This window comes from Maylandia zebra, linkage group LG7 (genome assembly GCF_041146795.1).
Source record: "Maylandia zebra isolate NMK-2024a linkage group LG7, Mzebra_GT3a, whole genome shotgun sequence".
NCBI lineage: Eukaryota > Metazoa > Chordata > Actinopteri > Cichliformes > Cichlidae > Maylandia > Maylandia zebra.
The window spans coordinates 27,677,058-27,951,429 of NC_135173.1; the positions used below are offsets into that span (position 1 = coordinate 27,677,058).

General features: G+C 39.8%; 7 protein-coding genes, 2 long non-coding RNA genes and 1 pseudogene across 25 annotated transcripts; 7 read left to right on the plus strand and 3 right to left on the minus strand.

Annotated features, from left to right (window-relative positions):
* Positions 1 to 8,559: 8,559 nt before the first annotated feature.
* On the plus strand, positions 8,560 to 69,584 carry ripor1 (RHO family interacting cell polarization regulator 1). 5 transcript variants are annotated; one of them, XM_076886164.1, is made up of 25 exons: positions 8,560 to 8,719; positions 37,962 to 38,085; positions 38,399 to 38,551; positions 38,637 to 38,715; positions 38,802 to 38,825; positions 38,975 to 39,028; positions 39,810 to 39,959; positions 40,143 to 40,206; positions 40,390 to 40,433; positions 45,526 to 45,651; positions 46,699 to 46,847; positions 47,023 to 47,140; positions 48,452 to 48,568; positions 49,518 to 49,622; positions 50,001 to 50,146; positions 50,259 to 50,880; positions 51,279 to 51,412; positions 56,164 to 56,269; positions 58,237 to 58,372; positions 58,787 to 58,936; positions 60,616 to 60,774; positions 63,422 to 63,618; positions 63,875 to 63,958; positions 64,106 to 64,196; positions 64,756 to 69,584. In XM_076886164.1, the coding sequence occupies exons 2-25, from the start codon at positions 37,988 to 37,990 to the stop codon at positions 64,851 to 64,853; spliced, it is 3,204 nt and encodes a 1,067-aa protein (XP_076742279.1). In that variant the 5' UTR covers positions 8,560 to 8,719; positions 37,962 to 37,987; the 3' UTR covers positions 64,854 to 69,584. The 5 variants fall into 5 exon arrangements, with proteins under 5 accessions (XP_076742279.1, XP_076742278.1, XP_076742277.1 ...); XM_076886163.1 differs by having other exon boundaries at positions 8,561 to 8,875; XM_076886162.1 differs by lacking the exon at positions 8,560 to 8,719 and adding an exon at positions 28,582 to 28,884.
* On the plus strand, positions 15,984 to 16,613 carry LOC143419757 (frataxin, mitochondrial pseudogene; annotated as a pseudogene).
* Positions 69,585 to 70,329: 745 nt separating the features above from the next.
* ctcf (CCCTC-binding factor (zinc finger protein)) lies at positions 70,330 to 90,023 on the plus strand. Of its 3 annotated transcripts, none has more exons than XM_012920470.5 (17): positions 70,330 to 70,519; positions 72,548 to 72,696; positions 73,203 to 73,383; positions 73,506 to 73,660; positions 73,840 to 73,959; positions 74,364 to 74,543; positions 82,659 to 82,874; positions 82,961 to 83,123; positions 84,203 to 84,373; positions 84,486 to 84,619; positions 84,702 to 84,822; positions 85,092 to 85,241; positions 85,344 to 85,504; positions 86,169 to 86,351; positions 86,470 to 86,605; positions 86,696 to 86,938; positions 87,188 to 90,023. In XM_012920470.5, exons 2-17 carry the CDS (start codon positions 72,667 to 72,669, stop codon positions 87,430 to 87,432), a joined length of 2,589 nt encoding a protein of 862 aa, XP_012775924.1. In that variant the 5' UTR covers positions 70,330 to 70,519; positions 72,548 to 72,666; the 3' UTR covers positions 87,433 to 90,023. The 3 variants fall into 3 exon arrangements, with proteins under 3 accessions (XP_012775924.1, XP_004556290.1, XP_012775925.1); XM_004556233.6 differs by having other exon boundaries at positions 70,331 to 70,519; positions 73,524 to 73,660; XM_012920471.5 differs by lacking the exon at positions 72,548 to 72,696 and having other exon boundaries at positions 70,331 to 70,519.
* A 1,896-nt stretch (positions 90,024 to 91,919) lies between these two features.
* On the plus strand, positions 91,920 to 154,681 carry carmil2 (capping protein regulator and myosin 1 linker 2). Its single transcript, XM_004556231.4, has 41 exons — positions 91,920 to 92,274; positions 97,504 to 97,607; positions 98,747 to 98,797; positions 99,287 to 99,346; positions 99,504 to 99,625; positions 100,147 to 100,244; positions 100,485 to 100,555; positions 100,705 to 100,778; positions 100,858 to 100,933; positions 101,793 to 101,881; positions 102,426 to 102,520; positions 103,028 to 103,114; positions 103,677 to 103,786; positions 104,437 to 104,514; positions 104,994 to 105,070; positions 105,894 to 105,998; positions 106,787 to 106,856; positions 106,973 to 107,054; positions 107,784 to 107,880; positions 109,216 to 109,270; positions 109,385 to 109,557; positions 109,814 to 109,882; positions 110,658 to 110,751; positions 111,322 to 111,408; positions 111,678 to 111,806; positions 112,045 to 112,161; positions 113,444 to 113,619; positions 114,143 to 114,230; positions 116,363 to 116,452; positions 116,554 to 116,620; positions 120,558 to 121,093; positions 134,752 to 134,855; positions 140,319 to 141,189; positions 141,714 to 141,818; positions 143,056 to 143,092; positions 143,705 to 143,773; positions 145,659 to 145,909; positions 146,956 to 147,088; positions 147,224 to 147,313; positions 147,810 to 147,911; positions 148,020 to 154,681. The coding sequence occupies exons 1-41, from the start codon at positions 92,247 to 92,249 to the stop codon at positions 148,583 to 148,585; spliced, it is 5,583 nt and encodes a 1,860-aa protein (XP_004556288.3). The 5' UTR covers positions 91,920 to 92,246; the 3' UTR covers positions 148,586 to 154,681.
* Positions 154,682 to 157,593: 2,912 nt separating this feature from the next.
* On the minus strand, positions 157,594 to 184,180 carry ric8a (RIC8 guanine nucleotide exchange factor A). 4 transcript variants are annotated; one of them, XM_076886169.1, is made up of 16 exons: positions 184,058 to 184,180; positions 182,456 to 182,736; positions 175,752 to 175,799; positions 175,486 to 175,503; positions 171,289 to 171,502; positions 169,340 to 169,491; positions 169,158 to 169,238; positions 168,543 to 168,642; positions 168,038 to 168,225; positions 167,817 to 167,911; positions 167,575 to 167,725; positions 167,179 to 167,274; positions 166,939 to 167,083; positions 164,480 to 164,624; positions 162,919 to 163,038; positions 157,594 to 161,332 (listed from the first exon to the last, which is right to left on the minus strand). In XM_076886169.1, the coding sequence occupies exons 2-16, from the start codon at positions 182,546 to 182,548 to the stop codon at positions 161,191 to 161,193; spliced, it is 1,788 nt and encodes a 595-aa protein (XP_076742284.1). In that variant the 5' UTR covers positions 182,549 to 182,736; positions 184,058 to 184,180; the 3' UTR covers positions 157,594 to 161,190. The 4 variants fall into 4 exon arrangements, with proteins under 4 accessions (XP_076742284.1, XP_076742283.1, XP_076742285.1 ...); XM_076886168.1 differs by lacking the exon at positions 184,058 to 184,180 and adding an exon at positions 183,709 to 183,777; XM_076886170.1 differs by lacking the exons at positions 169,158 to 169,238; positions 184,058 to 184,180 and adding an exon at positions 183,709 to 183,777.
* Positions 184,181 to 184,184: 4 nt separating this feature from the next.
* On the plus strand, positions 184,185 to 210,731 carry ppp6r3 (protein phosphatase 6, regulatory subunit 3). Of its 8 annotated transcripts, none has more exons than XM_012920464.5 (26): positions 184,185 to 184,363; positions 191,351 to 191,522; positions 191,710 to 191,943; positions 192,694 to 192,880; positions 193,029 to 193,166; positions 193,400 to 193,465; positions 193,902 to 194,014; positions 194,753 to 194,866; positions 195,161 to 195,287; positions 195,475 to 195,627; positions 196,771 to 196,920; positions 197,133 to 197,197; positions 197,302 to 197,417; positions 197,915 to 198,000; positions 198,576 to 198,662; positions 199,229 to 199,308; positions 201,360 to 201,414; positions 201,799 to 201,929; positions 202,952 to 203,067; positions 203,665 to 203,857; positions 203,987 to 204,084; positions 204,311 to 204,506; positions 205,477 to 205,494; positions 207,565 to 207,672; positions 208,604 to 208,678; positions 208,817 to 210,731. In XM_012920464.5, the coding sequence occupies exons 3-26, from the start codon at positions 191,717 to 191,719 to the stop codon at positions 208,866 to 208,868; spliced, it is 2,751 nt and encodes a 916-aa protein (XP_012775918.1). In that variant the 5' UTR covers positions 184,185 to 184,363; positions 191,351 to 191,522; positions 191,710 to 191,716; the 3' UTR covers positions 208,869 to 210,731. The 8 variants fall into 8 exon arrangements, with proteins under 8 accessions (XP_012775918.1, XP_023011455.1, XP_023011453.1 ...); XM_023155687.3 differs by having other exon boundaries at positions 199,262 to 199,308; XM_023155685.3 differs by having other exon boundaries at positions 184,186 to 184,363; positions 199,211 to 199,308.
* A 1,551-nt stretch (positions 210,732 to 212,282) lies between these two features.
* tmem170a (transmembrane protein 170A) lies at positions 212,283 to 218,221 on the plus strand. Its single transcript, XM_004556227.6, has 3 exons — positions 212,283 to 212,576; positions 213,225 to 213,395; positions 215,044 to 218,221. Exons 1-3 carry the CDS (start codon positions 212,462 to 212,464, stop codon positions 215,172 to 215,174), a joined length of 417 nt encoding a protein of 138 aa, XP_004556284.1. The 5' UTR covers positions 212,283 to 212,461; the 3' UTR covers positions 215,175 to 218,221.
* A 6,031-nt stretch (positions 218,222 to 224,252) lies between these two features.
* On the minus strand, positions 224,253 to 226,740 carry LOC143419439 (uncharacterized). The gene is made up of 2 exons (XR_013099416.1): positions 226,259 to 226,740; positions 224,253 to 224,815 (listed from the first exon to the last, which is right to left on the minus strand). It is a non-coding gene; the product is annotated as an uncharacterized LOC143419439 (long non-coding RNA).
* Positions 226,741 to 228,070: 1,330 nt separating this feature from the next.
* Positions 228,071 to 230,187, minus strand: LOC143419440 (uncharacterized). The gene is made up of 2 exons (XR_013099417.1): positions 229,786 to 230,187; positions 228,071 to 228,344 (listed from the first exon to the last, which is right to left on the minus strand). It is a non-coding gene; the product is annotated as an uncharacterized LOC143419440 (long non-coding RNA).
* Positions 230,188 to 251,778: 21,591 nt separating this feature from the next.
* Positions 251,779 to 264,598, plus strand: lg7h11orf24 (linkage group 7 C11orf24 homolog). The gene is made up of 4 exons (XM_076886172.1): positions 251,779 to 251,914; positions 255,026 to 255,079; positions 255,195 to 255,351; positions 258,494 to 264,598. The coding sequence occupies exons 1-4, from the start codon at positions 251,855 to 251,857 to the stop codon at positions 259,408 to 259,410; spliced, it is 1,188 nt and encodes a 395-aa protein (XP_076742287.1). The 5' UTR covers positions 251,779 to 251,854; the 3' UTR covers positions 259,411 to 264,598.
* Positions 264,599 to 274,372: the final 9,774 nt, after the last annotated feature.

Below are 274,372 nucleotides of genomic sequence, written 5' to 3' on the forward strand. Positions count from 1 at the left end.
CAGACTGCACATGATGTTCACAGGTCTAATTTCATTCTCTGCTCTATGCTTTTTAGTTGTCTGCTCCCTTCTCTCTGCAGTATGTCTGTCTCCATCTCTCCGCTGTCTGCCACACTGTTTCCATCGCTCTGCTGCCCATTAGTGAAGGTGTCTCCTTAGGTCGATACTTAGCGGAGTGACAAACGGTGACGCCCACTTCTGTGTGAACACCCAATCATGGACCTTATGACTCCCTACTGCCCTGTGACCCTCTCTCTTTGTGTGTGTGTGTGTGTGTGTGTGTGTGTGTGTGTGTGTGTGTGTGTGTGTGTGTGTGTGTGTGTGTGTGTGTGTGTCCCCGCTCATGGCAGACTGAGAACAAGAGAACACTGTGTGATTACGTTGTCAATAAATGTGTTTATTTGCCGGGACAGACTGGAGCTTTTCTTGGAGTTGAAAAAGTGTTTTGAAGCACTGTTGCGAGGCAGAGCAACAAACACTGTAATCAGATCACTTTCTGGAGAACAATGTGTGTTCAATATAATCAGCAGAAATTACAGGCTAACAATTGTCAGCATACAATCAATAAAAGTGATGGCTGCGACAGTGAGAAAAGCAGAGAGATAAAGCAGAGAGGCCAGTTATTAGGACTTCAACAGCCTGTGTGGCGACACTGGGAGTGAGTTATGAACATCTGGTTCATAACAAGCATCGAGAAGAAACTCTCCTTTCTTTTGTTCAGTGGATTTGAAATCAAACAAGCAAAAAGCGTTAACTTTCAACTTCAAGTGCAGTGGGTCAACAAAATTTACCATTAACTCTTTAGAAATTGCAGCCATTTTTTACAGGCTTAAAACTTGTTGAACAAATGAATATGACTTTAAACACGAGGGTTGTTTTTAATATAGGATGAAAATCTTGTGAGTTCAATGACTGCCTGAACCCATGGACTTCACCAGATGCTATGTTTTCTTTGAGATGCTCTGAAAGACTTTCACTACAGTTCTGTGTGGGTTTATAGTTGGGGTGGCTGTGGCTCAGCAGATTGAGCAGGTCAACCACTAAAGGTTGTTGGTCTGATCCCCGTCTGCTCCAGTCTGCAACCAAATACCATTGGGCAAGATATAAACCCCAAGTTACTCTCCTATGCATCCAGCAGAGAGTGTGAACGTTATATAGAAAGCACTAAGAAAAAAAGCATAGAAAGAGAAATAGAACATGCTTGTGTTAATGAAGCACGTTTAAAACAAAGTGCTTTGAGTGCAGAGTAGAAAAGCGCTATTTAAGAACCAGTCCATTTACCATTTATAGCTACCTTCCCTTGCTGCTTGTTTGTGGGTCTGTGGTAGCAGTAACTCTGATTTTCCTTGACTATCACAGAAACACGGATAAGCCATGATTTATTCAATGATTTAGTCAAAATGAGAATGTTGACATTTTGAGGGAGCTCTAACATTAGATAATATACCCTGAGGGCACTGCAGTAAAGAGAAGAACATCAAATTTTGATTTAAGGTAGACAGCTTAGGGCACATGATGTCAGATTGTAGACTGGCTGTTAGTCTTATTGCTTCTGACGATGTCTGGCCCTTTCATTTCATGACAGAGGCAACCCTTCAGTTTGAGATGATAACGAGAAAATTATTTTAATTGAAGGAGTCGCCAATCTTGAATGAGGGGAAGCTTTTTTTTCTTTGTGATGTCAGAGTGATTCATTCAGCAGCTTTATTAAGCACATATAGGCTCTCAGGGGTTCTCATTTTAAAATGAGTGAGACAGTGTCCATTGACATCATATTAGAAAAAATACTGACTCTAAATGTAACACATAAACATTTGTATATCAACTGTAAAAAAAAATTTTTTTTAAAAAGAAGGGGGAAAATATAATAATAAAGAGGAAATAAAGAAGAAGTAAAGAAGGAATAAAGAAGGAATTAAGAGTAGAGCCAGACAAAAACATGATATTCATAAACATTACAACATCAGCAGGATGACAGGATATTGTGGCCCATTTAACTGCTTTGCACAGTTTAAAAATATTACAGAGAAGAGGACTTAATTTTTGGCTATACCCCTGTATGTTGTACCAGAAACTTTACATTGCATATTATTATCAATCACCTGTGGCCAGTGGCCTGCCACACTGCACCAGTTAATTTTTTTTCAAGCAAGCCCCATGCATGTCTTTGACATATTGTGGAAACCACACTTATTTTTCTTAAGATATCTGAGGTAGATATCTATAACGTGTTGAGCTATAACACTAATAAAATAATGATGTTTGCATTAGACAACTCAGTAAAGCGCTGAGGTGTTTAATTATTCTCATATTATCTCTCTCTCCTTTCTTATTTCTCACATTCCCAATTCCTCCTCCCAATCCCTCTCCTCGTGTTGAGGAGTTGAGGTAATGGGCATTTAACAAAATCTGATCCTTCCTGTGGAGCGTCATTGTAAGGTGACATTTTGCAAACAGCATCATAAATTGTTTCTCCTGATTTGTATTTTCCAGCTGTGTGTCATTCCTCGTATATACACTGAATATAAAACCAGTCCCCCAAAGGATACACCAGTGCATCCTCAATTATAGCTCCTGCAGCAAGACTCCACTGTCCTATATCTTCCAGATGCACTCTGTATGCCATGTTGAAGAGTCCATCCATCTATCCATTATCCAGGGGAACAACAAGGACTTTTGAGGCCACTCTAGAAACATAATCTCTCCGGCATGTGCTGGGTCTACTCTGAGCACCTCTCAAATGACTTAACTCTTCTACCTACCAGCAGCCAGCAATGCTTCAGAGAACGCTCATTTCCACCTCTTGTATCTGCAATCTCATTCTTTCAGTCACTACCCAAAGCTCATGACCATAGGTGGGGTAGGCTTTGCTTTTATGCTCAGCTCTCTCTTTACCAAAGCTGATCCATGCATCATCCAAAGCCTCTGACATTGTCCATACATTGCACCCAACCCATACGGTGCCTCCTGGAGGTGGTGGGCCTACAAGAGTGTGGGTTCATGTGTCCACTTTGGTCTGCACAAGGCCAGGCCTGCTGGACTAAGGCCTAGCCACCAGGCTCCTCTGAGCTCCTCCCCAGGTTTGGTTCCAGAGTCTCAGATTCTTAAAATTGAGACATTCTTCAACATGGCATACTGAGACTTATTACAAATCAGATAAAAAAAGAAAAGCCACATTTTTGAGTAGAGCATGCCCAGTCTTCCTGGAGATGTGAGGCACACCTATGTTTTCAGTAGTGTGTGAGGTTCACGCCGTTATCGCCCCGCCACGACTTGAGCACCCAGCCCTCCGCAGTTCTGGATGAAGCTCCAGAAGCTGCTGCTTCCTTCCCGGGCCCGGCTCCCTCCACAGCTGGCAATTTTGTGTTTGTTTTGTTTGTTTTTATCAAAACTTATAAGCTAAATCATTAAACTTCTTTTAAGTTTTATTCTTTTCTTTAAAAAAATGTATTAAAAAATTGTGTTCCATTTACACAAATAGTCTGACTGTTGGCTTAAAGGATATGCAGGGATTTAATAGTCTTTAATGCTTCTAAGGTTAAATATTCACTTGCCTCTCCAAGTCCCCCATCCTTACTCTTTCTTCAAAAGGTTGATTTGCCTAGCTATCCAGTAATTACAGGCGGACAGTTCTATCTATATGAGGATATTAATTACACACTGGCCTGCATCCATACACACATATAACAGTGCAGAGACTTAATTACATACAGTTAACAGAGTGGGATAATTGACATCTCAACATAACTATAAGGACATTATTTGAGGTGGGGTCTTTAGCTGATTTAGAAATAAAAATAAAACCCAAACTTCCTGCATAGTGGAAGTAACAAAACATATGTACATTTATCCTTTGTGTGAGGGGGCATCATAGTGTTTTAAAATAGTATTATATAATCAAAAATTATGATAAGGCTATAGATGTGGTTGTTTGTCACTGTATAATATCATATCCATTTCTGTTTTGTGCCAAATATAGTTTAAGATTAAACATGTGATTTTTTGTTGTTGCTGTTTTGGTTTGGTGCCACTAAACAGACACAGTTCAAAGAGCTCCACAAAGAAAAGTAAAACCTGTCTCTGTCATGGAATTGTGATGTTTTGTCTTAATATGATGCAAATTAGAAGAGGGTTTGATTTTTTTTTTCAGTTTTTCAGTCTTATTTATGAACCCATCTATCAGGATTATTAGAAAATCACAAAATCACATTTAAAAGTTTGCAGTAAGTGTTTTATATTCATATAAAACTTCACAGCTTCGGTCTCTCTTTAAATATACATTTAAAAGAATCTGAAAAAAGATTTCGGTTTAACGACATCAGAAGGATTCATATCGCTAATGCTAATATAGCGATATGAATCAGTGTATGATACACACGCTTTAGAGGCATGACCTCCCAATCTTTGTAATGAGGAGCAGCAAAGGGCCTTTCAAAACAAACATGGTGCTACAAGATCTCAAGATTTGATGCTCTACTGTATATCCAGTGGCGAAGTACTTTGTGTATATTTATATGTACTTGTGTATCCAAAGCTTTCACAGAAGTCTAACCAGCCTATTAAAAACTAACTCCACTCATACTGCTTCCATAGGAATATAGAGGCTAAGTAGCAGCCAGGAGACATGTTCATTGAGTCATTGGTTTCAAAATGTCTTCCCCTAACGCTTCGACAAGCAACCATCTCACTCCTATTGAAGCCAAATAAGGATCCATTAGAGTGTTCATCATATCGTCCTATATCACTCTTAAATGTAGATTTAAAAATACTGTCAAAAACACTTGCTCTCAGGCTAGAGCAATATCTACCATTGTTAATTTCTCCAGATCAGACAGGTTTCGTGAAGGGTATGCATGGTTTTTTCAACCTGCGCAGGCTTTTAAACATATTACACACCAAGTCAACTACAACCCCTGAAATTGCCTTATTACTCGATGCTGAGAAGGCATTTGACCGGGTGGAGTGGGATTATCTGTTTTATACTCTACATAAATTTGGATTTGGCCCTAATTTCATTTCATGGATTCAGTTACTTTACTCCTCACCTTTGGCACGTGTTAGAACAAATTCGTTGTTCTCTTCTTATTTCCCACTTCTCCGTGGTACGAGACAAGGTTGTCCCTTATCCCCTCTTCTTTTTGCATTATCTATTGAACCATTGGCGATTAAACTGCGAGCTGACAGTTGCATTAAGGGCATCTTCAGAGGTGACCAGGAACACAAAATATCCTTATATGCTGACGACCTCCTGCTGTATATGTCAGAGCCTTTATGCTCTCTTCCCCGTGCTCTTGCCATTTTTGAATGTTTTGGTAATATTTCAGGTTACAAGTTGAACCTGCATAAAAGTGCACTTCTCTGTGTCAACTCTATAGCCAGGAAGATTTCATTTGCAGATTTTCAATTTAACGTTAAATCAGGGTATGTGACCTATCTGGGGGTTAAGGTTACCCACTCATACAAAGGTCTTTATGAAAGAAACTTTGTCCCGCTGCTTAAAAATACTGAGACAGATCTTCAGAGGTGGAACAATTTACCACTGTCATTAACTGGCCGCATCAATTCTATCAAAATGAACATACTTCCCAAGTTCCTTTATTTGTTTCAATGTATCCCATGCTACTTACCCAATAAGTATTTTATAACACTGAATAAGCATATCTCTGCATTTATTTGGAATGGCAAAAGTCCACGAATTCGTAAAGATTTCATGCAGAGGACTAGGCCAATGGGTGGATTAGCCTTGCCAAACTTTCAGTCTTATTATTGGGCAGCAAATATTCGAAATATGCTGTACTGGATGAGTAATTTTACTACAGAGACTCCAGCTTGGCTCCAAATTGAGTCATCCAATTGTGGCAAAATTTGCCTATCGGCTTTGTTGAGTTCAGCTCTCCCATTAGAACTATACACCTATAAACGTAACCCTTTGTTGTCTGACTCGCTCAGAATCTGGGTGCAATGTAGGAAAAGGTTGGGGTTACACTTAATGTCAATTAAAGCACCTATCTGCTCAAATCATATGTTCCCACCCTCCAGGATGGATTCTGCCTTTAAAATATGGGAAAGTAATGGCCTTAGAAATATCAAAGACCTTTTTGTAGATGGGATTTTTGCCTCATCCACGCAGCTCCTGAAGCAGTTTAATGTTCCTCGGCAACATTTTTTCCGCTATCTACAAATTTGCCACTTTGTAAAGAGTCGATTTCCTTCATTTCCGGAACTACCTGAGGAAACTTCTTTGGATAAAATTATTAATATAAACGGTCATAAGAGAGGGGCGATTAAAGAAATCTATGCTATATTATTAGATCTTCAATCTCCTTCTCTCTTCATCCTTAAAGCACAGTGGGAGCGAGACCTTGGGATGACTATAACAGATGAGCTCTGGCAATCTTTTCTCCAGAGGGTACACTCTTCTTCAATATGTGCCAGGCATGGGCTCCTTCAATTCAAGGTCCTATACCGATTACATATCTCCAAGGAAAAGTTAGCCAAGTTCTATCCAGGAGCTGACCTTCTGTGTAACAGATGTAAAGCAGAAACAGGTTCGCTCCTTCATACCTTTTGGACATGCCCCAATCTTCATAACTATTGGGTGTCTATATTTAACACTCTGTCAGAGATGTATAACGTTAAATATGATCCTTCTGCTCTAACGGCTATCTTTGGGGTGATACCTCAAGACATCACTTTGCCAAAATACTATTCGAATTCTATTGCCTTTGCTTCACTTATCGCAAGGCGCCTTATACTTTTAAGATGGAAGCAGGAAGCTCCTCCCACACATGAACAGTGGCTTGCAGAGCTCATGAGGTTTTTACATTTAGAAAAGATGAGATATACATTGGCAGGTTCAACCACCAAATTTCTTAAGGCATGGCAGCCATTCCTGATGTACATGGAAACATTTAAAATGACCACCTTATCATGACCGGATGCCATATCTCTATATCACTATCATAGTTAACTGTACACTGAATGTCCCTTATACATTTTATTTTTATATTTGTTTGTTTGTTTTTTGTTGTTTTGTAGGGGTTTCTTTGGTTTGTTTGTTTGTTTTCCTTCTCTATTTCTGTTATCTTTTGGGGTATTGTAAATACTGAACAGCAAACTACTGTATGTTCAATGTTTTGTTATTAACATGCTGCTGTGACTGAAAATAAAATTTATTAAAAAAAAAAAAGTAGCAGCCAGGTGCTGCTAATGCAGTTGATGAATTTTATTACTGTAATATGTAATTACAATAGTGAAGAATTACTGTAATGAGCCAATGTTTTCCCACAGTTCCTTGCCATTTACAGTAAATTAAAGTACACGTGTTATAGTATCTTACTGTAGATATTACAGTATACTGTTCAAATTACAGAAATCAGTTACAGTTTGTATGCACTACTACGAGATACATGGTAAAATATGTGCTATTATTTTGTGTGTTTACAAAATAACAAAAGATTGTGAATAAAAGACAGCAGCAACAAAAACTACTGACAGTAAAGTGCAAGTAGTATTTCATAGTCCTCTGCATTTAATGTAGAGTTTTATGTCTGAAAAAATACATTTTAAATAAAACTGTCATCTATAAAAAACAAAACAAAAATGAATAAAAAAAACAGTGTCGACTGTGCCTCAATTGTGATCTCCGTGATCCTTGGCTGCCATCTTCTGGCAGCTTTGCAAACAGCCTAAAAACATTGTATCAGCTGGCATCATAGTGTGTAAGTGTGTTTACGCAGCCACTGAGTATATCTGCAATTTAGACGAATACTTAGATGATATTATTCTTTATTATTATCCTTTTGTTTTGTTTTTTAAAATAAAAAGCAGTTTTTTTCTGGTGTTCAGGCCATCATTGTTAAAGTGATTCCATGTATTCAGTCTTTATACTAAAACAGCAATGAAACAGTACTGTCTGAGCTTTGAGTGTCTTTGTGTGAATATGATACTTATAGTCTGACATGCCTTAAGCAGTTGTTGGGTATTTGAAGGCGGAATATGAATCGTGACATGGACGCTGCTGTAATAAATACCTGTTTAATTTCTGTGTGCATTTAGACAGAGCAGTACAGTACATGCAAGAAGAGGGTAGTATGCAGCAACTTACTTACCGATCGTCTTTTGAAATTTGGAACGTCTAGCATTCAAAGGAATGTGGTATATTATATGGTATATTTTGATATACCCGATCATCAATTTCAAGAAAAAAAAAGTTTCACAATATGGTCTTGTTGAGCTCAGCATGTCACTTACATCAAACCATAACCACTCTGAGTCTCATAGTTTTTAGTATAAGTGAATTATGTTAAAACACAAGTATTGTCTGTGCCATACTTTAGGGATCTGATTTTTTTTTTTTTTTTTTTTTTTTTACAAATTTTGCTAAGCAAAGAACTGGACAAAGGGAAGACTGCCAAAGATCTCACAGGTATCAAGTATGTCCCACCTAGTCGCCCTTAGAAGTTAGAAGCTCTATCAGGATATTGGGCGTTATAAAAAAAATATTATCCCAAACCACAGCCGAGCAGTCAGACGTGAGTTGGCATTGTTTGCACTGGTAGTAGGACAGGCACGAGCGCATGAACCAATTAGCTGTGGCGATTAGGCGTTAATTTGAAAGCGTTTAGCTTACAGGAAGTGCTCGCGCTAAACGCGGAGCGTTGACGCTGTTAAGTACTGACTGACCGACTGCTTGAGGAATGCTGTTCACTGAACCACGGTAGTTTTTTTCCTTCTTTCTTTTCTAACTAGGAGGTCAGTGTTAACAAGACTGGTGAACTGTGACAAGTGCGCTCGGAATAGTCGACCCGTTTTCTTTTCTGAATAAAGAAGATTTGCATCAGCTGTACAAGGAGAAGGACACCGCGGTCAATATGTACGTTTTTTTTTTTTTTTTTTGTTACTAAATTGTAAATTTTCAAGTTTATCTAGCCTTTTCCCCATGCTGGTTATCTTCTCTAGGTTTGTTGTAGAGAACCTACCTTAGCAAAGTACCTCTTCTGTTGTAACCGCCTCTCCTGCTGCATTACTCTGCTGTCACTCCGCTGTGCTGAAGCCGGTGTGCCAAACCGTGTCGAAAAATCTGTCAAATCTTTAGTATTTCTACTTTAAGTGCCAAGCAGCTTCAAGACAAATATAGCCGCGTTTGGTTGCTTGTAGCAGCACATTATGCGAAACGAAAATGTATTATTGACGTTAAAAATAGCTAAATTCCGTCAAAATTAAAATGTATGGCACGTTTTTAATCCCCTGTAGGTTATCCTAATGCCAGTGTTTTATCGCAAAAGAGCTAAAAGATTGTAAATGGGAAAACGTGGGAATTGAGCACAGTGATTTTCTTTGAAAACAGATTCACATATCCAAATAATGGGGGAAGATTGGGACAGAGTATCCAGGGCCCCAAAGGCGGATGGGGCTCTGGCAAACCTAGAATGAAAAGTTTTTTGTGTTAGTTTTTAACTTCTAAGTAAATGTTACCTTAAATAAATTTCTTGAATAAATTGGTTGGGCAATTGAACTTTGATACCCATGAATACTGGAGAATATCTGATGCCCCCTTCACCCCTTACAAATCAAGTAACATGGTTTCGTCCAGCATTGGGGTGGCCTTTACGGCACAGCCAATTTACTGTATTCTACTGTATCTAGACTACTGCTCATATTCCCTGTAAGTCACGTCTTTCTACAAGAAGGCAAATTCAAAGAATAGGAAGGGACAGTGAGAGAAGAAAGCAACTGGGGAAGTCAGTTTTCAGGAAGATTCTATCTGAAGAGAGGTGAGCTGTGTACAGCCAACAAATTTATCTATAAGCAGTTGTTAAATACTAATGTTTAGATGCAAAGCTACCATAATTACCTCGCACAAGTTAACACCATGAAATTAACTTCATTTTTGGCACAAGGTGAGCTCATATAGTGGCAACTAAAAGTTGCTCCAAGCAGTCATTTGTTTTGATAGAAATTTAAGCATAAAGCTCAGCAGCACTAACATCAAGTAGCATTAAGCTTTATTGTATGTTGGATCACATGATGTAAACAGGGCATTTAAAAATGCCACTGCTTTTTAATTTAAAATAGAAACAACCCAAAAATGTAATTTTTCTACGAGCATGTGCGCCAGTATACCCATGGACATGCTCAGAAATGTTTTCATGTGTTAATAAATCACACCATTTTATCTACAAGATCATTAGACTTCCTTACATGACTCTGATCTAAAGGAGTACTAATGATAAAGGGCTCTTAGTCTCACTTCATTGCACATATTAAAAACCCACTTTAATCTAGTGTATTTGAGCTTTAATTCGGTCTACTCAGCATAGGTACTGTCATTTTAGTGCTGGTTTCATAAGTGCAAGTTTTGAAACTTATTTAAACTTTAACAAATATCAAGATAATTATTTACAGTTATTATGCTGTGCCTTGATGAGGCGCTTCAGCGTCTCAAAGGTTGAATGCAGTGTGAGACTGTTGGCAGGTTAAAGAGGCTAATAGAGGGTCTGTCTGTGATGGAGGGAAGTGAGGTGAAGAGAACAAGGTTGCTGTGAGGGAGACTTTGGAAAGAATGAGAAGAGGACAGATTTCTTACATTTTAGTTTGCTTTTTTTTTTTTTTTTTTTTTTTTTTACTTCATACTTGTGAATCATTGCACTGTAGGTGAGGAAAGCTGATTCTGTCTGTTTCTGCTAACAAAATATGTATCTAGTGGAAGTTTGTCTGGATGTAACTGATAACTGGGTGTACTTAGCCTAAGCATTTTCTTAGAAAACTGAAATTGCTGTTTTAAGCTCTTCTTTTTGTCGAAAATACTTAAAAACAAAGAATCAAACTCTTGAAATTGGAAGTAGTAGTAAAACACTTAACTATAAAGTAATTGTGGACTTCAGTATGCTGAGATACTGTGCAGTCTTATAGATGTACCTTTGCTTTTTATTAAACACAATATATTAATACTTCTGCATACATGAATAGTTGTCTGTTTCTCTGTTAGCCTTGTGACTGATTGGAGATCTGGAAGGTTCAGTGTTGGCCTGATGTTATCACGTGACACTAGTTGCAATGACAGCATTCTTGGCATAACTGTGAAATGCATCCACAACTGCAGTAGGATGCAGCCTGCCAAAACAAACGCACTATTTGATTCCAAGGCAGAAGGTCATGGACCCCATATTGTAGTAATAGGAAAACAGACTTTTTCAGGCTGGCTGTGGGAATGCTACAGTGAAACCACAAACACACCGTGCCTGTGTTGCTCTCACAGGGTGCATTGAACAGTAAGTCCATTGTGCAGTTGCTGGACTGTCACTATGTGAATACCTAATTTGGCTAATATGCAGGCCTAAGCTAGCAAGGTGCATGAAACGGATACAGTGCAGTGTGTGGTCATGGCACTACCTCAGCTCATTCTCCTTTCATTTAACATGTATTCATTATCACTAATTTTCAACATTGTGACTGTAGTTTCGGTGTGATGTCACTTGTGAGAATCTCTGCACTAATTATAGGGCATTATAGCAAAACCTACATTTAAAATGAGAGTTTGGCTGACAGCCAGTTCGGAAAAGACCAAAATGTGTTTAGCTCTTGTGTTAAAGCACTCACTGGTATTAGGTTTACAAGTAGGGAGATTTTATATATATATATATATTTTTTTTTACTTACTGCTCATCTTTGTGTCATGATAGTTTGCTTCGTTAGAGGCTTGTTGAATGTTAACTGTTCATTAGACCCAGAACCAAAAATAAGAAGAGTGTTCAGTTAATAGGGCTTTAGTCTCAAAGTAGAAACTCAGAGTGAGATAGAATATGCACCTTGAATTATACCCAAAGAATTGGTTTCCAACTGTGCAGCCTTACCAGGCCTTTACTGCAGCTTGTGCAGTTGTTTGCAGGTCTTCCTGTCTTTAGTTTTGTCTCCAGTAAGTGAACTGCACCTGTCTAGTGTGTTAAATGTTGGAACAAATTGGTGAGTAGTGAGTGAGCATTTCCAAACATGTTTAATTATGGGGCAATGAGGCTGTGACAAGCCTCCACATGTTTTAAATGGCTGTAGACACTGAGCCCAACACTGTAACCCAGAAATATGTCTTGTGTAACAGAGGCAGGCCCCCACACTGAGAGTGTATGTTTCTGCATGTATGCATTACAATTGCTGTGGAGACTTACATGAACGCATAAAGTTGTACTGAAAGTTAATAACTTTGATTCTTGAGATGTTCTAAAGATGGGAACAGTCTCATTTGTTATGCTCCTGAAAGTTATCTGTTTGGAAATAAATGTATAGCCCACAATGGCAATATCAAAATCAAACTGAGGCTAGTGTTCGGTCACATTAGTGACCAATTTTACACACTAGACTAGAACTGATGTGTTAGATGGGTTACTACCTATTATTTTAAAGAATGGTGGCTTTCCTTTGTGTCAAATCATGACTATGATTGGGGTTTCTGTACATGATAAAATTGAGGGTTAGACACTTAAAGTGACCACACCATCAGAAGATCATGAAATTAACTGTATGAAGTCCAGTGAAGAGAATAAATCTAGTACCGTCTTTCTTTCAGAGGAGGAAAGATGAAGCTAGGCGGTATTGTGTTCATCATGTTCATCTCAGAAGAAATGTGTCGCTTTCAACAAAACTTGCTGATTTTTATGGGTGAGACTAAAGATGCTTGGAAGATAGACAAGCAGTTAACTTAACAGTTAGTAATGCAGAAAATGCCTGAGTGCCAATGGACCATAAAGGCAAATTGGATCCTCTGTTGACGATTAGGGCTGTGCAATATGACCAAAATCAGTTGTGAGTCATAAGTAATTTCTTATCCAAATACCTATCACGATATAGTGCAATTTCTGCAAAGTCAGTGAATAGTTTATATAATCACCACATCAAAAGTGTTATTGTTATTTATATTTAAATTAAATAATCAAAAATGAAATAAAAATGCGACTTACTATGGGATAATGGTAGGTAACACACAGTAGATGACCCAACTCAGTCATGCAAGCGTTTTGTGAGGCCTCCGCCTATCATTACTGCTCCTTTGTGGTAGTCAGGAAACTAGCCTGTCTGCAAGCATCAACTGCAGAGCATCCAGTCTCTGAAGTGCACAGTTAAACTCATACAGGAATGTGTTGTTCAGCTCATCCACATATCTGTTGTTACAGCGTGTTATGCTACATTGCGGATTTCTCATAACATAAACGAGGCAACTCGACTTGTGTGAAGTGTTTTTGGCTAGGCCACTGGAATCGAGTGTTTTAAACGATCCACAAAACCATAGATATAGATATATCTAGATAGATATCTAGATAGAAGTTGTAATGGCTGCTGTTAGCTTTGTGAGTCTTTATTATATGGTGTGCTACTGGGAAAAGGCAGTTCTGACCTCTGAGTCTGAGGTTTATTTTGAGCACCTGATGACTTTTTTTTTTTTTTTTTTTCTCCCCCCTTTCTTAATCTCTCTATACTTTCACATAAGTCTTGCTTAGGTGGTGAAATAGATTAGTTCTGTCAGTGTGTGTAGTACCAGGTTGCTGCATAATTTGCACAATAGTCTTCTGCTCTGTGTCGGACTTTCCATAACATGCTACAGAGATGGCCCCTTGTTTAGGAAGAGGCTCCTTGATTAGTTTTGGCTGGTCCTTGTTCTGTGGTGACCATTGCAAACCTTTATCTAAAACACTGCTTACTGCAATGAAAATATTGTTTTGCAACAACATGAAATAAATAATAGAGCATAATATGAAACAATAGATGTTTTAATATTGTCACCATATCCCACAGCCCTGTTTACACTTGTGCTGGGTTGTGTAACGACTACTTTGTATCCATGCATTTATAACATTCTAGCAAATTTGCAGCCTTTCGTTGACATTTAGCTTTGTCTTGAATGATACTTTCACATTTTATCAGCAAGTAAGTCACCAAAACTGCTCTTCTACGTCATTATACTTCAGTTTGTGGACAAAGGACGGAAACAGAAATTTGCAGGTGTCCTACTAATGTAAAAACAAACAAACAAACTAACTAAAACACAACAGCCACATGAAAACACTGGTGGAATTGTTGCCAGAATGGAGTCACTCTCATTATCAAAGCTAAGAAATCCTATTCCATGACCTCTGACTGTTACAGTGTGCGTCTGAGTTTTTTAGACTGTGACTCACGCGGTAAGCGAGCTTGTGCTATACTCATTCATTACACTGTCTGGCACAGCTGTTTATGCCTTTGCTGACCCACTGTCTTCTTCCATAATTAGGTGGGTGGGAGTGTTTGGTTGCTGCTATTTTCAGGACTTTTCTTGTTCCTATTGAAATCCTGAAGAGTTTTTACAGGAAGTGTTGAGTTAAGTACAAATTTGGATGTTGTAAGGTCTTTCCCCTTCTCTCATTCTAATCATCATTTTATAATAATGCTCATGCTCTGTGATGCTTATCTTTTTCCCTGCATTAAGTTTTACCCTGAAGCGAGCTGGAATTCACCGGGAAAACGCGCAAAGCCCTGCTCATCTCGTCTTGCAGTCTTTCCTGTTGATCATACCTGCCGTGCCAATTCTTGTTAACATACAGTTTCCTCATTCACATTACGCAGTTGAGAATTTTATTTTGACTTGCAGTCAAAGGGATTGTCTACTAGGCCTCTTGGGTGCAACACTAAAAGTGTAGGAGCTAATTTGGAGATAAATGCAGTATGTACAGTATGCACTGTGTATGCATCCCTAAGTGGAATGTGCTTTTGTACCTTTGTGAAAGCAATTAATTATTTTAGTGTTGGAGCACACAACAGTTTATTCAACTTTGTGTGGGTGTGTGTGAGCTGACTTTGTGTAGTTTGTAGAGCAAAGCTTTTAAAATTATTTGGTCCCTAGGTGTGTTATCTTACTCTAAGATAAGGCAAATGAAAGACAGGCTTTGGTTTAAAACTAAAGTAGAGCTATACATAGTGCTGGCCCATTAAATGATAAGCATTATCACAAAAGTAATAGAAATATGAAACCTGGTCAGGATAAAGTCAGAACTCATTCCATCCATATTTTGATAGGCTTCACAAAAGGCTACTGATACTGAATGCATGTTAGCATGTTATGCTAATCTTTGGGCTACTGTAGCCATAGACACCAATGCATTAGGAGTTTGATCAAGATCAAAGACAAAATGGCCACAGATAAAACTCGAGTGACAGTGTTACAGAAACAATTGCCAAGAGATGCCAAAAAATGAGAAATTTCCCACCACTGACTTAATAGTAATTCCATATTTATTTATAGAACAAGTGTAGAAATACAGCAAGTAAAATGTAATTATTAAGAGAGCTCAGTAGTTTTACCCATCCTGAGATAGGTGCATTGTTAATTAAACACTTTTATATAGGCTATCAGTTGGGAAAGAACCAGCTGATATTAAGGCTGCTTTTAGATTTCAGCCTTTTTTTTTTTTTTTTTTTTTTGCACCTCCGTTTCTTCATGTGTACTCAATACTTTTGCCTTTGTCAATTCTCATTATTGCACATAACTTAAGTTATGGGCATCTATGGTTTGATTTCTCTGCACATGTGGACTGAATGGGTGGTTACCAACATCTGGTGAGAATTTCATATCAATAGCACCTATAGAGAGATATTGTGAAAATTGACTAGGCTCTGTCATTCACACACCCTTCATTAGTTAAACCTTAATAGTAAGTGGCTGAACCCCCTTTTTTCCTCTTTAGAACTGCTTTGATTATTTGTGACATAGATTCAGCTCTTTTACTATTCTGTTTGGTTTGTACTTGAGCAGATCATCTTGACCTTGTCTACATGCCTGTTCAGTAAGTAGTGGTTAGTAACAGTTTTTTCAGTAACCTGCTCTCCACCACAGCTTCAAAGGTCACTGGGTTACAGCCAACCACAAAACCAGCCTGATCAGTCTTAGTCTGCTGGTGACATCAGAAAATTTCTAACATTTTGCTGCACAAGATTGAGGAACTCAACTTCCTTGGTAAATGGTTTTGCTCATCTACATGAAGACACCGCGGATTTACTCACACGTGTGTCAGCTCAACCTGCTGACGCAGCAGAGGAAGAAGCATCTGTGGAACCAGTTCTGGAGATTATCTCACCTCCCGGGGCTTCGTCCGTTCATTAACCGCACGCTGCATCCCCCCTGCCGGCCGTCGCACAGCTGGTTCGGGAGCAGAATTAATGGCTGCAGGTGGAGCAAAACCATCTACCTGAATTCACAGATCCAGAAAAAAGTCACCCTCGTGCATGTAAGTGAACTGTCTGCGGCAGCATATGAGAAGCTGGCTGATGAGACATTGGACGCTCTGGCTGATTACTTTGAAGACCTCACAGATGAAGCTTTTACTGGGGCCGACTATGATGTTCTCTTCTCTAGTGGTGTTCTGACAGTGAAGCTGGGTGGAGACCACGGCACCTATGTGATCAACAAACAGGCGCCAAACAAACAAATCTGGCTTTCTTCTCCTACCAGCGGACCCAAGCGCTACGGCTGGACAGGTGAACGCTGGGTATATACTCATGACGGCATCAGCCTTCACCAGCTGCTTTCTAAGGAGTTTTCCATTATCTTTAATAAGAACATTGACCTGTGTGGCCTGCCCTATTCCTAAAACCCTGTTAAATGCTTGGAGTATTCACAGACTCAGTGACTCACATCTGAATGTCTGTGCAGCATACACACCATCTGTCAAACCTGGCTACAGTGCTGAAGAGGCCCAGGATCCTCCAGCAGCCACCAGGCCCAGGATCCTGCAGCAGCCACCAGGCCCAGGATCCTGCAGCAGCCACCAGGCCCAGGATCCTGCAGCAGCCACCAGGCCCAGGATCCTGCAGCAGCCACCAGGCCCAGGATCCTGCAGCAGCCACCAGGCCCAGGATCCTGCAGCAGCCACCAGGCCCAGGATCCTGCAGCAGCCACCAGGCCCAGGATCCTGCAGCAGCCACCAGGCCCAGGATCCTGCAGCAGCCACCAGGCCCAGGATCCTGCAGCAGCCACCAGGCCCAGGATCCTGCAGCAGCCACCAGGCCCAGGATCCTGCAGCAGCCACCAGGCCCAGGATCCTGCAGCAGCCACCAGGCCCAGGCTCTTCCAGCAGCCACCAGGCCCAGGCTCTTCCAGCAGCCACCAGGCCCAGGCTCTTCCAGCAGCCACCAGGCCCAGGCTCTTCCAGCAGCCACCAGGCCCAGGCTCTTCCAGCAGCCACCAGGCCCAGGCTCTTCCAGCAGCCACCAGGCCCAGGCTCTTCCAGCAGCCACCAGGCCCAGGCTCTTCCAGCAGCCACCAGGCCCAGGCTCTTCCAGCAGCCACCAGGCCCAGGCTCCTCCAGCAGCCACCAGGCCCAGGCTCCTCCAGCAGCCACCAGGCCCAGGCTCCTCCAGCAGCCACCAGGCCCAGGCTCCTCCAGCAGCCACCAGGCCCAGGCTCCTCCAGCAGCCACCAGGCCCAGGCTCCTCCAGCAGCCACCAGGCTCCTCCAGCAGCCACCAGGCTCCTCCAGCAGCCACCAGGCTCCTCCAGCAGCCACCAGGCTCCTCCAGCAGCCACCAGGCTCTTCCAGCAGTCACTAGGCCCAGGATCCTCCTGCTCCACCAGGCCCAGGATCCTCTAGCAAGGCACCAACAAGTAAATCAACAGTGACTTCAACGGGCCATCACAAGGAAATACTAATCTCACCATTTTCAAAATGCCACCTAAAAAAGCTAACCCAGGAGTTGAAGAGGAGTTGGAGGAGATTAGGAAATCGCTTAATTTCATGTCTGATGAACTGAGCAAAGTGGCTAAACAACAAGGTATGCTACATGACCTAATGGATGAAATAAAACAACTAAAAAACCTCATAAAGGACAAGGACAAGAAAATAGACTACTTGGAACGGCGAATCGAGGACCTTGAACAATACACAAGAATGGATGATTTAGTCATAAGTGGTCTGGAGACGCAACACCGAACCTACGCCAGAGTAACAGCTGGCGGAGGTAAAGACGGTGAAGATGCCCCGGTAGAGGAGCTGCAAACGCTTGAACAGCAAGTGATAAAATTCCTTCAAACGAAGAATGTAAGTATTCAGAGCCATCATATTGCAGCATGCCACACGCTCCCCAGAAAAGACAGTAAAACAAAGCCAGCAATCATTCTTCGGTTTGTGAGTCGCAAAACAAAGATTGAGTTACTGAAACAGGGTAAGAAGCTAAAAGGGACTGGTGTGTATTTAAATGAACATTTAACGAAAAAGACTGCTGAAATTGCAAGACAGGCACGCAGCCTGAGAAAACAAAATAAGATACAAGCGACATGGACGAGGAACTGCAAAGTAATGATAAGACTAAATGGCAATCCCGAAGAAGCGAAAGTTGTGATGATAAGAGAACTCAAAGACTTAGAGCAATATAAATAATCAGGAATCTGCTATGGAATCTATTGGAAAAGTGACGATTGGATAATGAACAATGGGTATGGAAAGTGTTTCTGGCCTTACGGCTCAAAAACAATGGAAACAACAACAACAAAAACACATAAATGACAAGTTTGGACACAGATTATAGGTTTCCATTCAGAGATATTGAAGAGGAAGACTTTGATTATGAAAAGGACTGTCAAGGTGGTTATTTTGCCACACACGCTGAGAAAACGAACTTCAAAACGTTTAACTATGCAGAGCACAACATGAATGACCCTGAAAGTAACATTGACCCAGATACCCACTTCTACAATAACACCAATAATACTTGTGAGTACTATACAGATGACCAATTCAATGTGAATATTAAAATGGCAAATGCATTGTCGGTCATACATTTCAATAGTAGAAGCCTGTATAAAAATTTTTCTAAAATTACAGAATGTTTAAGTAAGTTAAAAAAGTTTAACATAATTGCAATATCAGAAACATGGCTCGATAATGAGAAAGTTAGTGAAATGGGACTGGAAGGATACGAATTATTTACAATGAACAGGGTGAATAAAAAAGGAGGCGGTGTTGCTTTATATGTAGATAAAGTTTTGAAATGTAGTCTGATTGAATGCATGTCAAGCACCATAGATAACATATTGGAATGTGTCACTATTGAAATTCATGTTGAAAAAGCTAACAATATAATTATAAGTTGCATCTATAGGACACCAGGTTCATGCCTTGAGATATTCAATGAAAAACTTGCTGCTATGTTTAGCAACCTAAATGATAAAAAAGTGCAAATAATTTGTGGTGATTTTAATATAGATTTGCTAAACCCAAATGGACATCAGAAAACAACAGATTTCATAGATACAATGTATAGTAACTCCCTTTTCCCTGTAATTATAAAACCAAGTAGAATAACAATTGATACAGCTACATTGATAGATAATATATTCACAAATAAAATTGACCATGAAATAGTAGGTGGACTTCTTATAACTGATATAAGCGATCATCTTCCTGTTTTTGCAATTTTTCAAAATTATTTTGGGATTAAAACTAAACAAAAGAATCAAACATTTGATATGATACGACATAGAACAACAAGAGCCATTGCTGCCCTCCAGGTGGACTTAAAGGAACACAATTGGAATGAGGTTTTTGCAAATGAAGATTCAAATAGTGCGTATGATGCATTCTTATCAACTGTAATTTCACTATATGAAAAACATTGTCCTTTAATGAAAATCACTAGAAAGCATCACAGATCAAATAAGCCATGGATCACAAAGGGGATAGAAGATGCATGTAAAAAGAAAAATAATCTATATAAGAGATTCATAAAACAGAGGACAAAAGATGCTGAAATAAAGTACAAGTTATATAAAAATAGATTAGTAAATATTATAAGAACAAGTAAGAAAGAATATTACCACAAATTATTGGAGCAAAGTAGAAGTAACACACAAGAAACATGGAGGATATTAAACAGTATAATCAAAAAGGGCTCAAAAAATAAGAATTATCCAGATTATTTTAAAAAAGATAAAGATATTGTGCTTGATAAAACTAAATACATTGCAAATGAATTTAATGATTTCTTTGTAAATGTTGGCTTTAATTTAGCAAAAGAAATTCCAGAGTCAAGAAATAATAACGACCTAAATAAACATATTACTCAGAATGTGTCCTCCATGTTTATTGGTGCTGTAACTCATAGAGAAATAATTAACATTGTGAAGACATTTAAAAATAAAAAGTCCACTGACTGTTTTGGTATTGACATGATATTAGTTAAAAGTATTATAGAATATATAGTGCAACCTTTCGCATACATTTGTAATCTGTCCTTTCAAACTGGTGTGTTTCCCTCACAAATGAAAATAGCAAAAGTTATTCCAATCTATAAAAACGGAGAGAGATGTCAGTTTACCAATTATAGGCCAATATCACTACTCCCACAGTTCTCAAAAATTTTAGAAAAGTTATTTGTTAATAGACTTGATAAATATATTGAGAAGCATAATCTCCTAAGTGATAACCAATATGGCTTTAGAGTGAAAAGGTCCACTTCAATGGCAGTGATGGAACTTGTTGAAGGGATATCTAATGCAATAGATAATAAGGAATATACTGTTGGTGTTTTTATAGACTTAAAAAAGGCGTTTGATACAATTGATCATTCTATATTAATGAATAAACTAGAGAGATATGGCATAAGAGGGATAGCATACAAGTGGATGAAAAGTTACCTGGATGAAAGATATCAATATGTCGAATTCAATAATGTAAAATCTAAGCAGTTGAAGGTAACTTGTGGTGTTCCTCAGGGCTCTGTGCTGGGCCCTAAATTATTTATATTATATATAAATGATATATGTAGTGTTTCCAAACTGTTAAAATGTGTATTGTTTGCTGATGATACCACTCTGTACTGCTCAGGTAAAAACTTAGAACAGCTTCTGACTACAGCGGAAAAGGAGTTAAATATATTAAAAAACTGGTTTGATGTAAATAAGTTATCATTAAATATAAAGAAAACAAAATTGATTATTTTTGGCACTAGACCAATGAAAAATGTATCTAAAATAAGGGTTAATGGAATTGAAATTGAAAGAGTGTACGAAAATAAATTTCTTGGAGTGATAATTGATGATAAGCTGAGTTGGAAGTCTCATATAAACCACGTGAAAACAAAAATGTCAAAAACCATTGCTATTCTCTATAAAACAAAGCATGTCCTGAACAAAAAAACATTATACACACTTTATTGTACTCTGTTGCTTCCATATATGACTTACTGTCTGGAGATATGGGGTAATGCATATAAAACGAACACTCTTCCTATTTTCAAGTTACAAAAAAGAGCTATAAGAATTATAAACCAATCAAACTATATAGAACCAACTAACATTTTGTTTATTAATCTGAATACCCTGAAATTTTATGATTTAGTTGAATATAAAATGGCACAGATAATGTATAAAGCACAAAATAACTTGCTTTGCCCCAGTACTCAGAAGCTGTTCAAAGTCAGAGAGAGTCAATATGACTTAAGGGGAACAGATTTCTTTAAAAAAAACAAGATAAGGACAAATATAAAGCAGAGATGTGTTTCTGTTAGAGGAGTTAACCTGTGGAATAGTTATGACAGTGATTTAAAAAGGTGTAGTTCATTTTCCTTGTTTAAAAACATGTTTAAAAATAGAGTAATAGAAAAATATATAAATCAAGAATGAAAAGAGCAAAAAGGAGAAAGAAGAGAAAAAAAAAAAAAAAAAAAAAACAACCTCTTGATTCTTTTGCTTTGATGTAGTTACTTATCTAAGGTGGAAAGTTTTTTTTTTCTTTGTTTTTTTTTTGTTTGTTTGTTTGTTTGGTTTTTGCTTTGTTTTATTATTTTCTTCAAGCCCTGTGTACAGGAGCTGCATACAAAAAGATATTTTGTGAAAAGGGTTGGCGTAATAAGCAAATGCTTCAGCCAATACCTTTTGATTAGCCTTGTCTCATGCTTTCTTTCTTTATGGTAGATTTTTGTTCTGTTTTCACTGTTTGTTTGTTTGTTTGTTTTTTCACTGTTTTCACTGAGATTTGAATTTGAATGCTAATCAATAAAATCAAATCAAATCAATCAAACTTGTATTCAAATTCCATATTGGTTGTCTAGTTCTGTGTGGTGTCGATGTAAATGTTCAGCCCTGTCAGTTCTAAATCTAACCACTGCATATATTCAGTATTTCTATAATTGGCATTGATACAGCGCAATCCCCCATGAAGCTGTACTGCACATCACCAAATATGATGGAGCACTGCTCAAGCTCACATACTGCAGTCTGGCAGGTAGCTATTACTATCTAGCTGGGAGTAAACTCTTTACAATCCACTCCCTGAGGCTCATGGTCTTGAGGCTGATGCCATCAAGCCCATGAGATGTTGAGTGGTCAGTTTCATAGATTGCACTGAGGGGGGGAAAGGGTAGAGTCATTGCTGGTGGTAGTAAAGGAAGCAGCAGAGCCATGTGAAGTACAGCTGTTGTTCAGTTCACTGGTTGTCTGCCCCAGTGGTTTTCTTTGTGCTGTATGGGTATAGGTAGCCTAGTAACTTCCTTGATTGGAAAAACTGTCATTCCTTATCAGCAGATGTCTTCATAAATTAGCTTCTAAAAATTGCCATCAACAAAATGGACACCTGATTTAAGTTGGTAATTGTTAATGCATTATTTAAGATACGTGGGGGATACAGGGCTGCAGAGGGGGACCTTTTTTCCTCAAAGGCATTGACATTTATCCTTCAGACACCAAACTGGCTGCCAAAAGGGTCAGCTAATTTAGTCACCCAAATTAGCCTCCTAAAATAAAAAGATGTTGTAGTATTAGCATTACATGTCGCTACGCTTATTGAGCTCTCAAAACTCTTACACTACAAGCATGTATCTATCCAAACAGCACTAATTAGGATTCAGGATAATGACTATTTTAGTGAGTTACTATGCAAGGTATACAGCACAGTGATGTGGGGGTGGGAGGTACACTTGCTGATTTGAGTTCTCTGTCTTGGTCTGAGGTATTATGAGCAGGTTGTTGTCACAGATTAAACTATCTGCTCAGCATCAGCTGTGTCGTGTATCTCTACCTGCCCGTGCAGCAGCTTAACCTTCAGAGTTTTACACGAAGGGTTAACCCAGTGACAGTTTCTCCGCATGTACAGCCTGTTCACTAGCCCAATCAGGTAGTGTCACACACCTATCCACAGTTGCTGTCAGTTTATGTACAGTTAATTTACAGTTTATGATCAGTCTTGTGGGACTCTGAACAATATTAGACTGGTTACAAGCTATTCATTAGCTTGAAGCACTCCAGTGATAGTTAAGCTGCTTATTTGCCAGCTGGGGATTAACCAGAAAGTCCCCACTTCACAGGGGTCCACACACACACACACACACACACACACACACACACACACACACACACAGTGCTTAGTGAAGTACGAACAGTCTGTCAGCTCAGTATCAAGCTCATTCTGGTTCACTAGACTGGTTACATTTATTTGTTCTATTGCGCAGTACAGCACGGTATATTACAGGGTTTGGGCCTGTGTGAGTAAATCTAAACTGTGCATGATAGTTGCACAAGATAATGTTTGGATTGAGACGAGGAGAGCATCTGTATCAAAGTAGTTACTGATAAAGTGTTACTTTCCCCTGAAACTGAACTAATATCTAAAGAGAGTGATATGGTTGTGTGCATGTCCTTTGAAGAGCCTGTGCACAACTTGCAGACCTTCATTTACATGTTGCACTTACTCCTAACTGGTGACAGTAAGAATCAGCAACATGTAAGCTAGTCTTGGTGGTGATGGTGTTTGTTTTCACTCTGCTGCAGAGAGAAGCCAAAGTCATTACATGGAAAGAACTTTTTTTTTTTTTTTTTTATAGTGAAGTGAAACAAAATATTTAAAGACTATGAGAATTCATCACTCCTTCACTTCTCGTTCTACTTCATGGTCTTGTGTTCATGCATTTTGTGGTGAACTGTTGCTTCCACAGTTAAGGAGGGTATGGAAACATTTGACTTATGTTTCGAGGACTGTGGTAGACTTGGCTTTCAGTTTGATGTATATGTGCTTTTAAGTAATTAAGGTAAAATCATGTTGGGTCTAAAACAAGTCTCCTGCTTCTAATCGTGTAATCTCCAAATATCAGATCAACTTTAACTAACAGTAAATGAGTGGAATGGCCTGTCTAAACCTTCTAAAAAAAACCCCACAGATTTCAGTGTGTTCCAATAACCATATTGTTTGTAACAATTTACCATCATCTCAGAATTCTGTGTGATTCAGAGCTCATAGAGGCAGATTGCAGAAAACTGTAGAAGAACAATGTACTTCCATCCATCAATAATCCCTCCATGTAGCTCTGTTCTGGCTCCCAGCAGCTACACATAGTTTGCATGCTTGGCTGATTGACTGCATTGTCTAGTGTGTCATGCATAACCACTACTTTAGATGCCATGAAAAGTATCTCTTATAGCTGCAGGGAAAAACAAACGACATCATCAAAATAAATAACATACAAGCAGGACTACACATGATCCAAATGCAGTGGGGGAAAAACTAGTGAGTTTGGCTGGAGAGTTCTAGTTTTCATTAAAGAATGCCTGTATAATAAATTAGCACTGAGTGTTATTAACTAAGCAGAGACTTCCTGTTTTTGTTTTTTGTTTTTGTTTTTTGAGCTTGACTCATGCTAACTTAGTAATACATATTTGTTTGTGTCACCATGTAAAACTACATATTACATTTTAGGTTACATTCAGGAAGAGAACCTGTTTCATTGACAATTAGGTGTTCATATGATGGCCATTCTACACAAATACGCAAAAAAGAAATGATATGGCTTGCAACAACACTGGGACCTGAAATGTGCAGATTACAGTAGTATCTGTCTTTACCATTAGACTAGCAAGTTATAAAACTGATAATTTAACAAACAACAAACAGGAAAGACTAATTTGGTGTCTGAAATGTTTTTTCCTAAAGTTGTTTAAACTCTGGATAATCTTAGAAGTACAAGAACAGGACCAAGTGTCTTTACAGCAGTCCTATTTCTCACCCATATCACACAACAAGAGAGAGCCCACTTTGGATGTTCTCACTACGCAAACATTCTGTTTGGTTTAGCTGAGGACGCTGCTAGATGGTGCGCAGGAGACGGAGCACATGACACTCACCTGCTCAGTGTGATTTAACCTGCACTGTTCTCACATGGGTGTAGTCTGGCATCACACAGGCTTTCTGCTAGGGAGCTGGGACATTAAAGACAGGTTAATATCAAATTTGCATTCTGACAGTAACCTTAATTGGGTAATATGTAGAAAAGTTCAGGGCAGCGTCCCAATTTTGAAATACTGCTGAAAAGTAACAAGATGAAGTCATTTTGAACAGACCAGAAGGGGGAGGTTTAGAATCCATCCCTGCTCAACTCTGCATTACCATAAGACACAGTCACAGTACACAGTCACAGCACTGGGACAATGCAAATATTGCAAATTAATTCCACCGTGGTAAACTAGCAATTTGCAGACTGTTCTGTTTCAGTGGCTGTCAGTTCAGCCTTGAGATCGTCTTTCTGTCTCCTGATTCAAATCACATTGTTCAATTCAACTCGTTGTTAATCAGTATTTTAAATCCCGTTTTAGAACACTGATAAATGTATGAACAGATTACTTGTCAGGTGTGGTGTTTGGTACTGTTTCAAACGGTTTTTAGTTGAGTAAAACATTCTCTTGTTAAAGCTGTTAAAACCAATTCAATGCAAAAATAGTCTTTCTGAACATTCGATATTAGCTTAGTGGCTAACAGAAAAGAATTTCATAAGATAAGATAGAACTTTATTAATCCCTCGGGTGGGTTCCTCTGGGAAATTCGATTTCCAAAAAAGCACAGCACCGACAGAAGTTACAGAGTTGCAGAATATTATTTATTTATATATATATATATATATATATATATATATATATATATATATATATATATATATATATATATATATATATATATATATAAAATTAAAATATTCTGTAACTTCTGTCGGTGCTGTGCTTTTTTGGAAATTATTGCTCATTCCACAAAATAATTTGCCATGTCTCAAAGCTCAGATCAGCTCACAGCTCAAAATACTCTTATTCTGAAGGATTTTTCCACTTTCCCTTGACAGTGGCTACTGTATCACTGAATTAAGTGACTTCCTGATGTAGACAATAATACATTGGGCACTCTTTGTGTTATGGACACAGTAACTTGTCAAATTTATGATATCAGTGGCAGGAGGAATAAATGTTTTCTTATTTCTGATTAACCTTGTAATACTTGGCAGTGTGATGTTTATTTTTAGGGTTAGGGTTGCAGTCACTGGTGGAAATATCTGCAAATAAAAGATCAGATCTTACATTTACAATATAACAGTGGTAAATACAATCAGCAGTTTATGGTGGATCGACTACCAAAGACTCTACTGCCATCTAGTGGTAACCTCTAATATCACTATATAGCTCGGTTACTTTAAGTGAAAGCAGATAATATTCTAAGTTGAAAAATATATAAAAAGCTAATGCAGTAAAGAAAAAATTGTTACCATCTAAACTTTGGTAAATTCTATAACACCAGCTGTTTATTGTTTGGTAAGTTAATTCTTGTTAAAGTATTGTCTTCTTGTTAATCATTATAATGACAGCTAACTATGAAGTGGAAGGCCACCTAAAATCAGAGTGCGGTCAGTAGATGCTGAGATGCATAGTGCACAGAGGTTTCCAACTTTCTGTAGAGTCTGTGTCTACAGACCTGCATATGTCATGTGGCATTCAGTGGGTTTCCATGGCCGAGCAGCTGTACCCAAACCTTAATCACCAAATGCAATGCAAAGACGTGTTCTCTGGACAACCCCCAAAGGTTGATTGTGTTCATCTGTCTGTAGCGTTTTCAGTGGGAGAAGCGTTTCGTCACTGATCCAAGTGACTTCTTCAGTCTCAGCTGAGTGCAGGTTTCACCAATCTTATAAACACTACGATGTACAATACAGTTTGCACAATGACTGAAACCAGCCCACTGAATGAACAATGGGCTGTGAGGTCAGTTCCTTGATCATTAATCTGCAAATTGTCATGACCACTGATCAACAACGATTGATCAAAGCCCATTGATTAAAGACCCTTGATCAATGGCCATGAGTACCATTCACAGAGAGTTGGGGAATGGCTGCAATCACAGCATTGTAAGATGGTGAAAGATGTAAAATTAGGCCTCCTCGATTCAGAGATGGTCTTTCCCTTTTTCCTCCCTGTCCAGGATGTGTACATCCTCATCATTGAAAGAGTGGCCACTGGCCTGTAGGTGTAAATAGACTGCAGAGTCCTGGCTTGACGAGTTAGCTATTCTGTGTTGTGCCATCCGCTTTGCCAGGGGTCGTTTGGTTTCCCCGATGTATAAATCATGGCAATCCTCCTGGCACTTAACAGAGTACACTACATGGATGTGACGAAATGTTCCTACCACTGAAAGTGCTTCGTCCAGATGTACAGGATCAACCTTTCGGTATTTACTTACCTGGATGATTGAGCTGCATCCAGACGTTTTCTGGATAAGTTTGGCATTGACGGTCGCCATGAGAACTATACTTGTCTGACTGCATCATGCTAAGTGTAAAGTTTGGTGTAGGGGGGATTATGGTGTAGGGCTGTTTTGGAACTCTTAATGCTTCAGCATACCAAGACGTTTTACACAATTTCATGCTCCCAACTTTGTGGGAACAGTTTGGGGATATCCATTTCCTGTTCCAACATGACTGTGCACAGTCCATAAAGACATGAATGAGAGAGTTTGTGCAGGCCAGTCCAGTTCTTCCACACCAAAGTCCTGACCTCAACCCGACAGAACACCTTTGGGATTGATTAATTAGAGTAGAGACTGTGAGCCAGGCCTTCTTGTCCAACATCAGTGTCTGACCTCACAGAAGTGTTTATGGAAGAATGGCCATAAATTCCAATAAAGACAACCCTAAACTGTGGAAAGCTTTCCAAGAAGAGTTGAGGCTGTTATAGCTGCAAAAAGTGGGCCAAAAAAATTAACTGAAATAAAACTGAAAGTGATTTAAAAACAAAGAAATCTAATGTAAAATAAAAAACGTTACACTAACTCTGCTGACCAGCTTTTTGGAGCACATTAGTTAACACAAGATTAAAGATGGTAAATGGTCTGTATTTGTATAGCGCTTTACTGGTCCCTAAGAACCCCAAAGCGCTTTACACATCCAGTCATCCACCCATTCACACACACATTCACACACTGGATTAGAGATTAAAGATGAGACTTTCTCATTTTAATCAACTTGAGGAAGATATTATTTTAAGCAACAATTTCACTATGAATGGCAAAAGTGAATATGTTGACACATTCAGCATGCAATATAGTATTTTTCCAATGAAGTTCACAAGGCTGAAGTAACAGGTTTTTACTTTGTTTCTAGAATATTTTCAAATATTTGAAATGCAATTTATTAAAAGGGCAAAAATGTGCTGACTATTGAAGAGAAACATGTCCAGCAGGGAGGAGGGGCAGGAAACACTGATGTCAGCACGGATGAAGTGAAGGGAGGACTGCTTTGCTTTTTCCTGTTTTGTCCCCACTTCTCCTCCCCCTCCTCTTATCGCTGAAGTGGAGATGGAAAGAACGGGGATCAGAGCGCGGACGAAGGATTAACAACTGAGTGAAAATGGGGAAAGATAAAGGCAAACAGACTGACACAGTGTGAACGAGAAAGTGAGGGGAAACGGATACCAAAACGAGTGAAGGCGTTGAATAGATTAAAAAGTATACCACAGAAGAAGCCACAAAGATAGAGGGCTGAATAGCTGTTTCTGGAGTTGGGTGGACCCTTTACGAGAAAGTGTCGACATCAACCACCGCAGCTACCATGTACAGTGGATATGGAGGTATGGACAAGTGTAATGCCCTCACAGAGACTAGCTTATCTCTCTAATCATTAACTGCTTATGTTTGTCAGAATGAATTCCCAGTTGCACGTTAACAGGCCTGTAACTTATTAGGTGATGGCCAGAGAATTTGACCCCAAAATACCAAATTTAAGTTATTTTTATAGTTCATATTTTTCAAGTCTGTCTACTAACAGTGCTTGCTGTTATGTATGTGCAAAACAATGAAACTTGTGATTTCCTTCCTCAGTTACAGAGGACAAATTCCACAGTACTCTTTAAAAAATTTCCACTAAAGTTAAATAGACCTCGTCAGAGTTTATCGATTCAGGTGTGGCTACAAGGGAGTCGAGTACAAACTTTTCTGTGTTGATGTGTCTCTGCCGATGTAGTTTGGAAGAACAATATTGCATTTGTTTAACACAGGTTGATCCTCAGTTGAGCTTCAGATACACTTTTTTTTTTTTTTTTTAAAGATATTTTTGTACGTGATGAGGGCCCGCTCTCCTGTTTGAATAACTGATGAAGACATCGGCATTGCTTTTAAACATATTTGAAACATACAAGAGCACATCTGACCTTTTTGTTTTTTTACATATTGTCAATTTACAACTTTTTCATTTTAAAGTTTGTTTTTATTGTTATTGTTCATAATGTCTCCTTTTCTCATCAGTGATGAGACTTGATAGTGTGTAACAATGATAAGACTGTTACTCAAGTTTGAGGTGTGTTTTGTTTCTGTTATCAGTTTTTCATAGTGACTCACCGAACATAGTTATGTTATGTTCCTGGTATGTTGTGGGTAGTACATATTAAAAATAGTTTAAGGTAGGACAAGAGAACTTAGCCTCTGATGTGGTGGGTTGTTTTTTTTTTTTTTTGTCTAATAGTCCCCTCTACTTGGATGCATCATCTTATATCCTAAGTGTCCTGCTTTTATTAATAAACAGAGTTCTGTCTTAATTTTTATGTGACTTATTTCAGACCTTCTGTTTGAAGCTAGATTCCAGGTAAAAGTGTTGTCATATTAATTTAAGACTGATATTTATTTTCAGACTTTGTTTGGATTGAGGTAAAATGATGGTCTGTGTTTAATCCTTTCACAAAGTGAATCACATGTTGGAAGGCAAACTTCTTTAATCTGCAACAAGTTTCTGCTCAGTTTTGTTGGTCACCATAGTGGCAAGTCACATGACAATTGTGTAGTCTTCTGGTTACGTAAGTTGTTTAATGCTAACGGGGGTTCTGATCTTTGCTAACCTTGGTTTTAACCCATTTTTGCAATACATGAAAAGTAAATTCAGAAGAAATTCCATTTAAGGATTATGTGTGTATTAGCAGCACTGGTTTGGTGAAAATCCTACTTGTAAAGAGGCCTTGACTATGGAAGGTATAGGTAGTGTTTGAATTCTTCTTTATGAGATTTCTATGTTTATCTTCAGGATAAACATCAGTCACTACTTTTAACATTGTGGATATCTGTTTCTGTTTGAGCTATGACCACATCTGTTTTAATGAGATTATGAAAAGGATCAAGGTAAGACTTGTTTCAACCGAGAAGTCTCACTATATGAATGAGAAGCATAAAAAATCTTTTTCTTTTTCACTTTGTCGTTTTTGTTATCAGGCCTTCAGTTCATTGTCTCAAACGGGTTCTTTTTCTTTCCTGGAAACAAGCGAACATGGCTGCACTGTAAATGTGTTGGGTTATTCCTGTGACTCAGTAAATCCAGAAACTGCACTAGTCTTTTCCTGACCCTGCCCTTGCAGGATGTACAACACCCCCACCCCCTCCAGTTTCCTTCTCACACAGACAGTAATGTGAGGAAGGAATAGATTTAGCCATGAAAGAAAAATATATGAAGAGTGCACAGGGTGTGGGAGAAGAAACTATGAAATGGTAATGTTGCAAATAGAAGAAACTAGGTTACAATAGAAAGCATCAAGTCATTGCTGGAAATGGAGAGCAATGCTTTCTTCATCTCATAGTCAAGCAAAACGGATGTGATTATATTTATAAAAACATGTCAGTTTATTTCTTATTTATCTAATCATTAGGAATTTTAAAAGTTGCAGTTCTTTCTTTCAGGTGTTTGTTTTGCTTGATAACTGGTAGAGTCTGGGTGCAGAGACAGAGGAGCAAGCTTGACACAAGTGTTTTTCCTCCTCTCGTGTGTGTGTGTGTGTGTGTGTGTGAGAGAGAGAGAGAGAGAGATATCTGCCAGTCTGTCTAGATTTGACATTCCTTTCATGCTGGAGATGCATGAAAGGAATGACATGACCAAGGGACCACTTTCAATAAACACAGCAATTTTTATATGTAGTGAGTCAAGAAATCTTATTCAGCAGGAAGTAAAAGATGATCAGTCAGTGGAAATTTTAAACACAGCATTGCTTAAGTATCCTAAATACTGTGAAAATAACATCTATCAAGCTTATTAGGCAGGTGATCCTGATATTATTGTTTTGGTCCCCTTTTGCTGCAGTATGAGCGACGCTAGCTCGTCCATTGAATCGGACCATTCTTTGCTGCTGATGTGCGTCAGTAAGCCTTGATCACCCATGACCCAGTTGCTGGTTCACCACCATTCCTTCCTTAGATCACGTTTAATAGATGGGCAACTTATTAAAACACATGTAATCACTACATGTGTTTCGTGGACTAGAAGCACCTCAACGTGCGAAGCCACAGTTGTCACTCAGAAAAAGGTGGATTTCCTATTCCAGTTTGGGAACTGGTGCCCCAGGTGGAGGAATCCAAGTATTGGGGGTTTTGTTTAAGAGTAAGGGGAGAGAGGAGCTGGTCACTGACATTGACAGTGATGCGAATGTTGTACCAGTCTGATATATCATGCTCGAAATAAAGATCACTACACTGGGACTGTATGATTATGGCCAAAATAATTATGATTATTTTGAACAGGATTGAAATCATGATTACTTTTTATGATTACTCATTTTTATTTTTAAGTGTCAAAAATGGTTTTGTTGGCTGATCCTCTATGGCAGACAAGTTGTTCACCTTCGGCTGTACCAGACATCTGAATTGTTTTCTGTATCTGTCCTTTAACATGGTGTTACACGTCCAGACTAGTCCCGTAAACCTAAAGCTGCATGGTACGGGGAAGAGCAGTGATTGGCACATACAATCATGTGGTCAGACACTGACTTGGTGAACATTTGATTTGCATTTGGTTTTACTTTGCGTTCTAATGGCAGAGCATGCATTTTCAATATAATCTCAAATTATGACTCACCATTATGTAGCAGGATTGGGGACTGGTCCAGATATTACTCACTCTGTGTACATGCTTTCACTATCAGAATTTTTTTTTGTTTTTATCTCTACATAATAAAAAGCTCAGGTTTAGATAAGTCCCAGTTTTGGTTTAGCTTGGAATCTCCAAGCAGTGAATAATAGTGCCCACTTAGGTGTAGGTGTGTGTGGGGGTGTGTGTGTGTGGGGGGGGGGGCGGCATTTTTCTAGAATGGTCTGGGAGGGAGAGGTCAGACGGCATCAGACAATAGGTGTGGTGTGACAGCCTTCCATTCGCCTCTGTGGTAATCGAGTTTGAGGCACAGGGCCATAGCGCTAGTGTAGATTTGAAACCATGAATGTCAGAGGAGATGGTGTGACTGGAATCTTTTGTTATCATTGGCCAGGACTGCACCACTGTTTGGATCATGTAGGGAACAAACACAGTGTGAAAGACACCCTGTTTGTTAGCTGGATCTGGCCAATGTCTGAATGAGTTAGTAGTTCAACTAAAGCTGATGATTTACTGCAGTGATTTGCTTGTCTCAGTATCATAATAAAGCTAGAGATTACTTATTGGACAAGATAGGATGTGACAGCGAGAAATGTGCAGATTACCATTGACTTGTTTGAACCTGAAATCTGACTTGGAACACCATCAAGGTTGGTTTTTCTATTTGAATTTATTGGTGTACCATTTGTTTATATAGTAATAGCTCATATGCATATAAATGCACAGAGTCTGTGGTTCTCAGGACTTTGAGTTTTCATTCCAGACATTTTTAGATTTAAAATATAAAGTCATTCCCAAATGTCAGCAATGTAAATATGATGAGATGATGTGGAAAGAGCACACTGTTTCTTTAGATTCATGTCTTGACGCTGATTCAATCTGCATAGCTTTTTAAATCAAGTAAAAATGATCTAGTGCTTGAATAAGGATTCAGTCCCTTTTAGTGCATATACTATGTACATGTTGGTAACATTCACTCAACTAGGCTGTTGTTAACCTGTGGTTGTTTCACTTATTTTGGTTCTCAGTCTGATGCGCATGCAAATTAGAACAATGTGTGTGAGAGTGCTGCACAAACAAAATGAAACCTCTTTAACCTGTCCCAGCTGTCATAAGGCTGAATGCAGGGTGCAACCTAGACTGAGGCCAGTCCATCACAGGGTTGCTAACCAGTGCACTACTGTGCCACCTCAGTGTAGTGGGGTCCCAAGATATGCTGGAAAAACATAGAGGGGTTATTAAACCATTAACCAGGTCCAGTTATCCTGCTTTTACTGCTCAGCTGACTTTTAGTTAGCATTACATGATGTACTCACATACTGAAAGTGTATGTGCCTTTGCGCGTGCATGCGTGTGTGTGTGTAAACAGCATGAAAGGCCCAGCACTTTTCCAGAAAGGGACATGGACAGCAGAACCTCATTACATTTTAAAGGAGATTCCCATTGGATAAATACACATGTAATCTAACAATGTTTCACTGACTCCTTACAGAGCACTGTAACCATACAGAGCATTCAGATACAGTGGGGCAAAAAAGTATTTAGTCAGCCACCGATTGTGCAAGTTCCCCCACTTAAAATGATGACAGAGGTCAGTAATTTGCACCAGAGGTACACTTCAACTGTGAGAGACAGAATGTGAAAAAAAATCCATGAATCCACATGGTAGGATTTGTAAAGAATTTATTCGTAAATCAGGGTGGAAAATAAGTATTTGGTCAATAACAAAAATACAACTCAATACTTTGTAACATAACCTTTGTTGGCAATAACAGAGGTCAAACGTTTACTATAGGTCTTTACCAGGTTTGCACACACAGTAGCTGGTATTTTGGCCCATTCCTCCATGCAGATCTTCTCGAGAGCAGTGATGTTTTGGGGCTGTCGCCGAGCAACACGGACTTTCAACTCCCGCCACAGATTTTCTATGGGGTTGAGGTCTGGAGACTGGCTAGGCCACTCCAGGACTTTCAAATGCTTCTTACGGAGCCACTCCTTTGTTGCCCGGGCGGTGTGTTTTGGATCATTGTCATGTTGGAAGACCCAGCCTCGTTTCATCTTCAAAGTTCTCACTGATGGAAGGAGGTTTTGGCTCAAAATCTCACGATACATGGCCCCATTCATTCTGTCCTTAACACGGATCAGTCGTCCTGTCCCCTTGGCAGAAAAACAGCCCCATAGCATGATGTTTCCACCCCCATGCTTCACAGTAGGTATGGTGTTCTTGGGATGCAACTCAGTATTCTTCTTCCTCCAAACACGACGAGTTGAGTTTATACCAAAAAGTTCTACTTTGGTTTCATCTGACCACATGACATTCTCCCAATCCTCTGCTGTATCATCCATGTGCTCTCTGGCAAACTTCAGACGGGCCTGGACATGCACTGGCTTCAGCAGCGGAACACGTCTGGCACTGCGGGATTTGATTCCCTGCCGTTGTAGTGTGTTACTGATGGTGACCTTTGTTACTTTGGTCCCAGCTCTCTGCAGGTCATTCACCAGGTCCCCCCGTGTGGTTCTGGGATCTTTGCTCACCGTTCTCATGATCATTTTGACCCCACGGGATGAGATCTTGCGTGGAGCCCCAGATCGAGGGAGATTATCAGTGGTCTTGTATGTCTTCCATTTTCTGATGATTGCTCCCACAGTTGATTTTTTTCACACCAAGCTGCTTGCCTATTGTAGATTCACTCTTCCCAGTCTGGTGCAGGTCTACAATACTTTTCCTGGTGTCCTTCAAAAGCTCTTTGGTCTTGGCCATGGCGGAGTTTGGAGTCTGACTGTTTGAGGCTGTGGACAGGTGTCTTTTATACAGATGATGAGTTCAAACAGGTGCCATTCATACAGGTAATGAGTGGGGGACAGAAAAGCTTCTTACAGAAGACGTTACAGGTCTGTGAGAGCCAGAGATTTTCCTTGTTTGAGGTGACCAAATACTTATTTTCCACCCTGATTTACGAATAAATTCTTTACAAATCCTACCATGTGAATTCATGGATTTTTTTTTTTTTTCACATTCTGTCTCTCACAGTTGAAGTGTACCTCTGGTGCAAATTACTGACCTCTGTCATCATTTTAAGTGGGGGAACTTGCACAATCGGTGGCTGACTAAATACTTTTTTGCCCCACTGTATTTACTGTGTAATGTAGACTTTTCACTGCTGTCAAAGCGTAATGTTATTACTTATCAGACAAAAAGAAGCAAATGTCTGAATGTGATGGAAATGGTATCACTGAGCTTTTCCACTTGGTCTGTTGGTGTGCTGTGAACTTCTGACAGGCTCAGTTTGTCTATGCCTTTATCTCTCACTCCCCCTCAGCACTCATGTTTTTGTCAGTACTTAAAACTAGGTTAAGTCAACATAATCTCTCTCTCTCTCCCCTCTATGTGAGTGTATAAAAATCGTCTTGACAATGTTCTTTTTAACCAGAAAAAATATGTTCATGTTTACAGGAAATGATAATATGAAAATTGGAGACCATTAGATCATTAAGGTATTCTTTTCAGTCTCAGTGATGTGGTTAAAATTGACCTTTTCTCCCCAGCCACAAGATTGTGCCCTTTGGACATGTCTTCCTTTGTTAAATTTCCTGTCAAGAGAAGGAGTTCCATCTGACTTCCTGTTGGATTGTGACATTTCCTGTGATGTGGAAGGAGGGGGGTTGGTACTTGCCTTGCTAAGGCCTTTCAGCTGTTTAAAGAAACAGGATGCAGGACACTGCATAGGCCACACTAGGAAAAACTCTGCTGAAAAATTTATCAGCTGACTGTAGCCTCAGTAACACAGCACAGACTTCAAATATCAGTTCAAATGTTGTAGCAACAAAATGGATTCACCGAAAGATAAGAAGGAAGTTGGATAGAAACCTTTACAAGATTTAAGATTTATTTGTTCCCACAGCACAAAATACACAAAGATACAAAAAACTTTAATTGCATTTCTGTTAACTTTTACCCACACTGAAAAATTGTCATTTCATGGCATTCCAATGGTAAAGTCAGAAAAGCCTAAACAATTGGGTTTGTTTTGCCTTTTAGGAAGGCAGAACCATTCATGCTTCACTACCAACACAAGCAAGCAATTTATTTATATAGGACTTTCAGACAACTCCCAGCTGAAAACAAAGTGCTGTACACTTGACATGACAAACGAAAAATCATTAATTACATTAAATTAAAAATAAAAATCAGCACATTAGATAAAATGAAAGAAGTAAAATCATAACTGCAACACAATACTTTGTGTTTGTAGTTTGTATTTAAAAACACTGCTGCAGCCTGGTCAGTGTTCTGTTTGTGACTTATTTAGTAGGGTGCAAATACACAACAGTGGCAGCAAAGTTTATGTTTTACACTTTTCCTACAGTTTAGATTCAGTTTAGATGCCTGCAGTTTACATTCCTACATCTTGCTTGTTAACCTTGGGTTGGTGGGGCTGCTCTGACTTCCTGGGTTGGGAATCCTAGTTGTGGTAGTGTCACAGATGAAGATTCCAACTTGATCTAGACCTTATGTTGTGGGCCTATTGCTGGGCTGAGTCGAGACCTTTGAATCTTGTTGCTCATCTGGGTTGATTGATGCAAGTTTATATTAAACATGTTTTCAGTCAGCACATCTTAGATGGCCGCTGCAGAAAGCAAAGAGCACACATTTGGACAAAATGTTTTCCTGTTCTTGATTTGATCAACAATTGCAACAATTTTGGTGGTTTGAACTAGGGCTGCCACAAACGATTATTTTGATAGTCGACTAGTCACCGATTATTTTTGCGATTAGTCGACTAATCAGATCATCATCCATTGGACGTACAGCGTACTGCTTATTGCACCGGCAGCATCTGGTCTTATATAACTATCATTAGCTTACAGCTTGGAGTGTTTGTGCTAACTAAAAATAAAGACAAGATGGTAGTTTATTAATTTTTAATGAAATTTGCAGATTGTTTCGGTGAAGTTTAATAAACTCCTTGCTTTCTAAAATATAACAGGACACCGGAGTATATTCTCCAGAGTCTCACACTTCTGATAATCAGCTGTCTGCTTGACAGTTTTAGCTGTGCAAAAAACTATAACTTTAATCTCAGCCAAACCGATTTACTCAGGAACAAATAAAATACTAAAGAAAGCCAAACAATAACATTTTTAAGTTATCTAAGTGACTTATATATATGTTTAACCTGAGTAGCGAAAGACAGCGGTGGGTTTGAAAATGATTTGCCGGGAGTCCGGTGTTCTCACGGCTCTAGTTAGCCTTGCCCCCGCCTAGCTAACGAGCTAGTGGGTAACAGACGTCTCCGAAAACGTCGGAGCGCTTTTGAAAATATGCGGTGTCTTGATAAACTGAGCAGATATTTGAGGTTTCCACAGCTACATTCTCGCCTGAAAATATGTTAAACGTTTATTTTGTGACCCAGAAAGAATAATAAGAGTAAAGTTAAAACTAACTAGCTGCCGCCATTGTTGACAGCTGCGCTATGAATTCTGGGACACAGCTTCTTCTTCGGGGTTTAACGGCAGCTGGCATCCTTGTACATGCAGTGCTGCCATCTTCTGTTTCAGTCCGTTATTACACTCTTAAATCCTACTACTCATTCCTGCGTCCTTTGTGATCTTACAAAGCTTCAAACGATGCGTCGACTATTAAATTAGTCGTCGACGATTTTAATAGTCGACATAATCGTGACTAGTCGACTAATCGTGGCAGCCCTAGTTTGAACTCACTGTTTGCTTTGGTTTTCATTTTTAAAAGTAGCAGTTTAGTTGTGCTGTGTTGTCAGCAGTGTGCTTTTCTTCCTCTGCTCTAAACAGGGACTCCGTCCCGAACTCTGTCGACGATGTCTCTGTCCATTCGCCCAGTCAGACGCCTTACCTCCAGATCCATCACTAGGAGCCAGAGCTTTACTGGAGTCAATACCCACAACAAACCTTACCGGTATACACATGCATACATACACACGCAAATCCCTCCTAACCATGTGTTTTTTTTCTAGTGTAAAACGGCTTGTTTACGTACTATCTTGTACTTATGTGTAATAACTTGTCATAAGGACAAGTGTCTCTTTAATGTGATATATTGATGGTCTGTGACATGCTAAGGTTTCAGTCATCAATTTGATTGATCATCAGTGTTTGTATATGAGCCGTGAGCTGTACAACGCCCAGGTCTGGTCTTGAGGGATGTTATGGCGATCTCATAACTTTAGGTCAGGACTTCTAATAATGACTTGGTGTTTGTGGTGCTGCAGGAACCTTGTGGTGTTCAGCACTCCTGGTCTCAGCAGGAAGCCCAGCAGAGCAAGCAGATTGTTTACTATGTCGATCAAGGCCAACCCCCCACCGAAGGTTCCTCAACCAGAGCGACTGGATGAAGTGTATGAAGCACTGAAGAAAGGCCTTCAGTGAGTATACACTCAACAAATGCATTTCAGAGAGAGAGAGAGAGAGAGAGCGAGAGATTATGAGTGTGTGTGTCTGTGTTCTCAGGTCTTACCTGCAGGTTCATCAGATGGACTTGGACACACTTACCAGACAGATAAAAGAATCAAAGAGGAACTCTAGACTGGTATGTTGTTACTTTTGGCCCAGCATAAGAATAGATAAAGTGATATAGTTTCAGTTGCTGATGACTTGATATTTTCTGCCTTGCAGGGTTTCCTGTATGAGCTGGACAAGGTGAGCTTCTTTGAATCCTTCAGACAAGCACATATTAGAAATAAGTCAATTTTAATATTACCATTCTTGTTTTAAAATCCTGTGAAAGCTTAGTTATAAATGGAACAAATGCAAAGAATAAATGTGACTTTCTAATTTCCTTTAATCAGCAAGTAAAGGTGACTGAGAGGTACATTAGAAAACTGGAGTTTCACCTCAGCAAGGTAAGACCAGCGTCATTTCCTGACATGTAAGAGTATAGTTGTGAGATGACTTTTTGTATGACTTGCTAATTACATTGCTCTTTGTGCACAGGATGAACAGATGCTGAAAAACAGTTTGATAGAACATATTTTCTACAGCTGTCGTGGCTGTGTTTCCGTTATGATCCTGCATTTGTCATTTTTAAATTCGCATTGTTCATTAGTGTATAATTGATATTGTAACAAACTAGTGATCAGTATACATACATCAATATATTATTACTTTGTTATTATAGAGTACTTTTCTTTTTTTTTTTTGGAATTTGACATGAAAAATGAATTGAAACAATTTTGAACTAAGGCTGTACGTGCCAAAATGTAGAACAAGTAGAGCACTGTGACTGCTTTTGGGATACAGTCTTTTGCTTGTATACGTGTCATTGTGCACAAGCAAAAGACTGTGGTGGTGGTAACGCACTTTCTAGTGGCCACTGTCTGGATTACTAGTTGGATGATGAGGTTTGGTTTTTAATGATGCTTCACCTTCACCGGTGCTTCATTCAAAATAATATAAAGTGGACTAAAATGACCAGCTGCAATGTTAGTACATTTTTACCAACTCAACGTGAAACATTTATTTATTTTGCTGTAGTTACTACACAGAGCTTGTATTAAGCTGTGGTGTTTAAGCACACAGCTTCCTGTCACTGCTGGACAACCTTACTGTCTAGAACAAGACTGGCTTTGTCTTAAATTCTACTCTCAAGTGAAGTTGCTGTGAGCTTTTCCTCTCTACTCTCAGATTGAGGAGTTTTATGAGTCCTACTGCATGCAGAGGAGACTCAGGGATGGAGCCAACAAGATGGTGAAAGCGTACACCGCTTCCTCAGGAAGTAAGGAGGCCAAGGAGAGTTTAGCAGAAGCCAGTAAAGGATACAAGGAGTACACAGAGGTAAAAAAAAAAAAGTACAAAGGCATGCAGTGGAAAATCGTTTTAGGTTAAACTGAGAAAATTGCTAAATGTCTAATTCTTGTAGAAGAAAGGAGCCATTGCACGAGTAATAGGGAGTAGCGCTGTAAGTAAGACTGTACAGAAAAGACTGCCTGAAGGTCTCAATCTTTTCATTCTCTTTAGAACATGTGTGTGTTGGAGAATGACTTTGAGAACCAGCTGGGGAAGTTCCACATAAAGATGAAGGGTAAGAAGTAGAGATCATGTGGTGATATGACTACACAAAATCTTAAATAGAGGTAGAAACTCAATATGACATACGTTATGTGTGTGTCCCTTCTGATATGACCCTTAATTAATTGCAATGTTTTGGGGTGGTTTCGCAGTTTGACAAAATGCTAAGTCTGTTTCCACTTGTTCTTTCTTTTAGGTCTGGCAGGATTTGCTAGATTGTGTGCTGGTGACCAATATGAGGTTTGTCTCACCCGCCAAACCCTCCATTTTTCACTCTGAATTCATGGCAACAATAAATATGATTAAAACACTAAGAATATGGATGTCATGTTACCAGATATTTAGGCTGTGGTATTAGCTTGTGATGACACCAGAATCAATGACTGTATCTTTCAGTACCAAAATTCTGATAGTATGTTGTCACCTGAAAAATCAGCATTAAGATATAAGAAGGTGATAATTTGGATGTTGAATTGAAACGCACTCCCTTTGAATTCTTTGAACAGATCTGGATGTTGCTCTTTTATGCATTTTGCTAAATAGGACACGATTTCCTCCCTTGTTCTGAAAAGCGCAAGGCATCGTTTGTATTACATTTTATGAATCTATTATCTACCATTGGTCATCCAGAAGAGAGTTGAAGAGATTTTGGCAAACTGTCGGGTGACTCAGGTGGGGAAAGCAGTGCGCCACTTGGGTGGAGCACTGCTGACCACAAGGATATTGTCGGGAGGTGGAAGGAATAGTTCGAGGACCTTCTTAAACCTGCTCATGTCTTCCATAGAGGAAGCAGAGTCTGGGGACGACAAGGATGATTCATCCATCACTTTGGGTGAGGTCACTGATTTAGTTAAACAACTCCTTGGTGGAAGGGCCCCTGGGGGTGGATTAGGTTTGCACTAAGTTCATGAAAGCTCTGGATGTTGTAGGGCTCTCTTGGTTGACATGCTTCTCCAATGTTGCATCGAGATCAAGGCCAGTACCTCTGGATTGGCAGACCAGGGTGGTGGTTCCCATCTTTAAGAAGGGGGACCGGAGGATGTGCTTAAACTATTGGGGATCACACATAGCCAGATATATGTTGGACTCATTCACGGTGAGCGTTGGACTCTGCCAGGGCTGCCCTTTGTCACCAATTCTGTGCAGAATTTTTCTGGACAGAATTTCTAGGCATAGCCAAGTGCCGGAAGGCTTCTACTGGAGCGATCTCAGGCTACGTTCACACTGCAGGTCTTAATGCTCAATTCTGATTTTTTTTTTTCATTTATTTATTTATTTTTTATCAAATCCGATTATTATTATTTATTTATTTTTAAATTTATTTATTTATTTTTAAATTTATTATTATTTTTTACTTATTTTTTCGGTCTGGTTGTTCACACTACAAATAAAATGTGACAGCAAACGTGCTCTAGTGTGACTCCTCAAAGTGGCCCACATGTGCAAAAGAAGACATCACACACAACGCACTCTGTTTAGACCCAGACCCAACAGTACTGTTTGACTGATGGCCGTTAATATAAAGACTTGTTTCGAACTTTACGTTTCCCAATTTTGTTATAAAGTTATTTTGTTATTTACATATGACCTAATGATTATCCTTATTGCTGTTTTAGAGAGGAGCGGCGCTTCAAAGGATAGCTGCAGATTTCTGTCAGAATCTGCAGATTATACAGTACAAATAAAATGTTCACATTCCTCCAGCATTGTCTTCCCAACAGTTTCACTGGATGGCCAGGAAGCGTTCACAATGTCTTCACGGGCGCTTCTCCGGCACTGATAATTGGCGTCTCTCTTGTGTCAGTGATGTAAAAGTCGGATTTAATGCGACATGACCGTTCAAACAGCAGTCGCTTTCTGAAACATCAGATATGTATCCGATTCAGTACCACATACGTCAGTGACCTAGTTCAGATTGAAAATATCACATTTGTGCTGTTCAAACTGTCATACTATGATTGGATATGGGTCGCATAGGGTCAGAAAAGTCGGATTTGGTGCGCTTTCGCCTGCAATGTGAACGTAGCCTTAGAATCTCATCTCTGCTTTTCGCAGATGATGTGGCTCTGTTGGCTTCATCATCACACTGGAGCGATTCACAGCCGAGTGTGAAGCAGTGGAAATGAGAACCAGCACCTCCAAATCTGAGCCCATGGTCCTCAGCCGGAAAAGGGTGAAGTGCCCACTCCTGGTCAGGGACGAGTTACTGCTTCACTTAGGGAAGTATCTCGGGTTTTGTTCAGAGTGAGGGCAGGGTTGAGATCAACAGGCGGATTGGTTCTGTGGATGCAGTCATGCGATCGCTGTACCAGTCTGTTGTGGTGAAGAGAGAGCTGAGTGCAAAAGTGATGCCCTCACCGGTCGATCTACGTTTTTACCCTCCTCATCCATCGTGACGAACTTTGGGCAGCGACTGAAAGAACAGGATCGGCTTCTTCAGGCGGCAGAAATTGGCTTTCTCCGAAGGGTGGCTGGCCTCTGCTTTAGAGATGGGAGTTCGGCCATCCAGGAGGGGCTCAGAGTAGAGCTGCTACTCCTCCACATCAAAAGGAGCCAGTTAAGGTGGTTCGGCCATCTGACAAGGAGGCCTCCTGGGTGAGGTGTTCCAGGCATGTCCCACTGGGAAGAGGCCCCGGGGAAGACCCAGGTGACCCTGGAGAGATTTCTTTCAGCTGAAGGAGGTGGCCGTGGTTTCTCTGCTTAGGCTGCTGCCCCCTGACAGGCCCCGGATAAGCAGAAGAAAATGGACAACTGGTCATCCACCTCAGAGTATCAACTTTCCTATCAAGGGGCAATGCTGTTGTAGCAGCTACACTAGTCGCTATCTTCCACCTGTGGTTTTTCTTCTGCTTGTGCCGTCCTTCTCCTTCATCATGATGTAATGATTAGAGCCCAACCAGCATACAGTGCTTTGAGAAAGTATTTGCCCCCCCCCCCTTTTTTTTTCTCTCATATTTGTGACTCTTCACACTAATTGTTTCAAATTATAAATGGAAAGGTTCTTCCAAAGCACTTTTCTGAGCTCTCAGAGCTTTCCATACAACATGCCTCATTTATCCATTCACATCCATCCATAGAAACACAATTGAAAAATAAAATGTAATGTTAGACAAAGGTAATCTGAAATAATAAAAAATGGAGTTTTTAAATGTTCATTTCATTTAATAAAGGAAATAATCAAAGTCTACCTGCCCTGTGTGAAAAAGTTAAAGCCCCCTCATTAAATCATGAATTAACTGTGATTAACCACATTATTTGCGAAGCGGAGTTCAATTTCACTAGCCCCACACCCAGGCCTTACTGCTGCCAGACCCGATAAATCAAGAAATCACTTAAATATAACCTGTTTGACAAAGTGAAGCAGGTCTGAAGATCTCAAAAAGCAACAACTCATGCCATATTCTAAAGAAACACCAGAGAAACAAAATCACTGACATCTATAAGTCTGGAAATGGTTGCAAAGCCATTTCCAAAGGCTTTAGTAACCATAGTGAGACCAATTAACCACACATGGAAAACTTGGAACACTAGTGAACCGTTCCAGGAGCATCCGAGACCACATTAATGACTCATCCGGGAGGTCACAAAAGAACCAAGGGAAACATCTGAAAAACTGCAGGTCTCACTTGTCTCTGTTAAGGTCAGAGTTCATGATTCAACAGTAAGAAAGAAACTGGGAGAAAATGGGAGAAATCAAGGAGAAAACTACTGCTAACCAAAAAGAACACAAAGGCTCCTTTGCTCATTTGCCAAAACACAACTTAATGATTGACTTGTGGGAAAATATTCTGTGGACTGATGAGACAAAATGGTTTGACTCTGTTACATTTGACATAAAACTAACACATCTTTTCATGAAAATAACACCATACCAACAGTTAAACATGCTGGTGGGTCTGGGGCTGCTTTGCTGCTTCCGGACCTGAATTACTTGATGTAATTGATGAACTATAAATTCTGCTCTCTAATAACAAATCCTGAAGGAGAATGTCTGGCTTATCAGTTCATGCGCTGAACCAAATGGCCTTAAAGTCTGGACCGATTGAGATGCTTTGACATGACCCTTAAACAGGTCATTCATGCTCAGAAGCCCTCCAATGTGGCTGAGTCAAGACTGTTCTGCAAAGAAGAGTGGGTCAAAGTTCCTCCATGGTGATGCGAAAGACTCATTGCCAGTTACTAACACTTGTCTGTAGCACATGTTCTATGTAGTCATTTTTTTCTCGTTACTAAGCTTTTTAGTCCTTTTTAAAATAAAATCGCTACTTATTGTTGCCACCCTGCTGGGCAGGCGATGTCCTCTGGTGCATCAGCATGATAGACTGCATAGAGTGCACAAATGACAGAATGAAAACTGCTGTATGAATGAGTCATTGTGCCTTGTATTGTAAAGGTGTGTTAAGTATTCACTAAGCAATATTAGTATTTATACAGCAAATTGCTATATAAATAGTAAACCATTTAGATTTATCGCGGTTTTGAAAGGGTTTGTCCAGTGCCTGTGTGAAAACACTGCTTCAGCTGTTCCCTGTGGAGTTATCTCTAAGTGTACACGGCAGCAGGTCCTGTGTGATTGTGTGTATGATCAGTTATGAAATTAGAGGGATACTTACTTAGTAACTTAACCTAGTGAGAAAAATTCTCACCAGTGGTGAATGTTTGAAGGCATTTTGTTTTCTGTACTGCCCACAAGTCTGTCTGTCCCATTCTCGTAATCATGATATCCGAGGAACACACTGAGGGAATTTATTCAAATTTAGTTCGAATCAAGTGATTAGAATATTTTAGTGAAGCCTTACAGTGACCTTAAAAATGAGGATTTTTTTTTTTTCCTTGTCCACAATTCGTTGCACTTAATGTCAAAATTTGTACAAATGATGAAAAATAAAATTTTACGTTCAAAAGGTTAAAAGTCCAAATACACTGCAAGTTGTCTGGTTGGTGAAGGCATACAGTTGTGACGTGACAATTCTAACTTTAGTGTTCATCGTATTTTGTTAACATTAAATTTCTTTAACTGTGTCGTGGGTTTTGTTTTTTTGTTTTTTTTGTTTTGTTTTTGTAAAAGTGGCCTCATCACTTGCACATTCATGCTCTAGCCATTGACATTTATAGCTATGTAGTTAAGATGTGAGTTGTCAATTCTTTTCAACCCTGTCAGATTAATCTGAGCTTTATGAAAATCATCACATGATTATATGAACTGCTCAAACTATCAATAATTTTGAAGTAGTCAACCGGATTTTCCAGATTTTAAAATTAATTTATTATTCATCTACTTGTATAACCCTGCGTTTGTGTTTGTTTGTTTTTGCATATGTGTATGTTTCAGATCTTTATGAAGTATGGTCGGCAGCGGTGGAAGCTCCGGGGGCGAATAGAGATAAATGCTAAACAAGTGTGGGACAGTGAAGAGATTGTATTTCAGCCACTCATCAACGAGTTCCTGTCTGTGAAGGTCTGTCACTCAGTGTGTTTTTTAAATTTGTTATTTTATTGATACTCAGTTCTGGTTTGGGTCATTGACTGCTTCATCTTATGTAAAAAGTCATAAAAATAATGCATCTAAAAAAAAAAATCTGCGCTGTGTGTGTGTGTGTGTGTGTGTGTGTGTGTGTGTGTGTGTGTGTGTGTGTAACATTTTCTTCAAAACTGAAAAAATCACTTATTACATAAAGTTTACTTTCTTGTATTTGTTACATGTAAAGCAAAATATTTTTGGCTTTTTTTGTTTACATTTTGACCAATCATAGTGTAGTTAATGAATATCAAAAATGCAACATCTAAAATTTTTAGATTATTTCCTAAGACCAATCAGAAAGTACTGAAAAGATGTTAATTCATACAATCAATACTTCATTGGGTCAGCATTACTGCATCTGTGCTCTGTGGCATGGGGGCAGTTGACTTTCCCAGAGACATTGAGTGGAGGCTCTTGATGCTCTGACACCAGCCTCAGTTGACTCTTTATAAAGCTGTCCCAAATGTTTCAAATGTTTCCTTTTCCTTCTAGTCATTAATTAATATACATCATCCATTAATATACATCGTTGCAGCGGCCTTTTTAACCAACAGAAAGTCTTTTTATTTTATCATCATTTGATCATTTCAAAATGAAATGTACTAATTTCAGAAACTGGATCTTTAATTTTCATGAGCTTTAAGTCATAGTTATCAAAATGTAAACACAAAAAGCTTGAAATATTTCAATATACAATGTATGAAAGTTTACCTTTTTGAATTCAGTTATCAAAGAATAATACTTTAATATCCTCTGGAACTTCATATTGTCCATTATTATTGGTGAATGTGTGAGTTTTTTACCCCTCAGCCATAAAAGACACTGTGTGATCCTATTGTGTTATTAATAATAATATCTTTTCCCAATGACATCAGCACCTTGACAAACTTGAGTGTACTATTTTCAGCCTGGATGATTGAAACTGACTTGTTGAAGGCAAAAAAAAAGATGGTATAATGATCAGACATTTCTCTGGTTTCCTAGGTGACAGAGCTAAAGAGCTTAGCCAATCACGTGGTGGTGGGAAGTGTTTCCTGTGAAACAAAGGATCTGTTTGCTGCGCTGCCCCAGATGGTTGCTGTGGATATTAATGACCTTGGGACTATTAAGCTAAGCCTTGAGGTGACCTGGAAGTAAGTTTTGTCAGTCATCTTGTGAGTGTACGAAATCATACTGAGCTTCATGAGTGCTGTAGTGTTTGTTCATTTAAAGGTATCATTAACAGAGCATAATGTAAATATTATTTGATGTTTATTGAATTTATCTTTTCTCTCTTTCCCATCCTTTATTCCTTTTCACCTCTCTCAGTCCGTTTGATAAAGATGACCAGGGATCGGTTGCAAGCACTGTCAACAAACCACCAAGCATCAATAAGCGAATCTCAGCCATTTTTGACCAGACTCCACCTGACACACCACCTTTACGTGTGAGTTTAGCATTCGCTTTAGACTATTAGTTCTTTGAAAGGCTTCAGTCTAACCCTAGAACAATTTGTGTAAAGTTGCTGATTGCTCGTACTTACTACCCATATATTAATGTGTATTATCTTGACATTCATATACAGATAGTTGGAAAACTAACAAAGACTGTTGGTTTTAGCAGGAGGAATAGGCCCACTCACAACAGAAAATAGCTGAAAGGGAAGCTTTACTCTCTGTAAAGTGCTAGAAAACAAAACACAGGAAGTCAAACAAGGCAGAAATTCATTCAGAGAAAACCAACAAGGAAGAGCCAATAGGAAAATTATTTTTAAACAGGAAGTAAATGAAGGCTTGACACTTTGTTTGAAAAAACAAACTCACAGGGAAAAATGGGAAATATTCAGTCTGTAAACACAGATGTGTGTGTGATGAGCTATGTGAACACAACACTGACAGAAAAATGGAGGAAAAGAGAACTAAATGTGGAAGCAGCACTAACAGGAGAAAGACGGATTGATGAAATGGAAAATGACAAAAACTATAAACATAACATCTAAATTCTAAAGGATAATACCTTTAGGAATAAGGAAAAAACTCCCAGACACATGCTAAGCAAGAACACTTATCGGTGTGCTCAGGCCTCTACATTGAGGAAACCAAATTGCCACTCCTTTCGGAGCATGGCACAGCATAGAAGAGCCACCTCAATAAGACTCAGGTGTGCATCTTTATCAGTGTCCACTATGAACAACCATGAGGGGCTGGCGTCCAACACCAACTGTCAGTCACCTACAACATAGTTTTGAGATCCCTTCCCAGTCCTTCAAACCCCACTCGTGTCTTACGTCTGATGACCTTAATAGGTCACATGATAGCATGGGACAAGGTCTCACAGTGGTTTCACCCAAAACCTCTGGTGGTCATGATCCACGCCTTTTTTCTTTTCTTTTTTTATTTCCCCCCCCACACCTTGGCTCATGTGATGATGCACGTGATTAAACACCCACTAGGTTTTAAATTCCTGAGATTCTCCACCTCCACCAATCAGATAAAAACAGCCTTTTCCAGAGGGGGAGGAGAGAGAGGAGTCAAACACAGCTTTAAAAAAACAAAACAAAGCACAATGTTTTTTAAAAAAAATAAAAAAATAAATAACCGATTAAATCTATTCTATAGATTTAATCCACCAACTAAAATTAGGAATCTGTAAATGAGAACATTGAGAGTTTTAAAGGACATTAGAGTTTAGCCAGCAGCCCTCAGTATCTAACTGCTCCAATGCCCTTTGTTCCACCTGCTGCCACTTTGATGTCCAGTCTCTGCCTCGGAATCTGACACGGCGGCAGCACTGGCCACTGCTGGACATCTTCAGAGGCACTCTTAGCCAGAGCTGCTCCTGTAGTGACAACTCACCAACAAGGCAGTCCACTGCAGTAAGTCGTGATGAAGTAGACCTCGTGGAGTAGAAACACAGGACCTTCTGGTATATTGATACTTTGGTGTAGAGTAAGCACTAGAATCATAGTCTCCATTTGTGTGCTTATGGCTTCATGGAGCCATGACAGATGTGTGCAAGGTTTCCTCATGCATCTCCATGGCTCTCTAATTATAATATTTAGACCCCCCACCCGCCAACAGAGCTGACTACTGTTAGCCATCATCAGTGCCAGTTTATGATGATGACTTTTAGACTTATAACTCCTTCTAGCCATTTCACACAAGCCCTGAAGCCTTTAGCTTTTTACCTCATCAGTATATTTGTCACCCTGCCAGGTAAAGATCAGAGGTCATCTTTTCTGAAAATCTTGCAATAACTCGAGAATGAAGTCTCCTTATATTTTCATATCGATACCATAGATATATCTACTAAAAGCAGACTCATCTCAGATGAGTTTGAATCTCATTGTCCTTGACCTCAAGGTCAGAAGTTAGACGACAAGGTGACATAGGATTTTGAAATTGAAACGAAGGGTGGATCTACGAGGAGGCTGAGGGGTAGCACTGGCCAGTATTTTCTTGAATATTACACGATAGTTGCGTAACTCAAAGTTATTCTCTTTATAAATAAATGCTACAGTGTTACAGAGCTAGGCTAAGGATGTTGTACTATACTGATATTAAAAATGGCAAGCAAATAGAAAAAAGTTCCCATACAGTCACCTCTGAACCTTTGGTTAAAGGGATAACATGCTGACTCATGTCTTGCCTTCACCTTACTTTTCACTTTAAATATGTGAGTAAAGGAAGTGTGTCGCTTTTGCTCAAATAATGTACAACCAGGTGCAGTGACTGCTCAGTTTCCTGCCAGCTTGTTGTAAAAGGTCTCCATTTCCCCCCCTTTTTTTGCAGTCAAGCCTTTTAAAATGTGCTGATCTCTTTTAGAACATGATCCGCCTACAGGGAGAGTTGGAGAATGGACCAGCATGGTCTAATTCTTCAGAATCTTCTGATGATTCAACCAGCCCACAGCTGCCTGCACATCCAAAGGTAACACACAACAGATATGGAACTCTCATCTATGACATGATAATATTAAAGATTCAATCTGTATCTCTCTTCCTCAGATTCAGAGGGGCTACAGCTGTTTGAACATTACACAGTAACAAAAGTATTATGAATACAAGATAAACTTTGATATGTATTATGTTTATAGTATGTACAGCAGATCATGTGCATGTGTACAGTCTTGTAAAAACTAAATACATTGCATGATTCAGTAGCTTGAGGAGCCGCCGGTACCATGCACAATTGGTTTCTTTAACGAGCCTCAGTCCTCACTCGGTCTACTCTTTATCCTGGTCTGGTTTGCTTACTTTACTGTGTTTACTACTTTAACTCTGTGACTCAGCGTGTCTCTCTTTCCAGGCAGTAGTGGTGACACCAGACATCCAGCCAGTTGGACAAAGGAGTTCCCTCCTTCAGCCTGATGTTTCTTCTTGCTCCGGAAACTGGCCTTCCTCAGCTCAAAAGGAAGGTATCATCCTACCAAAACAACCAGCGGAGAGCAACAGGTAGATTAAAAAAAAATGTTAATGTTTTGTTTGCACATGAGAACAAAGATGAAATAACATTCTTATTCTGTGGTGAGCTCTATCAACATCTGATATATGAACTATTTTGCAGGCATGAGGAAAAGGGGACAGTCACTGTGATAACAAAGCCTGACGGTGAGGAAGAAGCTGCGGGGAAACACTCCTCTATGGCACCAGTGGATGTGCCGATAATTACCAGCAGTAACTCTACATTGTACTTACGCTCTCTGAGTCACATTAGTGAAAACAGTGCTGATGGGGTTGTGGTGCCTGTCAGTGAATCGGGGGACGTGATGTCTCTGGTCTCTGGAATCTCAATCAATGACATTGAAATGGAGGTGGCCAGCAGAACTCCTGAGTCACCCACTTCTGCTGACACTGACACAGCTGTTGATGTCACTGATCCCCACCCAGTCAGGAAGCAACACAATACATCCACCTCTGTGGATACATCGGTCCCTCTGAGAGCAGGAGCAGACTCCAATGTTGTAGAAAGTGGGGATATGACATATCTAGCTCTGCGGGTGCCAGTGGAGGAGGATATCCCAGCTTCAAGTTCCAACTGCCTGTCTGCTAAGGGCGATGGTCCAGTGGACAGTGGACTAGAGGATGCCATGGTAGCTGTACTTTCCTCTATAGATGATTATAGAGGACCGTTTTCTGAGCTACAACTACTGGAACAAGAGCTGAAACTGCTGCAGGTTACACTGAAGGTGAGAGTAAAGCATAGTGAGAAACAAGAAAACAGGTTAGTAAAGTACAAAAAACTGCCTTAAGCTAAAAGTACTTTTTACAAATCCCCAAGTTTAATTTTCCCTTTTTGAACATTAAGTGGCAATGATTGTATGTATTTATAAATGTTAGCACAGCTTTCCCGTGCCATTAATATCGAAATATTATTACTGCAAATATTAGTTGTGCAATTACTATATAAGTTTCAGTGGTTACAGTATCTGGTATGCCTCCCTTGTCTTTACAGACAGCATACATTTGAGCTGAATGATTGCATGCTGTTCCAACATTATGTGACTATGATTCAAAGAACTCCTGAAAAAACAAAAAACTGAAGTGACTGCGTACAGCCTGACTATGGCTTTGTTTGTGAGTGCAGGGTGGGAGGCACAGCCGGTCACCCAGTGTAGTCAGCCTCACAGTGGAAACAGCTCTTGGCAGCTTTGACTTCCTGAATGGATCAGACTGGGAGGAGGAAGAAGAGGATGGTGATAAGAGGAGTAGACATGGCAGGTCAGTGCTGACAAATGAACTGAAAACCAACCATCCAAGCCTTTGCACACTTCAGTGTAATGACACAGTGAGACATACAGTCTTAATCAGTAAGCAAAGAAAGTATGATCTGAAGGTCATTAAACCTGAATCACAGTAATACCAGACACTGTAAATATGCCTACTTCATTTAACATCTACAAACTCCAGTGTGTTGGTGTCCTCTGGGCCATTGTACAGGGAGTGCAGAATTATTAGGCAAGTTGTATTTTTGAGGAATAATTTTATTATTGAACAACAACCATGTTCTCAATGAACCCAAAAAACTCATTAATATCAAAGCTGAATGTTTTTGGAAGTAGTTTTTAGTTTGTTTTTAGTTTTAGCTGTTTTAGGGGGATATCTGTGTGTGCAGGTGACTATTACTGTGCATAATTATTAGGCAACTTAACAAAAAACAAATATATACCCATTTCAATTATTTAATTATCAATTATCGTCAACTTTTCTTTAATATCAGGTGTGTTTCCAGAACCACTAAAAACTGCTGTAATAAAACTTATACTGAAAAAGGACAATCTTGACAAGACACAAATGAACAACTACAGGCCGATCTCAAATCTCCCATTTTTAAGTAAGATCATTGAAAAAGCAGTTTCTCAACAGCTCAATTACTTCTTAACACAGAATAACTGCTATGATGCCTTCCAGTCAGGTTTTAGACAGAACCACAGCACTGAAACCGCTCTGACCAAAGTGTTTAATATGTCTGAATACAGACAGTGGAAAAATGTCAGTCTTAGTTTTACTGGATCTCAGTGCAGCATTTGATACAGTTGACCACAACATATTACTTAAACGACTGGAGAACTGGGCAGGTCTTTCGGGAACTGTACTAAACTGGTTCAAAACATACTTACAAAATATTTCCTGTTTTCTATCAATAGGTAACTTCACATCTGAGCAGACAAGTATCACATGTGGAGTTCCCCAAGGTTCCATCTTGGGACCCCTTCTGTTTAACATTTACATGCTCCCACTGGCACAGATTATAAAGAACAACAAAATAAACTACCACAGCTATGCAGATGACACACAAATATATATCACAATGTCACCAGGAGACCAAGGCCCTGTACAGGCTCTTGGTAAATGCATTGAGGAAATTAATGACGGGCTGTGCCACAATTTTCTCCAGCTAAACAAAAACAAAACTGAGGTAATAGTCTTTGGCGCCAAAGAAAAACGATTACAGGTCACCAGAGAACTTCAATCTATACATCTAAAAACCACAAACCAGGCGAGAAATTTGGGTGTAGTGATGGATGCAGACCTAAACTTAGAAAAACACATTAAGACAATAAGAAAATCAGCTTTCTATCACTGTTAGGATGCCTGGGTCGTTGACCCAGGGTTTTTGAGTTTATGATATTATTTATACTGTCTAGTTTTTGGTTTCTTTGAGTTCTGTCTTATGGCTTAGGTCTCTGTCTTCTTTAGTTGCTCTGTCTCCCCTATCACCTGCATCCCCTTGTCTAGTTCACGTCTATGTGTATCTTAAGTTCCTATATCCCCGTGTTCAGTCAGTGTTTGTGTCTGCCCTGTTCCCACGTCTCTGTTCCCTTTGTAGTGCCTGCATGTGAGTCTGTGTCTTTGTTCAGTCTGTGTTATGTGTTTCCTGTTTTACTTTGAAGGTCTCCGTCTTTTCTCAGTGTGTTCAGTTTACGCTTCTTTGGTCTCGTCAGTTCTGATTTGCCCCAGCTGTGTTTCCCTCCTGTTACTCATTTCCTGATTGCTCCCTCTGTGTATTTAAGCCCTGTGTTTCTTAGTGTCTGTGTCGCGATCTACCGTTTTCTTAGCTGTGTGTTCTGTCATTCCTCCGGTGTAAGTTTATTTTGATTTTTCCAGTTATGTTATATTTGAGTTTAACATTAAAGTTGTTTTGAGTTCACATCTGTCTCCGGAGTCTGCACCTTGGGTCCTATTCCTGTCTGCACACAGCCAGACCTAACAATCACCTCAAGAATATTTCAAGGATAAAAGATCTGATGTCTCAACAGGACCTGGAAAAACTAGTCCATGCATTCATTTTTAGTAGGCTTGATTACTGTAACAGCATCTTTACAGGTCTACCTAAAAAATCAGTCAGACAACTACAGCTCATTCAGAACTCTGCTGCTCGAGTCCTCACTAAGACCAAAAAAGTGGACCACATCAGTCCAGCTCTGAGGTCTTTACACTGGCTGCCTGTCCGTCAGAGGATAGACTTTAAAGTTCTGATGCTGGTCTATAAAGCTCTGAATGGTTTAGGACCAAAATACATCAGTGACCTCCTGACCCAGTATGAACCTTCCAGATCCCTCAGGTCATCTGGATCCGGTCTTTTATTAGTTCCCAGAGTCAGAACCAGACACGGAGAAGCTGCATTCAGCTTTTATGCTCCTTATATCTGGAACAAACTCCCAGAAAGCCTCAGATCAGCTGAAACACTCGGTTTATTTAAATCCAGGTTGAAGACTCACCTGTTCTCAGCTGCATTTGAATAAAACACCAAATCCACACTTTTAAGCTTAAATTTCAAAACTTACATTTAACTACTAATTTTATCTATTGTTCTGATTTTATCTGTTTTGATTTTATATAGTGTTTTGTTTGTGAGTTTGTTTGCTTGTTTTAATCAATTTTAAATCATGCTTTTTATTTGTTTTTGTTTCTAATGTCTCTGTAAAGCACTTTGAATCACCTTGTTGTTGAATTGTGCTATACAAATAAACTTGCCTTGCCTTATTTTTACCAGTGACACCAATATAACATCTCCACATTCACAAATATAAATTTCTGACATTCAAAAACAAAAACAAATCAGCGATCAATATAGCCACCTTTCTTTGCAAGGACACTCAAAAGCCTGCCATCCATGGATTCTGTCAGTGTTTTGATCTGTTCACCATCAACATTGCGTGCAGCAGCAACCACAGCCTCCCAGACACTGTTCAGAGAGGTGTACTGTTTTCCCTCCTTGTAAATCTCACATTTGATGATGGACCACAGGTTCTCAATGGGGTTCAGATCAGGTGAACAAGGAGGCCATGTCATTAGTTTTTCTTCTTTTATACCCTTTCTTGTCAGCCACGTTGTGGAGTACTTGGATGCGTGTGATGGAGCATTGTCCTGCATGAAAATCATGTTTTTCTTGAAGGATGCAGACTTCTTCCTGTACCACTGCTTGAAGAAGGTGTCTTCCAGAAACTGGCAGTAGGACTGGGAGTTGAGCTTGACTCCATCCTCAACCCGAAAAGGCCCCACAAGCTCATCTTTGATGATACCAGCCCAAACCAGTACTCCACCTCCTCCTTGCTGGCGTCTGAGTCGGACTGGAGCTCTCTGCCCTTTACCAATCCAGCCACGGGCCCATCCATCTGGCCCATCAAGACTCACTCTCATTTCATCAGTCCATAAAACCTTAGAAAAACCAGTCTTGAGATATTTCTTGGCCCAGTCTTGACGTTTCAGCTTGTGTGTCTTGTTCAGTGGTGGTCGTCTTTCAGCCTTTCTTACCAATACTTTCTCTGAGTATTGCACACCTTGTGCTTTTGGGCACTCCAGTGATGTTGCAGCTCTGAAATATGGCCAAACTGGTGGCAAGTGGCATCTTGGCAGCTGCACGCTTGACTTTTCTCAGTTGATGGGCAGTTATTTTGCACCTTGGTTTTTCCACACGCTTCTTGCGACCCTGTTGACTATTTTGAATGAAACGCTTGATTGTTGGATGATCACGCTTCAGAAGCTTTGCAATTTTGAGACTGCTGCGTCCCTCTGCAAGATATCTCACTATTTTTGACTTTTCTGAGCCTGTCAAGTCCTTCTTTTGACCTATTTTGCCAAAGAAAAGGAAGTTGCCTAATAATTATGCACACCTGATATAGGGTGTTGATGTCATTAGACCACACCCCTTCTCATTACAGAGATGCACATCACCTAATATGCTTAATTGGTAGTAGGCTTTCGAGCCTATACAGCTTGGAGTAAGACAACATGCATGAAGAGGATGATGTGGACAAAATACTCATTTGCCTAATAATTCTGCACTCCCTGTATGATCACTGTAGTACAGCTGTAAGCAGGGTCAAACTAACACATAACCTGACTGAAATAATGCTTAAAAATCATATTTTATTATTTTTGCCAAAGGTCATTAGCTGAATGGCCTTATCCCACAGTTGTGCCTGTATATAACTGAGCTTAATATAAAGCTAATCTGCAATCCTAAAATAAAAAGCAAACTTGGTGGAACTTCTCACAACCAGTTGGATTAATCACTGGCAAAAATGAGTTTAAAACAACAATATAAACTGGGTTTTTTTTGGGGGTTTTTTTTTATTTTTTTATTTATGGAGTTCATGATGTATTGTACAAAATATGGAATGGAATCTTAATGGTTAAGAAAAGAGCAATTTCTGTACCCAAGAGACGAGGCTGGAACAGTACTGAATAGCTCTGACTGTCAGCCAGTCAGATTCATTTACCACTTACTGAACTGAAACTCATCAAAAAGTATTATTCTTCTTGGGAAATTATCAACTTCTCTGGGTTTTAATGTTGAGAGCCTTTTTTTTTTTTTTCCATGGACAGTACATTTAAATTACATTTAAACCGTATTGAACTTTATATGGATAAAACAGCGTTAATGGAAATGTTATGTAACACTGGATGTTTTGTGTGTGTGTGTGTGTGTGTGTGTGTGTGTGTGTGTGTGGGTCTCTGCTGGACAGAGGCTGGGACAGCCCTTCCTCCTCCAACGTACCGCTAACCACAGGCTGCACCACTCTAGACTGCTGCCTGGTGGTCCATTTGAGGAACTGCAATGCACAGTTGTTGGTAAGAGATCTGCAACACTATCCTCATGTTATTAGTAGAGATGGCACGATACCACTTTTTTATGTCCGATACCGATACCGATATCATAAATTTGGATATCTGCCGATACCGATATGAATCCGATATAGTGTTTTTTAATCAACAAAACTGTTTTTTTTTTAAATATCTTGCTGAATTTTGTATAAGTTCATACTCAAGTTTAAAACAACAACTACACTAAAGCTATTCTGTTATACCTGTATGCAAAAAAAAATGTTTCATAGTTCAGCAATACTGATCAATCTAATAAACTTAAACCTACACCATCCTCCCTATTCTGGTATTTTAAAGAGTACTTAGCGTAAATATTAAGCAACCTAACTAATAGGGTTCCAACTCCCAGCAACAACAAAAATAAATAAATAAAAAATAGGGAACCACCCCTCACGCTCCACCTCATGATGCTTAATCGACGTAATCAACCTTAATTTGATGCAGTGTGAAAAAAAAAAATGCACAGAAATCAATTATTTTTCAAGAAATATTAAATAGATTCAACATCTTTCTTCAACAAAATTGCAGACTGCACAGATGGTACCTTCCCAAAGGAAAAAGTACTATAGCTTACTAGGGTATATTTATTACCGTAGACTCAACAGTTACTATATACAGTAATGGACTTCTATTCCTTTTACATCAAATTAAAACTTTGGGTGTAAGATTCGGATAATTATTTATTAAAAGCTAGACATTTTAAATGAGAATAAAGAAAAGTGTGTCTTTGTGCCCCCTTTTCCCTGTTCATGCCCTATCGTCCCCCCTGGCTAAACTTTGCTAGATCCGCCCCTGCACAGTTACAGCTGTCAGCTGCGTAGAAAAAGATCCTGGTGTAGAAAGTAATATTAAATAAATTCTAACAACAGCTTATCAAGCTTAAACGTGCTGCTGTTGTTTATCCACTGGTTTCCTCTTTCTGGTGCAAAGTGGGCCAAAAGCAAACTAGAGAGACGGACTCGCGACAGAAAAGCCGATCAGCTGATCATTAAGCAGTTTCATGATTGAAGTAGCAGCAAGAGGAGGCAGTCACTCCATATATCGCTTGTTAAGCTTAACGCAGGAATGCTTTACAAACATTCAGAGATGGACTTACACACTTGCTTTACTTCTCTCGGGGATAACTTTGTCGGAGATGAAATGCCGGGTTGCTAGCGAAGCTCCACATGCTATCCAGACCACCGACAGGTCCCGCATGCCACAGCTGCTCTATCACGTGATGCATACTGCTCCGACGTGCTAACGTTCTGAGGTGAGTTACGGCGCGTTGCAAGTTTTGTGAGGTGCTTTCGTGATATTTAATGGATCGGATTACATTTTTTATTTTTCTCCGATATCCGATCCAGTAATTTAGGTCAGTATCGGACCGATACCGATACGTAATATCGGATCGGTCCATCTCTAGTTATTAGCCAAACTCATATGTAGCTACCTCACATTCTCATGGCACATCGATACCTTAAGTTCACTCTGTTCTCATCTACGGCTGTGGGTAGTGAATAATTAAAATTTTCACCGATGCAAGTCATGGGAATTGGCTTCCTTTGAAAGGTGTCTATGCTCAGCCTTAGACATGGGCTGAGGAACACAGTCTGCATCATAAGGAGTCAGTTGAGTTGATTCAGGCATCTGACTAGGATGGTTGCTGAACATCTCCTCAGAAAGATGTTTTGGGCATGTCTGACCAGGGGAACTCTGATGAAAACCCAGTCAAGTTTGTTTACATACAGTCAATACCATTATTTTCTTTTTTTAAAAATCCATTCAATTGGCATAGTGTTTGATAGTTATGTAATCATAGTTTCAGGATGCCATTGAAAAGTATTATTCACTCACTGATGAGTTAAAGCAGTAGCAGCTGTGAGGGCTGTTGTATTGCTAATTGTAATATTGGTCACTTCTTTTACAAGTGTTTTGTTTTGTTTGTTTTTAAGTGTCTGGGCAAGTTTGGTCCTCTGAGATGTGGAGAGATGTATGCCTTGGACAGACTGCTGAGAGAGGCTCGTGTCCTCGAAATCATCCGACGCGTCACCAAAGAAAACCCACAGAAAATCAGACCAGCTACTGAAGGTGATTTGTGTCGTTTATGTTCATTTCATGTGCATTTGTTTAAACATCCATAAATGCATTTATTCAGAATAACTGTATAGACAAGAAAAAGAAGTTGAAGAGGAATTTTCATTAGTGGGAGCATTCCTTCTGGAGCATAAGGGTGAAAATGTCTGCTTTTGGCTTGGATGACAACTAGTGTCATCAGAAACATTTCATGGGTATATGGAAGTAGAGATTCCACTAAATAATAAGTAATTATGGATTTTGTCATGCAGCCTGTCAAGAAGGTAAAACAGACTTTACAAGGCACTGATTCAAAGCAAGCTGCAACCTTATACTATTAATAAATTTCCTGTGTTATGTATGGCACTAACCCCCAGTATCTTGCTTTCCTACCTTGCTTATAACGGTCTCCTGTTTTCTGTTTGTCAGTTATCCCGGCGCTAGGTCTGTGTCTAGGTGCTGTGTCGCTATGGCAAGAATGTGTGGGACAGGGTAGCATGTACAGCGTCTCTGCTGAAAGGTTCCTGAATACACTGTCGACAATCTACGCTGGTTTACTGCCTGAAAGGGCCGAAGCAGGTAAATCATCATTAGTGGGTATACTGCACACGCTGGTACAGTGGGGCAAAAAAGTATTTAGTCAGCCACCGATTGTGCAAGTTCCCCCACTTAAAATGATGACAGAGGTCAGTAATTTGCGCCAGAGGTGCACTTCAACTGTGAGAGACAGAATGTGAAAAAAAAATCCATGAATTCACATGGTAGGATTTGTAAAGAATTTATTCGTAAATCAGGGTGGAAAATAAGTATTTGGTCACCTCAAACAAGGAAAATCTCTGGCTCTCACAGACCTGTAACATCTTCTGTAAGAAGCTTTTCTGTCCCCCACTCGTTACCTGTATGAATGGCACCTGTTTGAACTCATCATCTGTATAAAAGACACCTGTCCACAGCCTCAAACAGTCAGACTCCAAACTCCGCCAAGACCAAAGAGCTTTCGAAGGACACCAGGAAAAGTATTGTAGACCTGCACCAGACTGGGAAGAGTGAATCTACAATAGGCAAGCAGCTTGGTGTGAAAAAATCAACTGTGGGAGCAATCATCAGAAAATGGAAGACATACAAGACCACTGATAATCTCCCTCGATCTGGGGCTCCACGCAAGATCTCATCCCGTGGGGTCAAAATGATCATGAGAACGGTGAGCAAAGATCCCAGAACCACACGGGGGGACCTGGTGAATGACCTGCAGAGAGCTGGGACCAAAGTAACAAAGGTCACCATCAGTAACACACTACAACGGCAGGGAATCAAATCCCGCAGTGCCAGACGTGTTCCGCTGCTGAAGCCAGTGCATGTCCAGGCCCGTCTGAAGTTTGCCAGAGAGCACATGGATGATACAGCAGAGGATTGGGAGAATGTCATGTGGTCAGATGATACCAAAGTAGAACTTTTTGGTATAAACTCAACTCGTCGTGTTTGGAGGAAGAAGAATACTGAGTTGCATCCCAAGAACACCATACCTACTGTGAAGCATGGGGGTGGAAACATCATGCTATGGGGCTGTTTTTCTGCCAAGGGGACAGGACGACTGATCCGTGTTAAGGACAGAATGAATGGGGCCATGTATCGTGAGATTTTGAGCCAAAACCTCCTTCCATCAGTGAGAACTTTGAAGATGAAACGAGGCTGGGTCTTCCAACATGACAATGATCCAAAACACACCGCCCGGGCAACAAAGGAGTGGCTCCGTAAGAAGCATTTGAAAGTCCTGGAGTGGCCTAGCCAGTCTCCAGACCTCAACCCCATAGAAAATCTGTGGCGGGAGTTGAAAGTCCGTGTTGCTCGGCGACAGCCCCAAAACATCACTGCTCTCGAGAAGATCTGCATGGAGGAATGGGCCAAAATACCAGCTACTGTGTGTGCAAACCTGGTAAAGACCTATAGTAAACGTTTGACCTCTGTTATTGCCAACAAAGGTTATGTTACAAAGTATTGAGTTGTATTTTTGTTATTGACCAAATACTTATTTTCCACCCTGATTTACGAATAAATTCTTTACAAATCCTACCATGTGGATTCATGGATTTTTTTTTTTTCACATTCTGTCTCTCACAGTTGAAGTGTACCTCTGGTGCAAATTACTGACCTCTGTCATCATTTTAAGTGGGGGAACTTGCACAATCGGTGGCTGACTAAATACTTTTTTGCCCCACTGTATGTGGAGCATATTAACATCTGTGTTTGTGTGTATGCAGTGTTCTTGTGCCTGGTTGAGCGTGTACTGGATCAGAGGTTACCACGACGAGGAAGCAGCAGGGACAACATGATGGTGACGTTGTTCCAGCTGTGGAGCTACTTGGACTCGAATGCTGTCAGTGATATGGACACACACATCATTGAACTGGCAAAAGAGGGTGGGTGTACACACACACACACACACACACACACACACACACACACACACACACACACACACACACACACACACACACACACACACACACACACACACGATAGGTCAGATACATACTCGTTAAATGTTTAAGACCAGATTTACTAATTGTCAGTGCCAGTTCAAAACCTTCTTTTCATTTTAATAAGCATTTACACATTTGATACTGTGCCACAGTATCAGGTACAGTGGGGCAAAAAAGTATTTAGTCAGCCACCGATTGTGCAAGTTCCCCCACTTAAAATGATGACAGAGGTCAGTAATTTGCACCAGAGGTACACTTCAACTGTGAGAGACAGAATGTGAAAAAAAAATCCATGAATCCACATGGTAGGATTTGTAAAGAATTTATTCGTAAATCAGGGTGGAAAATAAGTATTTGGTCAATAACAAAAATACAACTCAATACTTTGTAACATAACCTTTGTTGGCAATAACAGAGGTCAAACGTTTACTATAGGTCTTTACCAGGTTTGCACACACAGTAGCTGGTATTTTGGCCCATTCCTCCATGCAGATCTTCTCGAGAGCAGTGATGTTTTGGGGCTGTCGCCGAGCAACACGGACTTTCAACTCCCGCCACAGATTTTCTATGGGGTTGAGGTCTGGAGATTGGCTAGGCCACTCCAGGACTTTCAAATGCTTCTTACGGAGCCACTCCTTTGTTGCCCGGGCGGTGTGTTTTGGATCATTGTCATGTTGGAAGACCCAGCCTCGTTTCATCTTCAAAGTTCTCACTGATGGAAGGAGGTTTTGGCTCAAAATCTCACGATACATGGCCCCATTCATTCTGTCCTTAACACGGATCAGTCGTCCTGTCCCCTTGGCAGAAAAACAGCCCCATAGCATGATGTTTCCACCCCCATGCTTCACAGTAGGTATGGTGTTCTTGGGATGCAACTCAGTATTCTTCTTCCTCCAAACACGACGAGTTGAGTTTATACCAAAAAGTTCTACTTTGGTTTCATCTGACCACATGACATTCTCCCAATCCTCTGCTGTATCATCCATGTGCTCTCTGGCAAACTTCAGACGGGCCTGGACATGCACTGGCTTCAGCAGCGGAACACGTCTGGCACTGCGGGATTTGATTCCCTGCCGTTGTAGTGTGTTACTGATGGTGACCTTTGTTACTTTGGTCCCAGCTCTCTGCAGGTCATTCACCAGGTCCCCCCGTGTGGTTCTGGGATCTTTGCTCACCGTTCTCATGATCATTTTGACCCCACGGCATGAGATCTTGCGTGGAGCCCCAGATCGAGGGAGATTATCAGTGGTCTTGTATGTCTTCCATTTTCTGATGATTGCTCCCACAGTTGATTTTTTCACACCAAGCTGCTTGCCTATTGTAGATTCACTCTTCCCAGTCTGGTGCAGGTCTACAATACTTTTCCTGGTGTCCTTCGAAAGCTCTTTGGTCTTGGCCATGGCGGAGTTTGGAGTCTGACTGTTTGAGGCTGTGGACAGGTGTCTTTTATACAGATGATGAGTTCAAACAGGTGCCATTCATACAGGTAACGAGTGGGGGACAGAAAAGCTTCTTACAGAAGACGTTACAGGTCTGTGAGAGCCAGAGATTTTCCTTGTTTGAGGTGACCAAATACTTATTTTCCACCCTAATTTACGAATAAATTCTTTACAAATCCTACCATGTGGATTCATGGATTTTTTTTTTTTTTTTTTCCACATTCTGTCTCTCACAGTTGAAGTGTACCTCTGGTGCAAATTACTGACCTCTGTCTTCATTTTAGGTGGGGGAACTTGCACAATCGGTGGCTGACTAAATACTTTTTTGCCCCACTGTAGGGGGGGGGGGTGTGTGTGTGTGTGTGTGTGTGTGTGTGTGTGAGAGAAAGAAAGAGTGAAAGAAAGAGACCAGATGCTCTCATTTTCACTTCCAAAGCTGTGAGTATACTGTTAGCATGGCAGGTGTGTGCATGTGTGGTAGCCTACTATTTCCTGCTCTTTCCAGATGTATGTATAAAAATTTATTAAAGTGAACATTTTCATAATTGACAACAAAAATATCTACAATTTTATAACTAAAAGGTTTCATATTTTTATTTTCAATTAAACATTTGCATCTGCACATCCTGCAGGTCAGCTATTACAAACTGAGTTCTGGTGTGTTCCACAGTAGAGATTATAATCTCTTGAAACCTGTTGATGCTTTATCAGCTACCTCTCTGAATTCCCATGCTGTTTCCAAAGAGGATCACATGTGTAAAAACCTGCATTTGCAATGTTATTTTTGTCATTACATTACTTGATCCATCTTGAAGAATTTTACACTCGTTTCTGCAATAATCTGCAGTTGTGGCATGAAGCTCTGTAGCTCTGTTTATTAGATCAGGCCCATGGAGTGTGCTGGAAGCAACAATCCAGCCAGGCAATTGCCTGATTTGTTCCCGCATTAGTTAAATTCAATGTAGTAGGGCAGTTAGCAGGAGAAAGACTATGTTATGGTCCAAAAGTTTTGGATATATTTCTCATTACAGCTCAGCTGTGTGATGTATATGAGGTTTCAGGGCTGTAGTGTAAAAATGGCTTAAAAGGAAAAACAAGAGTAAAACTTGTGCTATTAATAACCTCCAATAACCTTCCTTCAACAGTATGGTTGGTACAGAACCTGGCGTCATCTGACCAGGATGTGATTGTCAATGCTCTACGCCGCCCTGCAGAGTGCAGCCTGAGGAGAGAAGGAATTCATGCCGTGGCCAAATTACTAAAAGATCCTCGGGGCAAAGTGTCTGCCTCTGCCAGCTCTGTACTGAGAAGCCTCGCTGCTCAGCCCAGACAGAGAAAACAGGTGAGGTGTGTGTGTGTGTGTGTGAGAGAGAGAGAGAGAGAAAGATTTTCACTGGGGTTTTTTGGGGGTTTTTTTTTCTTCTGTAAAAAATGTTACCTGCTAAATTGTCCTAATTGTTTTCTTCCTGAATGGCAAAAGGACCTTTTGATCCTGCTGTATATAGACCTGTGCATGGTGTGTGCTGCAGAAGCCAGTAACAACCCCATAACTGGTGTATCAAAGCCTGGAAACATTTTGTGCATCTTGTCCTTCTCAGGCTTTGGTCAGCTGTTTGGAGCTGCTGGAAGATGAGAATGTGGACAATCGAGTGTGTGGATGCAAAGCTTTAGCTTGTCTCAAGGTACAAAAAAGCACAGAGTTTATGCTATTATCCAAAGCTGCTGTTCTGATTTGATAAAGGTGACATTTAAACACCTGTCTGTATGCACTCTGTTTGGAGTGTATTATACAAAATGCATTTGTCACTGTATTCATTCTATTATTCCAGGCCAAAGAAAGCATTGATCAGTTGGTGTATCTCTGCCGGGCAGACAAGGAAGAAGTACGAGATGCTGCCAAACAAACACTGCTAGTGCTTGGTAATAATAAACTTCATATTATTTACAATAGAACAGCAAGACTAACTCTTTTCAGACTGTAGTTTGGATTTTATGGTTGGTTATACTCCATTTCTATTATGTTCATTTTACTCTGACATATTCTAAAATGTAATGATGCACTTCTGTGCAGACTGTCGAGGTTTGAGAATTGCTAATTGGATCCCAACTTATCTGTCTCAGTATTAATAGTATTTGACATAATGGTCACTTAACTGGGAGTAATATTGACCTGCACTATAAAATGAGAACCTTTTTTAATATGCCTTGATGTAAATGTTGAGAATAATGCACAAGCAACAGTAACGTGACTGTAAGAGTTCTGATCCATTTGTTTTAATCTGTTCATTCATCTATTTGTGGCATTCATCTACAAGTTGATAATTAAGGCAGACATAATGAAATCTATATTTTATTTTCTTCCATTTGTCTTTGACCGGTACAGATGTCTTTGGAGAAAATGAACATATCCATCCAGTCTTTTCCTCCTTTAATTTATTTCTTACATTTTCTTTGCTCTTCCATTCATGTTGTGGAGCAGGTGAGGAAGGGAAGATGGCCCATAGACACGTGGAGACGTCTCAGGACAGCATCTCAAGACTTTTTGCACCAGGAAGCATGGCCAGCACAGCTTTTTAACACAACATGCACACAGGCGGTTACAGCTGCTGAAAACAAAAATTCAGTGACAACACTGGAGAGTATAATGTCATTTTTGCAATGCTTTGACATGGTGTCACAGGAATATAGGGTATACTGTCCTCTTCAGCTACGACTGTAGCTAAAAACATAAAGAAAAATGTGTTAAATGCAGTATATATCCTGTCAGAACAAAACTCAAAGGGACAAACTCCAACACTGGCTGCAAACAAGAAATGCATCAGACGTCTTAATAATGTAAAATATTCATCTACATCATAAGTCAAAAGCTTTTCAGAGTCACCTTGTTTATAATTATTTTCCTGGGTCCACAAATGCGCAAAATGTTAAATCTTTATACTGTTTACTTACTGCTACTACTATTTCTTTGGATGCTCTAGAAAGCTGTGGGTTTTTACCAATGATATTACAGTCACTACACTAAGAGTCATATACCAGTGGGAGTTAGACTTCTGCTATTACATGAAAATGTGTTTTCTTAACGGGCGCTGCTGTCTCCAGCCTAGCTTAAAGGCTGCTTGGACTATCTCCCCACATGTCACTGTCAAAGTAACTATTTACTGTACTTCTACTTGCTTGCTACTGAATAGATCTGAAGCCAAGTCCAAATGATTTTTTTTTAAAAATAGGACCACATTATAGACTGCATATGAATGATGGACATGGTGATGTCAGACGCCACATTATGAAGTGTAAACTTTGGCATTCTTGCCACTGCCATGTTAGCTTTTTGGAGCAGGAAATTGCTAACTTTATACTACTAAACTCTAAGCTAACAACTAAGCTTGTTTAGCTAGCTGGATTTCTAACCTGCAATGCACAGGCAAGTCTGGTAAGTAGTGATAAGTAACAGAATAAGAACATACTAAAATTACATTTACCAACACTGCCACATAGATTTCTCAAGTGGTCTGTAGCGCATACTTTATTAGCTCAAATATGGCAGGTCCAGTTTAGTAACTCTACGTGGTGGACGTGGAACTTAAGCAGACATCTATTAGGTATAACTCCCTGTGCCAAGACAAAGTGTCAAAATGTAATGAACATGTCATGGAGGGTGACTGACAACCAGCCCCTCCCCCACTTATAGTTATTGCAAACCTGTTTATTTCTGCTCTGAACTGGGACATTTTAACAGGGGAATCTATGGGTGGCCTCGCCTTTAGAGCAAGCATCAAGTGAAGATTAGACAAACTACAGCTTGTGGAACGTCTGCAGTGATGGTTACCATTTAGCCTATGTTCTTTAAAAGAAAACTACATACACAGTGCCCATCAGACACTTTATCATGGTGTTGCTTGTAAATCTGCCTTAATGTTGCATTATTTGCTTACCAGAATTTGACATTTTTACAGATGAAATGCTGTAAGAAGCATTTTTTTTTTTTTTTTTTTTTTTTTTTTTGCAAAGTGTTCTTAGCTAACTGTGAAGCTATTAAAGTATATTTACACCTAAAAGCATGAATTAACATGTCTAAAATGAAGATACTGCTTTTTATGACACGATATTGAAACTGAGCTCTGTCAGTGTCAACGAAGTAAACACAAGCAACACAGACTGACTGAAGAGGTGCAGGATGACTTTACACCTGAACTTTTTACATGGTGTATTCTACATGGCAACACATTCTAATCAAATCTCACCAAAAACAAAGACCAAAGAATGTAACGCATGAAAAGTTAATGAACAGAACATGCTACAGTTTAAAAAGTAGTGTGTCTGTGGAGTTGGTAGATTAACTAAAGACATCAGCCTTCTCTGAGGCAGAGTTCATCGTGTGAGCCAAAACACCAAAGTCCAAGAGCAAACCTTTTTGCAAATACAAATACTAAAGCAGAAGTCGACATTCCTTCACTGAAGTGGAAATGCATACTAACTTAAATATGGAAAAAACTTTGGTTTGTTCTTAAAATACACATATTCTTGAATTTAATAATATGCATTTTTTTTGTATTTCATCACAGAAATGACTAGAAGATTATGAATGTAAGGATATTAAGGGATAGAAAAATGGTGTACAGAAATGCTTCAAAGACCATTTAATTGATTAGCAAAGACAGTTATGGAATATATCTTGAGATTTTTATTTTTGAGTGCAAAGGAGTGCTTACTGTCACCGTAAGCGATGCCGCATCACTGTGCATTAAAATAAGATTTTTAGAGGTTAACGCTTGAGAGCCCTCGTGTGTCTCAGGACATGTTGGATGAGAGCAGCACTTTAGAAAGCAAAGTATGTGATAGTATTATTGGGTTTTTTGTTATTAATGTTAATGTCATGGGAACTAGTTGGTTGGCTCTTTCAACAGAGCTGAACCAAAAAGCTGCTCAGAATTGCGTAATAAGGCTGATGTAGAGAGGGGCAATCTCGGTTAGTGCAGTGAAATCAGAAACAGACTATTACAAAAATGAAGTGACATCTAAACGTCCACTGTGCCTGTAGAAAGTGTGGATCCTGCTATTTATTTTTGACATGTACGCCTCACCTAAACATTACTGCAAACCAAATACACCAACTTGTAGCAGTGATTCCTTAACATTGGCAGACTTGGCAAGAAACTGAGCTCTACCACCCAAACAACTGCTCAGGAATAGAAAACCAAGATCCCACCTTTGAACCCGATCCGTACACTCCCCTAGATCGCAATCAGATCTGCAGGGTGTCATGGGATCCCTACAGAGTCTCTGTCCACACTTAAATTAGTTGGAGCTGTTTTGGCAGCTTGAGAAAATGCTACACAATATTATGCAGACCACTGTAATTCTGGCTGATGGAGATAGATATATATATAAAAATTGAGTTTTAAAAAATGACCTTTATTTTTAAAGCACATTAGTTTTTCAACAAACAACAAGGGGGAAAAGTGTTTTGTACTTGTGGATCATGCAGGTAATAATAATCTTTGTTTAGATACAGCATGATTCGGACACTGTACCAGGACACAGAGTCCAAACAAACATGTTGTGTAATGTACAGATGACACATATGACTGAAAATGCCAAAGTGTCCAAGTGACTTCAGTTCCTCACTTTAATGCATTCTTATAATAGTTTTACAGTGACACTGCTGATGCTAATGTCACTATACTGCCTTTTCTCATTTGCTAAGTACCATTACTGGAATTTAACTTGGGGCCTACAGCTGTATATCCCAATCTCATACTGTATGACACTAGTACTGTGATAAAGACCAGTTGGATTAACATTGACAGATGAGCAGTTATAGCTGTGCTATCAGATGGAAGGTCTTGAATTAGACTATCTTTGATCAGAATGGTGCAAGGAAGAGGACTGTCCCTCTACTGCCATCATGGGGTCATACTTGAGTATGTCTACCTGGTTTTGCAAAATTTGATTCCCATCAGCCTCAGCTGTACTCTATATTAAGCAAAGTGTAGCATACAGTTAAACTAAACTAATTCTGTTAACATTATACAGAATCAAAATGTTGACTTTGTAATTGTGAAAGTTTTTGTTAGCAGTTGCATTTACCTCAGAATGCTGCTGTGACTTTTGTAGTGGTTCAGTGAGGCACTAACTTGGCTATAGTGTCTGCAGGCCTGGTATTTTACTTTTATTGCTTTGTGAACTTTCATGACAATGTCTGATTTTTCATTGTTATATCAAACTCAGCAGTTTTAGTCTCACTGATGCTTGATGGCAGTTTTTAACAAGAATATTTTTTTTCCTTATGTGTTTCTAGGTTCCTAATGCACTACCTAATGGATTAAGTCCATTTAATCAAATTAATCCAAAGTTGTGAGTCATCGCAATGCATTCAGCGAGCTTTTCTCTCCTGATGGGAGTGGTCCCTTCCAAAATTAGACACAAGTGCCAGATCTTAACCCAACTGAACGGCTGTTAGAGATATTGAACCAAAATGTAGAGATCCAGATGCTCAAATCAATTTGATGGAGTATTGAAGCTGTTCTAGTTAGATGTATTGATCATGCATGTTACTATTGTTTTCCTTTGATTTGTCACCCATCTGAGATGAGTTGTGAGGAAAAGCCAACTAAAAATGTATTTAAATGGTAGGGATTTGGGCAAACAGATTTAAAACAACAAAAAAAAGATTTAAACTGTGGGACTTTGGTCTATTTTACTTCATGAAATATGAGCTGGATGTCACATTTTAGTACTTATAGATTCAGAAAAGAGAGTGTTTTACAGCTGTAGTTATCGTATGCATATCACAAATGCTGAAGGGAGGAAAAAAGGAGAAAAAAATGAAACAACTTGGAATTTCCTTCAAAGCATCCATAATGATCTTTGGTTTGATTATACAATTTAAGAAGATCACCAGAATGCACTGTCACTGGAATCCTGTTATAGAGTTGATGTCATGCAGGGAATCACTGTATATATCAATGCTACCACTGTATTTAATGTTCTTACTACACTGACTTCTATAGGACAACAGAAATCTACAGATGTTCCTTTTGCAATCAAGGCATCTCAGTTTTTAAGTGCCTTGATTTTTTTTTTATAAGAGATATGCAATAAGACAGAAATGAGATACTTTAAGAATGAAGAGAATGTGAAGTGATGAAATCCCATTGCAGGACACACATGTATGCAATTGTTTTTTATCAAGCTTGGGGAATTGTGAAACATTGTAAACAAATGTTTTATTTCTAGTGTTCTGAGATGTATTTTCAAACATTCTTGTGTCAAGTATATTGAAAAAAACTATTAAAACATTGTAAGATAGCTTCCTGTGCGATTGATCATCTTTAGATGAAGAGCTCTGTGTATCTGAGTGTTAACCCACCCACCACCACCACCCCACAAACACACACACAGAGTAGAATTTTAGCCATAGAACACTAAATTTTGGAGTGTGTGTGTGTGTGTGTGAGAGAGAGAGAAAGATTTTCACTGGGGGTTTTTTTGGGGGTTTTTTTTCTTCTGTAAAAAATGTTACCTGCTAAATTGTCCTAATTGTTTTCTTCCTGAATGGCAAAAGGACCTTTTGATCCTGCTGTGTGTGTGTGTGTGTGTGTGTGTGTGTGTGTGTGTGTGTGTGTGTGTGTGTGTGTGTGTGTGTGGAGAGAGAGATTTAAAAAAGCAGGACACAGTTACAGCTCAGATGTGGGTGTATATCTTCAGGATAATCATCCAAGTCATTTCATGTAATAAATGGAAAGCTAAAAGCTTTGCATATCTTTATTTTAGTGTCAGACACAAATAAAAAAAGTTAATATTTCCCATAATATTAAACAGACTAAAAACATTTCAGTTACATAACTTTTTCTTTGGTTCTAAATGAGCATGTTTTCATTTGTATGTTTTATTGAAAACGTTAACGCCTCGGGTTTATTCTCTTGTGAATGTCGCATTTCCGAGGGTTGTGAAAGCGTCCGTTTTCCTAACGTTGTGATAAATAGGCTTCACTGTATTCCAACGGGGCGCCCCTCCTGGCCAATCAGTGTGTCTGCAGCAGCTTCGACACCACCCCCCAGCGGCCGCACAGGCGCACTGAGCTTCCAACTGCCATTTTGTGGCAGAAGCTACTCTGCTAAAGCAGGAGAAGGATTAAAACAAACTGCGAAGAAGCCCGCATTTTTCCCTAGTCGGCTAAACTTTGTAGCACAGACTCTGTGCTTTCCGCCGAGTTAAGCAGAAGGAGAAACAGACTAAAAGAGGTAAAGTATCACTACTTTTCACATAAGGGGGGAGTTTGCAGGATCTTTAATCGGCCTCTAGGTGTCACGATGGGGCTCTGGGTCCGGGCAGCTCGTCGGAGAGTGTTTGTCTCCCTCTATCGTTATTGAAAACCCTGTCAAAATATGCTTAAAAACACAAGTTACAATAAATATGTATACATCCAGTTGTATTTCGTACGTATTTGTTAGAATATAGTCGAAGACATGTTGTGAATACTCCGTCGATTTGGTTGGAGAGTTTAGGCCAAGGCGTCCATTTTCTCGCTTCTTTGTTTCCCATTTTTGCTACCTTGACGACATCGAACTGGCGGGTTTAAGTTAGTTAACGTTAGCTTGTTTGCATTAATATAAAGTGTAACCCAGACAATCTTACAAGCACGAAATAATTGTTGCGACATTGGCGTCGTTTTGGGTGATCCTGTTCACGTTACTTTGAGCTTTAGCGTGTTGCATAACGTTTAATCAAATCTATATTTGGGGAAAAAGAAGCGAGATAGCTACTAGCGTTGGTTAGCAGTCACCGTTAGCAAAGCTAACAGGATCACGTCGACCTGACAGGCTTGAGGCCCTCTGTACCCAACGCCCTTAATACGTCTGAATGTTTCGAAGCAACGGAGTCTCGAAACGTGACCCTAACTAAGGTTTTACTCAGCACTTTCCTGACGCATCTGAAATACTGGAACCAAACTGATTATTGTGGCCCCTCGTTGCAAAGTACACACACGGAAACGCCAACTCCGAGGCAAGTGCGGGAGAGTGACGAAGCATTCACAGCAGAACGATCTTTGGCGTTCTCGAAGATCAGATGAGCATTTAGCGTTCTCCCAGCCGTCTTCCATTATTGAATGTTGCACCTCTCTCCTTTTTAGCCCATCACGACGTGCTCTGAATTGTCGGGTGTTGTTACACCCGTTGCCAGTTCGTCGCTTATTCTAAGCCCACCTAGAGCCTCATAGCCACAGATATATATTACAGCAGAGAGCTCCCTCTACGACTCGGCTTGGAGAGCTACAAAAATACAGCTATATAAATGCATTGAAAGGGGACGACAACTGACTGCTCCGCTCGGAGTGATTGCTGTTTTGTGGTAAATTTGTTCTGCTGTAAATGGAAGGATGTATGAAGGCCTTTGCCAGAGCCTCTCCAGTTTCCCACATTTAGCAAATAAAGACAAATGTGTCGAATCTCACAAACACATTTCAGGGATTGCCAGTATTCTAAAATCACATTGGGGTTATGGTGTGTGTAAGAGTAGTTACACAGCCACTACTTCATCTCAAGTGTATATGCATACACATCTCTAAATGTGTGGTGTTTTAAGGGTGAAAAGGGTGAATTTTTAGCACAGTATTCAGATCTAGGCACATATCATTTCTTGAGCTACTAATGCAATTTTCTCTGGACTGTGTGGTGTGTAAAATGTCAGCATATTTCAAAGCTGATTGTTAGATCTCACCCTTTGTGTACAGTTAAGGGTTTTGCTCAAGTTAAACAATTAGCAGTGATGGTGTCAGTTTTGTTTTTCTTCATTGTTAATAAAGTCTAGTCTTATAGAAGAATGGGGGAGGGGGGGTTAGTGCAGATTTAATGAGTCTGTTAGTACAAATTCAGCCTACCCTGAAACATACTGATTTATTCAGGCTAGTACTGGTAAATAAAAGATTTCAAGGGGGGGAAACCAGCAAATGGCAGTAATCATATATCGCTGATCCTTTATTCTAAGATATTTTTTAAACCTCTTTATATCAGATTTCACCATGATGTGTAACACTACATAGTTTTTAATGTTGTAGTGTGATCTTGCAGCGGCAGAGAGAAAAATACATGCTGAATGTAGACACTTTTAGTGCGAAACTTCTTTTTTTTTTTTTCCATTCATAGTACTCCTTCAGGTCCACAACCCTTTTCCCTGCGTTATGATGCAGTTTAAGTCACTGCTTGTGAATGTGCACGGAATACATAAGCATATAGTGCTGCTGTGTAATATATCCCTCTCCTGTCCTTCAGGTTGGCAGGGACAGTCAGGTAGCAGGCATTTGATCGAGCACAGCTCAGGGCTTTCAGCAGCAAAAAAAGGAGATCTCTGATACAAGAATCCTGCAGACTGCAGCCTAGTCGGCAAAGTCATGTTTAAGTCATTATCCTTTCTATTCCAGGTAACAGCTGTAGTGTTAAGAAAAAGTTGAGCCTTATAAGTTTCACTTTGTTCCCATTCTGAGAGTACAGCTTGATAGTGGCAGCATGGTGTTTGTTTTACATTTTAATATTATCCAGAATCTTAATATTGTACATATCCGGTTCACTAGTTAATGATATGAAATATTTGAATAATCTGTTTTTCACATTTTCATAAGTTCTGAAAGTAGATGCTATGCATACAGAAATCATGTTTTTATGTGCAATAATCCTCAGTATCAATAGAAATGGGAGAACGTTAAATCAGAAAAATGTCATGTTTTGAGATGGAAGTTTAACATGCTGGTGAACAGATACATGATCAAACTGTAACCGGCTACTGATTAGTTTCTTCTCCTTTGGTTTTTATATGGTCATAGTTTAGTCAACTTCTTGTGTTCAGTTGTAAGACTGTATACTGCTGTCCTAGACAAAATATGGCCCCACACTGCTAGAAAATGTTTGTTTCCACAACACAATATTTCAGTTCCTACCCAGCATGGACGGGAGGCCAACAGATGGTGTAGGGGTTGTGGATGTCCCCACCAAAGAGTTTCCGTCCATCCAAGCTGTTCACAGCCAGGATGCCATGGTGGCGGATCTCCTTCAGCAAGCAGCTGAGGCTGGGGGTGTGGTGGAGGGACAAGCTGGAGTTGTCGTAGAACAAGGTTCTTACTCATTTCATATGTAATTTTACCATTTAGCTGTTAAAAATTTTTAAAAAAGTATTCATTTGTAATGTAAACGGGGACATTTTGACATTAAAACAGTCAAAGGTTTTATCCAACAGGTCTGTTTTATCCAACAGGTCACGGGGAAGGAATGGCAGCAGCCACTCAATCCCAGCAACAGCTAATGGAAGGAGTTGGTGTGGAAGGTGGCACAGGTGTTGAAATGATGGTTATGGACTCATTGGATCCCACCCTGTTGCAGATGAAAACTGAGGTGAGTTACAGTTACATTATTTTGATTTAATAGTTATTTAAACTTAGAAGAAAAATGAAAATATTATGTTTTGATGTCACTTTAGTTTTAGATATGACATTTATTGAATTTAGAGTACCAAGCATGCCTTCCAGAATATGCATCTTTACCACAGTGCTCATTATTATACATAATTGTAGGTAATAGACGCTGCAGTGGGAGGATCATCAGCTGCGGTGGGTGTGGTCGGAGGTGTACCAGGTGGTGCTCACCAAGCTACTGTGACAACTGTGGATCAAACGCAGATAATCACCCTACAGGTACTTTTTTTCCATTTCATATTTGTTTTTTGTTTTTCTTGTTTGTTTTTGTTTGGTTTTTTTGGGGGTTTTTTTTTACTTTTATCCATTTGTGGTGTCAACAAAGCCAGTAGACTTTTAATATAGTTTTAATGAAGTTTATGTTTTCTATTAGTTAATGTTGTCTATTAGTTTCAGTAGAGTGCTGGTTACACAGTTGAGCAGGCGACACATATTCCTAAAACTAATGCAGGCCTGTCTATCCCAAGGCCATTTACTCTTAGCACTTCTCTCAACATTCCCGCCTCTCTCCACTGTTCTATCAAATAAGGCAAACCCACCCCCCCAGATTGGTGTGTGTGTGTGTGTAAAATCTCACTACTCTGTTGAATCAGAAGGCATGATTTCTGTTGTCCTGTCCTCAGGTGGTGAACATGGAGGAGCAAGCCGCGTTGGGCTTGGGGGAGCTACAGCTGGTTCAGGTGCCTGTTTCAGCCACTACTGTAGAGGCGCTTCAACAGGGCAATTTTGTAGACACTACTGCAATGCCTAAAGATGGAGACCCAGTTATCTGTCACACCCTTCCACTGCCTGAAGGCTTTCAGGTACACAGATGTACAGCTGTAAACTCATGCATGACATTTGAAAATTATATATGTACTATAGTCAAAGGTTTAATTTTTTTAGTCGTTTAATGTTAAAAATGATTAGTGTATATTCTTTAGGTCAGGCTCAGAAGCCTTTGTGTAAGAGCTGCTGCAAAGCTTTGGTCTAAATTGAATGTCACATTAATGTAAAGGCCACAGCAGGTCAAACACACCTTGTAAGAACACTTATTTATCACTTGATGTGTCATTTATACAAGCAAGCATTGGGCGAAATTATTCTTATTATTAATTTTTTTTTTTTTATGTGTTTTTTCACACTAGCCAACCATTGTGACCTTTCTTCACATTCCAAAAATTCAGTTTGTATCTATTTGGTTAGATCATCCGTGCCCATAGGTGATCATTAGCTAGGCTGCAGTTTATAAGTTGCTGAGAACAGTCTGCCAGCAACTAGACAAGAAGCTTATCTTACCAACTCGGGAAAACATGGTGCAGAGTCAGCAGAATTACAGCAGTCTCAGATAACCTAAAAATATTGTATCTAATAGTAGTGTTGCAAGAAATGATACTAATCAATATTGAAAATTACTATTGAATCAGATACTTTTTTACCACAGTATCAGTACCAACATTGTTGTTGCTTACTTGACCCAAAAATAATTGTTTTAATCTTTTATTGTGACAACCTTAACTATGTGAGATATTTTAAAAGCAACTAACACAAGAGAAAAGTTGAATTTAAAAGGGCAAGGTTAATATTCTCTGATTTTTAGGCACATTAGTATATGTGAGGGGGCAAACTCCTCAAGATGGGTGGTGACCATTGTGGGCATTTAGAAGTCGGCCATCTTGGATACAACTTTTGTTTTTCAATAGGAAGAGGGCCATGTGACACATCAAACTTATTGGTAATGTCACAAGAAAAACAATGGTGTGCTTGGTTTCAACGTAACTTTATTCTTTCAAGAGTTATTTACAAGTTTCTGACCACTTATTAAATGTATTCAGTGTTCTGCCCATTGTGTTGGATTGTCAATGCAACCCTATTCTCCCACTCTTCACACACTGATAGCAACACCGCAGGAGAAATGCCAGTACAGGCATCCAGTATCCGTAGTTTCAGGTGCTGCACATCTCGTATCTTCACACCATAGACAATTGCCTTCAGATGACCCCAAAGATAAAAGTCTAAGGGGGTCAGATCGGGAGACGTTGGGGCCCAGTCAACTGGCCCACGACGACCAATCCACTTTCCAGGAAACTGTTCATCTAGGAATGCTCGGACTTGGCACCCATAATGTGGTGGTGCACCATCTTGCTGGGAAAACTCAGGGAACGTGCCAGCTTCAGTGCATAAAGAGGGAAACACATCATCATGTAGCAATTTCAAATATCCAGTGGCCTTGAGGTTTCCATTGATGAAGAATGGACCCACTATCGTTGTACCCCATATACCACACCAAACAATCACTTTTGTTGTTCCAACAGTCTTGGAGGGATCCATCCAATGTGGGTTAGTGTCAGACCAATAGCGGTGGTTTTGTTTGTTAACTTCATCATTCACATAAAAGTTTGCCTCATCACTGAACAAAATCTTCTGCGTGAACTGAGGGTCCTGTTCCAATTTTTGTTTTGCCCATTCTGCAGATTCTGTGCACCGATCTGGGTCATCCTCGTTGGGATGCTGCATTAGCTGGAGTTTGTAAGGGTGCCATTTGTGAGTAGCTAATATCCACTGAAGGGATGTTGGACTAATGCCACTCTCCAGTGACATGCGGCGAGTGCTACGCTGTGGGCTCTTGCTGAATGAAGCGAGGACAGCCACTGATGTTTCTTCATTAGTGACAGTTTTCTTGCGTCCACATTTTGGCAAATCCAACACTGAACCAGTTTCACGAAACTTAGCAAGCAGTTTGCTAACTGTAGCGTGGGAGATGGGTGGTCTCGTAGGGTGTCTTGCATTGAAATCTGCTGCAATGACCCGGTTACTGCGTTCACCAGATATCAACACAATTTCAATCCAATCCTCACGTGTTAACCTCTTCGACATGTCAATGGCTGTGAACAAAGAGAAACTTGTAAATAACTCATGAAAGAATAAAGTTACGTTGAAATCAAGCACACCATTGTTTTTCTTGTGACATTACCAATAAGTTTGATGTGTCACATGGCCCTCTTCCTATTGAAAAAAACAAAAGTTGTATCCAAGATGGCCACCATGGTCACCACCCATCATGAGGAGTTTGCCCCCTCACATATACTAATGTGCCACAAACAGGACTTTAATATCACCAACCATTCCCATGTTATTATGGTGTATCCATATAAATGGCCCGCCCTGTAGAAAGTTCTAACATATAAAGAACTGAAGTGATCAGTGTCTTTAAAAACAATCAAGTGTCCTCTTCGGGTCTGGGTGTCATTAAACTTCCAGTTTGGGTGATATGACAGTAGGAGCATAAAGTTTGAGCTCCTGATCCTTTAGGGAAAAATACGTCATATATGTAAACCTACTTTAACTAGAAAAATTTGCATTTCCTGCGAAAATGCAGTGTGGATGCTTAAAGCTGAAGCTGTATGCAAAAACTAGCTGAAAAAGCTGAAAAGTTGCAGAAATTGTAAAAACTTTGCAGAAGCAAAAGAAGTTTGCTAAAATGGAATAACTTAGCAGAACTGCAATATCTTAGAGGAAACATAATACTTGGCAGAGATACAATAGCATAGCAGAATTTAGCAGAAATATTGTAACTTACCAGAAACATGATAACTTCTCAAAAATACAAGAATTTAGGAGAAATAGTATAAGATAACAGAAAGAATATATTTAGCCAAAAATACTTAAACATTACAGAAACACTATGATTTAGAAAAATAGTACAACAGAGCAGAAATATTGTGATTTACCAGAGACACTGTGATGAACTATGAATATTGTAATTTTAAATTAAGACTATGTTTTAGCACAAATATTATAATTTGGCAGAAATACTATAATTTAGCAGAAATACTATATTAAGCACAAATCCCATAAAAAGCAGAAATACTGTACTATGATTTAGTAGAAAAACTATAATTAATCAGAAATACTACATTTAGCAGAAATACTATATTAAGCACAAATCCTATGAAAAGCAGAAATAGTATGATTAAGCATAAATACTACATTTAGCAGAAATACTATATTAAGCACAAATCTTATAAAAAGCAGAAATACTATATTAAGCACAAATCTTATAAAAAGCAGAAATACTATATTAAGCACAAATCCTATAAAAGCAGAAATAGTATATTAAGCACAAATCTTATAAAATAGCAGAAATAGTATGATTTAGCACAATAGTAATAAGTTAAACAGAAAAATTGGAAAAGCAAAATGGACAGCTGAAAAAATGCTGAACATGCTGAGGTTCCCTCAAATATAGTAGTTAAATGACAAAAATCTGCAAAAAAATTTATGACAGCCACACAATTACAAATATGCACACATGAGGAAACACACATGCACAGAGAGACACACACACAAGATCCAATTCAGTCAAACAGTCTAAATATATTGAATTTGAATCTTACAATGAGATCATCCCATTAAAAGGCTTTCTCTCTCTCTCTCTCTCTGTCACAGACACACACGCACACACAAACACACACACACAGACACAGAGGGAGAGAGCTGCCGAATTTAAATCCACCAATCAGAGTGGCTGTTTACGTTTTCCCGCCAAAAAAGGTGCATCTTTTTACACACGCAGCACAGAGAGGCACAGGATTATTGCAGTCTATTTCTCATAGTGACGACTCCCCTCAAACAAATGACCATAATTTCCTAACCGTAGGGGCTAGAGCGGTCATTCTTACACCGTTTTGTTCAGAAGAGATGGGGGAATCTTCCAGTGTTTACAATTTATCATTAACATATGAATTTTTAGAGATATATGACATGGATGACTTATTGACTTAGAAGCCACGAATTCCCCAATATGCAAATTTGAATGGCTGAGGCCACATATATGATTGGCTGGCTGGGAAGCCGTGCAGGCCCTGATTTGTGGATTTGAATTCCTCAGCCCTGATATGATTGGCTGGCTTAGAAGCCATGAAGGCCCCAATATGCAAATTTGAATGCCTCAGGACACATATATGATTGGCTGGGAAGCCGTGCAGGCCCTGATTTGAAAATTCTAATGTCTCAGTCCTCACAGAGGATTGGCTGCCTGGGGACCTGGCAGAAATATATAGAAATACTATGATTAAGCATAAATACTACATTTAGTAGAAATACTATGTTTTAGCACAAATACTATAAAAAGCAGAAATACTATATTAAGCACAAATCCTATAAAAAGCAGAAATACTATATTAGGCACAAATCCTATAAAAAGCAGAAATACTATATTAGGCACAAATAGTATAAAAAGCAGAAATACTATAATTTAGCAGAAATACTATGTTAGGCACAAATCCTATAAAAAGAATAAATACTATAATTTAGCAGAAATACTATATTAGTCACAAATCTTATGAAAAGCAGAAATACTATGATTTAGCAGAATAGTAATAACTTACAAAATTACAAATATGGAGGCATATTGAAACAGAAATGCACAGAGGGACACACAAACACAGGCTCTAATCCAGTCAACCAGTCTAACTATATTCAATTTAAATCCTACAATGACATGCTGCCAAATAAGGGCAGGGTCCTCTCTCTCCCACTAAACACAAACACACACACACACACACACACACACACACACACACACACACACAGACACAGAGGGAGAGAGCTGCCGAATTTAAATCCACCAATCAGAGTGGCTGTTTACGTTTTCCCGCCAAAACAGGTGCATCTTTTTACACACGCAGCACAGAGAGGCACAGGATTATTGCAGCCTATTTCTCATAGTGAGGACTCCCCTCAAACAAATGACCATAATTTCCTAACCGTAGGGGCTAGAGCGGTCATTCTTACACCGTTTTGTTCAGAAGAGATGGGGGAATCTTCCAGTGTTAACAATTTATCATTAAAATATGAATTATTAAAGATATTTTACTTCTAATGCACCATAACTGAGTAGAGCGAAGCAAAAACTGCCTTGACTTGCCCTCAAACAACGCTTTCTAACTCTAAATCTATTTGGAGTATCGATATCATTCTTTCACCGTAAGAGACAGCAGGCTTTGGTGAACAATCATGGAAATTTTCAGGTCTCTGTGGAAATCCAACAAAAAGTTATGACGAGAGAAAAAAGTGGTTCATTTCCACAGTTTCAAAGCTGAAGAAATCTGAGCGAGGGACAAATTTCCTACCCTCAAACAAACGTAATTCATGGCCAAATGGTAATAGGTGAGAAAACAATTCTTGAATTGTGAGCGTCAGGAGTGTCTGAAGATATACCGGGACAAGCCTCATGTCTTAACTTTGCTTCGTTAAGGAGATATGACGATTCGAATATGCCTCTCATTACAGAAATGCAGCGGTGATTTTGAACAAGCTCTCCATTCACTTTATATGGAGAGGTTTTCTGACATTGTGTTGGTCTGAGGAGATTTGCCAAAATTCTATAAATCCCACAACAATGATAGTGACATTTTCTGAAAGCCAGCAAAAATACCTACATTTTGATGTATAATTTGTGGAAGTTGAGTGAAAATTGAGCAAGTAGCAAACAGTTGTTCGGACATGAAGAGAAGACTGCAAAACCTTCAGTGACACACTGGAAGCCAAGAGCATAGCAACGATAACAACGCATGTATTTTGTGAAAAATCACAATTTTGCAACTCAAAACTTTAAGAGGCATAAAAGTAAAACAGTAAAAGATTTGAAAAAGCTGAATCATACCTGAATAGCCCAATATTTTGTGAACATTTTAAAGTTTGAATGGTTGTTCTAGGTGAAAGTATGAGGAAGTAGTTAAGTTTCAAAAACAAGCAAAATTCAGCAGAATTTTGGAAGTTTCCCATTCATTTCAATGGGACAAATTAAAGGAAAAAAGCTTAATATTTTAAAAAGTATAATAGCAAAAAATAGCAAAAGTCATAGCGATCATTAGCAGAAATAGCAGAATAGTTTATGCTTAAAGCATCCACACAATAATAAAGAATAAAGAGAAACAGGAACTCAATAGTGTGGATGCTTAAAGCATCCACACAACTAGTTGACCACTGAACTCAAGAGATGGTATCACTATGCTGAAAGGAAGGCATACAAGAGTGTCCCACTTCAAGATAAAGGCCCTATTTGTGTGGGAAGAAGACCCTGATGAGAGCCACTTGGGGATGGAGGAACAGGATACTAGCAACTCAACTAATGTTCAAACCATCCTCAAAGAGTTAAGAGACTTCTGCCATGAAAACAGTACTGAACTCTGTGAAATTAAAGGTAAAATTGTAAAAATGAGCAAGGGAATGGACCACACTGAAAAAAGAATTACAGAAGCAGAAGAAAGAATATTGATACCCATGCTAGCTGGCTGGAAGCCAGGTTAATGACCAAGAAGGAAGGTCGAGTTGTGAAAGAATTCACAGAATAGAAGAAAACTTGCCCAATGTAGCTGCTTTTGTAGAAAATGCATTGAGGGAGAAGTTGGCTATTTCACATGCTATGGAGCTGGGAATGGAGAGCGCTCACCACTCTGTCGCTCTGAAGCTGCCATGTGCTGCCCCTCAGTGATCCATAGTGGCCAAGTTTGGCAGCTTCAAGGTAAAGGAAGAAGTTTCAAAATTGTCTGGCAGAAAAAAGGGGTTTGTTTTTCAAGACAGGAAGGTTTTCTTGGAACATGATCATGCACCAGAAGTGCTTAGAGAGAAGAAAGAGAAGTCTTTCAAGAGCTCGACAGGTGGTTTTGCTGTTTTATTTGGCAGGGCAAAGGACCCAAGATTAAACTTAAGACCCTGCAAGTGGCTAAAGACAAAGAACGTCTTTTCCTGCCAAATACTAGAGATTAGTTTAGGGCAGTACAGATCACAACCTTGACGAACATGTGTAACTCAGTCTGCACAGCACAGTGGAAGGAGATGGAAATATAAAGTCATATTCCATTACAGAACCTGCTCCACCTTAATGAATCCAACCCCTGGATATAAACATCTCTTAGGACTTAGTTCAGTGTGGTGAGAGAGAAGCAACCCAAGGAACTCTATAGACCGATACACTAGATAATATACGACCCTGAATTCAGCCCAAATAAAACTGATAGTTGATTTAAGAATGATATAGATATAGGTTATAGGATAAAAGACATAGGTTTGGTTAAATAAAACATTTACTTAGTGGGACCACTTTTAAAATGCTTTGAAGATTTGAAAGAACAAGGATTGACAAATCAAGACTTCTATAGATTTTCACAAAAATCGACATTATATGGGAAATGCGTTTAAAAAGAAAGATGTTGAAGCAGATGTGTCAGTTGTTTTTAAAGGTTCTCTTAATGGCATATAAATCAATTCAAGGAATTCGATACATTTCTAAAATATACCAAGGATTACACAAATTGAAAGTGTAAAATCATAAGAGCTATAATGGAAAATGTGAAAAGGAGGGAAATTTTAAAATTGAACTGGAAACTTAGGAAGACATATCAGTACCAGTGGACTTCCTCTCTGTCCTTGAGAGAGTAACTTTCTCCACAGAGAATTAACTTGCTGAAGATCCTGTGGTGAAACAAAATGCAAACCACTTACATATTTTCTTGGCTTTCCCACTGATCCTCCGGTACTGGACATACATTAGCAAGAAATTAGGAAAAAACATTTAACGTAGCAATTCTGTTATCATTTGAAACCTTATACTTTGGTTCCAATCTTCAAATTCTGGAGGGTGATGTAAAGAGGTAGTTGTTGAACGTTCTGCTGGTAAGCCAGTAAGAAAGCACTCACTAAAAAGTGGTTAACTATAGTTTCCCCTTTTAACTAAGATGCTGCTCACCTTTCTCTACTGGTTCATTAGTACTTAAGTTTTGGTGGGGTTTTTTTGCTTTCATTCTCTGTTTTGTTACTCTTGGTAATAATTTTGCACCAAAAGTGCATTTAACTCAATTGTAGTGCCTGTATGTTCTGAATAAAAACTTGAATAACACCCCCTGACTGAGCAGTTTGTGCCTTTTCATGTTTAGGTAGTTAAGGTTGGTGCTAATGGTGAGGTGGAGACTGTGGAACAGGAGGAGGAAGGAGCAGAAACGCAACCTGACGAGGAGGAAGATGAAGAGGTGGGTAACCAGCTTCTGGAAGAGGGGGAAGAGGAGCCTGTTCAGCCTCCAAATGACGACCCAACCTGGGCTAAGGACCCAGACTATCAGCCACCATCTGGAGTTGTTAAGAAGATCAAAAAGGTAAGAAAGGTGGTGGGATTGTTATTTTTGTAAATGCAGATTTAAGAGACTTTGCTGTACTGAAACTGAACTTGCTGTTTGTCCAGGGTAAAAAGAGTCGTCTGCGTTATGCTGAGGGAGACAAGGATATGGATGTCAGTGTCTATGACTTTGAGGAAGAACAGCAGGAGGGCCTTCTGTCTGAGGTCAATGCTGAGAAAGTGGTCGGCAACATGAAACCACCTAAACCTACCAAGATAAAGAAGAAGGGTAAGTAAAGGGCTTTTTCCATTAGCACCTACTCGGATTGATTTGACACCACTTGAGGCGGTACAACTCTGCTTCAGTTGTACATTAGTGTGTCATAGCTCCTAAATTGTGGAATGAATTACTTCCCCATGTTATGCCTTAAATCTCAAATTTATTCTGTGGTTTGTATGATTTGTATGTGTGGTGTATCTCTTAATTTATTGTTTAAACCTTTGTTTCATGTGCTTTATAAATACATTTAAATGGGTTTGGAGAATAGCACTGCACCAACCCAGCATAGCTGCATACTTATAACCACAGAAAGTTGAAATACACAGCATAGGAGGATCAGCTGGCTGTTTAGGCTACTGCAGCCATACACACCACTATGTTAGTGTGTGAATGAGATAAGATAAAATGACAACAGAAACCATTAATGAAAACTCGAGTGGCAATGTTACCAAACATAACAAGCCAGCAGATACAGCCTAAGGCTTAAAAAAAAAACCCATTAATATCTAGGTTCCTGTACCTTACAGTAATATACAGGAACATGTGACAGAAAACAATTATTAAATCAAAACTAGCTTTACTTAGCAAACCTACCCTACAGCCATGTGTTTTTTTTTTATTTGTTTGTTTGTTTTGTGCTGCAGTGATTTATATAAGTTCTTTAAAAATGATTCCCAAAATCTATATATGTACATGGGTTCATAATCCTGGTACTCTAGGGAATTGATATAGTAAGTTGATTGCAAGGATCCATCTTTGTTATGCCAAACAAACTTAAACCTAGTCCAGATTATGCACATTGACTTAATGAGTCTTGTTTATTTGTCTTCTCTGATATAAATCAGCTCTGAACGATCAAAACAAAAGTGATCACACAACAAGAATATGAATAGAGATGTACAATCAGTCCTAACTTAATGGTTCAGCAGCTGTATTTAACTGTTGAAACTTAATATTGTAAGTTAACACTGTTTTAGTTAAAGACGCGTGTCCCGTAGATGCAGCTAGCCCCAAATGCATTGCATTGTTTTGCTATACAAACACTGTTACTGAATATGAAATCTTTCAATGTCTTTGTTGTTTGTTAGGAGTGAAGAAGACATTTCAGTGTGAGCTGTGTAGCTACACATGCCCTCGACGCTCCAACTTGGACAGGCACATGAAGAGCCACACAGATGAGAGACCTCACAAATGTCATTTGTGTGGAAGAGCTTTTAGGACAGTCACTTTGCTAAGAAACCATCTCAACACTCACACCGGTAAACATGAATCTGTGGTGTCATTAAAATGTACAACGTTGTACTGTGCTGATAGTTCAATATTTTTTTTTCACACAAGTATGCAAGGATTGCTTACATTTTATTTATGCAGGAACTCGTCCACACAAGTGTACAGACTGTGATATGGCTTTCGTGACTAGTGGAGAGCTGGTTCGCCATCGTCGCTACAAGCACACACACGAGAAACCCTTCAAATGCTCCATGTGTGACTATGCCAGTGTGGAGGCAAGTTTATCTATTGTCTGCTTTGTGTTTTTGGTGTTTAAGTGTTTACCAAAATGTAACTTTGTGTGTGACTGTTGTGTAGGTGAGCAAATTAAAGCGTCACATTCGTTCCCACACCGGCGAGCGTCCATTCCAGTGCAGTCTTTGCAGTTACGCTAGCAGAGACACTTACAAGCTGAAGAGACACATGAGGACACACTCAGGTAAAGCCGACACCTTAACTGCTCCTCTCCTGTGTGTTTAAAGAACTGAAGGGCAATGAAGTGTTTTCTTTGGTGCACAGCTTTATTGATTGTTTTCATGCGAAAGAATAATAAATTGCTTCCCAGACTAAATTACTCAAGTTAGAAATGGTACGGACTGCTAGTACCCAGTTACTCCAATATTGGCATATGGGCCTCTTTGAGAAATGAGAAAGAAATGAAAAACATGAAACTGTAAAACATTGTATGTGCTCAATCATCATTCTTAGGAGAGAAACCCTATGAGTGCTACATCTGCCATGCCCGATTCACCCAGAGTGGAACCATGAAGATGCACATTCTGCAGAAGCACACTGAAAATGTGGCCAAATTCCACTGTCCACACTGTGACACTGTCATTGCACGCAAAAGTGACTTGGGTAAAATACACTGTGTAAACACACAAACACACATGGTACTTTACTTTAACTTGCTGTTTCTGCCACCTAATTTACTCTCCTGTCATCTGTGTGCTATCTTAGGTGTCCATCTTCGTAAGCAACACTCATTCATTGAGACCGGAAAGAAATGTCGTTACTGTGACGCAGTTTTCCATGAGCGCTACGCTCTGATCCAGCACCAGAAGTCACATAAGAATGAGAAGAGGTTCAAATGTGACATGTGTGACTACTGCTGTCGCCAGGTCTGTAATACAACTGATATTGTGTGACAACCAGGTTTTTCATATTTGTAGTAATATTATTGTTTCAGTTTAGTCTCAAGTGTGAATCATCTACTCGTGTTTAAAAGTCTGAGAGTGAGTCTGGAAGCTGAAGGCTCTGCAGTTTGATAGTAGCAAACTGTACTGGGACAGTATGGTGTTATGATGGATAACCACTAAAACTGTTTTTGAGGCGTTACCCCAACAGGTCAGCATGTATGGACACCGAGAATGAGATGATGTAGGATTTCGTTTTCAGGAATTTCATTATAGGATTTTTTTTCCCCCTCAATTCATACCATAGGTGCATGTACAAGGAGGCTGAGGGATCTAGCACCAGCAGCCACCAGTATTCTTGACTTCTCCAGTCATGGTGGACAAAGCTAAGAGTCTTAGCACAATGACAATACTAATTTAATACATCAATTAGGATATGAATTACCTTGATCACTGTATCGCTATTAACTTGACCATTATCGATTCCTGACGTCATCAGCACAACACTACACAGTGTAAATGAGACCATATGACCATACATTCAGCAGTCTGTCAACTATCTAACTGATGGCCGTTATTGCATGCATGATATATGAAATAATATTTGCTGCTAACAGTGAAAACTGTGTTTTCATGTTGCTGTGTCCAGGAGCGCCACATGGTCATGCATCGCCGAACCCACACCGGAGAGAAACCATATGCCTGCAGCCAGTGTGAAAAGACCTTCAGACAGAAGCAGCTCCTGGACATGCACTTCAAACGCTACCATGACCCCAACTTTATCCCTGCCACCTTTGTTTGTCCCAAGTGTAACAAGACCTTCACCCGAAGGGTAAGATTACATGTGTTTTTAGCTGTCACACATGAAGTGAAAGCTAAGGGTCAACTCCTAGGCCAGCTAGTTACCTGCAAGTCACAACACAGACTGTTTACGGGTGTGTTTCTTTTAGAACACCATGGCTCGCCACGCGGAGAACTGCAGCGGTGAGGTGGAGGATGCTGAGAATGGAGCTACAATCCCAAAGAAAGGAAGAAGAGGAAGAAAGAGGAAGATGAGGAGCAGGAGGGATGATGATGATGACAGTGGTGAGACGTGGACGCCGTTTTGGGGTTTATACAGGGCTGTGTTTTTCTGTAACTATGTTCAACTAGATTGTTTTGTGTGTGTTCATTCAGATGAGGATCATGCTGAGCAGGATGATGATGAGGAAGAGGGTGAGGGTGAGGAAGAGTCATCACTTCTACAGGAAGAGGAGGACCCAGAAAGCATGGAGCTGGACCAGGCTCCAGCCGCCATTCCTGTACCAGCCCCCGATGAGCCACCAGTCAAGAGGAAACGAGGCCGCCCCCCCAAAAATGCCCCCAAGCCTCCAACACCCAGCAAGTCCGTTAGAGTTGCTACCAAAACAACTGCTTCTGGTGAGCATTAAAATACAAATTTAAAAAAGAAGTAATCTAAGAAGAGTAACCTCTATGAATAGTAAAGTGTCCTGCTCCAGCATTAACGGGCTTTCTTTTTTAACTGTAGTGTCTGTGACAAATTAGAAATGAATGTATGCCATATATGTTAGTGATTAATAACCGTAGAAGACGAGTACTCTAGTAAACGAACCTGTCGTTTTTGATAGTGCTATGGATAGTAAGAAATATGTCTGTTGTGCTTTTTAGCTGCTGCCATCATTCAAGTGGAGGATGAGAGCACTGGGGCAGTGGAGAACATCATAGTGAAGAAGGAGGAAGGTGATGCCTCTGCAGCGACTCCTCTGGAGCAGGGAGTGGCCCTCACTGTGGAGGGGGTGGGGCTTGATGAAGGGGTAGAGACTGTTGAGCTTCCTGTGAACGAAGAAACAGCGGCAGCTTCAGCCAACGGAGATTTGACACCAGAGATGATCCTTAGCATGATGGACCGGTGAACGTAACACAGAAACGCACATGTAGCCGGACTATGACTAAAATTACTGCATACTTCCCCATGGCCTTCATTTCGTGCTTCATCCAATGGCAGCCGTTCTGCTAAAATGGCTTCCGAATGCGACAGCAGGAGCAGTCGTGCACTAAGAGTAGAAGCTGCATGTATGTGTTTAAACACAATGTCTTCACATCCCCGTGTGTCAGCCTGTATGCCCATGTTTCAGGACTCTGTCACACATCCTTCCGTGACCCTTACTGTACACAGATAATGTCAAAGCTAAAACTGCTCTCTGCTGTTAAATGCTTTTTTCCAGTTTGAATGTCTTTTCAATGGCTCTAAGTGGATTTAGCTAATTATTCATACCCAAAGCCACATCCTGTGCCAGTCTCTACCCACACACCCTCTCCATGTCTTTAATATGAGAACATTATTTGATGGAACTTTACATTCAAGTATTTTTTTTGTTTTTTTTAGAAGAAGAACTGTGAGATGTCCTGCTTGCAGTTCTTTACAACTATGCTGATTTTGCAAATTCCGTGTGTGTGAGTGTGTGTGTGAGAGTGTGTGTGTGAGAGTGTGTGTGTGTGAGTGTGTGTGTGAGAGTGTGTGTGTGTGAGAGTGTGTGTGAGAGTGTGTGTGTGAGAGAGAGAATGTAGCTTTTCCTAACAATGACATTATTGGTACTTTCAGATGCCATTTTTGCTTAGTTTTGTGATTTTTAATTTTTTTTTTTTCCTAAAGCCACATGGTCACCATAGTGGTGTTATTAGTCAGCTGTTTGTACACTGAGTTAGCAGAATGAGTCTTCCTGTGAGTAGGCATGGGGTAAGTGTTGACATCAATAGAAGTGAGTGATGATAGTTTTTCAGCCTTCTTGTTAAACCTTGTTGTGAACTGAAACTAGCCCCCAGTCAACTTATGTAAACTAAAACGATGAGACGGCTCATAAATGAGTTTGGCCATATCACACACGCAGCCGAAACTTCAACTGTTTCACACATGGGAGATATTTGTCATTCATATGTCACTCAATGTTTCTCCTCCTGTCCACATTTTTGAAGGAAAGGGTCGTACACGTCTCATGAAACCCCGCTGGTTGGAGAAAATGTGGATAATCCTACTTATACAATATCGTATTATAGCAGTGGTTTTTGAACACCCCAAGCACTTCAGCTAATCCCAGTTCTTACTGTAACAGTCATTATGCATTTTGTAAATCAGTCGCTCAAACACGTTCTTCATCTACAATAATCAGTGAAAACTAGCTGTGGCGGATGGAGTGCATGTACATACACATTTTAACACCTTTGAATGTTTTTATTATCTGAACATGTGTTGGGAAAGAGACAGCAAGGCTTGCATGTATTTTTCTAAACCTGAGTGTCCTGAGCGAAGGGCCCTCACCATCATGCTTTCATTCTACAGATTAGCATATGTACCCAAATCAACTGAATTGATTTCTGCCACCCCCGACTGTCTCTTGGTTAGCTTGTGTCTGCTGTGATGCATTACAGTTAAATTTTTGATCTTTCTGTAGTTGTCACTGTTTCTCTGCAGTTGGTTGAGTTCAATGCGTAGTGGGGCCAGTTTGACTTCTAGTGGACTGTAAGTTGTTGCTTGAAGACGGGTTTGTATCTAAAAACAGAAGTGACTTGGAACTCGTTTGTAGGGACAGAATGACCCTTGTGCAAATGCACTGTTCAACATACTGGATCTTATCTGGCCAAGTTGGTCCCCTGCCTTCGTCATCTCTGAGAGAAAGCTGCATTTAAGCCTCTGCGTTCAGTTCTTCATACATTTCAGTTTCTTCGTGTCTGCACACTCACACATTAGCCTTATTTTTGCAGTACATCAGTGGCTTTCAGCTATATGAACACTGAAAAGTAACTGCTAATGTAAGCTGTTTTCTGCCATTGCTGCACCATCCTCCACCATCAAGTTTTCCAGCTGGTAGTGCAGTGTGCATATCATATTTTAGGTTTTAGCTAAACTGCTTTACACTAAGACTGAACCAACTTGAGGTAATGGAAAAGCCCCATTGATAGAGCTGTTTGGCAAATTGCTACTTTTGTATTTCCATGTTGTCGTTCTCACTTCCACTCAGTTTCCAGGATTCCTCAAGATCCAAGTGTCAACAGATAATATGATTTGATTTCTCTGAAGACAGTTGAATTATGGATTATTACAGCCATAAGGTGACTTTAGCTCTTCTGTAATGTAAATGCCCAGTTGTGTAAAAAAATGAATCAGATTTGCACTGTACAGTTGTGGTCAGGCATCTTCCTGTGTAACAAGACAATGTTCAGTTACCTGATCTGTCATATTCATGTCCTGATGGAATGATTTGAGGTTATATGACTGTTCTGAAATCAGTGCGGGGTTTTGTTTTGTTTTTTTTTCTTGTTGTTATTTGTTTGTTTTGGGGTTGTTTTGTTTTTTAAATTCCATATTGTTTGTTTTTGCAGAAAAATTGAGAAAATAGTTTTAAGATTAAGTGTCCCCATTTTAAGACCAAGAAAACAAATGTTTGTGATGTCATTTTTGAAAATGAGAAATTGTACAGATGATGAAAATTAAAATCATCTTAATGGGCTTATGACTGCTGCATAATTCTGTTCTTTAACTTAAACGTGTAGTTATTCAAAAAGGTGGGATTATAAAATACATTTGTGATCAGTTTACAAACACCAATGGGCATGATTGCCATAGTAATTTGGGGCTTTTATTGATTTCTTTGAACTTTTTGGTTTGCTTTTTGTTTTTTACAAGGTAGAATGATTACATATCATACATCGATAATGACTTCAGAAAATGAGAATTAGGTGCACAAGTGAATAATTATTTAGTATTTTATCTGTACATGGTCAAAATCTGCACATCATCTTCTTTCGGCTGCTTCCTTTAGCGGTCACCACAGCAGCTCTTGTGCCTCCATCTCACACTATCCCTAACATCTTTGCTCTGTCACACCAGCCCTGTGCGTGTCCTCCTTCACTACACCCATGAACCTTATCTGTGCTCTTGCTTTTTTTTCCTTCCTACTCTACAGCCAGTGTCTTCACTGCTCATGTCAAAATTGTCTCAGCCTTGAAGCTCTTACTTTGTCTCCAAAGCACTCAACGTTAGCTTTCCATCCGATATACTTGTATATCCTGTCCATTGTGGTCACACACTCAGCACCTCAAGTCCAGCCTGTCGTTTGTTTTTTTTTGTTTTCCAAACTATAGATCACAATGTCACCTGTGAACATCTTGGCAGACAGAAACTGCCAAATGTCATCTGTCAACCTGTCCATCATCACTCCATGAAGGAGCTCAAAGTAGATCCCTGATGTAACCTCAACCCATCTGTCCCTTCTACCTCAACACTGCCTTTCTGTCCTCACACTGTACCTGTTCTGCGCCACCCTCACATACTTCTCTGCCACACCTGACTTCCTCACAAAGCTTTCTCTAGATCCAGAAATACACAGTGCGTCTCTTTCCGGCCACCTTTTTATTTATCCATCAACACTGTCGTCCTCTCGCTTTTATTTATTCATCAGCTTCTCAAAGTACTTCCATCTTCTCAACACCTGGCCACCTGGCTTACACAGCTTGCAGTCATTCAGTTGACCTCTGTATGCCAAAGTATTCCAGAGTCAAGCATGACAACATCTGTCTGACTGCTATTAATTATTTAATATTGTCAGCCTGTCCCAGCTACTATAAGGCACGAGGCAGGGTACACCCTGCACATGTCACCAGTTAAAAGGGACCTGTCCAGGGTGACACATAGAGACAGACAACAATTCATACCTATGAAGGTAACTAACCCCACTAACTGCATGTCTTTGGACTGTGGGAGGAAGCCGGAGTACCCAGAGAGAACCTACACAAGCATGGGGAGAACATGTAAACTCCACACAGAAAGACCCTGGCCAGGTGCTGGAATTGACCTTCTTGCTGTGAGGCAAACGTGCTAATCCTCCTGGAGCACTTTCTACAACAGGATGGGAGAAAAATTCAGTTTAATTCTATTTATTTATACAGCGCCAAATCAAAGTAACAGTTGCCTTAAGGCGATGTACAAAACTGTAAACGGATCAAAGCAGTTCTGCCTTAACTAAATGTAGATAAAACAGTTTGAATGTGCACTTTGGTTCCCCCTGGTGGTTAGAGATAACTACTAATGAAAAATATAATTGATTCCATCATAATAAAAGTAAAAGTCATTAAACCCTTATTATGCTTTCATAAATACTATTTCTTTTATTTATCCTCTGACGTTCAACATTTGATTAGTTCCTAAACTTCTAAACACGATGTACAACTTTGTAAAACTGCAGGTTTCCTGCAGTGTGGGGGTTAGCTTCAGTTCCTTCCTGCTTAGTCTTCTCTGTGTTCACAGTGTTATTGACTCACAACATGGAACAGGATGTGAGTATCTACGTTCACAAGCAGAGGGTGCATGCAAGCAGAGCAAGAAAGGTGACGTGTGTGCATGCATGCAGGGTGGAAAGAGAAAGAGGGTTATATGCAGATGTGCTCTGAAAAAGAAATCTTATGGTGGTTTCATGTGTGTACCTTCACACCTTTAGTATCTCCACGCTACATTTTCTTGTTTTACTATCTCCTCTGCTCCCTGCTCCTGACTCAGTGCAGTTGGATTTGTACACACTGTTTTATTAGATTAAAATCTGTCTTCTTTTTGTAAATTTGGCGGTATGGACATGCATCTTTCCTTTCGTTATTTCTCTAAGGAGCAGTACAAGATCACAGATTAACTTTTTGTGCATCTTCATATTAATTTCATCGTTTTATTGAAGTCCACAGAATGGAGGCTGTTTCCCAGAACCTGCAAGGTAAGCTGAGCCATTTTCAGCAGCAAAGTTAATGCGCTTTGATATTTCTGATTCTTTGAACATAGGATGATAGCATTGAAACACCTTAAAGGTTTTTACATGTATTTCAACTCAGTCTGTTTAAGCTGACCTAGTTAAAGCAAATGCAATCTAATTCAGGGGCTCCAAATGTTGCCATACTGGGTAAAAACGGGTGCTTAGCAACAAAATGTGAGACTTTCTGTCACAGAGATCATCTTACATGTATTTATTTTTGTCTAAAACTTCAAACATACAGTTTTAATGATGTAAGATTATTTATAAAGATGTAAATAATCTGTGCTTCAGTGATACTAGCCATACAACTTTTTACTGGACTAAATCCTGACTTCATAAAAAACATCTGGTCTGCACAGTTAAGTTAGGCTTTTCTTTTTCATTGAAACAAACTGTTTATGCCTAAAGGTCAGCTTCTCCTACTTAGTTACCGTCTGTGTTTCCACTTTAACAGTCAGTGACACCAACTGACAAAAAGAAGGAAACGTGACTCAGTGTGTGGTTTGTTAGCAGTGTTATGAACTGAATAAAGACAGTCCGATACCAGGACTCTGAAATTATTACTCTGTTAGTGCTCCGATTAATTTCTAAAGAAGGGTGGGTGCACAGCTGACCTTCATCATGCAGCATTCTGCAGAAATTCAGTGTAATCTGAGCACATGATCGGTATTGTATGTAACATGTCCCTGAATTCAGCACAGCAGTCAGTTGCACTCTGACTGTCAGTATTTCCATGCCATAGACCTTGCCGGTGCCAAAAAAGCCTCTGAATAACAGTGAATCTGGCACTTGTTTGGTGAGGTGACTCCGAGAAATTTCTGTGCCATCTTAAAACTCTAAACTACCTGAACTTCATTAGAAATGATCACCTAGTCATGTATAATCAGGGTTAAGGTTGGAACTACTAGGGCTCACTTCTGTAAAACATCAAACCCTGATTATACAGCTATTGCATAATAACAGTTTGAATGTTCTCTCACAGATGTTTTACTGTCTTTGTGGGGGACGTACCTAATTTCTGTCCTTCAGCAACTTCTGAGCCTCAGGTTCATTTCATATCTGCTGCCCTTTAGATAGATTATTAAAAACTAATATCACATGCTATTTATTTGTAGATACCGTTCAGGTATGTTTTTTGCCCCAACCAAATAAGCTAATGTTATTTATAAATGAATGGACAACATTAATTTGATCAGTTCATTTAAGTTTTTTTGTACAGGTCATTCCCAATAAGACAGACGTTCTAATCCTCAGAAAGCGTGGCTTACATGATCAGTAACACTGTAGGCGTCCTGTCCTCTGCTAATTTTATCAAATACAAATAATTTCATCTTTGACCAGTCCCAGTGTTTTTGCACCCACATAAAGGAGTTTTCTTTGTGCTGATTTTCCCCCACAAAGCTTTTTTTATTCTCACGTTCATCCAGACCATCCTTTATCAGCTTTTGTTATTCATCATTGTCTTCGCTCTGTATCTGATTACTTGTGGGGAAATTCAGGCTACTATTTGGCCACTTAACACCTGATCAATGTGTCCATCTCCTTTCAGTAGCTTACCGTTGCCCACATCACCTATTTTCAAACTTGTCAGCCTCACCTACAGAGCAGTGTACTGTTGGTCTCTGAGGTCTCCTGTGGATCAAGAATCAAGAGTTTTTGTGTCATACACACCATGTGTGAGTTTTATAATATAAATCTGTAATTTTGTATATGAAAAGAATGAGTGAGTGGACTCTTGTAAAAGTCTTTTCCTTCTTATACGGGTACATACACAAACCAGATGTTATTGTAACTGCTGATTTTAACTCTGATTTATAGGGGAATTTGTAAAAGTAAGGTATCTAAAGCGACAAAACCCCCTCAAATATATCTACTATATTGAGTTTAACTGAAAGTCATTCACATTGAAAGTCGTTACAAATACATTTCCTTTCTGTACTAAAGTTACAGGGCAAGTTTCCATTATTTCAGTTTGCCTCAAACCGCAGAAAAGAGGTTGCTGGGCAGTTTCAGATCTTGCACTACTTTTGTTTCTTTGAAAACTCAATTTCACAAGTTTACACACACAAGTTTTCACAAGTCTTAGCATTTCACAAATCACTATATTATCACTATGTAATTCCCTACACTAAACTCAGAACTCCTGCCTGTTCGTTCTTAAAATGGGCTGGAAATAAGAACCACGTGGGTAAATAAACAGAGTTTACAAAGGATGGATGTCTTCATGCCTCACAAAGTAGGTGGTGTTTATAGGTGGTGTTTAAAGCCTGGTAATACGACTGTTTAACACGATGACAACAATGTGCTGTAGCTCAGGTGGTAGAGCAAGTCAGCTACTAACCGGAAGGTTGGCAGTTCGATCCCAGGCTCCTTGTCAAATATCTTTGGGCAAGATACTAACCCCAGGTTGCTCTCTGATGCATCCATCAGCGTGTGACTGAGCACTTAACACCCATTCACGCAGTTTAGTGCTTGTGTGGTTAGGTGAACGAATTAGTTGTATAAAGCGCTTTGAGTGCTCAGAGTAGAAAAGTGCTATATAAGAACCAGTCCATTTACCATTCTTAAACCTTCCATTGCACGTGTTGTCACTTACCCTTCAGTCCAACACTGAGGATGCTTTGGAATTTGGCCCTTTGTCGGCCACTTGTGCCAGTTGTAACTCCTACAAAATTTCTAGGTGCAGTGAAGATGCTGGTGGTGTACAGTGTGGAGGATCTGTGGATCTCAGTTCAGGTTTTTGCAGAAATGGTCTTGTTTGCCTAGTGTCATCCACACTATATTGCCAAAAGTATTCACTCACCCACCCAAATCACTGAATTCAGGTCTTCCGATCACTTTCGTGGCCACAGGTGTATAAAATCGAGCACCTAGGCATGCACCGCTCGCTCTCAGGAGCTCCGTGAATTCCAGCGTGGGACCGTGATAGGATGTTACCTGTGCAACAAGTCCAGTGATTAAATTTCCTTGCTACTGAATCAGAGGTGGCAAAAGTACAGACATTATGTACTTAAGTCGAAGTACAGATACGAGTGTTAAAAAAATACTCCAGTAAAAGTTGAAGTACTGATTCAACTTCTTTACTCAAGTAAAAGTGAAAAAAGTACAGGCTCTTACATGTACACAAAGTAAGAAAGTAAAAAGTAGCTCTTTGGAAGATGTTTCTACACTGAGTAGTCCTTCCCTTTAAATCGAACCTCTCTTCTTCCTCTCCTGTCCTGATTTTCTTATCTTTCTCCATCTCTGAGTGAAGTTGGCTCTCTTTCTTTTCTCTGCCTGTCAAATATAGCAGCTGGACCTTTAGCTAGCAACACACTGTGCAAATAACTGCACACAAACAGTTTGTGTGTTTGCTGATGTTTGTTGAACTGATAAAATGTGCATTTGAAATTACCTGCACCTTTAAAATAAGACTCCTTTATGCTCCTCGCTCCTCTTTTGAAGCACTAACTAGACGCTGAAGTACTGCTACCACAATTTAAATATCAACAAAAACAAAAATACCCATCGTACTTTAACCGCTGACTTTTTGCCTCTTCCATCTCTTTCTATGTGACATGTCCTGGTGAATAATACATGAACAGGACTGGTTTTCTTGTGTTGCTGTTTAGGCTCAAATTGGTTTGATGTTTGGACGCTCACAGTGAAGTGAAATAATAACTCACCTTAAATATGTTAAAATTAATAATATATATATATTTTTAAATTAAGTAATAAACCTGTTTTGAAAATGTAAGAAGAAAGTACATATACTTGTTCAAAATGTAGTGAGTGAAAGTAAAAAGTAGTCAGAAAGAAAACTACTCAAGTACAGATACCTGAAAATTCTACTTAAGTACAGTAACAAAGTATTTGTACGTTGTTACTTCCGACCTCTGTACTAAATATTCCACAGTCAGCTGTTAGTGGTATTATAACAAAGTGGAAGCAACTGGAACGACAGCAACTTAGTCATGTAGTGGTCGGCCACGTAAGATCACAGAGCAGTCCCTTAGTTTCAGTGTTGGGAACTCTTAATGCTTCAGCATACCAAGACACTTTGGACAATTTCAGGCTTCCAAATTTGTGGGAACAGTTTGGGGATGATCCGTTCCTCTTCCAACATGACTGCACACCAGTGCACAATGCAAGGTCCATAAAGACATGGATGAGAGTTTGGTGTGGAGGAAACCTACTGGTCTGTCCTCACAAATGTGCTCCTTAAAGAATGGTTATAAATAAACACTCCTAAACTATGGAAAGCCTTCCCAGAAGAGTGGAAGCTGTTATAGCTGCAAAAGGTGGGCCGACATCATATTAAACCCTATGGATTAAAGAATGGGATGCGACTCAAGTTTATAGTTAGGTCCATATATATTTGGACACAATATATATTACCTGGTTATTGAAATGTAATTAAATAATGGTTATACAATGGATGTCATGTGTAGTCTCTCAGCTTTCATTTGAGGGTATCTGCATTAAAATTGGATGAAGGGTTTAGGAGGGACCAAGGTAATTGGACAATTGATTCAAAGGCTATTTCGTGGGCAGGTGTGGGCAATTCCATCATTATGTCATTATTAATTAAGCATATAAAAGCCTGGAGTTGATCTGAGGTGTGGTACTTGCATATGGAAGATTTTACTGTGAACAGACAACATGCAGTCACAGGAGCTCTCCATGCATGTGAAACAAGTCACCCTTAAGCTGTGAAAACAGAAAAGAAAACATCTGACAAAGAACAGCTCATGATCCAAAGCAAACCACATCATAAACACAGCGGAGGCAATGTGATGGTTTGGGGTGTATGGCTGCCAGTCCCACTAGGACACTAGTGTTTATTGATGATGTGACACAGGACAGAAGCAGCCGAATGAATTCTGAGGTGTTCTGAGACAAGCTGTCTGCTCAAATCCAGCTACATGGAGTCGAACTGATGGGCATCGTTTCATAATACAAATTGACAATGACCTAAAATATGCAGCCAAAGCAACCCAGGAATTTTTTAAAGCAAAGAAGTGGAATATCCTTGAATGTCACCAGGTATCCAGTCACCTGATCTTAACCCAACTGAGCATTTCACTTGTTGAAGGCTAAACTTTGGACCGAAAGGTCCAGAAACAAACAGTAACTGAAGCCTCTGCTGAAGATGTCCTTAAAAGTATGATAGCAATAGTGATGGTCTGTTTTTGTGTGTAATCCTGTGAGCAGATCAGATATCAGAGCTGCTGAAGCCTCACAGAGTCTGTCTGGTGACGCCTGTTATTTTGAACAACTCCAGTCTGACAACTGGAAGGTCAACCAACAGGTTTATGGTGAGTATCATTGGTAAAAGCCAATACCTTTGGTCTAATGGCTATTTCACTATGACTACGCTAACTAAATCTGAATCAGCTGGTGCTCTTACAGGATCAGCCTCATTACTACTTGTCTGCTAACAGTTTGTTTGCACACAGAAAACACGTTTATGTGGGCACCAGGGCCGCTCTGGCATCGGCATGTACACAAATCTGCCAGGAGGGGGCACTAAAAGATCTGTTTTTACAGTGCGTGTGATTTAGGGTTAGACAAATATTTTTTATCAAGAGTCAGGATCACTTAAAGTTTACTTTCTTGTGGATTAAAGTAAAAATAAATAAATAAATAATGTTGTTAAACTACTTTTATATTTTGTTCATTTATTTAAGGTGGATCAATGTATTCAAATAAATTTTATTGTCCATTATTGATTGAATAAAAAAATGGTAAAAAAAAAAAAAAATTACATATTATAAATTGATTATGTGTTTGTTAAAGTGCATTTTGACTTTTTTACTATAACTTGTTTACTATATTTTGACTTGTTTACTATAACCCGCTGTTTAAAAAGCTAACAATGTATGTATAAACATGTATGAAGGTTCTTAAAGCAGGTCACTGAACAACTTCAAGTTTAATGTTAATTTTTACGAAGTAAAGAAATTTACACTACTCTGTCAAAGGTAGAAAGGAATAAAATACAGATTTTTAAGAACATATATTTATGGCATGATTAATTAATGATTAATGATTGACGCAAAATCAGAGTAAATAAACTGTTGTAAAAGTAATTTGGGCAACATTAATTTGTACCTATTGCACAAGAAGCTAAACTTTAGGTCATCCTGACATGTGACCAAATTTCATATGGTAACTTGTTTCCTGTGTAAGCAGAGTGGTAATAATGAGGATGACGCTCTACGAGCACTAACTGTCCATCTGAGAATTGCATTCGGCTGCTGCAACACTGACATATGGGACGGTTGCAGGAGCAGCATGCCACTTGTGGACCTCAGTGCTACTGTAGTTTGGAGGTCAATGTAAAGGACCAAAATTGCATAAAATGACACTGTTCCTCTGAAGCTGCAGGCATTGGTCTGTCAGTTTGATATCTAATAGCTTTTCTCTTTGTTTTTATGATGTCTGTTTCTCTTAGGTACTGAGTCTATGGAGAGGCTACGTGGTTATAAACAAGCAACCTATCAGGGTAAATTACAACGTCTCTTTTAAACCAAACCAGCTTAACTTAAACATTGTGTGATGAGGTTTGAAATAAGAGGGGTTATTTTTTTCCTTACTGGTTCTTACTTGATAAATGACCATTGTGAGTTATGAGCCTTATGGATTATCCTTTCTGACTAGGACACTGTTTCTGGAGAGAGATAGAGCTGAACGTGCCAAACATTTTCTTTTTATATGTATGTGCATAAATGCCCCGATGCATCGGTGTGCACAGATTCATTCTCACTGTGCATAGAATAAAGCAGTGTAGGACTGGGCGGATATGGCTTGCAGTGTAAAAGCACTGCATCAGTATCAGGCCATTTAACACTGCAGTGAAAGGATGGATTCGGCCGCACCACAGTTACCAAAAAACAATCACATTTTTAAATGGAATTTGTTTTCACTTTGTCTTTATGTGTGTGTGTGTGTGTGTGTGTGTGTATTCACACTCATGCCTTTCTCTCATGCACAGGTGGAGAGCACCTTTAGCTACCTGGAGATTTGCGCCATTAATATTCATAGTCACATGAAGGTACACCATTTATCAGTGTCAATATATAACCTGTTTTTACATTAAATTTTTATATGCACTTATGCATATATAAAACACACATTAAGACAATATTTGATTCTATAAAAAAGACTCGTTTTTATATGCGGAGAGTAACACACGTATGGATGTGTTGCAGATTGTGTTGGAGACAGACAGACAGACTCTGTATTTCAGTGTGTTACACACTGAAGATCTTGAAGCCATGATCAGTCACATGACCGCCTCATTGAAGAGGATCTTTCCTGATTCTTCACCAGGGTGGGTCCGTCTTGCAGTGGGCTCGTACCAGTCTCAAAGCCAATGGCTTCTCAAATCACAGAAAACATTATATGTTTATTATATACAGTGTGTGTTTTTAAAGATACTCCCCAAGTTTACATACAGTTTGATGAATATAGGAAACAATCATAGACTATATATAAAAGACGTAGCCACTACAATGTCATCAGCTGGTTTCCAAAGGCCTGTTGTTGCACAGTCAAAGTGAGCTTGTTCACCTTTGGGACCTTAGCTTTTTGAAATCAGATCTCACACATGGTAGATCTGTCCAACTTTACTAGGCTTTCAGGACAATAAACATGACTAGAAATTCTAAAAGCAACACAATTATATATATTTAGTAAGACCTTAAGGCCAAAATACTTTGAGGTGTTTAATGAGGGAATAGATCAAGTGAGTCAAGACCTGAATTTCCGAGCTCCCAGTCAATAGACTCTTGGTCTGTCTGCAGAGTATTGCAGTTTCATGGGGTACATTTCATATTTTCCTTTAATCCTCAGAAAGCTGTTGAAGACAATTCCACCCGATCTCAAGGACCGACTCCTCACACTGATTGGTGCGATAGAGGAGCAGATGAACAGTCAGCCTGGCTACTGTGGTGTGTTTCATTTCCCAGTTTCAGATAATGTAGTTGGGATATCACTTACTGTACTAACATGTAAACATTTATAAATGTGTTGTACATACTGTGATAAAGCTAAAGACCATTTCAGTTGATCATAAACACCGTATGATTCAAACATTAGCAACACTAACTACATCATCACCGACAGTTTTGCATTTCAGAAAAACAAATGAATTTAAAACTAGAACTAATGTATCTGAGTATCGTTCCCAGGAGGATTCTCTGATACCTATGCTGCTTTGTGTGATTTCAATGAGATGCCGTTTAGAGAAGAGATTCAGTGGGTATGTTAATGTGGCATCAACATAAAATCTAGTAATGCCATCTGCACCAAACTTTAGATGACTCACATTTGAAATAAATTCTAAAATTTTAAATCAATTTTAGCACTTTTTATACAAATATTATAATTAATGTCAAACTGTTTATGCAGGATGTTGACAACATCTACTACATCCACAACTGGAGACAATTCAACCTGCAGGACTTCAGCCACTTAGACAGCAGGTGAGATACAGCATTATGATGGCTAATCCAGTCATACTTTACCGCTGTTACATACCTTCTTTGTCTCCTTTCCTCACAGGGACCTGGCATTGGCAGTAGCGGCTTTGTCCTTTAACCAGTGGTTTACAAAGATTTACTGCAAAGATCTCAAACTGGTACACTATGATTTTTATTTATTTATGTTTGAGTGTTTGAAAGAGTTACCTAAAGGTTTGCACACTTGAATCCAGCTTTTTCTCAAAATGACGACTATTATTCTCATGAATAAACTAAGTGGTCATTTAATAATAGGAACAAAATATATGTTAGATCCAACACAACTGTCACAGAGCAAGACTGCGGTGCTGGAGATGTTATCAGACTGTGGAATCTATATGGAAATAATTATTTGCTTTATTGTTTTGACTGTTATTTGCTTGTGACCCCAACAGTTAATAAGCTGATCAGATGATAATCTTCTTCTCCTTAGCTCTCATTTCAGGTGACATTCTTAAGTGTAAATTCATTTATTATGAATAATATTTAAAAACTATTAGAAAAGCATATAAAAAAACATAAAAGATTGATTTCTCTTGAGGGTTTTGGATCACAATCATTCATAAGTTGTTATGTTCGGGTGTGTGGCGTGGATCTAAATGGAGACACTCGAAGACACGAGTGGGTTTAAACAAGAAGCGAGCTGATTTATTGAGGCTGGTAAAGAGTACAGAGCTGGGGTCTGTAACTTGAGGAAACTTGTCGTGATTTGGTGCAACATGAATGAAATTGAATTGAACTGAAATTTTGCTCTTTTCCATTCTTGATATCACTCCAGACCAAATTATTTCTAAGACCAAATACACAATGACAAAATAACTTGGGTTAAAAAAAAAATCCCCACCAGGACTTTATAAAAACCTCTCCCAGCTCCTGGATTCACGGCAGGCTTATTGTGCATGTGTTTATGGGCCACTGCTAATGCAAAAAAGAAGGTTGGAAACACCACTCTGCACGTTTCTTGTTTTGTTCTTTCAGTCAGTGGATATCCAGCAGCAGCTGACATACCTGCTGTCGAGGTCTCCCAGTCTGGAGGAGCTCTCGCTGGAGGCCAGTGGACTGAAGCTGTGAGTTTCTGTGTCCACATACAGACGGGTCAAAAATCAATGAAAAAACAGAAAGTGTCTCAGAAAGATGTGGGGTCATTATGGAGCCCAGGTGCTCTATTGATGAATGCATTATTATCATGCAGAAGAAACCACTAACAGCAGGAGAGAACACTGAGAGGACCATTAGTTTCAAACCAGCAGAATGCTCCCCACAGCTCAACAGAGCTCCTCACTGCACGTTTGAGCTTTTAACCATGACTTTAACAAAATCTGGGACTCTTGTCTCAGGACCCCTCCTTCTTGTGACAACATAGACCTTTGTTACTCTGGCTGAGTGTTTGCACTCGTCACAGGCCAAGCAGATGCCTCCTTTATGTTACTGCGGTGACTCAAGATCCAAACATCTTAATTGTATAAAACATTTGCACAATATCATGTATTTCAGGAAAATATATGTACTCAGGAAGAAATATTTTCACTTGTTAAACTAGGCAGACTTTAAATTACTTTGATTTACAGTGTAGCTTACAGGTATTGAGACTGACAATAATCTTCTTTACAGGGACTTTGCAGTCAAAATGGCTGCTGCCCTCAAAGAGCATGCCTCGTCTAACCTGCAATCTATCAACCTCTCTGGCAATCCAATTGAAGACAAAGGTGAGCTTTTTAGATTTGACACCTGATTCATGTATGTCGTTGTGACTAAGATGTGAATAGGGGGAAAGCGTCTACTGCTGCAAATCATAATAACTGGTTTGTAGTTGTATGCCTTCACCAAACAGCTGCAGTTTAGATTCATATCTGTGCAGACTCAGACAGTAATATGTATATAGTGAAAACTTTTATTAAAGGTATGAAGTGATTGGCAAACAAATTTGATTCTAGTAGAACATAAAAGCCTTCCTGAGAAAAGGCAAGCGTCACCAGCACAGACACATCATAAAATGCAGGTAGTAATCATAGATACCGAATAAAATGACTAAAAATAAGAATATTTTTGTTCTAAAAAGTGTCAAGTCAGTGAATGAGAATATACAAATCGCAGCAGAGTTGAATTATTATTAATGTCATTGCCTCTACCTGTGCTTTTCTGCAAAATATGTCCCTTTGAAAGACACTATTTTAACTCACAGTTGTGTTAATGTTTTGTGTTTTCACTGCAAGGTGTAATAGCGCTAAGTCAGAATTTGGAGAATCTGGAGAAAGGACTCAAGCGCCTCTCCCTGTCCAGGGTGTCGATGACTGCCAGAGGTACAAACACTATAAACTGTAGAAATAATGTGCTGTTTTCATTAGTTTAATAAGATAAGGAGCAGAATGAAGACAGAATCGAGTAAATATGAAGAGGAGGTGAACACTCAGGACTTTTACAGTCTGAAAGCATATATTGAATGCCAGAAAGAAACCATTCAGTAGAACATTTTAGTTGCTGAATGTGCTGCTTAAAAGTCACTCGACCAAAAGGTAATGTTGTTCCTGATGACCTTGCACTTCAAAATAAAAGCACTTCCTGTCAACACTTTGCATTGTACCACTAAATAATTATAATTAGTGTGTTAAAACACACCTCTTAGATACAAATTCGAACAAATGCTGAGTATAGTATGATCATATTTTTGTACAATACATCCAGGTATATCAGTTTTGCAGATTCCTCTTTTGCTCGTCTTTGAATGAATATGAAATGAATAAAAGGAGGATTCCTTCGGATATTTTGCCTGCCGCCATAAATGTGTTTCACACCATCTTTGCTGTCACATCCTTACCCCATTCAAAATAATCATTATTTGTGGTTTGATTGTTTTTTTTCCAGGTCTCGGCTGTCTGAGTCAGGTGTTGTCCTCCAGTCAAAGGTTCTCAACATCTCTGACCCACCTCGATCTGTCTGGTAACACCAGTAGCCTGGTTACTGAGGAAGCCACGGTAACACTCTGCTTTATGTGTTTTCACATGATATGGATTGAAGACAAATGATGCAACGAATACTCTTACAGTACTTGCAGTACGCGTACCTTTAACATCCAGAAGTGGTGCCGACTATTATCCTGACCTTGCTTGCAACCAGCTTCACTGGTTTGTTGAAACATTTCAGCTTGTGGTCTTCACAAGGGTAATCATCACCGAAGGCCACAAGGTCCAATACGTTGCTCATGCAACAAAGTATTTCTATGTACAACAAAGGTTGCTGGACTTGTAACGTGTTGTCCAAGCACCGTGAAAGTAAGTGAAGGTTTGCCAGAAACAGCAACTCTGTTTCAAGACATACGCTGATGGTTTTCCATCCTGGATAAGAATGTAGACATGTACAGAGCCTAAACGTTTTCTCCAGTAGAGTCCAAATAATGGATTCTGATTTCAGTCAAGCAAGTCTTATGTTTATCAAAATATCCTAGAAATATTCTGGAAATTATTTTCTTTATTATCTTATTATTATCTTCTTCTTCCTAAGTTAATGCTGGCCTGTTAGGATGGTGATTGTGTCTCTCCTTGTCATCATTTCAGCTGCCTAGTCTCTGAAAGAAACCATGTCTACATAACTCAGACTTTATGATGCATCTGTGTGTCTCTTGCAGTTTCTCTTCAAGTTCTTGTCCAGTACAAACTCTCTGTCTTATCTGGACCTCAGTGATACCAGCTGCCCTCTGGACACAGTCAGTGACATACTGTTTTTATAACTGTGGACTTCTTTCCATCATCTCATTGATTTCTCATTGATTGATATTTGGAAGAATCAGAGGCCATGGTTGGATCTCAACAAAATGGATAAAACAATAAAACAAACCAAAATCAGGGACCTCATAGCTTGTGCCCAAGACCAATCTGTACTACATTACATCTATGTTAATATTTATGTTTTATCCACTCATATATCCAGTTTGATAGCTTCCCCAGGTCGCCAGTCTGATGCAGGGCCAACACATAGAGACAATTATTATTATTATTATTATTATTATTATTATTATTATTATTATTATTATTATTATTATTATTATCATTATCATTATTATTATTATTATTATTGTCATTGTTCTTGTATGCACAGTATCAAAACAGTGGTTTGAAACAATTGCTTGTATTTTACTTACTTTCTGTAGATAACTCGCTCACTTTAACCTTTCTTTTCATGCAGTTATTTGTGTCGCTGTCTGCTGGATGTTGTTACAAACTGGTGCACCTTAACCTGGCCAGGAATCCTTTCAGCCACAGGTCAGCTCCACTGTCCATATCTGTAAACTCATTGGACTTCAGTTTCTTAGTTGGTTTGAAATGCAGCAGCTTTTGAAAACCAGAAGAGGGCATTCCAAGCCTATGGAGTCATACTGCGACAATTTATAGGATCAACCAGTCCACAAGTTTACTAAACAACATTAATGAACAAATTAAATATGAATATTCACCACAGTACTGCAGTACCTCAGGTTACAGTCTGAGAACATAGTAGCATGAAGTGTTCAGAAGGAGCTTTGACAGCATGTGCACAAACTGGCTTATACCATAAACAAGTGGCTTTTACAACATATCACCTGATGTTGTTGAGAGTTGTTAAAGTTGTTAAATGTGAAACGCCTTTCACCATAGAAAAAAAGAGCAGTTCCAGAATTAGTAGATAATTTAGGTGTCAACATAAATAAATAAATCAGTAAAAAAAAAGATGTCCCATAATTTCTTTCATCCAACGTGTGTTTTTATAACAATATGCTCGGTGCTGTGTTTGACACAATCTTGTTACAAATTCTTAGGAACTTGAAAAATGATATTTAATATTTTCCATATACACAATATATTAAGCCATTAAAAAGATGTCATGTTAAACTGTCATCAGCTGATAAATTCATAGATTAATTCACTGATAGATTCAGAGATCGAGAGGTATCTACTAAGTTATCTATTAATTGAAAGGTTGAATATGTGAACCTGATCCAGACACCCTGCTGTCTTCATGAATGTTTATGTGACTACTACAAGAAATCTCTTTCTTTCTCTCTCTCTCCCTCTGTGTGTGTGTGTGCACGTGTGTGCACGTGTATAGAAAGGTGCAGGAGGTCACGAGGAGCATTCAAGAGTTCTTTAGTCAGAGCTGTGAGCTGAAATATGTTGGGCTGTCTGCAACCAAACTACCTCCACAAGCTCTCAGGTGTGTCCACACACTGTCACATATGACACGAAAGCTCACTGTTGGCCGTGGGAACTGTGAAGTGGCTGAAAAAGTCTGGCTAAAAATGTAGTTAATTAATGAATGAAGCCCTGAAATGGGAATTAAAATGCATGTTTTTGTACTTTTATATTCTAAATCAGTCACACGCAGTTAGTTGAGACGTTTTTTTGCACAGCCATATTTCGCCACCGCTACACCGTAGGCACTTTTCACACTGCATCTCAGAGTAATGCTAATGACCACAAAATTTCTTTGTGGGTTTTATTTTCATCGGTGTATTTTATCAGTGCTTTGCCATTGACCTTTCATTTTTGTGAATCATTACGTAACTCAATAAAAACCTGTTTGTTAGCTGTGCTTAATGACGTCAGACAGCAGGGGAAAAAACGTGACGGTTGATGTTAGTCAGCGCTGGCAACCTTAGTTGTATTTAATATGACAGCATTTTTGACTTGGTTAGAATAAAGATGAATAAAAATATAGTTTTTCCACCTCTCTTATCACAATTACTATTGTACGTACTAACCGTGAAGCATCCCATGTATCAGTAAGAGATGTTTTGAAGCGCTTTAGGTTCATATGTGTGAAAGTTTTTGTCAAACTATATCTTGTTAGGAAATACTAGGTTAAAAAAGCAACCATTGCTTACCTTCAGAGTACTACTGTCCACACTGCCAGCACATATTGTACTTTCTAAAACACAATTACAAATACTGACGAACTAGTAGTCTGTGGTTAATGAATCTATTGATATGTTTTGCAACCAGGTTATTACTGCAGGGTCTGGCAACCAACAAACGACTGTTTGGGCTGGAGTTAGACCTAAGCAGCTGCGAGGTACACACTCACATACCCTCATGCAGAAAGAATAGCTTTTTTCATTTATGATGAATGGTAGCATCCACAGTAGGAACATGTTTTAGACCAATAAATATGTGTTTGTTTATGTGTAGCTACGTTCAGCAGGAGCCCAGGTGATACAGGAACACATCTCTGAAGCCACAGCCATCAGAAGTCTGGATATCTCTGACAACAGTATGCAAAACAACTTTCTTACACACAAATCCAATTATGCCATATAAAACCTGCAAAACTCATTTCAGTACATTGAAGTTCAGGCTCACAGTCCCCGCTCTAACTCATCCCAAAGGAGTTCTAACTCAGTCAAGTTCTTCCACACCAAACTGTCTCATCCATGTCTTTATGAACTTTGCTTTGTGCACTGCTGTGCAGTCGTAGTGCAACAGGAAGGGGCCATCCCCAAACTGTTCCCACAAAGTTGGGAGGATGAAATCCAAAATGTCTTGGTATGCTGAAGCATTAAGAATTCCTTTGACTCCAGAGAACACGTCCACTGCTGAGTCCACTAGCAGCACTTTGACAGGCTTGGATGCAGCTGCACGGCCATGGAAACCAACTCCATGAAGCTCTTGATGCACTTTATCAGCTAATCTGAATGCCACATAAAGTCTGTTGTGACTGACTCAACCCAAAGTTGGTGACTTCTGTGTGTGACAGTGTATCTCTGAGTTCTTTGCCTTATTTTGTCAAGTGCTTATTTTCAAAGTCAAATTATTTTTCCTCTCCAGAGTGAGAAGATTGATAGCACCCTCATAACTATAACCCTAATATGATCAACAACAATTTGACAGTTAGCTTTTTTTCACTAGATGAATAATAAGAGAATTATTAAAATACAGTAAACCCATTTACACCAGGAAGAATGAATGCTTCCACCACTTTTCCCTTGCTCTCTGACTGTAGGTTTTGAGAATGACATGGTGACCCTGGTTCTGTCAGTCGGTCGATGTCAGTCTCTTCGACATCTTGCTCTGGGGAGAAACTTTGCCATGAAATCCAGGTATGATGAAAAAGATTAAGAGGTCGCCTTACTCTACCACCACATTGTCTACTGACATCAGTTTATCACACTGACCCTTCACAATGTTTAAAATGCTTCCATATAGCAAATACAACTGATTATCTCATTTGAATGTTCATTAAAAGTAAGTGGTTATACATAATAGTAGAGTCCGCTGTGTGCAGCGGGTCATCAGAATAGAAACATAAAAATGGTGGCCATCACTTTTATAGAATAAGATTGTCAAAGACGCCAACTGAAATGCAGATGTTCACAGTTATATGTAGGGGTGCACATCAGTGGTCCACATTCACTGTCAAAATAAAAGACGCGCACAAGATAGGACGTTGCAACGCGCGTTTGCGTCCATATAAAAGGCACTGTTTTTGTCCACTAGAGTGGGATTTTCACGGCACATTCTGCACCACATCTCTGTGCGTTCATCATCTGTTTGAAGCCAGCTCACCTCCTGCAACTACTTTTCCGAGAATACGCGCTTCTTTTGTGGTTCGGACTCCTTCTGACATTTCTTTGGAGGTGGAGGAACATCACAGTAATTGCTTAAAGGAGCTTCTTCGACATCTTTAAGAGTTCTAAACAAATGTCTGTCCTCCTCCAGAAAATCTTATGTACGCAAACACGCGTTGCAACTTCTTATCTGGTGCGCGTCTTTTATTTTGACAGCGAATGCGCACCTGCGGACCATTTATGTGCACCTCTGGTTATATGTTTTTAAACTGAGTAACTGAATTCAATTAAACAACCTTTGCATGATATAAAATTTGTATTGCACACAAAGTATAGTAATAGTAATGTAAAAAAAACAGAAACTGCAACATCAGTAACTGTAAAGCTGCACTTTCAGAATCTGTAACATCATCGCTCAGTATTAATGCAGCAAACTGATGCATGATTTGGACAATATGGTAACATCATTTCTGTGGTAGAACATAGACATAGGTCAGAATATTTCCAGGTCAAACACACATTTGACCTATTTATCATAATCCAAGCATTTATCGGCATTTATGTTCCTGCCTCTAGCTATATTGGTCCTAGATTCATAAGCTGAGTTTCTCTTTTCCATAGACACCAGGTGTTGTTACAAGGTACACAAAGAACTATCACTTTCTGCCACCCGTTTGGCTCAACAACGTGCCACTGCTAATTAAATCTTTCAGATCACAATATTTATTTCAAAGTCGGTGCTATTTGTAAACTAGTCAGCCTGTAGTTTAAAGAATGTAAATCAGTAAATGTATTTTCTCCTCGTTCTTAAGTTTTTTCTCTTCTTTCTCCCTTCATTTCATGTCTGCCTACTTTGCTATCGACCAGAGCGCTCACTGACGTTCTTCAACGTATAGCTCAGCTAATCCAGGATGAAGAGTGTGTGAGTGAAACCTTCAGTGTACTTTAATGTAATTCAGTATCCCTGCACTGGATGTCCAGCCTGTCAGATGTGTTACCCTGCCTGTGACCCTGAAATTGAAATCTGTGTTTGCAGCCCTTGCAGTCTTTATCAGTGTCTGACTCCAAGCTGAAGACTGGGATGCACATTCTGCTGAGTGCTTTGGGTGGTCATGCAGCTCTGGTTGAACTTGACATTAGTGGAAACTTTATCGGAGATACAGGAGCTAAAATGCTGTCCAAAGCCCTGATGAGTAATACCAGCCTGAGGTGCACATGTAAACACACACACACACACACACACACACACACACACACACACACACACACACACACACACACACACACTCTCTCTCTCTCTCTCTCTCTCTCTCTCTTTTAAGAATGTTTGTAATTAATAAATGTTCTAATCCAAAGAGCTAATTAGTGAATTAAAGATCATCCTTTCAGAGGCAGAGAAAGTATGAAATATCAGTGGAAGGCAGAGCTGTATTTCCTCAAACTGACTGATCTCTCTTTTTTTAAGGACTTTAACATGGGACAGAAACAGTGTGACTGCTAGAGGTTTCCAGGATGTAGCAGATGCCTTGGAGAGGTCATGGACACACACACACACACACACACACACACACACACACACACACACACACACACACACACACACACACACACACACACACTTGTTAAATGACAGCGTCCAGGTAAATGTCAAAAAACGCTTTGCTGGCTTTTACCAGAAAAAATGTTTTTTAAAATATACAATTCCTTTGAAACACCGGCTGCTTTTTCACTCGTGTTTAGTCCAGTCCTTATAGCTGACAAATTTCAAAGGAATGTTTTGTATGTTCACTTGTTTATTTGATTCCTAAGCTACTTAAGACTGATCTATGGATCTTTCAAACATAAAAATGGCACCTAACCCAAGGAATGAACCAGTAACATGTCTACATATAATAGACAACTTATCAAAGAACCATTTAAATCATATATTTATGCAACAGAACAAAAAGCAGCCGATATCCGCAAAAGAGCTTTGTAATGTCTTTCAAGATGCTTTGAGAACTATTCCTGAGGACTATTTAGAAAAATTATATGAGAGAATGTAGGCTGTGTTGAAGAATAAAGGTGGTCATATCATAGAAAGGCAAGTCCCAATAAATTGCTGCACCTAGTTCCCATTTTCCTATTAAATATTTTTAAAAGAAAGACAGACTCAATATGGGTGACGGTGCAGTAGTCAGCTCTGGTACTTCATAGCAAGAAGGACCAGGGTTTGAATCCAGTCTGATGCTCTGTGTGGAGTTTGCATGTTCTCCCTGTGCACCGTTAAACAGATCCATAATTTGATGTTAGGTTTCTTTGTTATGCAGGAACTTCACTCTGCAGCACATGTCTCTTCCCCTTGCCGATATCACACCGAGTTACCGTAGCAACCCTGACAGAACAAAAGAGGCCCTGCACAAGGTCAGTGTGTTTAGCAGGTTGTTATTTAAGATTGTATGCGTTTTATGCGTTTAGGGCAAGGGTCAATTAATTTTTACATCACAGTTGAAGTTCATGTTTTCTCTTGTTTTCTATTGCTGTGTTTTTTTGGACATCAGAGAACTGAGACAGCAAATGCAGCCAGCATACACATCTAACAGATTCATTGTAGTCTATGTAGCGATACAGTCCAAATTTATATTATACACTGAACAAAAATATAAACGCAACACTTTTGTTTTTGCTCCCATTCCCCATGGGATGGACGTAGAGACCTAAAATTCATTCCAGATACACAATATAACCATCCCTCCCAAACAGTGGTCACAAATCAGTCCAAATGTGTGGTAGTGGGCACATCTGCTATATTGAGATAATCCATCCCACCTCACAGGTGTGCCACATCAGGATGCTGATCTGACATCATGAGTAGTGCACAGGTGTACCTCAGACTGCCCGTGTATATAGTAATATATATTAATTGTTGTTTGGAAAGGCTTCTTCTTTTTCCGGACGTCAGCTGCGTGTCTTTGTTTGTGTGTGTGTGTTCAGATTCAGCAGCATTTAGACAGAAACAACCAGAGACAGTCTGACAGCATAGAACTTCGACAAGTCTTTAGAACTCAACAGTCTGAAAAGGTAAGCCAGTAAAAATACAAGATATTAATTTATGTAACTGCAACATCATTTATTCAACTAGTAAATTTATATAACTAGTAATAGTTGCTGCTCAACCACAAATGATTTTCCTTACAAATGTGGCTCATTTTAAGGGGAATTAAACAGGCTTCACAGCTTAATTACCAAGAAACATTGTTACAACAAAGAAATAATTGACCAAATGAAAATTACCTTACTCTTTGTACCAGGTCATATAAATCTTATGTGTATGTTGTCCACCGTTTTAGCTCGTCCATGGAATGTGTCGCCAGTTAGAGAGCAGCCTTCAACGTTTAAGCCACTGTAGCATTCAAGAGGACCAAGCTGATGTCCTCAAAGCGCACGAGGTGCTGCAACATGCCAGGGACTCTTTAAAGGTACATGCTTCAAATTTAATTTTGGATATTTAAGCATATTTATGTATGTTTTGATTGTTTTCCCCTTACCTTTGCAAATACAGGGGGACAGAAGATACAAAAAACCTCTTTTAAATGAAGTGAATGCTTTTTGAATGAAGTCAAGCATTAGCCTATAACAATATCCTCACTGAAGTGACCAGGGATTGTAAATGATGCTGTATGCCACCTAATATTTCTTTTGGTATTATTTGTGTAGCTGCTGCCGTCGCTATATGAGGTAGGCAGGAAGTGCGCCTCCGATGGAGACTTTGTGAACAGCATTCTTACTGACACGGCTACTGCACTGACCAATGAGTTCACTAGGAGCATACAGGTAAACGTTTAGAAAGCACTCACTGTGTGCACACGCGTACACACACACGTTCAAGAAATATGAGAATCCATGTCCAACTTCAACTTCAGCAACAACAACGAGCACACACAGGTAGCCCAAATCAAACATGAATAAATTCTTGAAAAAAGGCTTGGCTTGCAAATAACTTGGGGGTGTCTTCATCTACAGAACACAGTGTAGTTCAAAGTATCTGAGAATCCCCAGAAAGCTTAGTTAATATAGACTGAGGCAAAATAGAGTAGAGCCATAGTCTGAGCAATCAAAAAATGAATTTATTTTGGAATGGACGCTGTTTTTTCAGCTAGCTACATAATTTGTCTGCTAAAGTAAAAAAAAAAAAGCAAAAATAATAGCTGTTTTAACCCTTTTCTTAAAGTTGTCTATATTATTTCCAATTAAGTTAAGGGTGTTAATGACGTTTGAAAATTCTGTCTTTAATTAAAAAAAAAACTCATACATGTATTTATGTGCATATATATTTTAAAAAGAAAATAAAAAAAACTAGACAAAAAAGTGTGCAAAAAGTGATCAGAAATGAAAATTATGTAACATAATACCATGTTCGAACTATTACTGTAAGTTCTTAAGGCTATTTGGGAGTTTAGTCTGAAGCCAAACGGTAGCATTTGAAGCAATTTCTCATCACACCTCACATTTCTCTCAGATGATGGTGGTTAATTGACTTTGCAAGATTTGCAATGACCCCACTTGTCACAACATGCAACCTTGTTAGTGTGAACGTCATCAACAACAGGAGCACTCTTGGGTGACGGTGGTGAAGATGTGATGCGCAGTGATGGGCGCCCCCCTTTGTGAATTCAAAGGATCAGGCTAACGTCTGTCTGGAAGCTCTTTTGTTTCAGTGGCTTTTGGACACCAAGTAGTTTACAGTCAGGGTGTTAAATGCATTGACAACACCAAGCGTTACAGTTTTGAGTTTAATTCCGGATGTGACATGTATGTGACAACGATATTTGACAAATGTCATCTATATCAAACTGTTTTAGAAACGTTGCCAGACTAGGCTATATGTGACATGTTATTTAACGATTAGAATTGTTGAATGAGTTTAAATTTACCTTTGGTAAGAGAGAGCTGGGGTTTTAAAATTAGTTAGCTGCCTAGGTGTGCTGCCATTTTGGAAATGATGTCATGGGTGCTTGCCAGGTCAAGCTTGGTCTTGAGGGAAGATTGTTTAATGCTGTTTCATCTTCAGATGCCCAGTCTTGTCCTTACTGAAGTCCTAGTCTCTGTGTTCCAGGAGCTGTCTCAAGGCCTGATGAGACACGCTGATGCTTTGTACCCACGGGTGGTCCAGCGGTCTAGTGTGTGTGAGTGTCTTTCAGAGTGTGTCTCCAAAAGAAGCACACAGACACACATATTCATAAGAAGCACTCTGGTGGAGAGCACAGGGCACATCATCAACAACAGACTGCAGTAAGGACATTTCCACAGAGCAGTGGTTAACATTTAGTAAATGTTTTTAATGAGATCCCTTGTGAGTTAGTACCTATCAGTACCTATGACATATCAGTAAAGTCAATACACATCATATCAGGATCAGAGATATTGTAGGAGGGCCCTATTTGATGAGTTAAATAAAGATTATTTAGTGTGATGGTTCCATGCTCAGTGTATACATTCTAAACATTATAGACTGAAATGTACACGTCTTTGTCTTTTTTCAAAGTTAAATAAATAAATGCCTGATAGGTATGAACCCTTAGTTTTAGAACTTGTATTAACAATAGGAAACTAATCTACAATACACTGTGAAAGCATCTTTGTTTTAGTATCTCTGTTTAGACAGAACAAATAACATAAACTGTAAAAGACACAGTCTGGTTAGGTAGAGTTGCAGACATTTGTGACTGTAAATCTCTGGCACAGTCATTGCCTCTTTTATACCATGTCCTCATAAATGAAGTTGTTCCTTATTTCCTCTGTTGTGTTATTAAAGTGAACTGAAGAAAACACTGACTGTCACTCTGGCTGAAAGCATTGTGCAGCAGGTGCTACAGGATCTAAAAGTGGCACAGGACAAAATAGTAAGTGCATGTGTGTGTGTGTGTGTGTGTGTGTGTGTGTGTGTGTGTGTGTGTGTGTGTGTGTGTGTGTGTGTGTGTGTGTGTGTGTGTGTGTGAATACTACACACTCACAATCAGCCAAACCATTGAAACCAGGTATAATAATGAAGGTCATCTTGTTACAGTACATGTTCTGCTGGGAAACCTAGAGTACCTTTACTCATAAAGATGTTGCTTTAACACAGTGGTTCCCAAACTTTTTTTGCTAGGCCCCCCTTTGTTTTACAAGAAAATCTTTGCGGACAGTACAGCACGAGCTCCTGATGCAGGGCTGTCCAAATTCTGCCGGGGATACCTACCTTGGCACCACCGTCGTGCAGGTGAAGCCAAAGGCAAGATATGCGTCATCATATTTTCTAGTCTTTGGCTTGGAAGGAAGTTGGTTTGGAAGCATATTTGGCGATGCTTCATCTCCTGCTATGCGTTTGTGTTGGAGCCCCATCAAAAACCTGTCCATCATGCTAGCAGTGTCCAAGCATTCTTTTTTTTATATCCATACTGCGCCCCCTCTGAGCTCTATAAGCCTCGACATCCACGGACCCCACTCTGTGATTTTACTTGTCCTACTACTTCATTTGCTCTGAGAGTTTAGAAGTCTGTTCTGGAAGTATGGTGACATTTCACACAATGCATCTAATTCAGTGCTTAATCCTAATAGCAGTCTATATCACATAAGAAATAGCAATATAATTAATTTTATCTTCAGGTTACCTTTATCTAAACTGGTTCAAAACATACTTAGAAAACAGGAAATACTTTGTATCAATAGGTAACTTCACATCTGAGCAGACAAGTATCACATGTGGAGTTCCCCAAGGTTCCATCTTGGGACCCTTTCTGTTTAACATTTACATGCTCCCACTGGCACAGATTATAAAGAACAAAATAAACTACCACAGCTATGCAGATGACACACAAATATATATCACAATGTCACCAGGAGACCGAGGCCCTGTACAGGCTCTTGGTAAATGCATTGAGGAAATTAATGACTGGTTGTGCCACAATTTTCTTCAGCTAAACAAAAACAAAACTGAGGTAATAGTCTTTGGCGCCAAAGAAAAACGATTACAGGTCACCAGAGAACTTCAATCTATACACCTAAAAACCACAAACCAGGCGAGAAATTTGGGTGTAGTGATGGATGCAGACCTAAACTTAGAAAAACACATTAAGACAATAACAAAGTCAGCTTTCTATCACCTCAAGAATATTTCAAGGATAAAAGATCTGATGTCTCAACAGGACCTGGAAAAACTAGTCCATGCATTCATCTTTAGTAGGCTTGATTACTGTAACAGCATCTTTACAGGTCTACCTAAAAAATCAGTCAGACAACTACAGCTCATTCAGAACTCTGCTGCTCGAGTCCTCACTAAGACCAAAAAAGTGGACCACATCAGTCCAGCTCTGAGGTCCTTACACTGGCTGCCTGTCCGTCAGAGGATAGACTTTAAAGTTCTGATGCTGGCCTATAAAGCTCTGAATGGTTTAGGACCAAAATACATCAGTGACCCCCTGACCCAGTATGAACCTTCCAGATCCCTCAGGTCATCTGGATCTGGTCTTTTATCAGTTCCCAGAGTCAGAACCAGACACGGAGAAGCTGCATTCAGCTTTTATGCTCCTTATATCTGGAACAAACTCCCAGAAAGCCTCAGATCAGCTGAAACACTCAGTTTATTTAAATCCAGGTTGAAGACTCAGCTGCATTTGAATAAAGCACCAAATCCACACTTTTAAGCTTAAATTTCAAAACTTACATTTAACTACTGATTTTATCTACTGTTCTGATTTTATCTGTTTTGATTTTATATACTGTTTTGTTTGTTTGTTAATTAGTTTGTTTGTTTGCTTGTTTTAATCAATTTTAAATCATGCTTTTTATTTGTTTTTGTTTCTAATGTCTCTGTAAAGCACTTTGAATCACCTTGTTGTTGAATTGTGCTATACAAATAAACTTGCCCTGCCTTGCCTTGCCTTGCCTTGCCTTCAATAGAATGAGAAAACCTTCTTAAGCATTGTACTGCACTGTATGCAAATATCTTTGGTATACGCAATCATGGGGATAATTGTTTTCTTGTATTATTCAGGATTGTCTTATAAAAGAAAATACATGCAATACCCAGAGACTCAACATCCCAGAACTCAAAGTGGTTGAGAGTGACTTCCCAACTGATGACGTTAGTAACACACACCTATCTATCCATCCACTCTTTTTTTTAATCTAATTGTTTAATTTTCTGATTTTTCCTAATATTTTATTCTATTCTCTCCATCACAGTACAGTCCAGCAATTTGGAGAAATAGTTTTTACTCTAAGAGCCTGAGACCCGCCTGTTCAATTAAAAGTAAGTGAAAATTATTGTGTAATCCAGTCTCTGAATCTGGATTCTGCTCACTTCAACTCATTCAGTGTACATGTGGAGGTAACTGCAAGAACCATCAAAAGAATCCAAATCTAATTTAGAGTAATTTGTACTTAACTTCTATATTTGTCCAGTCACTCACTGCTGTTTCCAAACAGGTAGAGCAAAAACAGTTATTCTAACCACAATCAAAATAAAATACATTTTTTACAGTGTAAAAAATCATATTAAATATAGATAAAAAAATAATTAGTGTCTTTACATGATCTGGTTTTGCTCAAATCATAGTCTACTTTCTGTAATCTCATGCAGTCTTCTTATATTCTGTTTCAGTATAATCAGAATGTCTACTATCAATTATTATCATATATAGAGAGCACTGTGCAAAAGTCTTGACTACCCACTCATTTTATAACATTTCATTAGAAAAAAGGGATATAGGTGCAGTGATTTATTGAAGCCTACATGGAAATACAATTTATGGGGGGGGGGGGGGGGAGACAACAAGCTTGAAAGTCAGTTACTGGTATGATAGTTACCAGTATGAATTACTGGTATCACCTATATTCTTCAACCCAGCCTGAACTCTGCAGCAGCTTTCTTGTAATTTCTTAAGTAGTCTTCAGGAATAGTTCTCTAAGCACCTTGAAGGACATTACAAAGCTCTTCACTGGATGGAGGCTTCCTTTTGTTCCATTCTCTATCAAGATGAACGCACATTGCTTCAATAACGCTGAGGGCGGGGCTCTGGGGAGGCCCATCTATGACTGATGCTGTTCCACTGTGGCCTTTTTCTATCTAAGTATGGGTTTATTGCAGTGACAGTCTGTTTGGAATCATTGTTTTGCAGAAGTCGCATCCCAATCTGATGCTTTACAGATAGTATTATCTGTAAAGCAATACTAAACCCTGACCTCCTCCAAACATGCTGATGACCATTTGAGATAAAACTTTCCATTTGGATTCATCACTCCATAAGACCTGTTGCCACTGATTTTCATTGCAGTTCTTCCTTCCTCTGAAAATGGTTAGGTACAAAGACTGGACTGAAATTGAGTGAAAAAAAACACACAGCCAATGTCCAAACTTTCAGAAAGCCTGGACGACCTGTGTTCAAACCACAAGCAAAATATAAAACCATTAGCATAGTACTATATATACAGTGCCTGTGGATAAGCTCCCCAATGTGTGTGGCTTTGCTTTCGGGTCCTCCCAGTTTTCTTTATTTATATTCAAACCCCCTGCAGCTTCCTGCTGAAAAACTACTCAAAGGGAGAAAATCCTTAAGGCCTAGGGCACTTCCTGAACTGCAAACAACAGAGGGTCTAAACAGCGATCCCAGTTGCATCCGTTCTTGTGAATGGACTTACAAATCAGAGACTTTATTCAGCGCTCCACCAACCTGCCAGTCTGAGGGTGGTAGACGCTGTTCCGAACAGATTTAATGGGCAGTACTTCAGACTGACCATTAATGGTAACGGGCACTTTCGGAATGACTGGCTGGTTCAGGATGCCCCGTGGTTTGCCCAGAGTCAGTGTCAGACCACCTTGCATCACCACTAAGCCCAGCACAGACATCGCAATTCTTTACTGGTTATGAATGCACCCCTGCACGCTTCCCCATTAATCTGTTTCCAAAATTAAGAGGTGCATCCACAGCCTGCAGTCTATATGTTTTGCCCCTGTATTAATTAATTTCCACAGGGACTATAGGATATTTATGAGTGTCCCCAATTAAACACCTAATCTCCACACACTCCGATTACTGCAATGCCCCCGGGTGAACCAGGGTTTGGTGGGCCAGAGTACACCATAGCTGGGCGTGCACTGACACACTGTAAGTCTCTCCTGGACTAAGGAAGGGCCTGGTAACGTGGAACACTTTTTGCACCACCATCAGTGGGCACTCTCAGTGTCCCGGCCACCGACACCTCCAGCACCCCCTCCATGGAGGTGCATCTAATTTATGTGATGACTCCTTCCAAGCACTTTGCAACCTGTTCTCTATTGTGTGCCTTTTCACTTGTTTCTTATTTATTCCTGCTGTTTTACTATTTATATCTAATTCCTGCACAACTGGTCTGGAGCATCCACACTTTCATTGTACATGTACAATGACAATAAAGGGCTATTCTATTCTATTCTATTCTATTCTATTCTATTCTATTCTATGCTATTCTAATGGTATCACAGCCATATTCTGTATAAAGGTAATCTGGTGACAAACTGCCCAGTATTACATCTGAGCTCATGTACATGTATCATCCTGTATTCTTCATATATGCTGTGCCATGCTGAACTATTCTGTGGCAGACATGCAGCACTGTTTGGTTAATTGGAGCATAGCCTGTTTACTTTCACACCAGTGACTCTTACCACAGGAGAGATCAGATGGAGAGAAGATGGAGGAGAGGACGATTTGCATTCTTGAATTTATTTATCTATGCAGCAGGGACAACATATATTAACATTGCTGCGTTTAAATAAAACACGACTGATACCATAGAATATTAATAACCACTAATTTGCAGACCTTGTCCCTGGTTAGATTTTTAAGACACAACCTAACAATACAAATACAGAAACCAGTAGAGTAACTAACACAAAAATTATAGAACAACATCAACCAATACAGATGCAAACTTCAAAGAACAACAGTTAAGAAGGACAGTAGACTCATTTCAGTGGTCACAGATTTCCCTTTGTTTAAGTCATAATTTTGCCTTTGGATTAAAAACTATAAAATCAGTCAATGTTTTCATTTCTGGTGGTAGAATGCTTCAAATCTGTGGACCTTTATCTGTAAAAGAGGCCCAACCAAATATTTTCTTTACATTTAGGTGTTTTATAATTACCATTATCAGTTACTCTTGTTGGAAACTAAATGATGAGGGAAGAAAGTAGAAAACAGTGGGGTGAGTTAGGATATTTCAGCTCACAATGACACAATCCATTGTCCTGTAGCTTGATAGTTTTGAAAGTAATAAAATCTGACACACACAAAGATAAGAGAACATCCAGACGTCCACTGTCTGTGTGATTTTGTGAATAAATTATTTGTTTTTGTTCTTAGCAAAAGCTATGAACTCCATATATATAATAGGGTTAAAGCTGTATTAAGGTGTGGGATTCTGATTTTACTGTAATATACAGAAATGAACGCGGAATTCTTAGATTTTTCTCTGGAGTTCATAACTCTTGCGGATTAGTGACCTACCAGCCAATCAGATAACAGTATTCCTTGTTGCTGTATTAATTTTTTCCCCCACCTTACTGTATGTCAGTATGTTAGAAGCATTCGCCTGTCAATATAGTCCATCATAGGATAATCATCAACCGTATTTCCTACCTGTTGGCTGGTGTCAGAATCATCCCGTGGAGGAGCGGTGACCATCTTCAACCAAAATGCTTGTTTTTAATTTTTAAGAAACACGTCCTGTCAATCATTAGTCTCCGCCCGCCCCTCCCCCTTGATACACGCACACAACACAAAATCAGGGTAAAAAGTCTAAAAGTGAAAAAAAAAAAGAACTGCAAATGAAAAAAGGGTTGAAACTGAAACTGAAAAAATTAATTTGAAGCAGGTGAAAAATTAAAACTGCAAAAAAAAAAAAAAAAAATGCATGAAAGCAACCCATTCAATTCAATTAATTCATTTTTTTAAACTTTTTTTTTTCATTTTTTTAAGTAGCAAAAGTTAGAATTTCAGTTTCAAATCACTTTTTCGACTGAATAAAACTTTTGAGTGTTTTTTTGTTTGTTTTTCTCAATGCTGCCTAGATATTCCCATGCACACACAGTACATTCCAGCAAATGCTTGTTTATCCCGTGGTCTGGAGACTCAGTCTTTTTAGCCTTTTCTCTTTCATCATCTCATTTTGAATGTCGTTTTTCATCACTTGCTTTATTTCATTCTCAGGTCTCCTGGATGCGGACTGGGAGCAGCAGATCAGGGACAGAGGAGCAGAGAGAGAGTGGGGAGGAGCTGCTGGAGAGAAAGACGGAGGAGGAAGGTGTGGCCTGCCTTGGTTACCAACAGCAACATCCCTGTCACTCACAGCCTCAAGCCCCACCCTTTCCCCTTCTACTTCCCCGTCCCCCTCCCCCCCAGGACAGAGGGGGAGTAGGCGGAGGGAGGGGGAGGTGGTAGCAGCGGATGCTGCAGAAGCAGTATCAGGAGCGAGAGGAGCATCGTTCATTCCTCTTCCCAGTCTCCCCCTCTTTTACTCCTCCGCTCAAGCTCCAACGGAGGAGGCAGCTGGCTGCGGAGGCTTACACAGGCGAGAGGCTCCCTTCCCTGGCTGCTGCCCCAGCCCGGGCCCCTTCCCCAGATCTGGATACACTGTTTCTCCCATGGAGCCTCTACCCACCCAGGGACAGACTCTAAGGCACTACACTGCCTCCCGACCAAGGCCACGACGCACACATACGCAACCCCCTTCCTCCAGGCCTCAGGTAAGAACACACATGCCAAAGACAGCGCAGACAAGCACGCACGCACACACATACTGTGAGGATGCATACAGAGCCATACATATAGAAGAATTTCAATGCAGAACGGACCCTTTTTTATTTACACATAGGCTGCGTACAGTGCATGGGCTTTATGAGGGCCTGGAATGTATGGTCATAAATTACAGCCACAGTAGAAAATAACCGTAACAGGATGCAGGAGCAGAAAGGTGAGAATTAGCAGGAAAGAAGGAGGATAGGGAGAAGGAGGGGGAATCTGTCTATCTGTGTAGCTAGCTATCTGTCTGTCTGTCTATCTGTCTGTCTGTCTGTCTGTCTAGCGCTTATGCTTGTAATTTCTGTTTCTTGTAGTAATAATGGTAGCCATCTTTATCTTTGCATTCTCTCCCCCCACGTAGTTGTGCACAGTGTGTGTGGGAGAACAGGCCCATAGGTTTTGGGAGTGGTGTTCCCTGGGTTGTTCCCAATGCTCGCTCTCTCTCTCTCTCTCTCTCTCTCTCTCTCTCTCTCTCTGTCACTCGGTGTGTGTGTGTGTGTGTGTGTGTGTGTGTGTGTGTGTGTGTGTCTTGGGAATGCTTTCACTAAGTCAATTATTCATGTTTTCACATTAGTGGGGGTCTTTCTCTGTTACTAAGTGCAAAGAAAAGGGGGATTCTCTTCATCTGATGTGACCTTATTTGTATGAATTGTGTCTTCTTTTGTTCCTTTTTTTTTTTAACTTTATACGAAGCTGCACATGGGCTGTTTTGTAGATATCATTGGAAAATGGTGGGTTTTTTTGTTTTGTTTTTTTTACAATATTATTGGTTTTGTAAAGCTATTTTCACTCATGCATTGCAGCTCTGAACAATGTTAGAGATTATTCCAAGGAGAAAAAAATGCAACTGGTCCAACACGTGTGGATTGGAAATCTCCAGCAATTTAGTGTGCCAGGTCCCAGAGTACAAGTCAGTGTGATAGCTAGTTAAAAGGCTGATTAATTGACAGCTTATTTCAGCAGATGCTGGCAGAACTACTAGTCATTACTGGTATCAGCTTACCAGCTTTAGTAATTCTAAAACTACTTAAGTGGCTTGAACACGATGCGATATTTTCTAATTGAAAAGCAAGAATAAAGAATTTCTGTAGTTATCGTCCATTATGTGGTTACTGGGCACTGTTTTCAATCATGTGGATGCCATGTTTGCCAGTTATTTTGGTAGCTTGGACTCTTGATGTCAATGGAAAATTGTATTTAGTAGTCAGTATAATCTTTTAGTGATATAAGTTTGCATATGGTAGAATACTGCATGTAGTTATTTGTATTAGGAAATATTCAACCATGTATACTTAGAGGCATATAATTAATTGTGTGTGATCTCTAACAGGCTGCAGGCTTGGGGTGCATCCCAGGAATGCACCCCCACGTCTGGGAGCATGAGAGCTCATACCTTGTTTTATTGTTTTACGGCAGGATTAACGTAGCTATGTCTGTTTTAGTTTAAGTGCTTCTTTACATATAGATGAACTGCTGGACTTCCTCACCATGTTATCTAGGGTGGGGGAGACTACCCCCTTTCCTGACCAAGGATGTACCTTTTGTGCTCTCATGACCCTTTGATCAGCAGGACACACACACACACACACACACACACACACACACACACACACACACACACACACACACACACACACACACACACCTACTGAAGTATAAATAAAGATTGGGGCAGTTTCTTAGTGCGAGTCTCAGTCTGGAGGCTGCCCTTGCTAGCAAGAAGTTCTGTGTGTTTCTCTTCTCTGAGTCTTTACTGAAGAAGTGTTTTAGAATATTTTCCCTAACACTTGATGAGTCAGTAATTTATAGTAGTTAGTCATTTGCAGGAAAATGATATAGCAAACATCACAAATTCACTGGATCTGTTTTTAATCACTCGAATGTCTTCTAGTTTTTCAAAATGGGATTGCTCTTGTATTATCTTAAGAATAAACAACAGAACTGCATTTTATGCATTTTCAATAATTAATCTGTTATTTATTTAGTACCAATTCACATCACAGAAAATTTAACATAGTACGGTCAAGACAACAGCATTAAACAGAGAAATCCAATGATGCTCTGTGAGGAAGCAGGTGGCAACTCGAGAGAGGGCAGCTACAGAGAGGATGAAGCACAAACTACAGTGTACACATGCATGAGGAGTGGATGATAAAAGAGTAGGGGAGAGATGCGCAGTGCATCTTGGGAGAGCTTTAGGTCTAACTGAGGGGTTACTGGAGGTATCCCTGTTTTTATATCAAAAATTTCCAAACCGAGGTTGTCTGTCTCCCAAACCAAACGGAGGCTTTGGGAAACAAACAGTGGAAAGGAAGGAAAGGAAAGGAAAGGAAAGGAAAGGAAAGGAAGGAGGAAATCTGAAGGCCCTATCTCCTTTTCTACTTTTGCAAAGCTAGAAACAACAAGCAAGGCTGCACTCTGAGAGCAAAGTGCTCTATTGGGATAATGTGGTACTATGAGCTCTTTAATGTATGATGGAGCTTGGTCATTAAGAGCTTAGTATGTGAGGAGAAGGATTTTGAATTCTTATTTTTACAGGAAGCTAATGTAGACTGTGACGTGTTCTGTTAGTACTCTCACTGCAGCATTTTGGATGGTCTCTGTTCAGAGACATATAGCGCATCCTAGTTATAAAAATGAAATAATTTAGCCTAAAAACACAAAGTATTTTTAGCATCATTCTGTGACAGAATACTTCTTATTTTGACAATATTGCTGTTGACAGATGGTAGTCCTGGAGGCCGTCCTTTCTGTCCGAGTAAGTGAAAACCCCCCAGAAACTGTATACTTCCCCAGAGCAGTGCTGGATGCCCAGGTGATGCCATATAAAATAAAATATATTCTTATTGTGGCCCCATTTGAGCCATTTTTTTTTGTTTTTGTCTTAATTCACACATCAAAAATTAAAGGTCACCAAAATGTTGTGATCAGATAGCTCAAAATGATGTTAAAGCTGAAAGTTTTTAAACTTTTCCCTCCAACCAGGCTGAACCGATTTAATCTGGCACTGTGAAAACAAAACTACAGTAATGCTACAAAGTAAGCCTTGATTTTTCATTTCAATCCAGTCACAATGAGAACAGTTAGGGCAGCAAGTGTGTCAAAAACATTATGTCCAGATCTGAGAGTTTTTTGTTTTGTTGTTGTTCACTGTCCATATAACTCTCCCCATTTCTTTTGTTTATTAGTCAGGTTTTTAAAGTAATTTTTTAATAGTAACATAATTAATCACTAATTTGCCTTCACTCTCCAAAGTAACTTTTACTGACATTGTACTTAAACTGTTTTGTCAGTTGTTTGTTTTGTGTTAGTAGAAGATCTGGTTTTTCCCAGATATTTTACACCTGGATAATGAATCCTGTTGTCTGTATGTTTAGTAATTTATTTCTATTTTTTAAATTTGCACACATTAACACAATAATAAAAAATAAATCAGTTAGCTAGTATTTATTTTGAAAATGTAGCACATGCTATTTAATTCATTCATTCAGATGAATTTCAACTGATTCCAGTGAATTGCCTGAAATTTACAGTCTGAGATTAAATAGAAAAAGACTTTTTGGATAACAAAAAGAGTCTTCTTCCAGCTATATGAAGTGAAAAGCTCTCCTGCTATGTAGTGTACCATATGCCAGTTTGCTAAGAGGTGGCAAAAATGTAGGCTAGTATAAATAACATCTGAAAAGTTAGCAAAAATAAAAAACATAAAAATCTATCTTTCTATCTATATATATGCGTGTATGTGTGTGTGTGTGAAGCTGCATACCTGACGATGTTTAAGATTACCTGAAACATCCTGGTCCAGCCAAGCCTAAAGGTTATAGTTATATCCTATAACTATAACCTTTACCAAACGTTTTAAGCCTAATCTTTAAAGTAGAGAGCGTGTCTGTGTCTTGATTCCCAACCAGGAGCTGGTTCAACAGAATAGGTTCTGATAGCTCTGCCTCCCATTCTTGTTCTGGAAAGTGTAGGAACCACAAGCCTGTATTCTCAGAGTGAAGTGTTAGGAGAAGACTTTTAACTTCCTTCTCCTCACATACCTGCAATATGTTTGTGGACCATAACAACTATAACAGGTGGACCTAACGTTTGAAAAGCAAAGACAAAAAGTGGAAGTGCCCAAAACCTGTGGGAAAATGGTAATTGACTCCCTTATGTTGTAACCACAGTGAACACTTTCTTGATAAGCTTGATGCTCCATTCATTATGACCCAAAACTAGCAGTTAAGTGCATTTTGTAAGTTATTCTATTCTAAGTCAGTCAAAATATTTTGTCTTTCAAAATGGGCTCTTTACAATCTCTATCTCTTTGGAATTGATTTTACCCAGTGACTGTCAGCAAGCTTGAGAAGCCATTTGTTAATCAATTAGGGAACAAGCATTTTTCCCTAGTGACCACAGGTTGCCAGGGAGTCACCAACCAGTCTCTGGGCCTGTGGAACTGAGGCCTAAGGTTTTGTATTTGAGGCGCCTCTCTGCTGCTAACATCATTATCAACATCAGTATATTATGGTATTTTATAGAAAAGAGTAAATATTGCCCAGTACACACTGTTTACTGTAATATCAGTATAATTTTAATGGGAAACGATGTGCTGCTATTCGGTTTGACTGTTTTCTTACAGGAATTTGTTTTCTGTATTCTGTCAGACAGCTTTTCTAGCTCATCTTGAGCCTGTGGGGATAGGCTTAGCTATTTACAGATACAGGACATGCATTTGATATTATATTGTCTTTCTTGCCTTTGACAAATTTTATATTTGTGGCAGCACGTATAGTAAAGTATTTTTATTTTAGGATTATGATTTTGATACACCATCTGCCTCAGAATAATGGACTGATGCTGTTAGTAAAAGAAAAGGTATTTTTGTTGCATAACAAAATCTCTTTGTGCAGCTAGAAGCATCTGTCTTACACAGGTTCTCAATATCATCATGCTCAAGTGATTCAGCATAAAACACTTATTAAACCATGAAGAAGTGACACAGTTCCAAAGTCTATTCAGGAGCCAAAATGAGGTCCTGTGTACTATAACCATTATTGACAGCATTATTGCTGCTTACACCCTAGATCCCCATCATCCATGATGGTCCTAAGGTCAGTCCTTGAAGGCAAATATCTGGGGGTTAAAACCAGGTCCTACCAGTTTTTACTACCAATGTCCTACTAGTTTGTTTGTCTTGGAGACAAATTGCATCAATGCAAGTACTGTCTCCATAACAATGGGAGTTATTAAGTTATTTTTATGAAGATAATTGTTAAGTAAGTATGATAACAGATGGCTAGGACACAAGGCATAGAAGGATCTGGCACATGGAAGACCTCCCACTGTACTGTATATTGGTAGCAGAGAGGTAGAAGCATGTCAGTTGATCCAGAAATGTCACAACACGGCTGTAGGCCGATAGCAAAACTGGACTCAAATGCAGAGAACCACAGCAGAGATGGCAAGAATAGTTTACAGTGTTTATTGAAAAAGCAGAGACTAGTACGTGGCAAAGTGAGACATGGATTAGACAGGAGCGTGGCGTGGGTGGCGTAGTAGCGTGGCCGTGGGTCAATAAGGGAAAACTGGGAATTTACAGGATCAACTGAAGCAAAGCAGGCACATCTGAGAAAAGAGGGGAAGGGGGTTAGGATGATGGTGGAGTGAAGGATGCTTGGAGAAGGTGAGTATTAGTGGTATAGCTTACTTGTAGCCAGGGTGGAGTTTGGCTTTGAGGAAAAGGCGGCGAGAATCCAGGTGAGTAATGGTAAAGGCTGACCTGAGTTCCACTGCATTTGAGATGGTGAGAGATGGCTGGAGGGCAGGCATGTGAGGTTCAGAGAACGTTCCAGAATGGAGAGGTTTTCCAAGAAGAACTGGAGCTGAAGGAAACTGGCATGGAAGGTCCAGGTGAACTGTGGCACAGGAAAACAAGGTAAACAAAAAACAAGAGACAAGAGCATGGAACTTGGAGCAGATTACCAAAGTTGACGAAGTGGCAGTGAAGGAGAGTCTGTGTCTAAATCTAAATCCTCAACCTGAGTACCAGCTCCAGGTGTGTGGGACTACAGGAGAGATGATGGCTCCGTCCAGGGGTGGAGACCAAGGAAACTCAGAAGCCTCATGGAATTTTCCAGCCATTCCCCCAGATCATGACAAGGAAGGTGGCAAAGTGATTTAGGACAAGAGTGGTACCTTTGGAAAATCTGTATTATCATATTATTATTGTCAGGTGCATATTATCCACTGAAATGCACCTATCAAATAAAGCAAGGAGGGAATTTGGAGGTAAAAACGAGCCCACTCAAGAGGTTTGGAATAAACTGTGTATAAAAAAGAGAGAGAGAGAGCTTTTGTGGCAGTGTACCATTATAGTACCGCGCTAGCAGGGAGTACAATGAGACAGGTGGCTTAAAAGAAGTGGCAACAAATGAAAGAAAGGATCATTATTTTTCTCTGGCTGATAAGAAAAAATGGATAGAGATAAATGATACTTTTGCCCAGGAAAACCTTCCTTTGTAATGGCTTTGGAACGCTTATATATTATTCCAGGCATAATTGTAGGCTCGCAATTTCGATTTAGTTTGCAGTTTGGGCATCGTTTGGTGAATACAGCTACCACGTTGACAGCTCAGTCTTTTTTCTACTTGATCTTAAGCATTTTTGAAATTCAGTCCATAAAAGATTTTCCTTTTAATAATGTGTCCATTGTTGAGTGCGGGTGAGAGTTGCTGTGTGAATGTATGTGAGAATAGGTTAATGGGATGTAGTTGGAAACGCACTTTGAGTGTTCAGTAAGATTAGAAGCATGAAATATAAGTACAAGTCTGTTTATTTATGCACAGACTTCTCCATAATCTACATTTCCACACATAATTATCACTAAGAGATTCCAAGGAACAGTTTTGCTCTAGAGAGTATGGCACGAAAATAGCTTTGCTGTTGTTTACGATGAATGTTGTTATTATGTAGGTGCAGTGTTGGGAAGCATAGGGGCTGTAAGGGCACTCACTTTAAAAGTGCCCTTACTTTAAAGGGCACTTTTAAAGTAAGGGCCCTTATAAACGACCTTGAATGCTGTGTTATCAAGGACATAGTTCTTGTCTGATATTGCTCTTAGTTAACACACAGGTGCTCTTTTTTTTGCTCCTGACTGATAGCTCCATATTCAGTATCCTTAGTCCAGTATAGCCACGATCCCTCTTCTACACAAGTCCAAACCATCTCAGCTGTGCCTTTGTCTCCAAAATGCTCAGCCTGAGCTGTCTTTCTGATGTACTCATTTGTAATCCTGTCTCCTGGTCACTCCCAATGAATACTTAAGCGTCTTCACCTCTGCCACCTCCAGATATGCCTGCTGTGTTTTTGTTAGTGCCACTGTCTTCAAGCAATATATCATAGCATGTGAACATTACCTTTCACTCTTGCTGCTATCTTTCTCTCACAAATCGCCCCTGACACTTGTCTCCGCTCATGCTACCCTCCCTGCACTCTCTTCTTCACTTCTCCTGTCCCCTGTCCATTGCTTGTCCACTTGTTTAAACTCATTCACCTTCACTACCTTCATCACTCCTACTACTTGCATCTTCACGTGGAAAGCTGACCTCCGGTGATAGGATTACAGCTAAAAACTAGCCCAAGGTGTTGCAAAAGTGAAAAAAAACCAATCACTTCTTAGGTCAGATGATCCTAGCTGTTCCTAGTTAACTGTTCCTCATTGCAATAGGAAAGTGGACATTATCTGTTTGAGCCTAACAGCTGTGTAGAGGAAGGGAAGTTAGCAAACTCAGCTTTAAAAACAACAACAGTTTTTATTTCCACTCTTTCTTTATTCTCCCTGTAAATAGGGTCAAGGTCACACCAAATGCCAAAATCAGTAAAAAACCACACATTTTTATAGATGGTCTTCAAACTTCACAACAATACACTTTGGGGGACACGAGGACCCAGGTTGGTTAATCATTTGACTTTCATCTTCATTGTTAATGCCCAAAGTCAAAGTTGTCCTTGAAAAACCATATTGAGTAATATATCATATGAAAGGGCATGGCGAGAGCTGTATTACACACTTTTTATTTTTTCAATGCGACTCCCTATGACATCACAATAATGCCATAAAGTCTGACAAAAATCACACATTCAACTTCACCTACAATTAGGGAGTACACGGCAACGAACAAAGCGAGATCCAGACTGTATATACACAGAAGTTTATTTAAGGATAATGGACACACCGGGGGAACACAGCTGAACAGAATTATAATTAGAAAAACTGAACATCACACACATGAGACAAGAGACTATCAAAAGAAAACAAGAAGTAACACACACTGAGACTCAGTTTAAGACATGAACTTGAGACTGAGACATGGAGACGTGACAGACTGGGCAGAACAGAGGGATGAACACAGGGACAGGACTACAGAGGTATTAATTAGACCAGACAGGGAACATAGACAGAGACAGAACACAGAGACACATGACAGATATGGGGATATGACTGGAGACAGAAAGGATAATACAACATGAGGGCACTCACATAATAACATCAAGAAATCTAAATTAGAAATAGAAATAATGAAAACTCAGCGGCGCTGGGAAAAACAGAGCTCAAGATTAACTAATACAGAAAACTAATGAAAATCCCTTATTTTCAAAACAAAGAATGTTTATGTTTAACCTGAGTAGCGAAAGACGGCGGTGGGTTTGAAAATGATTTGCCGGGAGTCCGGTGTTCTCACGGGCTCTAGTGTGCCTTGAACCCTAGCTAGCTATCGAGCTGGTGGGTAACAGACGTCTCCGAAAATGTCGGAGCGCTTTTAAAAATATGTGGTGTCTTGATAAGCTGAGCAGATATTTGAAGTTTACACAGCTACATTCTTGCCTGAAAATATGTTAAACGTTTATTTTGTGACCCATAAAGAATAATAAGAGTAATATTAAAGCTAACTAGCTGCTGCCATTGTTGGAAACGGAGCTGGGCCGTGCTATGAATTCTGGGATAGGTTGGGCCACGAAGTATACACCCGACCCATCCTTCAAATCTGGGGAAATGAAGGGCGCATTTGTCGGAATCTTCGAATTTGGACAGTCTTCGTCGTGTCGCTGTAACGTAATTGGCCTACAAATGCGATCACAGGACGATGCGGTTCCTGAATTTGGACACAGCTACGATACCGGACACAGCTTCTTCTTCTTCGGGGTTTAACGGCAGCTGGCATCCTTGTACATGCAGTGCTGCCATCTTCTGTTTCAGTCCGTTATTACACTCTTAAATCCTACTAATCCTGCATCTTTTGGGATCTTACAAAGCTTCAAACGACACGTCGACTATTAAATTAGTTTTCGACGATTTTGATAGTCGACGTAATCGTGACTAGTCGACTAATCGTGGCAGCCCTAGTAGGTACTAATGGAAAAGGGGCTTAAAGCGCCCTCTGCTTCCAGATTTCATTGGAACAGGACTGTTGGAGACCCTTACCAAAGTCCCTGATGAAACAACGATTAAAATTTGCAATTTCCAGGAATCTTTGCAACCATTTTTTTGGGGGATGAGAATGTCTTCCATTCATCTCTCTCTTTGAAGTGGACCACTATGTGCTATGGAGATCCAGCCTGTAAAGATGGTGGCTCTTGTTGCAGCTCAAAAGCAGAAGAAAAAAATGTCAAAGGGTAGCTGCTTTATGGTTATCTGATTCAAATCTCTGAAATCTGTATAGTGACGGAGGGTCTCGGCCTTGTTCTCCACAAAGAAGAGTCCAGCTTCAAGGGAAAGACAATAGATGGATTATTCCTGCTGCCAAGGAGTCATAAATGTAATTCTCCATTTCCTTTCATTCGGCCTTTGAGAGGCTGTAGACGCGACTAGTAGGTAAAGTTAAGTGCTAGGTCATTTTAGAAGACCTACCCAAGATAAATGGATGGAACAGTGAATAGGTCAAGAGTCTGAAACTTGACCCTAGGAGACACTTCACCTGTGGGAGAAGGAGATTGTAGACACATGTCATGGGAGTGGAGACTTGATTACTTTTTGAGATGCCCAGTGAATTAGGAGATTGTGTTTTAGCCAAGAACCAACAGAGTCTCAAAAGCATCAAAAATATCCAAACATACATACTCCATGTGATTGCTGGAGAGGATTAGGCATACAGGAATCCACAGTCTAGGGGGAGATTGATCAGCTGTCACCTCAGCCACCAGGTTATTGTGTCTCATTCAGTCACTTCCAGGAAGCCACTTCTGGCAGGGAATTTGATAGTATTTATTAGGGCTGCACGATTTTGCATAAAATGAGAATCACGATTTTTTGGCTTAGAATTGAGATCACGATTCTCTCACGATTTTCTTTTCCAGTATAAATATTTATTGCACTTATTAACTGCACATCAACTTCGTAACAGTTGAGACTGAACATAAAAACAATAAATAAACATAAAAACAACAAATGTCTCAGTTTTGTTGTTGCCGCAAAATGTTGTACTGCTTGAAATTCCGTCTCCACCGTTGCTCGACACTGCGTGCATAGAGCAGGTAGTGCAACAATAGAAAAATAGTTGTGGGACGGCACTGTGTAGCGTGTGTCTAGGGTGTTGATCATTTTCCTAAATGAAGCGCTGTATAAGGTTCCCGTTATTGATGTTTGGGTGGTTGACAGGGACGGATTTTCTCCTGTCACTTTCTCGTCATCCCTGACGTGCTCTCCGTTGTTTTTTCCCTGCTAATTTTAGCATCACACGGCACAGCTTCTGTATCACGTGGTATAAGGCTCCGCCCTTGTCATTTGTTGAGCAGGAAGAGTGAGCGCTTGTTTTCATGCAGATTACGTCCCGGATCAAAATGCGGTACAATCGTCGTCGTCTTTTTTTTTTTTTTTTTTTTTTTTTTTTTTTTAATCGTTGTCATTTGGAAATGAGATCGCACATAAGTATGAATCGAGATCGCGATTTTCTAACGATTAATCGTGCAGCCCTAGTATTTATCCAACTCACTGGATTTTAGCTGTTGGGATAGATTTCTCAAGCTGTTTTGTGGGAGGAGGTGGAGGCATGCAAAGCTGGAGGGGAGGGGGCAAAGACAAATGAGCAGAAACTGGTTTACCATTACATGTCCATGTTCTTTTTGGGTGAGGGTGTGCCACCCCACGTCCTCCCTCTGAACACACCCCAGCACTACATTAAGCTACTATTAGCCAAAATGCTACTTTTCAGCTTTGTTGTTAGACAGTGAATTATGCTTCGATTGTAACAGTGTAGCTTATAGGTCTAAAAAATTTTCATTGAAATCCAGCTGCTTTTCTGTTGTACTCGTGCAGCACAACTAACGGGAGTGTATTTTTTATAAGGTAATCCTTTGTTATGTGCTGCCACATGTACAATGTACAGAAAGAACAATGTTAAATTAAATTTTCAACATGGAAGGGATTAGAAAAATACTTTGTTTTAACACTGCTGCAATCCTACTATTGTAAGTATTTTTTTGTGCAGAGTGGGCTTGACCTAGTTAGAATTTGAGCTGTCCTGAAGTGCAGCTTGTTATTGCACAGTTCACAGCAAATGTATGAACAGTCTATTTCAAAACTCAACAGAATAGCTGAAATGTGTGGAGTGAATAGTCATGTTAGATTACAATAGGAATGCACAGTGATTCCATAGTTGTATTTTAATCAAGACTACATGAACTGTAATAAAGTTAGAATATATGGGAAATTAAAAGAATGCATTTCAAGACTGTTGAATAGGATGAGGAACTTACAGCAGTGTGCTAATTAACTGAATGTTTCTTTAAGACACAGTACTTTCATTTCATACAACATGGTAGGATTTCCCTTTATAATCCTTATAATTACAGTAACAATATCAAAGTAGGAGGAACAGAAGCTCTTTGCAAAATTATACTCTTTTACTTTGAATGACCAGGTAAGAAATTAATGCAGAGTTAAAAGGTGAATAAAAAGAGAAAGAAGGGACTAGGACATGATACGAATTCAGGGACCTACACACAGGAAAAGAAAAGTAGCAATATGGGACCTATAATTGACATGGAATGGCAATGAAATTTAGTGACTAATAGCAATGACAAAGGAGTTCGGTTGATATGGAGTTTAATTTAACTCAATTTTGAGGCGATGTTTTGATACGACTTCTATCAGAGAGAAGAAAACCTTTGATTGAATATGACAGTGTGGTAAATACAGTACATGGTCACCTACATGACAATGCACAATGAACAAATCTCTTACATGTGGCTCACAATGAACAGCATTTCTCAGTCTGGCTTCATCATACTCCAGATAAATTCACTTCACCCTTTAGCTAGACTTTGAAACAAACAGGTGATGATCTGATTGGTTTATGGGAAAACTGAAGATTTTAAAAAATAATTTAAAGAGCAGAATAACCCTTGATTGTCAAACTGCATGTACAGTGAAATTGTGGAAATTGGGCAGTGTTTCCAGAAGCGCGACAATACCGGGTTGATGCGTGGAGCGAACGGAAGAAGTGTTTAATACGCTGCCCTCGAACTGGCGCCTATCAGATATTACAGTGATAAGAACACTTGATCTTAGCCAAAAGGCTGACAACTGATAAAAGCTGCAAAAGTATACAAAAAGAGATACATTCGATGTTCATTGTTTCCAGTGTTTGTTTTTTTGGGGTTCTTTTTGTCATTTAATTCAAAATGTAAGCTTTTATATAGTCTATAGTAATTCCACAGAAAGTCAGCACCGTTGACAGATGGCAAGCCCTGCTGGAAGTCAGTATGTCCATAAAGCTTGTCAGCAGATGGGAGCATGAAGTGGTCTAAATATCCTGGTAGATAGTTGTGTTGATTTTGGATATAAAAACAGTATTGACCAACCACCACCAACACCAGCAGACAACATTACACTGAACTTAAAACCTCTTGGATTCGGTGCCTCTCCACTCTTATTCCACACTCTAGCAGCATGATTTCTAAGTCAAGCCCAGGTAAAGATGCTTCTCATGTTGCCTGTGGTTCAGGAGCGGCCTGATACTTGGATTGTAACAGTTGTAACAACTTTCCTAAAGACATCTGTGCATAGATGCTCTTGATGCTCTGACAGCAGCCTTAGTCCACTACTTGTGAAGCTCTCCCACACACACTCACATCAATACTAATGTTCAATTTAGAATCACAACCCAGTGACCCACAGTCCAGTGATACGCAGGCCTGTCCTGCATGTCACTGGACTGTAAGAGAAACTTAGAACGTGAAGGTTTGAACGAAGAGGCAACTATGCTAAGCCCGCTCGCTGTCCGCTCCACCCCAGGCTCTGTGTGTCTGCATTTAGTGGTCAGATGGAGGCAGTGTACAGATTATGTGCAACAACCAGTCTGTGGAAAGTCCACATGAAAGATACGGCTTGACATTCCTAGTATTTGTTAGCTTACTTCATTTCTAACAGAAAATGTGTTTGTTTGTTTTTTAGCCAACACATTATCGGTGTGCCCCTAGGTGGCAACAAAAATGATCCTTTTTTTTACAAGGCTTCAAATCCCTGGTGTCTGTCTGACAGTGAGGAGAATGAAAATGCAAGCACAGCTACACACAATGCATGGTTTGCATACTGTACATTATATTGTATTGCTTACAGGAGGCGGTGTCAAAGGTGGAGAATGAAGCTAGTGAGGAGATGGGCAGAGTGGATGAAGGAGTGGAGGAGTTCTTCACCAAAAAAATCATCCCTGACTATGCACTGTGAGTTGACCTAACACACACACACACACACACACACACACACACACACACACACACACACACATGCACAAGGAATGCATTACTCTTCACCAATTATTAACTTGAATTTAAAATTGAACTACTTAATTTTCAGCAGTATATCGCAGTATATCGTATACTGTCAAGTAGTTGAAATTTACTATTGCTGAAAAATTAATATAGTTAATTTGGCTATTACCAAAATGCAGTGCTCAACTGGAGTTATGATGATGATGATCAGGATAAATGAGTAGAGATCAAAGAAAGTCAACCAGATGAAATACACAATTATGCTACAAGATTTTTAAGAAAAAATGTAGTTATTCCTCGAGCCAAAACAAATTTTTTGAAACTCTCTGTTTCAAATTTAGATCATCTTTTAAGTGTAACAAACTGCTTTATGCAATTAGAGAACTAGCTACTATTCATAATAAAAAAAATTAAAAGTCCATTTACACAGTTTTGAATTATTGTAAATATTGTAAGAGGGCAATGCTGTGACCTGTTTTTGATTCGTCTGTATTGTGCCTCAATGTTATTGATATTTGCATGCTGATATTTTTACAATTGTAAAACCTTACTGTGGATGTAAGAGCCAAATCATGTGGACATCTTTACATCTGCTTTATTGTGTAATGTTTTATTAGATTATACTTGATGACTTGGACCCCAGGAAGACTAGCAACCACTACTGTGGAAGCCTATGGGCTTCCATATATATAATTAAATACACAAATAAATACATTGACCTGAGTCAGATACAAACATACAACCATGCATATACACACACAACATTTCACACACACAATATTTGTACATGAATACCAGACACCACATGTGATGACTGAGGTGTACACACAGTTTTCTCGAGCTGAATGAAAGGATAAGGAGGAGATTAAATAAAGGTTATTATGACAACCTGAGGTTATTAGATTTATGACCGTTTTCCTTATTGTGTTGTTTTTTCAGTCAGCAAATTTCAACAAGAAAATTAGTATTAAACAGACTGTAAACTGAATTTCAAAAATGTAAATTCTCCACATCTTTAAATTCTCTATATTGACATTCTAGGTAATATATTCCTAAGTCATATAGCTGGCTTACAGGTACAGATGATCAGTGACCCTATAAATGTTATAAGCTGCACCCTAACAGCTCTTTAGTCTGCATGAAGTGGTGCTCCTTGAGCTTGGACTAATGCTGCCAACGTTGTTTTTTTTCCCTATTACTCACACTAGGCACCCACTGCACACAGTATTGTCATAACATCACAAAGTTAAATGTTTTTAAAGCTGTTTTCAGGACTATACCTTCCATGATCCCCTCCACTTCACAATATCATCAAACGATGTCTTTTGCAATTGTTTTGATTAGATCATTGGTATTTAAATTCTAGAAACACTAAGTGTGAGGACAACCTGTCAGAAAAGAGAAAAGAGGAAAAAACTCCCTTTGAATCCCAAGACAGGGAACTATGGCTGTTTATTTTTCATCCGTTGATAATCTCAAACCTGACTCAGTAGAGATTTTGTTCTACTACAGAGATGACATATAATTACAATGTTGTAACACAGAAAATATTCATCTGACTCCCATACGAACACTATGGGCAGTAATGACGAAGTCATAGTGTAAGCACACGTGATTAGAATACAATGACAGGCATCTCTCCCTTGGACCATTTTGATCCCTAGTCGAGCACATTTCATCCAACATCCATACTTTTGATGACATTGTCTTAACCCAGTCATGAGGATTGTATCAGATCTTATTCAGATATATTTTTGTGAAATGAAACTCGTGTAACTGGCAGGTGCAAAGAGAAATATGTGACCTAACAAATAGAGCAGGGCGATATGGCCAAAAACGGCCGCTTGCATGTTCTGCAAAAAATGTGCTTTGTTGTGTATCTGACAGACAAACACCAAACCAGTTCCACATCACTGAAGTTGCACCATTTTTACAAACCAATTCTGGTTCATCTGTTTCACTCAACAATCGGCCATGTGCGTATGAAAACAAAGGCACCGCGCATGCGCGTTTTACTCCCATTCTATCGCGATATTTCATTTTCCTATCGTTGCCTAACATTATACCGGTATTACCGTGAACGGTATAATATGGCCCAGCCCTACTAACAAAGTAAAACAGGAAGTAACTTTCTAAACATATTCTCAGAAACTTGACACAAAGGAACACTAAGAAGGCAAGGAAAACAAATCAGTTCAGTTCACTTTGATTCCTAAAGCACCAAATCCTAATAACAGTGGCCTCAAGGCGCTTTGTATTGTAAAGTAAAGACCCTAGAATAATAAAGAGAAACCCCAGCAATCGGACGACCCCCTAAGAGCAAGTACTTGCGGGAAGGAAAAACTCTCTCTCAACAGGAAGGAACCTCCAGCAGACCCAGGCTCAGGGAGGGCAACCATCCGGCATTACCAGATAAGGTTAGGTTTAAGGGTATGCTTGGCTCAAAAGCTCAAAAGATGGTTTTCAGGGAATATTGTTAAATGTTCTGTTTCAATACCATATGTCAGAACAAGATCTAGACTGTGATTAAAGTGGTGGGTGGGTTTATTTTACATTTTGAGAGAATCAAATTAAGTCTAATAATAGATTAAATGTTGTGTTGAGGCTGTCATTTTTACATCTACATGGTATTAAAATCCCCCACAATAATTATTTTATAGATGAGCACTAAATGAAATAAAAAGTCTAAGAGATCAGATAGACCCACTGACTCTGAGTAAGGACCAGGTGGACGATAGTTAACAGCAAATAAGTTTTCCAGTTTTAGGTTATCCAGCTAGGGTTGATAAGGCTAAGCGTCGGTCTTTTAAATGAAATAAAACTTTCTGGGTCTTTGGTTGGTTAATAAGATGGAGTGAAGGAAACTCTGTTATATTCAGAGAGTTTCTCACCGCCCCCTCGGCCTGTGCTTCGAGGTTTCTGATGGTTAGAATGACCCGGGGGTGTGGATTCATTTAAATTAACATAATCATCCTGCTTTAACCAGGTTTCTGTAAGGCAGAGTAAATCGGTGTGTTGATCCATTATTTATTCAAAACAGAGACATAATGTTTAATAATCCACATTTCACTGTTTTACTTTTTGGTGCAGTTGTTGATAATATTGTTCTTCCTTTGTGATATTTTAATGTTTTTTGCTAATTTTTGGTTTGTTTTTGGTGGTCTGGGAGCAGACACAGTCTCTAAGGAGATGGAGTTTTGGAAAGAAAACAACACAATCAACTCAGATCATGACATCCGGGGCTTTCAACTGTATTTCACTGTCTTTCTTTTTTAATATAACTGGTGTGGGGCAATGGCATGACAGGTTATGTAAAGGGCGAGTCCCCCATCCGTATACAGGGATGGTGGCGCTCTTTCTTCAGCCATCCACTGACTGCTGGTCAATAACCTTTAAATTCTTCATACCAGATTCTTTTTTTAGTGTTAGTGTTTTTAATTACTGTTCACAGACAGCTGACATTTCTTTCAGCGTCCATTTGCTGAAGTGGTTGTAATGAGGCTGTGTTCTTCACAGCTGTTAAATGTGATGTCATGACTACAGGTTTGTGCTTTGGTAATATACGGACTATTCAAGGTGCCCAGGTATATTTAATCATAGCCATATGGTGCTACACTTTATCTACCCACAGACAATTTAGATTTACTGGTTAGTGCCACACAGAAAAGCTCCAGAGATCAGGAGATTCAGACAAGGGACCTTCTTGCTGAAACAATGGTGCTTACCACTGCACCAGTGTGGATCAGTTGGGCCCCAGGTTAACACCGACTGCCTCTAATGCTGTTGGCCAACAGGGTGTCAGTGGAAACTTTGCTAATGTTGGCTATAACGAAGAGGAGAGGAGGCAGCGAGAAAGTGTGGAGATGAGAATATGGACTAAATGTTGGACAGCAACTCATCCACACTTAATTGAGTGAAATAAAACTGGCTAAACAAAGCCAATTAAAACAAAACATAATCATTTCTGTACTGTACTCTGCTGTGCAAGTCAGCCTTATCTTACTAATTTTGTACCGTGGGAATCCTTATGAAAGCGGGGACAATGATGATCTCACCCCCCACTCCAGTCTTCCCTTCAAATGGAGATATGTCTTTAGGGTATACCATCACAGACTGCCTACAAGTGTTTTGGACCTCAATGTATATGGGGTCTACCGATATGTTCCTGTAGTAACTAGAGCCCATTCTGGTCTTAAGTCAGGATGCAATTCTCTAAATATCCTCAAATCCAAACTTGCCTCTTAAACATGGTAACACCTGAGGCAGCTCTATTCACTGAAGGAGACTGTGACATGCTGTTAAAGCTCTGGCAGCTGAATCAACTTGTACACATGCAAGATTTTATTTTGTGTCACATTAGGATCAGAATACTTTATTAATCCCTAAGGAAATTATGTGGTTACAGAAACAGACTCAATTAAATGTAATAATACAATATATTATATCCATCCACATTCTTTTGCTTATCCTTATCAGGGTAACAGGGGGGCTGGAGCCTATCCCCGCTACCATAGGGCGAAAGGCAGGGCACACGCTGGACAGGTCGCCAGTCTGTCGCAGGCCTAACACATAGAGACAGACAACCATTCGCACTCACATTCACACCTATGCAAATCTCTGTCAGTACTCTCACTAGAGCATTTTGAACACCAGTAAATCAGATTGACCCAGCCTGATTCCTGACCACTCCGTGTGTGCGATTTACATGTTAATTATTACTCAGGCTTAATGTAAACATCCGTGATTGAAAAAAATCGACTCTTCCAGTAAATGTAAGAATCAGCTGGTTGAATTAAGACCATATAAGAGCCATTACACCAGAATTGCCATGTCAGAACAGCAGTTTGTAGCATTTTTAGCTTTTACACAGCAGACAGGAAAGTAGGAAGAGAGCAACGTGGAATAATGTGGAGGGCATGATCTGGGATGGACTCAAACCCAGGCTTCTGCAACCCTTTCGTTGAGCATTAGCAGCACCAGGTCAGAACAGCTCTGTTGCTGTGTTGACAACAACATGTTATGTTGGTGTAGCAGGTGTGAACTTCAAACAAATGTCTTTCCCTTTGGTGTTAGCGTCCTTCATTTTCTCTATACTAAGCTAACTCTCCTGAAGTAAAGACAAAACTACATAGACCTGACCGGGCTCATATCCACTCAGGACCAGAGCCATGATTGGACTAATATATGTATTTATTTAACCAACGGGTGAAGCAAATTTTAAGCATATTACATGGAAGTCCAGACGTAGCTTCCAGGTTTTTTGTCAATCTGTCGGAGCTGTTTTTGCCCTGTGTGATGTTTGCATGCATGTTAGCTGTGTGCCTGAGCTCAGCATGTCTTTGGTCCTGTACCAGTAGTTGTAGTACTGAATGTCTCTTCTTGTCTGTTGCTCTTTCTGCTGTTTTCCTGCTGCAGAAAAGGCCAGTGGGAGGAGTCAAACCCTGCCCAAGCCACTCCCCCAGAGTCAAGCTCCACCCCCTCAGTCTCAACCCCCTTGTCCTCTACGTCTGACATTATCACCTCCTCTACCACCACTCTCACTTCACCCTATGCATCCACTGACATGTCCTTCACATCCACTGATGTTCCACCCCTCTCTACCTCCATTCCATCCACCTTTTCTTCCGTCACCACCACCACCACCACCACACTTCCCACCAAAAATATCAAGAAAAAGTTTGGTGACTTCTTCGCCTTCAAGAGGGCTCGAGTTGCCCGAGCCACCAAGGCAAGTGGGGGAGAGGGAGGAGGAGGAGAAGGGGTGAAGGTCAAAAGGACCTCCATTGCAGACCTCATTCGACCCCTCCGTGAGGCCAAAGAAAGGGAGAGGGAGAGGGAGAGGGACAAGGAGAGAGAGAAGGAGAGAGGGGCAAGGTCAGTGGAGGATGCTAACATTTCTAATGATGCCACCACCACAGAAGGAATCTCCGCCACCAGCCAACATCTTGCAGGCGATGTGCGGGAAAAGAGATCGCCTGCCCAGACGTTAACCATGATGATGCCACCCAGTGAGACCACTCCCTTGTATCCCACCATCACAACAAGCCCTGATCTCACGACTACTGTACTTTCCAATCTGGAGGAAGAGGCAGCTCCTGTCTTGCCAGCTCGCATGCCCAGTCCTGTGGTCACTCGCACTCTGACTGAGCAGGACAAGCAGCTGGTAGGGACTCCATATGGAGAGAGGAGACTAAAAGTGACCAAGAGGGCACTGAGAGAGGGAAAGAGCCAAAGTCTCATACTGTTGACGGGATTAGAGACTGATGACAAGGATACACCCACTAAGGTCAGTCTTGTGATACCTGTAACATCATAATAACAGTAAATTATGAGATGAATCTCGATGGGAACCAAGGTTTCTAAAAAAGCTAATGTCAGAGACAAGCCTTTATTTTGAATTTCTCTTGTTTTAAGTCTAATCTTAGCATATTAAGGTAGAACCTTTCCCTGTTCTTTGACCTGCTCCCATTTTATATTGTAAATGATGCTATTTGTTGTTGATACAGAGTAAACGCTTCCTCAAAGGTCTACCTGTTGCTATGATAAATTTACCACGTTATCACTTTCGTCGCCTGGATATGACCAGTACAACAACACAGTCGCGTCTTTGCTGTGCTCGTGTGTTAACACAGTGATACTATTAGTAAAATTCTAGTAGGGCTTCATGCCCATTCTCATAAAACATCTACTCTACTCTCAATCTTTATATTGACAGTTTTCAAATAATACCAACGGAACCAAGCCAAGCCAGTGCCTGTGTGTGTGTGAGGGAACAGTTATTGTTCTAAGTGTTTCTGTACTGTCTTTCAGAAACATGCTTCGGAGAGCACATCTAGTTTTGAGCAGAAGCTTCAGGTGATGTTGCACAGAATGGGCGTGGCCAAAACTCCACCTGCTGAAACCAAGATGAGCCAGGTAAATGGGGGAGTGCGCATGTGTGTGTAAACATATTAATCTGAACATTGTTTGCCTTAAATATTTTATATGCAGGACTATCGCACCTCTTTTATTTTTTATCTTTTTAAATTGTGAGAAACATTCCTCACACATTCTCCCACATCCCATTTTGAAAGTTTGCCAGAAAACAAAAGTGATTCAGTCTCATTCAATTATTTTTCCCATTTAATGAGTGATTGATTAAGAAAATGGATGATAGGTTGGAATGTCTTAAGAAAAACCACATATCTCAATTTTTCCATATTCATTGAGTCTACTCTCATTAAACGTACATTACAGATGAGTGTGGAAACTTCACAGTTTTTACCCCTGAGCCATAACAGGCTGACTGAGTATTGTCATCATCCTACCAGGCAGCCAGGCAGTGTCCCAGTAGTTTTGTAATTAAATAGTATATCATCATAGTTTTATGATTCAAAGAAATATGTAGATCTAAAATTACCTTTAACTTAACAGACATTTCCACTCCTCTGTAGTAGGCTAGTGCTATTAATGGGAATAGAAAGCAGCAGTAATGGCAGTTTTCACACTGACACTGAGAAAATGCTTTCCTACTCTATCTGAACACCCAAAGTGCTTTACACAGTTTGTCTCATTTACACCACAAGCACTTTTTCCTGTGCACTTTCTAACATTCGCACACACTTACACTCTGATGGATGCATCAGAGAGCAACCGGGGTTAGTATCTTGCCCAAGGATATTTGGCATGTAGACTGGAGCAGATGGGGACCTTCTGATTAGTAGGTGACCTGTGTTCTTCTGCCCTAATATGTTTATGTGGATAATCTGGTTCAAAAATGCTGGAAAATATAGAGCAAAAAGCACCAAATTGCAGCCCATACCTGTGCACTTTGAAAACCAGTAACTTGGTCAGTTTTCATAGTATGACGTTAAATTATAACTTTGTTTTAAAGAGTACAAGAAAGTTACTACAATGAAAAACAGGTTTCAACTTTTTCAAGTTTTCACTGCTTTTATTGGAATGACCCAAACCAGCAAAATAGACAAAAATGGTTGGAAGAGAAAACAAAGGTGAATAGTAAAATCCCAACTACCTCATATTTATCTTTTTTATTTATTTATTTAACCTTCATTTAACCAGGAGGGCCTTGAAATTCAAATCTCCTTTTCAAGCAAGATCTGGCTACACGAAAATACATAAGACAAAAATAAGACTAATTCCTCTTTTACAGAATAAAGATGAAGAGCTGAGAAAGGCCAACTCTGATGGTAAGTGTTTTTGCATAAATATCTCTATCATAAAAAATATATGTTGTGTATAAGTGTGTTTGTGTGTGTGGTTGTCAGTGTGCAACTCAGTGTTGTGTGCAGTGTAATGCCCTTTAAGTTCACTACGTAAAGGCCAATCCATTTGTCATTTATAACTTACCATCCACTTTCCCTCCCACTGTCGCCAAAGTGCTTGCTCACAGGGGGTCATATAATTGTTGGGTTTTTCTCTGTATGTATTATTGTAAGGTCTACCTTACAATACAAAGCGCCTTGAAACAACTGTTGGTGTGATTTGGCGCTATATAAATAAAATTGAATTGAACTCAAATTGAACTATTCTGATTAAGTAACACACTGTCTTCCAACCTTTTTAGTGTACATGGTTATAAATCAAATTTAGTTTAATTCTTTAACAGAACATTTGAGTCTATGTGTTTCATATAGTTTTATAAATATTGTTTTTTTTCCATCACTCTTCTTATTTTGTTTGAGTCATCACTACTAATCCTTGTTTTAAGATCTGCCATCTAGAGCTGTGTGATAAGCTGTAGGATTCACATATTATTCGTAATATTCACTGTCTTCTACTGTCCTGTCACTGTCCCTCAGGTGCTATTCTTGACAAACCTGAACCACCTCCCACATACATGAAGCCCAGGACTATGTCCACTTCATCAGGTATCAATATTTCCTTGCTCATCAGAATCAGAATCAGAATCAGAATCAGAATACTTTATTGATCCCTGGGGGAAATTATTTTTTGTTACAGTGCTCCATTTTAAACCAACATTAAGACAAGACAGACAATACGCTAACTAAGAATAGTACAATATATACATATATATACATACATACATACATAAGTCACTTATAAATAAATATTTGGAAAAGAAACATGTGTAGTTGTAGCAGCAAACAGTGTGTTAAGTGGATGCGTTGTACAGGGAGATGGCCACAGGCAGGAATGATTTCCTGTGTCGTTCAGTGGTGCTTTTCGGTAATCTCAGTCTCTCACTGAACGAGCTCCTGTGACTGACCAGCATGTCATGGAGTGGGTGGGAGGTGTTATCCAACATTGTCTTTATCTTGGACAGCATCCGCCTCTCCGACACCACCTTGAGGGAGTCCAGCTCCATCCCCACAACATTGCTGGCCTTACGGATCAGTTTATTAAGTCTGTTGGCATCTGCGACCCTCAGCCTGCTCCCCCAGCATGCAACAGCATAGAGGATCGCACTGGCCACCACAGACTCATGTCTACATATAAATTATAATCTCAATCTATAGCTTGGAAGAGCCAGTTCAGCAAAAAAAAACAAAAACCCACGGTATTGCTGTGTGGGACAATGCACCAGCATGAAGAAGTCAGTGATGATCGACCAGTTTTCACGTATTTTGTAAAAAATTGAAATATGGATCTGTAACACTTGTCAGCTGTTACAGGACCCCAGCACAGTCAGACATGCACAACCAATGAGGTGAATTTGTGCCTGTGCCACACCCTTTGCAGAAAAGGTGTGCAGCAGCACTGCTTCAGGATGTTGAGCTGCATAATCCACTGGAAGCAATATCCGCTTGCACAGGGAATTCTGTCCCAGAATTAAGGGATGTGTTGGGTGGAAGATAACTGCAGCCGTAACTTTATGCATTTGCCACTGTTTCTCATTTCTAGCGGTCTATGTCCCCATGCACACATCTGACCTCTATGAATATTGCCTCCAACAACACTCCCGGCCGAGCCAGGTTTTGGTGGACTGAGGTCTGCGTGTAGCCCGAGTCCACCATAGCCTGCCGTGTACCCCCTTGGCATCTTACCAGAACTCTGTACATGAGTCAGCTGCTCACGCTGTGCGGCTGCCTGCTCCTGGTGCATTTGAGCCAGGACGTGCATCTGCTGCACGGGCTATGGGTCTAACATCATGTGTTGGGATGTTGGGTGCCACTGTAACACTCTTCAGCTGTTACAGGGACCCAGCACGTGCTAGGGTTAGGGTTAGGGATGTGCACAAACGATGTGGCTCAAGTGTCCTTATTTACAGAGTGAACTTGTTTACACAGTTTGTTTTTTCAGACTGTCATGTGGTTCCAGCTGTCCCGCTACCCATCCCAGCGTCAGCTCGTACCTCCCCTCCAAGGTGCCGGCGTGCTACTGAAATAATAGAGGCAGGATTAAACAATCATTGTCAGCTCTGTCTGCGGAGCCACAGACCACACCCAGCGTCAGCATCATATGTATTTAAAAGAACAACTTTATAATGCTTTATAATAAAGTTGAACATAGTCTGGATATCACGTTGTAATGTACTATATGTAAACAGCAAAGTTTAGTCTTTGGAGGTTTTAGTTTTGGTGGACATGGGACACTGGACAGTGAGTGACATCATAAACTTGTTTCTGTAGTGTAACCAGTCTGATGTATCTAGGCCTGTGATATGAGAACACAGGAAGTTCTGTACTAGTATGCCATGCTTTCTGTGTATAATCTACATCCTTTTAAACATCTGTCCAAACTATGGGCACTAACTGGGAACACTTGCAATGTCCCTTTCACCCTGCTTCCCAGCTGATCCCAGGCATCCGATCAGATCTCTGCACCCCGTTCAACCAGATCCTCTCCTTCCTCCAAAGCCCGCCCTCCCAGAGCGTCCTATTGGCCCCCTGCCACCCAAACCTGCCATCTCAGCCAGACCTCCTCTCTCCACCCTGGCTGCTGCAGGAGGAGCTCGTCCCTCTTCTGCTCCTCCTTCCAGCAGCCCAGTGGAGCGGCTGGAAGGAGGAAAACATGATGGCAGGCCAGAGGAGACTACAAGACAGGTAGTATATTTCATTTTATTGTTGGCAATAAGATCATTCAGAAGGTGAGACTGTATACAAAGCTATTATTGTTTGATTATATATTAGGTAACTAAGTAGGGCTGGGCGATATGAGAAAATATCACTATAGACATCACGATGTTTAAATAACCCCCCAAAACAAATGTTATTGTCAACCATATAGTGGTATATGGTTGAACTGGTATACTCATTCAAACTGACAATTCAGTCAGGGGGTCATTAATGTGATGACCTCAAATTACAGAAACATAAGCCTAGACAGTGACTCTAAAAACGAGTGACCAAGAACAGTCGCAGGTGTCACAGCTGGTTCATTTAAGGTTTTCTTTGGTGTGTGGGGAGAGGCTGACATGCAGAGTTTAAAACACTCTTCTTTATGCAGTGGATGACTTTTCAGCTGGTGAAATAAAGTCGTGGTACTGCTTTTACCAAAGTTTTATGGCAGGTTTTGCAAATTACTGCGTTTTGTTCGACATCCTCCTTGTGAAATCCAAACTACAGCAAGTGTCATTCTCTCACTTATCTGAAACTCCCACAGTTGCCATATTTTCTGGTAGCCATTTTAATCATAGTGTGTGGAAAACTCACAATACATCGAGTATATTCAAAATATCGCTCACCCCTATAACTAAAAACACTTTAGTCAATAGAAAAAGAAAGGAAAACTGAAATTTGAAAAAGAACGTTTAAACAATATTTTGTGCTTTCAGAACTAACTGAACTATGCTTTCTTTCATTTTGTAAGGAACTAGCCCGTTTAGAACCAGTACAGGAGTTTTCACTTTGATAGCCGCGTCTAGGTGATGATTCACATTCATGTTGTTCTGTTAAGAGGAAAAACACCTTTTTGTCTGATCATATTTGACATTCTGAAAATGAAGGACTGCATTTAAAAATAGCTGTTGATGCAGTGCTTTTGTTAAACCCTTGAATTAAACCTTCTTGACTGATTCGCTGATTTCAAATCAATGGTGGCGTACAGAGACAAAATTGTGTCAATGAACATCTGGTGATTACGTTCCTAGAATGGAAGCGAGGACGGTTTCCAGGGTGGAACATCGAACGTGTCGTCTAGAAAGGAGCTTCCTTCAGTCCCACCTCTCTGGAGAAGTCCCGGTACACAGGATCGCGCTGAAAAAGCACAATCAGTGACAGAGGGTTTGTCTTACCTGTCTTATTAAAAGAAATTTAACCAAAATTGTGGTGGTTCTGATACAACTTTCAATGCGTTTTAAAGAGAAATCAGCTCTGGAATCCAAGTCAGTGTAAATAAATGATTGTGTGTATTTTCAGAGAGTCTTCCTAAGCCACGTCAACACATGAAGCCTCCTCCGCAGCGTAGAGCTGTGTCTGTCCATGAGGATGCCTTTGCCATGACACAAGGTGAGGCTTTGCACCAGTGTTTGATGAAACTGTGAAAAATAATGCTAGCAACAGCAAATCCCACAACTGGTTAAATGAAAAATATTCAGAAAAGTGTGATTAAAATAAAGATTATTAGAGAAAGTCAACAACTTTCAGTTTATCACCCCCAGTGAGTGTTCATGGCCAGAGACACAATTCATCGTAACCTCTCAGGCTGATGTTACTTTGTGCGTCTTGTTTGATGTGGGCCTGACATTTAGAGTTTCAGTGTCCGGCTCCTCCAGTCCGCATGTCAGAGATACTGAACCGTGAGTTGCCCCGATGTATCCAGAGTGTGTGTGTGATTGTCAGACAGGCTTAGAAAAGAGTCCGTGTATCAATGTGTGATGGTTTGCGTGAGGCTTTGAGTAAAATGTTTCATCCATTCGTCACCGTGAGGTTAAGTGTGGTATTCTCCCAGAAAGGGATAATTGATGATTGACTCTTTATTAAACCTCATACCCTTCTTTTTCAGAGCTGAAGGCAGTGTTACAGAGGTCACCCATCCGTTTCCGAGGCAACAGAAGTGATCTGCCATCCTGCACTGAAGATCCATCCAGTGGAGAAGGACAGAGAGGTCTTCATAAGTCATGCTCATAATTTAGCCTTTTTGGTCGATCCTTTTCCTTCTTTGTTTTATTATTTATTATTATTACTTATTAATCTATATCATTCATCTTCACAGCCAGTGACATGGGAAGGGAGACTGATAAAGATAAGAAGGGCATTCCCCAGAAGGACGAGCTGCAGGAAAGACGAGGAAGAATGGGATGTGGAAGCACAGCAGCTGAAACCAAGCACCCCCATCAAGGAAAGGGTGAAAGCCCAGGCTCAGGGTGTCCCTCCTTTACAGCTCAAGCTCTACATGAAGCAGATGCAACCCAGTTTTCCAGCCATGCATTTGACAAAGCTTTACCCACCCAAGAGAGGCTTCCACCACAAACCCGAACACTGGAAAAGTCTCCAGTGATGCCCCCACCCAAAAATACCACTAGCACAGCCCCAGCATTGCCCCAAACTCTAGATAAATTACTAGTCTCCCCAGCACCTCGAGGAAAGACCCTCAGCACAATCCCAGTCACGTCTGGATATTCAGACGTCCCCCAAGTAAGTCCTACATCCCACAAGAAGAAGGTCCCCAGCCCGGTGGATCTGAGAAACAGCACACCAGAGAAAGAGACCATCTCTAAACATCACACAGTGAAGGCAGAGGCAGCAGACCAAAGAACTGAGCCCCCTCTGTCTGAATAGCATCCACAGACTGACTTACCTAAGCAGAAAACACATTTAGGAGGGAGAGGTCTGAGACATCACTGCGATCTGGAACTGAGGGCGTATCTGAGAGTAGTGTGAGTGTTTTAGTGCAGCAGATAAGTAGAAAATCACAGTCACTAGACCTTTGTTTGTTTGTTCTTGTGGAGCCATTGATTTGAAAAATCCCATTAACCACTTGAATTTTAAAATTGGTCCCAACGTGGCTGCCCACTGGTAAATTTCAGAATTTTTATTTTGACATTTAAAACACTGAACAGCACTTTGTGGGAAATTTCAAGAGGGCAGTAAAGCTGCAATTTCTACACAATCGAAGTATTAAACAGATAATATTGATAATAAATGTCACCCCGGCCGGCGGACACATTAACATAAGCTGTTTAAGCTTGTTTATTGGCAATAACCTGCCATCTTTTATCATATCAGATCAAGTATAACCAGCCGTTTTGTTAATGCAGCACTTTCTTCTTAGAATAATATATAATCTTGCTCTAGATATTGGCAGTTAACCATGTCACACAGCGATCAGGCCTTTTAATCCAGCTCTAATTGTTTTTATAAATAAAGTATTTTTTGTAAATAAATCAAGATGTCAGCCTGTATCTCTGAATGAACTAAAAGCTTATGTGGACCTCACAGGCCAGACTGTAAACCTGTGATTTTGTAGAATATGATGCATCACTGTAGATTAAGCAATATAGTCTTTAAAAAAACCTGCTCAACCCTAAACATGTGCGGCGGTAATACTGCTCCATGTCACACTGATGGGGAACATTTTTCTGAAAAATCATTAGATAAAAAAAATGCTACAAATTTACTGCCAGGAAGGAGAGCAGAGGTGAAGAAGTCAAGCAACAGCAAGAAGCTGTTTTAATCTAATTCTGTTTGTTTTCTTAAAAGTAGGCTTTATTTATTTATTTATTTATTATTACTTTTTCATTTTGATTTTTTTGGAGGGGTGGTAGGGCTACAGTTCGCTTGCCTTTCTGTAAAAGTCACTATAAGCCAGCAAGTGGTTTACACGTGAAAGATCCCCAAACCCAGCTTCTGGGAGTACTCCCAGTGCTGGTTGCATCAGCAGGGGCATCTGGCATGAACCTGGTGCCATATCAAACATATGAATCCATCTGTTGTGCCAACCACTTAATAAAGCAGCTCAAAAAAAGGAAACAGCTAAAAGTATCTTTACATAAGTTACAAAGAGAACGACTTCAAACTTCAAAGATGAACTTTTACATGGTCAAACATGCGTGGTTTGATAATGAGTTGTCCTCGTCTCTAAATGTTACGTTTCCCACCAGAGTCAGCATTTTGACATTTCAAATGGCTAATGGGATTCCTCAAGAGTAATCATAAATGAGTATATCTGCACATTTTGGTATTTGTATCCAATTATGAATGATTTTACTTGCACTATTGTACTCTCCTGTAGAATCGCTCTCATGTCCGGAGTGTTCTCGTTAAACGTGTGAGAACCACAGGTATGATACACCCAGATGGTACCGACTTCCTGCGTGCTAGCTTCTGTATAGTTGGTGCATTTATTCTGTGGGGTGAATTTTTGATTTATATTAGTTATATATACAGTGGAAGCACATGAATTACATTGCTGGCTTGTTATTGCAGTCTGTGCAAATTTACCCCAAAGATTAAATGTACTGATCGTTAGCTGTAGCTAGCTGGGCACATGTTCACCAACCATGTGTCTGCTGAGTGTATCAGTGTGTTGACAGCTCATCCTCTCATCTGATGTCAGAAATGATCATGCATTTCATCCTGTTATTTTGCTGCAGACTCATTATTTTTGAATCACATCCATCTTTGCATTGAACAATATGTGTCACCTATAAAATTCATTTCCATCAACCTGCACACATCGTTAAGAGTCTGAAATGAGCTTCATCAGCTACGGGACTGAAATCTTTTTCATGCACTTTCCACAAAAACATTCAATTTGTTAACAAGACATTTCTGAGCGTACCACAACATCACACTTGGTTTGATTACACCATGTCAGGCACATTAATAACAACTACTTAAAATTGTTATGATTTCAAAGTGAATTACAAACTCCATGCTGATAGCAGATGTCTTTTTACTTTGCCTTTTTGTCACCTTCTACAAAATGACTCGGTTTCTGGAAACTACATTTGTACTTCAAATCTAATTGTGACTAAGGTTATTTAGAGACATTATTTACATCATATTACTTGGTCACACTGTGAATTCTGAGTCCAGGCAACCTCTTTTGGATTATGCCAAGGGGATAAGTAATTAGTCACTAATACTACTGAACTCCTGCTGATTAAGATCTCATATTGCATATCCTTTTTTTGGAAGTTGAGGGAGATGCCTCATTAGAGGCCTCCACCATGAAGCAGGATTTGGGGTTAGTGAGGTAGGTTTAATCTGTGGGTTTGCATTGTGCCATAGTGGTCCCTTCCTCACTGGGGTACATCAGCATGTTAACTTCTGCAAGCCTAACATGCTCTGGGTTCATTATGTTCAAGAAAAGATATCAAGACTATAAAACATTGTTTTCATATTTGTTCTTTGCTTATTTTCCTAACGACCACAGAAAGAGTAAGGCTACAACTGTCTCATGCAGCATAAGAATAAATTTTAGCAGCATGTTTACATAAAAAGCAATTGTATAGTCAGATCTACACGTGCCTTAATGAAGAGGCAGTGATACTCATGACGAAGGCAGCATATTAAGTCAGAGTTTCCCTTCAGAAGCAGTTTTTTAGTTTGCATTATATTTTCAAAATCCTCTCTTTTTTTTTCTGGTTGTAGTTTGCTTGACATATGTATGCAACTCTATATACGGTTGTTGATTTTTGGTCATCAGTGCAAACACCACTTTTGCTATAAACACGTGAATAGGGTTCATTTGCTGAGTTGATCTATATGACAGTACTTAATGTGATCATTATTGTTAAGCTTAGTTTCAGTTACAGTCACGCTAGGGTTGGAGGCCTCGGAGCCACCAAAGTGATTGGATCTGTGTGCAATCAGCTTGTGGTCAAGCCTTTCAAATGGTGTCTTTGAAGATGGGCACCAGGCCTGTAACCACGTGTAGTGAGTTACATCTTCAAAGTGGCTTTGGTCCATTAAGACAGTGATAAAAGGGCAATAAGATAAAAGTCAGACTATAATCAGCTGGGGTCAAGTTAGCATTTACATGGAGTTCGTTTGTAATAATATGTCAATTACCTGTTATAAACTGGGAAAAATTGCAAATCTGTTTGCTAAGTGTTGCAAATTTCAGTGAAGCAGTGGAATACCAAATGCAAGGATGGACTAGCCACTTGCAGCACAGGCATAATACATGATGACGTGAGGTGCGGCCCACCTTAAACAGTCAGCTTGATAAGCAGTTCATGGATTGTGCAGAATCCCTACACAGCAGGTCTGACTCAATCAGAGTAAATAAATGTGGCAAATTTACAATTTATACATTTAGGAACAAACAAAGATGCAGCTATTTCATTTCAGCAATGATCAGAATTTTAGTAAGAGCGGTGCAAATTTGCTGCTCAAAAGTGAGGCAGCAAGTAATGTATTAACAAATATAACACAGTGTAAAAGCAGGTTTGGCTCTTGTGTTTCTCTCTGAAAACAGAGAAAGAAACAGAAATAAAGGGGGACTATAGAAGAACCAATAGGATTGTTTTAAAAGTGAGCTCTTCTGATACAACTGTGTGTGTGGGCCCTGAGGACCAACACTCAGGGGCGTGCAGGGTTTAGCTAGAAAAGCTGGTTTATTACAAACTATTTAAACCTGAAATCTATGCATAGCAGCGCAAATGTGTGATGTAAAGAGCACAAAACATATTTTACTGTCAGATCCCGATCCATCTGTGTTAATGAAGATACTGTTTCTGTGTCACTCTCTGGGTTTTTCTGCAGACTCTGTTAAATTCTAGGTTCTTATTAAAGTCAGTATTATGTATTGTAACATTTAAACATGAATCTATGTAATAGCACCTGTCAAGCAAAGTGTGCACGCTGCAGAGAAACAAAATGTTTTCATTGTATACTGGTCTCTGTGTAAAAATGTGACTAAAGCACTGGAATGCAGGAACATGTGGGGCTTGGCTCTCGACGCTCAGAATGACAACTCAGTAAGGATCTACAGGACAGAGCCAACGTTCTGGCTCTTGGCTCGCAGCTTTAAGCTGGTCCTGTGCTGATTGTGTACTTGTTCTGCTAACATCTCCCCAAACAAATGAGCACTCATAGCAGCAGCTATCACACAAAAATCAGGCATGTTGATCTGGCATTAAATTCAACACAAGTTGCAGTAAAATGCGAGCCATGAACCTGACTAAATCAGGTTTGTGTGATTCGTTGGATTATATTTCCACTTGGTGAAGCAGATAAGTTGTGTTCATCATCATCCGACTGACTGTAACCTGTAGTCAGTTTGTCTGTATTTAGAAACTAGATCAGGGTTATTTGGAAACCTTTTTCCTATTTGAGTGTGACGGCAGTCATTGCAAGTCTGGAGACAGGTTGACTCCCAACAGGCGACCTGTGCCTTGTGACTAAGAGAAGGGTGCTGTATGTTCAACTTCACAGCAACTACTTTCACATGGTTGCTGACAGCAAAAACAAAAAACAGTGCTGTCTCTCAGCAACTGTGTTTTTCTGCTCGCAAATAGGCCATCCTGTTTTTATTCTAGTCTGACTCAGGCTTAAGACCAACTACAAGGAAAAGGTACTTTGGGTATGTCTAAATTGTTTTGTATGTTTGTGTATTTTATTAGATTTAATTTCTAAGTAAGCACAAGAAGTGAATCCTTTACTACTGAAATAGATGGTCTGGAGGTGAAAATGGCCTCGTCTATTCCTATTGCTTTTCCCCTTTCCATGCAGTGCACAACACAGCATGTAACATCTCTGCAGGACCACAGTAGTGCCCAGTGAAAACTGCTTGGCATTGTGCAATGTTGCTATGAACTCCAAACTTTAATTCTTTGATTTCGTCCTCCAAAAGTCAAGAACGATACGAGTTGGATTTCCTCATAAACTAAAAGTGTTCAGGGTTGTTCAAAATCAAATGCATAAAACAGAAATACTTTACTTTTGCAGTGTTCACATACAACTGTCATGCCCAGTTTCTTTTCATTTGTCATATGTCGGTTCAGCCTTATCTTTAGTTTGGACACGTAAGGATAGCTGAAATTCTTCTTTAACAACATTCAATCAGGAGTACAGCACAAGACCTTTTAGTCAAGTACAAGTAAAATTAAAAATTAACCTCTTGAGATCCATCAGGTGGTTGGTGCTACTATATTTAGAACTTAGGATTAAGTTCACTGTTTGTACCCAAATGGAATAGAACAACAGTAAGTTTATACGTTTGCAAAAGATTTGAAAGTTAGTATCTTCTCGTTTCTGAAACTATGTTTGTGTTGCATTTGGCTAAAATACCACCTAACGCTGACCCTATGAGGTTTAGCTGACCTGAGCTGTTCAGAGTTTGGCATCATACGTTGAATTGCATTGATTTTTTTAAAAGAAATTTTGGTTGTACAAATATCTCCAAACAGGTGGAAAAAAGCATTCACATTTATATGCACTGAAAATTATTACAAGTATTTATTTTAGTCTCGTATTTTAAATTTTTCTTTTTGCCTTGTTTTCACATTAAGCCTTTTTATAATCTCCAGCTGAATACATGGGACACTAAAGCTCCGCTCACTCATTTTTGTGGGATCACATGAATATATTATATTCGTATATCCATCCAATCACTCCTTTAGTCAGCTAAATAATTTTCTCCAGAGTCACTAGATTAAAAACAAAACTATATAATCAGAGGAAAATGTTGTGTTTCTCTCAGGGTGGTTGTTGTGAATGGTGTGTGTGTTTTATAAGAGCAGACCTCAGTTCACCTCCCTGTGATGTCTGACCCAAGCCTTCCTCTTATCCTGGAGGAGAGTTTATTTTCTACCTTCATTGTTATTTTTGCCTTGCACGCACAGAATATGTACAAAACTACATAACACAAAGTTATAAACAGAGTGTGAACCTATACTTGTTAAGATTATTAAAAAGTTAACTGAGTTGTGTGATAATTTTGTACTTTGTAAAACTTTGACTCAGTTGTTTGTTGTCATCGGTCCCTGTGAAGACTTTGTGCTCATTTTTTGTCTTTTCTCTTTCAAACCTTTCTCTTCCTGTTAAAAGGGAGTTTTTCCTCTACACTGTTGCTCATACAGCCTCATCGGATTGTTGAGGTTCTCCCTCTTAATATTCTAAGGTCTTTGCCTTACAATATAAAATGCCTTAAAACAGCTGTTGAAGCAAACTGGCACTATATAAAAAAAACTGATTAACAGTGAATTAGGAAAAAGCTTAGAAAAGGCTGAGTTGCCCATTAAAAGGTTTAACAGGCAAAGAGAACAAAAAACTGCATCACAATCTCAGGAAGTAAAGTTTTGGGACATTTAATGGTGTCCCAATGTCTTTAAAGATTCAACTACACTATAGAATAAAAGTTAAGGTTTCCCATGGGAGAAAAATGTCTTGAAATAAAGGAGCAATCACACTCCTGCAAGAATTGTTAAATAATAATTTAAAAAGATGCCAAATGTGTTCATATTCATCTCCCCGACTTTCTTTCTTGGATTCTGCTAGAGAAGGTTTGCATGGTTCACAGTTTACAGTAATTGTTATCTCACCAGCAATAATCTTACCTGATTTAAAACTGGACAATCTCCCTTCAGTGTAGTCTTCTTGTGTTCTAAACACTTGCACTTGTTCAGAGCAGACCAGCCAACATCAGTGAGTCTCATGTCCAAACCTAAAGGCAGTTCAGGAACATTGTTCTTCTCTTATATCGAAAGTTGGCGGACCGGATGCCGAACCATAAAGACGTCACACGTGTGATATTGCAATTAACACTCTCAAACGTGAACAACATACCAGTGTGTCGGGTCAATCTTTACAGTTAGTTACTTTTATTAAATTTCAGCTGCTTGAATAAAATAATTTGCCAGATATATGGATATTATCTTACTTTTAGATGAAAGATAAGTAGAGATCTAGAACAAAGAGCAACTGAGCAAAAGAAAAATAGCAGGAGTACAGAAGCTGCTCAGAGCTGCACAAGATGACTGTTAACTGTTTAGATAATAACACAAGAGGTTAGCTACTAATGTATTGTCAGGCCACTATTCGGCCATGGTGAATATTCCTGCGACTAAATCTTCTGTTGTTCCTCGTAAAGATTGTCTCACTCCATGAATTAAACTCTCCATCTTCTCTGATCTGCCTGCCTGGTCACTGGACCCCATTGCACCACCTTCTAATTTAATCTTGTGTCTTTTGCTCAGTTGCCAGCCTGCCTGTTTCCCCATGCTCATTGTTCCAAGTTTTCCTATGTTTTCTTTGGATAATAAACTCGTCAAATTATATTCTAACACCCATGGATCTGATTATCTGCTGTCTTGACAATACAAGGGAAGCTAGGGACAAAACACAGAGACAAGCCTAAGACTGACTGGACACGAAAGGGAACTAACAGCATCAAACCAAGGAACTAATAACCAGACACATAAATAACAGAGAACTAGAACCTACAAATCACATCCAAAACCTAAAAATAAATCATGAACCTACAAAATTCTTAACACTGTGTCCACTGCCCATCAACCATAACAAAACTTGTAACATCAAGTTATCAGTTTTAACTTAAAACTGAGGGCTATCTTCTAATTTATGCATCGTATAAAAACTTCACCAAAGGTTTCAGTTCTCAATTGAGAAAGCAGTACCAAGATTCAAAGAGAGATGTGTCTAAAGACCACAGAATAAATGCAGTAATGCTAGTGAATGACTTAGCTGGTGATTGATTGTAGTCTCAAAGAAGATGATAAGCTAAGGACAACCTGGAGAAAGATTATGCAGACTGGAGGCGTTTCTTTTTCTTTTGAGATTAAACTAGAGTTCATTGGCCATAAAGATGCTGCTTATGTTCAGAGAAAGAAGGGTGAGGGGTACAACCCAAAGAACATTGTCCCCACAGCGAAGCACAGTGGTGGAGGTATTATTCGTTTGGCTGCATCAGTTCATCTGGAACTGGGAATCTTATGAAGGCAGAAGGGCTAATGAAGAAAGAAGGATATGTGAAGATTTGAAAAAACACCTCAAGCAGTCAGCAACAAAACTGGTTCTGGCCAGCATGATGAAAACATGCATCCCTCCTGATGAAGAACGATCTCCAGAAGACCAAAGGGAATTATTGACTGGCTTGCTCAAAGCCCTGATTTGAACCCTATTGAAAAATCTGTCGGGGGAAGTGAAGACCAAGGTTCATGCCAGGAGACCATCAAACCTGGAGGCGATTTGTCAAAGAAGAATGATCAGGTGACATGTGAGACTTGCTGAGAACTACAACAAATGACTGCAAACTGTTATCCAGCAAAAACAATACAAAACTGACTATTAGCATCAGGAGGGCTAATAATTTTGACCCTGGCAGTTTTGTTTCTAGACTAATGTAAGCATCCATAATAAGACTTTTGAAAAAGCTGTGTTACAAATACCATGCTCTGTTTAACAGCTCTTGGGAAATACTTTTGAAATTTTCATAGTGCAACTAATAATTTTGTCCTCATCTGTAGTTGTTGGAACAAAAGCAGAAGACAAACGAGGAAACAAAAACATCTGAAGAAATAAAAGAAAAACATCAGCAGCACATCAGTGTTTGCTTGACAGTGAACAAAGACTGGTTGTGTTGTTTGTTACGATGAACCCTGGATGAAATCATAGTTTTATACTGTGTATAGCACACAGAGCCTCTCCCTGCTTGAGCCTGACACATGAAGACATGCATCCAGGTTGGCACCCAGCATCATCTGCACCCTCTCTTTGCAGCCCTTCCACCATCTTCTTGAGCGGTCAATTCAATTATCTCCTCTCTCTTTTTACTTGAAATTATTACAATAACCACAAGAGAATGAAGATGTGAGAACTTTTGGTCATTTAAACACATTTAATGTAGTTTGCAGTCCACGATAAAATTATCAGCTATACAAGAACAATAGAAAGGAGTACACATATAGTGTTTCAGACTACACTCTGCATTAGAATATTTCACCTTTAATTGATAGGATGATGTCTGCAGTTCATTTCAAGTCTAAAAATAAAATATCTGGAGGACATTATTAAAAAGAATGGGCATCTAAAAGTCATTCAGATTTTTTCAAAAATATAGCTGAGTCCACCATCAAAAATTGAACAGCTGCTCTTTTACTTTCATACTTTGCTATTCTACTGCTCTAAAGAAAAAACCGATACATCGTGTCCTCACAAAGAGCAAGAGCGTTCTGTAAAAATCTCCTACAATGTTCAACTTCAAATAAGAGAGACTAGTTTTAATTATGAAGACAGTTTTTCTGCAACAGGTCTCTTGATTGTCATGAGTAGCACTAACTGGGATGGAGGTTCTGGAAAATATGTGATACTTTTGAGTTTATATCAAATTCTTTGCACTTGTAAGAGACCTCACAACGTCAACAAATCAATTACAACAAATCACGGACCCTTTGTACATGTAGAGGTTCTAGCAGAGCCAGGCTCAGGGAAAGTCAGCAGTGGATGGGAATGAGACTGCAGATATGTCTGTGAAGGTTCTCAGTCATCCAGGTCATCGTAGTCAAAGGAGCTTGCAAAGAAAAGCGTCTGGACTTCTTTAAGTTGCTTGAAGACGTTTCACCTCTCATCCGAGAAGCTTCTTCAGTTCTAAGGTCAAATGGTGGAGAGTCCCAGATATAAACCTAGTGGGAGTGACCCCCCACAGAGGGACAAAAGGGCCCCCTGATGATCCTCTAGTCGCCGACTGGGCGTGGGTCTCAATCAGCCAGAGTTTCGGGTGTGTTCATTGTGAAACCTGGCCCCACCTTATCATGCGAATTCGCATGCAAGCGCCTTTGACAAGACTGCAGATAGTATGTCTCTACTCGAAAAAAATTACCCTGTGCCCTGTAAACAACAGTCACAATGTGGAACCCAGTATTTGTCAGGAAAAAAACAAAACAATTTCAGCTTTATGAAATCTAAATAGACATCTTCATTCTAAACATTCAGAACTATTACAGGGAACCATGCGTTGTCATGACAGTAATATTTCTGATTTGGACAATGGTTACATTTTCTTTGCCTGAAATCTGCAGGTTTTCAGTTTGGTTGAAACAAACTTGTAATGACTGTATAGCTGATATCTGTGTTTTTCAACCCTGAAGGTTTCATGTGGCTAGTTATTGTACTTATGAGCGTTCAGAAATATATTTATGGCTGCATCTTGTATTTATGAGGGCTCAAAAAAGCTGGAAAATAATGAAGTAAAACATCCAACCATCTATATGTATTTTGAAGACTTATAATTTGAACATTTTTTTCATCACTTTTTTTCATATACAAAAGTCTACTGATTGTGATGGGTTCAGATGGGTCCTGGTGCAAATAAGAAGGAAGATCTCTGAGAGGAAGGAAGATAATTCTTTGATATTTAGGAGCCGACTAAGATAAATACAGTATCCTAAAAAAATTGATCCCTAAAAAAACAGCAAAACCTACATATAACTTGAATCCAATCCTTCCTCATTTCATATGCTTCCCACATATTCCTTCTTTTTCTCTGCTCCTCTACTTTGACATCATCACAGTCGCCATCTGCCTCCTTCTCACTTAGTATCCTCCTCTGGCACACCAACCCTCTGCATGTCCTCCTTCACTACATCCATGATTCTCCTCTCTGTCTTTTCCTCCTGCCTGGCAGCAGCATATTATACATCCTTTGTCCAATATATCTACTCTCCTCCTTAACATCTCTCACACCATCTCAGCCTACTTTGTTTCCAAAAGCTCAACCTAAGCTGTCCCTCTGATGTATTCTTTTCTGACCTTGTCCGTTCTGGTCACTGATAATGAAAACAGCTGCACCTCCTGCTTTTTTTAGTAGGTGCCACCCTCTACAAGTCATATATCATAAGAGGTCTCCTTACCATCTAAACCTTGCTCTCTTGCTGCCATGTGTCTCTCACAAATCACCCCTGACACTCATTTCCACTCACTCCACCCTGCCTTGACTCTCTTCTTCACCTCTCATACACTGTGGGGTGTTTATCCCAATTATTTAAACTCATTTACCTATAGTACCTCTGCTCCTTGCAGGATCACTTGTCTCCCTCGCAATCTCTCTCTCTCTCTCTCTCTCTCTCTCTCCAGAGCATACCTCCACATCTCAGGTTACCTTCCATCTGCTCTCCGTTCTCTCATAATGTCATAGTCCACAGAGACTGCTGCCTGGCCTCTGTGGACTGTAGATCCCTAATGCAATCCCCACCTTGAACCCATCTTACACTAATACTGCACACCTTCCCTACCACTCCTGTGTGCCTCTTCACACTGCGTCTTATGCTTTCTTCAGAGCCACAAACACACAGTGCAGCTCCATCTTACCTGCTCCATACTTCTCCATCAAAACTCTAAAGAAAAAAATATTGCATCTGTAGTGCTCTCTGTATGAAGCTGTACTGGTCCTTGCTGCCACATCTCCTCTCAGCCTAGCTTCAACAACTCTTTTCCATATTTTCATGGTATGGTGGCATCAACTTTACCAATCTGTACTTAGGACAGCTCTGCACATTACTCTTGTTATTGAAATCAGGACTTGTATGCTACTTGTCCATCCCTCAGGCATCCTACCACTATCCAGGATCGTGTTAAACAGTCTACTGCCCTCTCTCCCTGACAGCTCCAAACCTCCACAGGCACGTTGCTTCATCCTCTTCATAGCTGCCCTTTCCTTCCTCCTTTCTAATCCTTTACACTTCCTGATTCACCAACTGACTTCTGTCCTTTCTCGTTTTCTTCATTGATGAGCTTCTCCTTCCTGAACACATTCTCTTCATTACATTTCCATCACTATCTTTACTCACCCAAACCTGCTTCATATCTTTTCTAACTCAATCTCTCCAAATACCCTTCTGCCAGTTTCCCTCACCACTACAGCTGTACTTTCTCAGTCAAGTAGCAACACTTCCTACCACCTGTATCAACTCAGCCTTGAACACTGCACATCATTCTTCCTTCTTCAGCTTCCACCACCTAAACCTCTCCCCTGACTTCACTCACTTCCTCTTGATCATGCCCACAGCCATACAAACGACCATCTGATGCTTGCTAGCTACATTGTCCCCTGACATCTTTCCCTTATATAAAGTGTTTAAGGAATTTTCTCTTCCACTTGTTGTCAGTTAAGTGCTTCATAACACAACCTAATAATTACATTTTTATATTTTATTGAACATAAATATCTTGGATGAAAAAACTATTCCTATTAAAATAATCATCCTTGTAAAATTATCTGAATTCTGTATTCGAGTTTATGATCATTTAAGTGGCTTCTTGTGTACCGGTTTCTGATATTTACTAAACAAATTAACATTTTCTTTCCTCGCCAATTAAATTGGGCAAAATGCGACAAAATTATACTTATGATATATGAATCGCTTAAATAGTGACACAGATTTTTTTAGGATTGTCATGGATGGAATTCGTTTCCTTCTTCAGTTTTCATCCTCACTGTCTAAATTAGGAGGGTCTTCTGACTGGAGCAATGGCTTGTTGGTCAGTTTATGGGGATCCTCTGTAGTCATCTCTGTCATTGTCCCATCCATACCGAGCTGCATGGGCTGTATTAAATGGTTTCTGCAGGATAAGTATTACAACAGAAATAAATATATACAGTGGGTAAACTAAGCACTAAAAAAAAAAATTGCTATTTTCTAAGTAAATATATTTCTAAAGGTGCTATGGACATGGAAAAAGTATTCAACGCGTTTCCTAACATTTATTTAATCTGTTCAAAAGCCTTTGATGATGATAACATCTTCAAGTGTGGAGCAACTAGTCATCTGTATTGCTCAGGTGTGATTTTGGCCCATTCTTCCACACAAACAGTCTGTGGGCCCCTTCTATAAACTCTGAGCCTTAGTTCTTTCCATAGATCTTCAATTGGATTCGGGCATTTCTAGCAGCTTTTTTCTCCCTTTCTCTGAAGCAAATTGAAAGTTTCCTTGGCTGAGTGTTTGGGATCTTTGTCTTGCTGAAACATCTGCCCTTCATCATCTTCATCATCCTGGAAGATGTTTTTTTTAAATCAAGAATGTCTTGGTACATTTTCCCATTTATCCTTGATTCAATTATGTGAAGCGTGCCAGTGCTACACAATGTTGTTCCCACCTTCAAACTTCACTGTTAGTATATCTGCAGTGCTTTATGCCCTCCAGATATGGTGTGTATTATGGCATCCAAAGAGCTCAAATTTCTCCCAGTATTAAACAGCCTTGTCTAAATGTTCTTCTGCACTTCAACATGCTTTCTCTTCAGCTGCGGAGTCTTACATGGTGAGCATGCATACAGGCCATGGCAGTTGAGTGCATTACTGATTGTTTTCTCTGAAACAATTGTACCTGCTGATTCCAAGTCTTTCTGTAGCTCTCCACAAATGCTCCATGGCTCTTGAACAACTCTTCTGATAATTGTTTTCATGCCTCTGTCTGAAATCCTGTGGGGAACACCTGGCTGATTATGGTAAAATTATGTTCTTTCCACTTCCCGATGTTGGCACCAGCAGCGCTCACTGGAACCTTCAGTAGTTTCAAAATTCTTCTGTATCCAGTGACATCAGTATGTTTCACAACAATAAGGTTGCAAAGGTCTTGAGAGAGCTCACTGGTTTATCCATCATGATAAACCAGTGAGGCATTTTTATAAGTCATCAGTTGAGACTAATTTGAACTAAGTGGCAGGACTGCTTTCAAGTTACTGATAATTTCAGCTGGTGTCATGACTTCCTATGCCTTTTTGCACGTCCTTTTCTTCACGTGTTTAATACTTTTTCCGTGTGTCATTTCTCATTATCACACATAATTTAATTGATGGACATCTATGGTTTGGTTTCTCTGCATGTGTGAACTGGATGAGTTTTTACCAACATCTGGTGCAAATTTCACGTCAATAGCACCTTTAGTAAAATATTTACTTAGAAAATCGGTGACATGTTCACACTTATTTCACTGTGATGGTATTAATGATTACTGCAAAATATTCTCAACAATCATATTTTAGATATAAGTGTTCATCTCAACCAAATATATTACATTAACCTGGTACTTTTTAGGCATTTCAGGGCTGAACTTTTACATATTACACCATAGCATTAAAGGCTTCTGTTGAAGACAACAACTTGACCAGTGCAGGTTACTTGTGTGACTGTGTGTGCTTTTAGTGACCTTGACAGTTTGTCAAACATGTGGACCAACTTCATGGCTTCATATTCCTTTTGCTCTTCTGTCATTCCTTCCATGGGATTGGGCTGCTCCTCTTCTACAACTCCTGTTATTGGGTTGATTCTGCAGGGAAACAGAAATATATTTTCTTTAAAAAAGCTAAATGTGCATAACAAACAAACAAAGATGTAAAAAGAATTCAGCTGAGGTAGGGGTGGGTTTTGATTATTGATTTATCGATTAAAATCGATTTTGGCTTGGATAACATGATATCGATTCATTAAAACATAAATTTATTTTGCCCAGAACGCCAGAATCTCAGGTTAAACCTCACAAGATTTCTACAACCAGAGCAGGTACACGGATTCTGCACAAAGACGTAAACACAAAAACGCGGACACAACGCATCCGAATCAGTGAGATGTCGCCTTTCTCACACGACGGCACGTACGCGGACACGGACACGCCGTCGGGGCTGAAAGCCGACAGCTCACTGATTTTGAAGCGTCGGTGGGCGCTTTGTGTTTACGTCCTTTTTGCGCTCGATTCTGAAGCTGCAGGTTTTATCTCTCTCCAAACAATATTGACTTAACCAGCAGCCAAAGACGATCCAGCCTTGGTGCTCCCCCGGACAAGATAGAGGAGGTGGCTGGGGAGAGGGAGGTCTGGGCTTCTCTGCTTAGGCTGCTGCCCCCGCGACCCAGCCCCGGATAAAGCGGAAGAAGATAGATGGATGGATGGATGTACAATATCACTAAAAAGCTATTCTGTCCTATTCTATTCTTCATTTGTTTTGTATTATACCTTTACCAAACACCATATTATAACATATTATAAATGATACATACATACATCCCTATACATCCTCAGCCACATCAAACACTAGTCACCACTCATAGTCATCACTTAGTTGTAAATATATTTCATCTTATGTCCTGTTTACTTTCTTCACTTCCCTGACTATCCTGCTTTTTCTTTGCCAACCTCTTCCTTTGAATACTTTCCTATACTTCCTCATTACAACACAAAGTCTCATTGTCCTCTTTTCTGTGTCCATAGGATACACCAAATACATCGTTGGCACTTTCTCTCATCACTTCAGCAGTCCTTTCCCAGTCATTTGATAACTCTTCCCTACCACCCAGAGCCTGCTTCAACTCTTCACTGAACTCTATGTAATATTCTTCCTTATTCAGCTTCCATCATTTAATCCTCGCCTCTCTCTTCACATACTTCCTCTTCTTGATTTCATAGTCATCCTACAGACTACAGACCACAATCTGGTGTTGCCTAGCTACATTCTGTTCCCTTCACCTGCATGTCTAATGAATTCTGCTCTAATCACCGCTCTCTCCCTCCCGTGGGACACTCTCTACCACTTCATCCAACTTCCTCCAGAATTCCCTGTGTGCATACACCCCGTGATGCACACACACTGACAACATTCAATACACCCCCCCACCCCTTCGATTTCCAGCTACAACTTATGATCCTCCTTAAGTTGTTAAAAATGCAAAGTAGAAATTTTGATAAGGAGCTGACATAGTGTTCTGTTGGTACTGACTGGGCTTTGGCCTCTCTGTACTCTTCTGTCTCAGAGTCCTCATCCTCGGAGTAGATTCCAGGGTCTTTACCTCCTCTAAGCAGTCCTCTGGCAGCCAGCAGGCCTGCAGCATTGCCATATCCAGTATACTTAATGAACCTTGAAACTTGAAAGAGAGCATATTACTGTTAAAATGGCAGCATTCTAGCACAATAAAAAGAGCAATGAAATTAGGATCATTTATGCACCTGACGACCTCAAAATAAGCTGATATTTTTTGTCTAAGCATGTCCAGTGAAGAGATGCTTCATACTATAAAAACTGGCCTTCAAAGTCTATCAGAGCAGGTTCAAAGTTGGCTCTTTTTAAGTCACCTTAATTTTTCCAGCATTTATGAATTCTCGTAACTTCATAAGTACAGGAAATAGCTACGTGACATTTTTATGGATGAACTTTAGTTTCTACTAAAAAACGCAACCAAATCAATTTTACACCTAAAAATGTCTTTAGAAACAAAACTTTTTATATATTTACAACAGTGCGAAAAATGTTCGCCCCCTTCCTGTTTTCCCGTATGTTTGTTACATTTAAATGTTTCAGATCAGCAAACAAATTTAAATAGCAGACAAAGACAAGACAAGGAAACACAAAATGCAGTTTCTAAATGAAGGTGTTCATAATTAAGGGTGAAAAAAAATCCAGACCCACTTGGCCCTGAGTGAAAAAGTGAATCCTGAAAGAGGATGTCTGGCTAGCTGTTCACCACCTCAAGCTGAAGTGCACTTGGGTTCTGCCTCAGTCTCATACCTCAGACGATTTATAATCTTATTGGGTGAAACACACTATGCAATATGGAAGGTCTTCCTTTACCTACATTTCTTTTACTTGAGAAACGTAGGGTGCTACAGAGGGTGGTGAAGGCTGCACAGAGAGTTGTCAGAGGCAGCCTCCCAACCATCACAGACGTATACACCTCAAGATGCAGGAAGAGGGCCACCTGTATCATGAAGGACCCCACTCACCCAGCACACACACTCTTCGTCAAGCTCCCCTCAGGCAGGAGGCTGAGGAGCATTAAATGCAAAACCACCAGACTGAGAAACAGCTTCATTCCAGATGCTGTGAGACTTCTCAGTGCATAAATGGACAAGAACTGATATTGTAGCACCTTAATCACTACTGACACTTACTGACACTGTCATTTTATCAATGCGGGTCATCATGCCCTTTTGCTGCTAAAGTATTTATACCTACATTCTATATCCATACTCCATACTGGTAGTCAGGTTGTTGCACTCTATTTATCATATTATTTATCGTGTTATTCTATTACTTGTTATTCTGTTTTGTTTAAAAGACAACAACTATTTATTTATTACTTTTTTTAAAATTCAGTTTCTTCGTTATTCTGTTTCTATTCGCTCTGGGACCGTGTGTACATCATGTCGTTCCACCTCATGTAAACATGTGATGCGAATGACAATAAAGCTTCTTGAATCCTTGAATTGTGATTACTCTGTATTAAAAGAATCTTCCAATATAACATTTTTATGTACAGCTATTTGGAGCCTTCAGTCCTTTGTTTGAGAATCTTTTAAATTTAGTTAGTGTCGGGTACTCGTTCTGTCTGTTTCCACTGTTTCCATCAGATGGCATGCAACTGTCCGTTCTATTGTTGAAAATGTAGCAAAAAAATACTGTTTAACAAAGACTTTGTTCTTAACATCTAGAAATATTATAAGATGCCAACAGTGTTGGGTACTGACTAGCATTAACTCGTAGTTCTTAACGTATTCACGATCTTAAAGGTAGTTTTATTTTCTTTGCAGACAACCTGGTGGGTTTCAGCTTGATTTGATGAACTGAAACAGCTGTTTCCAGGGACGGTCTTGCTAGTTTAAAAAGTTCCATAAACCTTCTCTGTTGTCAGTAATGTTGCCGGCTCAGCTGGACCTTTCAAAGAGTTTCTGTGTAGTCAGGATGTGATCACATTATGTTTGTTGCAAGCTAGTTCTTGCTGCAAGGTGTTTAATCATTACAGTTACATGTATATACTTTGCCATGGCAGATCTCTGCAGAAAGTTGTCTTGTTGCACATATCCTCACAGACGGGCTATGACTCTTCCAATTATCTTAATTTATATTAAATATACAAGCTTAACATGCTCACGGGAAAACTTGCTTTGATGCATTCTTGGTTATCATGACAGAACATGTTGATCATCAAAGATTTGCTAAAGTTAGTGCACAACAAAAAGTTAACTGAATTTTTTTCTCATATTTGACTAATTTTAGATGAAATGACCCAGTACACTCACTCCAGTATTCAGGAGGAGCTATTCAGGAATTTGTGGTTTTAAAGGTTCAGTGTGAACTTATTTTTTTCTGGAGAGAAGGTGGAGTGACTTTAACATCACCTTTGTACCTTAGTGATTGCTTCTCTCTCATCAAAAAAGTGATTTTGCATCACTCTCTCTCACCACTTTCTTTGCAGAGAACAAAGAGGAATTCAGCCGCACAGTCCTTGACGTCAGTGTCAATGAGGGTCATAAGGCGGACTATTTTATTCCTCAGCGTGTTGCCCACCTCTGGCCTGTTTTTCACATCACGTAGTGGTGGCAGCACCTAAAACACAACCCACACATAAACATATAAACATACAAGAACAATCAAAATAGCTAAAATGTTCAGAGATAATCTCTGTAAGATGAATAACTGACTTTTGACCTGAGGAACTTCCTGGTCTCTCTGTGGATACGGGCACTCTCGGTCAACAAGTTCAGTGATGGAAGAAGGGTCTCCTTCAGCTTATGACCCTTTGAGACAGACAGACATGCAAACTTGTCAGTTGTAGGAAAGCAGCTAAAATGTGGATTATTAGAGCACATTTTAAACAACCGGTTTAAGACTTTTCAAATGTAATGATCTACAATGTGGATCTGAGGGCAGCAAATGAGACACGCTCAGCCTGGTTTGTAGTAAACATGCCTTTGTCAACAACATAGCAATTTGTTATGAATTTATGTTAGATATACTTTAGTGCACCTCAGCTTTTATTTCATATTAACTGTAGAGGTAATGAACCACCAACAGCATGCACTTGTGGCTCGTCTTACCCGGTCAAGTCTTTTCTCCATGAATTTTAGCAGCGTGTTCACAGCATCCATGTTGACACCCATATATTCAATGGAACCTTGCTGCACCTTGGGCATCAATAATACATCCAAACAAGGCAGAGGGAGGTTACCTAGTAAATTCACAGTATGGCTGAAAAAAGAAAGGACAAAGGAATGAAGGGCGTGGCGTCACAGGGGAGCAATGACTATATAAATCAAGTAACCAGAGAACAGAGAATCACCTGTGAAACTCTTCAGTCCGCTCCTCTCCATCAGCGTGGCTCATTAGACAGTGCCTCAGTATGGCTCCCAAATGTCTGTACACAGCTGCCTCTTCCTTCACATATACATCAGACACAAGTTGTTCACCAGTCATGATGAGAACTCTCATCTTTCTTTGAATTTACAACAAAATGTTTAAATCTTGTGACTCTCTCCTAATTAATCTAATTTGCTTCGTTACCTCATCAACTTTGCGTCTGTTTATGTCAAACGTGATGTTGAATAGTATTTTCAGTATCTCCATAGCTAGTTCTGTCTGCTGCCGGCTCAGTGGGGGCAGCTCTTCGGTCGGGATGCCTTCAAAACCTGCTCTTGCTGTCTCCAGGGTCCCTGAGCAGCATAGACCCAGTGTGGCTTCCAAGTGGTTTCCTTGAATTACAGACAAGACACAAGTTATCAACAGGTTCTTTAGGTTTGCTTAATTGTACCATGTCTTTACCAAATTTACTTCATCTGGATGCTTTCCTGATAATGTTTGTTTGTTTTGGGGGTTTTTTAACCTTTTTTTTTTTTTAATGAAATGAAAATAAAATGAATGGGTTTTTGAACTTTAGTCAGCTTCAGATCTGACTCCATCTTTTGGGCTAAGGTCCACCTCTCATATTTGTTTTTCCATATTCATCCAACAAAGAAACAAAGAAAGCTAAACCAATCACACAACATCCTTGGAAAAGGTAACAAATCACCTAGAAGGCTGACACCATGAAGCTCCTGAGCCAGCTGTGCCCTGACATCCACTCTTAGGGCAGTCAGCAGGAAGGTTAGGCGCAAGTCAAAGAAACGTACCTGTGAAGAGAAACCTTATTTTGAATGCATATGTTGCATTCTAGCAAATATTCAGTAACAAATACGCTTCAAAAACTACATCTGCCAGCTATAGTACTCCTTTAAAAATGCATTAAAGAAACATTTTCATTACAGTTGTCATAGTGCTTGGTCTCTGACCCAGAGATTGTGTTTGGAGACTAAATTTTGACTCATCATGATTACTCTGGTTTGGTCTTGATGTTTTAAGTCTCTGCTTTAGAGCTTCTCTGTGTCTTTCCTCAGTTTGCCTTCAAGCTTCATTTTACTTATTGTGCTTTTGTGCTTTCCCTGTATTTCCCATTAAGTCTGTGTTGGTGTAACATGGCCCTTGTCAGCTACTTCCTGTTTATTCTGATAGTGTCTTCATGGTGCTGTGTTTTTTCTTTGATTCCCAGTGCTGCCATTTTTGTTTGACTCTACAGTGAACACAACAAATAATTCTACATTTGGAAAATCTCACATTAAAGAGCTATCTGTCTGAGTAATGGTCATACCTCATAGTTCCAAGTAGGATCATGACACTGTTTCAATCTCTCTGCCACACCTTTAATTAGCTGCAGATCTGCTGCTACCATCTGACATCAACCCAGTGACAGAAATCCAGTCAGATTTTATAGATTATCACCAACCAATTAAAATGTGTTAATCTGAGGAATGCAAGGCACAGCAGACTGACCTGTCCTGTCTCATTGTGCAGCAGGATGTTGCAGATGGACTTGAGTGCCTCAACAATCACTTCCTGGTCAGGATTTTCTGAAGGAGGGGAAGATTCTTTCAGCACTTTACTACATAGTCCCGTCTCTTCCTCGTCTCCTCCCGCATCCTCTTCTAAGAAAAGAAAGATTTGCAATTTTGTTTAGCTTGGTCTGCCAACAACATGAACTCCCTTCAGCTAATCCATGATGTTTATTGATGGAGGAGAAAGATTATAAAGTATATGTCATGATCCTGGGTCTTTTGACCCAGCGTTTTGTGTTTTCTATTATTGTGATGTATTTTGGTTCTGGTTTTCTAGCTCTTTGGTTTTTGGTTCTGTTCTTCCTCAGTTAATGTCTAGTCATTTCTGCCTGTGTATGCCCCTGTGTCAAGTCCGTGTTTCTTAGTCTGTGTCTTTGCATGTGTGAGTTCTTTTTTTATTTTGTAGGTCTGTGTCTCTCGTCAGTGTTTCTAGTTTCACTTCCTCTTGTCTCGTTATGTCCAATTACTCCCAGCCGTGTCTCCCTCCTGTTTCTCGTGTGCATTGCTGGTTCATCTGCATTATTTCCATCCGTCATTCTGTGTTCTTTCCCTGCATCATCCTGCATCATTTTCTGTGTCTTCCTGCATCTCTGTTTCAAGGTTTGTTTTTGCTTAGTTTTCCGAGTTTATGTTTTCTCAGTTCTGTTTTCAGCCCCCTCGCCTTTTTGTATGTTCACTCTCCATTAATAAAGCTCCCTCACTTCAGTAATGCCTGCATCTTGGGTCCTTTAATAATTCCACACGGTTTGCCCTGCTAACCGTGACAGTATACAACGTTTAGGGGACAAAGAACTGGATTTCTTTTGTGCATAATACATCTCAATAAAATACATCTCAAAAAAGTTTTTTTATTATTTAATTCAAAAAGCTCGCACTGTGCCAGCTGGGATGGGTCCCATGACCTCTGATTTTCATGAGCTGGGATAGCTCATGAAACATTCAGTTTAGAATAATAGTTGAGTAAATTACTAGTTAAACAGTATAACTGGCCTAATAAACACCTAACCTTTTGTTATCCTGCCTCTTAGTATCTGCATTTTAGTGTCTCCTCATCAACACTCTGCACATCCTGCATGTCGTTTTCTTACGAATGTACTAAACAACTAGTTAACTAACTATTAATTAACTATTATTTCTGTCTTTAACCCTCCTGAGTTTTTAGATTCTTTCACATCACAATCTGGAAGTGGTACAGCTCACCAAATAAGGCTACATGGCTGGGGGATCTAATTCTGCCATGTTAAACTGTACTGTTGCATTTGATTGTGAGTGCCTGAGAGCTGAACCTGCTCTGCTCAATGTGGGGCTTCTACATTGTCTCCTCACTTGGAGAAAATAATGATGGACCAATCTGTCTGAGAATGACTGCAGTCAGTCTGAGTCAAACTGAGACACATTGCCTCCCACCAGGTAACCTGTGCAATCGCAAAAAAATTCACTCACTAACCATCAGTTTTTTGTGGTTGCACAGAGGTGCCAATCTATTTGTCCTCTTGTGTGACTGAGGCCCCTAAGCTACAGAGGGTCTGTCTGTTCATATACTGTCTGTATTGAAGCATATTCATGGAAAGTTGATGGCAAAAAAGGTGGTAGAATATGCAAGCAACAAGGATGAGAGCCTTGACAGAACTGTCACAAAAAGCTAATTCAGGAACAGTATTTGTTATACCTACGTAGGTTTCCTAAGTAAAGTCTATGTTTCTGAACTGATGAAACTGAGAGTGAAAATGGAATTTAACTGTTAGATCTTCAAAATCAAAACAAGTCTTCATAACAATATATTTGGAATTACATCTTTGAATTCTCAAAACCTAAAATACAATCCTTTCTTGCTCTGGAAAGATGATGCAAAAAAAAAAAGGATTGATACCTAGCAATATTAATTACCTTGGCCATCCACTGACTGGCTGTGGGCAGGTGTGGTAGCACTGTCCACAGCAATGCTAGCATAGCGGGCAAGAGTGGACATGGCGAATTGGTTGGTGAATGGGTCCAGGCAATTTTTATCTCTGGACAGGATTCGAACCGTTTCCAGACAGGCCAGCAGACAGGAAGGCTGCAACTCCCGGTCCAGGAAACCGAGCACTAACTCCCCCAGATGCTGCGTTGCACATATACATGTATGTATGTATATGTATATATATATATATATGTGTGTGTGTGTGTGTGTGTGTGTGTGTGTGTGTGTGTGTGTGTGTGTGTGTGTGTGTGTGTGTGTGTGTGTGTGTGTGTGTGTGTGTGTGGAGGAACAGTAGAAACAGAACAGAAATTGTATTAGACTGTAGGCTATTGATGTTCATCAACAGAGTACACCTTCCTTTTTTGTGCAAATAGACACATACATTTATTTAAATAGGCAGATTTACATTTTAAACTGTTGAAAAATGAAACACCAAATCTGACAGCTATATCTGCAGCTTCTGACCTCAGTCTGAATGAATGTCCATCACACATTTTAAGTCAGGCAATGTTAGAACTGATTTTTGATCCATTTGCAGTATAACGCTTCTGTTTTTAAGATCATTTTCTGACTAATTGTAATGAAATCATGACCGTCTTAAGACTGCCAACAAAGTGAAATGTGTTACAGAAAATAACAGATCAGTGAGTTCGACCTACAGCCAGTGGTGAACAAATGATTGCTGTTTCTTACTGAGGATGGGTAACACAACAGATGAAACTGTACATTGAAAACTGAAACATGAAAAACACTACATACTAAACAGCAGTCTTACCGATAGTGACAAAGTATTTGTAGTGCTAATGATAACGGTCCAATGTCAAGGGGTTTCCTTGATAAAAAGCCCCACATTGTAGTGACCGAATGCAAGGAGCTACAAAGGTTGCTAAAAAGTTTCCTAAGCTGTCATGCACATCTACAAGCAGGACAGCTTAGCAGACCTTCAAATAGGTGTATGCTTAGTGTGGGCACATGATTATTGGATAAAGAAGCCATGCAATAGAACTTTAGCTTCACCTTAAATAAACCTAAACCTTTAGCACTGAACAAACTCACCTTTCTTTTCCACCTTAACAATCAACTACAGTTTCTGTTTGGGTCTGTTTCCTACTGGATGAAATGCTTCCTTTTATAGGAATAAAACTGTTCTTCTATTTATCAGAGAGGAAAACACTTTGGAAAACAGTGTGGTTTCCAAAACCAGATACATTTTCTCAAACAGAATCTAAATCATACTGTTTAAAAACATTTTCAGATGCTTTTTTAAAGGATAAAGCTGCTAAATGCAGAAATATTGGTTTGTTTAAGTACATTTTTAGATATTTACTGCTTTCTGAATGAATTGCAGGTGTATTAGATACAAAATCACAATAAAACTAATCAATAAATGTTCTAATGTTCTATCTTCTCAGCTATTCACCTTAATCAGTTCAAAGATTGACTTTCATCAATACTGAATAAACTGTATGAGGTTTAGGCCATGAATGAATTTGCAGCAATATACTTAATGATAAACCAGATTTCTTTTTTCTAATCTTCAGAACTGCTTCTTTCTCATTAGTTTTTGTTCTTGTGTTATGTATCATCAGAATATCTTCTTACAATCAAAACTAATATGCCAGCATGATTAGTGTTCAAGCAAATGAATAAATCAAAGGTCTTCATTTCATAATTCCCATTGGATTCCATTAAACTATTGCCATTGTGATCTCACACCTATTTGTAGTTTTCTTTAAACCTTTGAACTGATTAAGTGTGTTTACATCTACTGTGTCACGGTTCTGGGTCCATTGGACCCAGTAGTTTGAGTTTTATTATGTTTTAGTTTGCATCAGGGATTGTTTTCTTGTTCTCTTGTAGTGTTGATGATGATGATGTTTATTATTTGAGTTTCATGTTTCTGTGGTGTTTAGGATTTGTTCTTCGGTTGTGTCTGCTTAGTATTTGTCTAGCTCCATGTGCCATTGTCTGTCTGTCTCTCTGTCGAGTTTGTGTTAGTGTGATGGTTTCTTGTTCCTGTTTTATTGTGATGGTCTGCGTCTCATGTGAGTGTGTTCAGTTTTACCTTTGTCTCGTCTTGTGATCATTCCCAGCTGTGTCCACCACCTGTGTGTAATTCCCCTGTGATTCTCCGTGTATTTAAGTCATGTCTGCCGTCATTGTAGTTGCTGGTCCGTCTGTGTATTCCACCCTGCGTCATCTGTGTGTTTCCCTGCTGTCAACCGCTAAGTGTTTCTGCTCATGTTCAGGTTCGTGTTCTGTAGTTAGTTTGTTCCCAGTCTAGTTAGTCATAGCTCCCTTTGCCGTTTGTATTTACTTTCATGCTCAATAAACCACCTTCACACCTTCACGACTGCCTGCGTTTGGATCCTCCTTCATTGCCTCCACACGGCTCACCTCACTCGCCGTGACATACTGACAAAAACCCACAATTTATCCTGGATTTACTCCAACATTATATAATATATCACTTACTCGAGTATTCTAATATAACGCTAAGGAAATGTTAGAACAGGTAAACATTTAACTATTCATTTTACAACAGAATCAACCTATAAGAGCTGGTTTTCCATTTCCTATTCTGTTTATCCTGAGCTTACTGCAGGGAAAAGGCCGTGTGATTCATCCCCTGTCGAGCACTAGTGCCAATAATCTTAATATTAATTGCCAGACAGATTTATTTGGCAGACAGATAAAAATCCCCATTCCCAAGAATTCTGTTATAAATAGTTCAGTACGTGTAAGAAATTTCCAACAAATTTTCACCAGACGTGTGTGAGCTGAGGAAACAGCAGCCTTCAGGGTTGAAAAATGAATCCGGCATGTTTGTACCTTAAATTAAAAATGACTGCTATGCTAAAATAACAGACCGTGAGCCTTCCACTTGGATTCTGTTTGTATTTATTTCTGTATGTGCTGTAGGTGTTATTGTGTTAAGTAGTCGAGTCAGAGATGGAAAAAAACACTAACAGTCTGTGACTAGTCTGCAGCTCTCATTTGACAGGAAGGTAAACTGGCTTAAATGATGGAGTAATACCATCAGGGTTTGGGTGGTTTGTTGGGTTTTCTTTGACATGTTACTCATTTTTAAGTGTTTTACAACAAGTTGCTTACCTTATATATTGGTATATGGTATCATGGATCCAGCTGAGGAACAGCTGAAGAACTTGTAATAAACTAAACCACATTTCAAATTAAAAGTTTTATTAAAATTGTGTATATACCTGTGTATATACATGTACATATTATGAGGTCTGGCTCTCCTGAAACAGTATGGTGGAAGCACTGATGTTTTGATTGTGAACAGCAGCAAACAAACAAGAATATGTTTCTTTGTAACTTTGGCAAACAATCTATAGAAAATCACATTTAGCATTTTAGCTTATCTTGTCTGGCAAATAATTCTGGAAATATTTATTACAATGTACATACTGGTTTGGACACAAAGTGTGTGCCCCTTCAGTAATGTACCTGTGACAGCCAGTGAGCTCGCCTTGTTTTTTTGGTTTCTTGTTGCCTGTCTCTTTCCGGTATCTGGTAGGTGGAGCTGACCCAATTATAGATGCAGCACACCTGAGAAGGCCAGTCCCCTTGCATTATAAAGCCACTTTGACTGAATCTCCAGCTCTCCCTGTCTTTTGAACACTGAAACAAGCTGCAACTCCCTCAGCCTCCCCGACACCAGCAAACAGTGTGTACAGATCATAGATGAAACACAATGACTTCAGTCACAGTTACCTTGAGAAATCAAAGAGCAGTGAATACTGTCCAAATCTGACAGCATTTTGTTAGGCCAGTGTTTATGAACCTTCAACTGACGTAACAAGAGCGACCCTATCAACTTCACAATTATGGGATGTAATCTATTCACAGCTGGCCAATCACTGCCATTTAAGAGCAGATCATTACTTTTCCTCTGGTTAAACACACAGATCCTTACAAGCATTTGATAATCCCCGAGAAGTAAATCACTCCCACTGTCATTTTCATCTCATGAATTATTTATATCCTATAATGAATTCTTAACAGGACCCCATCCAGAAAGAGTCACAAGTTGAAGATAAATTGTGGGTTCTAGGTTTCTAATGGAAGAGCACAACATGGTGTTCATTGGTTATTCATACCTTTTGTAACTTTCCTTCCTAAAACAGGCGAGTATACAAAGGAAAGCATAAAGCATGTTGGTACATCCAAAGAAATGATTAATCCTTAGCCAATTTTTTTTTCAGATGAAACTGAATTACACAGAACATTAAAAAAAATGTAAACAGACTGGAAAGGACAAGCTGAAGTATTTCGATCCAGATGATCCCCTGCTGAACTTATCAGTTCAGCAGGGGATCAATTAATTATTTGCCCTATGTGTATAAATAGGAAATGTTATAAATACCTCTCTGTCCTTCTGCTCATCCCTGTTGAATGTAAAGCACTGGTTCATCTGAAGAAAAGAGAAGTACAAAGCACAAAAAAGGGAGTCAGTGGATAGAAGAAGCAGACAAGTTTGTGTTATGTTATTTGTACCAATAAGTCGTTGTGTTTGCAGTAATCGAGCCATCCATTCTCCTATGTACATCGCTCAGCTACAACTAAGAAGATATGTCTTAGGGTCTTCTAATATTGTTTAATCTTGATCTTGCAATGTAAAGTGACTTGAGTTAACTTTTGTTTTGAACTGGCAATATATCAACAGAAATGAACCGAATAATCATAATACAAAGTAGAGAGAAAAAATAAAGAAGCAAAAATGTAAAAATGATCCACATCACATCATTTGAAATATGTGACAGCCAGTGTGCTGGCCTTGTTTTCTTGTTGCTTTCAGGTATCTAGTAGGTGGAGCTGACCCAATTTCAGCACACCTGAGAAAGCCAGTCCCCGGTGTATTATAAAGGAACTCTGACTGAACCTCTGGGTCGTTTCATTATCTGAATCTTAATGAACACCGTTTTCTGTATGAGAGTTTTCTAATGTTAGTAATCATATTTTTTCTTAGATATTTTAATTGAAGATAGGCTTCAAATTACAAAAAGAGCATGCAATCATCCATCCATCAATGCATGCAGAACATTAATGCATGCGTAAGCCTTCCAAAAGACATCTCTCCAGTGTGTCATATCTCTGTGTAGCTCCTCAGTCATTCAGGTCATGGTAGTCTTAAATGCTTGAAAAAAATAGGCAGATCGACTTCAGTTGGTAAAGACACCTCTCATCAAAGAAGCATCTTCAGTTACAAAGTTACAAAGGTCCTTTCTATTGACTTGTTGTCTGGATTTACACAATTATCACAGATCGTTTATATACAAATAGCCTCAGTACCAGATAAGCTGAGCCTCACTGTAGCTGTCTTTTGATGCTGACATCAAAAGAAACATGTCCATCACACATGCTGAAGTAGTCTGACCATTTACTAAAAATTAATCCACATCATTCACTTAATTCAAATACCGAGTTCTGAATTAAGGAAAATAAACATAAGTTATACCCATTATTTCATTAATGTGCCCCTACTAATATTTATGTTAATGCAAATTCCCACAACTCCCAGAAGGCTGGAAAACTAGAGCAGACTAACTCCAGTCTACAACTCAAAATATGGCAGTGTCCTGTAACAACCACTAAGCTTCTGATCTGTACGAGCTCTTTGGTGAAGTAGGATTTAACTGGCCTGTAGCTAAATCTATTTGTGTATAAGAAAATCTAATCCTATTGCCTTTGAGATTAACTCCTACACAGTCTCCGTGCTGAGGAAGCCATGAAGCATGGTGCACCTGGGGTTTGCAGAATGTAACAAAACTCATGTGACTTCATATACATATAACATGTAGTTCCAACTATCATTTCTAACATTAACTGACCTGGATAGACACCAAGCTCAGTTACATGGTAACACTGATACTCTTGTGTTTGTGACAGTGTGGTTAGCTTCAGCTGGCTCAGGAGAGCTGACATCAAGCTGGAAGCCACTGTAGTCTGCATATATATATGTATATATATATATATATATATATATGTATATATATATATATATATATATATATATATATATATATATAAAAAAACACCCAGCACGCCCCTGCGGGCGGTTTATCCTTCAAGCTCGGGTCCTCTACCAGAGGCCTGGGAGCTTGAGGGTCCTGCGCAGTATCTTAGCTGTTCCCAGGACTGCGCTCTTCTGGACAGAGATCTCCGATGTTTTTCCCGGGATCTGCTGGAGCCACTCGCCTAGCTTGGGAGTCACCGCACCTAGTGCTCCGATTACCACGGGGACCACCGTTACCTTCACCCTCCACATCCTCTCGAGCTCTTCTCTGAGCCCTTGGTATTTCTCCAGCTTCTCGTGTTCCTTCTTCCTGATATTGCTGTCATTGGGAACCGCTACATCGATCACTACGGCCGTCTTCTTCTGTTTGTCTACCACCACTATGTCCGGTTGGTTAGCCACCACCATTTTGTCCGTCTGTATCTGGAAGTCCCACAGGATCTTAGCTCGGTCATTCTCCACCACCCTTGGGGGCATCTCCCATTTTGACCTCGGGACTTCTAGGTTATACTCGGCACAGATGTTCCTGTACACTATGCCGGCCACTTGGTTATGGCGTTCCATGTATGCCTTGCCTGCTAGCATCTTGCACCCTGCTGTTATGTGCTGGATTGTCTCTGGGGCATCTTTACACAGCCTGCACCTGGGGTCTTGCCTGGTGTGATAGACCCCAGCCTCTATGGATCTTGTACTCAGAGCTTGTTCTTGTGCTGCCATGATTAGTGCCTCTGTGCTGTCTTTCAGTCCAGCTTTGTCCAGCCACTGGTAGGATTTCTGGATATCAGCCACCTCCTCTATCTGCCGGTGGTACATACCGTGCAGGGGCCTGTCCTTCCATGATGGTTCCTCGTCTCCCTCCTCTTTCTTGGGTTTCTGCTGCCTGAGGTATTCACTGAGCACTCGGTCAGTTGGGGCCATCTTCCCAATGTATTCTTGGATGTTCCTTGTCTCATCCTGGACTGTGGTGCTGACACTCACCAGTCCCCGGCCCCCTTCCTTCCGCTTAGCGTACAGCCTCAGGGTGCTGGACTTGGGGTGAAACCCTCCATGCATGGTCAGGAGCTTTCTTGTCTTTATGTCAGTGGCTTCTATCTCCTCCTTTGGCCAGCTTATTACCCCAGCAGGGTACCTGATCACGGGCAGGGCGTATGTGTTGATGGCCCGGATCTTGTTCTTACCATTCAGCTGACTCCTCAGGACTTGCCTGACCCTCTGCAGGTACTTGGTGGTTGCAGCCTTTCTAGCGGCCTCTTCATGGTTCCCATTTGCCTGCGGGATCCCCAGGTACTTGTAACTGTCCTCTATGTCTGCAATGTTGCCTTCTGGTAGTTCAATCCCCTCAGTTCTGACTACCTTCCCTCTCTTTGTTACCATCCGACTACACTTCTCCAGTCCGAACGACATTCCAATGTCGTTCGGACTGGAGAATATATATATATATATATATATATATATGTGTATATATATATATATATATATATATATATATATATATATATATACACACACACACACACACACACACACACACACACACACACGAACATATACATGATGTGCTTTGACTCTGTAATGCTCAAAATTAATAGAATCAAGTTAAAACTGAGGGTTATCTAAAAACTTCAGCTAGGGTTTGAACGTTCACAACCATTGTGCCAAAAACAAAAGAAATTAGTGTATACTTGTTGACACTGAAACAGCAGGAGATAGATATACAAAGTTATTACAGTATTTCCAAGGATAAAGAACTGGACTGACAAGTATCATAAAGAAATTTAAAGAGAGCTGCACAGTACAGAGCAAGTTTTGCAGAGGTAGGAAGCAAAAGATTTCAAAGACTCTGGAAACAAAGCTAGTGAGAAATGTTTTTTAAAAACCACAGAACAACTTTCAAAGCACTGGTGAGTGATTGACCAAAATCATGAATTGTAGTATCAAAGGAGACCATCTCACGGACTGTGAGACTGCAAACTAAGAAAAACTCCACTTCTGCAGAAGTGTCAACTTCAAGCCAGACTGATGTATGCTAAGGACAACCTGGAGAAAGATTATGCATCTGAAGGTGTGCCTTTTGGTCAGATGAGACTAAAGTAGAGCTCTTTGCCATAAAGATGCTGCTTATGTTTGGAGAAATAAGGGTGAGGTTGTACACAATTCAGAACCCAAAGAACACGCAGTGGTGGAAGTATCATTCTTTGGGGATGCATCAGTTCGTCTGGACCTAGGAATGTTACGAAGGCAGGAGGAATCATGAAGAAAGAAGGATATTTGAAGATTTTGAAAGAAGTATTCAGCAGCAAAATTGGTTCTGGGTCATTGTTTTATCTTCCAGCATGACAACAACCCCAAACATGCATCACTCTTGGTGAAGAACAATCTCCAGAAGACAACAAACAAATCTGGAGAGCCTGACAGATTTGCCAAAGAAGAATGGGCTGGGATTGATCAGTGTGCAAAGTAAAATAATGTAAGCATGTCAAATAAAAACTAGGATGTTTGGAAAAGCTATGTTATAAATTAATTACACTGAACAGTACACACTGAGCTATGACTGTATGTACTTTAGGTCCTTTAGCTTGTACTCTTTTTGTGCTTCCATACAATTAGAGGCTAACAAAACACTATATCTTAGAACAGTGGTAGGGAACTCCAGGCCTCAAGAGCCAGAGTCCAAGTGTCCTTGGTCCAACACCAGAGCTCTAACTTAATAATGTACGTAGAGTACAAAGTAGTTACCTAAAATAACTAATCTAAAAAGTAATGATAATCCTGAGAGTTATAGATAAAATATGAATTAATATCATCAGTCTTAGAGTAAGCTTATGGTTTAAGGGAAGTAGTATAATGTGTTATGATAAGCTTGAATTTAAAATGGAAATAAAATATCTGTAATATCACTAAACATTGCAGCTGAAATCTTTGACATTTTACTGGATGTACCTCAGCACTGATCTTAAACATGATCTCATTATCTTCGAGTAACTGCTTCTGCTTCTCTGTCCTCTTTTTTTCTCTGTATCTAAGCGATGAATCCATTAATTACATTAATTTCAAAACTCCCACAGTGCTCTTTCCCATTACTCTTCAGTGTCCTGACACTGACTCCTTTCCAAGGTGTATCAGAGTTACAAGGAAATCACACATGTTAGAAAAACTGAAAGAGCACAGAGAAACCTCTCTAGATGGCTTGAGTTACGACATACGTACATGTCAGATTCTGCAAGAAATTAGGATTTAATCTCAGAACAAACACCCTGGAAATTCTGGAGAGATTATATGCCTTGACTGGCTAAGGAAGGCTTTGGTGTCCCCCTGGAAAACTGTGGCTGGCTGAGGAGAGGGACGTCTGGGCTTTTTTTCTTAGACTGCTGGCCTAGTGACACAAACCTGGATTAGTGGCAGAAAATGGATGCAATGGATGTAGATATTTGTGACAAAACTAACTTGCATTTCCCATTTCTATTTTTACGATCAGTGGCTCACATGAATTAAAAATAATTATTTTCAACAAATATTTCTCTCTTTTCTTTTTACATTTCTTTCTGATTTTCTACCACATTATGAAACTGACTTGCCTGCAATTCAAACTGTGTCAGGCTCAACTCTTTGTATGTTGGTGATCACATAATAAAACTTGGGACTAAACTACCACAGAAGTTCAAAGGGTTAAGAGGGAATTAATAGGCAGCTAAATAGATTACACTTACTGTCAACTTATGCCACATCATTATTATTATTGAAATTATTATTTTGGTGCAATGAATGTCTCAACTTTGGGATAAATAAACCATGTTTTATCCTATCTAATATTCATTTATTATTTATTAAGTAATTTAGGTGATTTATGATATGGGTGGTTCTACCAATTTCCCAGCACCAACAGCAGATCCCACAATACTTGGATAATGTTGAGGTCCAGGCTCTGGGGAGGCCAATTCACATCCAGTGGAATTTGTGACGGCATTTCAGTGTGTCTTATATCCAGGTATGCCTTTACTGCATTGTCAGCATATTCACTTTATCATTAAAAAAGTGAAAAATTAAGCCACTATCACACACTTTCCAGATGCTGTTGCACTGTGGATCCAAATCTGATGGCACTCATTTTATTGCATTCACAAATGAATTCATAAATGAATTTTGACAAGATCCCCAGCACCACTGGCTAAAATCAGCCCGAAACCATAACATGCCTCCTCCATATTTTACCATAGACACTCACTGTACCTTTGTTGCAGCTCTCTCCTGACATCCTCTATACACACTGGCAATGTTTTAAACCAAAGATATCTACTTTGGATTCATCACTCAATAAGACCTGTTGCTACTTATTTTCAGTCCAGTTTTTGTGTAGTTTGGTGTAAGAATGCGTTGTTGACAGCCACCCTTCCACTGAGACCATTTCTTTGGTAAACAGTAGATGGATCAAGGGTCAGATGCATCTCTCAGGTATGTGTCATGTTTATAGAATCAGCTAAAGAAACGGGAATGTGTTTTTACAACAGGCTATTTGTAACAAAGTTCCCAGTGATACAATTTATATTTGGATCTTTAAGTTCTCGTTTATTCCAGACACAGTACTGGTTCATCCCGTAAGTTAGATGTTTTTTTAAGCTTGAATGACTCATGGGTCAGTGCTCAGTTGCTTAACCGTCAAAAACACATTGCTGTCATGTCAAAAATCTGTCAGGTACAAGGACTGGGCTGAAAATGAGTGAAAAGCAGCGAATTCCAAAGAAGAACTTTGAAAGACCCAGAGAAAGCCTTGAGAACTGTTGCTTAATATCCCTTTAAAATTACGAGGAAATCTGGCTCCGTGAAAGCAAAACATGAAGAAGAAGAAGGGGAGGCTCAATACACAATATCGTATAGGCTATTAAGGTGTACAATGCAGCTTTAAACCCCATTTAATATAGTAAAGGTTCTACTTTTGAAGGCAGTTCTGATTTGGCAATTATTTCAGGATCATCTTCTGAATGGAAAGCGTTTCATAAACTCAAACAGCTGTTCTACAACGCACTGATTCCTCCCGATGTTGGAGGGCTGGTGTTTACCTGCTTGTTGTAGCTCTGTAAAGCCGTCAGAGCCGAGTCTTGGTCGCCCGTCTCCATCTCCTCTATAACGGCACTTAAATCCATGTTCATCATCACTGAGCTAGCTGCTGCTGCTGCTGCTGATGATGATGATGATGATGATGAGGATGTCTGTATGTTTGTTCCCCGGACTGCGGATTCACGTTATGCTCCGTTACCTCTGACGGATGAAAGCATGACGTCTGAATCCCGACGATCTGATGAGAAGCGATTAGCGAACGGGGATTTGTGCCAGCCAAGTGCTGCGTTTAGAGTCCCAAGAAAAGACGGGAGAAATAAAATTTGTGATTATTTTTTTGTAAATGGAAAAGACAAGTGAGGATGTGGACCACAAGAAACGAGCAACATTAGACATCACTATATATGCAAAGTCAAACGACTGTAAAAGAACGCTCCTCTCTCAGACTGCGGGCTGCTTGTGGTGTTCATCAGAGTTTCTAAAAGCAGTATTGGAGGCAGAGAATTCAGCTTGAAGTGAAACTGTGAAGTGCGGCACACGTTAGACAAATGCGGGTCGGTGAGACTGAAACATCGTTCAGTAACTATCCTTTCATCATATCGAAGCTCAATGTGCTGGCTCAAAATTGTTGCAATTAATTGCAACATAAAGTAAGCCATCAATGACACTGTTGGGTGTCCCCATAGTGGCGTTTCAATAAAAAGAATAGAAAGAAAGAAGTGAAAATAAAATAGTGATATTTATTATTATTCTATACATGAGCAGTGAAATTGAAGAATTTGCAGTGCTTTAATAATGTAGACCTTTTTGAAGCCACAAAACAACTGAGAATGAATTCCACATACATTGTATTTTGAATTGATGTATCACTGATGCCATTTTAGAAAGCCCAAAAGTTTCGATTATCCTTTAAAAAGACAAACGGCCTTTGTGTGCAAGATTTTCCAATCGGTAACCTGAGCGATAGTGAGCAAGTCAGTGCAAACATGTGAGAAAAAAAAATTCATATCAAACCGACTCTGAGCTGTTCCACAATCCTCACTAATGTGGCAGTAGCCAGTCCAGTGAATTGAAAGTTGAGCAGAATCTTCTTTTTACTGATAATTCAATTTAATAATACACAATAATAGCACATTATCAAGTGCTGCTCATATGCCATTCTCTGATATACTATTTAAACTGACATCATAAAGCGTTTTGAGGTTACTGTTGTTGTTAACTGTCGCCATGTAAATAAAATTACACTAACACATACCTAAAAGATAAACACGTTCGCTTTAGGTAACGAGGGTCTGCGCTCTTTACACTACCGCCATCAACTGGGCGTTTCTCGAACGAGACGTGGGCGTGCGTGTAGGCTACTTAGTGTGCTCGATTTAAAATTCAAAGCAAACGCGCGTGCGGGGTGAAGGTTTTATGTTACCCGTAGTTAACCAAAATACAGTTATCAAGTAGATGAATTACACTACATTAAACCTTCAATTTGTTGTGTTACCACATGAGTCTAACTGTTTTGCTTAAAATTTGATAAACGGTATAAACCCCGTTCTTCCGGCACAGTATACATATACTCTGTGTAAATGACGTCTTGACGAGGCACGCACCTTGTCCAATAAAAGCTCACGACCTTGTTTGAGCGACAGGATTCGCAACCAATAGTTTTGCGGAAATCGTTTGATTGACAAACATTGCAGCTGGAGTGGGGGAAGGGGTCGATGAAGTTGACGGAACCGCCATCTTGAAAAGTGCTCTCCGAAGGTCTACATTTTCGCGCCTGTTAGAAACAGTTTTAAACGCTTTATTTTCCTTGCCAAAATTTCATCTTAGCTCTGTCTTAGTATCGCTAAGGTCCGAGGCTAATGTTAAGATAAGCTACATGCTGGAGAGTCGGTGTTTACCCTTGTCTATTGGTAGGTACAACTGCAAGCTCATACACTTGGTGCTGAAGAGACGATTAGCCAGCAGTCTTTAGATAGCCGGCTAACGTTAGCTGGCTAGCAAAGAGCATACTTGGCCATCTTATCACTGCGCTGTCAGGCTGTGGTTTTTTTTAAGCTAAGAGGAGGCTAACGTTAACATGACACATTAGTGTTTTAAGGTACCTCGGGATCATATTTTGATTTTATTGTCAAACCTGTCAGCCAGTTAATATTACCCTCATATGTGACATATATTAGGGTAACTGGTTGAGTTCGATAGCACGGGGTTAGCTAACAATAGCTAGTGACGTTCCTTGTACCGGTGTGTTGTCTTTAACGCCTGCACCGTTAGTGGTAGATAGGTTTGGGCCTTAGGATGTAAACGAACTGGTAATGACGTGAATTAAAAAGGCTGCTGTTTTGATTCGTGTTTAGCCGAAATTAAAGCTAACCGTTAACTTTGCCTTCGAAGGTTGGTTAGCTGAAATTAAATACAGCCAATAACGATTGCGTTAAATGACTGCCTTTACACATACTTAAGGAAATTCTTATTATTTTTTTTAAACTGCTCAGTCTGTTGGTTCGGAACAGATAGTCAAGCCCAGATGAACCAGGTGATTCTGGGTGAATACTAAGTATTGCCACCCAGCTAAAATGTGATATCTTATTGCATGTGTATAGTTGTACTACATAGGCCTGAAATGTAGGTAGAGTGGATATTTAGATTGATTTTATTACGGGCTCGTAATGTTTATGTGCCTACGGTATTTTTATTATTTTCGCTCTATGGCGTATGTTCAGCTGTTTTGGGGAGTGATAGTTTTATCAAAATATAGGCGTTTTATAGTGTGAGTGTAGTGCAGTTTTTGTGTCAGTTGCATTGCTGAGTTAACACAAAATTCATAATAGCAGAAATATAATCGGCATCCAGATGTCTAGCCGCACTTGATTTGTCAAAGTAGTTTGGGGAGTCACAGCAGCCGGTATCCTCTATGTTTATTACACGCAGTTGCTACAGTCTCTTGGTAACAAGTCACTGTTCTGAATATAAGTAGGAAGGTGCTTTGTACAGTGGGTGAGCTTGTGATTATAGGTTGTCTGTGGTACAGAACAGGTAATTAGAAGACCTTTTAGGTGGGGAATCAATGAATAGGTCAAATGATGAGAGACTGCTAGTCACAAAGTGTTTAAAGATGCATACAATTTAAATTAGGTCTTTGCTAAGCGATTTATCTGGAGAAGTACTGCTCAAAGTTAGTTTAAAAATTAAAAGAAGGTTTACCTCCTTGAAAGCAAAATAAAAAGAAATGGGAATGGATTAATACCTCTCTACAGTAATGTACCGAACTGGCACACATCTCAAGAGTGTCAACAACAAATTTTCAGAATAGTTGCTAACAAGAAGCTTTAGTTTAATGTAACTTCAAACTTACGTGAATATAGATGAAATCAGAGAAAAGCTAAGATTTTGACAAATTTTCACAGGGATTTAATCAGACATCATAATCATATCATTAAGTCAGGGCTCTAGCATTGAAGAAAAGTGGACTGAAAGATGGCTTGAAAATAGAGGGTATTTACATTGGTCTTGATGGGTATTGTTTGTCACTTTTTCATATCTTTATTGCATGTTCATGAAGTTGTTTGACAACAAAAACTGAAAAACGTATACAAATAAGAGCATTTCCTTCAGAGTATTCGTATTATACACATTCTTAACATGGGAAAAACCAGGACATTGCAGCTTAGTTTAATTCCAGCCAATAGCAGCACTTCAGGCATTGTCATTGGCTTTTCATATTGTCTGTCAAAACATGGATTGAATGAGCTGTCACTTTTATAATGACTAGAGCAGGGCGATATGGCCAAAAATATTTATCACGATATATATTTGAAAATTTGCGATAACGATATAACTGACGATATAATTGATGCGAGTCAAAATACAACTCCACAACATTACTAGCGCAAAAAGACAACCTTCCATTTATTTTCACTTAAACAAGAAGCTGGTTTTTATGTACATTAAAGCTTTATAAAAATGTAACAGTGCAAATGCAAATTCCTTGCTGAAAGTTTAACCAAAAGGCATTTCCAGTAGAAATGGGCTGACATATCCTGAGCATAACCATGTATAATATCCACTGAAGTTAAAAAGAGGTGCTTTGCAACATTAAACTGCAGTGTGCAGTACTTATTTTTCGGACCATAAGGTGCACGGGATTATAAGGCACATTAAGCGAAACAAAGCAGTCAGATAAATCAAACTTTATTAAACTCATTCTTTTGCTTCCTCTACTTCTGTACCATTGATTCATTAATGTTGAATTCTCTGGCAGCTGCTCTATTCCCATGTTGTTGCAGTATATTAATGACTAACCTCGTATTGTGGATGGATTATCTCAGTTGTTCTCCTGACTGAAGTTTGGTCCGTTTACAGCATCCTGCCATGCGATTGCATTTGTCTCTAACTATCAGGAACCTTCACGTTAACTTTTATAAGTGGAAAAGTGTTAGTGTTCGTCCTCCAGCTTCACTGTTTATGTTATGCTAACATAGCTGTGTCGCTAGCGATCACGTAGCACATCATTATATACCAGCTAGCCCAACTTCAGTAACCCTACAAATGTCACTGCTGTTTAGTTTCCTCTCTTCATTTATGTTGGAAGTGATAGCAGAGCTGTACGTTTGATTTTTTTCAGAAATCTCTCAGTCAGAACATGCTATATCATGCTTAGGTAACTAGCGAGCTAACTTCCGCTAGCTTCCTGCTAACTTCTAACTCTGTTAAATGTAATAAATTTTGTTTTCATGGATGCCTGGAAGTTAAACTTCATAGTTACACCTGGTAAAGCAGCAATGCTGATCGTTTTATTAAAGATGAAAGAATTTAGACAGTTTTTAACTCTCAGTGATGCTGCAGTGTTCGTTTGACCTGAACGATACGGAGTTTAGGACCCAGATTACTCCCAGATTTAAGAGCATCTTAGTCCGACAAATACGACAATAACGACGGCCGCTTGCGTCTTCTGCATCTGACGGACAAACACCAAACCAGTTCCACATCACTGAAGTTGCACCATTTTTACAAACCAATTCTGGTTCATCTGTTTCACTCAACAATCGGCCATGTGCGTATGAAAACAAAGGCTCTGCACATGCACGTTTTACTCATATTCTATCGCGGTATTTCATTTTCCTATCGTTGCCTAACATTATACCGGTATTACCGTGAACGGTATAATATGGCCCAGCCCTAATAATGACCATGTTTTATATTGCTATTAAAAAGTTTTTTGCACGATAATTAATTGGTTTTATTGCCTAGTTCTAATTATGAGGCACAGATGAAGTAGTAGAATCATGTTAGCCTAGATGCAAGTCTTCATACCCAGTTGGTGATGAGAAAGAGACTGGGGAGTTTATTTATTTTTATATAAAATGAACGGTTAAAATAGTAATAATTGAGAATTTGTGCCTTTTTGTTCTTTAACTAGAGAAAGGTCGCTCTTTGTATGTGTGAGATTTCTAAATGCATGTAAGTTATTGTAGATTTCTTATTATTGGTGTTTAATGCCAGCTGGTTAGCCTCAGCTGGTAGTCATCTTGGGCCTTAGGTGGGCTACTGATACATCATTGACATTGTCTCTTTGACTCACTTGACCACTGTTTAATTTAAAAAAACAAAAAAACAAAAAAAAAACCCTATTCCAAACATGTAAAGAAAATCTGTGTAGCAGCAGTAAAATGTCTCCAAAATGCTGGTTCTTTCCTGTTGGCATTCTCCACGTTATGATAGCTCTCTGTAGCAACCAGTGTGTAGTAAACACAGAACAATGTAAAATGGATCAGGAGGTTGTCACCACTATCCTGTCCAGGTTTTTAAGTCAGGATGAGATGGATATCTGATCCAAATGTTGGGTGGGGGCATTCTTAAAGCCTTTAAGTTATGTAAGCACTTCTAAATGCTGCTGACTATAAGGCTAAGTTCACACTGGAGGTCTTAATGCTCAATTCTGATTTTTTTTTTTTTTTTGGTCCGGTTGTTCACTGGATGGCCAGGAAGCGTTCACAATGTCTTTTTGATTGTCTTCTCCGGCGCTGATAATTGGCGTCTGTCTTGTGTCAGTGACATAAAAGACTGATTTAATGCGACTAGGGCTGCCACGATTAGTCGACTAGTCACGATTACATCGACTATCAAAATCGTCGTCGACTGGTTTAATAGTCGACGCGTCGTTTGAAGCTTTGTAAGTAGGGCTGGGCCATATTATACCGTTCACGGTAATACCGGTATAATGTTAGGCAACGATAGGAAAATGAAATATCGCGATAGAATGGGAGTAAAACGCGCATGCGCAGTGCCTTTGTTTTCATACGCACATGGCCGATTGTTGAGTGAAACAGATGAACCAGAATTGGTTTGTAAAAATGGTGCAACTTCAGTGATGTGGAACTGGTTTGGTGTTTGTCCGTCAGATACACAACAAAGCACATTTTTTTGCAGAACATGCAAGCGGCCGTCGTTATTGTCGTATTTGTCGGACTAAGATGCTCTTAAATCTGGGAGTAATCTGGGTCCTAAACTCCGTATGCTTCAGGTCAAACAACACTGCAGCATCACTTATGTCTAAATTCTTTCATCTTTAATAAAACGATCAGCATTGCTGCTTTACCAGGTGTAACTATAAAGTTTAACTTCCAGGCATCCATGAAAACAAAAGTTATTACATTTAACGGAGTTAGAAGTTAGCAGGAAGCTAGCGGAAGTTAGCTCGCTAGTTTCGCTAGTTACCTAAGCATGATATTGCATGTTCTGACTGAGAGATTTCTGAAAAAAATCAAACGTACAGCTCTGCTATCACTTCCAACATAAATGAAGACAGGAAACTAAACAGCAGTGACGTTTGTAGGGTTACTGAAGTTGGGCTAGCTGGTATATAATGATGTGCTACGTGATCGCTAGCGACACAGCTATGTTAGCATAACATAAACAGTGAAGCTGGAGGACGAACACTAACACTTTTCCACTTATAAAAGTTAACGTGAAGGTTCTTCATGGTTAGAGACAAATGCAATCGCATGGCAGGATGCTGTAAACGGACCAAACTTCAGTCAGGAGAACAACTGAGATAATCCATCCACAATACGAGGTTAGTCATTAATATACTGCAACAACATGGGAATAGAGCAGCTGCCAGAGAATTCAACATTAATGAATCAATGGTACAGAAGTGGAGGAAGCAAGAAGAATGAGTTTAATAAAGTTTGATTTATCTGACTGCTTTGTTTCGCTTAATGTGCCTTATAATCCTGTGCACCTTATGGTCCGAAAAATAAGTACTGCACACTGCAGTTTAATGTTGCAAAGCACCTCTTTTTAACTTCAGTGGATATTATACATGGTTATGCTCAGGATGTGTCAGCCCATTTCTACTGGAAATGCCTTTTGGTTAAACTTTCAGCAAGGAATTTGCATTTGCACTGTTACATTTTTATAAAGCTTTAATGTACATAAAAACCAGCTTCTTGTTTAAGTGAAAATAAATGGAAGGTTGTCTTTTTGCGCTAGTAATGTTGTGGAGTTGTATTTTGTCTCGCATCAATTATATCGTCGGTTATATCGTTATCGCAAATTTTCAAATATATATCGTGATAAATATTTTTGGCCATATCGCCCTGCTCTATTTGTAAGATCCCAAAAGACGCAGGAATAAGTAGCAGGATTTAAGAGTGTAATAACGGACTGAAACAGAAGATGGCAGCACTGCATGTACAAGGATGCCAGCTGCCGTTAAACCCCGAAGAAGAAGAAGCTGTGTCCCAGAATTCATAGCGCGGCCCAGCTCAGTTTCCAACAATGGCGGCAGCTAGTTAGTTTTAATATTACTCTTATTATTCTTTCTGGGTCACAAAATAAACGTTTAACATATTTTCAGGCGAGAATGTAGCTGTGTAAACCTCAAATATCTGCTCAGTTTATCAAGACGCCAAATATTTTCAAAAGCGCTCCGACGTTTTCTGAGACGTCTGTTACCCACTAGCTCTATAGCTAGCCGGGGGCTAGGCTCACTAGAGCCGTGAGAACACCGGACTCCCGGCAAATCGTTTTCAAACCCACCGCCGTCTTTCGCTACTCAGGTTAAACATGATATATAAGTCACTTAGATAACTTAAAAATGTTATTGTTTGGCTTTCTTTCAGTGTTTTATTTGTTCCTGAGTAAATCGGTTTGGCTGAGATTAAAGTTTTTACACAGCTGAATAAACGTCAAGCAGACAGCTGATTATCAGAAGTGTGAGATGCTCGAGAATATACTCCGGTGTCCTGTTATATTTTAGATAGCAAGGAGTTTATTAAACTTCACCGAAACAATCTGCAAATTTAATAAACTATCATCTTGTCTTTATTGTTAGTTAGCACAGACCTTACACACTTAAAGCTGTAAGCAAATGATAGTTATATAAGAGCAGATACTGCTGGTGCAATAAGCTGTACGTTTTACCTCCAATGGATGATGATCTGATTAGTCGACTAATCGCAAAATTAATTGGTGACTAGTCGACTATCAGAATAATCGTTTGTGGCAGCCCTAAATACGACGTGACCCAGGTCGGATTTGAAAAAATTGGATTTGTGCTGTTCAAACTGTTATACCATGATCGGATATGCGTCGCATGGGGTCAAAAAAAGTCAGATTTGATGGCTTTCCCCCGCAGCACGCCGTGTAATAAATACTCACAAAGAAAACTGTGGCTGTTTCAACTTATGTAACACTGGACTCCAGGTACACGACGCCAGCTGAAAACACTTCACTCAAGTCGAGTTGCCCGAGATTCACAGAATTTACAGAAAATGTAAAATTTTTGTGATATATATCTGTGTCGGGACGATAAGTGTCTTATATCGGGATATGAGACTTTGGTCATATCGCACAGCCCTAATATATGCCCATCTGCTTTTGTCTTTCTCCCACAGGTGTGTTCGTGTTGAACTGCTGTATGTGCGCTTTTTGTGAGTGTGTCCATTACCACTATCTGCCTGCTTGCCCATCCGTCTGGTCAGCCTGGAATGGGCCACAACTCCCAAAGACTAGAACAAACCTCTTTTTAACCTGAGCTTTGCTGTGAGGACTCCAACATACTCACAGGTGAGCTGAAATAAGAACTGTTACTCGATTATTGAGTGATCCCTTAGTAAATCATTGCCCCTTAGATGAATCTCGATTGATAATGTTTCATTTTTGTGCTCATTTTAATGACTCACTTTTGCCCACAATCTGTTTTAACATATTTGTGTCCTTTTTTCATATATATGTATGTATGTATGTATTAAAGAACCAACATGTTTTGGAAATTTGACCTCCACACCACATCCCACATTGACACACTGCTGGAGAAGGAGGATGTGACGCTTACAGAGGTAATGGATGAGGATGATGTCCTGCAGGAGTGCAAGGCCCAGAATCACAAACTTGTGGACTTCCTGCTGAGACCACAGTGTATGGAGGACCTGGTTACCTTTATCACACAGGAACCCAGTACTGATGTTGAGGAAAAGGTTAAATACAAGTAAGGAAATGGTTATTAATTTCACAGTTTGACGAAGATGTATGTTGACATCAGGAACATTTAACCTACAGGATGTAGTTTTTCTGTAAACTTATCTGTGGTGCTAAATCAAAGTTGCGTAACTCCAGTGTCTAGCAAACTGCTGACATGTCCACAAAAGTTGAAATGTTAGCAAGTTTGTTCACAAGGCCGGAAGAAATTGGTCAAACTGAGATTTGGGAGCTTTTCCCCAAACTTCTGATTATGTGGGAAAATCCAGTTGGGAAAGCTTCACATCCAGTAGTCTGCTTTAAAATCACTCATTGCTTTAAATACTATGGTATTACTTGGACATATGGCTCCCACTTGAGCTATATGAATTCACAGGAGAATTATCTACACTTGTTTTGATCTGTTGTTCAAATTGTTTTTTGAAATATGGAAATCTGAAGAAAAAAGAAAAAAAGTTTGATTCTGTCTGGTGTACCAGTATAACTGAGGTTTGTAGAAAATTCCTGTTACACTACTTACAGAACCGATGGTGGCAGTGCTGCTGTAATTTAGTGTTTTCTCAAAATAAACTGGTGAAATGAAGCAACTAAACTTAAACTCTTGATCTCTGGTTGGATATAACTTTGAGAAGAACTCATACCTCTAGAATTTCCTGCATTTAAATATTTATCTGCTTTGTAATGAGCAGTGCTGTAACTATTGGAAAAACTCTAAAAGGGCCTTTTTTTTTTTCTTTCTTTTTTTTTTTAAACCCCTCAGGTATCCCAACATATCATGTGAGCTGCTTACATCAGATGTGAGCCAGATCAATGACAGACTAGGAGAAGATGAAAAACTGCTGATGAAATTGTACAGTTTCCTCCAAAATGAGCCGCCCCTCAACCCCCTCCTGGCCAGCTTCTTCTCCAAAGTTCTTTCTATTCTTATAGGACGCAAGCCTGAACAGGTAGGATTTTTATTTATTAATTTATTTCTTTTCACCAATGATGCCAACATGTAAAAATACTGAGAGGATAAAATGCTTTGCTACTTATAGGTGTAACAAAGTCTGTTTAAATCGGTATGACAAAACCTTGTCTTGTTTTTATTTAAAGATAGTTGATTTTTTGAGGAAGCAGGAAGACTTTGTAGACTTGATGATAAAACACATCGGGACCTCTGCGATCATGGACTTGCTGCTCAGGATGCTCACCTGCATCGAACCACAGCAGCTACGACAAGATGTTCTCAATGTGGGTAACAACAAAATGGTTCCCTCCTTTGCTAAAAATGATATCCTCTCAGGCAGTTTACACTAGAATATTACAGTCCACATTAAATTATATTGCCATCTGGTATAGTTTATTAACCGTTCTCAGTTGATGTTAAGGAATGAAGTGGACAGCAAAGGGTGAAACGTTGTGAAGCCTTTTTATTTAATAATGAAATTTTATGATTTCCTGACAAAGTTCTTTGTTTCTATTAGTGGCTGAATGAGGAGAAAGTGATTCAGAGACTGGTGGAGATGATACAACCTTCTCAAGATGAAGATGTGAGTTTCTTACATATTTTGCCCTGTACTTCCGGTATTCACCAGGGTATTCGTCAGGAAGTATACTGGTACTTATTTAATCATTGAAGACATTCAGATGTAATATTTACCAATATTAAACAATACTATATAAAGTGCAGAAAGTCACCTGGAGGGGTGCTGGGCTCTGTACCTATGTGCCCTCGGTGAGAGGCGGTGTTGGGGTGGGGGTTTCTCCCGATGGGAATTTCTTCCCTGCACTTTCAGTCATTCTATTTGACTGTGGGATGAGAGCCTCATTGGAGAGTTGGCTCACTGATCGAGGGCTGCAACAAATAGCCTCCTGGTCAGCTAGCAGGAGGGAAATACAAGACTGGAGGGCTTTTTTTTTTTTTTTTTTTTTTTTTTTTAAGCTGGTTAGCAGTGTTTTATTTATTTTTTTTCTTCTTGAAAACAGAGACACTCCAATGCATCACAGTCACTCTGTGAGATCATTAGACTGAGCAGAGACCAGATGTTCCAGGTGCAGGGCTCTTCAGAACCTGATCCACTTCTGTCCACACTTGAAAAGTATGTATTTGCTTCTTTACGAGAACTTGTCAGTATTGTACAGAATAAAACTATCTATGAGTACGTCGTTGGTTCAGTTTGTTTGTTTGTCTTCCTGTTTGTTAGCAGTCTGGTTTCCGAAATCTCATTTTCAGTTGTGTTACGATGATACCAAAAACAGCTCGAGCTGATTTAATTTTGGTGAAATTGGGTCAGGGTCACACCAAATGTGAAAATATCAGTGAAAACTTTATATGAGCCAGTAATTTTTATGGATACTTCACAACAATATCCTAGTCCTTGGGGGACATGAGTACCTGGGTTGGCTAAGTATTAGACCTTGATCTTCATTGTTAGTGCCCAAGGTCAAAGTTGATGCTGTAAAAAAACAAAACAAAAAAACCCCATATCATATGAAAGGGCATGCAGAGAGCTGTACAACACACTTTATTTTTTCAGTACAACACCCTATGGCATTGCAGTGACCCAATAAGAGGGAATGTATTGTAATAAAAGTGTCATTTAGTATAGCCCTTGTCCTTTTGGGGAGTTACGCTCTGAGTGCTCTTGTTTTACTGTGACGTAACCTTTGAACTCAGATATAAGATAATTGGTGTGAATTTTGATAACGATCAACCAGATCAAACTTTAAATCATTCTCTTGTGTCTATCTTTGTTTTTGTTCGATTTCATTGTCATTTTCTGCCATGCAAAAAACCTGCTTTCCCTCATTTAAGTGTCTGTTATCTTCCTCTTCAGGCAGGAGACAGTAGAGCAGCTGCTCTCTAATATCTTCGACAAGGAAAAGAACGAGTCTGCAATTGTCAGCGTTATCCAGATCCTGCTCACATTGTTTGAGACGAGGAGACCAGCGTATGTCTTGTCCTTTCATCTGCCAGTTGATATTTTTAATTTGACATGGGTGGAGATTTTAAAATAAATCAATTTTTAAACAATTTTTAAGCAACACAATACCGCTTGAAATGGGGAGCTAAATACCGCAAACATTCTTTCTGTCTTTATTGCAGTATACAAAGTTTACTTCTCCTATTTGGATCCTTAAATCATATAGTCCCAGTCTGAATCATGGTCCAAACTGTACTGGCAAGGCAACATTGTTTTGTTTTCTTTTTTGCACTAGTTCATGTGACTGGACATGTGTTGTAGGTTTGAGGGTCATATGGAGTGCCCCCCAGGGATGTCTCATCCATCATTCTCAGTGAACCACAGCATCCTCGAGGCTGTGAGACCCAGACTCAAAGATTTTCACCAGCTGCTACTCGAACCTCCAAAGGTAAAGACTATTTACAGCTGTGACTATTGCTCTGTTTGCAGATTTGCAGATTGTAGGTTGAAGATAGGTGGACTATGTTATATTTTTCAGGCCAAGTCTGCAAATATTGATTGATTGATAATACTTTATTTATCCCAAGGAAAATGACATTTGTAGTTAAGATAAACAATTTGCTTTCCACCATCAGAAGAATATGATGAAGACAACATGGGGGGTTCTGGACCCTCCAGTGGGCAACACCAGGCTCAATGTGGTCAGACTGGTCGCCAGTCTGTTGCAGAGCAACACACACAGCATCAATACAGAACTAATTAACCTCAACACACTTGGAGTTATACTAGTAAGTACTATCTTCTTTTTAGGGTGTGTGGTGTGGGGGCGGAGACTACAATCAATGCAATGAATTTCGATCTTAGACAAGTTCAAAAGTTTTCTGAAAATTTTTTGGGGCATAAATTTTCCACAGAAGTCCAGTTCAGAGTTTTTGGTCTAAATCTGAAAATCCTAACTTGCACAATTAACAGAAAGTTTTATCCCTACACTTCAAACTTCCACACCATTCAAGTCAATGTCCAATCCCAGTAAATTGTTGCATCCCGATGTTATGCAGCCATCTGCCACCAGATGGAGCATTGTTGGGAAACTGGAAGAACTGGAAGAGGTGGCTGATAAGAGAGTGGTCTGGACTTCCCCGCTGCCCAACCCCAGATAAGCAGAAGAAAATGGATGATTTAACTTTTTGTTGTTTTGGATTTTATTTTTTAGCAATGTGGCTGGCCTGAATTTTCAAACGGCCTGCATCATTCATAATGCACGACACACAACACATCGCTTTTCAGTATTTCGTGGTTTTTTGTTTTGTTTTTTTTGTTTGTTTTTTTTTGTTTTTTTTTTTTAATAAAAAAAAATACTTAGCTTAAATCTGGCCATCCAGTTATCACTTGTCATGTATAGTGGCAATGCACAGGGAGCCTACATGTCCACCATGATCCGGATATAAGATCTCTGCCTGTGAGGAGACATGACAGATTTTTTCCTTCATAGTTTGTGTCAGCTATGTCGGCAAAAAAAACCTGGAAAACCTTTGGTTGTGGTTCCCCCTAGTTTTATTCTGTCCGTCGGTTTACTAATGCGACCCGTGGCTCAGGGGGTTGGGAAGCGCATCTGTAACCGGAAGGTCGCCGGTTCGATCCCCGGGCTCTCTGTCCTGGTCATTGTGTCCCTGGGCAGGACACTTTACCCTACTGCCTACTGGTGTTGGTCAGAGGGGCCAATGGCGCGATATGGCAGCCTCGCTGCTGTCAGTCTGCCCCAGTCTGCAGCTGTAGCTACAATCGTAGCTTGCCTCCACCAGTGTGTGTGAATGCGAGAGTGAATGAATAGTGGCATTGTAAAGCACTTGGGGTGCCTTGAAAAGCGCTGTATAAATCCAATCCATTATTAATGCGTCTCCTTTTGTACTTGTTTTTGTTTTACTCAACAGGATATGTATTTCAAATACATCTGGAACAACTTCCTCCACATTCAGGTGGAAATCTGTACAGCCATGATACTGGCTATGCCTCCTGCCCCCATAGACATCCAACCAGACACAGAGGCAGAACACGTGAAGGAAAGCATCCTCATCAAACATGTAAGATTGAAATACTAGAAGGGGAAAACCACACTTTTTAGTGTGTGTGTGTGTGTGTGTGTGTGTGTATAAATACACATATGTATATGTGTCCATAACCTGTTTATACAGGCCTATACGAGCAACAGACTTGGAAGTTAACTATACGTCACGTGAGCTGTCTGTCAGATATTTCTTTGGTGTATTTAGTATCTTGTGTTTTTCTCCACCAGCTGTTTCAAAAGTGCCAATTTATACAGAGAATCATTGATGCCTGGAGCTCCAATGAGAAAGAACAGTAAGTATTCTTGTTTGCACTAAAAGCATAATACTTGTGTTTTATTGGTCATGGCGCTAGCACCCTATTAAATATGCTAATACTACTATTGAACCTTGTTTTAGGGCAGAAGGTGGGCGGCGACGAGGCTACATGGGTCACCTGACCAGAATAGCCAACTCTATAGTTCATAACTGCGACAAAGGCCCTAATGGGCCGCAAATACAACAGCTCATCTCTGGTGAGGAATTACATTTCTTTGAGTGCTCATCTAGCACCATCATGTGTTGTTACTTTCCTGTAAAGTGTAGGTTTATCATCGATAGGTCTCATACTGACCAGGAACACATCATCATCAGCACACTAACGTTTCTAAACCCTAGCTCATATTCCCCTTCGTTACACTCGTATTTTAGGAAGGACAAAAAGCACTTCCATGTGAGGGGAAAGAGAAGAGCTGGCTTTAAAACACAAGAAACTGTGGAATAGAATTTGGAGCATGAATGTTTTGTTTATTATCTGGGTTTTATAATTATTGGACACTAAAATCATAACTGAAAATAAAGTGAGAGATGTGCTTACCCATAATTTGAGAATAACATTGTTATTCTACTTTGTTGTAAAGGGGCTCAGGGGGTAGCACTGTCTTCTGCCAGTAGTTTTGATAGCTGTGCTCTTTATGTTGATGTAGTGTGTGTGTGTGTGTCTGTGTCTATATAAATTTCATGTCTGTGACAGAGCTCCCTGCAGAGGATCGAGAAAAATGGGAATCTTTTATTTCTGGACAGCTGGCTGACACAAACAAAAGAAACACTGTTGACTTGGTGAGTAACAACACGAACATGAAAAATAGTAAAGCTTTCAGGTTTGTTTTCATGCTGAACCATTTAACAGCTAAAGTGTTTTGGCATAGCATTAAAATGTTTTTAATGTAAATTTTAATTGAAAATAAACTGCTAGGACAAATGAGGAAAAGATGAGCCAATGATTCAGTTTAAAATATACTGTCCAGCAAGACATTGAGAGTCAGTAAGTTATTATGAAGTTGAACTTTAATGTCAGCCAGACTGATTTCCCTGGGAACAAAGCATGAACTAAGCATCACCTGTATATAGCACTTAAGTAAATTCTATCCAATGTTTATCCTCCAGTCAAAGGTGAGGTCAGATGTTGGGGTCTGTTGACAACCTGCTGTGACAGTTTCAGTATTTCATGACGCACTGTAGCACAGGAACCATGAGATGATAAAATGGTGAAATAATTATATTTTTAATAAAAGTGTACTTCTAATTTTAATGTAAGCAGAAATTATAGTTTAATGATTATGTTATTTAATTTTGGCACTCTTTGCACTCCATAAGCAGGAGATCATTTTGTATTAAATGTCATGTTTTCTCAGGTAAATACACACCACATCCATTCTTCCAGTGATGATGAGGTGGACTTTAAAGAGAGTGGTTTTCACCAAGACTCGTCTCTTCAACAAGTAAGATTTAAACACAGATGCAAATGGATGAAGGCACACAAAGCAGACCCATGGGCACATAAACCCAGCTCATGTAGAGGTAGCCTTTCTGCCTAGGGGGCCAAATCAAAACCTTCTATATATTAAAAGTTATTGTCAAAAGTGTTTTTGATGATTGGGGGGAGACCCTAGGAAATTTAAATGTGCAGTACATACATGTCAACTTCTTTTTAAATTTTGTCCACTTCATGCTTCACAAGAGAAATTGAAGTCCTCCAAAGTGCATCAGGTTACTTTGTTTGTTTTGGGGTTTTTTTTCTTCTTCCCCCTTGACTTGGCCAGCTGTTGATTTCAGTGGGTACTCTGTGTCCATGGGTCCTGCACAATAACTCTGTCATCAGTGTAGCAGTAGAAAATTCAAAAATGAATGTACTTTAAACATCTATCCTAATGTATGTTATGTGTGTGTGAATATAGTATGTGTATACATGTTCTTTGTACTGCAAGTAATGACATTTTTGGTGTAGAGCCAAGAGTATATCATTATCGTTGGTCCTGGGTTTTGCCAGGCCTTTTCTGATTATCAGATGCAACAAATGACGTCCAATTTTATTGAGCAGTTTGGCTTCAATGACGAAGAGTTTGCTGATCAGGACGATGTTGTGGAGTGAGTACTTTTCCTACATTTGCTATTTAAGTATTACCATGTAACACAAAAGGTACAGCACACTACACTACAAGCTGGTGGGTCATTTTTTTCACTGTTAATTCATTCAGTTATAGAATATTTGCATATGACTTTTAAAATAAAGGTCTTCAATTTAATTTCTTAATTTTGAGTCATTCATTGGCTTGTGAAGGATTTCCATTCTAGCCCTAAACTCAATTTAAAAAGCATAAAGCTTTTTTTTTTCTGAGTAATTTAGATTTTCATTTTTATATAGAAAGAAATGTCATCACCAGCGACACCATTTTATGCTTTATCATTAGCCTGGTACAATGATCACGTCAAAGGCAAAAATTGGCTCAAAGAAGAAATCATATCCACCTTTTTCTGCTGTCGTGGGCCGCCTCTTTTCTGTCTTTCTTAGGGTGAGCTGGAATGGGCATGCTTGTGGTTTTGCCTTTTATGTCACTTGTTTTTCAAAATGCCTGGGAGTGGATCAGTGAAGTACAGCTTTCTTACATAATCTTAGGCTTCTGGTGACCTTAAGTTATTCTTGTAACTTTTAGTTACAAGAATAACTTTTCTTTTTACTTTCTTTTCTTCCGCTTTAATTTAATTTAAAAAAAAAAAATGGCATCAGTAAAGCGCTTAGGAAGAAAAGATCTGCTCTGAGTAGGTAGCTATATGAACACCTGTCGAAAAGCATGCTTGTTAGAAACATAAGACTCATACATGGGGGATGCATAAATACAATGGACCCATAGCATTGACCAACCTACCTCAGTGATTGAATGTTTCCCAGAAAGGCTGAAAATGCACATTGACCACAGACATGACCTCTACAAATTCTGTTAAGCATAATATTATTTAATGTTAGTGTAATGAAAATTTGGCGAGATCTCTTTTAGAAAATAAAGCTGTTATTCACTGAGGTCTTTAACTGATGTACCTGATAATGCTTCTGCTCTAGCTAATCTAAAGTGTCTAAAGTGGTGTGCCTCCTGTGCCATCATGATGCCTGGAACATATCTGATGTAGCCTAAAAAAAGAGAGGACTTGACTTTCCTGTAGAGATGTACACAGCATAAAACCTCTGCTTCTTTGCTGTAAAAGAACAGTGCATTGTATACAGGGCAGATGTTGGCAAGTTATTATAAGTGGTCACACAGGTGAAAAACATAGATAATTCCTTCATTATTAGTTGTTTCAATAGTGTATATCCAACTGCAATATGCATGATGAGTTTTATATTTATTGTATTTTCATCTTTGTTAGAACTAGGCTAACAATAAAAAAAACAACAAAAAAAAAAACATGCTTGGGCAAAAAGTGATTGCTTAGTGGATGGTAAATTTTCAGCAAAATCTTATGTGACTACATCAGAATATCAAAGTAGAGACTAACAATGTTGGGTTCCTTGTCTGCATTGTTTCCTCTACCTGGAAATGTAGCTTTTCTTAGCTTGGTCAGTTTAAAACATGGAACGGGGACATAAAGAATCAGGTGGTGATTAAAAGTTGTTTATTTTGTACTGGCTGCTTGAAATATTAAACAAACTTTTGCTGTGTCCTAGAATTTGTCTGTGTGGGGTCATTTGGAGACGAGTTAAAGGAAAAACAAGTGTCTTGATAAGGTGTTGTGCCAGCAGTGTGACTTGGCATTGTTTGTCCAAGTCTATGAAATTCTACACAGTGGTTAAGCAGCACAAATGATATTCCCTCGTTTTGATGACGCCAAAAGTTCAGCTGGCTTTTGAATCTGGCAACTAAAGGTCATGGTGTTTGAGTCACATCAGTCATACTTATTAAAGCCATTCTTTCCCTATGGATGGGAGCATTAACATCTCGGCAACAACTTGCATCATTGGGAGTGCTTCATCACTGGTTTAAAAAAAAGATCACTCTACAACTAAAATGTCTCCCACAGCAACGGCCAAAAGATTCCCCCATTGTAGGAGGGAATCTGGGGTTTTTCCTTTAATTTGTTGCTTGTCTGTATGTGGATGCCTAACAAATCTAACTCAATAAAACTCTCTCTCTTTAACCTTGCAGTATTCCCTTTGATAGAATATCAGACATCAATTTTTCACTGAATACAAATGAAAGTGTAAGTACTTTGATTATTAATCTAAAATTCATAATGTTGAGAGTAAAACTCTTCTGGAATTAGTTAAAATATTTTTAAAGGCATGATGTGCATATCCTGATGTTGATATTAATTTGGAAGCAGATGACAAGAAAGTGAGAAAATAAAACTGCTGTAGAATACAAACCTTGAAGTAATTTTTTTTTGTACTTCAAACAAGCCTCTAGGTATTCTTCAGGAAAAGAAATGACAGCATAATGCTGTGAAAGATGCCTGAGGCCTGCTTTCTAAGTGAATGCTTCACAGCCTAGGGTTTTGTTCTGTAAGACTTTACTTTGTATGTGCATGTGCTTTAAGCACAACCGATGACACTCTAATTTTGACATGTGTGTAAATTTTCTCCAGGCAAATATCGCTTTGTTTGAGGCACGCTGTAAGGAGAAAATCCAGCAGTTTGAAGATGCTGGTTCAGATGAAGACGATATCTGGGATGAAAAAGATGTCACCTTTGCACCAGAGGCACAGAGACGCCCCAGGTGAGTCAGACACACATGCACCAAGAAAATGAACTTATTTATTTTTTTTTTGCAACTGAACTGAATTGAGTTACTGAATTAACCTTAATGGCCTCATTATACTATCTTTCCACTTGTTTTTAAATTATTTGTTACTTAATGTTTTCATTAAGGGGGCGGGGTTGCCTTCATTTGATAGCATTAAACAGGACTATCAAGTCAAACATGGGCATAGTTGTAGTGCTGTGAGAGCAAGCTGGTACGGATGTGAACCATGTGCCACCAGATTTTGAACAACTAAAACATTCAAGTGGTAGGAATGATATAGCAGGTTTTCTCATGAATTCATATGGACACTGTATTTGATCTTATAGTGATTCATTTTTATTAACATCAACGTCAGAAGCTATTTGTAAAACTTTTTAGTCTTGTTTAAGGATAATTTGTTGTGTTTAGAGTTTTTTGCTTTTTGTGTGGTTGCTTTAGAAAAGTGGTAGTTGTATCACCATTGCTGTAGTCATCAAAAAACCTTTGTATTATCAGCTTGTTACTTCAGTATTTTTAATACAATGGTAATAATAATCGTTATAATATTTAAAATCAACATAATATGAATAATGTCATCAGTACTTGGATAAGAAACATCTATAGGTTTGTCAGTGTTAGTTGTAAATCACACACAAATTCATTCACAATGGAAAGATGAGGGAAATGAGAAAGGTGAAGGTCGTATGGCTCTGAATACATATTTTAGTGGTCAACAAGGCCAGCATTACATACTTATTATGCAAAAATACAAAAAAATGTGTTTATGTGAACTGTAAGTTCCATATAGGAGCATATATACAGATAAATTGTTTTACAAAACGCCACCAGAGCAGCCTGTTTATTTAAGCTGTATCAATAAAATCCTGATATCAATTCCTGCTGAATTGTATATTCTGTTATTTATTTAGTTATTTATCTATTTATTTTTAATCTCACTCACAGTATAAAGAGGACAGCTCAGATCTTTATTCTAATACTTGATCTGTCCATCACAGGAGTTCAGGCAGCACAGACAGCGAGGAGAGCACAGACTCGGAGGAGGAGGACGTGAAGAGGGATCAGTTTGAAGCTTCCAACCCCAGCAACGATGACAGAATGGAAGTTGACACAGGTTAGTGGTTTTGAGACAACCACATGTAAGACTCAAGTACACAGTGGTAGCCTAATGACAAATTGTCACAAGCGTTTTTATTTATTTTATGTTTTGCCTCAACTTGATTTTAGGATCAAGATTAAACTAAGATTAATTTAAAGTTATAGAGTGTAAAATCTCACTGCTGGTCAGTAGATTGCTGTCAGCTGAGTTTTAACCCCTCCCAGTTCGACTGAATAATCAAATCAACTCCTTTAGATCAACCCCGAAGAATCAGTAACAGTTGCTTTCATTTTCTCCACAATGGCCGCTTCCAACTGGCATGTTTTTAGCATATTTAAATAATATCAACAATAAATTGCGCAATAAGCAATAAATTATGTTGTTTTTTTTATTTATTTAAAAAAACAAACACTGAGCCAGTAAAAAAAAAAAAATGGCAGTATTTTACTTTTTTTTTAATTTTATTTTTTAAAACCCCTCACTATGTAGGCATTGCATTGTGTAATCACGAATAATTAATCACGATAATTAATTGGAGTTATTTTCAGTTTATGCGTGAATTAAAACGTATATATTTGGGGTTGTTTTTGTTGTTTTTGTTTGTTTGTTTAGGCCCAGTGTGGACGGCAAATTTTGATGATATCCCTATGGACACGGGTACATCCACAGCTTCAAACTCCAACCCCAGCAACCCAGCTCCATCCTCTCCCTCCACCTCCCCTGATACAGCATGGAGCTCCTCTCCTGCAGCTAACTCAAACTCAGAAACTGGCTGGGCTGATTTCTCCAACTTCACTCCTGTCAAGTAAGATGTCCTGACTTACCGTGGGTCTGTTTTTCTGTCTGCAGTGTTGCAGTTTCTGGAATAAATAATTTGTGTTTAAGATAGCCGTGAAACTTGAAAGTGCTTTATAAATTTATATTTATTTTTCAGCCCCAAAGACCCCCTGAGATGCAACTCTCCTGTTGCTATGGAAACCAGTATAGAAACAATTGACCCTTTAGGGGTTAACGCACCCATGCAGTCTGAAGGTGAGATATGCACAAATGCATGTCCTTCAGTATTCTTGTCATCTGACAAGGGAAGTATCCAGAATTTCCTGAACTTGATGATGTTTCTTATATTTCTTATATCTTTCTTATATTAGGGGTGAATGTAACCCATGTTGAGGTAGCTGTTGATGCTAAATCAGTCTAATTGACGTTGATTGATTGATTAGACCTGACACCTAATGTCACATTTCTTAACATCCCTCAGACTGTGATGGCTGGTTGGGCACGAGTGTGGCTTCTCCAGCTGCCTCTGCACCTAGTGATTGTGGGAGCTCTAAGGCAGAGGAGGAAGCATCTAGCTCTGAGCACCGCAGCATCACAGAAACGGTCATCAATGGCTCCATGAAAGAAACAGTCAGTCTCACTGTTGATGCCAAGACTGAGACCGCCGTTTTCAAGAGGTTCGAGAATCACTTGCACACAAAAGAATTACGCTTCAGACTTATGGTGATGAGAGTGGTGCCAGTGCCAGTTGGAATTCTGTGATTATAGGCATGGGTTGGCTGGTTTTAACTGGTGTGTCTTATGGGATGCGGGGCTGGCTCATTGTAGCTTCATGCCAGAAGAAAAACTCTTAAGCTACTGAGGTAGTCCTACTTTGTGAATAACTCATCTTAACTAGGCTGTAGTCAGTGTAAATTCTTAAAAATTGTTATCACTTTAAGAATTTACTTATTTATGAATACAATCCCAGTTTAGTTATCTGTGCCTCAATGAGGATTAGAGGCTGATCTGATAAATGATTCCTACTTGACCTGGTCCATTGCACTGCCATAAAGAAAGGGGCCTATAAACTGATTCAGTTTTTAACACTGACTATTCTTTCTTCCGCTGTCTAGACTGTAGTGACTGTAGCTAACATAAGTTCTTTACACTATTGGTGTTTTGAGACTTTAGATACAACCACTATAGATCCTGTGACATTTAATTTGTGTGCCCTGTCATGGGTTAGTGTAATGTGACATGATAATGTGGACAGCAGAAAATAGGATTTTGGGGGGATTGGGGTTGATATTTGAACACTAGTTTGTTTGTGTTTTACTCCTTGATAGCCATTTGATGTTCAAAAATCCAAAGTAACTGAGGTCTTGCCTTACACAAACTGGGGATACCAAGTTTTGAATGCCACTTTTCTGTCCTACAAGCTTAAAAAGTGCCTCATAAAAAGTCCCTTTCATGGTGAAATCCTTGTTTCCTGAACAGTCAGGTTTTAAAGTTGGTTGTCCTCTGTCCTTCCGTCCCTTTGTTGATGCTGCATCATATTGTCTGTCTGCCTGAGTTGATAACAGCAGTGTAATGAACTGAGCGACACTTACAATCTGAGCTTCCCCTCTCTCTCTTGCTGTGCGTTGTGGGTGTGGTCTTCTTCAGAGTGTTGAAATCTTATCGGTATGTACAGCCAATCAGAGATCAGCCTGCAGCCGTGATGTAGTCTTGTTGTCACGTCAACCACCAACTTTTCTTTCGGAATTTTGATCTTCTTTGGTTTCAACTCCTTGTTTGTTTATTTCATTATCTCCATTCTGCATGTGTTTTTATCAAAGGTGTGTTTTTCTTCTTTTCTTTCTTTTCTTTTTTTTTTTAGTGCAGTTTTTTTTTTTTTCCTTTTTAATTTTGCCTTGATCTTATTCAGATTACTTTTATTCTAACACTGCAACACAATCTCATTCTTGGCTGAAATGTTCCAGATGAAATTGGCCCAAAGTAGAAACCAGTTCTCTGAAGTGGCCTCAGTTGGATTTTTATTGGTTACATACAGCTTTCTAAATATATTTCTCCATATGCTTGTTTCATTGGTGTGCTTTTCCCATAGCTGCCTTATTTTTTTGGCTTTAGCAAATAGACAGTGTGTCCATCCTGCGATTGTGACTTATTAGAGAGAAAAACAATACTACTTTTGCAAAATACAAAAGCAAAATGTGGTGATTGTATTCTGACTGAAAAACTACTTTAATACAGAATAAAAACATGTACACGTCACAGCTCACTCTTCACATAATAAAACAAAATTTGATATTGGCTGTAATACAACTAGGGCTGTTCGATATAACGATGTATATCGGATGACAATATAAAAACGTCTATCGTTTCATTTTACGCTATCGTTTGTTTCGTGGTGTCGTAAAATAAACTGTTTACAGCAATATTTTTTTCATCATTTTGATGATCACTGTAGTGGCTATCTTAATTTCTTAAAGTTCTCTCTTTCTCTTATATTTAATATAACCACACTACGGACGGACAAGCGCCTATCTTTATGTGTTGTTGTTGTTGTTGTTGTTGTTGTTGTTAGCAACAACAACGACGGTAAAACCATCGAGTGGCTCCGCTGTCCACTTGTTTGATCCTGTTGAGACTTTTCAAAATAAACTGAATCACGTGAAAGGGTATGCAGAAAGTTTACGGATGAGAAGCAAAAAAGAGCCGTCAGGTGCTAAAAAATAAACCTTCGACTCAAACTTTGAAAGAAAACGATGGCCGTTACAACTTATGTCTAAAAATGTATAGTTTCATGCATCGGTTAAAACACTGGACTCCAGGTAAAGGACGCCCAGCTGGAAACACTTCACGCAAGTTGAGTTGCTCGAGATTCCAAAATTTACATAAAATGTTACATTTTTGTGATTTATACCATTGTCAGGACGATAAATGTATTATATCGGTATATGAGATTTTGGTCATATTGCACAGCCCTAAATACAACCATTCTAAATATAACAATAACTGAGGTAGATTCAAATAGAAAGATTTGTGCTTTAATGTGTTGCTAATTGAATCAGATTTCAAAACAACATGTATTTGTTTTTCTGTACTATAAATTCCAGAAAGTAACGTTTTCTCTTTTTTGGTACTTGACTAAAATTACATTTACACAAGCATGACTATATGAGTTTGAATGTTTTTTGTGAAATTGTAAAATTCTGTTTTTAAAACATGTAACTGACTGCAGATTTTTAACAGGAGACCATAAACATTTGTTTTCTAATTTTACACATTCTGGGTACCCGTTATATAGCACCTTTTTAAATGTTTGAATAGATTTGGATGTTTGTGAGTGTTTTTAGTTTGATTGAGGCCTCATCAAGATGATTGGTGGTTCTCTGAGACAAAGCAAGACTGACGGCTGGTACAAACAATTTTGGTCTAATCAGTCTCTAGGCCTGTTTACTGTTTGCTTGCTAGCAACAAAGTAAAGACTATCATAGCTAAACAATCCAATCTGTTGACTTTCTCCATTTGCTGTACATTTTGATGCTTTTCCTACATAGACATCAGAGGTGTTCCATTTCGACATGACCATCCTTTGTTTTACTGTTCTTTCTGTCAGTCAGTTCAGCATGCTTCACTGTTGACATCTCACTGTTGTAATGGTTGGTGTGGTTCTGTGGAAAAAGTGACTAATTAGAAGGGATTCATACCAATGTATTAATGCATATGCTGTGTACTTGTGTGTTCCAGTGAGGAAGAGAAGATTGCTTCTTCAGAGAAGTACTCAGTAGTGGAGTATGTGGAGTCAGAGAGAGCAGGCATCAACAGCTCAGCCACAGCCTGCTGTCCTAAAACTGGGTCAGATATAGCACACACAGTCTCACAGTCACTACTTAAGTTTGTTTTTGTCTTATAAAAAGCCAGAGTCGGCACGTGCTCTGCAGTGTTCAGCGGTCGTCCGTCACACATTTGTCCCTGAAATGTGCAGGACTTTGCAGTATTCATTGCTACTATCAGATGTGCTTGCAGAATCTGATAGTCAGATTATGTTTCTTCATAACTTCAAGTGCATTAATAGTAATGAATCATCACATTCATCATTTCTGTTATATCGCCATCCAGATGCATCTAGCAGCTATGTCAGTGCCCCACGTTTCTCTGAGCTGTGAATAATTGCAGGCCTTTCCATTTTGGTTAAATATGAGCCTGGAAAATAAAAGATGTGATTTAAAAATTAGTAAATTGCTTTTGATTAAAAAATAGTTAGCCTAACAACAAAGTAAACAACTTCTTTCCTTCCCTTTTCAATTGGATTAGACCTTTTCCAGAAAGCAGGTCATTTAAAGTCTATGAATAGTTCCAGATTACCTTCAAAGTCTGCTTTACATCAGCTCAGTGAATGAGGTATTAAAACTGCATGGCAGACAGCTCCTTTGGGCTCTATGCCAACAGTTAGAGATAGTTGGGGTTTGGGGGAGAAATCCTGACTGAGTGATCTCCTCGTGTAACTAAACCTCTTAAGTCGAGTTGAGCATCGCACCCAGAAAATAAGTTCAGTATAACTCCTGGCCAATCAGAGCTTGGTCAGTTGCTCTATTGACTGGAATTTATTTATTTTTAAGAAATTATAGGTGTAGGAATTGATAAATGACAAGACAAAACTGTTTTGCTGCAAGATACAAATTATCTTGAGCTGATTTCCATTACAGCCTTTTCTAAACCGTTTCACATGTTCTGGTATTGTAAACTGAATATATTGTGTTTCTCTCCTTATTCATGTCCTGGCAAGTAGTGAGAAATGTCGGCCCATTGTGGAGCTACCCAATGGTCCTCTGGAAGAAATGTCCCCCACAGAGGAGGCCAAGTAAGTCTGACTGCCTTTGTGATTCAAGTTTGAATTTCATTAGAATATAATCAGTCTCTTCATAGTCTTCATTTATGGAGTGATATTTCCTTCTGTCTTCAAAAGGTTCCGTATCTATATCTCATTCCTCTTTTCTAGGCTCGACAGAAGTTCTGTGTCCTCTGAGCCAGCTGTAAACGGGCCAGCATGAGAGTCACTTAATGCCTGCCAATGGCCAGCCTGTTCTGCCATGCAGGGCCTTTCTCCTGGTCAGCCAGCAGAGGCTGCTGCTCACAGCTGTTCCAACCACATGCCCCATCAGGACCAGCAATACTCCCACCGTCTCATCACTGAAAGACAAATGGGCAGACAGGTGTACAGACACAAGATGGACTAAGAAGTAAAATGAGAGACACTCAAATGGATACGGAATAATTTTTTTTCTGCATTTGTTTATATACTATTGTACTTAGGAGGTGATGTGTGACTGATATCCTGACTCCCAAAATTAAATAGTAATGTTGCGATGGTTAAGGAAATGATTGTATGAATAAAATATTTTATAAAAGGAAAATGTATACAGAAGCATAAGTTGAATTACCACAGAGAGGAATAGCTGATTCATGATCAACCAATCACCATGTTGTTGTTATTGGCTGCATAACAGGCTGACACTTCAAGTTAGAGCTATATTTAAAATTTCTCCCCCACCGTTGATCTGTCTCTGAGCAGAGCTGCTCTGACCAATTGAAACAGTTTTATTTTTGTTGCAGCTAATTGCAAATGATTTTTCTCTTGTGATCTTCTGCATTGAATAACATTTGAGCTGTTTTGGTATGTTTCTTTCTAATTTATTATGGAGTTGAGATTGTAGTAACAAAAAGGGGAAAAAAATGACCATAGAGATATACCAACACTGTCTCTTTCTTACTGGCTGCTTTCATGCTAACTAGGTTCTTACCTCGCAGCTGGAAGGCTAAAGAGGAGATGTTTGTCACCACAACCTAAACTAGGAGCTATAAATGCATTAAGAATATGTTCGTTTTTTGTTTTTATCGCAAGTGCTCTTCAGATAACTGGTTTTCAGTTTGCTGGGTCTCCCTTTAGATTGCATTATATTTTTTAAAAATGTCGTTCCAAGTTGAATATTCATCTCCAATGTGCAGAACTGTCAATTCAGCCTGCTACTATAGTAAAATTGAAAGGCATTTAATTGCCAAACTATACACAGAAGTAGAGGATAAATTTATTTAATAATAAATAAATACATTTTGCCAAAACACACAGCTGCCACATGGGGTAGGCCCAAACAGCTACACAATCTACAGTCTGTAACTCTGTCAGCTGTGGAGGGCGAGCAGATGGAGCTACTGTGTGTAGTCCCACCATCTCGGCATTAGAAAGATATTGACTGGCAAGGCTTGGCTCTGGAGGTTTCCTCTATAGGTAAGAAAGTGTTGGTTTTCAAAATATGATTTTTTTTTTTTTTTTAAGTCAATATCTGTACTGTTCAGCTCAAGCGCACATACTCTATAAAAAGGTTTGAGTTTGTGATTTCCCATTGAATGCAATACATAATTTCTAATGTGTGCTAGGGACAGCACTTTTCATGCCTCATACATCATGTGGAAGCTGTGTGTTTTCTGCGTTACCTTTTGCAAGATTGCCTTGTGTCCACCCTCATGGGCTTACATGTGACAATCAGGTGAAATTGTTTCAGCCAATGACTGTGTGCCAGCAGGTGACACTGTTTAGACCGTACAGTGGGTGAGGTGGAGGTACTGCTGTAGAAAGTTTGGGCAAAAAAGTTTAATGGTGACTTCAAATGATGTACTCTGTCAGCCAGTCTAATCAATGAAAGCAAACATTCCTGCTAGATTACTTTGTAATATGAATGGTGACATTTTACTTTTTACCTGCAAGTTTTTAAGATAAAATGATAAGGATTACTTTTACAGTTATCACATCAGACGCTCTGTAGTGTTTTAGCGTCTGGTATGTGTTCATGTGTAAGTTATTCCTGCAGAGCAGGAGGTCCAGCTTGAGTAAAGCACCCAAGTTTGAAACAGTTTTATTTCTATTTTCATTGACTTCATTCTTGTTCATCAATGTTTTGTTGGGAATCGTTCTTCACTTTAAAACCACATTCATAAAGCATTATTTGGAAAATGGTTTGATTTATTTTGGTCTCCAGTTTTAGAGGTGGCAGCTGGATCCTGAGGTGTATGTTGTGTTTGGGGGGTTCTTAACATTATAAGTGTCTAACTTTCTTTTTTTTTGGTTTGTTTTTTTTTTTTTTTAATTTGACCAACCGTTGGTGCCCTGGGCAAAACCAAACACTGGCTTATCTTGATTGGCACTATTACTGCAGAATGTGTCCACACAGGTTTGACTCTTGTATTGAGCACTAAATGCACCAATCACCAATACTTGTAGGATTTTAAAGTGGACTTGCCATGCTAGTTTCCAGCTCTGTTCTTTCTCTTGGACACCTGGACAACCTAAACTGCTGTGTAACCACCTGACTTAGAATAAGAAGCTGCAGATAATATGATGGTAAAAAAACAGACTTCAACTTGCCTTCTCTTCTTTGCTTTAACCCCTTACTTTGCTCTCACCAAATTAGTTGAAACGTGGTTCCTAAGGAAAATGGTTTTGTGACTTGGTTTTCTGTACCAGGATTGGAGATGAAATGAGAGGTTTACAGGTAATGGTTCACATTCACTGCTCTGTTCAGTTGTGCATATTTCTAGACTGTCAAAGGCACAACCCATTTTCTGTTAGATTAAAGCTGTCAGTGGAAACTCGAGTCGGTTTAATATACTGATGTATATTAAATGGTGGTAATCGCACCCATTTTCCTGTCCTCTTGGGCTTTGCTTTGAAGACCAGCACCACATTTTGCACAAAACCTCTAGTATCACCGAGACCTAATTAGCAGCGTTACGGTAAATGTGAGAAATCATTGTGTTTAAAGTTAACAGAGGTTTTAAGATGTTTCTCCATTAGAATTTTTGGAGTTGGCGCATCAGGGGTTGCAGTGTTTAATTGCTCATGTCAGACCACATGACACACTTGTGCTTCCAGTGTAAATGATAAACACGCCTTTGTCATTGTGCCGGTTTTAAAACCGAAAACTGAGTTTTCCTACGCGGCTTCAAACCATCCTCCTAACGGTTATTTCGCTCCGGAAGTTGTGGTGTGTGCGTAATATACACAAACGATGAGGATGAGAGGAGCCTCCATGGTTGTTTCTCTGCTGCATTATTTGAACACTGCCCCCAAGCGACATACACGTGGAAGAAACCACACTAAACCTGCTTACACACAAGAACTTATAATCAACAGATGAAATGTTAACATTGAAATAGCATAAGATTTACAAGTCATCTATTACAAACTACTCAAAAATGTACTATGCTGCCAAAGAATATAAAAAATTGTGGTCTTAATGTGCCTTCCTATCATTCCTATCATCACAGAATCTATGTCCGAATAAAAGCTGCTATAACGACACCCCCCCCCAATCAATAAAGACTAATATCGATTGAACATTAAATGGTTATTATTAGTTTAATTGTTAGTTGTATAATAGCTCGATCTTTGCACTGGTAGGAGTGCGTTGCCTGACAGACTGCACTCTGGGTAAAACCCTCCCATCTGCGTCAAAACAGCAGCTTGGTTAGCTCTTGCTAGCTAACCTGACGCTAGTTAGTGGTGCGTCAGGTTCACCAACCAACTTTAATGGTTTTTCGCGTCTGTAGGCCATCTTTGCTGTATGCAGTGTCTATTTTGTTATGAGACATGCAGGATAGGTACAACGAAATAGGCTTTGTCCAGCAAATACTCGGTTTGAATTTGGTGCCGAGAAAAAATAGTACAAACCGAGGCAATGACACATCTCTCAGCGACTTCTCAGGTGGGCTAATGTTTGGTAGCTTTTCAGCTAGTCTTTATGTCTTTGCTGTGTACCTATGCTAAAGTATTTGACTGAAAAAGAAGCCATTTAAAATGTGCTGCGAACAGAACCTGTCACTATGGGTCATTAGCTAGAGGCTAGTTTATACGCAATGTTGTTGGAGTAGTTGGTGAAGCTAGCTAACTTCTACTTTGTCTAAGCGATTGTTGGGTAGTCAGAAGTCTGCATATTGTTTTGTAATTTGAGAGTCTCTAATGTTGAAGACCTGTGTAAATGATACTGTTAAATTCCACTGGTCATGGCTCTTAGGGTATGACCATTGAGTAGTGTCTTCAGTCTCTATGTAGATTTGACAAATGAAATGTGCGCTGGTGTTCTGCCAGAGTTATTTTTCTGTGACACTGAACACAGCAATCATTTTGCGTTGGTGTGTTACTAGTTGTTAAACAATGAAGATCTAGAGTTCTCCTTAATGTTTAGTCAAGTCACAAACTGGTCCTCATTAAGGATTCAACATCATTGTCATGTTTTTTCAGTGAACCACTGTCACCCCTATGGAAATAAATCAAATAAATACATTCGTGGTTATGTAATATGTTCACTGATTGGCATGAAGAGATGCATAACTGTATAATTGTGTTTTCCCAGAGATGTGGTATGGCGTGTTTCTGTGGGCAGCGGTCTCCTCTCTTGTGTTCCACCTGCCTGCAGCTTTACTGTCCCTAGCCTCACTGCGCCAGCACAAATTTGCCCGGTTCATGCCCATTGCGATCCTCCTCATGGGCATTGTGGGACCAGTGTTTGGGGGAGTCCTAACTAGTAAGCCTTTTACCTGCATGTGCTGTTGTTGTTTTAATGTATGTATTTTTGAATTTTTTAAAATGAATGATATAACTATTTGTGATTACATTTATTTCAGCATTTATTAAAAAGATTTGTATACCCGCATATTATAAAATAGAAGGTATTTTCAGATGCTTCCTTGTTTCCTAAGTATCACCACAGCAGATTAGTCCACACAGGAGGACATGAACTTGTGTCCGTCTGAGCCTGATCTCATACGAGGGATGTATTGCATGCTAGGCAGATGCCTTTGTGTTTTCCCCAATGTAAAAGAACCGAATGAATTGGACCATCACTGAGCAGTGCTGCTGGAAACCTGTTCAGTATGCAGCCAGTTCATTTAAGCTTCCACAGTGTGTGGGTCTACTAGTCTCAATCTCAAGTGTTTACAAATAGGACTCAATGTGTAAATTAGTATCGCTGTAGCTGAATTGGGTTGTGAGCACACCACAATGGTTCTTAATGAAATACTGAATCTTAAGATGGATCAAAGCATCAGGAAATTTTGCAGTTTTTAAGATTCATAATAGATGATAAGTTCTGTATTTTCTCCTGAACTTTTATTTAATGTTTCCCAAGTCAGTCACTTAAGCTTGAGTTAGTTTCCAGAGTGCATTTGCTTGTTTCACTGTAGTTTTTGTTCATGTTTAGTTGTTAAGTCTTCAATATTTTCAGTGCTACTTGTAGTGTCTTATTTTAATGACTTCGGAGGTGTCTGATAGCCATATGTTATTCTGAAGTTCAAAATGGATATTACTGCAATGTTTATTCATTTAATTTTGAAGGCAGGTGATTCACGAGTCTCAATAAGCAAACGCACAAAATCCTGATTGGACAAGTCGTGATAACAAATTTAAACAAAGTAAATGCATATTCTTAAAAAAAGTGCATTATTATTATTATTACAGTGAAAAGATTAAGAGAACTAGGGATATTCTTTTTATTATTATTATTAATTCAGTAAAAATCTAATTAGATTTTCTTTAAGAAGTGACACAGTCTACATTCAGTTGCAAATTTGATATTAATCCACCTGTTTCCCCTGATGATGGTAGGCTAAATCATCCATGCCCCACTTTCTCTCACATCTGACAGTAACATAACGTGTTGTCGTCCGTACCTTCCCCTCTCTGGTCTGCTCACCTGACAGCAGAAATGGAACAAACTAGGACTATTTTATGACATCCAAGAATCTTACACTGAGACACACACAGGCTGCCCTTACGGGACAACGTTTATGGTTACAAACATCCCCTAATTAGGGCATGAGCTGTACCAGGCAACCCTGAATACCCAACAACCCACAACTCTTTCTATTTAAAGCTCAGAAAACCCCAAAAGAAAACATGATTGTAAGTACAATAACTTCTTGAAATTTTAGATAATGAATAATAATGATATGTAGTGAATACATTGACCAAACTAATGGTTATTATGATTTTTGCAGTAGTCAAGCCTTACATTCAGACCCCAAGTGTGAGGTTCTGATTAATTGTTGCTTATATCAGGAGGTCAGCAGGCCAAAAGGTGGTTTGTCGGCAGAGCTCTGCTTATCAGTAAGTCAGAAGCCAAATTGGAAAACACACACGCTTAATAATTTTCTTTCTTTCTTTTCTTTTTTTAGGTGCAGCCATAGCAGGTGTGTACAAGGCAGCAGGGAAGACGATGATATCTTTGGAGGCGCTGGTGTTTGGTGTCGGGCAGTCGTTTTGTGTTCTCCTCATCTCCTTCCTCAGGATACTTGCAACCCTTTAGCAGTGCTAAGTTTGATGTGGACTTTCTGGTGAATACTGGCAAGAACAGTCCAGTCTGGGTTGTGATGTCATTTTCTATGGGTGGATTTTTTTTCTCAACTATCAAGAGAAAGGCAATGTGTAAATTGATGGAGTGTACGCTATACAGCACTGAATGCTCTAGGTGTTAAATCATTTGTATGATATTGACTGTAGGACAGCATGTTGCTACATTCACATCCAGGCCTCCCCATACTACATCCAATGAAAGTTACTTAGCATTGTCCCAAGTTTTTTCTAAAGTCAGGTGTCGAGCTGAAATTCTCAGTTTAGGAGTCTGCGCTTTCAAACGTAATGTGAAAGCAGCAATATGCTGTTCTCGAGTTAGCAGAGCAGTTCAGCAGCAGGATGACACTAACCTCTCTCAGGGGCTGTGTGAGAGCGTGTGTACGTTTGTGCGCACACGTGTGTGTGTGTGTGTGTGTGTGTGTGTGTGTGTGTGAGAGAGAGAGAGCGTGCGTGCATGTGCGCATGCATGCACATTTCTCTGCCAGAGTGACTGCATAGAGATAGAACAGCAGATGGGCTGTTGTACTGTTAAAATGGGGAGATAATGGTTATATGCAAGGTTAATGCTTTTTCTCTTGAGGCCTTAATTTCTATTTTCTACTTTCCAAAGTGGTGTTTATCTTCAGGGCTATCTTTCCTTAATTCTTTGTCCTGCTGCTCCTTGGGTTCTCTCTGGTGTTTTTGGTTGACATTTTTTTTGACTGCCTGTGTGTTAATAATAATACTTCCAGGTTGGTTAGAAGCACCTATATGTCTCCCTCTATTCCTCTCAGCTTATGTCTTTCACACAGGGATACAGTGGAGATGCTGTTATAAAGCTGATTGTTAAGTTCATAGCCCTGAAAATGCAGCCTGTGTCTTCAGAGCTTCTCTGTTCACCTTGATTGTTCTGTCTTTAGGCTTGATGGAGGAGGGCGAAGATTATCAGATTGCTAAATCAACAGAAAGTGATAAGTTTTTAATCTTTTAGCTCTTTGAATGATAGTGTGTTTTTAAGGGTTATTTTGTAACAATGAACTGATTTGTATATACTCAAAATTGTTTCCAGGTCTTTGTACATTTTCAGTCTTTATGATTAAATATAAATAATTTTCTGCACTAAATGTGCATGTATAAGTTTCCACATTGTGACAGCTTTTTGGTTGATTTTGGTATCTGAGAGGTGCATTTACAGTAAACTCTACAAGTAAAACACAAGTCATTATGTTTACTGTGTATATATAAGTAACTATGTCACAAGTAATTAAGATGGAAGAAATGTATTTGTTTTTACAGGAATGAGGTGTGATATGGTCAGAAGCTTCTTCAACCTCTGTACACTATATAGGCCTCTAGGGGCTCAGACCAGTAAATGAGCTGTGGACCCTACAGGTCCATCTAATTGGTCCTAATATAACATTAATTGCATAAAGCAAAAAAAAGTTGAAGACTGACTCACAATCCTGTACAAAAAGAAAAAAAAAAGATTCAAAGGTCTCCTCAAGCAGGCAGGAAAAGGTCAAGAAAGCCACTAAGATGTCTAAGCCATTTCCAAAGGATGACTCTCTCTTAATTTACTTTGTTTATCTATAGTTTTGACTGGAGTCCACACAAGGTTTAACTATTATTGACATTTAGCATATCTGCACCTTGCTATAGACTGTATATGATGTTATAAGTTTTCAAAATGAAGCCAAGCCATGAAAGTGCCTTAAAGATGCTCTTCTTAAATTGTTAGCAGGAGCCTTTTCCACTGGTTCCAAGAAATCTGGTTCTGTCCACTCTGAGAAAATGCACGAGTTCCTTCAGGTTCTCAGTCACATCCACCTCGTGCTTATCACATCCCAGTTACAAAAACCAAGGGTGACTGCTGAATGCCTGACTCGAGTCATAATATTTATACTCACACGTTCAAGGTTTTTAGCTTGTACAGGTAAAACAGTGCAATAAATGTATTACTGGGCATAACTCCAATCTTATAATGCATTTTACTATTTTTAATAACTGACTGTTTGGTAAGTCTGGCTTTTTTTTGATAATTACTTGCTGTACAGTAAAGATGACAGCTAAAGTCTCCTGTTACATATTAAATGATTTCTGCTTGTCCTGCAAGACCTCAGTGGATCGTTTAATACTGTTGACCATAATATATTTTATTTTTTATTACAACATTTAGTGCATGATGTAGATATTAAAGGTACTGTACTGCGGTGGTTTGAATCATCTGTCTAATATGCTCCCATTTGGTCATGTAAGTGGAGTCTTCTTCTCACACTAAGGTTAATTATGGAGTTCCACATGGTTCCATGCTAGAACCACTTCTGTTTACATTATACACGTATGCTTACTCTGGGTGGCATTACCTTGTCTTCCAGTAACACTGTGAGGAATCTGTAAGTCATTTTTGACTAGGATAGATCCTTAAATGTGCACATTAAACAAATATATAGGACAGCTTTCTTTCAATATCCTGTTTCATAGGGTTCAGGCTTCTTTTCTGTGAAACCAGCTCAGTTTTGGAGCCCTCTCCACTTTTAAAATTAAGCTTAAAACTTTCCTTTTTAAAAAAAGCACATAGTTGGGGCTGAATCAGGTGAATCTGAATCCTTCCTTAGTTATATTCCAATATTCCTAGGCGTCTGCGGGCTTCCCATGATGCATTTTTTTTCCTTTGTTTCTTCTTCACTCACCTTATTATTCTGTTTATGCACCAATCTGCATTTAATCCTTAGTTATTATTAATCTCTGTCTGTCTTTTACAGCATGTCCTCATTTTGTTTTCCTCCCCTCACCCCAACTGGTTGTGAGCATGTTTCTGACAGTTTTTTCTTCCTGTTAAAGGGGAATTTTTCCTCCCCATTATCACCAAACCACTTGCTCAACGAGGGTCCTACGATTGTTGGGGTGTTCTGTGTGTGTTTGTTTGTTTGTTTGTTTGTTTTTAATTATTGTAGGGTGTTTCGTTTACTGTAGAATGTGCCATGAGGAGCTATATAAATAAAATCGAACTGATGTCCAGCAGGGGCATTCCATCTGAAATCATTATAGGCCTTCTGCTCAACCATCATGCTTGGTTGAAACTTGGTCATGAAAAAAGACAATGGTAAAAAGCACAGCAACAGAATGGCAAAAAACAAAAGAATCAAGGTACAGACCTCAACCCAGTTGAAATAATGTGGCACTCTTAAGAGAGTGGTATATAAATGAACACCTGAAAACCTCAATGAACTGAAGCAACATTGTAAAGGAGGGTAGGCCAAAATTCTCCACAATGATGTAAGAGGCTAATATTCAGAAACAAAACAATTACTTTCAGTCATTGCTGCTGCATGTGGTTCTACAACCTATGGGACCGTGGGGTGTACTTAGCTTTTTATACAATGTTCCACAATGTGGAAAATAAATAATAGTGACACTGTATATGTCATATTTTGCTAGTTAATCAGTGGCTGTATTTACCTAATTTTAATGCCTGGTATGTACCTGCTAATTATTTATTTCTTAGAATTAAAAGAGGGTGTACTTTCTTTTTCATGATTGTAGACATTTGTTTTCCCTTGAATATTTTTGCATTTAATAGTTTCCACTTGGATGTGATTTTTAGATATTTCAGTTATTTATTTCTAATTATTCCTCACATTTTAGTGTTTTGTTTTTTTCCTGCCAGAAACAGGCCTGCATACAGGCCTTAATGCAGGTTAGTCGAACACTTTAACCACTTGACTGCTGGGATGGTTTTTTACAATAAGGAGATGTGGTGTCAGAATGCCAAATCTGATGGACAGTCACACTGTCAGAAACACCAGGCAAACTCGATGACGGGATACAATTAGAGATGTCAGGTTAATGCTAGAACAGAGCAAGATATTTCACACATTCATGGGCTGTATATGTTCTGATTTAAAGGGTTTAAAGCTTACATTTATTAGAGGAAATAAGGAACCCGTGGTTAATAGTTTCATGATAGAAGATGTTTCAACTAAATTGTTAGTGTCTTAACGTTTTTTGGTCTTTTGTAGGTTGGGGCACAACCTACTAAGCATTGTTGCTGCATTGTTCCCTTTGTGGCCACAGTTTATCCATCTTTTGATGACCACTTCCAGTGTAATAATACACCATGTTATAAAGCACAGATTATCTCAAACTGGTTTCTTGAATGTGACAATGAGTTCATTGTGTTAGGTGGTCTCCACAATCACCAGATCTCAATTTAATAGTGCACCTTTGGATGCAATGGAGCGACAGATTCAGGACATGGATATGTATCTGACAAAACCGCAGCAACTGCAGGATGCTATCAGTTTGGGTCAATATGGACCAAAATCTCTGAGGAATGTTTCCATGGCATAGATTCAATGTTTGTTTGATCTGTACCATGAAGAATTAAGTCAATTAAAAAGACATAAAGGGGGTTCAACCCAATCCTGGCAAGGTCTCCATGACTCTTTAAAACCAAGTGTATTTGATACCTGAGCTTTTGTGACTTCCACAGTGTAAAAGTCTCACCCCCACCCAAAACAAAATAAACTGCATTCTACATCTTTAAGGAATAAATTGCCTGATGTAGCAAACATGATGCAAATTCACACTCCTATATGCAAGTTAACATTTAATTTGTTTTTAAAATTTTGTCAGAAGGTTCAGTCCAAAGGCATGCAGTAAGTGGGGTTAGGTGAATTGGGAACTCTAAATTGCCCATAGGTGTGAATGGTTGTCTGTCTCTGTTAGCCCTGCAACAGACTGGCGGCCTGTCCAGGGTGTACCCTGCCTCTGGCCCTATAGGTGAATCCAATAGATCATCTTGTTCCAATGCAATGTTTTGCTTGAAAATCTTTGGTCATTTATGTGGATTATAGCACATCCAGAGTTCGTGCTCATAGAGCTTCACTTGTTCCACATTTTGTCATGTTACATGTCATGCTTATTCAAAAATGGATTAAATTAATTTTTCACCTCAAAATTCTACACACAAAATTAGTAAATGACCGTCCCAAAAACCAAAATGGAAATACACACAAGTATTTCTAGTCCTTGCAAAATAGAACTGGGAGACCAGTAAGGGTCAAGGGAAAGATGAATGTCGCCATGTACAGAGATATCCTTAATGATACCCTGCTCCAGAGCACTCTGGACATCAGATTGTGGTGAAGATCTAGCTTCTAACAGACAAACAACCCTTAACACAGCCAAGATAACAAAGAATGGCTTTGGGACCACTCTGTGAATGTCCTTTAGTGCCTTAGCCTAATGTCTTTTAGGCTAAGTGCCTCAGCCAGAGCTCAGACTTGAATCCAGTCTACCTGAAAATGGCCATGCACCGATGCTCCCCATCCAATGTGATAGAGCTTGAGAGGTTCTGCGAAGAAGAATGGGAGAAACTCCCCCAAAATACATGTGTCTGCCTATATATATATATATATATGCATATATAATATTTGTAAGTGTGAGTGTAATTTTTTAGTAATACATTTGCAACAATTTTAAGCAAGCTTTTTTCACTTTGTCGTTGCTGTGTGTACAATTTTTAAGGTGAAAAATGATTTAAATCCATTTTGGAATAAGATTGTAACATGAAAAAATGTGGAGCAAGCGAAGATCCATGAATGCTTTCTGGATGCACTCTATGTTTAAGATTTACCCTCCCCACGCTCCACAGCAGGGCACTGGACCTCTCCCAGTTCAAAAACGATTAAAACTGCATGAACATGACAAAGATCCATAGCTATTAACCCAGTATCCAAAAGACCCAGATTGCAGTTTGATCAAGTATCGACTGGGTTGGTGGAGGCATAGTTTATTTACAAAAGCTACTCAAAGCTGACTTTGAACCTAACAGACGGAGTCAATGATGTGTTGAACAGAGAGAATTTATAACTGAAAGGTATATTTTTTTTTACAAAGAGTTAAATTGCCTTAAGATAATTTTAATACGTAGTAATAAGTTCATAAAGTAGCTGTAATATTGTCTAAATATTGAACATTGTTTTGTAAAATGACTTCTACCTTTTACTTCAGTAAAGAGATGGTATATTACTTTCGCCACTTTGTAATACAGTTATTCAGCTCAGGACACTATTAACAGCACACTGTTAATGTCATTTAACAATAACAGTTTTACTGCTGTAGACAGATGGGGTATTCAAACATACACTAAGTGCGCCTCCTTCTGGTCACACTGAAGTACTGCTGGTGTTTGGAGAACAGCCGAAAGAGCAGTGTCCACTCCACCTACACGTTGGGAAAGCTGATGTTTTTTAAACACATTTTATTTATGCTTTGATGGTATTGTGCATGTAAAAAAACAAAATCGGCATAAAAAAGAGAAAAAATGTACACCCAGTCTCCTCTACACTGCAGAATGACGACTGATGGTGAAGCCTATACAAGCTTGTCGTAGGTCGCTAACCTTGCTGAACCTTGTGTGGTTTCTCATTTAATAATAAAAACGTGTTCGCTTTGAGTGTGACTACACAGTTGCGCAGGATTTATATCATGAAGTAAGTAAAACCTGCATCCTATAATTCATACAACTGGAACATTTTGGTGGCTTTCATTGAAATATACAAACTTAATAAAAAGGGTAAAAAGTGCTTAATTAGTATCCTGGGACGCACATAATGACAAATGTAACAGTGAATATAATTGTTTGCATTGGAAATGTCACTGTTTTTTTTGTTTTTGTTTTAAGATTTGTCCCACAAGTGCTGCATCTGCAATGCCATTATGTGGATCTAAAACCAAATGAAAACAGACTGGATCTATGTGACTGTTTTATTTTAACAATTGCTCTGAATTTCTTCAATCCCTCCTCAGACAAAAGTACGGTGGCTGGGAAGTGCAAAGCGCAACAAATTAAAAATCCGCAACAAATTAAAAATCCGCAACAAATTAAAAAACGGCAACAAATTAAAAATCCACAACAAATTAAAAAACCGCAACAAATTAAAAATCCACAACAAATTAAAAATCCACAACAAATTAAAAAACGCAACAAATTAAAAATCCACAACAAATTAAAAAACCACAACAAATTAAAAATCCACAACAAATTAAAAATCTACAACAAATTAAAAATCCACAACAAATTAAAAAACCACAACAAATTAAAAATCCACAACAAATTAAAAAACCACAACAAATTAAAAATCCACAACAAATTAAAAAACCGCAACAAATTAAAAAACCGCAACAAATTAAAAATCCACAATAAATTAAAAAACCGCAACAAATTAAAAATCCTTGACGGAAAGGGATTGTCTGAAATACCGGAAGTCGAGAGTGATGTCACGAGAGGGGGCGTGGCCAGGATTTTTGGTTGAGGCGCCATGTTTCTGGGCCGAACAAAGCGCTAGCGAAAGAGGAGCGAAAGTACACGGATAACACCAGCTATGGTTCGTACTTGCTGTGCGGTCGGTTGTAAAGTTAGATCGCACGACCGGCAAGGGAATAAGGTTGAAAATGGTTTATCTTTTCATTCTTTCCCCACCTGGAAGCAACATGAGGCAGCTCATGTATCGGATGTTACCAAAAGAAGGCGTCTAGTCTGGATAGCAGCTGTGAGACCAGCTGATATCCAGTTCTCTTCCATCTCCAAATATCTGTTGGTGTGCTCCAGACATTTTCATTCCGGTAAGTTATAGATATGTTCATATCACTCTTTATCGGTCTTTTAAGTCTGACATCACTAGCCGTGTCTTGGCTCAAACTCCCAAGAGCACCTGCAGGTCCATAAATCACACGATCACTGTGGCATCACTGAGTGTTGAAAAACTATCTAAAGTCTTTCATCTGTAATAAAATGATCAGCGTTCTGCTCTACCATGTGTAACAATTGAGTTTATCATCCAGGCATCCATGAAGACGAAATTAGCAGGAAGTTAGCTCGCTAGATTCCATCTAAATACAATATAGCATGTCCTAACTGAGGGATTTTGGAAACAAATTAAAACGTACAGCTCTGCTATCACTTCCAACATAAATGAAGACAGAAAACTAAACAGCAGTGACGTTTGTAGGGTACTGAAGTTTGGCTAGCTGGTGTAAAACGATGTGCTACGTGACCGTTAGCGACACACCTATGTTAGCATAATATAAACACTAACTTTTTCCACTTGATAAAAGTTATCGTGAGGATTCTCGGTGGTCAGGAACAAATGTAATCGCATGGCAGGATGCTGTAAACGGACCAAACTTCAGCCAGGAGAACAACTGAGATAATCCATCCACAAGGATGAATAGGATTAGTCATTCATATACTGCTGCATGGGCTGGGCTGTAGCTACATCGTAAGGTTTTAAAAACTGAGCTTTCAAATGATTAGTGGTGATAGAAGCAGTGGGAGGCCAACAGTGGTCACTTACTGTTTTTAGGAGTTTTTTGAGATTAAATAGAAGACAATACAAAACATTAAACATGTTAACAACACAAAACCCATATTAAACGCAGACTACTTTAGGCCTGGAAGCAGGATTTGTCACGCCATCACTTAAAGACCAGATAGCCTATTAGTTTTCTTTTCAATGCACTCTGAGGTCATAGCAAATTAGAAAAAAAAAAAACATCCTAATGAGTGATTTTGCAGAACTACGTGCTATTTATAGACTTGCTAATTATTTGGCATTATTGCAGCAGACCAGCCAATGAAATGGATGAAACATCGTGACTGGGTTCCAGCGCTACACAAGGGACCTGCTTCAAACATACCACCATGCCAATCAGATTACTTCTTCCATGTGAGGGTGAAGAGGTGACCCTTCTGGATAAGATGGTGAAGGTTTGCTGCCATTTTGATGAACAGTGTGGTAGTAAAACCAGGGGAAAATGAAACTTGCTCCTGTTAAATATTCTTAAGTCTTGTGCTGTATAAATAGCGGTAATTTTTCAGAAGATAAATTGAAGTAATTGATAGTAAATTAAGTAGTGTTAGTAGTGGGTGATATCGTGTAAATGCTGTCATGATTTTGTGTAAACATTTTGTCTTTTATAAACTATAAATGACATGGATTCTACATTGTAACTGATGTGATGTTCTATAATAAAAAAGAGGCAAAAATTAGTTTGTTTCTTTATTGAACTTTTGAACAGTGGTACTCAGTCAGTACATATTCAGTAAATGCAAATTATTTACATGGCAGTGCACTTCAGGCATAAATCTAGACCCTTATATAAAACATTATGGGTCATTCCCATAACCCACAGCTTTACTGTGCTCCAGCAAAGTATCCAATAGCAGTGACAACTCCTCCACAGTAGCAGGTGGGATTTTTCTTTTTTGAGGACGACTCCTTTTACCTGTCAATACGGATGGTCTGTTTATGTTTTGATCCAGAGCCGTTTTTGGGCAGCTGAAGAGGAGAAGTCTATCTTATGGCCAACCTCTGGCTGTATCTTGGTCATATTACCCAGCAAAACCCAGTATGCAGGTTCATCTGTAACAGCCCTTGTGCCACAGATCCGCATTGTTGCTTCTACTTTAAAAAGAAGAACAGCGACATGGCTGCAGGTCTCCACGACTCCGGCCATACAGGTGCAGTGGGCGGCTTCAACCTTCCCTGTGATGCTCACAATGACCCATGGCTGCAATGCTGGTTCATTCAGTCTTTGAGAGTGCAGTACCTGAAACATACAAGTTACTAGTTAATTTAAAGACAAAGACTCTAATGAGCTAAGGCCAACATAAATGTGTTTTATCTACTTTCAAATCCATTTATCATAAATGTAACAAAGTGTTTAGAAAGTTAGCACATACATGTAATTTTCCATTTTTTTATGTATCCATCTATAGAACGCTGCATGTTATATTCCAAATCTGCCTGTTCTCTTTCAGAAACCTGACTTCAGAAAATGAAACTAAAGTATGTAATCACTTTATGGAGAAAGCATAAAGTTTGACTTTAGGTGACAATTATGGACACGTAATATGATAAGGAGATTCTGCAGGTCATTAATCAATGTATTATAGTAAAAAATGTATTTTTGTGACAAAGGACACAAACACGGAAGCAAGATATGTAATTAGGATTATTTCTAATAAATATGAATAAATAATTGCAATTTCTTTAACCACTGAGAATAACTAAATCCTTCAGGACAATGTCACATCAATGCACTGAACTCACTATGGCTACGTTCACACTGCAAATCTTAATGCTCAATTCCGATTTTTTTGTCTGCTTGTTCACACTACAAATAAAATGTGACAGCAAACGCGCTCCTTTGTGAACCCTCAAAGTGGCCCACATATGCAAAAGCAGATGTCACACACAACACGCTCTGTTTAGACCCAGACCAAACAGTATTGTTTGACTGATGGCCCTTAAATATAAAGACTTGTTTCAGACTTTGCTTTAAGTTATTTTGTTATTTACATATGGCCTAATAATTATCCTTATTGCCATTTTAGAGAGGAGCGGTGCTTCAAAGGATAGTTGCAGATTTCTGTCAGAATCTGCAGATTATACAGTACAAATAAAATGTTCATGTTGTCTTCCCAACAGTTTCACTAACATCTACACGGGATGGACACGAAGCGCCGTTGTTCCTGACCACCGAGAATCCTCACGATAACTTTTATCAAGTGGAAAAAGTTAGTGTTTATATTATGCTAACATAGCTGTGTCGCTAACGGTCACGTAGCACATCGTTTTACACCAGCTAGCCAAACTTCAGTACCCTACAAACGTCACTGCTGTTTAGTTTTCTGTCTTCATTTATGTTGGAAGTGATAGCAGAGCTGTACGTTTGACTTTGTTTCCAAAATCCCTCAGTTAGGACATGCTATATTGTATTTAGATGGAATCTAGCGAGCTAACTTCCTGCTAATTTCGTCTTCATGGATGCCTGGATGATAAACTCAATTGTTACACATGGTAGAGCAGAACGCTGATCATTTTATTACAGATGAAAGACTTTAGATAGTTTTTCAACACTCAGTGATGCCACAGTGATCGTGTGATTTATGGACCTGCAGGTGCTCTTGGGAGTTTGAGCCAAGACACGGCTAGTGATGTCAGACTTAAAAGACCGATAAAGAGTGATATGAACATATCTATAACTTACCGGAATGAAAATGTCTGGAGCACACCAACAGATATTTGGAGATGGAAGAGAACTGGATATCAGCTGGTCTCACAGCTGCTATCCAGACTAGACGCCTTCTTTTGGTAACATCCGATACATGAGCTGCCTCATGTTGCTTCCAGGTGGGGAAAGAATGAAAAGATAAACCATTTTCAACCTTATTCCCTTGCCGGTCGTGCGATCTAACTTTACAACCGACCGCACAGCAAGTACGAACCATAGCTGGTGTTATCCGTGTACTTTCGCTCCTCTTTCGCTAGCGCTTTGTTCGGCCCAGAAACATGGCGCCTCAACCAAAAATCCTGGCCACGCCCCCTCTCGTGACATCACTCTCGACTTCCGGTATTTCAGACAATCCCTTTCCGTCAAGGATTTTTAATTTGTTGCGGTTTTTTAATTTGTTGTGGATTTTTAATTTGTTGCGGTTTTTTAATTTGTTGTGGTTTTTTAATTTGTTGCGGTTTTTTAATTTGTTGTGGTTTTTCAATTTGTTGCGGATTTTTAATTTGTTGTGGTTTTTTAATTTGTTGTGGATTTTTAATTTGTTGTGGATTTTTAATTTGTTGCGGTTTTTTAATTTGTTGCGGTTTTTTAATTTGTGGATTTTTAATTTGTTGCGTTTTTTTAATTTGTTGTGGATTTTTAATTTGTTGCGGTTTTTTAATTTGTTGCGGTTTTTTAATTTGTTGTGGATTTTTAATTTGTTGCGGTTTTTTAATTTGTTGTAGATTTTTAATTTGTTGCGGTTTTTTAATTTGTTGCGGTTTTTTAATTTGTTGCGGATTTTTAATGTGTTGCCGTTTTTTAATTTGTTGCGCTGTGCACTTCCCAGCCACCGTACAAAAGAGAATAAAAGTGAAACTAATAAAAACTTCAAACATTTCAAACAAGTAACTAAACAAAATTTAGAAAAAGGCACTCTGAAAACTAAACTGGGACTAAAGTCAAATTAAAATCTAAATGCAGAAATAAAAACTGATGAACACCACATTATAACACCTGTGTTCCTCTGGACCCACCTTCCATCAGTGATATGTGGGAGAAATGGAAATCCAGTGTCTCCAAAATACCAGCAAATTTTAAGCATGTTTTTTATTTGCACGAGTTCAAATCCCCCCAAAATGAGCCATTAAACTTAGACTATAACAGAAGTTTCACCATTCTCAGTTTCATGTCATTCGTGTGAACAGAATATGGTTATCTGTCAGAGAAATCAACAAATCAGGACATGCAACCTTGACTTGGAGTATTTTCTGACATTCTGCAAGAAAAGGAGGCTGAGGTCTTTCAACATCTGCAGGAAGCTCCTGAGGATGTTTTACCAGTCAGTGGTTGCTGGAGTACTTTTCTATGGCGTGGTGTGCTGGGGGAGCAGCACAGCAAAGAAGGACTCATCCAGGCTGGAGAAACTAATCAGGAAGGCTGGCTCTGTGGTCGGCATGAAGCTGGACACTCTGGTGACAGTGGCAGAGAAGAGGACCTTTTTTTCCTTATATTTGACTGTGCAATAATCACTGTGCAATATACTCACTCAAATGAGCAATCCTATTTATCCATATTATATATTCTGTATCTATATATGTGTATATATGGTGTATTTATGCTTATATCCTTACTCTCATTCCCCTTAATGTATCTGTAACATGCAACTTCTTTCGGTGCTTTGCTACTGGAAACTGAATTTCCCGGAGGAACCCACCTGAGGGATTAATAAAGTTTCATCTAAATGGTTATTCTGATTAAAACGTGTGGCTTATGTCGTTTCTGTCACTAGAAAAACACATTCACCCATTTTCTGTGGACTGAACATGCATTTATTGATAATGTTTGTATGCGGACATGTGAACATATTATCGCAAGTCAGTGCAAAAACCATTTGGAAAGAGAAGATCAACATGTCATCTCAACAGCTGGTGAAGAACAGTGCTGACTGGTCTTCATGTGAGCGTTTGGTCTTCCACCTCATCTTCTATTCCTTCTTCTTGTAGTCCTCCAGGTGAGCCAGTACCCAGCCAGAGGGACCCAAGATGGCCACAAAAAGGGCCGTCATAGCGATTACCTGCTCCTGAGGGGTACACAAAACCACACCGACAGTTATTACAGCTTTGCTTTTTTAGGTTTTGAATGTTTGTTTACACCTCCGTTTTACTTCATTGATTAAAAAAGAAGAGGAAAAAGGAAGTGTTAAAAAAGAATTGCAGACTTAGTTTAAGTAGTTACTTAGAGTTAATAAAATAGAAACACTTGACTCAAAATCACACAGAAATCCCAGTCATTAATTATATTTACCAGTGCCTCCTTGTGTTGGTTATGTTAAAAAAAAATGTGACCAATTTGACAAAAACTAAAGACATAAATTGTAAGAGTCTTTTTGGAAAGTCTATTTGTTATTTCTATTTCAGGTATTTATTGTTTCACACTTAGCTTTAGCCTTTTGCCCAGGCTCAAATCATATCACTTGGCAGCATAAACACGATCACTGTCTAATCCCCCTAAAAATGAATTGTAATGTGGTATTAAGAGGAAATATATTTGCTGTAGAAAAGTATCAGTTCCATCCGTCCACAAGAGCTAAAACACATCTAATATATCTAAATATGTGAAAACGTTGTTGTTCTACATGTTGTGAGGTATCAACATAGTTGTCCCTCGCGTGGCCTTATCCACGGGCAGTGTGTAACTATGCAACCATTGCCCCAGTTAATGATTAAGCCCTTCCTGGAGACGAAATGAAACCAAACATTTCATTGTCAATAACTTCATGCTTATTGTGTCGCTGCGACATTAAAAGCGTCACAGTGAGCTGAAATAGGCTGTTCTTCCCTAAATGCAGTTATTTCTTTATGTATTGTGTGCTTTTCTGAAAAGCATGCTTCTCTGTGTCTGACCTTTCCTGCATCAAGGTTAGTCACCCGTTCAGCGCGGCTGCGAGTGTTTCTGCCGCTACTGCTGTTAGACAACTTTATCAAACTTATGTCTAAATGTGGAAAAATACCAAAACGCTTGTTCGGCTTCACTTTCATTTATTAAACGACCGTGCGCGGTCTTCAAATGTAGTGCGCTGCGCACTAGGCCCACATATTCGCAGCTGTCACAGGTCTACGTGTTGGAATTAGGCGGAATAATGGCGAGATAGTGGCGCACTTATCAAAGTCTTAAAAATAAACTGGACTTGCAAGTCACCGTGAAACAATGGCGCGAGGAAACGAAAGATATCCTACATTTGCTATTTTTAATTATTCGATATTTTATATACAATATTCAGTAAATAAGCAAAAGAAATTTCTTATTTGTAAGAGAGAGTTGGTCAAACAGGCAGGTTGCCCATCATATCATGCTAATATGTGTGTATGTGATGCAGAAGAACTGCTATTAAGGTTTAATAAAGCGAAGGAGCGGGCGATGAAGTTGAGCCTGTTGCTATTAATGAAGAACCTCTGCAACTTCAGCCGGGACAAGACCCCTGCTTCAGGCATGTAAAGCTCACAGAACGAATATGAACTCACCCCTGCAGTTACGGTGTGTTTAGCAGGTTTGGTCGTCACATTAGCCACAGAGACCAGCTGAGTCCTCAGCGCGCTCCTGAACAGTCGGGAGACGGTGGGCAGAGGCATAGCGTTGCTTCACTGCTGCCAGAAAGCCTGGAAGAGAGCCTGTACTCTGTAACTGACACTCAGCCTGGTGCAGCTTATCTGAGAGGTATGCGCAGTAGCCGTATGACAGGGAGAGAGTGTGTGCGCGCACGCGAGCCCCCAAGCAGCGTCGAAATTTAATTGGCCGTCTCGCCTCCGGGTTTGAACCGTGACCGATGAGCGCGGGGTCGTGTCTTCGCGTCACCACGCGCAGTGTCGAGGCTGTTTGTGTAGCCGTCCAGGAGACATTACAGTGAAACACAGTTCACAGATTTAAAAAGTACATTTATGTACAAGCTATGTACCGGATATGAACAGGATATAAATATGAAAAACTATACAGAATATGAAATAAATAACTTTACAGAAATCTGAGATATACAGCTATACAGAAATGGGAACTATGCAAGTTGTAAACAGTTGTAGGGTTAAAAATCATCGAATGTACAGAATGATTATTTACACAGAGCTATACAGTAGTGCAGTTAAGATAAGTGAGATATAATTCCTACAGAGGCTATATAAAGTGCTAGTGGTTGTGAGTGGTGGTTCAGTCCATGTTATTATTGTGTGTTTGAGGGTACAGTTGTCCATTGTGGGTGTGTGTATGTTCAGTCCATGTGTTAACGTGGGTCAGATGTCAGGAGGCAGAGTTCAGGAGTCTGACAGCTGTGGGGAAGAAGCTGTTCCGGTACCTGGTGGTCTTAGTCCGGAGGCTCCTGTGGCGCCTCCCAGAGGGCAGGAGGGTGAAGAGTCCATGTGATGGGTGACTGGGGTCTTTGATGATTTTCCCAGCCCTTTTCAGACACCGCTTCCTGTAGATGTCTTTTATGGCAGGAAGTGGTGCTCCGGCGATGCGCTGGGCAGTTTTCACGACCCTCTGCAACGCCTTCCGGTCCGAGGCAGAGCAGTTTCCGTACCAGACTGTTATACAGTTGGTCAGGATGCTCTCGATGGTGCAACGATAGAAGTTCACCAGGATGTCTGAGGACAGGTGGTTCTTCCTCAGGGTCCTCAAGAAGAAGAGGCGCTGGTGAGCCTTCTTGACCAGCTTGGAGCAGTTGGTCGTCCAGGTGAGATCCTCGGAGATGTGGACTCCCAGGAACTTGAAGCTGCTCACACGCTCCACAGCCGTCCCCTTAATGTGGATGGGTGTCAGCATTCCTCCTGTAGTCCACGATGAGCTCCTTGGTCTTCTCGGTGTTAAGCAGCAGGTTGTTTGTGTCGCACCACTCAGCCAGACGATCCACCTCCTCCCTGTAGGCGGCCTCATCGTTGTCACTGATGAGGCCAATCACCGTGGTGTCATCTGCAAACTTAATGATGGTGTTGGAACAATCAGCAGGTCTGCAGTCGTGGGTGAAGAGGGAGTAGAGGAAAGGGCTCATCACACAGCCTTGTGGTACACCGGTGTTCATCGTGATTGTAGATGAGCAGTGGTTATCCAGCCGGACATGTTGGGGGCGGTTGGTCAGGAAGTCCAGTAACCATTTGCAGATGAGGGAACTGATGCCCAGGTCTGTCAGTTTCCTGATGAGTTGTGAGGGGTGGATTGTATTGAACGCTGAACTGAAGTCTATAAACAGCATTCTGGCGTAGGTGTTGTTGTTGTCCAGGTGTGAGAGGACAGAGTGCAGTGCGATGGAGACTGCATCCTCTGTGCTCCTGTTCTGGCGGTATGCGAATTGGTGGGGGTCCAGGGTGGGGGGGAGACAGGATTTGAAGTGTGCTAGGACCAGCTGCTCTAAGCACTTAGTGATGATGGGGGTGAGTGCTACTGGGCGGTAGTCATTGAGGCAAGATGGGTTGGAGTTTTTGGGTATCGGGACGATGGAGGTGGATTTGAAGCAGGCCGGTACCACAGCGTGGGCCAAGGACAGATTGAATATGTCTGTGAGCACTCCTGCAAGCTCCCCAGAACATTCCATGTGTACTCTCCTTTAAGGTCATTGTGTATTGTTGTTGTTGTCTTCTTAAATCGGATTCTTCTTCAGTTTTCGTTTGCAAATCGTAGAAAAAGAAAAAAAAACTTGGTTTAAGAAGATGTCAAGGCCAAACGCAGTTCAGTATGATATTGCCCAGAACAGACACATACACAGCGGTTACAGCTTCACAGTCATTTATTCAGTTTGCTTTTTAAGGCTGTCATCACCGGCTAGCGCACACAGTTGCTTTAGTGGGGTTTGCTCTCTTGCAGCCGGCCACTCTCAGCCCCTCTCCCTCCTTCTAGGTCCCAGCATGCTACTGAAATAGGAGAGGTGTGATTAGACGATGACAACGAGCTGTATTGGCCACGTCCCCTAGCGCTGCCCCCTGAACCCACTACACCACCCCTTCCCTGCAGCTGAGCTACAGACCACACCCCGTCACACACAGTTTCCCTTAAATGGGTAACTAAACTTTTCTGGACGGGCTTTCAAGCAAAAATTCAGACTGCTCTGTTATCAGAATCAGAGAAACTTTATTAGTTCCAGAGGGAAATTGAGTTGTCATAGCAGCAAATATACAACAAATAACAAGCACTCATACAAAGTGAGTGTAGAAACAAAGATGATAAAGAGAGAGATAAAGATAAATATAGAGCTATAGGTATAAATATACATATAAATATAAAAGGAAAAGTATGTGTGCAAATATGGCGTGGTGTACAAAAGTGACAGGGTGCACTGAGATGTAATTAATTCTCTTCCACATGTGTAGGTCTGACTAAGTGGATGAATTAAAGAGTCTGATAGCAGCGGGATAACGTTCCCTTAGACAGCGAGGTTAAAGGAACCTGTTGCTCAAAACTATCTAGACTTTTTTAGTCGCTGGTGACATAAAAAACTAATTATTGGAACAACATCTAAATCCCCCAAAAATTAGATAATGACTGAAACTAGCACCACTGATGAACAATGGGCTGTGAGGTCAGTTTCTTGATCATTAATATGCAAATTAAAATGGCCATTGATCAACAACCATTGATCAACTGATCAGTGGTTGTTGGTCAGGCAGCAGGGCCTGCCTAAACAAAAAACCCTAGTTATCCCTTTTGTGTCAGGAGTAACAGTTGAGGCGCATCTTCTCTAAACATAGCGTCTCTGTGGTTTTTAAACCCCAAAACACGCCTCGCCAAAAATTGGTCCACCCCAAGGATCGGGTCCTCCGACACAAACAGAGTAATGTAGTGTACGCTGTTAAGTGTCAGGAGGATTGTCAGGATTTATACATCGGGGATACCAAACAACTTCTTGCTAAGCGGATGACACAATACAACACAGGCCAGTGGACACTCTTTCAATGATGAGGATGTACACATGCTGGACAGGGAGGAACGCTGGTTTGAGCGCGGAGTCAAGGAGGCCATTTACGTGAAAAGGGAAAGACCATCTGTGAATCGAGGAAGGGGCCTAAGGGTACATCTTTGGCCATCTTACAGCCATTCCCGAACTCTCTGTGATACTCATGGTCATTGATCAATGGGTGTTGATCAGTGGTTGTTGATCAGTGGTCATGACAATTTGCATATTAATGATCAAGAAACTGACCTCACATTGTTTGTCAGTGGTTCTAGTTTCAGTCATTGTGCAAATGTACTGTTTATAAGGTTGGGGAAACCTGCAGTCAGATGAGACTGAAAAAGTCCCTTGGATGATGATGAAACATTTCTCCCACTGAAAATGCTACGTCCAGATGAACAGAAGCAACTGTTGAGCTAGTTAATAGGTATGTCCTCATTGGCATCTGTTGGGATTTTATTTTGAAAGGATTCAATTCAATTCAATTCAATTCAATTTTATTTATATAGCGCCAAATCACAACAAAAGTCGCCTCAAGGCGCTTCATAGATACAGAGAAAAACCCAACAATCATATGACCCCCTATGAGCAAGCACTTTGGCGACAGTGGGAAGGAAAAACTCCCTTTTAACAGGAAGAAACCTCTGGCAGAACCAGGCTCAGGGAGGGGCGGCCATCTGCTGCGACCGGTTGGGGTGAGAGAAGGAAGACAGGATAAAAGACATGCTGTGGAAGAGAGACAGAGGTTAATAACAGATATGATTCAATGCAGAGAGGTCTGTTAATACATAGTGAGTGAGAAAGGTGACTGGAAAGGAAAAACTCAATGCATCATGGGAATCCCCCGGCAGCCTACGTCTATTGCAGCATAACTAAGGGAGGATTCAGGATCACCTGGTCCAGCCCTAACTATATGCTTTAGCAAAAAGGAAAGTTTTAAGCCTAATCTTGAAAGTAGAGATAGTGTCTGTCTCCCGAATCCAAACTGGAAGCTGGTTCCACAGAAGAGGGGCCTGAAAACTGAAGGCTCTCCCTCCCATTCTACTTTTAAATACTCTAGGAACAACAAGGAGGCCTGCAGAGCGAGAGCGAAGTGCTCTAATAGGGTGATATGGTACTACAAGGTCATTAAGATAAGATGGGGCCTGATTATTTAATACCTTGTATGTGAGGAGCAGGATTTTGAATTCAATTCTGGATTTAACAGGAAGCCAATGAAGGGAAGCCAAAACAGGAGAAATATGCTCTCTCTTTCTAGTCCCTGTCAGGACTCTTGCTGCAGCATTTTGGATTAGTTGAAAGCTTTTCAGTGAGTTTTTTGGGCATCCTGATAATAATGAATTACAGTCGTCCAGCCTGGAAGTAATAAATGCATGAACTAGTTTTTCAGCGTCACTCTGAGACAGGATATTTCTAATTTTAGAGATGTTGCACAAATGAAAGAAAGCAGGCTTACATATTTGTTTAATATGTGCATTGAAGGACATGTCTTGGTCAAAAATGACTCCAAGGTTCCTCACAGCGTTACTGGAGGCCAAGGTAATGCCATCCAGAGTAAGAATCTGGTTAGATACCATATTTCTAAGATTTTCAGGGCCGAGTACAATAACCTCAGTTTTATCTGAATTAAGAAGCAGAAAGTTAGCGGCCATCCAGGTCTTTATGTCTTTAAGACATTCCTGCAGTTTAACTAATTGGTGTGTGTTATCTGGCTTCATGGACAGATAGAGCTGGGTGTCATCAGCATAGCAGTGAAAATGTATGCTATGTCTTCTAATGATGCTGCCTAAGGGAAGCATGTATAATGTAAATGTAACCCAGTGTTAATTTGGTTATCTAGCGGGAGGGGCTATGAGCTCACGTGGCTTGTAGCTGTGCCAGAGAGCAAGCTGGGGTGAGCTAGCGGGGAATATCGCCTTCTGCAGTAGCCTTGAAAAGGACTATTGTTCGTTCTCCTGCCAGGTAAAAATCTGTTTCGTATGTATATTATACTATTCCATGTGTTATCATGTGTTTGCTATGATGTGATGTGTAGTAATGGTTATTAAGGTGCTAATCGCTAATCGAGGCTAAGCTAGCAAGCTCGACAATTAGCCGCCATGCTAAGCGGACGTTGGTAGCCAAGTTCGTATGTCACTATAGGGTTATAAGCTCACGTGGCTTGTAGCTGTGCCAGAGAGCAAGCTGGGGTGAGCTAGCGGGGAATATCTCCTTCTGCAGTAGCCTTGAAAAGGACTATTGTTCGTTCTCCTGCCAGACGCTTCGCTGCTGTGCTGCCTTACTGCTGTGCTGCCTTACTGCTGTGCTGCCTTACTGCTGTGCTGCCTTACTACTGTGCTGCCTTACTGGTGCCATTAAAGGACAAGCGGCCGCCATCCCTTCATCCATCCGGACCTTGATTATTTGGACCGAAGTACTCACACACACGCCCGCACTCAGTGCCATACACTCTCTTTATTTTGCTGGCCAGCTAATACCATTTGTTTTTTTTTGTTTTGTTTTCATTCACAAAGACTATCCAAAGACATTTTGGTTATTGTCAAATAGACACTCTTTGATTACGGACTGAGGAGGTTGTGGTGTTACAACCCCAGGACTGAGAAAAAGGACTCTTTACATAATATATTCACTTGTCTCCTGGTTAGGAAAAGTGACTATTGATGGAAATATTTTTCTTCTTCTTGTCTTTGTTTACATTGTATCCCAGAGAAGTTTAAGTTGTTCAGGTTGAAACATTTGCACTTAAAGTCGGTTAAGTTTCCTTTGATATATCAGTGTCAAGCTGATGTTTAAGAGGGTATGTTAAGGACAGATGTGCTCCAGTCCATCAATCCTTTAAAGTGCTGGACACCGATGGTAAATTGCCATCAGACCCTAAATAAATTGTCCTCTGCTGTTATCCATATTGCTTCACTCATTCTGTGAGTAGACGTATTGGTTACAACTAAGAGTAGTAGGAAAAAAATTGGCGCCCGAACAGGGACTGGAGCGCATCACTAACTTTATCCTGAAGCACATGCTCAGACATCTGTGAATTCATCTACTGCTTTGCAGAGAGAGACAATGGAGTTTTGTGACAGGTATGGTTTTGATCCAGAGTACACTGTTTTGTTAAAAGGGGCTAAAGCCGGGATTAAACTACAGGAGGTGCAAAGAGCATTCGCTTTGCTGGATCACGTTGTCAAAATTCAACAAATAGATAGTCTCCCTGACACTATTTTGTGTCAGTTCATGGAGTGCATTACCCCAATGCTCTTAGATGGAGAACATTCAGCAGATGGGGAGTGTTGGGAGGTTATTCAGATAGATGAGTACTGTCCTCAGGGACCTGACAGTTTTCACCTGGCGCATGATGTGGTCCCCCTCGCTCGAGCAATTGATGATGTGACTGCTAGTTTCAGAGAACAAGTAAACGAACTGGCATTAGCATATAATGTGAGCCCCATGACTTTAAATCAGGCTGCAGTGAGCCACATGTGTGGGAAAAATGATACATATAAGGGGTTAGCTACCTCAACTCCTGCCTTGGGAGTTAAAACTCAGTCCACACCAGGTCCCAGGTCAACTGCCGCCTGTGATGATGGCCATGTGCCCAAGGCTAAACAGGCACTTGATGCGGACTCCCTGCTTGTTGATCCTTTGCCAGCGGAGGTTCAGAGAGTCATTGTGGAGCACATTGTAAAACATGACTCGCCCATGCACACTCCCTCTGGTTATGAGCTCCGCTCATTTTCAGGAAACTCTCCAAAACCCCCTAATGAGGTAGAGTACAGGGTATGGCGACTTAGAGCTAAACAGGTACTAAATGACTCTACCCTTTCCGAAGGGCAGCAGCGCCGTGTTTTCCTCGATAGCTTGGCTAGCCCTGCTTTGAATGTGGCCCTTTCTATTGGGTCTCAAGCACCACCAAAAGACTATCTCGATGAGCTTGACAAGGCTTATGGCAATGTCACTGGAGGTGAAGAGCTGTATATCCAGTACCTAGAGACTCATCAGAATAGTGGAGAAAAGGCATCTGATTACTTGCGCCGACTCCAGACGTTGCTGCAGGAGGTAGTTGACGGTAATGGCATACCTAGAAGTGATTTTGATGTTCAGCTACTAAAGCAGTTCCTCAGAGGTTGCTGGGATGACTCTCTAATTGCCACTCTGCATCTAAAAGAAATAGTGGGATCTGCACATCATGTTATTCCCACTTTCTCAGAGCTGCTTTTTAAAATCAGAACACATGAGAAAGAGAGTCAGTTAAAAGAAATGCGCAGGAGACGTTACATGAGCGGCACCTCAACTAAAGTGCAGGCTCGAACACTCGTAGCCACAGATGACGGCAGGCCTTCTGGCACCCTCCCACAGCGCTGGATGCTTGTACCAGAGAGCAACTGGAGGAAAAGAAAAAAAAAGAGGAGTGGAGGAAGTATGTTCGCCCCCTTGTACATGCTTATAACTGTACAAAACATGACGCAACTGGAGAAGCGCCCTTCCTTCTGATGTTTGGTAGAGAGCCACGCCTTCCGATTGATCTCTGTTTTGGACATAGTCCACGTGGCCACAGCACCAGAACACATATTCAGTATGTACGAGAACTAAAGAGTAGGCTGAAGTATGCATACGACCTAGCCTCAAGAAATGCTGAGAAGAGACAATTGTTGAACAAAAGACGCTGGGATGCTAAGGTTACTGCCCTTCCATTGGAAGTGGGTGACAGAGTCCTGGTAAGGAATCTGAGCCTAAGAAAGAAACACAAAATCTCTGATAAGTGGGAGCCTATTGTGCACATCGTTGTTAAGCAGACGGATGAGTCTATCCCGGTTTATGTGATTAGGCCAGAGGATGCAGAGGGCAGAGAGCGAGTTCTGCATCGTGACATGCTTCTTCCCTGTGGGTTCCTACCGGTTAACCTGCAATGTGACAGTCAGGATGTGCTAACCAGTTCGGTTCAACCTCTCATGAGAGTGGATGCAGGGAGCAACACAGAAGAAACTCGGCTGGAGGAGGAGTTTGGGCAAGACGAGGAAATAAACTTTACATCCAGCCAATTTCCTGACAATGACTTGTTGGCGGATCAAAGGGATGTTCTGGGAGAACAGGAGGCGTCCCAGCCACAGTATCCTCTGAATCCTGGGGCACCTGAATTCATTGTAGATCTGACAGGATCGGAGACAGCAAACGATGAGGAGGTGCTCAGCCCAGCCCCAACATGTGGTAGGCCACAAAGGAGGAGAGTGCCACCGGCTTATCTCAGTGACTATCAGGTCGGCTACAAAGTCGATTGTAAGCATCACAGTTCCAATGTGCCGATGACACTTGCATTGCTCAATAACTTTTTCCTGTCATTACAACAACAGATTGCTGGGTTAGTGCAATCTCTGTCGGGTGATAGTGACGGGGACGTCACACTTTAAGCAGGGGTGGATGTAACCCAGTGTTAATTTGGTTATCTAGCGGGAGGGGCTATGAGCTCACGTGGCTTGTAGCTGTGCCAGAGAGCAAGCTGGGGTGAGCTAGCGGGGAATATCGCCTTCTGCAGTAGCCTTGAAAAGGACTATTGTTCGTTCTCCTGCCAGGTAAAAATCTGTTTCGTATGTATATTATACTATTCCATGTGTTATCATGTGTTTGCTATGATGTGATGTGTAGTAATGGTTATTAAGGTGCTAATCGCTAATCGAGGCTAAGCTAGCAAGCTCGACAATTAGCCGCCATGCTAAGCGGACGTTGGTAGCCAAGTTCGTATGTCACTATAGGGTTATAAGCTCACGTGGCTTGTAGCTGTGCCAGAGAGCAAGCTGGGGTGAGCTAGCGGGGAATATCTCCTTCTGCAGTAGCCTTGAAAAGGACTATTGTTCGTTCTCCTGCCAGACGCTTCGCTGCTGTGCTGCCTTACTGCTGTGCTGCCTTACTGCTGTGCTGCCTTACTGCTGTGCTGCCTCGCTGCTGTGCTGCCTTACTACTGTGCTGCCTTACTGGTGCCATTAAAGGACAAGCGGCCGCCATCCCTTCATCCATCCGGACCTTGATTATTTGGACCGAAGTACTCACACACACGCCCGCACTCAGTGCCATACACTCTCTTTATTTTGCTGGCCAGCTAATACCATTTGTTTTTTTTTGTTTTGTTTTCATTCACAAAGACTATCCAAAGACATTTTGGTTATTGTCAAATAGACACTCTTTGATTACGGACTGAGGAGGTTGTGGTGTTACAACCCCAGGACTGAGAAAAAGGACTCTTTACATAATATATTCACTTGTCTCCTGGTTAGGAAAAGTGACTATTGATGGAAATATTTTTCTTCTTCTTGTCTTTGTTTACATTGTATCCCAGAGAAGTTTAAGTTGTTCAGGTTGAAACATTTGCACTTAAAGTCGGTTAAGTTTCCTTTGATATATCAGTGTCAAGCTGATGTTTAAGAGGGTATGTTAAGGACAGATGTGCTCCAGTCCATCAATCCTTTAAAGTGCTGGACACCGATGGTAAATTGCCATCAGACCCTAAATAAATTGTCCTCTGCTGTTATCCATATTGCTTCACTCATTCTGTGAGTAGACGTATTGGTTACATAAACAGAATTGGTCCTAGCACTGAACCCTGTGGAACTCCATAATTAACCTCAGTGTGTGAAGAGGACTCTCCATTTACATGCACAAATTGGAGTCTATTAGATAGATATGATACAAACCACTGCAGTGCAGTACCTGTAATACCTACAGCATGTTCTAATCGCTCTAATAGGATATTATGGTCGACAGTATTGAATGCTGCACTAAGGTCTAGCAGGACAAGCACAGAGATGAGTCCACTGTCAGAGGCCATAAGAAGATCATTTGTAACCTTCACTAAAGCTGTTTCTGTGCTGTGATGAGCTCTGAAACCTGACTGAAACTCTTCAAATAAACCATTCCTCTGCAGATGATCTGTTAGCTGTTTGACAACCACTCTTTCAAGGATTTTTGATATGAAAGGAAGGCTGGAGATTGGCCTATAATTAGCTAAGACTGCTGGGTCTAGAGATGGCTTTTTGAGTAAAGGTTTAACTACAGCCAGCTTGAAGGCCTGTGGTACATAGCCGATTATTAGAGATAGGTTGATCATATTTAAGATCGAAGAATTAATTAATGGCAGGACGTCTTTGAGCAGTTTTGTAGGAATGGGGTCTAAAAGACACGTTGAAGGTTTGGAGGAAGTAATTATTGAAGGATGCTTCCTGTTATGCTGCGGAGTATACTCGAGAGTAGAGCTGGGCGATATATCGAGTTTTTAAAACATATCGATATATTTTTATACGAGATATAAGATGTGACAATATCCTTTATATCGATATAGTCTATGTTACGTTATAATTATAGTTGTGGAGCCGCAAGTTTGCCTCTCTTTCGTCCACTTTTGTCTCTACGCAACGTTACTCCGCCTCGCCTTCACTGAAGACAACTCCCCCTCCTCCCCCATCGCTTCACGTGCAGGCAGCGACAAGACGGACACGGCAAATCTCCGTTAACGAGTTACTGCGCATCGCCCCATGCGTGGGGCTGGACGGCGTCAACGTGCTAACGAGCTAAACATGCTAACGAGCTAACCGCGCTAACGAGCTAACAGCGCTAACCCTAAAATCCTTTCATTCTCTCAAAAGTTGATAGCGCGCCTTATGTATGAATTCTGGTTGTGCTTGATGGCCGCGAACTGATTTTATGTGGTACACGGCGCTCAGCAATCTGTCAAAAATGTTTGAGTACGACTTTGGTAAGCTACGGAGCTGCACCGCTTGATAGATTGTCGGCGCATTATGGCTACCGAAGAGCTTCGCGGAGTGATACGTACTGTGCATCAATGTAATATTACCGTATTGTGTGTGTATAAGGACCATAAATGGCACCTGTAAGAGACGTGGTTATGAAGCGGATTTCAAACTCCAGGCTATCAGTCACACAGTAAAACTTGGGAACAGAGCAGCTGTGAAATCTGTCTGTCTTTGTTATTACGCTCAGCGTCTTTTAGTTTACATTTTGACTGCACAATTGTGAGCTCTTTGTTTAGCACAAAAACAACCTTGTTTTCTTTTATTTATGGAGCATTATTATTTAATGAATGCTCATAATTTAATTTGGAGTAATTTTTCATGTACATCTGTGCTGTATGTTAATAAAAGTGCCTGTGTGACATCTGGGACACAGCTTTGACTAAGAACTCTCTTTTTGTTCTTACTTTATGGCTTAAAAAAAAAAAACGAGATATATATCTTATATCGCCATCCAGCTAAAAAATATCGAGATATGAATTTTGGGTCATATCGCCCAGCCCTACTTGAGAGTTCAATAAATAAAGACACATTGGTGTGAATGTTCCAGTAAAAAAGCCGATGCTCCACGTGTGATTATTCCTCCAATAAGTATCTTCAGTATTCATGCAGATTCTGCTGGAAGACCCGTCTCTGCTAACAGGTTATGGGCCTAGGAAAATATTGAAGCTACGCCAGGGGAAAGTTTACCACCAGAAAAGTCGCAAAGTACAGCGTGTTCGGTGAGGACTAGCATGCTAAGTTAGCACCATGAGTAAGCGTGTTGGTGAACCCAGTGGCCGATGAGTAAGGTTGGTTTTTGACGGAGATGAGAAGAATTATGAACTGTGGGAGACAACATTTTTGGGACATCTTAGATTACAAGGTCTAAAAGAGACAATATTGAAGAGTAATGACGAAGATGAGGACGATGAAGATAAGAATGCCCAGGCCTATGCAGAGTTAATACAGATCCTGCATGATAAGAGTTTATTGCTTGTGACGAGAGAAGCTGCCGATGATGGACGCGAGGCACTGAAAATATTAAGAGACTACTATGCCGGAAAAGGTAAACCAAGAATTATCAGCCTTTATACTGAACTGACTTCTCTGAAGAAAGCAAGCAGTGAGAGCGTCACGGAGTACATCATAGCGCAGAGACACTTATTACTAGTGCTGGGTATCGTCACTGATTTCTAGAATCGATTCGATTCCAATTCACAAGGTCCTGAATCGATTCGATCCACGATTCGATTCAATTCGATTTGAATCGGGGAAATTTTGCCTCAGTCAGAAATATTATAATTCAGATCATGCATCAGTACATTTACATATTTTTGTATCTATAAAAAGGAAGCTGACACTTTCCAGACTTTATCAAAGGTGTGAGCGTCACAGCAGATGCCTTTGTGTCAAAGTAGCTGAAGATAAAACACAGAAAAACATGAAGGCGACTTTCTTGGCCTGGGATTTTATAAAAATATTCTGCAGTACATCAAAAACGAAAGAAAACCATTAATCAACATATGAACATTACCTCTGAAGTTACAGCGGTTTTATTAGAGACACGGCTAACGTTTTGCATAATTTTATAAAGTTTAAATTTGTTCAGCCTATTGAACGGCAGAAATTAGGTTTTCTTTTCAGAAGTAAGTAAAAGGAAAAAAAAACATCGGCCGACAGCGCTGTAAATAAGCGTAAATAAGCAAGCGAATAATGCAGAAAACAGATTTCGGGGATAGACGGGAAACTGTTCTTGAAGTACACTGAGAAAGAGAGAGAGAGAGCTGTGCATGAAGTGTGATTTTATTTTTATTTTTTTTATCGTGGTGGAAGCAAAACAGCAAAAGTCAGAGGGAATTCATGATGATGTTTATGTGAAGCTTAGTTTGGATCTTCTTTTGCTGCTGGTTCGGTCAATATTGTTTGGAGAGAGATCAAACTAACAGCTTTAGAATCAGCGCAAAAAGGGCGTAAACACAAAGCATGGACCCGCCGAAACATCAGAATCAGCGAGCTGTCGGCTTTCAGCCCCGACTGTCCGTGCCGTCGGGTGAGAAAGGCGACATCTCACTGATTCTGATCCGCGGGTCCGCACTTTGTGTTTAGGTCTTTGTGCAGAATCCGTGTACCTGCTCTCATTTACTCTTTTAAATGTATGGTGGTTGTCAAAATTTTGTGACGTTTCACCTGAGATTCTGGAATTTCGGGCAAAATACATTTATATTAAAAAATCGATTCAGGATTTTAATGAATCGATATCACGTTATCCAAGCCAGAATCGATTTTAATCGAGGAATCGATTATTAAAACCCACCCCTACTTATTACTAGAGATGGCACGATACCACTTTTTTATGTCCGATACCGATACCGATATCATAAATTTGGATATCTGCTGATACCGATATGAATCCGATATAGTGTTTTTTAATCAACAAAACTGTTTTTTAAATATCTTGCTGCATTTTGTATAAGTTCATACTCAAGTTTAAAACAACAACTACACTAAAGCTATTCTGTTATACCTGTATGCAAAAAAAAATATTTCATAGTTCAGCAATACTGATCAATCTAATAAACTCAAACCTACACCATCCTCCCTATTCTGGTGTTTTAAAGAGTACTTAGCATAAATATTAAGCAACCTAACTAATAGGGTTCCAACTCCCAGCAACAACAAAAATAAATAAATAAAAAATAGGGAACCACCCCTCACCCTCCACCTCATGATGCTTAATCGACGTAATCAACCTTAATTTGATGCAGTGTGAAAAAAATGCACAGAAATCAATTATCTTTCAAGAAATCTTAAATAGATTCAACATCTTTCTTCAACAAAATTGCAGACTGCACAGATGGTACCTTCCCAAAGGAAAAAGTACTATAGCTTACTAGGGTATATATATTAGACTTAATAGTTACTATATACAGTAATTGACTTCTATTCATTTTACATCAAATTAAAACTTTGGGTGTCAGATAATTATTTATTAAAAGCTAGATATTTTAAATGAGAATAAGAAAGAAAAGTATGTCTTTGTGCCCCCTTTTCCCTGTTAATGCCCTATCGGCCCCCCTGGCTAAACTTTGCTAGATCCGCCCCTGCACAGTTACCAGCGTCAGCTACGTAGAAAAAGATCCTGGTGTAGAAAGTAATAATAAATAAATTCTAACAACAGCTTATCAAGCTTGAACGTGCTGCTGTTGTTCAGCCGCTGGTTTCCTCTTTCTGGTGCAAAGTGGGCCAAAAACAAACCAGAGAGACTAACTCGCGACAGAAAAGCCGATCAGCTGATCGTTAAGCAGTTTCATGATTGAAGTAGCAGCAGGAGAGGCAGTCGCTTGTTAAGCTTAACGCAGGAATGCTTTACAAACATTCAGAGGTGGACTTACACACTTGCTTTACTTCTCTCGGGATAACTTTGTCGGAGATGAAATGCCGGGTTGCTAGCGAAGCTCCAAATGCTATCCAGACCACCACAGGTCCCGCATGCCACAGCCGCTCTATCACGTGATGCATACTGCTCCGACGTGCTAACGTTCTGAGGTGAGTTACGGCGTGTTGCAAGTTTTGTGAGGTGCTTTCGTGATATTTAATGGATCGGATTACATTTTTTATTTTTCTCCGATATCCGATCCAGTAATTTAGGTCAGTATCGGACCGATACCGATACATAATATCGGATCGGTCCATCTCTACTTATTACAGCCCTGAGAAATGCTGGAGAGACACTTAGTGATGGTCTGCTTGTAGCGATGGTGTTAAAAGGTTTACCAGAAGCATTTAAACCTTTTTCTGTTCACATTACGCAAAGTGAATCAGAAATCAAGTTTGCGGAATTTAAAACAAAACTCCGCAGCTATGAGGACACTGAGAAAATGCGCTTGGTGGAACAAGAGGATAACATCATGAAGGCGAGAGTGCAACCTAGCGCGAGACCCGCAGCAGCTGCTAGTGACCACAGGAGAGACATGTCAGACATAGTCTGTTTTAAGTGTGGCCAGCGGGGACACAAGGCCAGAGCATGCCTCTACAAATAATGGTGCGGTCACTGTAGGAGCAACACCCATCGAGAGTCGACTTGCAGGAGACGACAACGGAATGATGAAGCGCGCACAGCCTCGGAGGAGGGCGGCAACGCAGAGAGCGACGACACCTATGTCTTCCGGATAAGCGATGACTACGCGGAACCTCAACAGCGACAGGACATCAGAACCAAAGGCCTGATGGTGGATACTGGTGCAACATCACACATCCTGAATGATAAAACAGCGTTCAAGAGATTTAATGACGACTTCCAGCCGGGAACACACTGTGTGGAATTAGCTGATGGCACCAGGTGTAAAGGAGTGGCTGAAGGCAGAGGAGATGCAGAGGTGTGCTTGGTTGACAGCAGAGGGAGACAGTGTAAAACAACACTGAAAGACGCTCTATATATTCCCTCATTTCCACAGAATATCTTCTCTGTGAGAGCGGCCACCGCGAATGGAGCTACTATCATCTTTGAGAAAGGAAGGAACGTCCTTCAACACAGAGAAAGTTCTACATCCATGAGCACAACAGACAACCAAAGTCTGAACTGTGAGGTGTGTATCCAGGGAAAATGTGTCCAGACTAGGAATAGAAACCCTGACAGAAGAGCTGAGAAACCCCTTGAGCTGGTACATACGGATCTAGCAGGGCCGATAGATCCAGAATCACGAGATGGACACAGATATACATTATTGTTTACCGATGACTTTTCCGGTGCAGTATTTGTATATTTTCTCAAAAACAAAAGTGAAGCAATGCAAGCAACTGAAATCGTTTTGGCCAATACAGCCCCACACGGGAAGGTAAAGTGTATCAGGTCAGATAACGGCACAGAGTTCATGGCAAAGAGTTACCAGGCATCATTAAACAAACATGGAATAAGACATGAAACTTCAGCCCTCACCAGAATGGTACAGCAGAACGTGGCTGGAGAACACTTTTTGATATGGGAAGGTGCATGCTTATTGAGAGTGCTGTACCAAAGGAATTATGGACATATGCAGTTCAAACAGCGGCTATTGTGAGAAACAGGTGCTTTAACAACCGGACAGGACAGACACCTTACTTTTTGCTGACTGGTCAGAAGCATAATCTATCCAGAATGCGAAAGTTTGGGTGTGAGTGTTATGCTTACAAGCAACACAAGGGTAAGCTGGATTCTAGGTGTACAAAAGGGATTTTTGTAGGCTACGACAAAAACAGTCCAGCATACAAGGTTTATTTCCCAGACAGCGCTAAAATGCAAAGGTTTAGGCTGGTTAAGTTTGTAACCAAACACAATGAGGAAAAGCAAACACAAACTGATACGACATCTGAGGATGAGGACATACAGGTGAGGGAGAGACGAAACGTGAACAAGGAAAGCCCCAGTACCAGTTCACAGGAACCAGATACTGACAACCAACCAGAAGTGAACAGTCAGATGCCACTTAGTGATGAGACTGAAAACTCCAGAAGCTATCCTTCTAGAACAAGAAAAAAAGCAGATTATCTAAATGAATATGAGTCAGGAGAAGACATTGATGATCAAGTGCTGACTAACATAGACTACTGTTACAGACTGATAAGTAACTCACTCGTGACATTCAGTGAAGCTGTAAAGTCACCCAACTCTAAAGAGTGGAAAGCAGCTATGGATGAGGAAATGCAATCCTTAAAAGAGAACCACACTTTTACCCTAACTAGCTTACCTGAGGGGAAGAAAGCAGTGGGGGTAGATGGGTATATGTGAAGAAAAACAGTGGCGATGGATCAGAAAAATATAAAGCACAGTACGTAGCTCAAGGTTACAACCAGTGTTTTGAAATAGACTATGACGAAACTTTTTCTCTGACTGCTAACCTGACAAGCATAAGAGTATTGATGAAGTGTCCAATACAAGAAAACCTGATTTTGCATCAGATGGATGTAAAAACTGCATACTTGCATGCACCAATAGACTTTGTAGTTTACCTTGAGCAGCCGGAAGGCTATGAAGTAAAACAGATGAAAAACTGGTCTATAAGCTGGAAAAGTCACTTTATGGGCTTAAACAGTCAGGCTGAAACTGGAACAGGACATTACATGACTATTTGATAGAGAACGGTTTCATGCAGAGTCCTGTAGATCATTGTGTTTACACAAGGAAAGCAAGAAAAGACAAAGTGATCGTGATCATATGGGTTGATGATATTATTATTGCAGCCAGTGTTGAAAGTGTTTTGAAAACTGTGAAGGGAATGCTAACTGCAATGAAAGATATAGAATAGAATAGAATAATCCTTTAATTGTCCCACAAGGGGAAATTTGGTAATCTGTATGGGGAAACTCAAACATTTTCTTGGTATTGATTTTGAGCAAACTAAAGATTGTGTAAAAATGTCACAAGAGAGATATGTAGAAAACATACTGGAAGGATTTCAAATGCAAGACTGTAAACCAAGATCAATCAATCAATCTTTATTTATAAAGCACTTTTCATACAGAAATGTAGCACAAAGTGCTTTACATGGTTAAAAGCAGCCCACCCCACCCCATCCCGCCCTCCAATTCACTCCCCACACTCTCATTAACATAAGCGGTCATGGATACATACACACACTCAGAGTCAAAAATAACACCCAGGTTTTTCACTTGTATAGGGCATAGTGAAAATGCCTGTAATTTAGACAAGAGCATCTCTCTCTGAGCCTCAGGACCGACAATTAAAACTTCAGTTTTGTTCTGGTTAAGCTGCCATCCAAGATTTTATATCTAGAATACAGTTAAAAAGGGCATCCATTGGTCTGGTGTCATCAGGAGACACGGAGATGTACAGCTGAGTATCATCAGCGTAACTGTGAAAGTTCACTCCATGCCTCCTGATGACACCGCCAAGAGGGAGCATATACAAATTAAAAAGTACAGGGCCTAAAACCGACCCTTGGGGCACACCACAAGTTATTTTATGGATCTTAGAGGAGCATGTATCCATACTCACCATAAAAGTTCTGTCTGAGAGATAGGAAGTGAACCAGTTGTGTACAGCACCAGAGAGGCCCACCATGTGTTTCAGTCTGTTTAAAAGAATAGCGTGGTCTACTGTATCAAAGGCTGCGCTTAGATCCAGTAGCACCAGGACTGAGAGCTTTTGGGCGTCCCAGTTACATCTAAGATCATTTAAAACCTTTAGGAGAGCAGTCTCTGTGCTGTGGTTCACCCTAAATCCAGACTGGAATATCTCCGGGATCTGTCTATCATTGAGAAAATCATTAATCTGAATAAAAACAAGTTTTTCTAAAATTTTACTTAAAAATGGTAAGTTGGATACAGGTCTGTAATTATTAAAATCATTACAATCCAAATTGCTCTTCTTCAGAAGATCAACTCCTTGTGAGCAAAAGTTGAACTACAATGATGATGCTGAGACAATGAACAATGTCAGGATGTACAGAGAGGCAGTAGGTAGCCTTATTTACTTGACCTCTTGCACACGACCAGATTTGAGTTTTGTTGTAAGTAAGCTGTCACAGCACTTCAAAGAACCAACTTTAGAACATTGGACTGATGTGAAACATGTTCTGAGGTATTTGAAACAATCAAAAGACAAGACATTGTGCTACAGGAAAAGTGACAAAAGATTTGAGAGTACAAGGTCACAGTGACTCAGACTGGGCTGCAGATGTGACTGACAGGAGTACTACAGGTTACTGCGTAAGCCTGAATGAAGAAGGTACTTTGGTGTCATGGCGAACAAAGGAGCAGCCAACTGTTGCCTTATCAACTTGTGAAGCAGAGTACATAGCTTTGGCAGCAACAACACAAGAATGTTTGTACTTGACACAACTGTTGCAAAGCATGTATGAGCATCAAAAGGGACCACCAAAGATTTTTGAGGACAATCAAGGGACTATTGCATTGGCAAAGAACCCTGTTAACAGACAGAGGTGTAAGCGTATCGATATCAAGTATCATTTTGTGAGATCAACAGTTAATGCTGGAAATTTGATATTGGAATATTGTTCGACAGGTCTGATCGTGGCCAATGTTATGACAAAGCCAGCAACAAAGGGGAAGTTATTGAAGTTTGCAAAATATATGTTTGGAGTGTAAACAAATAGTAAAGAAAAACTGTTTCTTTTGAAATGCATGTAAAGCTGACAATGTGAGTGCAAGTGGGGTGTTGAGCTAGTTAATAGGTATGTCCTCATTGGCATCTGTTGGGATTTTATTTTGAAAGGATGCTTCCTGTTATGCTACGCCAGAGTTCAATAAATAAAGACACATTGGTGTGAATGTTCCGTCAAAAAGCCGATGCCCCACGTGTGATTATTCCTCCGTGTAGATAAGTGTCTTCAGTATTCATGCAGATTCTGCTGGAAGACCCGTCTACATCTAAAGTTCTTTGTATGAGAAATGGACACAAAATACCAAAAGGAAAAAGGAAAAAAAGAAATGCAGAGCAATCCAAAGAAAAACAAACAAGCTCAGCAGCCACTGTCATTCCTAAATGCAGTCTGCAAACAAATGCAGAGAGTGTCTGTCAGTGGTGGGTTTAAAAACTGTAGCTAAATGCTTTTCTTGGCATTTGGCAGGGCTGCACAGAAGCATGGGGTCTAGAAATAAATAGTAAATGCACTGGTTCTTGTATAGCATTGTTCTACCCTCCACAAGCACTGAAAGCACTTTATACAACATGCCTCATTCACCATTTCATGCAAGCACTTTTTTTCTGCACCTAGGTGTTTTCTGTCTAACACTCACACGCCGATGAATGCACTGGGGATCAGCTTGACGTTCAGTATCTTTTTAACTGTTTATTTAGCTGTATTTTTCACAAATGGAACAAACTTAAACACATTACCAGTTGGTCATACATATGCTATCAATTCACTGATCAGTCTGTACATTTAAAGGGAAAAAATGCATAAATATCAGTTGCTTAATTACTATTGATAAATGGTAAATGGCCTGTATTTGTATAGCGCTTTACTAGTCCCTAAGGACCCCAAAGCACTTTACACATTCAGTCATCCACCCATTCACGCACTGGTGATGGCAAGCTACATTGTAGCCACAGCCACCCTGGGGCGCACTGACAGAGGCGAGGCTGCCGGACACTGGCGCCACCAGGCCCTCTGACCACCACCAGTAGGCAACGGGTGAAGTGTCTTGCCGAAGAACACAACGACTGAGGCTGTTGGAGCCGGGGCTCGAACCAGCAGCCTTCCGATTACAAGACGAACTGCCAACTCTTATGCCACGATCGCCCCACTATTAGTACTATTAGATAAGACAATCCATTCAAAAAGAAAGGTTCATCTCGCTTCCAAGTACATTCTATGTTGTCTTTGTTACCTCCTCCAAATAAGGCAAAATGACTGGCCATCTCCTAAATATATGGTGGTCTGCCAGCTGTTCTCCACACTTCTGCCGACACAAACCATTTGTCATTTTTCCAGCAAAATTCTCTCCAGGAGCCTGAGCTGGTAGAAGTCAGCTGCATTAGATACACATTCTGCCAATCACCCTCTGGTATGGAACCTTTCTCCCAGTTAGATTTTGAAAGGTTATTTTTGTTTTTTTATTGTTTAGATAGTTGAATACAGTCTTCACACAACTTTCTTATTTCTTTTGGTTTTATCCATGTCAGTAAATATGTCAATTATATTGGAGTCCTTTGTATTTCTAAATGTTTTATCTTGTCATTAAAATAGTCTCTAACCTGAAAGTACTTAAAAAAAGTTAATTTTACCTAAGCCATTAGTTTCCTGGATTTTATGAAAGCTATACAGCTCCATCTCCATCTGACACGACCAAACAGGAGAAGGTAATAACGATTTTGTTCCAATATTTAAAGCACCCATTGATTGTGTCTGCTGTGAAATCTGGGTCAGATGTGATCCATTTTTATATTCTAGGATGTTTTTCCAGTAGTGGTGATTTACACTCACTAACCCAAATTCTGAGTGGTACCTTGGACCATTGGTTTAGGGTCTTAGCATGCTGTCTATATAACATTTTGCTTCCCAGAAGAGATTGTAATGAAATGTGAAATTTACCATGTTCTTCCATTTTGTAAAATAACTGGGAATTGCAGCAGCATGCTAGGGATCTTAGTTGGATAGCTAATAAATGGATAGACATGGCAGTGATTCAGCTGTTTCTTTAGGAAGTTGTAATATTTTAAATTGAATCCGTGGCCTTCTGCCCACACATATAAATCTAGAAATTCACTTGTTCCTTTCAATAAATTATTTTGATGTAAATTATTATTATTATTATTATTATTATTATTATTATTATTATTATTATTATTATGCATTTCTAAGGCAAACCTGCTCATATCTGCCTTGATATGTTTGGTCAAAACGGTATTTCTTAACTTTAGTATTCGCATGATAAGGTGGGGCCAGGTTTCACAATGAACTCACCCGAAACTCTGGCTGATTGGGACCCACACCCAGTTTCACACCTTGGCTCCCTCTGTGGGGGGATACTCCCACTAGGTTTATATCTGGGACTCTCCACCATTTGACCTTAGAACTGAAGAAGCTTCTCGGATGAGAGGTGAAACGTCTTCAAGCAACTTAAAGAAGTCCAGACGCTTTTCTTTGCAAGCTCCTTTGACTACGATGACCTGGATGACTGAGAACCTTCACAGACTTAACTTTAGTAACGTTCTATATGTTTAGATATTAATAGCAATAATATTATTAGCAATGAATTGAAAGTATTGGTATTAGTCATGATAAATTTTGGTAAACTGTAACAATAGGAGGCGTTCTTGTTTTAACGTGGTGTGGCCAGCAGAGGGCGGGAGCACATAGATTATCAGTCAACACAGCTAAAACCGCAGCTGAGGAAGAAGGTCAGCGTCTCGTACAGAAGGTGTAGATGTTTGGTTCCTGGGTACCTGTGTGTGGTTTACAGCAAACGAGCCCCCGCATAAGGCTGGTAAGGACCCCCGATCACACGGACTGTAGCTAGCCTGTGAGCAGTAACTCTCCGTGACCGTGGCTTGTTAGTGTTAGCTGCTCGGTAGTGTGGATGCACTCGCCGCTGAGGGGAGATGTCTCTTCATCATGCTCCGTTAACTCGTTTCCCGGTGTGTTTATTGCCCGGTGACATAGCGATTACAGCATTATTCACTGTATTATCGATGGTGTGGTTTTGCTCGTTACCTTGTTGGTTTGTGTAACCGAGCCAGTTAAACTTTGGGTTTTCCCATCTGAACTAAGCTCCGTGTCTTCCTTCGGAGCAGCTTACACTTGGCCCAGTGTTAGCTTGTGTGAGCTACAGCTGCGTTTCTCTGCTCTGACTTGAAGTCACAATAACACGTGACTGACTCTTGTTGCTTTGGATTTTTTCTGTTTATTCGGCTAAAGTTAATGGAACATTTCTCGGATGTAATGTTTTGGGTTATTTGGTGCTAAAGCAGCTGCCGGCTGTGTGCTCGGGAGTTCCCGTTTTAGCCCAAACTTCTTTGATTGGCAGGTCGGCAGCGTGGCAGAGCGCGCGGCACTTGCTCTCTCCACGTTGGCGTGTTCAACGAGTATTCCTGTTTACACTGAGGGCTGGTCCTGTGCCCCAGCTGTCTAAAACGCATCCTGTTTACAGTCAAGTACCTATCACACAGATCTGGGTCCTGGTGCACTGGGGCAGTGCTACAAATCCGGTAAAGGCTGGCCTAATGTGGAGGGTCCACAAATAACAGTGCACACTCCCTGTGGAGCTCCCTGTTACTTTACACACGTGGAAAACTGCACCAGAAACCTGATGAACCAAACTGGTGCTCACAGATCAGTGGATATATTGTTGGCATCACAAATATCATGCCGCGTGTGTTATTCAGTAATGGCTTCTGCTTTTGAAATGCAGTGTAGTTTGTTTTTAGTTATTTTTCCCAAAGAAGCACAAGGTGCTCCACATGAGTGGAGGAGAGCTGATGCCTTACATGTGGACATCAGACTCCACTCATCCCACTCAGCCTGTGCAGAATACAGCCAGGAAATATATCACATTAGACCTCATTAAACAGCACTGTGCTGTCTACTCGTGTATTAGAAGTAATGTTGATATATTTTATTCTTTACTTTTAGTGTCTTTGAGGTCGGTTTCACACAAAACTTGCTGGCTGTTTCTGGCTCTCACTCACTTTTCGTGGACTGTGATTTCTGTGACTACAGGCTTATCGCAATCTTTTGATTTATCTCTAACTTAAGGTAGTCTAGGTGCTGAGTGGGAGTAGATATTGTAGTAGAATTTATGGACAAAGTCTTGTAAGTGGTACATTTCAGTGCAATCAGCTACAACTCTTTAGGTTTGCAAAACACTGAAGTGTTCCCTTTAAAGTAAAATGACTCGAAGTTTAGTTGTCAAAAAAAATCATGTCCTTACCTTCTTTATACGTGAATATTAGCTACAACATATGGAGAAAATTTCAAAACAAATTCATTAATTTTTGCCTGATTGCATTTATGACTCCTACAGTAATTTACACTGATTATTACCATTAGCTTTGACAATCAAAATAAATACTGTACCCTGTGGTTAAAGTAAAATTCTCTTATACGACTTGAAGCGCCAGCAGCCTCTTCGGCGATGTAAGCGTACAGATTGTGTGTCTGGGATTGTGCTCTCAGCCTCCTACTGTACACCCATGATTGTACACCAATCCACCCAACCAGCATCATCAAGTATGCCAATGACAACACTGTGGTTGGATTCATCTGTGATTGTGATGAGACAGTTGACAGTGTTCGCCCCCCTTCCTGGTTTCCTATCTTTTTGTATGTCAGTCACACTTAAATGTTTCAGATCATCAAACAAATTAAAACACTGGAGAAAGATAACCTGATTAGGCCTGACTACTGCCACAATCACTTAAATAGGACCTGCCTGACAAAGTGGAGTAGACCAAAAAATCCTCAAAAGCCAGACATGCTGCGATCCAAGGACGTGCAGGAACAAATGAGACACAAAGTAATTCAAATCTCAGTCTGGAAAAGGTTATAGAGCCATTTCTGAAGCCGTGGGACTCCAGCGAACCACAATGCAGCGTTAGAGATTGTTAGGTTGGCCAGTAGTGGTAGTTATGGTACTAAGGCTTTGGAAGAAGACACTAGCTGGATGGATCTTTCCTGACTGACCCTTTGCACAGCCAATGAAGCTGCTCACTACACTTGAATGTAAAGGCACCACTGTGTTTCAGTATAGAAAACCATTTCAGAGATTCTGACACTTCATGTGTAATTTAATTTTGTTTGGGCTTCTTCATTTGAAAGTGAAATACATGCAGTAATTGTTGTTGAGCTAAATGTTGTCATTAACACTTCACTATAATTAGCTCTGTGCTTCTGTAACTTGAGCCTGGAGTCTAATTAAACTCATAACTAATAACGGTGATTATAACTCGTACTACTTCCTCCAGGAGCACTACTTGAGATGTGCATTGTTTTGACACTAGATGGTAGTCATTCCTCACATTTGGGTGGACTAACTGCTCTTTACTGTTGTGCAGGTGAAGAGGCTTGAATAGCGTGCTTCAGGAAATCCGCCTTACTGAACTACAAATCCCAAGATTTAGCCTGGATAATGTAGAACATTGTAAAAAAGTTGTAGTTTCCACAATACTGTTTAATTTGAACCAAATCATTAGTAACATCCTTCAACTTTGACTCTGCTGGTCTTGATAGGGCCTGAAATGTCTTATTAAATGAGAGAGTATTTGTATATTTTTAACCAGTGGAATTATAGTAACTATATTTTAATATCTGGCTGAATGGTCCAGTAAGTGTTGTGTGTTACTTGTTTGAGTGAAACATGGTAAGAAAATATAAGACTCCATCAAAAGGTTAAGATGAAGTGATCCAACCAATATGAATAAATGCTGTCATCCTAAATGTTAAATACAGCTGTAATTGTGGTTTTACATGTTTCTGTTTAAGGACTGTCTCTGTTTACTAGAAGAATAAGATGTCCTCACGCAGAAAATCTATAAGAACACAGTTTATCGACCCCATCTGTCAGGCTGCTTCTGATTCTTGCTTGTGTTTGTCTTTGTAGGTCCAACCAGAAACTGACTTCACCTCCTCCTGGTTTCCCCTCCTTCATTTCATTGTTTGTACAAGTTGACTGTGTGAACTTCATTGTACCCGGTGTGTGTGTGTGTGTGTGTGCGCATATGGATGTGCCTCTGTCTATGTGAGCGTGTGTCTGTCTCGTTCCCTCCCAGCCCACCATGTCCCTGTATTCCTCAAAACTCCAGCTGAGCGTATCACTGTGTCTTCTCCTCCCCCCCTGTGTGCTTCTGCTCCTTACCGACTCCGCCACCACAGGACCAAATGGGGCCTACTTCTTCTCAACACCCACAGTTAATTGCGCCTCTGGATGTAAGTATGTGGCAGGAGTCTTAAAGGTTCTCTGTGTAAGCATGTGAAGCTCTTTTAAAATCTGTTTTCATGGGCAGTGTGTGAACAGCTTGTGACAGAACTAAAAAAAGAAAAAGGTGAGACCCGGTGTGGACACCGAACATTGTTAACACAATAACTTGAAGATTAGGTAAGGTAGGATTTTCATTTTGATACCATTGGTGAATCTACTAACACTGGCAGCCACAAGTATCCTTCAATGTTGTGACACTCATGGTCACAATATTGGCACGAATGTATCTATATGTCATTTGTTGTTGGTGCCAGGTTGATAAAGTGTACAAAATACGCATTGTATGTGTCCTGGACTCACATCTGTGCTTGTCCTGCTGGACCTCAGTGCAGCGTTTGATACTGTTGACTGTAATATTTTATTACAGCGATTACAGCATGCGGTAAGTATTACAGGTACTGCTCTGCAGTGGTTTGAATCATATCTAATAGACTCCAACTTTATCTCTCCACAAAGGCAGATAATACACACCAGTTAAACCGCAGGAATGTCTTAAAGACATAATAATCTCTCATTTCCTGCTTATAAATTCAGATAAAACTGAGTTTGTTGTACTTTGGATAGAGTCGTAGAAATATGGGCTCCAACTACCCTTTTCTCAGAGTGACTCTGAAAAACTAGTTCATGCATTTATTACTTCCAGGCTGGACTTCTGTAATTCATTATTATCAGGATGTCTTAAAAACTCCCTGAAAAGCTTTCAGTTGATCCAGAATCCTGCAGCAAGAGTCCTGACAGGGACGAGACCCTATGTAGAAAGACAGGGTCTCCCTGTTAAATCCAGAATTGAATTCAAAATCTTGCTCCTCACATACTTGAATAATCAGGCTTTATCTTATCTTAATGACCTTGTAGTACCATATCACCCTATTAGAGCACTTCGCTCTCACACTGCAGGCTTACTTGTTGTTCCTGGAGTATTTAAAAGTAGAATGGGAGGCAGAGCCTTCAGTTTTCAGGCCCCTCTTCTGTGGAACAAGCTTTTGGATTTTGGAGACAGACACCATCTCTGCTTTTAAGATGAAAACTTTGCTTTTTGATAAAGCATATAGTTAGGGCTGGACCAGGTTATGCTGCATTAGGTCTAGGCTGCTGGGGGGTTCCCATGATGCAATGAGTGTTTCTTCTTCTTGTCCTGTCTTCCTTCTCTCACCCCAACCTATCACAGCAGACGGCCCCGCCCCTCCCTGAACCTGGTTCTGATGAGGTTTCTTCCTGTTAAAAGGGAGTTTTTCCTTCCTACTGTTGCCAAAGCACTTGTGCGTAGGGAGTTTCATGATTGTTGGAGTTTTTATACTTTGCCTTATTGTAGTGTCTCTACCTTACAACTGTTGTTGTGATTTGGCATTATGTAAATAAAATTGAACTGAATTTGAATTAAATTGAACAAAAATAAGCACTTCATGTAGCTCTAGGCACGATTCATCAATTAATCTTTCTTGGGAATGTTAAAGAAACCATAAGAGGTGTGATCAAGTCCACAAAAAACAAAGACTGCTTGATTTTAATTTGGCCGATCTCTCATTCAAAGTCATCTTCTTGGCCAAGTTCAGATGGCTGGCAGCACGTTATTTTAAAGTCCGACTGTGAGAAAATGCCAACTTGTGTTTTAAAGCAACCTGTATTTTGTGTGGATGATTATTACTGCTGAGGATAGCTGGGGTATCAATAGCCTCAAAAAGAAATATTATTATTTCAACAAAATTTACTATTAAGATATTTATTATTGGGGAAATGCTGAAGACCATTTTATCAGTGATTGCAGCTTACAGTATGACATGGTTCAGTAGTGGCATAGAATAATGAAATGAAGGCACAAAAGTAACCTAGAGGGTATTTTGCCTGGAAATTTTATGTAAAGCACAACTGCTTTGAGCATTTAGTTTTACCAATAACAGAAATAGTTGAACTTTGTAACTCTTCAGTATTTTCCATACAGGATGGGTGTGGGTTGAGCTTTTTAGCCAGATACACCAAATAAGTCATTTCCATGAACAGTTCAAGTGCCAGCGTTGCTTTGTTGAGTCATTTGTTTACTGTTGTGTTGGACATCCCCGTCTGAAAGCATCGCCTCCTGGTATGCCTTCATAACCTAGCTGTACTCTTTGGCTTTTGCCAAGTAATGAAGCGACTCAGGCAGTGAATGTGCTACACTTCTACTCTAATCTCCTTTTAGTAGGATGCCTGACTCCAAGGAGCTAATGTAGATATAATAGCACACAGGTTTAACTACTTTGGGCCGTCAATGAAAGGTGCTTTAAGCTGCTTCCTTGTCAAAGTGATCAGCTGTATGTGTTTGCTTTGGATGAGTTCCATGCCGGATGCCTTCCTGCTGTATTCCTTTCATTTGCCAAGCTAATGTTTAATCTGCTTCACTATTGAGCCACCTTACTTCTGGCTTCACTAAAGGCATGAAAATTGATGTTTTTTTAATTTTGTCTGATTCAAAGGAGCTTGCAAAGAAAAGCGTCTGGACTTCTTTAAGTTGCTTGAAGACGTTTCACCTTTCATCCGAGAAGCTTCTTCAGTTCTAAGGTCAAATGGTGGGGAGTCCCAGATTTAAACCTAGTGGGAGTATCCCCCCCCCCCAAAGAGGGACAAAAGGACCCCCTGATGATCCTCACCCTCTGTGGGGGGATACTCCCACTAGGTTTAAATCTGGGACTCCCCACCATTTGACCTTAGAACTGAAGAAGCTTCTCGGATGAGAGGTGAAACGTCTTCAAGCAACTTAAAGAAGTCCAGATGCTTTTCTCTCCAAGCTCCTTTGACTTCGATGACCTGGATGACTGAGAACCTTCACAGACATTTTGTCTGATTGTTTTTGTCTACAATTTTGACTTAGATGGTGATCATAAACATTTTTTAAATCAGTTATCAGTGTAATTTCAGAGTTCCCAAACTTGTTTTGGTTGTAAGGGTATCTCGATCTTGAAGATAGCACAGCTCTTTGGCTATTTACAGGGTTAAAATTCTTTGAAAGGTACAAACTGATGCTCTGCAAATATACGAGTGAAATATAAATGTATGTTTGGCTTGTAGCGAATGTTGTTTCACTAGTTTGTGCTAACTAGAATTTGTTGTTCCCAGGTGCTACTGATGCAACAACAAAGACCTCTTTGGATGGTGTGACCACTCCACCGAACACTTCAGTCTCTGCCTTAAACCCGAATAGCACTTCAGATGTCATCACACAGACCCACTCTAGTACAGGCAAGGATAATAACAGTCTGCAACCAAATGCAAGCACTCAGTCCTCCCTAAACTCATCATCCACCAACCACACCACTGTCAGCCACAGACTGAATGAGTCTGTAACATCGGTGAACAAAAATGAGCAAATTACAGAAGGAGCCCTTTCTTCCACATCTTCAGCATCCTTTGAGCAGCCATCGTCACAGGAGCATCTCAAATCACCAGAGGCATTTACCCCCACTAGCTTGCCTGCTCAGCGCCTGCATACTGGATCCACCACCAGCACTAGCAGTATAACAGCAACCACTTCAGAGTCTGTTAAGAATGTGGTCACTACACCTGTGAAATCTACAACCTCAGCACCAGCAACTGCAACAACAACAAGAACAACAGTAGCCCCACACTCGGTGACGATAGCTTACACAAGTGTTGCTGTTACTTCCGTCCATGGTTCAGACACGTCTCCATCGGCTGCCCTGCCACACCCCAGTATTGAGGTGGCACCGATTCAGACATCATCTTTAACCAAATCACCATCTGCTATAACTGTTGCCAGTACTGATGCATTGGCCAATCACAATAAATCTTTTGCCTCAGCTACGAGGGTCCCTGTGGTAGAAGAGGCGGGGGCTGTTCTGACCAAGCAGCTCGTCGATACAGCGTCTTTACTGGCTGTCCTGCTCTTTGGCCTGCTTTTCTTCTTGGTCACAGTGTCAGTGTTTGTCAAACTGGCCTACGACAGCTACAAGAGGAAGGACTACACGCAGGTCGACTATCTGATAAATGGCATGTACTCAGACTCTGGGGTATGAGACAGGAAGAGGATAATTATATTTCATGAAGCTTTTTCTTTCTTTGACTCGGAGCAGGAAAAACTAAATGAACTAAATGACAGACTAACTGAATGGTAAGATGGTGCTGTGAATTTACAGGATGGTCCAGTTAGTTCAGCAAGAAATGGAAAAGGTACACTGACGATAAAACGGTGATGCACACTGATCTGTTTTCTAGCAGCTCCTGTTTTTTTGTGGGGGGGGGGGGATGTCAAAATTCAAACCTTATAGCTTACATTTGGTTCTGCTAGTGGCCCCTGACAGGATTGGAATCGATTAGATGTTGGCTGGCTCAGTTGGGACGTTTCCAAAGCTCAGCAGATGACCTCGTCATCAGTTAATTTACTGCTGGTAAGAAATGTCGAGATTATCTAAAAGTAGAGTTGTAAAAAAATCAAACTAGCAAATAATTTATTGTATTTTTTTTAAAATTTGCAAACATTTTTTTCCTAAGTGACATCTATAGAAGGACCAAATCAGAATGTTATGCCCAATGATTCATTTCCTTGTCATTACCTTGATGCTTATTTTATTTTTGAAAAAGTCAATGGACATACATCTCAGTGCCAAATAGGGTGTGTAACTGACAAAGATTAGCTCTGCGCTTAAGGCATTTAAAATATGTCACATTGCAAATTCTTTTTAATGTGGTTTAATTGGCCACAGTGATAATAAAGTTATTCAGTGCTTCATGCAGCAGTGCACAAAACAGTTTCTGCTTGACAACTTTTGAAGTTCTTTCAATTCAGAAATGACTGTTTTAGACGGTGTTTGTTTACATTTTTGGAATGTGGTGTTGCTGATTTGATAACAACAATAATAATTACAGTTATTATTATATTTGCTCTTTACAATTGGATATATAACCTTGATAGTGAAGAAATGTTCATCAGATCTCAGTCACATTTTGGAACCTTCCCATTCCAGCCCCTGTACACAGTGTTGCACTGTTTACTGCAAAGTAGATTATTTGTTTTGTTATTAATACTCTACAGAAAAATGGGGTAAAAATGAATCACACATAGATCTAAGTGTATAAAATCACTCTTGCAACATTTGACAGAAATCTAATGTGACGTTGTGGCTAAAATTTGCCATATTTCTGTGGTGTCGTTATATTTCTCGGCCCTTCCCGTCTTTAAGATATCACATTTTCCACGTTTTTAACTACAGCTGGCACTGAATGATGCACACTTGTTGTAATTTCCAACCACAAAGCTAGACTCAGACTCACTGTTGAAGCTTTTCTAAAGTAATCATTATCAACATGGTGAATTACTGCAGCTCTGTCCTCACAGTTGCAGGTGTGAGACACCTGGGTCTGTTGTAGTATTAGTCTGTTGTAATCTTGGCCATCATTTCTATAAAAGAGAAAGAAGTAGCTGTTCGCACACTGCAGAACTCCAGATTCCTCATTTATTACATCTAGGGACATTTCAAGCACACCTGCTTTTCATCAGACAGCGACACACCAGGCAGTGCCATCTGAAATCAGCTGCGAACAGTCACGTGACCACGGGAAGCTGCAAAAGCTTCCAGTCAACAACCTTGTACAGGACAAAGAATTGATAAGTGAATAATTTGCTGAATAAAACCAGCAGATTAGAGAGAGAGAGAGAGAGAGGGTATTAGATCCCAGCTGTCAGTACTTTGAGTTTGACCTCATGTGAAGTCAATTAAATAGTCTGGATACACTTCTGGCTTGTTTATAGTCTAGTGATGGAAATGGTCAGTAAAGCATCATTTTAGTTTTCATAAGAGATGGCAAAGCTAAAAATCGACTTATGTATAAACCAGGATCTGATCAGCACAGACGGGTGAACTTGAACCAGCCTCTCAAACTGTATTCAAGGTAAATGAATATGTGGAAAACTTAACTCTATAGAAGCGTTGATGTTTTCTCAGAAAGACAAAAATGCTGCACAGGTGCTGCTGCCAGCTAATTACACTGCAAGATGTGTTTCCATTGCTCTGGTTAAGTTTCCATCAGATGTGGCCGCGTGTGTTGAAGCCTGATGTTGGTGGATCAGGGCCAGAGTGCACACTGTGGTGTCTGCTTTAGCTAACAGGCCAGAGAGAGACCACAGAGACATTTAAGTCATCAAGCTGAGGATTTTCCACCCACTGTCACTCTGTTAATGTCAGTTCACTTGTAGGCCGCGCTCACAGAGCCTGTTTGGCTGGCAGCTCTTCCACTTGAAGGTCAGACAGACACACTAACACCGCTTCATCTTAAAACGCACAGCTCCTGCTGTGTTTACAGCTAGCATTAAAACTACTCCGCCCTCTGAGGAGGATTAAATCTGAGATTTTTGGAAACTAGCCAGGTTGGTTTGAAAAGTTGAGGATTGTGCAGGATTGCAGGCTGTGACGGTGTCGTATCCGTTTTATAGCAGCTAAACCCTGCATGTGGTTGTGCTGTCACGTTATAAAGAAATGACATTGGTGTGGTGTGAACTGAACTCCTTGAATTCACGAGCAGTTATGCTATTAGAATCATTTTGGAGGTTAAACAAACATTTCTAACATTTCAGATCAAACAGAAGCACCGTTGCTGTAACGCCAACCCTTAGTCTGATTGTTCGTTTTATGTCAGTGACAGATTATAAATCGTAAAGTTAAACTAGGTCCTCTCCAGCACGGCATTTCATATTTTTGATCATCTGTAGGCTATTCAAACTTTTTTTTTTTTTTGGATAATTTCAGGTTTTATTATTATTTCATTATTATTTTCATGGCAGTTCCACAAACAACATTCTCTTTTTAAAGAAATCTTTATGAATTCTCCTTCACACTTTCCCTGGGATCATGATGTTTTCCATAGAGGTCAGTGAATAACAACCAGAAAAAATAAAGGATTTTTTTTTTTCCAACTATTGGACTGCAAGCCATTAATGGCAGATTTATGTTAAACAAACCTCACTGTGTTAAATACTCAGATTTTCCAAATGTTAGAGGGTTCCTTTAAAGGTATTGACATTTCATTAGCTTTCATTGCTACAGACGACATTTCAGCAGTGTTCCTTTGCACATGTCTTCCAGTGAATCACAGGAACAAGGCCATACTTAATTGTTTATTACTATATTTTTTAGATTCTCACAGTGAATGTATTCTTTTAAAAGATATTGAGTATATATTGTCTTATTAATGCATTGTGTCTTTGCCTGTTCATGTAACTGGTATGTTTTCTCCAGTCTTCGTCTGGCTTACCTCACTGTGCTCTTTCCCATGCCTTTGTAAGAAGCAACTTGAATGTTAAGCCATTTATTCAGTCATTTTCATTACATTTCAACATTCCTTCAAACGTGCACATTGAATTCAGCAAAGAGCAAACGTTTTACACTATTTCCCACAAAGAGAGAAAGCAGCAGATGTTTGATAAAGAATGAGATGGTAAAAGCTCTGTCACATGAGGCTGGTCTCTTTCTATTACAGAAACTCTGGAGATCAGGTGCATTTCCATTTTGCCATATAAACTACTCAGTGTCTTGGTTTCAGACTGATTTCGTCATCCGGTCCTTTGCCGAATGATTCTCAGTGATTTAGCTGTGCGCTACAAACAAAGGCGGTCCTTGAAGTCAGTATCCATTGCCATAAACTGAATTACTTTGCCTTTTCTTGAGCACATTGTATTTGGTGTATTCTTCCAGTAGAGTACACAGCTGATGGAACTTCACCAAATAATCACTGAAGCACATCTTTGTGTGATAAAGCCAAGGGAAACATAAAGCCATGATCAGTTAGTGACTGAATGAGAGGGAACTTGAACTGTTCCACAACAGCAAGGTGACCTTTCTGGGTTCATCTGAAACCTACACAAATTTCAAATGAAAATGTAACGTTTGAGATGTTGTTCTGCTGTAAATGCATTTAACCCTTCCTGTCGCTGCTCGCATTCTTCTTTGAGAGGAGACAACTCTCTTGTCTTGTGGCAATGCACTGATTGGGTCACAAGACCTCGAGGGGATCAGTATGGCAGGCTGTTATCTTTGTTTTTCTCAAACAAACTTTTTTTTTTTTAATGATATTGTCTTTGTCACATTGGTCTCATTTGGTTTTGAATTGATTCCCATATATATGTTTTTGTTCATCATAAAAACCGAAGGTACAATAAAAAAAAAACTGTAAAAGTTTGATGTGTAAATCTCAAAGCAGTTCTTAACTGCCTGCTCTGATTTCTCCTCATCAAATGATAGCTGATGCTTTTGAGACGTTTCAGACGATGACGGTCCTCTTTTGTTCTCCTCTTCGATTGTCTAGTTAATTCAGAAAGCTTCCAGTACCTAAAATCTTGTTCCTTGCTTAAAGATACTGGAAAAATACACAAATGGCAATACCCCTGCATAGGAGGCAGGAACATCACTTAGCTCAACTGTAGAGTTTGCTGAGAGAGATGATTATTCCCCCATGAAAGGAGAGTTTGTATAAACGACTATTTCTGCATGGTTTAAAAACAGCCTCAGATTTTCTCAGAATTTAATCTTTCCTCATTTTTTTTTCTGTTTTATTAAACAGATTTCTGTTTGGGTTGTTGTTTCTTCCTTTTTTTCTGTGAGAAATTAGGAAAATCACATTATCCAAAGTTTGTTTTTATTTTTTAATTAAATGGCAAAAATGACAACTTGTTAGTTCTAACCTTGACCTCTTTAGGCTTCTGTATGTGTTTGGCATACTTTGCTTTGTTTCTTTTTCCTCTCATGGACAAAAAACCCCCCAAAATATATTTTTGTTATCAGTATCACCCAAATTGCAACTTCATGAAAACATTTTGTAGTGTTTATTTGAGGTGTATTTCCATTTTTCTGAGGTCTGTTTGAAACAACATAATCTATAGCTGTTAGTAAGAGTGTCTGCAATGAGGACATAAATGTCTTTTATGGCAGTCAGAATGTAGTTCATACTGTGTCAAATTGTCTTGGATTGTGTCGTCATGTCCATTAAGCAAGTGGATTTTACCCCCCAAGTGAAGATGGTTTACTGATGTCCGTAATTTCATAGTTTTTCCATAGATCCTGGAACCAGTGTGGACTGTGTTAAAGGTAAACTTGTGTTTGTGGTGACTGATGTGCAGGATGTCATGAAACCTGCCCTGTGCCAACCTGATGTTCTAATGCACTTTGAACAGAGATTTTTACTTTGCAGAAAATAAATGAAAAAAGAACCGAATTGATCGTGTTGGTGTTTGAGTAAATCAGTTGAATGTTTTATTCATCGATGAAGTACAGTTGCAGAGTTTTACCATCATGTTACATGAAAGGAACATTCATTAATCAAAGCAACAGTGCCAGGTTTAACTAGCAGTTCAGTTCGTGTGGTGGGATTTCTCAGCACTTCAGCTCATCAAGCTGCACCAGCCCAGCCTTGGGGATTCTGATAGATGCACAACACGACTGACTTGGCTGTTATGCTGTGTATTCATGAAAGGTGAACTATTTGTATTGGTGTGTTGTTGTTGTTCTAACCCACTCTTGTTAATGAGATGGCAAGGATGCATGCTAATGTACATGCGTGCTAAACACTTGATTCTTGCACAGGGTTTGACAGGAAAGGGATGTGCTTTTGTTGTGGAATAACATTTTTCTCCACTCTTACTCTGATTTTTTTTTTTTTTTTACTTTATTGTTCTTTCACTACAAATCAACCATTTATCACAGAGTGCTGTAATGTTTTCACCTGAGGATTGCATTGATTCTAGTGAACCCTGTGAATGCATTCATTGACCTCAAAAATTCTATGAGGTGTTTCTGTTTAAGTCATTTCTGTTGTAGTTCTGCAAGTATTACCACAAGAGAGGTGACATGCTAACATGCTTAAAACAACAATGACAGAAAAAAAGATCTGAAGTTAAAATCTTGCAGGAATTTGCTTTTAAGATGGACGAAGAAAACAAAAAAAATAGAAAAGAAATCACTGGATTGTGGTTAGAGGGTTATAAGAAGGACCGCTCAATTTGAGCAGTTAGGAGACACATTTAGGGAGGCAGGGCTGAGATGGTGCAGATGAGGGAGTGGATATACTCCACCTACTAAGCCGACTAAGAACCAAAGAACAGAAGCCTTGCCGACAACCAAAAAACCACAGCTGCAAGTTGCATCTCAGGCCAGAAAGTTTGGATGTCAACTAAAAGCATTCCACTAAGAACTGAATCTAGAAAAGTCTCCAACTTCGTTGGTTGGAAAACAGTGTTTTAACAGTGATTCATTTTCCTCCCTTCCTTGACTTAATTTGCACCCCCAGATATAACACTGCAATTTGTCATAATCCTTCAATTTCTCAGTCAGTTCTGCACATCCAACATCTGGTTTCAAAAAGCTAAGATCAAAATACTCATCTTGAGGCTTCATTAACTAATTGGTGGCATCACCTTATATAAACATATAAGGTGATGTCACGTTATGTCTTCGTAACACTAAGGATAAAATGCACTATATGTGTAAACAATCGTTAACACTAATATACAGAGGAGTGGAAAAAATATCTGAAAAACATGAACCCTTGATGCATGCCCAATCATCCAGGTAAGGAAATCTTGAAAAGTTGATTCTGTTCATCTGGACAACATAGCCCGCGGGATCCCTGGGCCACACAAACCCCACCACCACGATAAGGCATCAATTGATGGATGGGTGGTGGAAAAGTTATTTTTAAATAAAATGTTGTCCCTAGTAACATAGGGACAGTTACAAATAAAGTAACAGAAGCACATTCACATCACAACACTCTCCCCAATTTATTTCCACTTTCCTGTTTTGACCCAGATATTGTATCATAAAGACAGATTAAAATCATATTCAGACCATATTCAGAATTAATATGTGAGCATCACAAACATCATTCATTTATTCAATTTAAAGCTTCGCACACCAAATCCATGTCATTATAAATGCTTTGTCTGTTTTACATTTATTGTCCACTTGATGGCAGAGTGGAGCAAATGAAGCATCGTGAAGCTTCAGCCCATGAGTGGACCAATTCGATGGAAGGTTTCAGTACTTCACGAAGCTTCATCTCACCACCACTAAGACATAGTCACAGAGCAAAAAAGCAAGCAAACAAAGGACCATGCAGATAAAGAAGCTGACTTCACTCTCTGTTTTCAAACAACAATCAGGCTTCAACTGAACATCTTAAGTAGGAGACTGGGAATCAGGTAATTACCAACAGCTGAGATCATGACTTACTTTCAGGTGTACAGAGTCAAAGGATTGGACACCAGGGGCCCGTTCTTCGTACCTCGCTAAGTAAGTTAGCCGGATTTGACTGTTGACGATTTCGCGTGATCCTGGATCGTTCGGTTCTTCGAAGCCCATCCGGGACTTGCTGTCATAGCAACAGAGCCGTAAGCGTAAACCTGCTCGGGAGCAGGTTTACTTTATGTAAACAGGATTAGATCGCGGCCACTCAGGTATTTCCGCTTCATGTATACGAAAGCAACAGCGATATTTTACCACTGTTGTACCATAAATAAATAACATCAATGTAACTAAAGATAATGCAGCACTTGATCCTTTCATTGATGTCACACAGATACATACAGGTCATTTCCTAAAAAAGGGAAATGTACTATTAACATTCTATTACATGTATGTGATTATTACAGATGTAATTCAGATTTCAGAGTAGTAATTGCAATTTACTTCGTGTAATCAAGATGGGAGACCACGGCTATAAAAGCGAAGGTGGATTTGGGAAGTCTGTCGCAGCCATGTCCTGTCCGTATACGCGAGCCACCCATTGCGGAAGGTGCAAGATTGATAAGGAGAGTCTTCAGAATTCAGCGTATATTGCGGAACAGACAGGATCCTTTAGCTCAGCGCGACAGTGTGCTCATAGAGAGATATCGATTTTCCCGTGAGGGTATTATTCACTTAACCAACTTGTTGACGAGGGGGTGCAGGACCACCACCTGTCTTTTTTTGCGCTGCCCCTTTTCTTGGTTGCTGTTATAAACAAACAAACAGATTATTTCAGGGTCTCTTTCCAAGAGACGAAAAGCAATATAAGTGATAAATATTACCATTCTGTAGAATATTCTTATATTTCACTTTTACTTGTTCCCATGTTCTAGTGGGTCCTGTTGTGGCTCTAATGTGAAAGGGGATATAATATAACATAATGTAATATAATATAATGTAATATAATATTGGATAATATAGTGTGATATGATAAATCTACCCTACCACCTACTGGTGTTGGCCAGAGGGGCCGATGGCGCGATATGGCAGCCTGGCTTCTGTCCCAGGGCAGCTGTGACAGCTACCAGTGTGTGAATGTGAGAGTGACTGAATAGTGGCATTGTAAAACGCTTTGGGTGCCTTGAAGAGCGCTATATAGATCCATTCCATTATTATTGTTATTATTAAATTACTTACGAGTTTAATTTGTCAGCAACTTTCTGCCAGCCCTCTCTCCTTGCTTTTGCAGCCTTTGCAGTGTTCCCTTGCGTTTTAATTAGACTCTGAAACTCCTAAAATCCCTCACTCAAGAGTTCTTGCTCTGCTGCCGAAGAATACCGAGCGCGCTCCTTCGACATTTTCGCCGACCAATCAAAGGGTTGCCGATCAATGTTTCTACTATCGATGCGTAGCCCCTGTTGGGCCACCCAGTGATCTCACATTACTTCATCCAGCTATACTAATCGTCAACAACAGGTGTGTTCGGGGAACCGGAATAGTGAGCTCAGAGTTAGCGCGATGATTTGGTCTTGGATGTTTCATTTGATCTTGGATGTAGTAAGCGACGTACGAAGAACGGGCCCCAGGGCCCTGTTTCAGGAAGCCGGTTTAGAAAACTCAGAGTGAAAAACGATACGCAGGGTTGAGTAACCCCGAACTGTCCAACTCGGAATATTCGGTTTCAGAAAGGCTGATAACAATTAGTTCAATCAACGCGGAGTTGCTTTAACCCCAAGTGAAGCGCGCGGACGAGGATACATAAAGCCCTGATAAGCGGAGCACAGATTAAGCGAGTCACCATGGAGACGGAGGGAAAGAAGGCGCGGTCAATGTATTTCACAGCGCTTGAGGCCGAAATTCTGATGGCAGCATATGCCGATAACATGCAAATTTCTCAGAAAAAAAGTAACACAGCCTCAGCTGCAAAACAAAGGGAGCATGCATGGCAAAACATAGCCGACAGAGTCAATGCGTGAGTGTTAATATAAACATTGATCTAGGGATTTCCACCCATTTAACACGTTATTTTATCATATGTTATTTTATTTGTTATTTTATACATTTTATTTTGTGATGTGATGTGAGCGCAGGTGCAACCCAACAGGCCCCAAACGTGCCTGGCAGCAAGTAAAAATGAAATATAAAAATATAGTCCAAACAGGTAAGGTGTAATTGTATTATGAGCCATAGTGCTTGGTCTGTTTGTCCGATGTAAATCAATTGCAGTTAGAGGCTACATTAATTTTCTTTCTGTAAGCACTTATTGAAATGATCTGAGCACATTACAAGTACATATTTGCTTACTCTGTATGCTCAAATGTGGCCCGTTATAGCCAACAGAAAAAAAGCGGAGGCCCGAAAAACAGGTGGAGGTCCTCCACCACCACCACCACTCACAGAGGCTGAGCAGTTGGCCCTCAGCCAAAACAGTGGGCGCCCTGTGGCCGAAGGCATCTCTGCGGGGACATCCTCTGAGTCAATAACCCCGCAAGACACAAGTGCCTACATAGGGGGTAAATTCAAAATAATACATGATGTGCATACATCCTTTCTTCACAGTCACCTTTGCAGTGCTACTCATTCATTTGATAAACTCTTTACCATAATGGATTATTTTGTAGTGAAGTTATTTTCCTACTGATTTTGCCTTGCCTCAGTCTTGGTTGTCTTTGAGAGCATAATGACAATGAAGTGTAAGGTGATTGGTATGTTTGTTAATTGCCATTTGGTCCCTTGTAAGTTATAAGTGACCTGTATAAACCTCATATTCTATCAGTTGATGGTGGTGGTGTACTGCATCTGGTGCAGCCTCCTGTTGAGCCAGACCAACATGCAGTTGTGAGTAATACTCCACAGATTATATGAGTTTACAGTAGAACAGCAATGTTGTTAACTTCTTTACTACAGGAAAATAATGAAGAAACATTGACAGCTGTTACAGAGGAGGAAGCAACAGAGACACTTTATGAGGTGTACATCTTTTAATACTTTGTGTACAGGAAACACAGGCGACCAATAAAGCCAGTTGAACAAAAAATCTGTTTATTCTTCTTTCAACATGTTGAGGTGATGGGTCAAAGGAAATGATTGTGACATATGGTGTCTCTGACTGCGCTTCCATCTTGTATGTCCGTGGAAGGGTCAGGATGTTCATGGTTTGGATCACTGCTGATGTTTGGTTCAGAAGGACAGTGTTCTCCTCTAATTGTGGCAATGTTGTGAAGAATCACACATGCCACAATAATGTCACATGCCCTTTCTGGGGTGACCCTGAGTCTTTGCAGGCACTGGAACCGGGCCTTAAGCATTCCGATAGTCATTTCAATTCTGGCTCTTGTCCTGCAATTAGCCAGATTATATCGCTGCTGTGGGCCCGGTTCAGGGTCAGGGTAAGGGGTAAGCAAATAGGGTAAACATGGATACCCCCTATCACCAAGCAAGTAGCCAGTGAACTCTCCTAAGACAGAAGGATACACTTCTGAAGCAATTGGTCTTTATATATTTTAAAGTATTCTCAACTCACCATGTCCAAATTTTGTGCTCAGTGTACATTCACGGAATATTTGTGAGTCATGGACAGAGCCTGGCCACTTGGCTTCCACATTTGTGATAATGTTGGCAGCATCACATATGATCTTCACAGTGCAGAGAACACAAATTAGCATCCATTACTATAATGAAATAATTTGTTAGTTTGAAATGCTACAGGGAACTATGTACCTGTACATTAATGCTATGGAAAGACTTCCTGTTCACATAGTCTCCTTCATTTACTGAAGGAGCAATGATTGGAATGTGAGTGCCATCTATACAGCCAATCACGCCTGGGAACCGTGAAAATAAATGTAAAATTTAAGTAGTAGTCCAAGTATCACCACATCATGAATTAAGTTTTGGTCATCCTGATACCTGCAATTTTGTGGCATCCCTCTTTGATAAATCTTGTGGGTCTATGACCGGGGAACACCACAAACCAGTACAGGAGACGTTTCAGTGCAACTGTAACATTCCTGACTGCCCGACAGACGGTAGCCTTGGAAACGTGCTCAGCGTCACCAATATTATACAGAAAACTCCCATTTGCAAAAAACCGAAGTGCAATACAAATAATATGTACAGAACTGAGAGGATGTCCGCGATGTGTCACATGCGTAATATATGGCCTGAGGATGTTATCCAAATAACTTATAGATTGTGCTGAGAAACGGTGACGTTCACACAGAAAATCATCAGGAAATGATAAAATGTCCATACGCGCTCTGATCACTCTCTCCCGGCGGAGAGCTCTGTGGAGAATTTGGGCTTCACGATCTACTGGCTCTTCAAGGACGGGGCACGCCATGTCCGACACTTCCTACTGTCAGGTTTCCGACAAAGGGGCGGAGACAGTCAGGGTTAGTTGTAGTAAACCTGCTAGGGGGCAGGTTAGCTTCACGGAGTGTGTCGTCATAGTGACTCACTCAGGCTTCATCTGAACTCGCTTTGTGAAACCGAAAACCCAGAGTTTTCGTTAACTCAGGGTATACTTACTCAGTTTTTCCACTAAACCGGCTTCCTGAAACAGGGCCCAGAGGAGGACCCATCCCTCAAACACAACGTGCGCACACACACACACACACACACACACACAGAGCAAGACTCAGACAGTGAGAGGAAAATGAGAAGAGAAAAGAATGAGCCAGCACAGGGAAACTGGACCATGACATAACTCGGTTTATCATCCTTTAACTCTGTTGAGAATGGGAGGTTACAAAATTAACATTATTTTTGACTCACTTGTTGTTTAACAGCTAAAAGACATGGTGTATAATGCAATTTCACTAAAAAGCAACAAAAAATATATTAAGTAGCATAAAATGGAAATTGTCAAAAGGTGGTTTACAAACCACGTAATTAGGTGCAAATGAGCCCAGTTATTTTTCACCCACAGTTAGCTGTCAAGCTGTTAAGCTAAAGTCTTTTCTCAGGGTGCACTTTGGGTGTAGCAGGAATGTGAAGTGGATGAAAAAAAAGACAAGTGGAAGAAACTGTGACGATGTCATCAGGTTCATCACATCGTAAAGATGGAGTTTTTACATTTCTAATTTCAGGCATTAACAATTGTTGAATTATATTGTGATGGTAGAGCACATCATCTACTGATCAGACTGGTGGTTTGATCCCTGGCTCCCCCAGTCTGCGTGCCAAATATCCTTGGGCAAGATACTAACCTGCATTTACCATTTTGGGTTAGGGTTCAATTGTCTCGTAAAAGTCTTTTTCACTTGTTTTAGTGACGAGGAGATCTAACCAGCTGGAGGACAGCTGGACAACAGCGGCTCGTATCTACTGAAGGACTAAAGGATAAACAGATGGGAGGAATGTTATAAAACAGCCTCTACACACGCAGCTTAAAGGTTTACATCAGCTAGACTGTACTGTACTGTTGACCACTTAAATTAAATATGAATCCCTCAATAACACAATTTCCATGTGTACAAAGACATGTTGAAGCAATGCAAGGTTTACTACAGTTTACCACGGTGCTGATGCATTTTCCAGAGCATCAGCAAGTGCTTTACCCCTTAGTCATCTGGTAACTCTCCCAACATGCCCACAACGAAAACACACACATAGCAAAACATCAGTCTGGGTGCATGGGAGTCCAAACATAGCAAGCCACATGCAGACTAAATACCACACACAGTAAAAAAAAAAAAAAGTCCTCAGCGATCCTGTACAGTTTACATATGTATAAACATACAATTTTTGCCACCTGGAGAGATCATTCACAGTACACGATATTATTAGCACCTGTGACTGAGTAGCAGTAATTTCACCGTGGGCGATTGTGGCAAAATATGATCCTAGAGACATTTAGTATAACTGGAACTGTCACAGAAGTGGTTTTGAGAATCAATCAGTCCCAACATCAAAACCAGGTCGATATGTGGAGCTAGTAACACACATCATCTGGTTACAATATTCTGCTGAGTTAGAGTTAGGGAGTAGAGAGCCTCGGAGTCTACGGTCCCACAGCATTGTTTTCAATCCTCACACAAGTTATCCTTATCAAACCTATGATATTTTTGTTTATAGGTCTCAGAATTTCCCAGCATTGTGGTCCCATTCTAAACAATTTGTTTTTTCCAACATGAAAATGTACTTATTTTTCAAGGCAGCATAGGTCACTATAAACATTATTTTCATTGCCCCGGACACTTTTTAACATTAATCATAGTTTCCCTGCTGCACATGTTAATGTAATTCATTAATTTAATTTTCATTATTATGGCTTGTAGCTCATGAACATCATACTAACTAAAATATAAGTTACACATACAGCTCCTCAAATCTTAGTCCTTGGTGCCAGTGTTGTACCAAGGAAGGTAAAGGTAGGTATCCCCGACAGAATTATTTTCCTCTGGAGCACGTGGAGCAGTTGGCTCTGCCTCCTTTCCAACTAACTGGACATGGAAGTCGTGACGTTTTACTTTAGTGAAAAAGTGAAACATTAGTGTTGTTAAATTACTGCTCAGTTTCTGGGTTACAACAGAAATGACACATTCACTGTTCTCAAGTGTTATTGGACAGGAATATTTCAACAAACCGACAACAGTTTGTCTGATAATTATTTCTATCTTACTATAACTTTACTGTATAAAGAGCTAAGACCTCAGAAATTTCAGGAGTAGTTATTCATTATAAGAAGTGTTTGTGAGCTAAAAATCAAGAATGATGGATATTGTTTGTCCATGATTTGCACAGCCCAGCGCGTGCTCCCGACACAGTGGAAACAAATCCTGACGGTTATATCTACCTTGCCAAAAATAAACTGTCCAGCTGCACTAACTGACTACAGATTAGTGGCCACTGATACGATTGCTACACTGACTGAGACTTGAGGTCAAAGATGAACTTGACCCCCTTCAGTCTGCATACAAACATCGGAGTGAATGATGCGTCACTGTGCGCTTGTTCATCTGGAGGAATCTGATGCTTATGTAAGAGCTATATTCGTTTTTCAAGTGCTTTCAAAACCATCCAGCTCAACATACTCAGACAAGCTGACAGAGATGGGAGTAGATTCCTCCTCGTTTCCTAGATTAAAGACTACCTGACAGAAAGGGCACTTTATCAGGTCGGTTACAGCAGATTTCAAATACAACTGTGAGTCCTGCCACATCCAGAAATCCTCGGATTACGCTGCCATTGTGGTGTATATATATATATAATCAGGAATGGACAGTACTCTGAATACAGGGATCTTGTAAAGGCTTTCAGTGAGTAGAGTGACAAAAGCGACCTCATGTTGAACACCTCTGAGATGAAGGAAATGATAGTAGATTTCTGAAGATTGAGGCCTATCAGTCTGTGGTGGTGTGAGCTGTTCTATGCTGCAGTCTGCTGGGTAGGCAGCATCAGAAACAAGGGTGCACAGAGATTACACAAACTAGTGAGGAAAACGGGCTCTGTAATTGAAACCAGACTGGACACACACGGAGGTGGTGGAAAGGTGCCCACTAAAGACATTACAAACCATCCTGAATAACTCTGATCACCCACTTTACAACATCTTCATGGAACTTCCTCTCTCGCCACTGTAAAACTGAGAGAAACAGAAAATCATCTGTTCTCTTAAGCTTCTCATACAGATAGCACATGAGTCATGTCAGACATATGAATTTCCCCTTGGGATAAATAAAGTTATTCTAAGTCTTATTCCTATTTGTGTATGAATGAATGCTATGTGTAACCATAGAGAACATACAGCAAACCTGCTAAA

What these genes read in the sequence shown, in the direction of transcription:
- ppp6r3 (XM_023155685.3), top strand. Translation starts at nt 191,717, where the DNA reads ATGTTTTGGAAATTTGACCTCCACACCACATCCCACATTGACACACTG. An exon ending in ACACACTTGGAGTTATACTA is followed by an intron (nt 195,628 to 196,770) that starts GTAAGTACTATC and finishes TTTACTCAACAG; the next exon opens with GATATGTATTTCAAATACAT. An exon ending in CACTGAATACAAATGAAAGT is followed by an intron (nt 201,415 to 201,798) that starts GTAAGTACTTTG and finishes AATTTTCTCCAG; the next exon opens with GCAAATATCGCTTTGTTTGA.
- ripor1 (XM_076886161.1), top strand. Translation starts at nt 32,746, where the DNA reads ATGTGCAGATTACCATTGACTTGTTTGAACCTGAAATCTGACTTGGAA. An exon ending in GATACAAGGAGTACACAGAG is followed by an intron (nt 39,960 to 40,142) that starts GTAAAAAAAAAA and finishes CATTCTCTTTAG; the next exon opens with AACATGTGTGTGTTGGAGAA. An exon ending in AGCCCAGACAGAGAAAACAG is followed by an intron (nt 63,619 to 63,874) that starts GTGAGGTGTGTG and finishes TGTCCTTCTCAG; the next exon opens with GCTTTGGTCAGCTGTTTGGA.
- carmil2 (XM_004556231.4), top strand. Translation starts at nt 92,247, where the DNA reads ATGGAGGCTGTTTCCCAGAACCTGCAAG. An exon ending in ATGAGTAATACCAGCCTGAG is followed by an intron (nt 109,558 to 109,813) that starts GTGCACATGTAA and finishes TCTTTTTTTAAG; the next exon opens with GACTTTAACATGGGACAGAA. An exon ending in GAACTCAACAGTCTGAAAAG is followed by an intron (nt 111,409 to 111,677) that starts GTAAGCCAGTAA and finishes CCACCGTTTTAG; the next exon opens with CTCGTCCATGGAATGTGTCG.
- ctcf (XM_012920470.5), top strand. Translation starts at nt 72,667, where the DNA reads ATGTTTAAGTCATTATCCTTTCTATTCCAG. An exon ending in CACTGCCTGAAGGCTTTCAG is followed by an intron (nt 74,544 to 82,658) that starts GTACACAGATGT and finishes TTTCATGTTTAG; the next exon opens with GTAGTTAAGGTTGGTGCTAA. An exon ending in GGATGATGATGATGACAGTG is followed by an intron (nt 86,606 to 86,695) that starts GTGAGACGTGGA and finishes GTGTTCATTCAG; the next exon opens with ATGAGGATCATGCTGAGCAG.
- tmem170a (XM_004556227.6), top strand. Translation starts at nt 212,462, where the DNA reads ATGCAGGATAGGTACAACGAAATAGGCTTTGTCCAGCAAATACTCGGT. An exon ending in ATCTCTCAGCGACTTCTCAG is followed by an intron (nt 212,577 to 213,224) that starts GTGGGCTAATGT and finishes GTGTTTTCCCAG; the next exon opens with AGATGTGGTATGGCGTGTTT. An exon ending in GTTTGGGGGAGTCCTAACTA is followed by an intron (nt 213,396 to 215,043) that starts GTAAGCCTTTTA and finishes TTCTTTTTTTAG; the next exon opens with GTGCAGCCATAGCAGGTGTG.
- lg7h11orf24 (XM_076886172.1), top strand. Translation starts at nt 251,855, where the DNA reads ATGTTTGGTTCCTGGGTACCTGTGTGTGGTTTACAGCAAACGAGCCCC. An exon ending in TTCCCCTCCTTCATTTCATT is followed by an intron (nt 255,080 to 255,194) that starts GTTTGTACAAGT and finishes GTTCCCTCCCAG; the next exon opens with CCCACCATGTCCCTGTATTC. An exon ending in AGTTAATTGCGCCTCTGGAT is followed by an intron (nt 255,352 to 258,493) that starts GTAAGTATGTGG and finishes TGTTGTTCCCAG; the next exon opens with GTGCTACTGATGCAACAACA.
- ric8a (XM_076886169.1), bottom strand. Translation starts at nt 182,548, where the DNA reads ATGATGAACATGGATTTAAGTGCCGTTATAGAGGAGATGGAGACGGGC. An exon ending in CCAGTCAGTGGATGGCCAAG is followed by an intron (nt 169,492 to 171,288) that starts GTAATTAATATT and finishes TTCTTTTCTTAG; the next exon opens with AAGAGGATGCGGGAGGAGAC. An exon ending in ATCCTACTTGGAACTATGAG is followed by an intron (nt 168,643 to 169,157) that starts GTATGACCATTA and finishes TTCTCTTCACAG; the next exon opens with GTACGTTTCTTTGACTTGCG.